The sequence below is a fragment of the Bactrocera neohumeralis genome, chromosome 5 (genome assembly GCF_024586455.1).
Source record: "Bactrocera neohumeralis isolate Rockhampton chromosome 5, APGP_CSIRO_Bneo_wtdbg2-racon-allhic-juicebox.fasta_v2, whole genome shotgun sequence".
NCBI classification, from domain to species: Eukaryota; Metazoa; Arthropoda; class Insecta; order Diptera; family Tephritidae; genus Bactrocera; species Bactrocera neohumeralis.
This window is the reverse complement of record NC_065922.1, coordinates 6,841,737-7,085,529: the sequence shown is the minus strand read 5'-3', so window position 1 is coordinate 7,085,529 and position 243,793 is coordinate 6,841,737. Positions and strand designations below refer to the sequence as shown.

General features: G+C 37.2%; 18 protein-coding genes and 1 long non-coding RNA gene across 23 annotated transcripts; 9 read left to right on the top strand and 10 right to left on the bottom strand.

The window, feature by feature from the left end:
- The first annotated feature begins 2,092 nt into the window (after nt 1–2,092).
- Nucleotides 2,093–23,465, top strand: LOC126758359 (coactosin-like protein). The gene is made up of 6 exons (XM_050472614.1): nt 2,093–2,463; nt 4,193–4,460; nt 22,074–22,156; nt 22,238–22,478; nt 22,663–22,762; nt 23,114–23,465. The coding sequence occupies exons 2-6, from the start codon at nt 4,368–4,370 to the stop codon at nt 23,119–23,121; spliced, it is 525 nt and encodes a 174-aa protein (XP_050328571.1). The 5' UTR covers nt 2,093–2,463; nt 4,193–4,367; the 3' UTR covers nt 23,122–23,465.
- A 272-nt stretch (nt 23,466–23,737) lies between these two features.
- LOC126758163 (uncharacterized) lies at nt 23,738–25,400 on the top strand. The gene is made up of 2 exons (XM_050472263.1): nt 23,738–23,825; nt 24,649–25,400. The coding sequence occupies exons 1-2, from the start codon at nt 23,738–23,740 to the stop codon at nt 25,398–25,400; spliced, it is 840 nt and encodes a 279-aa protein (XP_050328220.1).
- Nucleotides 25,401–29,139: 3,739 nt separating this feature from the next.
- On the top strand, nt 29,140–30,894 carry LOC126758816 (polymerase delta-interacting protein 3-like). Its single transcript, XM_050473197.1, has 3 exons — nt 29,140–29,363; nt 29,491–29,897; nt 29,962–30,894. The coding sequence occupies exons 1-3, from the start codon at nt 29,296–29,298 to the stop codon at nt 30,681–30,683; spliced, it is 1,197 nt and encodes a 398-aa protein (XP_050329154.1). The 5' UTR covers nt 29,140–29,295; the 3' UTR covers nt 30,684–30,894.
- Nucleotides 30,895–31,244: 350 nt separating this feature from the next.
- On the top strand, nt 31,245–97,627 carry LOC126760090 (serine/threonine-protein kinase S6KL). The gene is made up of 9 exons (XM_050475479.1): nt 31,245–31,878; nt 41,452–41,558; nt 41,713–41,995; nt 42,189–42,312; nt 43,368–43,466; nt 43,538–43,696; nt 51,733–51,821; nt 96,938–97,270; nt 97,336–97,627. Exons 1-9 carry the CDS (start codon nt 31,609–31,611, stop codon nt 97,435–97,437), a joined length of 1,566 nt encoding a protein of 521 aa, XP_050331436.1. The 5' UTR covers nt 31,245–31,608; the 3' UTR covers nt 97,438–97,627.
- LOC126760093 (uncharacterized) lies at nt 33,130–35,449 on the bottom strand. Its single transcript, XR_007667149.1, has 3 exons — nt 34,774–35,449; nt 33,360–33,815; nt 33,130–33,299 (listed from the first exon to the last, which is right to left on the bottom strand). It is a non-coding gene; the product is annotated as an uncharacterized LOC126760093 (long non-coding RNA).
- Nucleotides 43,703–49,332, top strand: LOC126760092 (autophagy-related protein 101). Its single transcript, XM_050475483.1, has one exon. It carries the CDS (start codon nt 44,236–44,238, stop codon nt 44,890–44,892), a length of 657 nt encoding a protein of 218 aa, XP_050331440.1. The 5' UTR covers nt 43,703–44,235; the 3' UTR covers nt 44,893–49,332.
- On the bottom strand, nt 53,323–67,748 carry LOC126760091 (enolase-phosphatase E1). 2 transcript variants are annotated; one of them, XM_050475481.1, is made up of 3 exons: nt 67,635–67,720; nt 67,351–67,486; nt 53,323–55,944 (listed from the first exon to the last, which is right to left on the bottom strand). In XM_050475481.1, the coding sequence occupies exon 3, from the start codon at nt 55,941–55,943 to the stop codon at nt 54,678–54,680; it is 1,266 nt and encodes a 421-aa protein (XP_050331438.1). In that variant the 5' UTR covers nt 55,944; nt 67,351–67,486; nt 67,635–67,720; the 3' UTR covers nt 53,323–54,677. The 2 variants fall into 2 exon arrangements, with proteins under 2 accessions (XP_050331438.1, XP_050331437.1); XM_050475480.1 differs by lacking the exon at nt 67,351–67,486 and having other exon boundaries at nt 67,635–67,748.
- A 687-nt stretch (nt 97,628–98,314) lies between the features above and the next one.
- LOC126757959 (derlin-2) lies at nt 98,315–100,111 on the top strand. Its single transcript, XM_050471897.1, has 5 exons — nt 98,315–98,885; nt 98,942–99,087; nt 99,155–99,365; nt 99,530–99,693; nt 99,758–100,111. The coding sequence occupies exons 1-5, from the start codon at nt 98,793–98,795 to the stop codon at nt 99,930–99,932; spliced, it is 789 nt and encodes a 262-aa protein (XP_050327854.1). The 5' UTR covers nt 98,315–98,792; the 3' UTR covers nt 99,933–100,111.
- A 927-nt stretch (nt 100,112–101,038) lies between these two features.
- Nucleotides 101,039–107,709, bottom strand: LOC126757958 (protein phosphatase PTC7 homolog). Its single transcript, XM_050471896.1, has 5 exons — nt 106,899–107,709; nt 105,674–105,853; nt 102,733–103,049; nt 102,339–102,477; nt 101,039–102,216 (listed from the first exon to the last, which is right to left on the bottom strand). Exons 1-5 carry the CDS (start codon nt 107,137–107,139, stop codon nt 102,167–102,169), a joined length of 927 nt encoding a protein of 308 aa, XP_050327853.1. The 5' UTR covers nt 107,140–107,709; the 3' UTR covers nt 101,039–102,166.
- A 308-nt stretch (nt 107,710–108,017) lies between these two features.
- LOC126758497 (transcription initiation factor TFIID subunit 5) lies at nt 108,018–110,352 on the top strand. The gene has a single exon (XM_050472777.1). It carries the CDS (start codon nt 108,160–108,162, stop codon nt 110,212–110,214), a length of 2,055 nt encoding a protein of 684 aa, XP_050328734.1. The 5' UTR covers nt 108,018–108,159; the 3' UTR covers nt 110,215–110,352.
- Nucleotides 110,262–111,587, bottom strand: LOC126758498 (uncharacterized). 2 transcript variants are annotated; one of them, XM_050472778.1, is made up of 4 exons: nt 111,471–111,587; nt 111,045–111,290; nt 110,812–110,987; nt 110,262–110,745 (listed from the first exon to the last, which is right to left on the bottom strand). In XM_050472778.1, the coding sequence occupies exons 2-4, from the start codon at nt 111,285–111,287 to the stop codon at nt 110,349–110,351; spliced, it is 816 nt and encodes a 271-aa protein (XP_050328735.1). In that variant the 5' UTR covers nt 111,288–111,290; nt 111,471–111,587; the 3' UTR covers nt 110,262–110,348. The 2 variants fall into 2 exon arrangements, with proteins under 2 accessions (XP_050328735.1, XP_050328736.1); XM_050472779.1 differs by having other exon boundaries at nt 111,380–111,582.
- A 1,799-nt stretch (nt 111,588–113,386) lies between these two features.
- LOC126757973 (protein piwi) lies at nt 113,387–116,839 on the bottom strand. The gene has a single exon (XM_050471916.1). The coding sequence runs from the start codon at nt 116,140–116,142 to the stop codon at nt 113,503–113,505; it is 2,640 nt and encodes an 879-aa protein (XP_050327873.1). The 5' UTR covers nt 116,143–116,839; the 3' UTR covers nt 113,387–113,502.
- A 97-nt stretch (nt 116,840–116,936) lies between these two features.
- Nucleotides 116,937–118,327, bottom strand: LOC126757975 (luciferin sulfotransferase). The gene is made up of 5 exons (XM_050471919.1): nt 118,162–118,327; nt 117,869–118,103; nt 117,587–117,791; nt 117,386–117,512; nt 116,937–117,320 (listed from the first exon to the last, which is right to left on the bottom strand). The coding sequence occupies exons 1-5, from the start codon at nt 118,259–118,261 to the stop codon at nt 116,938–116,940; spliced, it is 1,050 nt and encodes a 349-aa protein (XP_050327876.1). The 5' UTR covers nt 118,262–118,327; the 3' UTR covers nt 116,937.
- Nucleotides 118,328–118,394: 67 nt separating this feature from the next.
- On the bottom strand, nt 118,395–121,017 carry LOC126757974 (probable tyrosyl-DNA phosphodiesterase). The gene is made up of 7 exons (XM_050471917.1): nt 120,838–121,017; nt 120,550–120,773; nt 120,223–120,496; nt 120,047–120,149; nt 119,568–119,957; nt 118,913–119,504; nt 118,395–118,853 (listed from the first exon to the last, which is right to left on the bottom strand). Exons 1-7 carry the CDS (start codon nt 120,923–120,925, stop codon nt 118,725–118,727), a joined length of 1,800 nt encoding a protein of 599 aa, XP_050327874.1. The 5' UTR covers nt 120,926–121,017; the 3' UTR covers nt 118,395–118,724.
- A 281-nt stretch (nt 121,018–121,298) lies between these two features.
- On the top strand, nt 121,299–123,333 carry LOC126758470 (vesicle-associated membrane protein 7). 3 transcript variants are annotated; one of them, XM_050472739.1, is made up of 6 exons: nt 121,300–121,416; nt 121,495–121,605; nt 121,879–122,200; nt 122,259–122,487; nt 122,626–122,693; nt 122,756–123,333. In XM_050472739.1, exons 3-6 carry the CDS (start codon nt 121,997–121,999, stop codon nt 122,915–122,917), a joined length of 663 nt encoding a protein of 220 aa, XP_050328696.1. In that variant the 5' UTR covers nt 121,300–121,416; nt 121,495–121,605; nt 121,879–121,996; the 3' UTR covers nt 122,918–123,333. The 3 variants fall into 3 exon arrangements, with proteins under 3 accessions (XP_050328693.1, XP_050328696.1, XP_050328695.1); XM_050472736.1 differs by lacking the exon at nt 121,495–121,605 and having other exon boundaries at nt 121,299–121,416; XM_050472738.1 differs by lacking the exon at nt 121,495–121,605 and having other exon boundaries at nt 121,814–122,200.
- Nucleotides 123,334–123,406: 73 nt separating this feature from the next.
- On the bottom strand, nt 123,407–125,012 carry LOC126758469 (mitochondrial amidoxime-reducing component 1-like). Its single transcript, XM_050472735.1, has 4 exons — nt 124,831–125,012; nt 124,141–124,760; nt 123,665–123,951; nt 123,407–123,589 (listed from the first exon to the last, which is right to left on the bottom strand). Exons 1-4 carry the CDS (start codon nt 124,835–124,837, stop codon nt 123,478–123,480), a joined length of 1,026 nt encoding a protein of 341 aa, XP_050328692.1. The 5' UTR covers nt 124,838–125,012; the 3' UTR covers nt 123,407–123,477.
- Nucleotides 125,013–126,503: 1,491 nt separating this feature from the next.
- Nucleotides 126,504–127,910, top strand: LOC126758671 (mitochondrial amidoxime reducing component 2-like). The gene is made up of 3 exons (XM_050473022.1): nt 126,504–127,188; nt 127,252–127,550; nt 127,613–127,910. Exons 1-3 carry the CDS (start codon nt 126,625–126,627, stop codon nt 127,719–127,721), a joined length of 972 nt encoding a protein of 323 aa, XP_050328979.1. The 5' UTR covers nt 126,504–126,624; the 3' UTR covers nt 127,722–127,910.
- On the bottom strand, nt 127,843–129,366 carry LOC126758670 (mitochondrial amidoxime-reducing component 1-like). Its single transcript, XM_050473021.1, has 4 exons — nt 129,107–129,366; nt 128,446–129,047; nt 128,101–128,387; nt 127,843–128,040 (listed from the first exon to the last, which is right to left on the bottom strand). Exons 1-4 carry the CDS (start codon nt 129,111–129,113, stop codon nt 127,932–127,934), a joined length of 1,005 nt encoding a protein of 334 aa, XP_050328978.1. The 5' UTR covers nt 129,114–129,366; the 3' UTR covers nt 127,843–127,931.
- A 1,742-nt stretch (nt 129,367–131,108) lies between these two features.
- On the bottom strand, nt 131,109–132,366 carry LOC126758162 (mitochondrial amidoxime-reducing component 1-like). Its single transcript, XM_050472262.1, has 3 exons — nt 132,360–132,366; nt 131,381–132,299; nt 131,109–131,295 (listed from the first exon to the last, which is right to left on the bottom strand). Exons 1-3 carry the CDS (start codon nt 132,364–132,366, stop codon nt 131,187–131,189), a joined length of 1,035 nt encoding a protein of 344 aa, XP_050328219.1. The 3' UTR covers nt 131,109–131,186.
- Nucleotides 132,367–243,793: the final 111,427 nt, after the last annotated feature.

Here is a 243,793-nt window from a genome sequence, read left to right as displayed (position 1 = left end):
GATATTAACCATACCTTAAACTAGGGAGATTTAGGAAAACATTTTGTCCTCCTAAAATATATATTAATCTATTCAAAAACAAAAATATATTTCTCTGCCATATAAGGTAGCGGAAAAGTTCTTTAATTTCCAAGGGTTGGCAATATCAATTACGTAAGTCAATTATGAGCGTCAGAGTTGATGGTCAAATGACTCAATATTGGGCACAGTTTTCCATTAGGGCTCGCCGCTCTAACACAAATTTACATATTGCAACTACAAACAGTGGCCTTTTAGAGTGACTGCGACTATGTTAACAAGCAGGAGTGTCATTGTATACTTATGCATTTACATACATATGTACATACATTTATACGTCAATATTTGCGTCAGCTGGTGAATTGTAAACTTTGATGTTATCCTTTTGAACGTACCTTTAGGTTGTGATTAGTAATGGCAACACGTCACCGCGCCTGACAACAGAAATTTTCAAATATTTGCAACGAAACTAACCTATGCGCTGTTATGTCATTTTATAATGAAAATTAATGAATATAATAATATAGTTAATAATAGTATTAGAAAATTTCGAAATCTTTTGAAAGTTTTAATGAAACCTTCTCCCGATAGAGATTCAAGTTAAATATGAGAATTATCATAACCTTTGGATGCAACGTAACCTCTACAGTCTATGTGAGTCTACGTTCTTCGAGCTTCTTATCAACCGAAAGTGTAGACAAAGTATTTGTGAACTGCCTGACAGTATTTGTTGCCTTTTAAGGCAGAATTGATATTTATAAATAAATTTTTATGATCAAAAAAGCAATTAACTAAATAGTTCACAGGAAACAAACTCTTTTTTTTATAAAAATGAATAAAACTGTGTAATATTTTTAATTTTAAAGCAAATAAATGCAAATTTGCTTATACATACTTATGTACATTAGAGTGATTCAAAAAAAAAAAAAATTTCGTTTGGTACTCGGAAAAATAGGTTCCTAGACACCTCTAAGAAAGCCTGTCCAAACATGAGTTCTTAATTGTAACGGGAAGGTCCTCCTACATACAGTTTTCTATTTTTTCTTATTATCAGATAGAAAAATTTATATCTCGCTTCCAACTACTTGAAAAAATATCTTGTTCCTTAGATTTTGTAGGAAATTGAATGCTCTACAAAAAAGGTCTCCACGATTTTTTCGTAAACCCAAACGTTTAAAAGATATTAACAGTTAAAGTTTGATTATTTTTGGGAAAATTTTTTATTTCTTATGAATTTTATAACTCAATGAAAAAAAATTATTATGAATAGATTTTTGGAGAGGCTTTTTTTTAACTATATATATACTATGCATATGTATGTATGTAATCATATTCAGTTGCAAGCAGCTGCTTAACCCTTAGGCGAGAAAAATCATTCCTTGCAACTGCTCAAACTTGACCACCAACACGTGCAGCATGCCGTTGTTCTTCCACTCTTGTTATTGTTGTTATTATTGCTGATTTGCTGTCAATTTTACTGCCTTTTTTGTGCGTTGCAAAGTTTTCTGCTTTCTTTTCCTTCTGTCGTGAGTTGTTGCAGTTGTTTTTCACCTTCCACTTTGTTTTTGCTTTTATTTGTCAACAGCTTTGTTTGAGTGCCGCCACACCAAGTGTTCATTTTGAGTCACTTGCTCTACACATACATACCCACACACCATATACTATGTATGTACATATGTGTGAGTGCATGTACAACTTGCATACAAGCGTGCACAAATGCGCTCGTGTGCATGAGTGTATGTGTGTATGTGCAGCACGGAGTGCCGGCATTCGTTATCGCGATACTCCACTGACGTTCTACAGCGCTCTCTGCTCGCGCTCCAATCTACTCCAACTCACTTGCCGGCCCCGCACCTACCCAACACACACATGCACTCACACACAAGAGGCATATGCATATATGGGTGAGCTGGTGCGGTTTTGTTGCTGATATGGTGAATGTGGCTGTCACTGTGTTTATCGTTGTTGTTATTGCTGTTGGAGTGTCTGATTCAGCTTGCTCGCTGCGCGGAGGTGCAGCTCTCTGCCGTAACGGCCAACCCGCCGCAAAGCAATAGTTTAAGTTGCTCCAACTTCACTCGTTCGAGTCGTATTCGAGAGCAACAACCCGCTGGAATCGGACGCATTTCTGTGGTATCGTCTTGTTTTTGCCGCTATTCATACTAAATTACATTTGTGTATATATTTTTCGTTAAATATCGCGTAGTCGGTATAGTTGCAGACAAGAATATTACATACATATATATACCACATATATATTTATGTACTTAAAGTGATATTGTTTCTTGTTTTTGGTTCAAACATTTACCGTTCTGCGGAATTCCTAATTTCAACTAATTAGTGTGTAGTAAAATTAGGCGCTCAAGCTTTCAAGCATATACACGCGTAAATAATTGCCAAAAAGCAAGCAACCACAACAACAAACGTGTGACTACAACAAACAAGGTGAACACATTTTTTAATTGTTTAAATTTCTACAAAATTATACATTTTGGAAAATTAACAAAAAAAAAATTGGCAAATTGTGACAAAAGGAAATTAATTGTTATAAGTATATAGTGTGTGAGTGAGTGTGTCTGTGCGCATCTTATCTAAAATGTTAAACTAAAAAATCGTAAAATGTTGTACAAATCTTTTAATTAAAAAGTATTAATTTATGTGTTCTTCCAAATTAAAAATTAAAAGAGTTTTGTTGTGTCCTAGTACATCCTGTTATATACATATGTATGTACATATGTAGCCGGGGCCAAGCCCATGCGCTTATAGTGCTTGTGTGTGAACTAACAAATACATGCAAATACTTATTTAAGTGCATATACTAAATATATACATACTTATATACATATGTATGTATGTATGTTCTCGCAGACGTCCAGTTAAAAAGTTACATACATTGTCTCTTATTTGCAAAATTTCATATCAGCAAAAGTAGATACGCGAAACAAGTTTTGCCATCGCTCGTGCGCCATTCTCTGGGATACAGTCGTTTGGTTCCTTATTTTAAAATTCTGTTTAAACGGTATACCATTCACTTGGAAAAGTTCTGTGAAGAGGTTCTTGTGGAAGAAATTTGGTTGAAAAGGATAATTGAAAAAAATATTTTCACGTAAAAAGTTTTGTGTTATTAATTGTTAAAAAAATTTGATAAAAATTTAAGTTTTTTATTATTTTTCGAATTTCTGTGTTCTAAATTTTTATAATAATATTTTTTCTTATTAAAAAATTATAATTTGGCTTATTCAAGTCGTGATTTAAAAATGAAATCGAAAGTTTAAAATAACTCTTTTCAATAATGAGTTCAAGTTACTAATCAAGGTCACAAACGGGCACGTGATCATATCTTTTGATGTTATAAGGCCTAAAATTTTCGATATGTCTTGTGATTTATTTAATATATTATTTAACAAGCGATTTTCCGAGGCACTCTCGGTAGATATTGTTTTCGAAAACAAAACCAATATTCTTTATTCCACATACTTATGTACTCGAAGCTCTTGAATACGAAATCTGATCGCTAGTAATCTACAAAATTCTGCGAAATCCAAATAAGCACTCTTATGTAACTCTAAATTACATATTTTATAATCCCATTGAGCTTTAGAAAACATTGACATCGTACTTACAATGGGGAGTGTCACATTATTGTTCGAATAGAGGACTTTTTCGACTGCTTCAGAGTCAGAAGTCGGATGTTATTACCTTTCTATAATATGTTCTATGTATCCCTGAACTAGTATTTCCCAACTACGAACTGTTGTTCGGACTAGGTTCAATTAAACGGAGGAAAATATTTATTATTATACTTATATTATCGAAATTTTTTGGATGGAAACAAATTAACATTGGAATCAAATAAAATATCCGTTGGACCAAGTCTCAAAACTTTTGAAAAATCGAAATAAAATGTTTTCCTAAATTATTCTCACAAACAATATAAAATGTTGTATGTGGTATAAAACCTTGGCACTCAATAAGCTTGGCTCATTGCACGTTCGGTTTTTCGCCAACTCATTTCTTTGGATTTAGCTTACAGCAAAAAAACGTCCACAATTGTTATTTTGTTGTGATTTCTTCAAATTCACTATTGTTATACTTAAATCTGTTCTTGCTTTTATTATTATTCGTTTATTTCTTTTTATTAAACTCACACTTTTCCATTTCATCTGTGTTCCAGTGTGCGCCAACGATCTCCATACGGTATTCGCACAAACAGACTTACTTGGCCACATCGAGCGAGTAAGGCAATCGAGTATCAAGAAGAAGAAGAACAACCTCAAACGCAACCACAGACGCGTTCAACTATTATAGAAACAACAAATCTACCTGAAACCGACAACAACAACGAAAAAATGGCTGAAGTTGAAGTAGAGCAAATAGTTGAAGTCACAGATGAAGTGAGCAAGGATAAGGAGGAGGATGAAGTCGAGGACCAACCACGAAGGGTAAGTTTGGACAGCAGTGTTGCTGACTTTGAACTGAAAGAAGAGGTGGATGAAGTGGATAGTAAGGAAGAAAATGAAGAGGATGACGTGGAAGATGGGGAAGATGAAAATCCCGAAGAAGACGTAAGTGATGGAGAACCGATTGAAGCGGTTTTTCATATAGAGGAAGTAAATGAAGACGAGGAAGAAGAAGAAGAAGAAAAAGAAGAACAGGAAGAGATAGAAGAAGAAAATGTAGAAGAGGAACAGGAAGAGGAAGAAGTTTTAGAAAGTGAAGAAGTAGAGGAGGAAGAAGTAGAAGAGCAGGAAGAATCTGCTGAAGAAGACGAAGAGGTAGAAGAAGAAGAAGCGGTGGAAGAAGAGGAACCCGTTGAAGAGGAAGAGGAAGATTTAGAAGTTGAAGAACCTGAAGTTGAAGATGAAACTGCTGATGAAGAGCCTGCCGAAGAGGAAGATGCTGCTGAAGAAGAAATCCTTGCTGAGCCTGAAGAAGTAGAAGAGGAAGCAGAAGAAGAGGAAGACGAAGACGAACCGGCAGAAGAGGTAGAGGAAGAGGAACCCGCTGAAGAGGAAGAGGAAGAACCTGAAGTGGAAGATGAACCTGCTGACGAAGAGCCTGCAGAAGAGGAGGATGCTGCTGAAGAAGAAATCCCTGCAGAGCCTGAAGAAGTAGAAGAAGAAGCAGAAGAAGAGGAAGATGAAGATGAAGACGAACCGGCAGAAGAGGAAGAAGAAGAGGTAGAGGAAGAGGAACCCGCTGAAGAAGAAGAGGAAGAACCTGAAGTTGAAGATGAACCTGCTGACGAAGAGCCTGCAGAAGAGGAGGATGCTGCTGAAGAAGAAATCCCTGCAGAGCTTGAAGAAGTAGAAGAGGAAGATGAAGACGAACAGGCAGAAGAAGAAGAAGAAGAAGAGGTAGAGGAAGAGGAACCCGCTGAAGAGGAAGATTTAGAAGATGAAGAACCTCAAGTTGAAGATGAACCTGCTGATGAAGAGCCTGCCGGAGAGGAAGATGCTGCTGAAGAAGAAATCTCTGCAGAGCCTGAAGAAGTAGAAGAGGAAGCAGAAGAAGAGGAAGATGAAGACGAACCGGCAGAAGAGGAAGAAGAAGAGGTAGAGGAACCCGCTGAAGAGGAAGAGGAAGAACCTGAAGTTGAAGATGAACCTGCTGACGAAGAACCTGCAGAAGAGGAGGATGCTGCTGAAGAAGAAATCACTGCAGAGCCTGAAGAAGTAGAAGACGAAGAAGCAGAAGAGCAGGAAGAATCTGCTGATGAAGACGAACCGGCAGAAGAGGAAGAAGAAGCGGTGGAGGAAGAGGAACCCGTTGAAGAGGAAGACGAAGATTTAGAAGTTGAAGAACCTGAAGTTGAAGATGAACCTGCTGATGAAGAGCCTGAAGAAGTAGAAGAGGCAGAAGCAGAAGAGCAAGATGAATCTGCTGATGAAGACGAACCCGCAGAAGAGGAAGAAGAAGCGGTGGAGGAAGAGGAACCCGTTGAAGAGGAAGACGAAGATTTAGAAGTTGAAGAACCTGAAGTTGAAGATGAACCTGCTGATGAAGAGCCTGAAGAAGTAGAAGAGGCAGAAGCAGAAGAGCAAGATGAATCTGCTGATGAAGACGAACCGGCAGAAGAGGAAGAAGAAGCGGTGGAGGAAGAGGAACCCGTTGAAGAGGAAGACGAAGATTTTGAAGTTGAAGAATTAGAAGTTGAAGAACCTGAAGTTGAAGATGAACCTGCTGATGAAGATGAACCTGCTGATGAAGAGCCTGAAGAAGTAGAAGAGGCTGAAGCAGAAGAGCAGGAAGAATCTGCTGATGAAGACGAACCGGAAGAAGAGGAAGAAGAAGCGGTGGAGGAAGAAGAACCCGTTGAAGAAGAAGAACAAGAGTTAGAAGATGAAGAACCTCAAGTTGAAGATGAACCTGCTGATGAAGAGCTTGCAGAAGTGGAGGATGAAGAAGAAATCCCTGCAGAGCCTGAAGATGAGCAACCTTCTGATGAGGGCGAACCTGTAGATGATATAGAAGAAGAACAAGAAGAAGAAGTAGAAGAGGCAGAAGTAGAAGCCCTGAATGATGAAGTAGAAAGTGAGGGTGAAGAAAACTCTGCAGAAGAGCAGGAAGAATTAGTAGATGAAGACGATCTTGCAGAAGAGCTACAAGCTGTTCAAGTTTTAGATACAGTTTTAGATGAAGTAGAAGCAGAAGATAACGAAGTAGAAGAAACCATTGAGTCAGTTGAAGAGAATGAAGATATAGAAGAAGTAGAAAATTCAAATGAAGGTGAAGAATTACCGGAACCTGCATTGGAAATCGTTGAAGAAGATGCACCAATCGAAGAAGGTGAGGTAGAAATATTAAGTAGAACAATTGAAGTCGAGGATGAGCCCGAAACGGTAAGTGAAAACAACAATCAAGTAAAAGAAAACGACAATGTGGAAGAGGAAGAAGAAGATACTGTTAAAAAGTTCGAGTGTCGACCACGAAGGGTAAGTCAAGTTATAAAAGCCAGATAAAATTACATATAGTCTGCTTGCATATTCATAAATACACATACATATGCGTTCATTATATGTAGGTAATATGCTTCTGTGATAGTAAAAAATGCAACAACATTCTGCTTATGTATGGTTTACAAGCTTTCAATCACACGTGTAGTCTTATATTATGCAAAACTTCGTATTGTGCAGACAAGTGCGATAGTACCAAGGCACTCATCTTAAGGACAATAACACTTTGACATTTACGAGTGGCTGTCTCACACTTAAAAGCCTCAAACTCATATTTTTTCAATGTGAGAACGCAAAGGTCGGCCGAAGATTTATTAACACTCACGTCTGCTGCATGGTACTATCTGCATCTAGCCACCACACACGCTCGGCTAGGGTTAGGAAATGCTTTAAGCAACTTTAAGAAAATACAGCAAGGGCAATTTCTACTCTTTTCATTTCAAAAAATTATTTCATTCAATTGAAAATGCGTTTTACACATTATGGAGCAAAGCAATATCAAAATGTTTTGTACAAATTTCGGAAATTACTTCGTTATGATTTTGTAATAATTTATGTTTGTTGGGGGCAACAGTCTTATAAGCTCAACGGGAACTCGTGGGACACTTAAAATTCGATGCGCTTAATTGAAGAGCGTAAGTAATCGCGGCCCAAGCAGCGTGCCTTCGCTTTAAAACACACAAGTTGACTTGAAAATGCTGTATATAAATACATAAAAACGTTCCTCTATATGTACATAGTATGTATGTATATTAATATATTTGTCAGCATACTTGGTACGTGTTCATGGGACAAATTCCATCTCTATAACGCATAGCATTGCTCCACATTTACTAATTGATTGCACACAAAGCGTTCAATAGACGAGTATTGACTGCATGATTCACGATTAAAAACAAAATATTTATGCATTTGTTGATAAATCACACACTTGCGAGTGTGGAGTATTGGGATTTTTGTGATAAACGCGTGAGAGTTTCTTTGGAAATATGCACTGATATTGATAACTTGTTAAGAAACGGCCCAAGCCAATGTCTGTAATGCAATTGCAATTGTATTTGCTATTTTGCCTTTTATTTGATTTTGTTTTAGACATAGAGTTGAAGGTAATACAGCTCTTATCGCCAATCAGCTCAAGTGGCGGATGTGCACAGTAAAAAAAAACAATTTTCGTTTAGCGATAAAACGATATCTATTTCCTATAATAACTCCGTGAATCCAGTGTCAATAAATTGAATTGATGATAAAAATATATAAGATCAAAAAGTAGGGTTATTGTTACCCTGGCATAAAAAACCCGGTGATATACATATGTAACTGGGATGAGTGGCAACGCAGCTTGCGATTAATGTCTCCCTTTTTAAAGACGGAATTTTTCCATTTTGCTTGAACCTGTCGTAAAAACAGAATTAATATCTTATTGTAGATTAAAGGGTAGAGTTGAAAACTTCAACAAATGAATCTCAAGGACAGTAATTTCTATTTAAAGACTACTAAAGATTAGGTTAGATTAATATGGTAGGGTTTGGTCCCTTGCAATACCAGATAGAGTTCAGTTCCTAAGTCCATGAGAGTAGTCATCCTTTAGGATGTCTGCGCTTGACGCGAATTTTAACATACTTTGCGACATCACTATCGATACCTACTCCAGTGTATCATACCGTGGGGAACCCAGATGGTTTCAGCGCAGTCTTGCCAATGCGAGACAAGTGCACAAGAGATGCTCCATTGTTTCCCTGGTGCCATCCTCTATACATTTCCGACAATCTTCTCGATCTGTCAGCCCTATCCTGCGGGCGTGAGTCGCGACCAGACAGTGATTAGTTAGTATTCCCGTCAAGTTCCTACAGTTTCTTCTATCGTGTGCCAATAGGAATTTTGTGTACTTCCGATCTACCATTTTGTACATGATTTTTGCAGTTTTGCACCCTACTTGGCTCGTTCCATAGGATTTTCATTTCCTTTACCATGCTTCTGTCGAGATCATCGTATAAACATGGGTTTCCCAATGTTGATCACGTTTTCGGATGTTAGTCGTACACCATTCTTGGCAATCTCGTTCACTATTTCATTGTCCTCGATGCCTTTGTGGCCTGGCACCCAGTAGAAATGAAGTTGCTTGCTTCTGGCAAAACTTTCCAATGCCGCCCTGCTTCCCAAGACACTTCTGGCCGATATGCGATACAAGGTTACTACCTTGATTGCTGCTTGGCTGTCTACGTAAAGGTTGACTCTGGAATTTCCAGCTGGTGCATTAGAGGCCAGCTTCGCGGCTTTCGCAATAGCAAAGACCTCAGCTTGAAATATACTGTAATGGTCCGACAACTTAAGAGGTTGATTTATGCCTAACTTTGGACAGCATATTCCAGCACCAAATCCGTCGTCAATTTTCGAGCCATCCGTAGAAATATTTAGAGTTTAGAGAGGCATCTTTTCCTATGTTTACTTTCAACTTTCTTTCCCTGTTTAAATGTGGGGTAATGTAGCCAAAGCTTGCCCAACCGCCATTACCCATGCCCGAAGGGTTTATATGTCAATTCTCTTGCGGACAGGCCATCTTTGCTGCGTAGTTTTCAGGAAAAGGTCTATAGGTGGCAGGTTTCTTCAATATTTAAATGCCTACATATTTCCAACTGGCTGTTTACTAACACTCTTCTTGTAAATTACAAAAATTATAATTATGTAAGAGAGGGGCGCGGCTTATTGCCCATAAGAATGGCAGTATATCACGCGAAATTATGACACCGTAGTGTCTTAGTATGACGTGTCTACTAAGATTTTATGATAGCAATAAAAATAAAAGCAGTTCATGCCGCTTCGAACAAATTGGGGCTAAAGCGGTATATCTGCTATACGAAAAGTATGTACACTATATATAGAGACAGCTATATGACTATATGACTTGTCACACTAAGCAAACAAGACGCTTATCTGCATTTAATTTTTATCACTCCGATTTCATATGATAATTTAGTTATATAATTAGTATAATCTAACTTTTTGCTTAATACAGTATATATATATAGACACTGATATTTGTATACTTATTGTGCATATCCCGCATATGAGCTAATGAAGCGTATTTATGTAATAGATATTTCAGCGCTTTCATGATTATATTATATGTTCCTAATATAAATATTCGGTAGTCGAAAAAGTATTTTCGTATGTCTAATCAAACTTCAACTTATTTTTTCTTTATATTTATAATAATAAATAAGTAAAGAAAAATGTACCATTTTGGTCGACCATTTTTTGCCATTTTTCCGCTAGAGACATTATTCCATCAGTGTAAAACTTTCACATCGAAATTTCCAGAACGAAAGCGAACGAACCATTGTTGTGATACACGAGCTGATACAGCATCGTCTCCGTAAACTTCACAAATTTCATTGGTGGCTTGCGTGCCATTCTTCCCTTCTTTATGCAAAAAGTTCAAAATAAAGCGAATTTCTTCATTATTTTCACTCAATTTTGAACAGCTGTAATTGTTTCTCAACTTAACCGAATTTAATTTTTTTTAGTTTAAAGAAGCTTAAAATCTCACCTTTCCAACACTATATAGTATGCCACAATGTGATTGGTAGCACTGAAGATCTTGTACACGATTGCAACGACCATTGACAAAATACGAAAAGACTTTTTCGACTACCCAATATTAGTATAGAATATAGAGTCACGTAGTAGAAGAAGTTAATTTATTTGATAATATGTATGTACATATGTATATATACGTATAATGATATTACTAAATTATGTACATAGCATGTATGTATGTATGTACATATCTATGTATATAAATAAGTGTTTTCATACAAAGCGGCGTGGCAACAATGACGTTATTACGCCTACGAAAATTCACCGAAGCTTTCTACTTATTGACTTTCAAAAACTCAGATAAAAATACATTTTTGCGGCATGCAAATTTCACACAAATACACACGCATGCATACATAACTGCAATATGTACAATTAAACAAAGTGTAGCCAAGAGTGGGTACCGTTAAAGTGAATTGACCAAAACCACAAAGCGTACGCAATTAAATAAGTATGCACAAGCGTTTATGAGCGCGCAAATCTACTTATCATACATACTTGCATATACATACATACCTAAATACATACATACATACATACATGTGTATTTACATGCACTTGTAGTGGCTGTTGCTGAGTGCTCAAATAATGCCATATAAATTGTCGCCAACGAAACGCTCTTAAACAGCTCCATCAACAGCAGCAACGGCAACTGAAAACAGATAAAGGTGACACCAGCGTTCGTCACCACGATTGCATTGATAAAGAAATGCAAAAACAGACGAAGCACCAAAACACGCACAATACAAGTGAGCAAATTTCTTTTGCTGCCGCGCAAGCTTTAAGCGGATTTTGCAAATCAAGCGCATCACGCGCCTCGAATCGCAAATAAACACGCGTTTCGCGCAGCGCGAACCTGCTGCCAACCGGCAACCGCCAGCCGGCAGGCAGCTAGCAGCTACCAGCTGCCAGTGGACCCAGTAACAGTCGGCGCACAGCACAGTTGCGCGAATGTGTCCGAGAGGTGAAAGTATTTAACTGAAATCTTTTGATGCGTTGAAATGTGAAATGTGAATGCGGCCGCCAAGGTGATTGCTAATGGCAAGAGCAGCGGCAATTGCTATACGGTTTCGTTGTTGCAATATTGCACACACACACATATACATATGTACATACACCAGCACGAACCACTTACAATACATTTGGTTGTTTAGCTGATCATTAATACAGTTATAAAATATTGATGACTTTGAGTGGTACGCTACCGGCGAATGACAGAATTCGCGACATTTTTAGAATGTGCAAGTCAAAAAAGAGAGCGAGTGACACACTTAGTTGTGTAACCGCCGTAGTAAACGCTAAAGGTTAACGGTTGTTTTCAAGCGAGCACAATTAAAAAATTTGCTAATGCTACTGTTATGGTTTAGCAAATACGTATATAATACATAGAAATGTGAGCATGGCTTAGTCCAAACGCCGGAGGATTTATAGATTTTGGTTTTTAGGCTGCTCGTTCCACTTTAAGTCTACTTTCTAACACGACTAATTTTGTAAACCATTTTAACTTTTCTAAAATACATACTATGTAACAATAATTTGACGCTCCCTTTTCTATACATATTTCATGTTTATACATATGTATACATAAATTTAAAGATAAATCTTTTTTTTTTACAAATTACATTATTCGCTATTAAATATTCATAATCTAAACAGGGTATATTAATTTTGCGAAGAAGATTATTACATACAGAAACGTCGTAGACCCTATAAGATAGTATATCTACATATGACTCCACCAAGTTTGTCTGTAAATACGCTAACAGGCCCCTGTTTTTGAGATATACATAGATCTTAAATTTTGCATACCTTCTTTTCTCTCCATGGAGCTGTCACTTTTCATAATCGTCCTAATCGGACCACAATAGCAAAAAAATCCTTGTATATAAAACTTAACCCTACTATAAAACGCGGCATAAAACCCTCTAAAAATAAAGACTATTAAGGGGTTACAAGGGTTTCCTTGGGCAAAAAACAGTCTTTTTTCAACAATTTTTTTCTCATATAAGAAATGAAATATTTTAAAACAGAAACTCTGAAATTTTTGGAAAAACGCTACATCCCGTTTGGCGGGAAAACTCGTTACAGGATCATCTATAGTGAAAAAATACGTATTTTAGTTAAAACCCTCACTTAGAACTTGGACGAAGGACAGAAGACACTGAACATTCGATTTTTGGCAGACATTTTTCCAAAAAAAGAAATAAAACTTCAGTGAAAATTTCTTTCAAATAGTTGTAATCGAAAAAAAATCCCTCGTCCTAGTCTTTAAGAATTGTATATCAAAGACCTGTGTAAAATTTCATGAAGATCGTTTAAGTAGTTCTCGATAAATCTTGCCAACCGTCTTCAAAAACACAGTTTCGACAAAAACACGTTTAAAGACGGCGCACTTAGCCTAGCGCACAAGTTCTCAAAGTTGTATCTCCGAAACTATTACTCGGAACAACTTGAAAATTTTAAGCAATATTCTAAATTCGATTTTTGAAACCCGTAAACCCATGCAACCCCTTAATTTCAATCGTATTTGTGGAAAGTATAATTTTAGGTCCCGAATTAAGATGATAAGAACATGTCGCTTGGAGTTTAAGTTCAGCTAACCTCGAGAAAACTGTGAGTTTGACCTCTATTGAATTTACACCCCCTCAATCTCAATCTTGACCATGTTGACCAATGATAGCAGAATATGTGCTGTCTTTAGCATGAGTAAATGACTTATGAAATCAGCGAACTTTATCAATAAAGCTTATTGATTTCTGAAGCCCTATTCACTTTTATAAACATATGTATATATGTATGTATGTATGTATATGAACGTGTACGGTATAAGGCAGCGAATATAACAATAACTCGACTGTCTTGCAGACAGGCTACAACCGCATGCAAAACTCTAAAATATTTCTTTAATAAAAGGGGGATTGAAGTTATTTTTAAATATTTTAAAATAACCATTAAATACGATGCACTGCTACGCTATTGAATATGTGCATACGTAAACTTCAATATTGATATACATATGTTTTTATATTTATGTATATACAAACATACATATGTATAACTGCATATGCAAGCATGCACTTACCGTTTTAGTTTCTCCTTTCTTCGCTTCGCATCCTACAAAATATTTCTATATTTTTATGTGCCCTCACACGAACCCACCTACATACATACATACTTTTATATACATGAATATGTACATCTATGTATGAAAAACATATTCACTCTCACCTTCAGGATGAGTGAAGCGACGCATCGCATGGGTGGGTGCTACGACAGCGGTGCCGGTAGCGGCGGCAGCAGCAACGCCAACTCGCACGCAACGCATACGCAACACTCGTGCATTTCCTACGCTGATTTTAAACTTGAAATTTATTAATAACCTTGCGGCGCATACTCAAATCGCATTCAATGGATGATTCGCCGATTGTTTGGCTATATACGGGCACACGCAGCACACAGCCATGCCAACAAACATACATTCATACATACATACTACATATATATGCGATATTTACTTACACAGTTAAGTGACACGGTACATTGATCGGCGGTCGCGGGGAGCTTGCCAAGTGCATGCGAGTGCAGGCCGCTCCAGCTGAGGCGGCGAACAAGTACACTCGTGAACACTCGTAAAATGTGTTCTATGACGGTCGGCGGCGCACACTTCACCACATTTTACCTCATATGGGCAAAAATGTACAAAAACGGCTAATAAGAAAAAGTGTGAGCCTTAAAGTACGTTGTACGTACAAAAACAACAACAAAAGGCACATATAAGAAAATATAATATAACAATAAAGGCAGCAATCAAAATAACAACGCCATAAAAGTAATGCAAGCAAGCAAACTAAAAAACAAAAAAAAACTATGCTTTAAAATATAAAAAAGCCGTAACAAGTGAGCGAGCGTTATGTGTGTTTATGCGCTTCACAGGAAAATAGTAAAAAACGAAAAGCAATAAAATGCAACTTTTTAAATATTTTCGTTGCAAACGTATTACTCGTGTATATCCGTTACAAATAAATTCCGAAATTTATGCCTGCACTTTAGCGCATTTTGCCCCTCACGAGTGGATCGTTAAATTTATGCAGATGCATCCTCTGCTGATTAATTGCGAATTACCAAACTACTTTGCTGCACAAACTTGTAATTCACAAGCAGCGATTTGCGCCGCAACGGCAGTGAAAACAAAACACCGTAAACGTTAAGTTGCATGACTTACAGTAGCCACTGTACATAAGTATGTCTGTTTGTCTGTCTGGCCAACCGCTTTGGCCGCACAGTTAAGTCTCACATTGTCCATTTCGCGTTTTGCCGCTTTGTCTGTGCACCGGCACTTGGAGGAGTCCATTCGCCCAAACATACCAATTTAAATATGTACATACTTTTGCATATGTGGTATGTATGTATGTATGTACATGCGGCTGTAACTAACCATCAATTTATATGTTCATTCATTATTGTGCAAATGAAATAATTATTTGCTTTATTTTTGCATCTTTTTCGCTTTCGATTTCGTTAGATGCGTTTGCCTTCACACTCTTTCTCGTGTATTACATATTTATTTGGTTTGAAAAGTGACCGTAATTGTTGGCGAAAAATCCGTTATTGGCATAAAATTAAATTCAAACTAATTTAATTAATTAACCGTTACATTGAAATGAAAGTAGTCGACAGTGAGAGGCGCGCAGATATCAATGCTGACGATACGCACAACATAAATACTACAAAACATAATATATGTACATACATACATACATATGTATGTCCTCCTTACTTCTTTTGCGTTAGACATTTTGTTGTTGTTATTACTGACTCATCTAACTTCTATTTTACGTTGAAGGTCGAGAGGCATCAAACTAACGAGTTTTTTTTTTTTGGTCACTGCCGCAAATATGTATATTCACAGCATACGAAACATCAAAGAGAGGATATTTATAACTTGAGTTGTTTAAGGTGTTACATGAGTTTCCTCGTGTAAAAAATAGCCTTTTTTCAACAACTGTTTTTCTCATGTAAAAAATTAAATATTTTATTAGAATTTTTTATTCTTACAAACGTACACTATTAACAAAGAAATTCTAAAATTTTTGGGAAACAAATATTTTAAACTCGGCTATTGCGACGCCATTTCCGGTGACCCCTCGGATAAAAGATGCGCCCGCGTTGGCAAGATGACTCCTTACAGGATCATCTTATGTGAAAAAGTACGTGTTTCAGTTAAAACTTTAACTTATGTAGCACTTGGAAGAAGGAAAAAAACTGAAAATTGGATTTTTGTCAGACATTTTTACAAAAAAATTAAAATTTCGCGACATTTTTTCAAATAGTTGTAATCGAGAAACATTTATTCGTCCAAGTCTTTAAGAATTGTGTCTCAAAGACCTGTGTAAAATGTCATAAAGATCGGTTGAGTAGTTCTCGAGAAATCTTGCCAACCGACTTCAAAAACACAGTTTCGAGAAAAACGTTTTTAAAGACGGCGCACTTAGCCTAGCTAGCCTCGAACGCACAAGTTCTAATCTCCAAAACTATTATTCGGATCGACTTGAAAATTTTGGCTAAAATTCTAGTAGAATTTAATAAGACAATAAGAAAATTTGATATTTTGAGACCCGTAAACACAAGTAATCTATTAAGGGCGGAAGGGGATCAAGCTAAATTCAATAAATCATAAAATTGACACCTTTTATGGATGATCATTTAAAACAGATTTAATAAAATTATTTGATGTGTTTTTCTGATATTTTATATCTTGAAACTCCTTATTATTAATACAATATTCTTTCAACAGAATTTGCATGTTTTCGACACAAAATATTTTATAAATACAAAAATATTTTAGCAAATGGCTCACCTTAAGCTTCTGCTTACACAAATATCATATTTTTCTCGATTTATTTGACGGCCAATTTGAGGAACTTCAAAGAACTCTAAACTTGTCACTAGTCTCCGTGTATTAGAAACTGTATTATGCATGTTCTGTCTGAAATATAGAAATCGTCTTGAAATAAATCTGACCTGTTCTTCTCATTCGAATAAAATTCGAAGTTAGTCTCTTCAATACAAGCAGCAGAGTAAATTTCTTACAAAAAGATCTATATGTATGCTTTCTTAAGCATATACAAGTATGAATACGTATGTGTGTATATATAAAAACATGCACATGTGCTTCCTTACATGGTTAAAAAGTATGCCAGAGTCGTTCGCCTGGAGACACTTTGTTTTTTAATGCACTCGTAAGTAAAATATATGTACATACATACATACATATGTATGTGTTTTCGCTGTCAAAGGCACACTCCAGTGGCACTAAGCTAATTAAACACTTCACCATTTAACATGACTTTATGGCTTAAGGGGCGCATAATGCGCTATTGGAAAATGTAAGTGTTGGTCATGAACTATGTCTGTTTTTCAAATACTTATCTACATATATGGTATATAGTTTTGTAGCCACATACACATTCACAAAGTAGTATATAAATATAATTTACTCGAATGCATTTAGTTCAGGAAGTGTATAGGTATATGAGCAGACACTCCCTCTGCAATGGGTATACACATTTCATATTTTATAGCACCTAAAGTCAATGTATACATAAGTATATTCCTTTTTTTAATTTGACGAATTTTCGTATGGCATTACCAGCTGATCATATTTGACTCGGATTGATCCATTTATGATTTTTTTTTTGTTAAACAGTGCAAAATATTGCTCTTTCTAGCTTTGTATTTTGTAAGATTTTACGACATGAAGCCAAATTTGGTATGAAAGAGACTAGTTTTCTCGACTCTTGAGCTAAAAATGTTAAAAAAAGAGAAACTGATTTGAATATTTTGCACAACTAGAGCAAGTGGCTGAGTACCTGATTTATTTCACCCTCTTTTCTTGACTTCCATTAAAACTAGTTGGAGCAACAACAAACAAACTTTAGCCACATTTTGAGGAATGAAAATTTTTTGAAAATTTGAAAATTAATTTTGAGTTTTTCAACAACTCAAATAAAAAATTAAATATTTTATTAGAATTAACAAACAAATTCTGAAATATTTGAAAAAAAAATATTTTAGCTTGGTCATTGCGACGCCATTCCGGTGACCCCTCGGAAAGAGATGAGCCCGCGTTAGCAGGATAACAATATTCTAGAAGTGTTGTAGAATTTAATAAGACAATAAAAATATTTCGATATTTTTTGAAACCCATGCAGTGGCGTAGCTAGAGGGGTTTTTTCTCAAATAAAAAATTACATATTTTATTAGAAAATTTTTAACAAATTTGTTTACAAACATACACCATATTAACAAACAGTCTTTGAATTTGTCTTATATTTTTTGGCATAATCTTTTTAAAAAAAAAAATATATATTTTAGTATTTAAAAACTCCAATTGGTCATTTGTCGACGCCATGGGTTTTTTCCGGCTTTTAATAAGATGTCTTGTAAATTTACCAATTTCGGAAAGAGATGAACCGCGTTAGCAGGATAATTTTAATATTCTAGAAGTGTTGTAGAATTTAATAAGACAATAAAAATATTCGATTTTTTGAAACCCTACATGTAAACCCTTAACTTATCTTATCCCAACTAAAGACCCTAAAAAGTATTGTGAATTATAACAATTATGTTATTAAAATATGATCGCCAACCCAGAATCCCAGATTGTTTGAAAACTATAGGAAAATTGTATAGCTTAAATTTGTTCTCCTTACAAGGCGCTTCATAAGAACATATTAGCAACAATAACCGATATTTTATTATAAATAAAAAATCAGAATTATTCACACTTTTTACTTCTCAGATAATATATTCTTAATAAACTTTAAACAATTTGAAAGTTATTGGGCAAAATATTATCCCAAATTAAATTTATTTTGAGCTGTTACCACAAATTAAGAAATTTAACTGATAACAGTCTTAATTTGTTTGTGAATTGATTCCACATTTATTTTCAAATGAAAAATGCACGCAAACCGCGCACAGGAAGGAGTAGTCATGGCGATCGTTTTGCAAGAATTCCTTGAATTCGACGGCTGAACTTTCGTGAACTGAAGTCAACCGACAACAGCAATGAGTCAGTTGATTAAAATACACAAATACGCAAGCCATCCCATATGGCACACACACACTCATGCACGCAGAAGAAATCGTGTAAATAAAATTGTATTTAAATATTTTGTATGCTCCGTATGAAAACATGCGTTTTTGCTCATGAATCACATTTTAAGTGTGCATAACTCACACAAATGAATGAGTGAGCAGAAAAAAGGCTGAATTACCAGCGAGGAAGTGCACAAGCAATAAGATTGAGAATAAAAACACCAATTTACATGCATATGTGTGCAACGATATCAGCGCATTGCAAATTACATACATACATATGTATATATGTACATATGTACATACATATATGTATGTATACGAAGTACAAAAAGTAATGAAACTTTTCTGCAAAACAAATCCAACAATATCACTAAACTGCCAGTTTGAAAAGGAAATGCACGACATACATATTTATACATACTTAACTGATGAATTTGCATGTAGCATGTAAGAGCGAAGAGAACACATTTTTTTATTTTCTTTGAGGTCATTTCCTTCGATAAGAATTTTTTTGAATATCGACAAATAATATTTTCTGCATTTATTTACGTAGAAAAGTTGAGCAGCAGAAAGTTTAGTTGTCTCATAATTTTTACCAATACGAGGAATGGTATTCATAACAGTACATTGCATAAAATTCTTTTAAAAACACAAATAATAGTTTTCTAATAAAATATCTACTGACTAAATTTTTACCAAACTGACAAAAACTCTACATTTCTACCCACCAAATCTTTATTACCGCTTTCAAGACAGTCAATACAAATATGTTAACGCTAAATCAAATTTTTCATACACCTGATTTACGCCTCAGCTGTGATGGCCTTCAGTGCTTTAAGCGAATTTTGGTTTATTCGGTTTCGGCTCATTTATAGTGCACCATTCGCTAGATTATGAACAGTTTCGACATCATATCCATAAACACAAATCTCGCCAAAAGTAAAAAGCCTTTGATGAATGCAGGGTCTTCAGCTACGTTGTTAAGCAGGAGCTCTTTTGCGACCTCTACTCGTCGTTGTTTCTGCAAAAAATTCAGGTATTTTGGTACGAGTCTAGCATTGACATGATTTATACCCAAAACATTAACCAAAATGTCTTCGAGTCGTCATAAGAGATGTTGAGATTGGTGCTATTGCTCTGATTTTCCAGCACCGTTTCTTTAACTTTTTTGTTCTTAACGCAATTAACTGAGGTGAATGAACTTTCGCATGGGGCAAGTTTTCGGTGACTTCACAACCTTCACTGAATGTTTTGTGTCACCCAAATATGCTTGTGATACATTAAACTCCACAAAATACATCCGCAACATTTTCAATGATTCCACAGCTGGGCCTGCATTGGAAACCCATAATTTCTAGCAAATTCGTTGTTCAATTTTTTTCCATGATAAAAATTGGCAGTCTAATTTTTATCTCTTAAACAAAGAGCTCCAAATTACACACTGATTGACATATGTGTAAAGATCAAATTTCACAGAAATATAAAAAAGTTTCGCCTCTTTAAGAAAATTTTTATTAATTCGATTAGCGCGCGTAGTTTAAATGCACCAGTCCGAGTCATATTTGATCAGATGGTAGTTATCCATTACATAAGTTGAAGTCTGATTAAAAATACGAAAAGACTTTTTCGACTACCCGATAGTTAGTAAAATTTTCCACAATCTTCTCCTGTAAATGTTATACAAGGTGCGTTCCAAAGTAAGCAAGACTTAAAAAAAAAGAACAAATGGTCTTTTCGGTAAAATCAATTTTTTTTATTCAAAATAGTCTCCTTCTGCTTCAATACAACTTTTTGCACGGTCCAAAAGCATATCGAACGAGTGTTTTAGCTCGTGGGCCGGTATGGCCGCCAGTATGCCGGTGCAAGCCTTTTGAATGGCCTCTACGTCTGCATAACGCTTTCCTTTCATGGACAAATGCATTTTTCCGAAAAAGAAATGGTTAATGGTTAAAATGTGATTTTTGGTCAAATAATCGGTCACAAGCGTCGAATCGGATGTTGGCTTCTGAGCAATTTTTGGTCGTCAGTCAATTTGTGCGGAACAAACCGTACACACACCTTTCGTAAGCCCAAATGTTCGGTCAAAATGCGATAAATCAATGTTTTGGAGATGTTCAATTCCATTTCCATGAATTTCAATTATGATTTCGGCTGATTTTTGATGAATTCACGGACAGTTTCGATGGAATTTCCGGTGATCACGGATTTTGATTGGCCCACATATTGATCGTCATTTATGTCCTCACAACCACTTTGAAAACGTTGAAACCACTCGTACACTCTGCTACGTACATAAGCTTGTTTCATCAATTGAAACGTTTCTGTAAAAGTTTTACCAATTTTAAAACAAAATTTAATTTTGGCTCTTTGTTCGAAGCTCATTTTCGCACCGATAACACAAACATACTGACACTTAAAACGCAATAACTTCACTTCCAATCTATGAAATGTGATGAAATACTCACTGGACAATCGATAAAGATAGCAGATTCTAACGCACTTGTCGACATATAAATGCCACCAGGGGGCCGTAGATTCAAAAAGTCCTGTTTACTTTGAAACGCACCTTGTTTTTTTGTAGATTCTATTCTATACATATTTTATGTAGAAATAGTTCCGCCTCCCCCAAGTAGCCTAGAGTTCTCCGATGTCTCCGCATGAAATCAGTAACAAAATTTCATATTTTCTCATGCATTTTATTAACAACCATTGAAGAAATTATATTAATTTCAACAAAAGTTAGAAACCAGAGCAAATTCACCATGTGTGGTAGGTATGCTTTATTGTCAGCTCAACTTCGAGAAAACGAAACTGAGTAAGTATTTGATGTAAAAGACTAACTTTTATTTCAACAAGTATGAAGACTTCTAAAATCTAAGTCAAAATATGAACTTATACTAACCCACTAAATTATAGATCAGAGCATGTTAACGTAAGACAAAAAATAAATGGTAAGAAAACGAGTTTATTCATACATATATATAAACATATTTAGGGTCACAAATGCGATCCTTGTTAAATATACTTATTTTTAACAATACTACGAGCAATTATTGAAAAAATAATGAAAGATTTCCAATATTTTTGGAAATTATTGAAAAAACCTTATAATTGAGGGCCTTACAGTTTTTAGATTATTTTATAACTTATTATTTTAAGTTTTTTGTTGAAGACCTTGTATTTAAATTTGATTTTTAGTGATTTTATTTTTAAATAGCATTAAATGCCAACAAACGAGTCACAACTTTGTTCAACGTGCTTTCTTTAACTTTTCTCAATTTAATGTCGCCGAAATCGCTGTAAATATGCCAAGCGCGCTTCAAAATACTGCGAGAAACATAGAGCTTGAACCCTGCATTGTCGTGCCAAATAATAATCATACATTATTTGTATTTCTAGATGCTCTTCCCGACGGGGCTAGACAAAGACTCCATTCGTGAGGCTTACGAGGATGTGCGCTCTGACCAAACAGACACCGATTGGTAAGCGCGATAATTTAAAAATAGTTTTATGAATCAAGAGCGGCAAATCACTCATTTCGCTTGTTATCTTGCTGATTTTAGGGCCGTTTTCAAGTTCCAAAACTGCACCATAACGTGCACAGCACGCGGTCAAGGCTTCGAAGAATTCCGCGAGCAGTTCGGTGAAAACGACCGCGCCTTCGGTTACATCCGCATACAAATGGGCGATGAGATGTCCAAGCGGCAAAAGTTCATCTTCCTGACGTGGATCGGCCAATATGTCGGCGTATTACCGCGTGCCAAAATGTCCACGGACAAGGCGCTCATACGTGAGGTGCTGAGCGTAAGTATTCGATGGCTCGAACATAAAACGAACATTAACAAAGCGCACAATGACTGTTTCCTTTTTATTACCAATTATTATTTTTCACAATGTATCGATGACTAACCGAACAGTTGTTTCTGCGATAAAAGACGAGTAATGTGTGTATGTATATAATATAATTTATTTGTTTTATTCGAAACAGAATTTCGCCGTGGAGTTGTATGCGGGCGTTGACGACGAACTGGACATTGAACTTTTCCGTGGTGCCTTGGAACGCGCGGGTGGCGCCAACTACGGCACTGGTGAGCCTAATTGGTGAAACGCAAGAGCATTGGGGGCGCAATAAAATTGTATATTGTACTTGAAATTGGCAAAAACAAAACAAAAACAAATTAAACAAAAAAAATTAAACGAAAAAAAAAACATATAAAAACAAAAACAATAACAAGGACGGCAAACACTTTCGAAACCAAAATTAACAGCAACATTAAAAACAACAACAAATATCGTACAATACAGATTTCATTGTCCAGAACCAAGTGCGAAGCGTGAAAATCAAGAAAGTTAAGAAGAAATTGGCGGTTGAGGATTGTGTGGATCGGAGGAGTTTAGTGCCTACTATATGTTTAATTATAAATTTAAATTCTTTTTAGGTGTTTAAAACGAGACGTGACGACGCATCAACGAGTCCCTGATTAGTCATTAAGTTTATTGATTACAACTTATATATACATACATACATACATACATATAAACATGCATATTTAAGACATTTGGAAAGACGTTTATGTATTGTCCAGCGCATTCTTATGTATTTTGTGAAATTATTACATACATATGTATACTTACTATAAAACAAATACAAATACATAGCAGTTTTGTAAAGTCCAATGAACAGTTTTAACCAAAATCCATATTGAAAAAATCATTGATACTTATGTATATGATTATATTTGTAAAAAATGCAAATAAAAATTAAAAAAAAAACATTGAAAATCACTGAAACTACAAGTATATTTATTGAATAGAATACAAGGAATATATATGCAAATGGGAGCGTGAGCGCCGAGAGTATCCTGTAGACTTACCGTTCTAAACGGGGTTCTTCTTCTTCTTCTTAATTGGCGTAGACGGGGTCTAAACGGGGTTAGATTTCCGAATTGGCAGCCAACGTGCAATGAGTCCCCGCATGACACTGGCCACCTCTTTGCATGCCCTGCTAAACCTACTCATCTGACACCCTTCTCCCTTTGGTTCCCATCGAAACAGCACGTTTCATGGGCTTATCGTTGGATGACGTCGAGGACAACAAAGCTAAACCTAACGGGGATAAGGGGATAAGGTACCCGTTACAACAACGACAGAGTATGCTGTATCAGCAAATTTGATTTACTCTGGTCAACGATGTACTCGAGTTGTTTGAAGCGACTGTTCTAAAAATAATCCGACCTTGCTAAACTCTCCGCATACAAGAGTTTCAACTGTCTAACCCTAATCACATTATATTCACCACCGGTCTCTGCTGCTTAAAAATAAAAATATCTTTCGAAATACCACTGCCACAGATTGAACAAATATTCAAACAATAATGAAGAACTAAAAATGGGAACGAAAGTAAACGAGCTACATAGCTGCCCAACACCTTAAAACTCAAGCGAAGACTTCTTTAAGCAAGAGATGAAAAACTCTAGATCTTGCAACACAACAATATAGTCGTACCACAAAATTACTTAGGAACATTGTGGATTGTGGAAAGACGTAAAAATTTTACTTTTTACTATTAAGAGAAAACTTGTTATTATTGTCGACGTTACTAAAAGGTATTGACTCTAAAATCTCACTTTAGAAGTACGGAATATTATGATGGTCAAAATGTGGAACAAGTGCTGAGGATCACAAAAAGTTGAAGCACAGTGTGACCCTCCTAAAAATCACTAACTTTCGCGATTTTTTTAATGTTGAAATTCGGTCCTTTTTTTATAAATAATTTTTAATGTTAATTTATTGGGTTTATAATAGCTAAATAAATTGTTGAAATGACACGTTAAAAAAGGTCATGTCTACGATTGCGACCACAATTTTGATCTAAAACATTAATTTCAAAAAGATTATTAATCTGTAGGAAAGTCGTTATCGCGCTATGGAAACTTTTTTTTCCTGAAATTTGTTCTCTACAAATTGGAACTAGATATCTTCAAAACTCTTTCCCACCAACGTGACGTTTCGCCAACACCACCAATAAGGCGCATGAATTCATGGGTGGCAAATACTGAAGGTGTTGATCCTTTTGATGTTTATAAACCTCGTGAGCGTCGCATGTCACCAGACCTACCGCCACCCCCACCTAAGGGCATATTAAGGCCTAGCACCCGACAATTAAGTCCAGATATTTATAAACGCCGATATCTGCCGGAGCCATCATCACATCTCTCATATGAGATGCGTTCACGTTTGGAACGTGCTCCTGATCCACATGCATCTATGGGCATCTTCTCAAACCCAATTAAATCGTCATCATCATCCTCCGGTTATCGCATTGTAGTTAGTAATTTGCATAGCAGCGTAACTCAGTCAGATATCCAAGAATTGTTCGAGGATATCGGTCCTTTATATGATTCACGTTTGGTGCGTCCCGGCGTTGCAGAAGTAATATATAAATCTCTTACGGATGCAGAAAAAGCGGTGGATACATACCACAACCGACAGTTAGATGGTCAACCTATGAAATGTCTCCTGGTGAACCCCCGCGCCTCAAACAAGCCCACCGCTCCAGCAATACCAACAAAACAACCTTTGAAAATTGACATAGACACTTTGCGTAAGGTGTTTTTACGGCGCCAATATGTTCAAATGACCATGGGTGGTGAACCTATGAAATGTCTTCTGGTGAACGCCCGCGGCTCAAACAAGCCACCGCTACAGCAATACCAACAAGTCTAAGTTCGCGCAATTCTTCTTGGAAAACGCTTTTGAAAATTGACATAGACACTTTTTTAAGGTGCTTTTACGGCGCCAATATGTTCAAATGGCCATAGGTGGTCCACCTATGAAATGTGTCCTGATGAACCCCCGCGGCTCAAACAAGCCACCGCTCCAGCAATACCAACTAGTTCAAGCTCACGCAACTCTTGTGGGAAATACCTTCTTTTATGGAAAAATTCCTGCATTACTGCGAAAATAGCGTAGAATGCTCGATATATAAAAAATATGTCACAAAGCACCCCACGCTTTTCTCAGCACACTAAACAAATCCAATTTGAAATAATGGCGGAGTTTATGGAATCACATCCAAACTTGGCCAAAGGCTACGTAAAATGTGCCGACGCTAAACAAACAAGTAAACATTTGTGGGAGCGGTTGAATGAAAAATTAAATGGAGATGGACCACCCATACAGGACATGCTTTCGTGGAAAGAGGTAAATTTCTGTGTGAACAAAATTATTTTGCTATTATACGTTACCTGTGCTTTGATTTCTATTTATTTTGTTTGCATTTAAGGTTTGGGCGGATTACAAAACCCACATTAAGGCTAAAGCTCGCAAAATTAAGTTGCATATGTCGGGGACAGGTGGTGGGCCTGCAAAAGTTCATTCCTTCAATTCAGTTGAATTAAGAGCATTTGACTTGCTGCAGATAAATCAATATGGTAGATGGGATAGTAGATGCTCAAAAGTTCGGTGCGGGAACAAGTGAAGTCACAAAGCTAACAATGTGAAACCACGGATCCAAGCACTCAGAACGACATAAGTGATTTGCAAAATTTGGAAGAACCACCATCTTCTCGCCCCCAAACGTCCCCCAAATGTAGTACTGTGCGGTCACGAACCGGAAGTAAAAACAATCTCTTGAAAATGCAAGAAGACGGGCAAATAAAGTTTCACAATGATTGTACTAAGATTTTAAAAGACATAAATTACAATTTAAAATCTTTAGTTAAATCTAATAACAAACTTATTGAACAAAATGAAGAAAAAATAGAACTAGAAAGGCAAAAACTAAAGTTTGCAAAGTTAAAGCATGAGTACAAAATTAAAAGGGACAGGGAGGGGAACAATATAAGAATTGCAAAACTTAAAATTAAGGAACAAATGTTAAATGTAAATACCAGTTAATTTTACTTATTTAAATGTATGAATAATTGAAAGAAATGAAATAAATGGATTGTTTTTTAGTTACTTTATTTAAATTACGAACGCAAGCTTATTTTAATTCGGTCTCGTATTGTTTTGATCTACGTTGGGTAAAGCCAAATTAGATCGTTCTTCATTAATTTCAATAACTGTTGGAGCTTCAACGTTGTATATGAGGCAAATGTTATGCAGGGCACAACAAACGTTCAAAATTTTAACAACTTTTTTTGGTGCATAGTGAAGCTCTCTTCCGGCAAGCAGGCATCGAAAACGACTTTTTAAAATTCCAAATACACGCTCGATTATTGATCTTGCTTTTGTAAATTTTTCATTGTACAAACTTTCAAGTGAATTTTCTTCTGCATTGCGGTAAGGCGTAAGGAGCCATGGCTCTAATGGATAACCAGAATCACCTTAAATAGGATAGATAATGAATAATTAGTAAGCCTTAGACTATATATAAATACAAGTACAAGCGGTTTGAATTAAATCTCCGACCAATTAACCATGACAATTTATCTCCATTTTGGTAGTTGGATAGCATGTACTGTCGTTCGTTTGAAAGGCTCCATACGTGGGCATCATGCGCTGCTCCACCATAAACTCCATTTACAGCTCTTATATACAAATCTAATTATAAAGTATCTATAATAAATAAGTCTGAATAAAACGTCGTAATATAAACTTATCACCATAGCATTGACGCTATGCTTTAGCTTTCGATTAAAAAAGAGATGTTCATCTTTTACTGTTCTAACCATCTGGATGTGAGTTCCATCAATAGCAACTATTATTCCAAATGTTGAATAAAAATAATTCTTAGCTTCACGCTTTTCTTGTGAGTTCATTTCAAATTTTATGCGTGTCGGACACATTGTTTTTTCAATAGCGTTCAAAACTTCTGCAATACATTTAGATGTAGTGGACTGTGCTGTGCTAACCCTGCAAACCGGCCTTGCCTTATTTGATGTTGATAGCCCCCCTGACCAAGGAATTTTAAAGTAGCAGCAAGTTTTATAGCTTTTAAAGTAGCAGCAAGTTTTATAGCTGCCGTTTACCTTATAGGTACCGTTAGTTCTGCAGTTATGCCTCTTAAGACATAATCAAAGGCTTCCTTATAAAGTCTAAAGTTTTGTATGAAGCTATAATCCCAAATGCAAAAACAGTTTATAACCGAACACAACACATATGTATGTACTATAAATAACAAATTACCTTTTTTACGATAATTCCATAATATTAAATTCATTTCTTATATATCTTCTCGTAATCCTTTCCTCAATAATTTCCTCGTCCTCCATCCACAATGCAACGGAATCCATATTTTTCAAATAAATTTAAACTTATTTCATTTTATTTTGACATTTAGCATTCGAAGTTACTGGCACAGGGTGGTACAACTTTCGCATATTTATAAACTTAATTCGATTTTTTTACAGAGTGCTAAAACACATTCGAGTCGAATATTAAATTTGAATAGAATTTACTTTCGAATCGAGATACAGAATAGGGCCCCTGGTGCGCGGTTATACATACATACATATATCTATATAAAGTATACTTTCTTTAAGGATATACATATATTTCAGTATATATGTACATATGCTATTCAAATGTCACCAAAACTAGTTTTATATAGATGTTGCATACTTTTAAGCGCATCTTTTTGGTGAGCTGCTTAAGGGGGTTTTCTTCAAGGACGCATAACTGGATGAAATTTTTTTTTAAATTTATTTTGTGTAATCATGGCGATGGGGACACGGACCTCTTTTTTCTCCCCTTTCCGTCAAGGACGCATAACTGGATGAAATTGTTTTTTTTTTTTTATTTATTTTGTGTAATCATGGCGATGAGGACACGACCGCTTTTTCCCCCTTTTCTTCAAGGACGCATAACTCGATGAAAAAAAACGGATGGTAAAAATATCTAGTGCTTCTTTTTTATTAATTGTTGAAAAAAGCTCGAAGTTCAAGCCTCTAGACTAGAACACCCCCTTAAATCACTATTTTTTTTAATTGAAATTCGAAAGCAGTCAAAATTACTTGCTTAGGCAATCTAGTGTTAAGACGATGTGGAGCATCAATAAAAACTCAGTTAGGACAGTTTTTAGGACTGAAAGCCTCCCACAAAAACACAAAAGAATAAGTTTCTGAGAATTATGATTAAAAATCGAAATATTAATAAAATAATAATCCTCCTGAACTCATTATTTCGTTTAGTTAAAGGTAGGTTAATTGAGGTAAAAATTGTGTATACCTGCCTCCTTTTGTCGCAACGTCCTTGGTGCAAGTCGTTGCTTACTTACTTAACTTAATTCTTAGAAAATAGCTTCTGTTTTAACTTGCCAGCTGCAGCTTAAGATCAGGTAGTTAGGGTACAGCGAGGAAAAATAATAGCAGGTACCTGGGTCAATGAAGGGGCAAAGTGAAAAAAAGTATAAAAACTCGTACAAGTTCATAATTTCAAACATTCAGAAAAATATCTCTAAAAGCGTTACATGTGAATGTATTTTCTGCTTCTTAACACTGTTTGATTATTCACAATATAGCAACAGCAGCCAACTTTTCAACAAACGCGAATCGGCTTTTTTATACTTTCTCACACGGACTCATATTTGTTTCTTTTTTCAACAATTTGAGAAAAAGAAATCTATAAAACGCTGTTAATTGATTGGTACAAAAAGTTATACACGCCAGCAACAGCCATGGATCTTAGTTTGGATGAAATAATTAAAACCAAAAAAATCGCTGTACCATCAGCTGTGAAGAAATTGTAAGTGTAGTTAAAATGGCGAAGTTCATTTCACTTCATACTTATTTATAATAATAAAAAGTGTAAAGCGATGAAATTTAAATTTAAACAAATTTATTAAACTGTAATCCTTTCATTCATATTTCAGCAATAATACGGAAAATCCTCGAAAAGGATTGGCCTTACGAAAAACGTTGAATAAGCCTGTATTCAAGCAGAGTATGGTGACTGATGCACGAAATAAAATTATACAGAAGAATCGTGAAAAAATACGGGATGCGCGTGATAAATTGTCAGAATTAACACGAGCTAGTGGTGATGTTCGTCAACGATTATTGGCAAAAAAGTTATCTGCTGGCGGACTAAAAACACGGGGCGCAACAAAAAAGTTGTATACAGCAGCGTATCGAAATGGGGTACTAAAAGCTAGACCAGGATTGAAAAGTACTCAACCCTTTATAAGGCAGCCTGCTCATGTATCAGCGCGATTGCCGGATTTAATAAATGTGCCGCGTGGCTATGTAGACTACGATGATATGGAACGCATGGAAGAAGGTAAGTGCTGTGACTTAAAAATTTAAATTAAAACGCAAATTTGTAATTTATTTATTCTATTTAGAGGAAATAGCTGCCGCCACAAGACTAAGCCGCACGGTCACAAATGACTTTGCCACATTTGGCCAACGTGACGTTTCGCCAACACCACCAATAAGGCGCATGAATTCATGGGTGGCAAATACTGAAGGTTTTGATCCTTTTGATGTTTATAAACCTCGTGAGCGTCGCATGTCACCAGACCTACCACCACCCCCACCTAAGGGCATATTAAGGCCTAGCACCCGACAATTAAGTCCAGATATTTATAAACGCCGATATGTGCCGGAGCCATCATCACATCTCTCATATGAGATGCGTTCACGTTTGGAACGTGCTCCTGATCCACATGCATCTATGGGTATCTTCTCAAACCCAATTAAATCGTCATCATCATCCTCCGGTTATCGCATTGTAGTTAGTAATTTGCATAGCAGCGTAACTCAGTCAGATATCCAAGAATTGTTCGAGGATATCGGTCCTTTATATGATTCACGTTTGGTGCGTCCCGGCGTTGCAGAAGTAATATATAAATCTCTTACGGATGCAGAAAAAGCGGTGGATACATACCACAACCGACAGTTAGATGGTCAACCTATGAAATGTCTCCTGGTGAACCCCCGCGCCTCAAACAAGCCCACCGCTCCAGCAATACCAACAAGTTCAAGTTCGCGCAATTCTTCTGGAAAAACACCTTTAGAAATTGACATAGACGCTTTGCATAAGGTGCTTTTCCGGCGCCATTAACGCTAAGAATTAAAATATTAACTTTTCAGCTATATTAAAAATATAGCAAGCAGAACCCGCATGTCAATAAATACATGTTATTAATGTATCTTAAATAAATATTGGTGTTCACATATGTAACACATAAGGAAATATTTAATACTGTAGATTTACGTTTCAGCCGCAAGTATTTCCGACGTATGAATAAATTATTGACGTACAACTCAAAAAAGTTATTTTTATTCAAAATTCAAATTGGATGTGATCGCAAATCATGACCTTGTGCGGGTAAATAGAATTTTGTGATAGACTTTTTAGTAAGGAATTATCAGAAAATCAAATTTTTTTTTAAGCATTGGTAATATTTTTCTAAAAATTCCATTATGTTAAAATATAAAATGTATTAATTTTTCATTGCAAATTATGTTGCAACCACTTTTATTGAATAAAAATTTAAAATAAAATAACTTTCATCTACTGAATACTTATTGGCTTATATTAATACTTATCACCTGGCAGCACTGTAAAATTTCAATTCGTAGCATTTTATGTATTGGTTCGAACTCGTTAGCATTTCGCATTTCTCGTTTGCTGTTGGATGTAAAAGAGTATTATAGGGTCGCTTTAATTTTAAAAACAAATATAAATTTATTCAGTAGTTTAACAGCAAGAATTAAAACATAAAGATCTAATTTAAAGTGTGCCCTAGCTAATAGTTCATGAAAACTTATAATTTATTGCTGTAAAGACGTTTTGTTAAATGAAAAATTTCTTTCAACTTTTTTGTTATCAGAAAGTGAAAATTAAAGCAAACGACAAAATAATAGCAACGAGTAATTTTTAGAAAGTTATAAAAAGGATGAAGCGTTAAAAGAGGAAAAGAAAGAAACAAAACTACGGTGAAAGCAAAACAAACCCAATAAATGTATTGTAAACGGAAACTTTAATGGGAAACAGTGTCAGTGCATCCAGGAATGAGCAGACCACAAAGTCGCCAAAGCAACGGCAGCAGAAAGAAAGTGTATCCAAACAAATTCTGAGTGAACAAGTCCAGGATAAAGAAGACCCACAGCAGCAGAACTTTTCTTATCCCAAAACTCAAAAAACACGAAGCAAAAGTACGAACATCAGCAAAAAGTCAGAGGCACTTGAAATAGAACATAACAGTGAAGGGCAATCAGCTGCTAACAATCACGGAACTCAGCGCTCTAGACAGGTATTGACTTAAATTAGACAATATTAACATTGCAATTCAATCATATTTGCATCCTTGCACATATTTGTATGACTAGAACCTTGTTATTACAATTCATAATATAAACATTTGTGCTTCTACTCAACAAACGCGTTGTTTATTGCTGTTGTTGCTAGTTTCTAATATGAACTGCGTTGGGGGTCAGTTAGTTAATTGCCTTTAACATGTCATGTTGAATATCTATACGTTGACATCATTACGCGGCAGCGTCTATAACTATAGCACAGCAGCAGAATATATAAGTATGTGCGCCAGTTTGTATGTACTTTGAAATTTGGTATTCGGTGGTAGAAAGGAATAAGTGCAAGAGGAAGCCATGTGAACCCACCCTCAAGTACGTGCGCCTATGCGTTAACAGTGTCAGTGTCATTGCACGCAGTAACTGTAGCTATTGCCACTAAAGTCCGTGTATACAAAAGTAGCGCAAAGCAGCAACGCTTATGGGTAAAAGGCATCAATCTCAATATGTTCGTATTGTATGTGCAAAGCGTAATGCGCTGCTGGAGTGTGAGCTGAGGCTTAACTGCGTCGCCAAACGTTCAACGACCATTTCACGTCGAATCAGCTCTGCTGTTATTACTTTTCCCACTGCCCCTTTTGCGTAGTTTTCTTATTTTTCTGCGCAAAAAGGTAATAAAAGTCAGTAGAGCTGTGTCTTTGTTATTTACCACCACAAAACGTAGGAACAACAAAAGAAAATGATTTTGCGCGAATAATGCTTCCTCTATGTACCGAGCACAACTTTCTGTTAACCGAAAAACAGCTGTTAAATTTTAAGTATATTTGCATTTTTTCACAAACATGCTCGAATACTACATAGAATATACACATGTTCATATAGATATGTAGATATATAAATGTGCATACGTATTTTTGTTAACATTTTTTGTGTATATTTAGATTTTTCCTAAAATATGTAAACAATATGTACATGTACACGAAAAGATACACATATGTCTGTATAGGTGTATGTGACTCGTGCTATTTCTGCCTTTGTTGCTATTTTCATTCAATAACTTCGTGATTTGCTGTTGCTCACTTCTTTTATTCTACCTCCTGCCACACCACCCCCATAATTGCTCTTCAAGCGTATGCGACGTACTATGTTCCCTACGTACAATTCTTTTGCTGTTATTTCAATCGTTGCTTACAGTCATTTACACATTTTATGTATGAAATTATTTGCCAAATGACGTAGTTCTATATTTTTCGTTTTATACTATAAAATACGGATATAGTGTGTTGATTTTCACCACCTTTACCAGCGCCATAATTGCTGTTATGTTGTGTGGTGGAACTTTTTTCTGCAAGGATTCGAATATCACACCATATAATTGTTTACCTGTTTCTTCATTATCTCCCCCTGTTGCTATTGAAGACACCTAGGGTGAATTTTTCATCATTGACATATACATATGTACATATTTTTGTTTATGTTTTACCTGTGAAATCTACGAATATTTGAGCATAACATAATGTATAGCTTTGGCCAAATGCTTATCCCTAAAGTTGCCCTTAACTATCCATTGACTGGGTTTTTCTACCGAGTCATTGGGAAGGGATGTTTGCCGTAGTGTACAGAACATATGAAGTTAAATACGAAGTACATGTACATATGTACATATTTGTATATATTCGAGCACATGCTATGTTAAATAAATATGACGTCTACTTGCTTTACTATAATTTCTACCTGCTAAATTTTACTTGATGCTAGTGAGAACGTTTCGAAAAGTGCTGAATGATTTCGAACTATTCCTCTAAGTACATATGTATATACATTTGTACATACATGCATATTTCTACAGTTGTGTAGATAATATTAGCCTTCAGTACTAGCACACTTCATATGAAGAGAGCATTTTGAGTTGTCCATAATAACAGCGTGGCCTTTTTAACTGAAATGTTTAAAAAAGTGTTGAAACCACATCGAAAGATCATCATTATCATTTTATATAAAAACTAAAACAAGAAACTTAACTTTTGTTGTACCGAAGCTTTAATACCCTTTATAAATAAAAAACTTTCCACACAAGAACTTGATTTTGATAGTTGAACTTGTATGGCAGCTGTATGCTATAGAGTCTCGATCTGAACAATTTGTTCGGATTTTATCTCGTTGCCTTACACAATAATCTATACAAAAATAATACCTATTTTTGTTCGCTCAGTTTATATGGCATATAGAGGTCCGATTTAGGGTTTTCCGAGCAATAAGTAGCTTTTTTGAGACAGACAGACAGACAGACAATATACCAACATAGAGCAAATGCGAAATACATACATATGTACATACATACTTATGTATGTACTATATAAAAACAATATTTATTTTGTGTTGTCACACTAAATTGAGCTTCCCACGCGCTTCGCCGTACTCAAAAGCTATAAAGTTTCAAATGCTGCTGAAATGCTTCATATTCGCGTTAGTTATTTTTTGATAAAACCTAAAGGAAATAAATAAAACTCGTTTGACATGTTTTAACAAACCCATTTTTAATTATGTTTCATTTATTTGTTCCTAATTTTTTTTGTAAAAAGAACGCGCGCCGTAAATACTCGGTCATTCATCAGCACAGTACACTACAAATACGAAGGTAATTTGGAAAAAAGTTGCAAATAGAAAAGCAGTAAATAACTGTTAATTATTTTGCACTTTCCTATCCCTTTGCTATAGACTATTGTTCTAATTTTAAAGTAATTATTTTTTTTATTTTAGAATGCTTTTTATCAATTCAACGCTTTTGTTTGTTATTATTATTTTTGCATGCAAACTTGATTCACCTGAATCGGCCAATGTACGCTGTGTGTGATTAGAAATAAAGAATAGAGAATATAGAAGCTCTACATACTCACACATCTATATGGCACATGTTGCTGTCGTGAATTTAAATTACGCACTTGAAAATGTTTATAAACCCCTACATTATATACACACATTGTTTGCCCATATACAGTGTACGTATGTACATACTTATGAATTGAGCCTAATAATATGTATGTATGTATAAGCAGATTTATACACGTGTATGTATGTAGTTTACTATAACCACGGCCTTGAAACGCCTTAAGTACGAAAGTAAATATAAATGAATCTTTATGTGGAACTCGTCGTGACTTTATTTAATAGCGGTGATACGAACACAATTTCTTTAATTCTTCCGATTCCTTTGTGCTATTTCGACTTCAAACACAATTTAGCAGGCCTACATGTAAAAGAGTGAGCAATCTCTCATTCAATATGCTTATAAATATGCCCTACGAACTGATGCGCTGCTGATTTTCGGCCAAGTGAAGATTTCATCATCACTTTTTTGTTGTCATTTACTTTGGCCGATTTGTTGATGTAGCAGTTTGTTTTGAAACTTGTATTGTTTAATTTATTGTTGTTGCTTTAACGTATATTTCTTGTTAATTGTTTTAATTTTCTATTTTATTGTTGTACTTGTGTCCACACCTTGGCCGCCTTGTCGCAGACAGTTTTGTTTAGCTGTTGTCTGAGCATTCCCCGCTGCATCACTCGTTATCAGCGAAACTTTTTTCTTTCGCCCCAATCGCTGTATTGATAAACGCTCGCTCTCACCTCGCAGTAAAAGTAGTTTGTCTGCGCCAACTGGTTTTTGATATTTTATTTTCATTAAACAGTCGACAACGTGGTGATACAGTCAGCCCCAAATAAAACGAGTTGGGCACTTTGATTTTCATTTTGATTCGTAGAAGCTACAAGATTTAGTTCGAAGAAATAATGTGAGATCTGGTTATACATGGTTTGTCCGGAAAGTAATTGGACTGAGTCGATTTAAAAAAATTTATTGAACCAATCGGTACAATTCTTTAAAAACTTTCAAAATAAGCTTCTTCTGCGTCGAACCAGCGCAGTCAGCGCGATTTCCAATCATTGACGGCGTTACGGAAGGCATTCTTCTGAATAGTCTTGAGAGCCGAGGTGCATGCTGCTTGTATCCCCTCTGTCGTCTCTGTATGCTTGCCTTTCATCGGCCTTTTCAGGCAAGGAAACAAGAAAAACCATATCTGGGCTGTAAGGCGGCTGCGAAAGCGTTGGGATGCCAGCCTTGGTTAGGCAGCTGTTCACAAGAAAGGCGGTGTGAGCCAGGGCGTTGTAGTGGTGCACGCTGCGATGTCATGTCGGATCCGATTGACCCTTCGTTTGAGTTTCTTAAGGACTACCACGTAAAACTTGGCACCTGAGCAATTAAACGAATACTTAGTCGAAGGTCTGAGTTCAAAACTTTGCGCACACGATTCACATTGTCGGTGTTTGTCGAAGACACAAATCTCTCAGAATGGTCTTTACCGAGTTTCACACAGAATTTAATCGCGCATTTCTGCTCTAACGAACGCTGCATTTTCGGCCTGCACCACTCACAGAAACACGTCGCGCGAAAATGTTTGTCATGACTCTCCAGGTGCTTGGAGATAACTAACCAACTGCTCGTTCTTTAGCTAGGAACGCCCTCTACCGAATCCAGTTGGGGCGCGCAAGCTCCGAAGTACAGTCGCGGCGGAAGAAAATCAGTCCTTTTACTTTCCGTACAAACCCTGTATAATCCTTCACAAGTTAAAAAAAATCTAAACAAGGTCTTGATTTTGATCGTTGAATTACTTAAACTTATGCTATAGGGGTTCGATATGAGCGTTTGCGACAAATGACAAAAGGATTTGTGTACTAAAATATGAAGTACGTATTATCGGCGTTGGACTGTGAGACAGACGCCGCTTACTTCACTCGTCGTTTCAAAATTGGTTTTGATTTCCTTATTACATGCGGGAGTCAAGTAGACGAGGCTATTGACGAGCGAGTTCTCTCACCGTCTCGACAATAGCTGCGACATCGTATACTTTATATATAATGCGTGTTGGCACGGTATCGATCGAGTCCCTGAAAAGAATTTCATTGTCGACAATTGCGTTTCGATTACAAAAACAAGCGGTTGGTTAACTAGCTGCTTACTGATCTCAGAGTGCTGATTTCAACCCGCTCCTAAGCGCATGTTTCAGAAGAAAATACAGCTGTGTTATTATGACGAAGGTGGCGATAAAAGCGTCAATAGCAGTGAAAACACCGACAACGACAGCGTCAACAGCAGTGGTGAGAGGAGCGCGTTAAATGTATGCATGTATCTACATACTTATATACATACATATGTACTATGTACACGCTATGTAGTCGCTCAGCGGCGCAACGCTGACGCTAGTAGCCACACGCGCAGGTCTTTGGACGCTCTGTTTTGCTCTTCGATTCGGCACGTTTGGCGTTGTTGGCACGCTTAACAACGCATCAGTCAACATTAGCGACTCTAGCTGGTCGCTCTGCCCAACACTCTGGCTCATAACGTGTTCAACCGTCTTCCGAGCAAAAACAGAAACATTTTCTCTAACGCGAGCAAAACAAAGCAAATCATTATAAAAACATAAACAATTAAAATATAGACTGTTAAATATTTGTGCGTTTTAATAAAAACATAAATATTCCACGCCGTGAAACTTGTTCGGGTTAAGCAAAGCCGCATAAGTCACAACGTAGTCATAACACTAAAGAACGCTGCAGCATCGTGTGTCTGCTGATTGAGGAGCGCTCTCAAAACGGGTAAGCTAAAGTACTTGGCGTAAACTAGCTGACAGTTTCGTCGGCTCATTACCAATTTTTATTAGTTTGACGTACGTAAAAAACGCGCAGAACAAAGCCGCGGCATACGCGTGTCCCACAGCCGGCTGGCTGAACGCCTGTCCGCCCGCCCGCCAACCAAGCAACTTCATTTGAATGTGTAATTGAATCGTGTCTAGTGAAGTGCATCAAGATTCAGTATCGCTCCGCGACGTATGTTATTGTTTCTCTCGTTCTGTAGTATTGTAATTACAATATTTTTTCTGCTGTGCTGTGGAAAAATTGTTGAGTAATCACAAGTGACACCACCACCACAAGCAGCAGCAACAACAACAACCAGTAATATGTGTTTACAACGCGACAGCGACGACTGTAGCGCACACAAACAACAACGTTACACACGTGTAATTTTGTTATTGCTTTTGTTTCAGTGTTTATTTTTATTATTATTAATGCTTGCTTTTTGTTGTTGTTGGCTAGGTGGTGTCGCGCTGATAGTGGCATTCTAATGCAAAGCACTAGCCGTTTTGTGATTATTGTGTCTACGTTTACTTTTTTTACCTCGTAATGTATTTAAATACCGCGTGGCATTTATTGCGTCTGTTTGAAGAGAATGGGGCAGTGTATTTGTTGTTGGTTGAATGCTATGAGGAACTCTCATAAAAAAAATTGTGTCACCTATATCTAATCAAGTGCCAGTTTATATGTACACATGTGTAGTATATACATATGTATGTACTATATATATTTGTGGCTAAACTGGCGAATTCGGAGCAGTGGCAAAAACATATAATTGACAGGAAATGCCGTAAAGTCTACACCAGTGCATTAAAAACCTAGCTAAAAATAAAATATTTTAGAACAAAAACTTCATAATTTTAGTTTCTTTATATTGCACATAGTATCATTTCTGCTGTTGTTCGCATGAAACAAGAACAGAAAATCTGTTTCTGTTTCTGTTCCATTTGCTACATCTCAACAGTATCATTGCTTGTACGAATACACATGCTTAGACACACGTGAATTGAAAAAGGCCTCATTACGTCCTCAAAACGCGCACCTCACAACTCACCACACCGTGTGGTGAATTTCTTGTAGTAAAAGTGAGCAAGGCTTTGTAAGCATATAAAACGTAAACAAACATCAGCTGATTACAATTTTACATTTGGAGAGTTTGTTTGCTATAGTTAATTAAAATTAAAACATGTTCGTTTTAGTTGCAGAATATGCCGATAAAGTTATTTTTTTTGCACATTTGTTAGCGTTTTGTTACTCTTTAAAATTGTGTAAAATGCTGTGCCGAGATTTTTAGCTTCCAAAAGAAATACATTTTTGGGGGTTAAATATTTTTTTACATATCATGCCGACTTATACATGGTCGTACATTCTGATTTTCTGAATTTTATTTGGTTTTCTAAATTGCCAAAAAGCTTACGCTTTATATATTTTTAAACGTAAGAAAAATCTTAAGTTGTTAAAAGTTGTTCTTTAGGCACCTATAATAATTTTTGTTGTTCTTTAGACACATTTAATACTTCTGTAAATGTTAAATGTTTCAACTCCAAAACTTTTAAATCGGTAAATATCGAAATGCCAATATTTTTTTGTCTTAATGAAAACAATATGTGCATGCAAAGTTCAGTTTGCGAGCATTTCAAAGGGTATCAGTGGCAAGTTTTGATAAGATTCCCCAGTGATTACGAAAAGCTCATGTAATTTACTATTGATAGTCACTTTTTTTAATAAATAATTTATATAATTTATTACTAATTTAAAACGCTAAATTAATAGAGGCTTTTGTCAATTTAAATTACACCTACAAATCATTTAAATTACACTTATTTTATTATTTGCATTACGAGCGCATTTACATTAGTAGTAAAATATTGATAGTCACGAACATGATCGAAAACATTTTGCAATTTTTTATTTATGCAAAATATGCATCTTATAAAACTATTTTTGTTGAAAATATTGTCTAACTACGTGGAATCCATACTGCATATTTTATTTTCAAACTTTTAATAAAATATGTAAATTTATATTCTGTCTTCTGACAAAATATGTAAACGATTTTGAAAAAAAAAATTATTTTTGTTTTGTTTTTGGTTCAAAGTACATATTTTTAGCGTGACTAAATTCAGTACCGGAAGTGTTTTTGAAGCGCAATTGCATTTTTTTATATAAAAATTTTTAGAAAAAATGTCGTAGCAAAGAGAAAAAAATAAATTTAATTCAAATCATTCGCTGTTTCACAAAATTTGTCATTTTTTTTGAATAATCATTAAAAGCATTTTATTAACGTAACTTATAGTGCATATTTTTAGTGTCCATAGCTAAAACAGATTTTTGTGTACATACATATGTACATACATACATACATATCGTCACCAAAAATACAAAATAACGTAGCATGACTTTTCATAAGTTTACAGGCGAAGAAAAAAATATATAAAAGAACTCCTCATATTGAAACCCAATTTGAGTTTACGTTATACATATATTGGTTATATCTGACGGCAAGAGCTGAAAGTTTCATGCTATATATAAATATGTATGTATGTACATATGTAATATAATATAGTGAATCGTAAATAATAAAAAAAAAACTATTTAAATTTTTTTGATGATACATACATACATACGTTGTTTTGCATTTTAGGTGACGATATAGTATATAGTATACCTACTAAATATGCATGTATTATTAGTTTTGCATTGAAAATATTTACACATTTTTAACTATTTGTTTATTTTATCTTGATATTTGTGTACTATATTTAGTACAATACGGTTTAACAACATTTTCTCTCAACAAATCTAAATTACTTTATTGAAAACATCACATAAATATATTTTTCGAGAACGTAGTAATATTTCAGCACTAATAACTTGTTGTTTACTACCTTGTTTTAATGTGATTTCGTGTTTTGTACTCTGCATGTAAATATGTACATATGTAAATACATGTATGTATACTAAAGTAAAAATTGCGCGTGAAAATATACTATTTTCTCATGCACTTCGCATATAGTAGTTTTGTTGTTAAAGAAAAGCGCTTACAGTACAACATTCGTGTGCAAGTATGCTATTTTCCTGATAACACAATACATAACATAGCTTACGACATCATACAATACCGTCAAGTACACTAGCATACATAAGTACATACATACATATTTGTTTTCGAACTCACTTTTTATGCCGTTACAACTTTCAATTCGCTCAGAAATTTTGTTGTTATTATGTAAATGAGTCTACGACACGCACACATACAAACATTCTTCGTATGCAATAATAACTTCTGTTATAATAACGTATTCGAAAAGTAATAACAACAATAAAATGACAATAATAAACACTTAGGCTGTTTGAAATATCGTCACAACAAGCACACCGTTAGAACGCACTACAAAAAATGTGTTAAACTGTGTCATACGAGTAATTCTCCACTCACCTTTGTATTATCTACGCGCCCAACCAATCATGGCAATATTTTTGCTTATGATTGTGCTAAATTAAATCTTTCCCGTAATCGACACCCCACTTCAAATCCAACAAGCAATTAATTGGAGTACATGCATTGCATTTCGCACAGTTTTGAGGCGGACAAGTGCAAATCGCCAAATGTGCACGTATGCCATTATCGAAGGTTCAGTGCTCTGTATCAACGTTGAATTTATAAATAACATAATCGTATCAATATTAATTAATGACTGCCCGCCTTAACGGTTCTCCATTGATGCGAGCGTTAAACGGGCCATTGATTCTTTAAGTGCTAGAACGCATTTTTTAGAAAAAAAATTTATAGTAAACAACATTTTTCAGAAAAAAAAATTTATTGTAAACAATTCTTTATCATAAACACATTTTTTTAGAACTCACAAACTTTTTTCTCGCATTTACAGGCTTCTGCTTGGAGTTTTGGCAGCTTAAGTGGCCGTCTAAATTGGAGCTTTACTGGTGGTGCTAATAGGAATTCATTTCACGATCGCAATAAGTCAACCAGAAAAAGGTAATTGAACCGACAATATCTGTACATACACACACAAACAAGGCATTTAACCGTTTAACTAGTTATGTATGCATGTCTGTGTGTTTATTTATTATTATTGTTATTGTTTATATATTTGTATGTAATAATTTCGTATTTTTATTTTCGTCAACAGTTTAACATCGGCACAGCAGCGTCGCTCTAAGACCCCATGGCATAAGCCACTTACCAATGCCATATTCAGTTCACATTTTAAGGAAGCCAGCCGCAACGATCAATTCCACATTGTAGATTTGGTGGCCAAGGGTGCATTCGGTGTTGTCTTCAAAGTAATTAATAAGCGCTACGCGCAAGATTTAACACAACAACAACAAACGACTGAAGCCGCAAACAGCTCGGCGGCAACACCATTACATCCTGCGCCTATTTATGCACTCAAAGTGTTGAAAAAGTCCAAAGTAAGTATGAAACGCGTAAGTGTCTTACTTCACTTGACGCAAACTCGAATTTCACAATCGGATCTTTTTATTGTATCTTATGACTAATTTGCGTGAACAACTACTCGCTTTTGTTTTTGTCGTTATTACTTTTTTGTTGTTGCTTTTTTCTGCTTCTTGCAATTATTAACTCATGCTGTTATGGCTTTTACAGATAATCGAAGAGAACAGTGTGCAGCAAATAAAAGACGAAGCGGATATTCAAAAGTTGTGCGGTCACCATTCGTTTATTGTGCAACAAGTGGATTCATGGCAGAATCGTCGTAACTTGCATATACGTAAGATGATTTAAAATTAACATTACATTATGAAATTGAATGCTAAAGATTGAACTAAATCCTAGTAAGCGTTGCTTCGACCCACCATTTTGTTTGAAAGTGCGTACAAACGATTTTTCCGCGGTTTTATATCGCGTTTTCCATTATTAGAGTGTGGTATAAGATTAAGCCGTAAAGAACAAGCGCATAGAATTTAATTTCAATTTCGAAAAATTCGTCAAACTTGCACAATTCATAATTCGACTGGCCTGAGGGGTTACATGGGTTTCCTCGTGTAAAAAGCAGCATTTTTTCAACAATTTTTTTCCCCATATAAAAATTTAAATATTTTATTAGAATTTTTTAAAGTTACATTAACAAAGAAATTCTGAAAATTTTGGAAACAAATATTTTAAACTCTGCAATTGCGACGCCATTCCCTGAACCCTTGGAAGAAAGATGAGCCAGCGTTAGCAGTACGACTCCTTCAGCATCATCTAAAGTGAAAAAATACGTGTTTTAGTTAAAACTTTATCTTCGAACTTCTGAAAGACCTGTGTAAAATTTCATAAAGATCAGTTGAGTAGTTTTTTTTTAAACCCGTAAACCCATGTAACCCTTAAATCAGCGAAGATAGAAGATCGAATACAACTTTTAGGGGTTATATCCACTTGTAAAACATTTTTTGTGATTTTTTTTTTATAAATTTATTATATCTATTCATCTCTAGTATGTAATAACTTTAGGACTTGGCGTCTTCTTGCTTTTTGTGAAAAAATTTACACTTCAGAGGGGCTTAAGAAGTGGAAATCATTAATTTGATGCCTTCGATCATTATCTGACAAATATACATATGTAAAATTTCATGTGAACAATTTCAAGTTGATCGATTCAGCCATTACAGAGGAATTTTTTCTCACCGACTTGTTTCGTTCCTTACAAATACGCTTATATCTCCGAAACTATTTGGCGCATCAACTTCTAATAAATTAGAAGAATTTTTCTGAGAAAATTCGTTTATTAGAAATATAACTACTGAAAAGTATTAACTAACTCTATTATTGAATTCGTTACAGTTTCAGAATATGTGCCGAATGGTGAACTCTTCTCCAAATTAACTCATTTCTCATTGGATCTCATAAGGGTATATTTAGCGGAAATAGCACTGGCTATTGGTAATTAATATATTTGTATTTTTGTCCTCGCCATATTAATAACTGTATAATTTCTATTCGTTCGACTGTAGACTTTCTCCATAATGCTGGTGTAATATATCGTGATGTTAAACCGGAAAACATACTGCTCACCGCCAACTTTCACATAAAAATAACGGATTTCGGACTTAGTAAGTGGCTTCGCTTAGGTGCAACAACAAGGACTATGTGCGGCACTTTCCAATATATGGGTACGATTTGAACCAAATGACAAAAGCAATCCTTCTTAATATAAATAGAATGTGTTTAACGGTAAAACCGAACTAGAAAAAGGGCTACTAAACAAAACAGTTTTAAATCTTTCAAAACAAATTAAAAACATTTTGATGAAAACGCAGATTTGTGCAAAAAACAACAACAAAAGAAATAGCTAACTGTTAACGAGGCGAACAGCAACAACAAACAAACCGATAACTGTGTTGAAAACAGAAAAAAAAGCAAAAAATAACAAATTGTTTAGGCAAAAAATCACGTTTGAATTATTTTAAACACCAAAAACTGTACAAATGTTGAATTAATTTAAACGGTTCGTTTAAGTTATTTAAATGCTTAGTGAAAAAACATTAGAAAAAATTAATTTTTGAAATAGTTGAAGAATATGCTGCAAGAAATTAACCCTCATTACTAACTGTCATAGAAGAGTTCAAACACTAAACACCGTTATCAACTGCGCGCGAACACGTTTTATGCTACAGCGTCAGTAGCTGTGCGCTCCTATTCACCCAACAAGATGAACGCTCGCTCGCAGGTTTTCGACCTCACCATCGAGGGTCGTCAAGTGGACGAAGCCGTTGCCAGCATCTTTCATACGGTGCTTTTCCATCGCTGCCAAGGCAAATACATGTATACGGGCGATGCTCAATATTCCATCGGCACTATTGGCTACACCGACGTGGATTGTGATTTCATTGATTTCACATACGTTTGTTGCACTTCCGAGGGGCTGCTGCGCACCGTTAAACGAGCCATCAACGTTTTCAGCGAGAAGTTACGCTCCAATGAAAGTTGCGGTTCCGGCCAAATAAGCTTGGAATTCTTTCAAAAACGCAAATCGCGTTGGCTATTCCAGCAAGAGTGCATACCGTGGGAGGTGTGGACAGTTCATTTAGATCTCATAAAGTATGAAAACGCAGATGATCGCCAAATCAGCAGAGAAAACGTCTCTGATCTTCTAACCGAGAAAGTTATATACATCACTGAGCTTATGAATCGTTCGGACTATGTACCGAAGACGCCAAGTCAAAGTGAATTAGACCTCATTTTTGACACTTCATATCCCGATGTACAGCCGTATCTCTTTAAGTTTGATTACACGACTGCTGGCTCACAAACGCCCTCGGTGACCAATACCGTTAAGAAGATAATTAAGGAGACGTTCACGTTGTGACGTGTAATGCTTGCGAGTGAGCGTAGCCACCGCCAAAAAATGCAAAAACAACAATCAAAACATCAACAACAACAACAAGAGCATGAAGAGAACCCACAACAGCAAGTAAGCGCAGAATTACAGCCTGTATATGCTAAGGACACGATTGTTGTGGCCGGTGGAAAGTACTTCAATAAGGGTACAAGTATTATGATTTCTCAAGTCAGCCGAGCACACCGTAGCAAAGCGTTGAGTGAACATGTCAACATCGAGCTGAACGCGCTCCAAACCACCACCTGTATAGGTGCCAAGCCTAGCGAGCGCAAATCAATTTTGGCTGTTGTGGGTGGCATAATTTTGCTGTTCTTATGTCAGCACAATCGCCTCGGCTCATTTTAGTTGCACTCAAACAACAATTTATCACGCTAAACGCTGAAATACAATATAAATTTAAATAGATAGTTGCTAAACTAAACTTAATTGTTAATTGTTTACGGCTAAATTGACTTGTGTTCCACCCTACGTAAACTGAAACACCTAAAAACCATTGCAATAGAGCGCTCGATTCGTGAGCGCGTCAAGCGCAAAAATGTTGTGTTCAAAATGTGATTAACGAGCAGCACTCGTTTCAACATTCGCGTTTGCCTATCATTGTTGAATTCATTGTTTTAACTGAATTTGAAATTTATCATAACTGAAGTGTGCCGTGAAAAGTAAGAATAGAGGCAAAAAAAAAAAAAAAAACTATAAAAACACAAAAGTATTGTTGATTAACTGTGACACTGCAAATTGGTCTCAAGCTCCTACGCTACTCACACTCGAACGCTCTCTTGCTGGTTGCTTGTCAGTTTGTGTAGTATTGCCAAGACGCTGTATAAAACCCCACAAAATCAATAATGATAAATATTATTGCAGCAAATTGCAGCTGCAATGCTCTTACTAAATATGAAAAATAACATTATTCTCAGTTTCAAGTTTATCAATGTAATTACACGTAAATATAAAGTCGATAATGCATAAAGCGATCAATGCCACAATACAGAAAAGTGTTGTCAGAGCATTGCCAATATTTATTACAACCAAATTTAAATTGAAACTTTTTGAAATTTTGAAATCTTGAAAATTTAAAAATCTTGAAAATTTTTGAAATTTTGAAAAATTATGAAATTTTGAAAATTTAAAAATCTTGAAAATTTTTGAAATTTTGAAAATTTAAAAGTTTTGAAGATTCCGTTAACCTAAAATATTTTGATCTGAACTGTGTCATTGCGTTCAATATTTGTTTTATACACACTAGTGTCTTGAATTTAATCTTATTTATTTATTATTATTATTATTTTTGCGCATGCACTGGTCTGCATAATTAATTTAATTTTATTTTTTTTATACGTTATCCATTATTATGTTATTAAAACTTTTTTATCCTAAAGTTAAGTTGTATTTTTTAAGTCAGCGTACCTTGCATAGAAAATATATTAACCTACATTAAATTGGGTTACACGGAACTCATTCGCAATAAGTTTTGCTTACATTTTATTTGTTATGATTTTGTGATCTTAAACTTGACTTGAACTCGTTCAAGTAGATACAAGCGAAGTTTTTATTACTAAGTTCTATATCTTAAGCCTCATAATCAGCAGATATACAGCCCAAGCGTATATTTGATTTGAACTGCGCATCCCAGCGGTTGTTCGTATTCCTTAAGAACTTTTGTAATTTTCGTTTTGTAAGTTCAATATACTATACATATATTTTTTTTTACTACATATACATACATACATACTTTGTAGTAGCAATGCAAGGGCTAATGAACTGCTATAGTACTGTATTTTATAATTTGATATGTAACAGCCTAAAAATTACCACTGTAAGCACGAACAATTGAAGAAAGAAATGTAAAAATGTTTAAAGTAATAGCACAATAAATGCTATAGATTGATTATTCTGTTGTAGCGAATGAATTATATCAATTGAACGAACTCACCAAACCCAACGTACTACCCATGATACTAAGTAGTTTACGTTTTTATGAAATGAATTGTAATAAACGCGGTGAAGAAGCAAGTGCGTGTAATATGCATAATAAATGTAGATGTGTTTTTAGTATGTACCATTGATGTTCATTGTTGTGTGTTGTGTATGTGTTGCATAGATGTATTGAGAAACGTAAAAAAACAGAAAACGAAATGAGAAAGAAAATATATTAAACTTAAAGCGACATACTATTTGTCGATAATGTGCTTGCTACGCACTTACAGCAACAAAAAATAATTTAAATGAAAATATTTTAAAATTTTACTATATTCAAAACACTATACTTTCTTTTTTGAAAACGTCATTGGATATTAAAAGCGAAATTCAAAAGCAATGCATTGGAAACCAAAAACAAATGAAAACTTGCAAAGGCTATTTAGTGCAAATGCTGTTATTGTTATTATTGTAGCGGCAAATGCAAGCTTAACTGAAATGCATACAAATAATTTGCCTTTATTGGGTGAAAAATTAAAATTTTATTATTTTTTTTAACTCAAAATGTGTCGACAAATGTAAAACTTGGAGTGAGTGGGTATGCCTTAAGCGCACTCTTGATTTTTAACTGAAAAATATGTGCATATATGTACATATGTATATGAATATATGCGTTTAAACATTTTTTAGAAATCGAATCGATTCAACCCATGCCCAACGTCTAAAACCATGTAGCAATCTACGTGCTATTATGCTGTACAAAATAGTTTTTAGTTTTTTTTTTAAAGGAGAATTTTTCCACACATTTGGTGTAAGCATTATAAGAAGTAATGAAAACTTAATAAAAATTAATTATTATGTGTAAATTTTTAAGCATTGGTAAACATGTTAATTTGAAAATTATTATTTTGTTAATTTTAATTCTTTTTGTTAATTTTAATGTGTTTAAAGTTGCGAAAAAATTCATAATTAATTGAATTTGATAAGCAAAACATTTGAGACCATTTGAAACAGTCGCCAAGTGCACACTGAAAATACCGTTAAATATGATTTGAGTAAATTTTGCATACATTGAAATTTATATTAAAAAAACAAAACACCAACAACAAAATAACCAGTTTATTGCATCACTTTTAAAATACGGTCCTTAAGCACAAACCCACGCCCACATTTACACCTACACCACACATATACTGTAATATATTTTATACTCACAAGTGTTTATCCAACTCTTAGGCAACACTTGAATTTTACACGTGTATATAATTAGGCACTTTTTGGGGCCGAAATTATGTCAAACCCTCAACACAGTCCACCAACTCGATCCATATACATATGTATGAACAGCGTATAATATATAAAACAATAATATATACAAAAAATATACTAAATTATATTTTGAAGCACCACATTGTAACAGCTCCGAACTTGAAACGAAGGAGCAGTGTTATAAATACATATTCTTAAACTAAAATCTTTAAAAATTTAATCAAGAAGAAAATAATAATAATTGAGTGCTGCAATTCAGCCGTAATAAATATGTAGAAATATTAAAATTATGAATAAAACTAATTTTAGCTTTGTATTCTAACAAAGCAACAAGCGCTAAACACACACACATACATGCATATGCATGCAATAAGCACATACACTGCTAAATAAAGACCTGTAAATGAGCAAAAATAAATTCAGTGTAATAGCAGCTATTTACCGTTAGCAAAAAGAAAAAAAAAAAACAAAAAAAATTAAATGAAATAATGAAATCGCTTACCTATGTTTCTTTGCGCTATTAACAAGACATATTCATGTCTTATGTATGTGTATATAGCTGTTTTGTGGTAAGCAAATTAACGCAAAGCTTTGTTGTAAGCAAGTGATTCATATTTAGCGCCAAACTCCAATTCTATTGCAATTATTTAGTGCAACAACGATTTTACCGTTAGGTTTTCAATCCTGATTAGTCGTAAAAACCGAAGAAATTAATGAAAAAAATATGTAATAAAAGTTTGTCCACATTCTAAATAAGTAATTGATTTACACACACACACACTCGCGCACTAAATGTGCGTACATACATACATACATATGTATATGTAAATGTTAAAATACACAAAAGTATTGACGCTATGTATGTATATATTGTGCTTAGTATGTATGAGAGAGGAGAATCAATGGATTCTTGTTGAAAATCAAAATAAATATAGCTAACCTGATGTGAAGGGTATGAAAGCTATGCGACATAACATACATACATACATATATCCATACGCCATTACCATTAGTCAGTAGTGAAATCTGATGAAATATCTCTAAATATTGCGTCTAGTAATTTATTTTTGTTTTATTTTTTTTATATTGCAAACAACTGCGTATCACAAACTATTATTTAAACTAAGAGGATTTATAATTAAAAAATAAAAAATGAAAAAAAAAAATGTAGAAGCATTAGAAGAGAGCTTGTCTCAATGCAAAAAGGCTCATTTTTAGTGAAAATAAGAATATATCAATTGTGTTTAACTGTTGACTAAGTTTGCCTACATCAGTAATAATTGATAGAACAACAAAAAGAATTGTGATTCATAATATAATGTAGTTAATTTTAAGTGATTAATTAACACTTGTAAACATACCTGTATTCATACCTACACACATACATACACATACATATGTATGTATGTATGTATGTATTTAAAGCAACTGATTAAATTTGATGAGGACAATGATGAAGATGATGTAATGATGATGATGTGATGATGATGATGATGATGATAATGATAATGATGTTCATGATGATAATGATGAGTATATGGAAATCAAACTAAATGTTTAGCTGAGCAGATATAGGTATATATACATATATACATGTAAAATTTACTTTACCTAGCATAGAAATGGCAATTTTTTCTTGTAATTTTAAAACCTAACCTATTTGTTAAGTAATAATGAATTTGAACTTTTACAATGTCTAAAGTTTTTAAATCATGCTAAAGCGCGAAATTAAGAGTATTTCTTGCAAATACTTGCGGCGATTAATCTCTTCAATTCGTGAATAGTTCATAATTGTAATAGAAATATTAATTATGTAGTAATTTAATAATAATAATTACAATTACAATAACAGCAATGGTGTTTACGACGATTTCTACCATATACAAATATTATATATATATTTAAAACATTAATCACTTAGTTGTAGCAATGAATATATATACATACATATATATATAAATATAAAATAACTGTACATTTAGTTGTGTATGCCTAATGAATGCAACAAGAAAAAAATATATAAAACAAAATTCAAGAGAAATGAAAAATGAAATGTGTAAATATATTAAGTAAACAGAATTTTTAAAAAATATCAAATAACTGCATTGTTATTTATTCGGAATATTTTTAGTGCGCTTTGCTCGGCGTTGGTGCAGTTTTATCCCCTCCACTGTTGTCTGTCTGTTTGTTTGTTTGTGTGTTCGTCTGTTGCTTTTGATTTTAATTGCACATAAATTTGAGATTTTCATTTCATTTTTGCACAAGCCTTTATTTTATGTTACAAATTTTGTTTAAAATTCTAGCTGCTGAAACTCCCACAACCAACAAAAAAGCGCGTTAGACGGTCAATTTAATATACATATGTGGTATGGCATTTCCTGTAAGAGAAACTGCGCTCCCTGCTCTCTGTTGTTTTTCGTTTTGTTGGATTTCTAACGGAAAGTCTCGTTAGAAATTATTACTGTGAACTAATTTGTGCCATTGTCGCTGTTAAAATGAAAGCTTTTTGTAGTCCATACTATTTGTTAAGCATATTTTGGTTTGCTTTTAATTTAATTCATATTTTTATAAAATATGTTCAGTTTCAATATTTGCATGTCATGAGTGAATTTGCCCAAGGTTTCGACAACAGCAAAATTTGCATGTATTTTGCTTTATTCTCACGTTTATCTTCCCAAAAATTTCCAACTCATTGCTGTTGCTTAAAGTATTTTGACAAACTGAACTTAAATATAAAAAAAATTGTATTTTTTTTATTTAAATTTTTACAGAGTGTTTTTTCGTAGTTGTTTTTGTTGTTGTAGCGGCACAAACCCGCTCCAAAAATTGTTTAAGAATATTAACAAATTTATAGTTCCTAACTGCAAACAAATATAGGGTTGCTCGGGTTATGTGTAGATCCGATTGTCGGAGAAGTGAAACCATTTAACTAAAACTCTCCCACGCTTTTTGTTTATTTTTTTATTTTTTTTTATATAAAAAATATATTAGAAACTAAAAATTGTTTATAAATGAAGTGAATAAGTCCAAGACTAATAGAATTTGGAATTGAACCCAGATATAATATGTACAAAATTGTTGTTATTATTTCAGCTCAATTACCGTTAAAATATTCAAGAATTATTTTTTAGGATATCATCTCAACTTCTTTTAAATCTGGATCCGTTTTGGTAACGTAAACTCAAAATATTTATAAGAGTCACAAAAATTATTATTTTTGGCTGTTAACTGTCAACTTGCTGTTTATTCAAAGCATTTGCGAAAAAAATCGCATGACATGAAATATCACATGCAACAAAAAATATTTTTAATCTCTGTTAATTTTAATGTCAATATATCGTCAGTACATTCTTTCTTCTCTTCCATAACAACAAATTTCTACGCTAAAGTGTAGAGTCGAAAGTAGGGCCACCAGGGCGGATGATGAACATGCGTGTTCTGTTCTGTTAAGCGCTTCATTTGCACTGCAACGAATAACATAACATTTTTGTTTACCTCTTTTGCTTCTAAACATCTTAAGTCAAGCTAATGTTAAATTTATATAAATTGCTTTATTTCACAATAACACCAGCTCAAACATACTTCATCAAACAATACATGTGTGTTTTCATTTCTCATTGCCAGCGCCGGAGCTGTTGCGTGGTGAGCCTTACGGTCATGCAGTCGATTGGTGGTCACTGGGCATACTCGTCTGTCAGATGCTCATTCAAAAGGTAAGCAGTTTAAATTATTCTTGTTCTCCTAGTAGTTACTGCAAAATATATATGTACATGTATAATTTTCTATGTGATAATTCATGTTTTTGAAACCGCAGTTTGAAATATTTCCCGTTAAGAACTGAGATTCACTTCAAAAGTTTCGAACTCTAAATTATCGCAATTAATTTTTTGGTAGTAACAGTCAAAACTCTTGTGAAATATTAAATTAAATGTAGTAAGAAGAAATTAGCGTGAGTCTCTAGGCTGTTAAAACTAAAATAACGATTACTATTCGTTTTGCGAAACGAAGATGTGCTTCTATTTCGGTACTAAGTAAAGCTAAACAAAGCACACTTTTGTTTTGTTGTATAATTTTTAAAGATTGCTGAAATATGGACTGAGGTAAAATCTATATGTATGTGATGAATAAATTCAAAGTGCATTTACTTGAATGAAAGAAATTGAAATTGTAACAGTTTTGTACCGTTACTAGTTTTCTAGTGCTCTTGGCAGAAAAATGCTAGTAGGTCTCAGTCTCGGCGTTTACCTTGTCTTTGGGTCACATTTCCTTTCAAGGATAAAAAAAGTCGCTGAATCCGATTCGGAGAATGAGATTGGGATGGAAGTAATTCAAAGCTCAATTCATATAATTTTCCTATTTTTTCATTCTGTTGATGTTCCGTCTTTCACGTTTTGGATTCGGTTCTTCGTATGCAATCCACTCGAATGGATGGTTGTACTGCAGTTAGAGGCATGCTTCATATATTATCACATAGCGACTCTAAACATTATTCGGAATCATCAAACTATTGTCGGGCGTTACGTAAAATGTTCTGCATTTTCTCGAAATTTTCGTTGTTTGCTCTTGACAGCTTTTTTGTCATATTTATATACTTCCACATATAAGAATACGTGCTTAAAATCCTGCACTTGGGATCTGCTGTAATTTCACCTTTAAGGTAGAACTAATTTATGATAAGTATAGACTCTGATATTAACTATTAACTACTTCCGTTTTTCAGATTTCATTTTTCAGATTTCATTTCTTGACTAACAATTTCGGATACTACTCCTTTTGTGTCATTAAAGGCATGATAAGCTGTCCATTTTGCTGAAACTATAAATCACATTAGTTGATATTTGGAACTTCATAAAAAAAATTGATCAATAATGTAATTCGTCTGGACAATGACCTTAAGTCTCTAGTATTTTGCAAAGAATTGTCATTACCACATTTTCTCTTCCATTCTATACCCCTTGTTCTTTTGTGGACATGACAGTGCTCCAATTAAATATTTTTGCCCTCGAATCTATCTAGATTTCCAATAAAGTTGCATTCAGATCTTTGTCAAGATACTTCAAAACTTATGCAAAGCTATCCATTACTTACCATTTTCATATCTAGCTGCATTATGTGATGTTGCTACAAACAACCGTTACGTGAACTATTACACTCCCTTTGCAACACATTGCTAAAGTGAGAAAAGTGTTGGAATTTGATTAAAAGACCAATTCGTATTTTTTATTATTTTTTATTTTTTATCCAAAAATTGTCAGTCTATATAAAAATCGTACAAATACATTTTGTTCATATGCATGTATGGTATATAGGTGTTATGTAATCATCGTAATTTGTTCGTATCCACGCGCACACGCATTGTGCACCACTCAACTGCATTTCAATTACTAAAATGCGTTTTCGATCGAAATGCAATTGAAAGTCACAGCAGCCATAAATGCGCATGGATCGCTCAGAGACCTAAAAAACTTGAATTGCAAGTGCCAGCAGAGTTTTCATAAACATTAAGCATACGCACACATATAATTTATAAAATTAAACGTAATTGGTCCATGGTATGTAGGTATTATCTAACGTAGGTTGGTGCTTGTTTTTGCTTTTGCTTTTGCTTTGTCTTCGAATGCATTCAAATATATCTATCGTTTTATTGTTGGGGCTGCATTAGTTGCTTTGCTTTTGTTGCTTTTGCTTTCAAGGCGGACGTTACTGATGTCGAGCTTTTCAATTGTGAACTGCTTAGATTAAAAGCTACAAATACATTGTGGGTCTACCCGTCTACCGTTACGTAGTGGTTCTAGAACTTAAAAGTAGTTGTGCATCTTTCGTAATGATTGCGTTCCTCTTATATCCATCGGCAATAATTACTCGTACATCCTCATATATATTAAAATTAAATATTCCCTCGTTTGAACTTCACCTTACAGCATTTTGTGGATTTACTTGTATTTTTTTAATTTAATTAAGCTTAAATTACTTTTGTTTTATGTATATAATTTATGATATATCATAATTACTTGTGTAAGTATTATTGCTTGTATGCCATCTTCTTGGTTTGTCCTTATTTGTTTCCACTCAAGTGCAGCGAGTGTATTCCAATGCTGGGTAATTAGAAGTAGAAGACCTCTAGCTCTCTGTGTGGTGAGCACTAGACTGTCATGGCGTTGGATGTTGCAATCTACAAAGCACTTGTTTTAATTCTCCCGACCGTTATCGGCACTTTCTTGTATACTGTTTAATAATAACTTTCATGGTTCTCTTTACACTGCCTACGTCATACGAATGGTTGGTTGGTTGCCTTTATCTTGCAAATATTAATTCTGTCGGTCCCTCGTTTTGTCCGTTTTGTTGATTTCGTTTCTTTCTAAATAGTTTTTACAACTAAAAATAACTAACTATATATTATTAAGAGCGTTGAGTTTGTGACCACGTGACATCGGTCAGTTTGTGTTTTTGCAGAACTTCATACCCAATTGTTTGCTGTTTGAAGTGTGGTCAAATTGTTGTTTTTGCTTTTGAATTTTTGCTGTTTTTTTTTTTTGAAAGGAGGTATTCGATCGGATGCATATAGACTTCTAGTCAGATTTCTCCTCCTTGGATTCGCTACTTTCCTTAGATTCGGATTCAGACGAATCGGATGACGAGTTGGAATCTTTAGATTTCTTGCTCTCACTCAATTTCTCAGCCTCGGCAACGGGTTTTTTCTCTTCCAATGTCTTGGGTTCACTTTCCTTTACCTCTGGTGTTAGTTCTTTTTGTTGTTGCTGTGGTAACTCAGCTGGTGCGGGAGCAGCGGCGGCGGGTTCTTCAATTTTCTTAGCTTCTGGTGCGGCAACAGCGGCAACTGGTGCTGCTGGTGCTGGTTCCTCTACCTTCAAGGCCTTGGCTGCGCTTTCTTCGCTGGCTTGTAGTGGAATATCACCGGCTGGTGCTAGCGCCGCTGGTTCGACCTCCTGAGCAATTGGTTCGGATGCAGCCGATTTGAGCAACTCTTTGGGTGCTTCTGGTAGTTGTTTCTCAGGTTCGGCAGGCTGTTCAAGTGCAGCATCGGTGGTGAGAGCGGGTGTAGCGGCAACGGGGGTAGCAGCAGGGGCGGCTTCTTCAGCTAACAAACTCTTTACTGCTGGCGCTACTTCAGCAACAACGGAAGCAGCAGGCACAACATTGGCATCAACCTCATTTACAGCTTCGCCAACGCGTTCTTGACGTGCTGGAGTTTCCTCCTTCTTAAGTTCAGTAGCAGCAGGAGCAATATCAGCAGTGGCGGCAAGAGCGGAATCAGTCTTCACCACAGGTGTTTCCTCAGCGGCAGAGAGCTCGTCCTTCTTCTGTTCGGCTGGTGCGGCTTCAGCAATAATGGTGGATTTGCCTTCAATATTAGTTTTCTCTTCAGCAGCGACAAGGGTTTCCTCAGCTTGTTTTGGCTCCTCAGCGAGACCGGCAACAGGTGCGGTGGCGGCAGCAACAGGCAGGGCTTTAGTTTCCTCTACTTTATCATCAGCGCGTGTCTGCTTATCCTTCTTCTCTTCCTTCTTCTCGGCAAGCAAACTCTGGCTGATTTCGGAATCGGGAGCGTTCAATGGGAGTTCGACGGGTTTTAGGTCCTTCTTCTCCTCGTTGGCTAGGGCCGGCGCTGCTGCAGCGGCGGCGGGAAGTTCAGCTGCACGTGCCTCGACTGGCTTAACCACATCGGCAACCTTCTCATTGACCTTTTGTACTTCAACGGACTTCTCTTGTACTTGTGGCACCGCCTGTACTACCGGTGACACTTCCTCATCTGGTACGGGCAGAGCGAATGCGCTGACGAGCAGGGCGGAGAGAATGACTAATTGGAACTTCATACTGCAACAGATAGAGGACAAAAAACGAAAAATTATTATTATATAACCACTTAATTAAGGGGGAAACTAATTTTATTTGCATTCTGTGTGTATAATTTAATTATGCCTGGCCTAAGTGGAAATGGAATGGCGCCTCTCGAGGGCTTGGTCAATTGGAAAGGTCATATTAATGCGGCGCAAATTCATACAATGTTGATTACACAAGCGGAATTCCTAACAATTGAATTTGCACAAAGTATTCAAAGTATTTTTACACACATATTCCACACATTTCAATGGACCGCCACGTATTTGTATTTTTAACAAGATCTATTTGTAAATCAGTGGACAGCATTCGACTTGTACAAGAGCCCTGCGCTCTGTACATCTGCTTAATTTGATTGAATTGTCTGCGCCGCTCTCCAAATGACGGAAGCTTGCAATTTAATCAACGACGATGGCGCAACTGTAAGCCGGCATGTGTAATCTCGAAGCATCCATTGTGCTGGCCGCACATGGCCACGGGAGGCGAGAATCATATGAACGCGTGAACGCCGTGACCACTAAATTCAATAAGCAAGTTCAACGTACAGCGGGTTGGGGGGCTAAACGCGCCTACCTTCCAAAAGCTCACAAATAATTCTGGAGCATTCCTCCGATCAGCTTAAGTGCTAATTGTAGATGCTAAGTGGCGCGGGCATTATACTCGTGGATGTATGTATGTATATGTCTGGGAATACATGATTTTAGTAAATAAAGCTTTCGTTACATTGTATTGAATGTGAAATTATAAATGACACTCGACTGACGTCTGTGAATGTGGGTGGTACGCAGTGAATCCTGCACATTTCGCTTAAATTCCGTAATTGCAATTCAATACCTTACTTTTTGAGTTGCTAATTGTCGCAAAATAAATAAAGTGAGTTAGTTGTTTTGATTACTCATTATTCGCTTGACAAAACCGCTTACAATTCGTATTTATTTATACTTCACTGCGACGGTTTTATTTCCATTTATATCACATGATCTAATTGTTTACTCTAAAGGCCCATAATTTGATCAACAAACAACGAATATGAGTAAGTGATAATAATTGTCATATTCTGCTTTGATTGTACATAAAATGAATGCAACGGTCGTATAACCTAACCTCAACTTACAACTAAGGCTTTGGTCAAGTTAAGCTGCGTTCTTTTGAAAATAAGCCTTAAAAGATTACTCACTTAACTGCTTGTAAGGCAACAAGTAGAGTTCACCGCTTTACCGAGTTCAGTAAGCTTAGTTATAAAGGAAGCGACTTAAGAAGCAATATTTTCACGTCAAAAATAATAAAGCATTTTCAAACAATCACTACCAAAATGTCTCAAAATGCTATCTACGAATAAAATTAATGATATTTTTAGTTGATATTGCTGACAAGTGTTTTTATAACAATTGGAAACATTTTATCGTAGTTGAGTGTGTTTTTGCGACTCGCCTGCAAGCTTTTTATAAGCCCAAGTTGCTTTAAATGTCGATCTCGGCAAAACTTCTTTTTTTTTACAATTTTTGTTATATAAGTTTGACACACAAACAATTAAACTGCATTCCTTTACATATATATTTCGCTATATACATACATATGTGTATGTATGTTGAAACAACTGATTACCTCTTCTCTATTATGTTTGTAGCGCGGCTCCGCACGCCAAATATTTATTTGTTTATTGCAAAAAAATTAACTCAAAGTTCGGTATTATTATCAGTTGACATTTGATCACACATTCGTAGTTTCTATTGAAAATATGTACGTGACTCAATTAGTTTTATGAACACTCGTTGAACTTAAGAGAAGATTAAAAATTTCACTAATGCAATCTTTTCAAGAATATATTGGGTAGTCGAAAAAGTCTTTTCGTATTTTGTCAATAGATGTCCTTGCAGTCGTATACAAGATCTTCAGTGCTACCAATCACATTGTGTCATACCATATAGTGTTGGTGAGGTGAGATTTTAAGCTTAATTTAAATAAAAAACAAGTAAGGAAGGGCTAAGTTCGGGTGTCACCGAACATTTTATACTCTCGCATGGTAAAGTGATAATCGAGATTTCATTATCCGTCATTTACATATTTTTCAAATACCGTATTTGTGTAAAGTTTTATTCCGCTATCATCATTGGTTCCTAATGTTTATACTCGTATTATACAAAGAAGGCATCAGATGGAATTCAAAATAGCTTTATATTGGAAGAAGGCGTGGTTGTGAACCGATTTCAGCCATATTTCGTACATGTCATCAGGGTGTTAAGAAAACATTATATACCGAATTTCATTGAAATCGGTCTAGTAGCTCCTGAGATATGCTTCTTGGTCCATAAGTGGGCGGCGCCACGCCCATTTTCAATTTTTAAAAAAAGCCTGGATGCAGCTTCCTTCTGCCACTTCTTCCGTAAAATTTAGTGTTTCTGACGTTTTTTGTTAGTCGGTTAACGCACTTTTAGTGATTTTGAACATAACCTTTGTATGGGAGGTGGGCGTGGTTATTATCCGATTTCTTCCATTTTTGAACTGTATATGGAAATACCTGAAGAAAACGACTCTGTAGAGTTTGGTTGACATAGCTATAATAGTTTCCGAGATATGTACAAAAAACTTAGTAGGGGGCGGGGCCACGCCCACTTTTCCAAACAAATTACTTCCAAATATGTCCCTCCCTAATGCGATCCTTTGTGCCAAATTTCACTTTAATATCTTTATTTATGGCTTAGTTATGACACTTTATAGGTTTTCGGTTTCCGCCATTTTGTGGGCGTGGCAGTGGGCCGATTTTGCCCATCTTCGAACTTAACCTTCTTATGGAGCCAAGGAATACGTGTGTACCAAGTTTCATCATGATATCTCAATTTTTACTCAAGTTACAGCTTGCACGGACGGACGGACAGACGGACGTACGGACGGACAGACGGACGGACAGACAGACATCCGGATTTCGACTCTACTCGTCGCCCTGATCACTTTGGTATATATAACCCTATATCTGACTCTTTTAGTTTTAGGACTTACAAACAACCGTTATGTGAACAAAATTATAAACTCTCGTTAGCAACATTGTTGCGAGAGTATAAAAATAAATTCGGGGAAGTTGGAAAAAAACTACAGCTGATCAAAAATGAGTGAAAATAACGAAAAAATTCGCAGTATTTTGAAATTTTTGTATAAAAAAGATAAGAATGCCACCAATGAAATTTGTGAAGTTTGCGGATACGATGGTGTATCAGTTCGTTTAGCACAACAATGATTCGCTTGCTTTCGTTCTGAAAATTTCGATGCGAAAGATGCACCTCGCTCTGCTCGACCTTTCGTTGAAAAAGTCAATGAAATTATGGAACAGATTGACCAGGACCGTCACATAAGTCGCCTTGACATCGCTAAGGAACTTAAAATTCATCATCAAACGGTTTTGATCCATTTAAAAAACGCTGGCTACAAAAAGAAGCTCGATGTTTGCGTACCAAATGAATTGTCTGTGAAAAATTTAATGGACCGAATTAACATCTGCGACTCTTTGCTGAAACGAAATGGAATCGAACCTTTTGTGAAGCGAATAATAACAGGAGACGCAAAGTGTATCAAATACGACAATAATGTGCGAACTAGATCATGATCCAACGTGGTGAAGCTTAACAAATAGTCACAAAGTCAGGATTGACGCCTCAAAAAGTTATGCTGAGTATTTGGTGGGATTGGAAAGGATCATCCACTATGAGCTGCTTCAGTCTGGTCGAACGATTGATTCTACATTTTAATGTCAGCAACTGATGATATTGAAGCAAGCAATCGGCCAGAACTTATCAACAAAAAGAGCTTCGTCTTCGATTAGGACAACGCTAGACCACACACATCTTTGATGACTCGGCAAAAACTGGGAGTGCTTGGCTGGGAAGTTTTGATGCATCCACCATATAGCCTTGACCTTGCGACATGGGACTCCCATTTGTTTCGGTCAACGCAGAAATCTCTTAATGGAGTAAAGTTGGCTTCAAGAGAAGCCTATGAAAATTACTTGTCGCAGTTTTTCGCCGAGAAACCAGAAAATTTACACCGCGTTATATTTTTAGTTTGAAGTCACATGAACGTCATCAAAGTTAGTGAATTGTTTACAAAACCATGAATATATTTAAATTTTATTAGATAAATAAGCAAAACCTGCGTCAACCATATTGAGCTTTCAATTAGAACATTTTTACTGTCAGCGGCAGACAGTTAAAGCATTAAAGCAGCGTTTTAAGTAATCACTAACAATTTGTGCAAATGTCTAGTTAATTTCGAAGAACTTACTATGAAAAGGCAAAATTTGCAATTACATGAAATTATCGTTATTTGTCCACACACAGAAACATACACTCACACATCGACAGCCATTTGTTTCCATTTCTCAACTGACAGCTGCGAGCTATTTTGCGGCGACAACAATAGGAAAGTTTTTCAATCGAATTCACGAATTTTGCGAGCAGAAAGTAAGTGCTTAACTAAATTACGGTTAATTGCCGTCTTCTCAGAACAGTATAATTTAATAATAAACTTTTTATTAGGCGCCATAAATCTGGCGAAACATTTTTATAGAGCACTATAATAGCCACAAAGCAGCCTGCAGTGATGATATAGTTTTCTGTACTCGAACCGTGTCGCGAATTTTAAGTAAATCAGCCGAAACGCAGCTCGAGCGTTAATGGCACTGCCATTATTCTAGATGTGAAACTTGACTTACGAGTAATTAATGGCTTCCAGTGCTCGAATGCACTTGGAAATGTCTCGCGACAGCGCAAGTAGGTGGACAATAATTTAAACGCTTCAAAAGTGCAATATGCAAATCAGCGCTTATGCCTGCTGCATTAACTACGAAATCGCCACAATTGCCAGGCGATGACTAATGCCGCGCCGCAGCGCGTGCGTGCAACTGAAAGTGGCGAGGCAGTAGCGCAAACGTAAATCAGCGTATTTCCTTTCCAAAGTAGTGACAATCATAAAAGACACTTAAAGCGCAATCAAAGACGAAATCGCGCCTACAACTTTTCAATGCTTTTCAAAACAGAAATATATATATTTGTATATATGTATGGGTAAAGTGCCTGCAATTAATAAACGTGCCATCAATAACGGCGCATTACACACAACCGCTCATATGTATGTCTGTACGCATAGGTGTATGAACCACAATTACATAACATGCGCTAAACGGTTTATGGCAAAGAAGCAAAAACGTTTCGCAGCCTCGGTCCGGCCCGCCAGCTCGAACTTAAAAATGCAAAATTTATGTCCGCTTGCTTTTTGCCGCGCCTTTTTTCGAAAAAAATATTTTTTTTTTATTTTTTGCAATATATATATTTTAATATATTCGTACATACTTATATGTATATATTTTGCTTGGCTTCACAGGAGTAAATAGATAAAACTCGTTTTCATGCCAATTCGTCTCACATTACGCGCACCTTCGCTCTTCCTTGCGCACAGTACCTTCACACATACATATGTACACATACTATATATGTACATAAAATCATATATGTATGTCCAATGATCTGTGGTAAATGCTACAAACTTTCTTGTTTCTGTTTTTGTTTTTGTCATATGCCCCGATTTAGTTGCTTCGGATTATTTAATATTTAACGATGCGAAATGCTTCATAACTCTTGGCCGGACTGTCTGCCGTCCATGCCACCAAGCTATGCCAACCATAGCATCGCCAGCTTTCACAGCTTTGGTTATCTGGCGACTCCGAGCAGAAGTCGAATTTTTGCGCTTAAGAGCAACGCGTTCATTGACTCTGCGCCGGACGCGGCGCTGGCCAAGAAACTCGTTTATAGAATAGTTTGAGGCGTTAGCTACTACCCAACAGGTAGGCATCCATGCCATAACTTGTACATCTTCAGCATCATCTGGTTATTTGCACGGCAAGCCAGATTCCATGAAGGTATGTATGTATGTGTGAATGTAGGAGCATATGTATGGATTCTTGCCGATATTCTGCCAGCCATGCCACTCAACTTTGAGTTTGAACTTTAGCAGGATGCCAGCAGTAGGCTTTTATGCTTGCTCGCTTCTAATGTTAGCCTTGCCTTTCTCTTGACAATACATAACATATACCTATATGTATATATATACATATATATATGTATGTATGTGTTTGTTGTAAAAAACTTTATAATGACAAGTTTAATTAGGTTTTTTTTGCTTGGCTGCTGCAATAAATTTGTACCAGTCATTTCATTTATTGTTTATGGCCCAGCCATAAAGCTGATGGTAGATTAATCACAGCTTCCACTTCGGTCAGGTAGCCATGGCCTATAGAAATGTGCTGAGTGAAGTCGTAAAGCAAAGAAATATAACAAATTGTATGTAAATAATAGGTAAATATGTATGCGGTCGCAGTTATGAACATGCTTGGCCATGTTCTACGCTCTTTGGGTTCAAAGAAGTTATGTTAATTTTTCTCTATCAGCTGTCAGCATTGACAGCCCGCAAGCGTGCCGTTCTTCATTTTCGACAAAAGTAATTTTAATTTTTTTAGCTTTTTATTGAAAAAATTTGTATTTGCCGTAGTCATTAATAAAAATCCATGAGTGAGTTGACATTCAAGCAATTTTTTTTTTAATTTCGTGCGATTTTAATTAAAAATAATAGTAAATTTATTCCTTGAAATTCGTAGTTTTACTTCCATATTTTTTAAAATAAACGCTGTTAACAGAAATTATATTGAAATTAAGTTAATAGAACCAAAAATAAAAAAATTTTGATTTTTTGTTAAAAATATTTTTATTAAAAATATAAAAATTTTTATCAGTGGTTGCATGGAAAAATGGCTGCAGTCAAGTTAATTTAGAAATTAGTTGTTGTATTTATAGTATACGGTGAATTGTAAGATTTTAGTTTCAAAAAAGTTTTTTTGTTTTTGAGATTCCTTATGTTTTTTTCCAAAACATTCTACATATCAGTTCGAACCTAACGTAACCGGAACGAACTCGGATTTTTATCCATCCAAGGACTGTCAACTTGGCAGAATTCTGCCGCTACAATAACAACAACAACATATCTTGTTCGAAAATGTACCATATTCTACGAAGATTTGCCACAATGCCACGTTGACAGCGGACTTTTATGATAAGCATTAACAGTTTAACAACTAGTGATCTAAAGCCAAGCTAATCAATGCCTTTTTAGTTTAATTTTTTCTTTTTAAGTATGTATATAATCGTTGGGTAAGAATAAACTTTAAAGAATGTATTATTAGCACTATATATTTTCCGTTTTTTATGGCCTAAAAAAATATTAGAAAATTATCGAACTTCAGCGGAGAGTGAAGTTAGTCAAAAAATGGATTGTTTATAACTCTCTCGAGTGAGTACTATCTAAACAGCATGCATATTTCCCATCCCCAAAGTAATTTCAAACAAATTCGATACTACATCGCACATAAAAGACCACAAAATGATGCTTTTTCATACTTTTGTATTCAATAAGACAAACTGCACTTGCAATAATTCAACAAAAACCGATTGGCTGCCATAAAATGAAGCCTGTCAGCGTTGCAGCATCATTTAGCTGGCAAATTAGTTGCCAAATGGACTGCGCATGCGGCACCAGGCGACAGCACACTAGTCACGGAGACAAGTACTTGTTGCCTTGTTGCCTTATTGCCTGATAAACCGCATTACGGCGAGCACTGGTGAGCTAGTTAGTTGTCCACCGTCAATATAAAACCGAATGAGTTATGCAGTTGCAAAGCGAGTTGTTGTTGTTTTTTGCATATTTTTCTATTGCTAATTTTTCTGCAAGTTTTGCTGCAATTGCTTGAGTCGCTGGTAAATTACCAAAGCGCGAAAAAGAACGATTTCTGCTTGAAACATGCAGCGCGGAAAATCTAGTTTCGAAGGAATGCGATTTGTTGCATGCACGAGCAGCTATGCAAGTGCATATACTATACGTATGTATGTATATGTATAAGCTTGCCACCAAGCATTGGTGCATTTATTTTGCTGGTGCGGTATTCTAGAACACGGTGTCATGGTACAGAGTCACAACTGCATTTCATTGTCTGCTGCTACAAAGCAGTCACACCACACACACACATATGTACATCCAAAGCAATATGCAATTGTATTGGTAATGGCTAATGGTTAATGCAGCAGTTGATTAGCAACAACAAAAACGCTGTAATAATGCAATTGCGCGCCTTTTCAATTTCTATGTGGAACCTACATGTATTAATTACGTTTTTGAACTTTGCCAAACAAATGAGCGATGAAAGGCCCTGGACCATAATTGCCGCTGCTGGCATGTAACAGCTATTTATGCACTCGTATGTGTATGTGGGGTTGTGTGCAGACCAAGCTGTAAGCGCTTGAATTATGGCGTAAATGCAGCCGATCATTATAAAGCATACACAAATCGAAGCTGGTTTTACTAACACGTTATGTTATGCAAACAAGTTCTCACTCCACACAACTGCACATGTATGTATGTGTGTGTGTGTGTGTGCTATGCTTACAAGCCTCTGCATTCTGCAATTGAAATGCGATTGCATGAAGTTTTCCAAAAGTCAATGCGGACATGCTTATTTCATCAGCAATAATGAAAATCTGGCATGTGACTGCGCTGCGGCTTAACGGACCACGGGCCTTAGCCGCCGAGGAGCGGCGAATGCACTGCTTTGGCGCTTGTGTAGGTGTTTCCCACAGTTGACTTGGTGTCTTTTCTTGAGTATTTCTTAATGTCAAATACAATATATGCAAGATAGCTCGGTTGGTCGGTTGGTTATTCGTACACCTTGAATGTCACTTGGACAAGTGGTTTGCATTGCATTTATTATATATAAATACATACATACATATATTGCCTGTTATGCACGTGTGTGTGCGCGCATTATTTGTCAATTTTAATATATTTCTTTTAGCTAGACTGTGCGCTTCGATTGTTAGGGCCCGTCTTGTCCGATCTGCGGCTCGAATTCGTTGATCTACAAAGTTGGATCGAGTTCAACAACATGTTTCTACGTTTTGATTAATAGATATGAACAGGTTCGGATGGCGTGTGAATATGTGATAATTTGATTTTTCAGTTCAATGTCAAGTTTGGTTTTGACTCGCTAAATAAATACATATGTATTCAGTTGCATTTTATATTTATAAAAAATAATTTGTGCTATGTCATGGAAATTTGTTAATTGGCGTGGCATTAATGCGTGCAGACTTTTCTGCAAAATTTTCATATAAATAATAATAAATATAAATATATAAATATGTTATGAAATTCGTTTGGAAAAGAAATTGTGAAAATAATTTTTTTTTCAAATTATGTTTCGGCCATTATTACTTTTTTAATAAAATATTTTGCGAGTACAAAGTTTCGAAATTCATGTATCAACTTCAATAATGTTTTAAAACAAAAAAAATTAAATACATAGAAAATTTTGCAATTCGTATATCAATTTCAATAATAAAAAAAAAATAAATACATATGTAAATACATTTTTTGAAAATTTTTTAGAAAAATACTTTTTTAAGCTTCGAAATACATGTATCAACTTCCATAATGTTTTAAAACAAAAAAAAAAACGTGTATGCATACAAAACTTCGAAATTCATGTATTTCAATAATAAGAAAAAAAATTAAATACATATATTTTTTTGAAAATTAAAAAAAAAAATAGTTTTTTAAAAAGTGTTTTAATCCTGTCATCCTTATTTTTTCTACACTAAGCTCATCCTTCGTCATTTTGACTATGACTTATTTAAAACGCTAAAAAAAATTTGGGAGGGAAAAAGCGAAACCAAAATGGATTTTATTACTTTGTTTAATTTTTAATCAAGAAGTAACGAAATTCATATACCATATATTTTAAATTGAATTTTTTAATTAAATATATTTTTAAATTGATTGAAATCGGAACAAAACAAATAAGAAAAATGTGTTTTCAAACGATATAAGATCGCACTTCGTTGTTTTGACGAAGGATTACGAAGCAGGGTTAAGAAAAGTTTCTGCAAATTATATAAAAAATATTAGCGGTTCTGACAATTTCATTGCTTAAAATTAAAATCTAGGAATTAAATTTTTGTTTAAATTTCATTAATGATACTGGCTTCTTAAAACAAACGTATGCCCAAAAACTCTGAAAAAGTCTGATTTTGTATACTTTTCTAATATTTTTAAAATAGCAAATTCCCTATTATTTTTACCAGAAAATTCAACTAAAATAGAATAGAGGCAGTTTTTTCAAGATTATAAAAAAAAGAAAAAACTGTTAATAGTACTAAAAATAAAAAAGATTGCTTATAAAAATTTTACAAATAATTAAAAAAATTAAAATAAAATAAGAATATATAAAACATAATAACATTATTTTTTATATAATAATTCTTTTATAATTCGTTTTAAGAAGTATTCTTTTTTTTATATATATTTTTTGTAAATATTATTTGTAAAATTTTTAAAAGCAACCCTGTATAATTAAATAAAAACTATAAATAACATTTAACTAAAAAAATACTTTTTTACTAGTTTTATTTTTTTCAATTACAATAGTAATTATTAAAAACTCTCTTTTCTCATATAATTTCATTATAAATAATCAAAAAAAAATTTAATATTCTTAAGATTTAATTTTAAAAAAATTCATAATTAAGATATAATGTTGAGGGCTTAACATAAATTTTTTATTTTAGTATTCTATTATATTCTTTCAATTATTAAAAACTCTCTTTTCTCATATAATTCATTATGAATAGTTAAAAATAAAAAAAGCTTTAAAAATTTAATATTCTTTATATTTAATTAAAAAAAATTAAATACTCAACATAACGTTTTTAGTTTAGTATTCTAAAATTTATCAAATTTCGATAATCGCCGTTTCAGTCACAATTTTTAAACAATATTTTCATAAAACTTTTTTCTAAATAAAAAAAATGCAATTTAAAAAAAACAGTTTAATTTAAACAGTTTTCATTAAAAAAAAACTTAAAAACATTTATTATGCTGAAACAGCAAAAAAATGCTATTCATCTTAAAAACAATTAGAAAGCACCGGCTGAAGTATAATATACTCTTTATAACAACAAAAAATTTAATGGAAATTTTTCTCGAAAAAACACAAAATTTGTGCCAAATTCTCAAAGCGTCTGCTCTATTTATTCAACTAATTTCATGCTTTTTCTCTGATTTTATCACCAATTAGAGCATTTTGCAAGTACACTTCTTTTCAAGTTAAATAAAAATTTGCATTTCGGCGCTTTTTGCGTACTTCAGTTCATTAAACACACAAAGTGTTGTTCGTACATGTTTTTCGTTTGTTCAATTTGCACTTAATTAACCACGCCACATGCGAAATTCTACACTAAGCACCGAAATCGTCAAGCGTGGTTTGATGATTTTATTTTCCTGCCCACAACTCACCTGAAATCTGTGCTAAATTTATTTATTTTTCTCGCTAAACGTGATGCACAAGAGATGGAGTTGAGCAAATTTATTTGATTATCACAAAAAAGCAACGAGTGCAAAGCTTACAATGACCAACACCAGAAAATTTCCACTATTTGAAAAACCAAACAAAAAAAGATATTAATATTAAACTTTAAGCGCAGCTCTTGCTACTTTAGCTGTAGTAATTTTGAAATAATTTCAGCGCGCTATTTAATTCTATTTTGATTTTTTTACTTTTGACTACTAGTTGCCTTTACCTTGTGTTTATGCGCAGCGGACTGTTTCGAAAAGCACTTTGATTAGCTGCAGACGTGGGCCGGCGTTTATATATCCCCGGCAAATGGCTGGCTGCTGGCTGGATATGAGCAGGAAAATTTGTTGTGATGATAGTAAGAGGTATGCTTGCTGCTGCTGCTGATGATGATGATGGTGATATTGCAGTGTATGTACGCTTATGTTTGTGTGTGTATACTCCCTATACATGGGCACATACATACAACACACATGCATGCAAACGTATAGATGAGACGTCGCTGTTGGCTCGTTGGTACGTTTCCTACGCCACAGCTCTGTTTTTGTTTTTATTATGCTTCTATTCTGTTCGCCAGCGGCATTGTTGTTAGTGCAGTGCTACTCAAAAGTCAAGCGCAGCTCGGCACAAGCCACTCACCGGCTTGAGCCGTGCGAGTGCCGTTGCTCTCACTCGTTGCACTCTCAGCATTTTTCATGCGTTTGCATTGGTGTGCGCACACAAATACACAGTTACTTGCACGCTCTTGCTGTGCTTGGGCATAAAAAAGTAGTATTGGAGGAAAATAAAAATATCGCATGCGATTTTCTAGCAGCCAAGCACATTTGCCTATCGGTGTCCTCACACATGCACATGCAAAGCCAACTCACGATTTCCGTGTATACATATATACATTTTAATGGCTGATAATCGAGAATAATACGATTTTTGTACATTAATCTCTTATATGCATACATATGTGTGTCTGTATGTACATTGTATGTATGTATGTAGGAGTGGAAATATAATTTTCGTCGAGTTCAGTGCGGCGCAGTGCTAATATTTACCTTTTCTTGAAGTGTGTTTAAGCTAAAATTGAATTTCAAGCCACAAGTGCATGTTTATTTAAATTTGTACTGAAGCAACAACAAAAATGCATGCAAAACATATGCAGCTAACGTAATCTTATAAAAATCAATAGCAACAAAGAAAGTGGTGACAAAAACTGCTAGAAATAGTACAATACAGTTGAATGTTTACGTATGAAGAATTATTATATGTAGACCAAAGTTTTAAAATATTATTTAAAATATTTTTAAATTTAGGAGTGTTGGAAAATAATGGTTTTTTGAGAAATAGAGAAGATATGAGGAAAATATTTTTATTGCAGCAAAACAAATCATCAGTGGAAAGAAATGTTTTCGTTGGTTTGGCAAAATACAAATTGTTTTTGTTTTTTTTTTGTTTGTTGCTTCTACAGCCCTGAGGGAATAGAGAATGTAGGGATTTTTTCAAGAATTTTTTAATCTTTAGTTAGAGGAACTATAATTCGCTTTGGAAAATTAATATAATTTTATAAGTGTTAGACATTGCACTAATATTTCAAGCAAAGAAGAAAAAATTAAGCCCTGGTCACCTGTCACCCTGCTTTTCAATCCAGTTTACAAAATTGATAAACAATTTTCAAGCTCTTAAAAACAAAAAATTCCAAAAACTTAAAATTTAGTAAAAAAGTTATATTTTATCAGATCAGTAAAAAAAAGTTATATTTTATCAGATCAGAAAAAAATTCAAAAAACTTAAAATTTAGTAAAAAAAATTATATATTATCAGATCAGAAAAAATTTCAAAAAAAATAAAAATTAAATTTTATCAAATCAGAAAAATTAAAAAAAAACTTAAAATTAGCGCTTAAAAATGAAATTTCGTCAAACCAATCTATCTATCTCCTTTCATATTTTAAAAATATGTCTTTGTATGTGTGTTAAGAATTTTCCAGAAACTTCAGAAGCTATCATAGGCTCCTCAGCATCAAACCAATCATTCCAAATTAGTTATACGTGCTAAGACTCGTTTTTAAGGCTTCTTCGCAGGCACACACGCACATTACTCAATCGCCTCCAACTCCTTTTGTTTGTATGCTGTACGCTGCATGCCAAACCCGATCAACCACAAACTATTTTTAACTAAAATCTATCTGATTATTGGCATTTGTGCAACGAACCCTTTTGTGGTAGCCGAGAATAATGTAATAAGCCATGCATAAAGTGCCCAGTACCACGAATCTATGATACACATTATACCATAAATACCGTGAGTGTGCGCAACAAGCAGCTATCAATTTATAAAGATGGACAAAAATAGCTACAAAATCGTCCACACAAATAACAGATGCCTAACAAGACGTTTAGTAGACAACGCGCATGGCCATTTGATATGAGTAACCACCACGTACCCCAAAGCACTCATATAGAGCATCCTAGCATGAGTTGCGGCTTGAAGAGTGGACCTGCGACGGAGGCTAGCCTGCGCGGCAGCTCACATGCGAATGAACCGAGTGCAAAAGTGTGTGAGACTTCGACGAGTCTTTGAAAAGACGTTGGTTCCATTTACAAACTGTTTAATTTCGAGGAGATCAAGTAGACAGTTTTAAAGATCTATGGTCCAAAAAGATCTTTGAATACAGGCATGAGTTTACTTTTCAAGTGAAAACAGTTTTAAAGCCTTTGAGTCCTTTGGGAAAATTTAATTAAATTTTTACATCGCTCAAGTGCTTGGCCAGAATCTGCCTTCGCTCAAAACCAACGAATCCCCCTACTCAAGTGCATATTGACATGCGTATTTCTTTGAGTATGAGTATGTGTCTTAAAATATGCATCTGGGCAACCGCATTTGTTACCTGTGGAAGTCATGGCTTCGATTAGCTCCATTACGTACATACATACATAGCATAAATTTTAGCATAAATAGAAAATGTTTAATTGCTCTTGTGGCTGGAAAAACCTGAAACTATTCTATTTATATGCACATGCAAAAGTAAGAAGAAAATCAGGAAAGGTGAATAGAAGAAATGCAATTGCGGTGAACAAGAGTCACCAACGAGCGCAACAGTACACCAGCTCACATGCATACATGCATACACATATGTAAAAGAGTACCCGCAAGTGCGTATGTTTGTAAGTATATCTGCGCTAGAGCCACAAGCCACGAGATATGGGAAGGAAATCAAAGCCTTGATCATAAACAAGTGCCACTTTTCCTCAACGACGCGCATACACGCACGCTAACAGCCATTTATGCACACATACATATTATATATATGTACATATGCACACGCATGCGCACACACACTCCGCACTATTCTATGCCATTCTATGCACTGGGGAATAGGATAATAATAGCATAAACGGCACGGGAACGTGCCAGAAATCAAAGCTTTTTGCACTTTTTGCATTGTACCTCAGTCTATCCAGACGAAGATCGGCGCGAGCCTGTTTTGACCAACGTCAAGCTAAGCCAAGCATGGTTGGAATTGTAAATGAACAAGATAAATCTAGAATTTAGCAGCTAGAATATAAAGGGAAGGTAGGAGCCAAAGCATAGGCGTTTATTAAACCATACATACAAATGTACATCCGCTAAGTGACGGAACACACGTCGGACCTCAAAGAACCGAACGAACCATTAAGTGTATAAACGGCGGTGATTGTCGTCACGGCAGCTGCAAAGCCTTCCTCAATTGATTTTCTTTAATTTTAATTTTAATATGTATGGTATATAGAAAATAATTGGCGGATGTGAGGATCAGGTTCATTGTCGTGTCTATTGGTTGGCAGAGGTTTGTAAAAATAAACGGGGCGTTTTGTTGTTATTTATATAATGGAGTGGAAATTATAGAGCACAGCAAGGCAATTAAATTTCTTCGAACGCGCCACATAAAGGAAGTGACTGCATAAAAAGATGTTTTCTAAATTATGAAATTTTTTTAGCTCAGAATGAATTGATGATGAACTAGGAAGTTTTTAGTTTCAGAGCATATATAAAGGTTTTTTATATACTGCTGCTCTATATTACTTTTAGTGCTTTCTATAATGCTTGTTGTTTTCACGGATTGCTCGAAATTTAGAGGGAGGGAAGAGGGTGAAGCCTTTTGTCTAGTTTCAGACTAGCAGACCACTGAAACGTTTTTCAAGCGGAGGTGGCTGCCTAGAAGGTAGCAATAGATGAAAGGCTCCGAAGTGCAGCTTCCTAGAGAGAGGAGAGCAATCACTCCGACAGCCGAGCGGCTATACTGGCTTTGAGCTTGCTCACTGTGCGCTTAAAAATATTGAAGAAGTGCCTGATTTCATTAGCAATAGCTTCAAGCTTCTCCATATTAGACCTATTTTGCCGCACGGCATTATCGCTGGAAACTGCATAGTAAATGAGCTGGCCATGGAGCGCACCATTTCCAGAAATTCATCCGATTGGATGCAAGTTTTCTGTTGTCTTCTTGCGTTCTGGCGTTTTACCTTTAAATCTCCAGTAAGCTCAGCAAAAACTTGTGCGACTGCGAGATTCTTCAGGCCCAGAGCTTTGCCAAAGCTGCATGGTTGAAGGAGAGATGAAATCACATTATCACTTTCTTCTCCATTGCCCGGCATTTTGCAGACTGAGATTGAATATCTGTGCAGACACACCTTTAAAGTTTCTAGCGAAGTGGCTGGTGTTGATAGTAACCTTAATAAATTTATGTATTGTAAGCTTGAAACGTTTCGTCGATCTATGAGGATCTGGTGATCCACTTTTAGAAGAAGAAGAAGTGAGACAAATATTTCAAATCCATCGGTTTTGTACCAACCCTACGACCTAAGTTGAAATAGGTATCTTGTCGTCAATGCGATATATAAAGAGACCCATTTCCGCAATTGCGCGCAATTTTCCCCAGACCCCATTCTAGGCCGACTGTAAATGAATTTATTAGAAACTTTATTGAAAGAAAACGCACGGACTTTTGGCTATAGATGATTGAAAGGACGTTGTTGTTTATGATGTTAATAGGAATGGGATATCGATGTATTTTGAAATGACATTTTCGATACAAAACTTACAACAATATATAATTTTATCTCAAATTTGAGATCAAATCATTTCAATTTGAGCAAAAAAAATACTTTACATTTTCACATATGTATGTATGTATGAAATCTCCCATAAGTAGACACTAGCGAGACCAGCCTTTCTGTCCGGTTAATTGAGATCTCCACTTAATATTAATTCACTGTATTTACATACATTATACATATATTATATAAAATTGCATATATTTATTGATATTTCCTTGTAATTTTCCATATTTGCATTTAAAAGAATTTCCACAATAAAACTAATAATCTTGAAATTCTTGTGTTCATGAGCTAATCATAATTATATATAATGACATGAAGAAAAACCGCAGACATTTTTATTTCGAAACCTTCAAATTGACCCTATCTAGCTAATCGGTTTCGAAACCTTCAGTTTTAGTTTCTAACAAGAAATTTTAAACGCACACAACAAAAACATCGCTACAACAAAGTTCTATGTTACACTGAAAGCAGAAAACAAACCAAAATAAGGAAGCAACCGAATTCTAGCAAAAAGATGAACCAGTGCAGCAAATCGCCGCGATTTTCAGGCAACAACCATCAATAAATTCACTTAATTGTAGCTTATCAAAAGCTAGGCATCTGCAAAACACATGTGGAAGTACAACAACAAATAGGAGCGGCGTATAAATTCTATACTTTGAAATTACCTTAAACATTTCTGAACTTGATTTTTATGTACAAATGTATACCATAAACAAGTTAATGACCGAGTACTGATCGTCTCCGATAATTTTGCTACTAGAACAGTTTGAAAATAACTTTTTAGTTAATTTATACGTTTGTATTTTGGTTCTCAGTTTTAGTCAATTAGTTGAGGTTGCTTGAGGTACGTTTTTTATTTATTTATATTCTTTGGTTATCGTTTGCTTCAATGTTGTTGATTGCTGTTTCATTTTTTAAGTTCTTATGCTGCAGATTCTGATGAGTTGTGTGAAGGTCGCGTGACTTTTGGCGGGGCATTGCTATTGGCCATCGACTATGCATCAAATCGATTTATTATTGTGGTCAAAAAGTATTTAAGATATTTAGTGGAATTAAAAATAGTTAGTATGTGCTTAGTTAATTGTATATAAATATGAAATATGTATACAGTTATGCGATATGGTGTAAATACCGTTGTGTGTAACGTTGTATTTAAAATGTATATAGAAGTAATTTATTTCCATACTGGTTGTGAAGATATATGGTGTGTTGCCTCTCTTCAAAAATGTTAGCTACATTCAAAAGCGGAATAACGCTGACATTTACAAGTAGTCTCAGTTCATAAGAAGAAGTAGTATCAGTTCATGAATTTATCCTACGAGTATCTCGTGGTAATGAAATACTAAAAAAATAAAGTAAGTAAAAAAAGCATGCCAACCTCCCAAATTTTTTCTAAAGAGTGATCCATTTCGAGGTTTCCTACTTTAAAAAAAAAAATACAGAAACTTCAAATTTAATGGGGAATGTTTATTATCATTCGAAAGCCATTTATTTTTTGAAGATTATATCAGAGGGTCCATCCGGTTAGTCTAATTTTCGATTACTCGTTCGAGCATTTCGACTGGTAACTGGCGAATGGCACGCGAGATGTTTTACTTTAAGTCCTAAATTGAAACGGGAATGTTCGCATAGACTTTAGACTTTACATATCCCTACAGGAAAAAGTCTAACGGTGTGATATCACACGATCTTGGTGACCAATCGACCGGCCCAAAACTTGAAATTATCTGCTCACCGAAGTGCTCTCTCAATAAATCCATTAATTGATGCGATGTGTAGGAAATATCGCCGAAACCATGAACACCAATTTCAGCCAAGAAATAGTCGGTTATCATGGCGCGATAACGTAGGCCATTTACGGTTACGTTCTTTCGTCATTTTTAAAGAAATATGGACCGATGATTTCACCGGCCTACAAACCACACCAAACCGTTCTTTTTTTCGATGAAATGGCAGCTTTTGAATCTCTTCAGGTTTCTCTTCGTCCCAAATGCGGCAATACTTTTTGTTTACATATTCATTGAACCAGAATTTGGCCCGAAAACATCGGATCTTCTTGGAACTTTTCAAGAACCACAGAACGAAGCGATTTCCCTTGGAAAGGTCGAGTGGCTTTAGATCTTGCACAAGCTGTATTTTGTATGCTTTCATTTTAAGATCTTGACATAAAATGCGCCCAAGTTGTTCCATACGCCAGTCCGAGAGAACGGGGCCTTGTCGACTCTCTCAGCTACTCACGCGTGATCTGCCAAAAAAAGGCTATATGTCGTAACTCTCGTCTAAAAATTGTCGAAATCAGTTCAAAAATTTCCATAACTCCCTAATACCGAATATAAATACTGTTATTCGTCCATCTGCATCACTTTATACTACACCTAAGAAAATATATCAATAAAATTGCCAGAAAGTTGCACGATACCAAAAATAATCTCATTAATATATCATTAAATTTCTTTTGGCCAGTTACTTGATATTTCGAATAACATTTTGGTGCCAAAAAATACATATGCGAATATATTTTATAAAGAAGTTTTGTAGACAACTCAAGGTATTTCACGTGCTATTAATTTTGCGAATTGCTATGGCATACAGTGTTCGATACGCCCAAAAGTAGCCGCTTCTTATTTATTTTACAATAAGAACCTTCTTAATTGGCTCGCAAGCTCAAATAAATAGCTTCTTGGAATCTGGCTTAGACACATGAAAGTTATTACCAAATGTCAGGAGCGAATGGAGGTATGCGCATATTCAATTAGCAAATTGACAGCAATTAATTTTTGATGCTCCGAAGCATCTAACCAACTTTCTTTTAATTTATGGTAATAGCACCCACCAGTTGTAGAGGCATGTTGCTGTTGTACATTTTTGTTTTCCAAGACTGAGTATACACTTTTATACACTGTGTATGCAAATGTGATACACGATTTTTAAATCTTACCATTAAAGGGGGTCAACGAACGTGGTGTTCAAGCTAAAGATTGATCTTATCAACCAGGCCAAAGCACAGAGCCCCGGCATGCGTTTAATCGAAATAGAAACCAATATACCGACATACATACACATACTACATACATACATGTACGTATGTTCAGAATAAGATCAACGAACATACGGTCAAAGACGGACTTTAGTCAGTATCAAGCGCTCCATAAATGCAGCAAGCACCATCAAAATGATCGGCCAGTTAAAAACTGATCATGATTTGCTTTTTAGAATCAAAAAAACCCCAGAAACGAGCTCACAAGAACTTTCACCTGATATGTAGCAGTTAAAGTTGTTAACGCTGCCATTGGCGATCAAAAACGTGCTTGCGCTCCGACAAATTAATGGCTACAACAACAGCTGATTTTGATATTCATGCAACATTGATTAAATGCAAAGCGTTAGCTTGGCTGCCAGCGAGATTATGGCCTAATCGAAAGGTGGAAAATTTCCAAAACATAGACAAACATACATACTTATAAAATATGACTTATAAGGCATATATATTTATAAGCTTTAAAGCATCTAATGGGTGCATATACATGTATGTATGTATGTATATGTTTGCATGTAGATGTGTACGAAATATATTTGATAATTGGGATGCGCCAGCTGAATTGGAGGCGGGCGTCGCTGATCTTGGTTTTAAACTTTCGAAACCATGCCGTTGCAGTGCTTAAAGTTCATAAGCAATCTCTCATACATATATACATGTACAAAAATATATACATACATGTACAAAATGTATTGGAAACTTACGGTTGGGAGGTGGTAAGGCCGAAAATCGAAATAAAAACAAAATTGAAGAAAATGTGTTACGAATAAGAGGAATACAAATTCAAGCTTGACTTAAGTAATAAGTAATAAGTATAGAATGCTAATTATAAAATCATTTTTTGATTAGTTGAGTTTTACAAAAATTAGTTGTTTATCTTCGATAGAACAAAATAATCTTACGAAATCTTTAATATTATGACGTTCTTAAGTATTTTTTAAAAGTTCTGTTATAAGAAGATTCCAGCAATAGTTAGAGCGCATTGAATATTCCAATATCATTTTGGCAACATTATTTATGCTCGTCGCTCCTTCCACCAATTAGCGGGTCCCATCTAGGAATGCGACCCAAAGGCATCTTATTGTTCATACATGAATAAGGAGATAAAAAACGAAATATTTTATTAGAATTTTTTTATTGTTACAAACAGAAACTATTAAAAAGAAATTCTGAAATTTTTGGAAAAAATATTTTAAACTCGGCCATTGCGACGCCATTTCCGGTGACCCCGCGGAAAAAAGATGCGCCCGAGTTGGCAAGATAATCTGATTTTATAGGATCATCTAAAGTGAAAAAATATGTGTTTTAGTTAAAACCTTAACTTAGAACTTGGACGAAGGAAAAAACACTGAAAATTGGATTTTTGGCAGACATTTAAAAAAGAAATAAAATGTTAGTGAAATTTTCGCGACATTCTTTTTCAAATAGTTGTAATCGAAAAAAAATCCTTCGTCCAAGTCTTTGAAAATTGTATCTCAAAGATCTGCGTATTTCATGAAGATCGGTTGAGTAGTTCTCAAGAAATCTTGCCAACCGACTCCAAAAACACAGTTTGGAGAAAACGCGTTTAAAGACGGCGCACTTAGCCTAGCTAGCCTCGAGCGCATAAGTTCTCAAGATTGTATCTCCGAAAGTGTTACTCGGATCAACTTGAAAAGTTAAAACAATATTCTAGAGGTGCTATAGAATTTAAAAAGACAATAAAAAGTCCGATTTATCGATTAAATTTTTGAAACCCATAAACTCATGTAACCCTTTAAAATCCCTATCCACTTATAAGTCTCTTTTAGGCTCACGTTATTCAAAGGAAGAAAACCTAGACTTATTTCGGCAAATGTTTTATAATATAACTTTTAGGTTTGTTAGGCTTTTAAAGCAGAGATAGCAATGAGTGGAACAGCCTTGGCGGCTACTGGGCCAATCTTCGGAATCACTTTATCCAAAGAGTGTTTTCTATAAACTCGTTCTATATGAAAAAAAAAAATAAATAAAAAACTGCCTAGGACGGGCAAGGAGTCTAATTGACAAAAAAATCCATATAAGAATAAATTGTTGAAACAAAAGGAATTTGAGGTTAAGGTTATATACATAAACTTAATAGAGAAAATATGAATTAGCAATAAATATTTTATATCCATCATTAATATAAAATTGTCTAATGTTAATCAATGATGTGTTTACGTATTTTCCAAGTATGTAAACTGTATGTACACATGTAAGCTGTACAAACGGAACCTAATCCCAACGAAAAAAGAATCACAAGAAAAAACACAAAATCATTAGAGGAATTTAAGTGATCAGTAGGAGTCAAAAATTTGAAAAGAAAAAGAATCAGACACACACTGTATGCTTTCAGTTAGGGTAGATTAGGATTATGGATATTGGTGAAATTCTAAACTAAGCTTATCGGAATGGCAGCCATGCTCGTTACATTAATGGCATACGTGCCGCAAACCATTTGCTGCAACTGCAACAAATCTGTGCGCGATTCATTATCTCTACTTATTTGTGGAGTTATTTTTAGAATATCTCATTACTTCACAGTCTGCGCATAAACATGAGATCCTTGATTTTTCCTTTGCGCAGATGCCCTGGCGGGAAAACATTGGCTCTAACTTCAATTACACTTGCATTACTTGAGGTCGTAATTCTTTTGCGAAATTCATGCCATTGAATTTCAGTTATTTTATATTGCAAACACAAGTTTGATTCATTTATGGGCTCTTTCACTTATGCAAATATTAAATACGACACGATCAAACTGTATTGAAATCGCACAGAATAGTTAAAAAGCAGAAATTCAACTCACAAAAGTTTCTCCACGGGCATCTTTATAGCACCAAAACTATATACAAAATATAAATTGTTTGAGTGAATGTAAAAATGTCGACACCAAGAAATTTTATTGACGTTTTGGGGCTATTTTAAGATACAAAATACGGTTAGTGTCAACAAACGATAAGCGATAAGCACATGAATAGCTAACTAATCTATGAATAAGAAAGCGAGATCAAAACAAATTCAATAAAAGCAAATCAAGCACGATAGTGAAAAATATAATACTTGATGCATATATTTGCTTTTGAAGAAGTCAACTTCGTTTTGTTAATATTTATATTGTACATACAAATATGTATGTACATATGTATATATGATACAGGCATTTTGTGACGATTGAGCAGTACGTATGCAGATAATTTAGATTACTGTATGGAAGCTACTATACTAAATTTCGTGAGGAGATATTGTCAAACAAGAAAGTTTTCCACACCAAAACTAGATTTGATTGTTCAGTTCGTATTGCAGCTATATGCTATAGTGGTTATTGAAATATAGTCAAAATTAAATATATCGATTTTATCTTATATAGAAAGTATATCTAATATACGATACCCACTTTTCAAAATAAATAAAAGCCACATCTTTTCCGCCAACTCTGAACGTCTTTATTATTGTAAACTTTTCGCAGAAAATTTAAATCTTAAGCGAGCCTTTCAATCTTTGTTAATGTATGTTAATCAATTCAGAGGAGTTAAGGTTTTATTTCTTATTAAATCCAACGATATATTTATATTCAATAACAATAGGCGAGTTTTAGCTTCAAGTGGTGGGAAGAAGAAAGCGTAATAACCGTTTTAGTTTTGTCTAAACTCATTTTCACAATGTGAGTTAATAAACATTTGTTGATTAAGATTTGATTAAGTTAAGGGGTTACATGGATTTTCTCGGGTAAAAACAGCATTTTTTCAAGAATTTTTTTCTCATATTAAAAATTAAATATTTTATTGTTACAAACATACACCATTAGCAAAGAAATTCTGAAATTTTCGGAAAAAAATATTTTAAGCACTGCCATTGCGAAGCCATTTCCGGTGACCCCTCGGAAAATAATGCGCCCGCGTTGGCAGGATAACTCCATACAGTATCATCTTAAGTGAAAAAATACGCGTTTTAGTTAAAACCTTAACTTAGAACTTGGACGAAGAAAAAAAATGGATATTTGGCAGAAATTTTTACAAAAAAATAAAATTTTCAGTAAAACTGCGTTTTTAATTTTTTGCAAATAGTTGTAATCGAAAAAAATCCTTCTTCCAAGTCTTAAAGAATTGTATCTCAAAGACCTGTGTAAATGAAAGGTCAGTTGAGTAGCTCTCGAGAAATCTTGCCAACCGACTTCAAAAACACAATTTCGAGAAAAATGCGTTTAAAGACGGAGCACTTAGTTTATCTAGCCTCGAGCGCACATATTGTCAAGGGTGTATCTCCGAAACTATAATTGGGATCAACTTGACAATGTTCTAGAGATGTTGTATAATTTAACGATTTTTTTTAACCCGTAGACCCATGTAACCCCTTACTCAAAATATGGACAAATAGTTTCTAAATACAGCTGAACTTAAATTTGTTTTGCATTAAAAAATTGCTTAAAATTAAAACTTAAATTTCAGACAACATTATTCAGAACTACATACAGCTATTTTTTTGAAAAGTTTAATGAGAACTCCTTTATTGGAAAATTCAAAATCTCTAAAATAAAAGTAAATAATTTATTTAGACATTATAAAATACTATACAGTTATGTAAAAATATGTGAAAGAAAATATTAAAAAATTAAAAGAATTTAATAATATTTAAAAAAATACATAAATCTGCCACTAACTCATCTGGTACAATCAGAACGTTCAATCTCATTAATAAAACTGCTATAATTGAATTTACTAGATGATATTGAATTTTTAATTTCTCGGCTATCAATTTAATAACAATAATTAAATCGCCGCCTATATTTTAATACTTATTGTTATTAACACTCAAACAAAGCGTTAAATTTTGCAAATAATGCTCATAATTAATTCACTAATCATAATTGGTTATAGAAATACGTAATAATGCACACATCCGACACAATGTATGTGCAAATTTATGCATAAAAATGCATTTGTTAGAGATATGAAGGTACGCACCGTTTAATGAATTCATATTTACATACGCATATACATATCTATATATATACATCTATATACATAAGCTTCCCAAGGTGTGATTTTCTATTATTTTTACTGCAACAAACGTTTTTATAATTAAAAAAAAACTTTTATAAGAAATCTTCTTCACGCCCATTAAATTAAAATGTATTGGCAGCACGATTTTCCATTGAAATCAGCAGCAATTAGTCTGGCCTAAAGGTACAATGCTTGAATGCAATAAACAAGCAATAATTGCAGGCGATTATCTGCGCTACATTACACATATTTATACTTGTAGATACGCACGTGCATGTGTGGGTAATTTAAAAACACTGTGATCGGCATTATCTGCCAAAGCATTGTCACAATCCGTTTTTTTTTTCTTTGACGCCAGGAAGTCAATGGTACGCCTGGTGGTCTAGCGTGGCTGATTGATTTCTGCCACAATAAAACATACTTAAAGAAAATACTAAGAAACAGAACTTTTATGACGCAGACGGCTTTTGTTATACATACTTGCATATACATATTTATGATAAGAAACTGTTATATAGTAAATTGGTATTCATAATAAAATTGTGGATATTAATCTGAAGGATTTCAAGTCCTCAAAAAATTTGTTCAAGAGTTATTTGTCCAAAGTTGGGGTTCACATGCCGCATTTACTATTCCTTCTATGAAGAGCTTCCTTAAAGAGCGCCCCAAACTAATAAATTTCGTCTGTCCACACATATTACATATACGCTCTTAGAAATATATGCAATAATTCCATTTAGCTTAGTCGTCGATTAGCTATTGCGCAAATCTGTTTTTCTAGAATATTTATGCCACTTGTACACACAGGCAGCGCCAGCCGGTGACGGTCGTTACTGTATGTATAGCGGTTTGCATGTGTGCCCACGCCATCCCACAACGGTTGTAAATGCAATGAGTAAACTTGAATAGTAAATTATGGCAATTGCCGCACATGTAATACCGTCCTAAACAGCCCTAATTTCGAACGCTAATCCGCATGCCACACACATGCTTATGAGTGTAAAATTTTCCAATTAAAAAACCTGTACACATGTATAACTACAGCTTTTCAGACACTCTACCAGACGTTCTATAGAATTAAAACAATTTCTTAATGAAAATTACACATTTGAAAATATATATGTACATATGTACATTAGAGTGGGTAGATTTATAGGAAGCCAAAAAACGGGGAAATCGCGTATGCGAAATGTTCTACGGATAATTCTGAACAACTTCCTTGAGAGACTATAGGTATAAAGCAGATTTCGAGCCAGTGATTTTTATGACGAAAACGGTCGGATCAGACAACTGTGTGACATACAATCGATTATTCAGGTTTTTTAAACTTCGCCTTAAGGGGTTACATGGGTTTGCTCGAGTAAAAAACAGACCTTTTTCAATTTTTTATGTACGAAATAATCATACAAAAAATGAAATATTTTATTAGAATTTTTATTGTTACAAACATGCACTATTAAATTCTATTATTATTCTGAAATTAAAAAAAAAAATATTTTAAAGTCGGACATTGCGACGCCATTTCCGGCGACCTCTCGGAAAAAAGATGCGCCCGCGTTGACAGGATAACTCCATACAGGATCATCTAAAGTGAAAAAGTACGCGTTTCAGTCAAAACCTTAACTTAGAACTTGGACGAAGGAAAAAAATTGAAAATTGGATTTTCGGCAGACATTTTTACAAAAAAAATTAAAATTTTGAAACATTTTTTCCCAAATAGTTGTAATTGAAAAAAATCCCTATTCCAAGTTTTTAAGAATAGTATCTCAAATCGATATCTTATCAATATCTTATCCAGAAATCTTGACAACCGACTTCAAAAACACAGTTTCGAGAAAAACACGTTTAAAGACGATTCACTTAGCCTAGCTAGCGTCGAGCGCACAAGTTCTCAAGGCCCTATCTCCGAAACTATTACTCGGATCAAAAAAATTCGATTTTTTGAAACCCGTAACTCCTTAAAAATCGCTGGCTGGAAACCTGTTAAGACCCATAGTCTCCTAGGCAAAGTTGTTCAGAATGATCCATAGAACATTTCCCACATACACGATCTTATAGGAAAAAAATCGACCCGCTCTAATGTGTGTAGAATATTCTATAGCACTTGCACATTTATGGCCATTCAGCTTTTTGACGACACTTTTATCCCCCCCTTTACACGCCAACATTTGCGCAAGATGCCAAGTGAGGTTACGGTTTATTTATTCTTAAATTAGTCAATTTTTGTTGGCATTTCGTTAAACGATTCACAATGGATTTTCGCGAGATTTCCAAATAATGGTCGTACAACTGCATTTTTCCACTTATGCGAGAATATTTAGTACATTCGGTCCATTATGTTTGTAAATAAGTACGTATATATAGACTTATATGGATGTAGTAAATTGACTTATAGATAAAAAAAAATCAGTGTCAACATCTCGAAGGCAATTTTAAGCGGAAGTTCAGAGTTTGCAGTTTCGAAATCCACTCAAATGCACGGAATATTCCATTTGTAAACGTATGATGACGAATTTAGTAATCAGGGCACATAAAAATAATCAAGTTCACTTAGTGTAAACGCATTTTAAACGTTATAATTCAATGCACTTATTCCTTATGCATCTGCCGGCAAAGTGTAATGATCGAGTGAAATATATTTGAGCATGTAGGAATAAAAAAAACGATTATCAATTATCTCAGCCCACCTTATTAGCTATAATTGAGATAATGTCATATACTTTTAATTTATTAATGATTGCGTAATTTATTTAAAAGTAAACAACTTCTGTTAAGTGACATTGAAAACAGTTCACCCCATTATCTATGGTATACTATTTTTTTAATTCTTTGTAAATAAAGGATCCCCGAGCAACGAATTGATCAAAATGGGTTCTGTTTTTTTGTTATGCAGCTAATTGTTTGCCATTTATGGTTTGAACAAGCCAAATGATCAACAAGATTCCGTTTGCATATTTCCACCCATTTACGCCAATTTTCTATGAACCGCAACATTTCGGCTGGAATTTCGCTATAGTGCCCTGAAAGTTGTCTTCGAGCTCTTCGAGCGTTTCTGATTGATTATAGCATTTAATTTAACATAGCCCCAGAGAAAATAATCTAGAGCCGTTTAATCACGTGATCTTTGCGACCATTTTACTAGTCATATCGCGAATTTTCGAATCTCTAAACCTTGCACGCAATGGGCCCATATTTAGACGGGAAACCGTCTTGTTTCAAATAAAAGTTGTTGATTTCATCAAATTCCAGGAAAGAAAGTCGCATCAACATCTCGTTATAACGCTCGCAGTTCACAGGAAACGGTGAATTTTTGGGGATGCAATTGTGTTTCCTGATCCATACTAGAATTTGACTCACCAGAGAACTTAAAACAATGAGAAGCTGCAAATCGAATTTGGTATGATGCTCGATTGGACGGCGAACAGAGCTGAAACACTTCAAGTAGGGAATTCACCATATTCGCTGCTTTTTAGCTGAAATGAAAACTCTCTGGCAGAAATATATGTAAAACAACTGATATAGACGCTATTTACTAAATTTACTGAGTACGAAAAACGCCCAAAATAAATTTAAAGAAGTACTGTGAACTTCTCCAATAAAGACAAATATGCATAGTGTATTGGTGGTGTCTTTGCTATTGCGAAAGCCGCGAAGCTGGCCTCTATCAAGCCAATAAGCTCGCATCGCATTTCGGCCAGAAGTGTCTTGGGAAGAAGGGCAGCAGTGGAAAGTGTTGTCAGATGTAAGCAACTTCACTTCTACTTGCTGCCAGGTCACAATGGCATCGAGGGCAATGAAATAGTGGACGAGATTGCCAAGAATGGTGTACGGCTAACATCCGAAAACGTGATCAACATTGGGAAACTCATGTCTATACGACGATCTCGACGGGAGCATGGTAAAGAAAATCAAAACTGCAAAAGTCAAGCGCAAAACGGTATATCGGAAGGACACAAAATTCTTATTGGCACTCGATAAAAGAGACTGTAGGAACGTGATGGGAATACTAACTGGTCACTGACTGGAGCCGACCCACGCCCGCAGGATGGGGCTGACAGATCGAGAAGACTACAGAAAATGCCTGGAGCAGGGCACCAGGGAAATAATGGGGCTTCTCTTGTGCACTAGTTCCACATTGGCTCGCTACGCTGTAAGCATCTCCACAGTATGAAACAATGGAGGAGATATCGATGGTGAGGCCACAAAGACTGTTAAAATTCGCGTCAAGCGCAGGCATCCTAAAGGATGACTACTCCTCTTAGACTTGGCAACACAACTCCATCGGGTATCGCAAGGAACCAAACTGGTCTATGCGTGGCTTATTGGGCTACCAGATTAACCTAACCTAACCTACTGGTGGGATCCTAGTCTAAAGGATTGGGGCATTTTTTTACAATTCAAGAAAACAAAGCAATTGGATTTGGCCTCGTCGTCACGATTTATTATACACCCTTGTAATGTTTTCAAAAAAATAGCACAATAGCGTATTTTTGATTACTATAAATGTCATTATAGTATGAATCAGCAAATCTGAAAAAAATATATAAATTATGGACTGACTTTTCACTTATTTCTCGAATTTTCTAATACATTTCTGAGAAAATTGCCACAACACTGAAACGGCTTTGATTTAGAAAATAATTTGAATATTTGAAAAGTACTTTGAGGAAGATATTTGATATTCAGTATGTATGGACAATTGAAATATGAAAAATCAATTCTTTACTTAAATACCCTCATCACCTTCAGAATACATTGCTTTCTTATTAAAATTCCGCCATACCCTTCGTTGCTATTTTCTATTATAGCCTTGAACATAAGTACATACATACATACCTACTCTAACATTAAATTCCAGATTTGATGGTGTGTACATATGTACATGTATGTATGTATTCTACTAATTTTTCTTAATTCTCCAAAAAAAATTTCAAGTACAACATGTAAAACTGTTACAAAAAATATTCTATGCTTCTGAGTAGCATCACTATTTTTAGGCAAAAAAAAATTGACAATTAAACAAATTTTGCATAAATTATGCTCATGTGTGTATGTGCACATTTATATAGGCACTTTGCTGATTGTCATTTACGATAATTTTGCGGTTTAGTGAAAAAAGTCAGTTAATGAAAAATTGGACTCTGACACACAAACTTACATGTGTTGAAATTTTTTAATGTATTTATGTATACGTATATAAATACATATATAATAGTAAACATATAAGTAAATATGTATGTTAATATGTGTGTCTTTATAAATACAATAGATGCGACATTTATAGGCGGTTCCGTGCATTTTACGACACTACGGTATTTGGCATTCAAAATTTTATTACTGCGAGTACTCAACGACCAACGTTAACCGGTACTTTTAGCCGAATCATCAATAGGCGTACGCAAATCGCACTTGCGCACAAAGACCGTCTTGGATAGACATTTACTTCATTCTGTATATGCATGTGGGTATACCAAATACATACATATGTATGTATGTATGTACATATATGAAAAAGTTCTCGTTTCGATAGTTTTGTGTTGATATTTTATAAAGGTAGCGTCTTGATTTTGCATGTAAAACTTAAAAAGTTTGCACCATAAGCACATTGGGCATGTGTGTATGTATGTTGTGTGAGTGTATGTGGGTATATGTATGTGCGTTTTTGCGGTCAATAACCGAATTAAATTTGCACAAGACCGAAACGAGTTTTATGCGCCTGGCAAACCTAACAAACGCACATGCACACTCACACGCACACTAACAACAAGTAGCAATAATGCCTTGATCGCAAATTTGTGTGTTTTATTATCTCTTCCTCTTAGACTATTTGCTATTCCTTGCCAAAGTTATATTTGCTAAATGGCAAAAATTTATTTACTATTTTAAAATCATTCACATCGACAGCGTGTGCGGCTGCCCAGCCGGCATGGCCACTATAAAGGCGGCATCCTTTATCATTTACATGCATACATATTTACATATACCTAATATAAACAAATGGGAGAATAAGAAAACAGTAAAAATATTTATAAGAAGCAAGGTTGGGCTAAGTTCGGGTACAACAGAACATTTTGTACTTTTGTAACTTGCTGGGATCAAAGCCATCAATAATATACATATCTGACAGGTGACTAATATTTTCGGTAAAAAATTCGCAATAGCAACTGGCGTCCGCATATTTGATAGCTGTGCGCTAGAATAGTTTTGGTCCGATTCGGAAATTTTTTTGTCATAAGGTGGCACATCTCAAAGGCACTGTTTGTGCAAAGTTTTGTCCCGATATATTCTTTGGTGCTTAATTTTTATACTGGAAAGTGTAAGAATCATATGAAATGTAAAATTGTGCTATTCGGGAAGTAGGCTAGCTTGTAACTTAAAAATGTCTGGTGGTGACCGAGGGCAAAACGAAATATCCCCTGCAATCAAACAAGCAGTCGTCGCACTCGCAACTTGGCTTCCATGTCACTGTTAACAGTCATACTGCAGTCGGTGGAATCAAGAGCTGCACGAGATATACGACGACATTGACATAGTTCAGCGAATTAAGAGACAGCGGCTACGCTGGATAGGTCTGGTCGTCTGAATGAATAAAAAGACTCCAGCTATGAAAGTATTCGACGCAGTACTCGCCTGTATTCCATTGGAAAGACCAGGTGGAGACTAGCAACACTTCGAATTTCCAATTGGCGCCAAACAGCGGAAAGGAAAAATTACTGGCGCCCTGTTGTAAACTCGACTATAGCCGCGTAAACGGTGTCTACAACAATAAAGAAGACGAAGTACGTAAAAAGGTCAAAATTACGCTATGTACCGAATTTAGCATTTGTCGAGTAGTTCCGGAGATATGATATTTCACCTAATTGTAGGCGGTGCTACGATGTTGATATAAAACCCACTTACCCGATTCCGTATGTAACATTTAATATCTCTGACGTATTTAGTTATTGATTTATCAGACTTTTAGTAGTTTTTCAGAAAACCGCTATATGGGGAGTGGGTGAGGTTATCATTTGATTTCGCCTATTTTCTCACTGCCGTAGGAGGAGTCCAAAAGATTTCGTCTGGGCAAATTTGGTTCACATAACTAGAATGGTTTAAGTTGAACTTTTTAGGGGGCGAGACCAAGCCCACTTTTGAAAGATTTTCAAACCACAAGAACGCCTTTTTAAATGTGATTTGTTGTACCAAATTAAAGTTTTATACCTTAATCTACCACGTAGTAATGATAGGTTTTCGATTAACGGTGTAGGCGTGGCAATGGTCCGATTATGCTTATCGTCAACACCAAACTTTGTATGGTACTAAGGAACCAGTGTACCAAGTCTCATCTTGAAATATTTATTTCAATCTTGCACGGACGGACGGATGGCCGAACAGACAGACAGTTACTTGGATTTCAACTCGTCTCATCGTCCTGATCATTTATACATACATAACCTTATATCTATCTCGTTTAGTTTTAGGTGACACAAACAACCATTAGGTGAACAAAACTATTAAACTCTATACCAACACGTGGCAAGAGTATAAAAATCTAGTGAATATACAAACAAATACTCATACAGAATGTGTGTGTGCATAAATATACGAGACGTAAAGCTATTTTAATAATACTCATTGTGGTCCAGATGCTGTGCTCACGTGTCGCATACAAAGCCACTGAATCATTGAATCTAAGCGAAGATCGGTGGACTAACATGCTATATGTGTGTAGATTTTCATACGCGTTTCCCAAACCGGTTGCTAATTCTTTTTAAATTATTTATAAGAATTTAGAAGCCTAACAAACGAAGAACTACTGTCGGCAAGCTTATGCAAATAAGGAAGACATTCGGCGTTGCCTTAATAGCAGCAATATTATGGAGAGATTAGTGAAGATCATTTGCATAAATAATAATATTAATATTGTACAATATACAATATAACTGTAACTGTAGCGCTGTGGTAAAATTTTAGTATCTCGACCTAAAGAATATTCAAACTATTACTATTATGTGCTAATTAAGCTTAAACAACAAAAAAATGACTTCAAATTCATTAAAATATTTTAATCAGTAGGTTTTTAGGTTATACGCTTCATTTAGATTTGAATCAACTAATACTTTTAGCACGTGATCGGTTCGTATTCCCTCTATTTATAGGCAAGAGGTAAAGACTGCCTACACAACGACGTTATGCGACGGGAAAGCAATCTTCAAACTATCTTTTATAAATACAAGCCCTCTCCGCCTTAAACCAGCATGCTATTTGACAGGAAAAAGAACATTATAAAACGCGGTTGCAACATCTTATAAATGTTTTAAGATAATTAAAATTGTCGCCATTATGCTAGAAACGCATGTAGCAAAGCTACCAAATAAGGGTACGAAATGTCAAGTCTATATTAACTCTCCCTTGGTCAGCAATTTGCCCGTAGATGCCTTTCTTATACCGCTGCGGGTTTGTCAAACCATTTTTAGTTAAATGCAACATGATTGGTTCAATAGCCATGTAAGGCAACAACAGCGCGATAAAAGATACAAGATAATGGTTGCGTCTATGTTTGATAAAAAATGACTTCCAGTAGGAACGTGCGGGTTCCGCACAAGTACGCAAGAGCATGTTTTGTGTGTTGCAGAATTAATTAGAATCACTAGCAAAGTGCCTCTTACAATCGTGGTACTTGCGTTATTTATAGCAAGCGAACGTGGAACCATTCTAGTGCGATCTTAAGTTGGCTTTCTATTTTTAAATCAGTTAAAAGAGTGCCGATGAAAATTATAGGGACAAAGCGCACACATGTTTGTGCCGCGGTTTGAGATGGGTTGCGACGCATTCCAGAGTGCGTGACAAAGTAGAAAGTTTCTTGTTTGAGGTAGACTTTTTTTTGATGTGCTCTTCTGATTTTCGAAATTGAAATTGTATTTTGAAAACAGTTCTCAAAGGCATTTACCGCAATTAAAAAAAAATGGCTTGTGACCCAAATTTATAAAAGATAATAAAATATTTTAATCAAGTCAAGGGGTTATATCAAGGCAGAAAAAAGGGAATTTTTCAGAATTTTTTCTGAGAAAATTTTGTACTGCCATATTTTTTATTCTTCTTTTAACTGTATTTTAAGACTTAGTATTAGTAAAAATATTTATTTGGAAAGAAACTACAACTGACCTTCCTCTTAAAAAAGATATTTTGCGGTGAAATCGAAGAAATATTCAAAATAAAATTTTTTGATTCCCGAAACAAAATTCGATTTTTGACCAAAATTTTGGCCTTAAATGATCGATTTTTTTGAAAACTCTAACTGTATATAGCCCCTTAAGGAAGTTGGTTTGTAGATAACTAAAACCAGCCCTTGCTAATACTTTTTTAGTTTTCCTTTTTTAAGTATTTTTTCAATAAGAAATTTAAACAAATTTATCCTCAAAGGACAATTTTTGGTCGTTTTGACTGATCTGCACTACTTAGCTTCAACGAAAAGATCTGTTACTTGACGTGTTTCACTAGAAACTACGAAGCTTCAGATTTAATACACTGTACACTTTTGAGTTTATTTCATCTAGCGTACGTTATTATCCCTGGAACGCACCTTTCATATATGGAACAAATAACTATTCTACATATAAGTACAAGAACGCTTAAAACACCAGTTGGGTAAGCGGTAGCCAAGCATAAAACTCTAGCCAAATGTGCCACTAAATAGTATGGGAAGAGCAGCCTGTACAGTGGTCAGTTCTATAAAAATGTATATATAAAATTGCTGATTTTAGTTTTCAAGCTCCTGAATTTCTAATGGATTTTATGAAAACCCTCTTCATGGCAGAAATTCGCTCTTAAAGTTTTCAGGACCTAGAGAAGCAGGGCATTTTGTTTTAATTTTAATTTCGGCTGCACCGTAGATAAAATACCTTTAAAAGGCGTATTTCCTCTAGCAACTAGTAAATATGAAGGATATCCCAAAATTAACGCAAGATTGGAAATACAACCAAAGAAAAACAAAATAAATCAAAAACGTTACAAGATTAATGGAACGTTACACGATAGAACAACGTGTATTTATTATTGAACAATATTTCGAAAAAAAAATGAAAGCTTGGCGGCCGGAGTCCAAAAATTTAAATTTTTTTTAAATAAACGTTTATTTGATTCCAGCACTTCAAAATAGTTTTGTTTTAAAAGAAATGTAGGTAGGTTAGGTTAGGTTAAGTTAATCTGGTCATTGGTCTACGCATACCAGATGGATTTCAGTTACTAGGTCCATGAGGAGTAGTCATTCTCTAGGATGCCTTAGCTTGACGCGAATCTTAAGAGATTCTGTGGCCTTCTTATCGATACCTACCCCAGTGTATCATACTGTGGGGACCAAAAATGCTTACAGCATAGTCTTGCCAGTGCAGAAGAAGTGTACAAGACATGCTCCATTGTTTCCCTGCAGTCTTCTCGATCTGTCAGTTCCCTTCTGCGGGCGTATGTCTAAAACAAGCAGTGACCAGTTAGTATTCTTGTATCGAATGCATGTTAGTAGATCTGTGAACAGTTTTTCAATCAGTGTTATGTTTGTATTCTTTTCAGATCCATCAACAGGCTTTTTTTTGTACAAAATCATATAAGAAGTACTAAGAAGATTCAGGGCGAATTAGTTAATATTTTTCATTCTCCATTTTACTTCCGAACAAAACAATTAGGATCCACTGTGCAAGCCTTTTTTCACTATCTTTCAGGCGAAAAGGTCTCAGCAAAGCGGCCAAACAATGCAGCTATCTGCCGATGGCCCAGCTAGCCAAGTGGCCAACTTATAACACGAATGCAGGCCGCAAGTAGCCAGTCATAAACATACAAACATACATACAGGCGCACATGCCAGTGTACGTATGTAGTGCAGATACGCATGCGCAAGGCATTAAGTCGGCACACTACTAATATTCAGCGATCGGAGTGGACAAAGCGTCATCGTTGTGATCGTAACGCCATCGCATTGTTGTCTTCGCCATTAGTTCGCCCTTTTGCCAATTTTTATGCCAGCCCGCATGTAATACATTCTATTTGCAACAACAAATAACACGCTTATATCGGTGCTGTAAAACGCGTTGCCAACATAAATATTTACCAATGTGTAAGAGACGATAAATTTCCGCAGCCGCATTAAATGCGACGACATCAGAGCAAAGGCGCTTTCGTTACCTACCATCGTGCACTTCTTGGCCACTTGGTTATTTTGATCCAATACACACGCATGCACATACATACATACGAGTGTTTACGTGTGTGTGTGTGTCTTCATTGCTGGCTACGTTTGGACGATCGGTTTGCAGACTTTGCTTTGTAGTAAATATTCACTCAGATTGACCATTCCAATTGAATTTGTTGTTTGTGTTGCTGGCAGCAGCGTTGTTGGCATCGTCATCGTCATCATCATCAACATCAACATCATTGCCGTTCTTTGTTGCGCTTCTGCTTGCAATTGTAATGAGTAGTCGATGTTCGCAATATTGTTGTTGTTATTATTTGCCGCTGTTGTCTTATGTGGCAGCAATTGCATGCCGCCACACATAATTCTGCATTATTGGCCTTGAAGATCCTAAGCCAAAGAAAAGAGGTCATTGTCGTATAATGGTGAGTTTGTGGTCAACGCGCAGGCGCAATGTAAGGGTGGCGAAAATGCTACCAACACACACACACTCATACGCGTGCAAGCAAATGCATTGCTGTGCTTACAATTTAGCTTCTGGCCTGCACTCCCAACTGCAACCAATCCAGAGCTGCCAAGCGCTAGCCGACTCGTTGCGTTGGTCAATGGAAAGGGAAACTTAAACCACGACATTGCACCAGCTCTTGGCTTGCCTCACATTCGCATTCGCACACGTGTTCGTAACTATCAAAAAAACCTCACATTGATCGCAATTAGTAATTATGTAAAATTTAGTTGGGCGTAAGATTTGCGTGTTTTGCTCTGTCGTGCTTTCGACGCATTTTTTGCTCCAGAAAATTGGCTAAATTGCATTGTCGCCTTGTCTAGTCGAGTCTAGTCTAAATTTGAGGTAATTTAGATTTCTATGTAAATGATTGGCTTTCTGCTGCCATTCTACTCCTGCCAACAATCGGCACTAAAGGATTCGTTCTTCTGTTGCGCTGTGTGATGGACAAGAAAAAGACGATGCCAAAGTGTAGTGACTATTTAATAGTGTTTAGCCATGAGTGGAATGAAAAGTTCGTTGTTTAACTTTGATCAATTTAAAGTAATTGCGTGTTCTGGGAAGTTTGGACTTATTCTGCGCAAATCAACTCATTCGAAACCTACGTTAATATTGCCAAAAGAAAAAAAGTTGTATATTTGAGCACTATTAAAGCTTTAAAAAACTTAACTTAAGACTTAAAGCCGATATGGTACTCCATTTGTGACCTCTACGGGCTAACAACAGAAGAGTGTCATAATTTAAAAAAATAACAAAGAAGGAATGAAGGGTGTTGGTTCAATACACGTTATTTGACGAAAATATATGGATTACAATCAAAATTGATATCTTATTGACTTAAACTATAGGTCATATAATCTCTTAGGTTCATAAACTAGATATTTCTACTAACACTACTATCTAACTGAAATAAATTTGTATATTCATGATGAATATAATTTTTTTTATCAATATCATAATACTATTTAATTAATATATTCTTGATATAATTGAGATAGATCCCTATAGACAGGGATATATGTTAAAACATAAACTTAATTTTTATTTATTATACCATATTAAGGGGTTGTATACAGTTAGAATGCCGAAAACAAGCAAATTTTACAGAATTTTTTCAGAGAAAACTTTTAAATTTATCGATCCAAAAATTTGTGCACATATCTTGTATCTTTAACTATATTTTAAGACTTAATATTAGTAAAAATATTTATTTGGAAAGGAACTACAGCTGATCTCCTGGAGCTCCTCTCAAAAAAGACGTTTTCCGGTGACCACTATATCTCTGAACTGGATCTTCTGAAATTAAAAAACAAAAAACAGATTTCGTTAAAGTAATGTTAAATCTGGTAAAACAAATCGAAGGAATAAGTAAAATAAAATTTGTTGACAAAATGGCGGTTTCTCAAAGAAAACAATCGATTTTTGACCAAAATTTCGACCTTAAATTGTTTATTTATTTTTTTCAGTGAGAAAAAATCTTCGATTTATTATTAAAAATTATGTTAAAATTTTAATCAGCCGTTTTTGGATAGTGTTGGATACAAACTTTGAAAATACCATTTTGGAAAAACGCGTTTATAGTTTGGCTTTGTACTTCCAAGCACTCTGGAAAGTCGTTTCAAATTCGCGTGTAACTTCGAAATATTCATCATTCATATTCTTAAATAAATATATGTACATTATTGAAAATAAGTATATGAGGCAAAATAACGGAAGACACGGGTACCGTCATATTTATCGCCAAACCATATTTTGTTTAAGAAAGCATTTCCTCGCAAAATATTTAAATACCACTCATATTGGTCTAAATGTTCTCATGCAAGGTTAAGCTCAAAGTTGTTTTCCAGTTGAAGTCCTCCTGCAGACTTTGGACCCAAAACACCTTTATGTGCCAATTATCAGAGATTATCTCTCTTGGCTCCGTTTATTAAAAAATTTCATTCGTGCTAACCAAAAAATATATAATGTTAATCATAGTACCACATAATATGGGTTTTTTTCGTTAAAAACTGAAACTTCTAAAACAGTTCTTATAAGATGAGAATAATTATTTAAGAATTTGGATTTGTGAGCTATGCGACGCGAAATTAAGACTTATCATGTCCATAAGTCACATTTGGTTGACCACTTAAACCAGACTTAAGGTCGTGTCGTCTCGTCTGAGTCCTGGTCATCAAGGAATGTACAAACTAGTCAGTCAACTAATTATCTACTCATACGGACATATTACTTGTATGTACAATGTTTGTGAGCATTTAGCACAGCAGGTCTACGGTAAATTATGAAAATGCCATTTGAAGGTAAAATTCCTCGATTAGAACGCGGCGCCTACTGTGCGCATGACTGGCTGATATTACAATGAGTAATCTGCAGCGTCCATAAATCTTATGTTTTGAAAACACTTAAATGCTTATAGCTTGGCAAACCCAAGTAAATAGCGGCTTAAGTGGAAAATTGTCCAGGCAACTGCAATTAGTTTTACTATTACTTGTGGGAAATAATGCACTTTGATTATTTAATTGATGTGAATTCCAGTAATAAATGGTCAGTTAATACCAAAAACTTGGAAAACATATATAATATTGAAGACGTCAACGAGTTGAGCTATGATACATACATACATAGTATGTACATATATACATATGTACATATGTATATTTAAATGATTTTACAATATGGTTCGTGGAGAAAACTATATCGAGTAAATTATTTCGAATGATTGCTGTTAGATTTCTAGTTATCCAGAATTTTTTCTAAGAAAATTTTTAAATTTATTGATCCAAAAATTTGTACACATATTATGGTATCTTTTAACTGTATTTCAAGACTTAGTATTAGTAAAAATATTTATTTGGAAAGGAAAATAAAGCTGATCTCCGGGAGCTTCTCTCAAAAAAGACGTTTTGCGGTGACCACTATATCTCTGAAATGAATTCTCTGAAACTAAAAAAATCCAAACAGATTTCGTTAAAGTAATGTTAAATTTACTAAAGCAAATCAAAGTAATAGGCAAAAAAAAATTGTTTGACAAAATGACGGTTTCTGAAAAAAAATTTATATGTAAATTGTATAAAAAAACATGACCCTTAAAAAAATATCTTATCTTAATTTATCTTAATTTAACCCCTATCAAACAACACAATTCACAGATATTTCAGATGGGGATTAACCCCTAAAAGATGGTGAGGTATTTTTTTTGTGCTAGTATCAGTTGTGGTTGTTATTGTAGCGGCAGAGTACATATCTGAAGTAATCCGACTGTCGTGGAGTCAGCGTTTCTACACAGTAGTTTATTGATTTGTGAATATCGGAGTTCTTGTCTTTAACTTTTGAGTTGGGTGCTTCTGGTTCGACTGTGCCAGACGAATCACCTTGCTGACGCACATTGCATATTAATTTATATGCAATACCCACAAATTATTTCGCACAAAACGGTCGCTTCTGTGAAATTCTGTGTGTGCATAAATAGACTTGTGAATACCCTTTAATGTTTTGATCGCGTCACAGTTACATTTGCTCAATTAGTTTCACATAATAATGAATCATATGGCCAATGAGCCGTTAAATGTCATTACTGCGGCGCCGAATTTGACGTTTGTCCGTTTTGGAGTGTCGAAATTTGTATTAATGAACAAATAAATTTACGCTTTTAGACGGAACGCTATTGTAATGCAAAATGCTTAATGAATTATTTATATTTGCAAATTTTTCTAATTTCACAGAACTCATTTTTTGCCCGAATTTAGAGCGAAAAGTGTGAAATTCAGAAAATAGGACAGAAGTTGCAAATTAAATCTTTAGTGCGAATGCCGGTATGCATATAATCTATCGATATTTTGTGTTATATAAAGAGGAAAAGGTAGAGAGGCAATAGAACGCATATACATATGTAAATGAAATGTTTAAGCAGAAATTACTAATTTGGTTGGCGTCTGACTCGCGTTAATTCAACTTAATTTGCATGCATTATCACTAGCGCAAATACCGCCAGCTAGCAGCCGCCAAAAGCATTAAATACATACATACATATGTATATACGTTTTATGTATATGTACCTATATATGTGTCTACATATGTACGTGTATGCAAATGGTTGCGATTAACCTTAGCTTGATCATAAACCAGACTCCGCACACCTTTCCCCGTACAAACACACATTCATATATAAACATAAGGTAGGGTTTTAAATTATTTATAACAAAGCGTGACTTTTACTATTCGAATGATTCACATTTGCGGCGCGTAAATATCGCACGCCTTTATTTTTATTATTTTTATCGTCGTTTTTATTGCTACTCGTGTTATACGTATTTCTCTTGCTTATATTTTTATACCCTAAATAGGGTATAATAAGTTTGCAGGAAGTTTGCTACATCAAAAGGAAATGTTGGCAAATATACATACATATGTATGTATCTATGTTCAATGCGGATCATTATATCATAGAGCTGCGGATCAAAACCTGGATTCGAATCTTTTTATATCCCTTTACGCTATAAAAAAATGCACCTGTGGAGGGTATCATAGCTTACGTGTAGGCGAAATTAAAATTTTTTAGTGAAGTGTGCAACTCAGATTTAAATCTTCAGGCTAAGGTCCCTTATTGTTGTGCGAATAAGAAAGGAACTTTAAATTATTTCAAATTAAGTGGATTGACCATTTCGGTCTACTATCAACCAAATTCGTTCAGTGATATTTCATATTTTTTATATTTTTGCTTATTTTTATAGAGCCCTGATATTCGAACATTCTTGGAAATTGCCCTGCCTGCAGCCTATTCAAAAAGGGATAGTGTTGATCGTGTCACACTTCCAACAACATCAATTTCAAAGGAGGATATTAGTATTCCAACCCCGGAAACCGTTGTGAATGAGCGGAAACCACAAACAATTGCTACACAAAACTTTCTGCCACCCGAAATTGAAGAACTTCCACACGAGGCTAAGGATGTGCTAAAGAGACTGTTAGAAGTCGAGCCAAAACAGCGTTTGCGTTCAGTTTTGTCACTACAAAAAATTGCACTTTACAAGAATTACAAAATTTATTCCGAATATTTGCTCAATGTAAGATGATGAGAAATAGATAATTTTCTGGAATACCAAATAAACATCATAACTATTACTTTCAGCTCCGTCCAATTGATATGATAAGTCCTGATGATATTGCTGCCTTTACACAAGACCCAGAAGATGACAACTCTTGGGCAGAAAAACAATTTTACAAATTCTAACTATCATGCGAATTAATGTACAACTTCTAGGTTCAAATTTAAACGTACTCATGAGCTTTTAACTTGTATCGAATAGAAAAAGATTCGTATAATGGTGATGAGTTAGGTTTGAGGAGATCTAAAATGTATTTACGCTTTTATTTTTCCAATATGTGTCATATACTATAAATAAATTCAATTGAACTGTAAATAGTAGTTTTTAATTGAGAAAGCTCCAAGGATTTACATAACTAAGAGTTTTTGACAAATACGGAAAAAGAAAACGGGTATTGGTACCAATTATTTGCTTATTCTGTGACACTTTGTAGATTTGTCATTTACCGTTTACCATTAAAACGATTGCTTTATATATGCTCGACGCTCCAATAAAACTCTTGGCTTACTTTTTTCATTAAAATATTTCACTAATAATGTCCGCGTAAAAACTGTCATTTAAAAATAATAATTGCACTACATTATTAACTAAATGACGGTAACGCAGTTTATACGAACTTGTCATATCTAAACCCTAACTAGAGAACGTATATCTTTTAAACTAAAGCCAGTAATTGAGAAGTTGAAATTTGTCTTTAATTTTGTGGGGAGACGTTTCTTGTTAATTTCATAAGTATGTTTAACAATTTGCCTTGATGCGGTGAATATTTTTATAACGAAAGTCGAACGACATAAGCGCAGGATATAATTGATTAAAGTAAAATTTACATGATTCGCCGGATGTGTACAATAGACCACAATATCACTTGAAAAACTCCTCACAAATGTCTCAACAACAATCTACTGTTCGATTGTCAGCTGCAAAGTAAAATCAGAGAACGTATATAATTTACGTTCTCTGACATCATTAAAAAAATATACAAAATACACTGCAAAAGCAAATGTCAACGTAAGTTTTTTTTTTCGTTGTGCGGCCAACGATGTTTTCATTTTCGCTTATTCTGTTTGCAAATGAGCTACATTAGGTGCGATAGTGGTTATAATTAAAAATATTACCCAAAAATACACGTCACAAAACAGATTAGACTGATAGCAAGACACAGCAGGAAGCGAATGTTAGCGATTTCCTGGCGCTGGCGCAGGCGTTGCCTTTATTTGGTGCATAATTAGTTTGGAATAGAAGTGTAGCCGCTGGAATTGCTTAGCGCCAATAAGCCAAGATTTGACCTTTGCAACGAAAGCAATCGTTATAATACAATAGTACGAAAATCAGAAACGCCATAATAATATCACTTCAATTAAAGTAACACCAGCGGGGGAATACTAACAACTGCACCTGGTGTCATCTTTATTTACTATTTCTTAGCACTATTATAAGTTGAACGATTTTTACGGAGTAACTGGCAAAAACTAAAGTCGAGATGGCATTCCAATCATTGGTTAGATTCTATATGGAAATACCGACCGTGACTCGCATATATACAACAGCATGTGTACTGACGACTGTGGCAGTGGTAAATTTGTGATAATATATATTTAATTATTCCATATAACAGTCGTAAATTTTTAGCATTTGGATCTGGTGTCTCCACTACAACTATATTTCAATCCTACGCTCATACTTTGGAAACTACAAGTTTGGCGACTTGCCACAACATTCCTATTCTTCGGTTCAGTGGGCATAAGTTTCTTTTTTAATATGGTTTTCACATATCGGTATGTTTGTAAATTTAACGATTCCAATTAATTATTGCATGTAAATACATTTTCGTTCACATTCAAGTTATTGCCGGATGCTGGAAGAGAGCTTCTTTCGCGATCGCACAGCAGATTTCGTTATGATGTTTCTCTTCGGTGGTGGATTAATGATCTTCTTCGGTCTCTTCGTGAACCTACTGTTTCTGGGACAAGCGTTCACATTAATGTTGGTTTATGTGTGGTCCCGACGAAATCCTTTTGTTCGTATGAGTTTCTTTGGCGTATTAAACTTTCAAGTAAGTAAATTCAATTAAATAAAAGAAAAATTATAAATGCAACGTACTTAACAACACAAATGCCTGTGCGACATAAACTTATTTATATACATATATGTATTTATCTATAAATTGATTGATAACATTTGATAAAGAGGATTTAAAATAATATATCCCACTTTCAGGCGCCCTACTTGCCATGGGTCCTAATGTGTTGTACAATGATACTGGGAAACACTATTTGGGTTGACGTAGTTGGAATGGGTGTGGGCCATATTTATTATTTCCTGGAGGATGTGTTTCCATTTCAAGCGAACGGTTACAGAATCCTTAAAACTCCGCATTTTCTGTATGTTATTCACTTTCCCGTATACAAAAAATCTTTCTAACTATAACATAACATTAATTTATAGGAAAGTTCTTTTTAACGAGCATATTGAAAACAACATCCCTCCATGGGTAGGCGATCGACCGGGCGGTTACCATTGGGGTGCCGATGAAGCAGAAAACGTAGGCGCACAGGTAGCGGACGCCGGTGCCGGTGCCGGTGCCGGCGCAGGTGATGCCAACGATGTTAACCAACGATAAAAATAAACTACTTTGTTTTTGTACCTCTACCATCCAATGTACTGAGACAATTGCACATATATTTCATAAAAAAAAAAAACAAATGGGGATAGCAGAAATGTCTTAGCACATATATACATTTAAAAAAGTAAATAAATAGTGAAAAGGCAATAAATAAACCAACTGTTTAAAAATATAAATCGAAATTGTCAATATCATTCACCATATTTATGTCGCTTTTAGTTTTCGTTATTAAAAATCAATTCTCCAAGGAAATTAAAAATCTGTTTATAAGAATGTACATATGTATTTATGTAGACATATTTATGAAACATAAAAACGACAGCCCTAGTCGTATTTAGTGTGTAGTAGTAGTAGTGCTAATAGAAATTGACAATTTTTCAGAATGTACATATGTATTTAATTTTCGAAATTGATGTCTCCTCAATTTACAAGAGTACGAAGCAGATTGTATAAAATTAAATTTTCATATTAGCAGGAATTTCGTTTTACCTATAAATAAAAAATGAAAATGCATAATTACCTATAAAATACAAAACACTAAACTTTTATTTCGCCTAAATTGTTTATATCTTTATTGCGTTTATGATTTCATTTAATTCAATTATATCTATTTTCATAGTTTTATAATGCAGTATTAAGTCAGTTTGACTCTTTTGGTTCTTTCAATATGAGTTACTATATAAATATCTTGATATATGACTTTACTAGCTTGTAATACACGTGGTCGCAGAAAGTACTGGTTTATGTTTTTTCAAAATTTGATTTGTTTTTGTGTGCCAAATTTACCTACCGGTTTTCAAAATTGCACAGACAAGATAGATCTTTCGAATTATATTAATAGTCCAGTCATTATAGTAAGTTCACCTCGGAATTCGATATACCCATTTATATGTCTGTAAATACTTGTATATTGACACCCTAAAGTTGTCTCAAAACCTACATATGGTAGGTATACCCGAGATTCTTACCTAATTTAAGCTTAAATGACTGGACTATAAGCCTTGATTAGTCTGAAGGTTACGTAATTTTCGAACTTTCGATATTTTACTGTTTTTTTATTGTATATACGCACTGATTAATTCGAATTAAGCAAAGACTATATATTATTATTTCAAGTTGTGTGTTTTATTTTCATTTCATTTTCAGTCCAAATTTTTTTATTTAACTACAATTTCGAATTTAGTAATCAATATATTTTTTCATTCAATTATGAATTCGCTTCAGTAACATCCTACAACTACACAATAATTTATCAGCATTAGCTCTTAAATACTTCGGTTATTTCGTTCAATTGTATATTATCGCATGTAATTCAATTATATGTAAAACGTATTAAGGATGATACATTTTGAAAATATTTGGTCCGTTCACTGAATCCACATCACAAAACAATGAGTAGGTGAAGTTTATTGTTGAGATTTACATTTTCTTACAGCATCGAGTTATATAATAATAAAATATTTGAAAGTGCAAATCCATGATTGTTGTAATATTTTGAATTTCTATTTATGATTAATTAAGTATAATTTATTTGTTCTGTGGGTATACATTGTTTGTTGACGAAAAGCACGTCCCATTATTGGATACAAACTATATGCCTAATGACGTAACAGACCTACATATACAACAAATATACATAATATAAATTATATAAATATTAGCACAAAAGTGAAAATTTCGTTTATCTTTCTCATACAATTTTCAAATCAATGAGAGAAGTTTAAGATCGCGTTAATATAAGATTTATCATAGCTAAGCCGTACAATAACACTGTAATGTAGTTCTAGTTAAAACTGTTTACACTTAATAGCGAAATAAGCACTAAGGAATTGATAAAACTATAAAAAAAACTCGCACACGAATATTCACAAATGAACTAAACTAAAAATAGATAACTTATCATTAAGCCATACGAGTAGAGGTAAAATTAGTAGTAATAATCATTTAGCATCGCAGATGTTCATGTTTTTACGTTTTTGTGGTTATTGTAATAGGAAGTGGATCACATACGTGCAAATGTGTCACAATATAGTTCCTGACACTGACACTGACACTGACCAAACATGCGACTGCCTGCCAGATCTCTTATTCCACCACACGTGACTGTGAGATCTGTCGACAGCAAAAGCACAGCACAAAGCAGCTCCGCTGCACAGCGCCAACCTTTAAAAGGCGCAAAAAAACGAGAAGATTTACACGTTTAACAAATTAAAACTAAAATTAACTTAATTTCACATTGCTACAGTTGCGAGTACCACAGTTATATCGTCAGGTTTACCACCTAAAAGGAAATAAAAAAATATACATTATTATATTTATAGAATGTACAGCATTAAAACAGAATAGTGTGCATAAGAAATTTTTAAATGTAAATGGTATGTATGCATATACACATATACGCACCTGTTGCATTAATATTATTTCGTCGGGCATTAATTGCAAAAGGCGACATAAATTCGCTGTCGAAAGATAATGAGCGTGCCATCAACGCTAATGAGTTGGCGGTCATCTGCAGTTTCACAGGATCGGTTACGCCCTCGCACTGAAAAATTAAATAATAATTCAACAAAATTAAAAACAAAATCTACAAGTATGTAAAGTACATATAATGCAGCTTATGACTTGAATGAAATCAGCAAAGCGTTAAACATCTTTTACTCAAACAGTAAATAGCGCAGAATTATTTCACTTACTATTATAAACCAGCAAACTTTTTTCATTTAAATAAGTGAAATTGCATTGGTTTACAGATATTTTAAATATTGAATTTGCATTATGGCACTGTATTTTAACCAACCTCCTTGAGTACGTCGAGCAGCAAACGCTCAGGGACATTGTCAAAGACACCATCGGTAGCCACAAGTATGACATCGCCTTCCTTCACCGAAAAACTAAGTGTATCCGCTGAATCGGGACTATCGCTCAGTACGTTGTGACCATGTCCCGGTGGCGGTAGAGACAATTGAAATGGTGTATTAAAATAATGTTGTTGCTCTTCGGATTTGTGGATGATTTCACCTTGACGCACCACCATAAAACCACTATCACCGATATTCGCGGTGTAAACGGTACTATTTTCACGGTTCAACACGAGTACACATGCGGTGCTGCTGCCTATTATATAAAAGAAATATAATAAATTATTATTGGTAGGTAATGTAAAATTGAAAAAGGTGTTGGAGGTATTAGAAATAAAATAAAATATTTTGGAGCTGTCTCACAAATCTGCCTAAGCATAAACAAATAGGCAATTAGCTGTCAAGATATGAAGCCAAATGTCTACTGCGTCTGACTATATACTTATCCATATATATGTATATATGTACGTGTTCATTCCACATTCTATGTGCCTAATTTTTTATTTATAGTATTTTTACGATTATACATCTGTATATATGTACATATCGTCACCTGAAATGCAAAATAACGTATCATCAAAAAATTCGAAATTGAGTGTCTTATTGATTACGCTTCTTCTTCTTCTTAATTGGCGTAGACACCGCTTACGCGATTATAGCCGAGTTAACAACAGCGCGCCAGTCGTTTCTCCTTTTCGCTACGTGGCGCCAATTGGATATTCCAAGCGTAGCCAGGTCCTTCTCCACTTGGTCCTTCCAACGGAGTGGAGGTCTTTCTCTTCCTCTGCTTCCCCCGGCGGGTACAGCGTCGAATACTTTCAGAGCTGGAGTGTTTTCGTCCATTCGGACAACATGACCTAGCCAGCGTAGCCGCTGTCTTTTAATTCGCTGAACTATGTCAATGTCGTCGTATATCTCGTACAGCTCATCGTTCCATCGAATGCGATATTCGCCGTGGCCAACGCGCAAAGGACCATAAATCTTTCGCAGAACTTTTCTCTCGAAAACTCGCAACGTCGACTCATCAGTTGTTGACATCGTCCAAGGCTCTGCACCATATAGCAGGACGGGAATTATGAGCGACTTATAGAGTTTGGCTTTTGTTCGTCGAGAGAGGACTTTACTTTTCAATTGCCTACTCAGTCCGAAGTAGCACCTGTTGGCAAGAGCAATCCTGCGTTGGATTCCCAGGCTGACATTGTTGGTGGTGTTAATACTGGTTCCTAAATAGACGAAATTATCTACAACTTCAAAGTTATGACTGTCAACAGTGACGTGAGTGCCAAGTCGCGAGTGCGACGACTGTTTGTTTGATGACAGGAGATATTTCGTCTTGCCCTCGTTCACTGCCAGACCCATTTGTTTTGCTTCCTTGTCTAGTCTGGAGAAAGCAGAACTAACGGCGCGGGTGTTAAGGCCGATGATATCAATATCATCAGCATACGCCAGCAGCTGTACACTCTTATAAAAGATGGTACCTTCTCTACTAAGTTCTGCAGCTCGAACTATTTTCTCCAGAAGCAGGTTGAAAAAGTCACACGATAGGGAATCGCCTTGTCTGAAACCTCGTTTGGTATCGAACGGCTCGGAGAGGTCCTTCCCGATTCTGACGGAGCTCTTCGTGTTGCTCAGCGTCAGTTTACACAGCCGTATTAGTTTTGCGGGGATACCAAATTCAGACATCGCGGCATAGAGGCAGCTCTTTTTCGTGCTGTCGAAAGCAGCTTTGAAATCGACGAAGAGGTGGTGTGTGTCGATTCTCCTTTCACGGGTCTTTTCCAAGATTTGGCGCATGGTGAATATCTGGTCGGTTGTTGATTTTCCAGGTCTAAAGCCACACTGATAAGGTCCAACCAGTTTGTTGACGGTGGGCTTTAATCTTTCACTCAATACGCTCGACAGAACCTTATATGCGATGTTGAGGAGGCTAATCCCACGGTAGTTGGCGCAGATTGTGGGGTCTCCTTTTTTATGGATTGGGCATAGCACACTTAAATTCCAATCGTTGGGCATGCTTTCGTCCGACCATATTTTACAAAGAAGCTGATGCATGCTCCTTATCAGTTCTTCGCCGCCGTGTTTGAATAGCTCGGCCGGTAATCCATCGGCCCCCGCCGCTTTGTTGTTCTTCAGGCGGGTAATTGCTATTCGAACTTCTTCATGGTCGGGCAATGGGACGTCTGCTCCATCGTCGATTACGCTTCACTACTTCAAATTGCATACATAATATTACATATGTTCAACATTTTCAAGTTCTGCACTCAGATATAAACCAGTTTTAACCAATATTACAATTTTTTTTCACTCATGTTCCATTTTATTTCGTGTTTCATTCACGCCATTGTAAATTTCCGAAAATGTTGTTACGTTATTTTGCATTTCAAGTGACGATATGTAGGTACAAATTCATACATACAATAATAAATGATATATACATACATGATATACGTTCAACAATGCATTTTAATATAACAAATAAGAAGAAAGTGGTCAAAATAATAATACGTGAATGAAAGCATAAAGGGGGGAACATGAAATAAATGAAAATAAGAAAATGTGACTACATTTATAATCTATTTTTAATCTACTCATTATTGTGTTATGTTTTATTTTCACTAAAATGTTCAATGATCGAAGGAAAAACAAAATTGCATGTGATTCTGACGTTTTGGTTGTAAACAAATGTCGCAAAAACAATGTGAAAGCTGGCAGGTTTATGGATAAGTTAAATAAATTAAATAGAATGAATAAATTTAGCATTGAAAATGTGCAACGGAACTAATGATATGAAACCAAAGTAATTTTGCTTTTAATCACATTCAACTGAAAATTATATATTTACGGCTTCCGTATAAGTTGTATGAAGATCGCATCACTTACCTAAAATGGGCTTCTTTTGTTCTAGCAATTCACAATAACTATAAGCTAAGAGATTAACAGGTCGTTGAGGATTAAAATTAACACAATGGACTAGACGTTCACAAGTCTTCATCAGAAAAGAACTAAATTCACCGGGATCGATTCCATAGTTGCGCCAACCACCAACGCCATCAGCAACACCTGGAATTTATGTAAATAAATTTATATTTGTTTTTATAACAACGATTAAATAATAAATGCATATACATACATAGATATATGTAAACTTATTCGATATGTAAAAATTGTGATGTTTCACTGTATTAGATTAGTTTTAAAAAAGTGTAGGTGTTTTCAATAAATATTTGATCTGGCGACCTTATTGAAAACATTATAATCTATACTCTTATCGGCTCAATGATGTGATGCAAATGAAAATTGTACATACATATGTATAACGATATACATATGTTGACACATTGTATTTATTTTCCTTTATTAGTCCTACTTATGGAGAAAGGAAAATGATTAATAAGTTTTGGCAATTCATTTAAGAAATTGCACCGGTAGAGAATTTTTAAATTGTAATGAAAACACACTCCTCAATACTGCATGTAATGTATGAGAAATGATATTTAAGGAAAATTATTTGTAAACTTTTTGCTTTCCAAGCTGTTATTTCAAAACGAAATAATCAGAATCGTAGAAACAAGTAGAGCACGAGGTTTTGTAGTTCTGTTTCTCTGCAGATCAACTCATACACATGTCAACTTATGACGCAGTGACAAGTTAAGTCTGAGCTCAGTTTAATTGGAGGCAGACAGATAACAGACAAAAAACATTTGTTTGAATGTCAGTGCTTTATTTACTCAGCATAACAGGTACAAAGTGCACAACTTTGTCGAAGAGTTAAATCTCATATTCCAAATGTGTAACTCTTCTTTTCAGAATAAAAACTTAACACAAATTAACATTTTATAATTTGGTAAATTATAATAAACATAACATTTATTAGCAATTTCGGATAAAATGGGTATAATCCAGATCACTAAAATATATACATTTAGTTGACTTATAGTTTTGATATTTCATTTAATTTAAGTTCATTGTCATTTAATTTAAAGTTAAAATGGGGATGTTAGCATATAAAAATATAGGGTTTTGAGATATATTGACCTTTATTAATATGCCAAAGTATATTATTTTATTATTATATACAGTTATTCAGATATTTATTTAATCTTACCGAGAACATCTGCATTAATTGTAGACGTCTTGAACCAAGAATCTTCGCCGTACTTGCCAGGCTTATATTTGGAGGTAAGGAAGTCTTTGGGAAAGCCACACACTACAGATACAAAGTGCGGGCGTTGTTTCGAAGCACTGTTAACATTTGCTGTTGCATTGCTGGCCGTCTCCAACAACGTAGAAAATCCACTTCGCAACGCTCGCGAAATGACACGGGTTGTCCAACTTAATGAATGCATCAAAAATGTCTGCTTCCTTTTTGTCGACGAGTCACTAAGAAATGAGTTGGTTGATTGTAAACCAGCTCAATTTTCACATCGACGAATTTCAATCTAATTTTTTTCGAATTTGCTTTGATACTATGTATTAATTATACGTATAGATTTAATACATGCTTTTTACAATATTGTCAATGAATATAAAACACAAGGGATCGATGGGATGTACAGAGTCTGCATAATCATTTCGTTTTCGATTAATTCGTTGAATATTGTAATATTAATTGCTGACCGGAGCTTATTAAGGCTTGTACGGAGGATATGAAAAAAATCAAAACTTTTGTCAAGTTCACATTACCGTTTATGTAATATCTTCATAAAATCGTCATTAACTATACATATTTAATAAGCACATAACAATTCACGACACTTTAATATTTCATTGAATGTCATTTGATTTCACTTCAAATCGTCTCGATACATAAGGATACAATTGGAAAAGGATTTTATTTTAATTACGCGTGATATAAAATCGACAAATTCGACAACTTTACCCAAAAAATCCACCCAAAACGAATTAAAATAGACTGGAAAGTACAACAGGGTTGCACGCGGTTATATCAAAACATGTGACACATCTGGAAGCATATGAAAAACTATTGTAATAGAATATTGATGTAAGACAATATATAAAAAACATATTTCGTTCTAAAAAGATCAACGACGAATGGTAAAGCTAACAAAACTTTTGTTTTTAAAAATATTTCTTTATCAAAACATATCTCAAATGAAATAAAGACAATTATTTTGTATACAAATTCTGATATTGGCATCCCTGGTTAAATTCGTCGGTAAGTAGGTACAACGACAACCCCAGTTAAGGCAGTGATATGAAAGCTGTCAAACGCTTAAGATATTTATTTAAGTTTACTCTGCGTCGAGAACAGAAAATTTACATTAATTCCGCCAAAAATATTAAAAAAATAATTGTTATTAACCAAGTGTGAAAATTAATTAGTAACTATAACAAACTGCGAAAATATGAGCAGCAACAGCGGCAACATTACGAATGGTGGTGTTGCCCCACCTCAGGAGAAACGTGATTTACTTGCTCTTCTGAAGTTAATAAAGAAATACAATCTCAAGCAAACTGAGGAGCTCCTCTGCCGTGAGGCTAATATCACTAACAAGGAGCTTGAGGAGGTGAATGATATTGAAATAAATACACTATTAACATCAGCTCTAGGTGAGGGACAAGATCACCAAAATGGGTTGGCGGTTGGTGGCACCGGTGGTTCGGGCAATGACCCGGAAATATATGAAGCGGCGTACGCTGATCTCCGTAATTTTGTTGAAGAGTCCCTAGATATATATAAACATGAGTTATCTATGGTATTGTATCCTATAGTCGTTCAAATATATTTTAAACTTATTAATGGCGGATTCTCGGAGCCAGCTAGAAAATTTGTAGAAAAATATGGACCGGACTTGGATCATTACTATCGTGATGATTTACAGAATCTGCTCATGATAACAAAACGGTCTGATCTGGAAAATAATGATTTTGTTTCCGCTATGGAGCAAGACAAATTCGTTATTCGCATGTCGCGTGATTCTCACTCGTTGTTTAAACGGCATATACAAGATCGTAAACAAGAGGTGATAGCAGATATAGTTGCTAAATATTTGCATTTCGACACGTATGAAGGAACTGCCCGGAGTAAAGCTCAATGCGACGTAAGCTCTGGTTCTCTGATTGGTGAGGCAAAGCGAGGGGATAATAAAATTCGCGTTTACTATGGTCTTTTAAAGGAAGTCGATTATCAAACGCTGACTACTCCTGCACCAGCACTGGTGGAGGAGGAAGACGATAATGATCCTGATGCCCCGGATAAACCAAAAAAGAAAAAACCAAAGAAAGATCCGCTGTTTTCAAAAAAGTCAAAATCAGACCCTAATGCACCTGCCAGTGATCGTATACCGCTTCCCGAAATGAAGGATGCTGATAAAATGGAAAAGGTAAAAGCTTTAAGAGAATCTTCTAAGCGCGTACCACTTAATAAGGATTCACTACCGTCAGTATGTTTCTATACAATACTGAACTCACACAACACCGTTACTTGCGCTGAAATTTCGGAAGATTCTACGATGATGGCAGTAGGTTTTACCGATTCCAGCATTAAAGTATGGTCACTTACTCCAGCAAAATTGCGAGAAATGAAAAGTGCTGAATTACTTAAAGACATCGACAAAGATGCCGAGGATATTAACACTCGCATGATGGATGATCGCACAGGAGAATCTTCACGAACATTCTATGGACACAGCGGTCCCGTCTACCGTTGTGCTTTTGCTCCAGAAAAAAATCTTTTACTGTCTTGCTCCGAAGATACTACAATACGATTATGGTCTTTCCACACGTGGACTTGTATAGTAGTATACAAAGGTCATCTGTTTCCAGTATGGGATGTTCGCTTCTCTCCACATGGTTATTATTTTGCTTCATGTTCATATGATAAAACCGCACGCCTTTGGACGACGGACTCAAATCAGCCACTACGTATATTTTGTGGTCATTTGTCTGACGTTGATTGTGTTCAATTTCATCCGAATTCTAATTATATTGCCAGCGGGTCGAGCGACCGAACCGTGAGATTATGGGATGTTTTGAACGGGCAGCTGGTGCGTCAAATGTGCGGACATAAGGGTCCCATTTATTCCTTGGCATTCTCGACATGCGGTAGATATTTAGCCTCTGGCTCCTCGGATCACACAGTACTTGTATGGGATCTATCACATGGGCAACTTGTTGCGTCACTGTTGCGACATACAGGATCTATACACACAATGTCATTTAGCCGAGATGGAAACGTTCTTGCCGTCGGCGGGTTAGATTGCGTACTGACTCTGTGGGATTTCTCAAAACTAACTGAGGAGTATTTATCACAGAGCGGCGGATCTTCACACAATCCTGATCTTAACGATAGTGAAACGTATTTACTGCGATCTTATCCCACAAAATCCACACCCTTTCTGGCATTACATTTTACACGTCGCAATTTGCTACTAGCAGTAGGAATGTTCAAGTCGTCCTAAAAACAGCAGCAAAGTGCAATTTTAGTTTAAATAAAAATAGTTTAAGGTATTCAAAATATTATGTAATTGTAATTAATATATTAAGTATTCTTTTAAAATGTTTAATAAATCGGAACGAACTTTTGAGAAAAATTCTAATTCGTGTATTCCATTTGTACACATTCTTCAGCCGCAACATGAGTAGGAGAAGAACCATCCATCATATGGTCATTAGATTCACTATCTAGTGAGGGCTCATTGCTGAACATTTCTGTGGGCACAGTGGCTGGCGCACGATCTTGTACTAGCTCCATGACTTGTTGGCGAGACTGTAAGTGTCGTTCCACTTCTGCCGCTGACATTTGCATTTGTTGTGTTTGTTCAAAATCAGTATTTGGATGATGTTGATTGACAACGTCAATAGATGGCGGTTTAGGTGTTTGAGAATTTTCAGTCGGTTGAACTTGTGGCACTTTCTTTTTGCGTCCGCGTGTGGAACCAGTACTAACACCACCTCCTTGATTAGTCGCTGTGTTTTGTTCAAGTTTACGCCTTTAAATACAAATTTTCAAATTTTGTTAGATATATCCCAGTAAATGTTGTTTATTTTAATCTTACTTTTTTGCTTCCTTGGTAGCTTCATCTTCCGACGATTCAGTCTCGTCACTTTCAGAAGATGTATTTTCGGGTTTCTCATACTGCAATAAACGGTCTAACAAAAATGCTCGATCGCGGGACACTTTCAAAAGCCGTCGTTGATTAGAACGCAGAGCATCTTGAAAGAATTCATTTTCCTATAGAATTACATTTTTTAAATTTCTGATTTTATATGCTTGTGTAGATATACTCACATAAATTAGAAACTTAAGCTTGCGTTTTAGGTACCGATACTGTGACTTATAGTCCACGGCGTTGGGTGTGCTGGAACTATTTCCTCCGCCATTACCACTACCAATACCTAAACCTGACTGTGTTTGTTGTTGTTCTTGACTATCATCATCTGAACCAGAATCATCGTCCACATTGGGATCAGTTTCGTCGTTTTGAGCAGCTTGCTGATTCGCCATAGAGCGGCAGTACCAACCCGAAAGCATATCCTTTATAAAGGATTAAAATCAGATTATTTGATGTGAAAAAATAATAATAATTCGACTTCTATATGTGTGTATGTAGATATGTCCATAACCTTAACAACCACTTCTTTCACATTACGGAGTCACGAAAATGCAAAATAGCACATTTTATTAAAAATAAAATAGGCTCAATTTATTACTTGCCAACAAACTTTCCGAACTGTGTAGGATATTAAATAAAGAAATAAATATAAAAATGATAGAGTACACAAAATGAAAACACAAAATTATACAGATGGAATGTTTTTGTTGACACTTGCATTTGACTACCTTATCGACAATATACGCCTTATCTCTAGTTTGCACGCAACAAAGGGCCGCCAGAGAACGTATATCATAATATTATATTGCGTAAATATGTATGAAGATGTATGAGCGTGCATACATATCGACGTAGATTTTTGCGAGCACGGAAAAATATTTTAGAATTGACAAATAATATTATAAATTGACAACAGCTATGTTGCCACTTTTCTCACTTCTTTCTGTGAAGAAAAATCAGAAAAATGTTCAATTTATGATTTTTAGCTTTGTTGCCACTTTTCTCACTTCTTTCTGTGAAGAAAAATCACAAAAATGTTCAATTTATGATTTTTAGCTTTTGCCATCGTCGCGAAAAGACGCTTGTAGGCAAAGGCATGCTCGGGGAGATGTAATGGTGTTTGCTTTTATGAATAAAGCGTTGCCTGTTGAAAGTGCGCTTGCGTTCATGAATGAAAATATTGTTTTTGTGTGTTTTTCTACAAATTTGGACGTCGGCTATTTGGCTGCCATATTGACTTGGGACGCCGCTGATGCTATTTCAGACATTTGTTGTTTTTGTAGAACAATATTATTTATTTTTATATGACATATTTACATGTGTATGCATATAATATTTGTAATTTTTAAGGGTGACATATTTGCTTGTGTACGCATATGTATACAAGTATGTAGGTTTGTGTATGCGTTATTTGTGTACCAATGTCATACGCACATATTTATGTATGTACATATGAGCAGCGCGTACATGTTATTATTGTCAATATGATTTGAATTCGCGAAAGCGAACATCAACACATACTTATGGTCATGATACATGTGAATATAAGCTTTGAATGATAAAATATACGATTTATGTACATTTATCACTATTGCAATATATTTCATTTTTTTAATATATTAGGTATGATAGTTTGTTATATATGTACATATGTAATGAATAATGAAATAATTTAAAAAATAGGCTTTATTTCCACATTAACTAAGAATATTGCTTTGAAAAAGTAATCTAATTCAAATGTATTCAATTGCACATGTATTCATTAATATGCACAAAAAGAATTCATACGAATACACATGTTCGCACATGAACGTATAAAAATAAGTATAAGAAAAAGAGCGAACATACATATGTACATACGTCTGTTAGAGCATTATATAGTTTTGAGCATAATTTTTATTCCACGCTCAGCCAGAGAACTTAAAGTATGTTTTAAGTTCTCTGGCTCAGCTCTGTTCAAGCGAAAATGTTAAAATTCTGCTGCCGAGCTGGCAGTGGTGAAACTCCTCCATCTCGACTGAGTTAGCCAAAAATATTTTTACGTTCTTCGCGCTGTGAACCTTTTTTATTATAAACGTTCTCTGTCTATATTACACGTTCTCTGACATGATAACTCCAGGATAGGAAACTAAAATAAAATGATTAACTAAATTTAAAAAATGGAATGCTTGCAAAAATGGCTCACTAAACTTACCAATTTTGATGTGGTAAAATACAAACCCGATGTCCATAACAAATTGTATTTGCTTTTTTATAGCAACTTCAACATGTTTTTTCTATACTAGCTAGCTTTTAAATAAAACACTTTATTATAGCAAATGGTATTTTTATTTCATTTACATTTAAAGGTAACAAAAAATTATTAGAATGTATTTAGTTTGTATAAAATCAATTCAATATTAGTATATGCATACTTCGTTAATTCATTTGGATTCATATCCTTTAATGCGTCGTTTTTATACACATATTGCGACATTTTCATTTACACTCTACATGGAATTACCTTTGTATATAGTCAAAAGAAAAAAAAAAAAAATCTCTTCATGGGATTCTTTAAATGGTCCAAAAAACTCCTGCTAATATTTAAAGGAAGAAAAAAATAAAAATGGAACTTATTCGTCAGTTACAAATCTCTTACAAATAGTATAGTTTTTTCTCAAGTGCATTCTGAGGAGGCTGATAAAGGCTAGTAGCCACTAAAGTTGCAAGTTTCTTGGCATATTGGCATACAGCTGGAACACGTGTGGTTCCTGACCAATTGTAATACAGATGTGTCATCTTATATGTCAAAAGTTGCATTTGATCTGGTGTAAGTCGTATATTGCTGTAAACAATATTATAGCTTGTAGGAGACACTGTACCTTGGCGTACTGACTGCGATACAAGGAAGAAATCATACCGTTCCGGTAATGTTACTACATCGTCGACTATAGTACCTGGGGTGGGATTCTGACCACGATTCATAAAAAATCGTGTGTTAATTGATTTTGATACCACAACATAGGCAAACATTGGAGGTTTCTCTGACCCACAACGCTTATACTCTTGGTCGAGTTTCTCCACAACATCTTTAACTTCATGCTCATACACTTGTCGTAGTGAACCTTCGCCCACGCCATCTCTATAGAATAGAATGCGGGTTGGTAATTTATTTTCATGTTCTCTGCGGTATTGCCGCAATGCTTTAGTCATCATTGCCCAGAGGCTGTTTGCCAAAACATCGTGTGAACTGCATTCTGCAACCGTGCTGTAAAAAGTAGCATTTGTTTTCATATCCATTGATGCTACCAAGGCTCCGAAAGCTTTTGAACGATCTCGTGTACTTTTAGCCACATCATAGCCAATTGTCATTAAACCAGATAGTGGTAGGTCTATCATCCATGGGGTATAGCCCAACTTACAATTAATTTGTATAGCGACCTTTGTGGCTATGCTCATTAGACCACGCTGATTACCAGCCGATTTTTGGGTTATTACTTGAGTAGGGATGGCACGCTCCAAGCATCCTTTCTTTTTTATTGAGGAATAACGCTCAGCGTTATTATTTGGTACCAAACAAAGGATGAGTTGTGGATCTTGACGACTACAGTCCTCCATTGCTTGAATATAAGAATGATTCCTGTCGTCATATAACATAACTTCTCGTGGCCTACTGATTCTCATCTGCATACCACTTGCCGCTCGTATTAAAGATTCAACGAAATTCCTCAATTCTCTGGAATTTCGGTTCGTAGCTATAACAGACCAACGTTCTAGTCCTCGAGATGGAGTTGTAAACAAACCGTTTTCTCGAAAATAACGTGTCCAATCGGCTTGAACTCCGGCTGACTCCTTCCTGTGTTCGCTAAATACAATACGTTGCGGTTCCAAAACACGTCCGTTAAGTTCAACCAAATGACGATCTAGGGCCATATTCCAATCGTTTAGTACTTGAACACTAGCTTCGGTCTGTTGGAGTCTTTGATTAAATATTCGCAAACGATCTATACGACGATCAGGATTCATACGCGTATGATCCGCCATAGCTCTCATAAGTTGAAAATTGCTGCGCATGGTGTCCGTTAGACCAGTAGGTCTGCACAGTTCGGGAATCAATATTATTATATCACTGCTTCCTCCTCTCATTGCTCTATCTTTTGCTTTTGAAATGAGTAGCGGTTGTTTTTGATCGCGGATACGAATATGATATTTTTGGTAATAATAGTCAATGAATGACACTTCCTTCTCCTTACACTTAAATGTTTTTGTTGGATTTTTGCTGAAATCAACATCATTAATCCGATAAGTTTTATTATTATAATCAGTGAGAACTGTAAGCCCCAACACATTACGACGAAAATCTTCCTCGAAATCCCTAGCGGTTTCTGTACACCTCTTTAAAATGTCATAAACAGTTTCAGTTCGCATAACTTTATGAGCGATTTCCGCGCAAAGTAATATGTCTCTCTCATGTTGGCGAATTGATGTTTGATAGCCTGGCCAGAGTTGCAAACGGTACTCTCGCAAATCAATTTTTGCTAGCGCATCATAAAAATTTCTACCGACTAACTGCAATTTGAGACCTTCCATGGAACGACGCAAAATTAAATTCAAAATCTGCAAAGATTGCCACTCTGTCATTGAAATGACACCAACATACTTTATAACAATAGTATAGTTGTCTCCAAACTTGGATTTTGCTCGAATTACAGTTTTTTCTTCTGCTAATTTACAAGATGTAAATAACTTTGTACCATCATACAAATATCCTCCTAAAGTTGCACGATGTTCTGAAAGCATTCCACCTCGAACACGCCGTAATTCAATATGCGGTGAAAAATCAACGTGATATTGAAATATGCGCCATGTTGGTTTGGTTAACAAACGATAGTAGTTAGTTTGTAATGTAACTGGTGCACCTCCACTACCCATTTTTGTTTGGATATCAGAAGGACGTGTATGGACAATTTCATAACGCTCACGTTTTGACGCGTTATCACCGGCATCCGTACCGTCTCCTCCACCACTTCTTGAGCCAGCCGAAGTTGATGGCTGTTCATGCTGTTCCTTACGTGAATTTTCATTCCGAGATGACGTCGAACTTCTATCTGGTGAAATTGGTTCTTTTTTATATACTTTGGACGGTCGCGGCTCATCCGATGGTTCGCGTTCTCTGCGCCTTCGAGAATCGCCTCCTCCAGCGCTGCTAGGTAAAGTTTCTTGAGGTGAACGGGACCCGGAGCCCTGTTGTTCTCGCGATGGACGTCGACGACCACGGCTTTGATCCTCAGACATATTTTTTTTAATTACACTCAAAACGTGTTATTTTTATAAATTATTAAACTGAACTGACGCGAAGCCAAACTTTTGTTAACACAATTTTATATGGATTTTGTGTATCGTATGTGGACAGTAGTTCCATCTTGCGGTCCGCAAGCTAAAAAACTAACGAGTAGTAAAACAGAGTTACCAAGCTTATAATAATCTTTAAAATACAAAACTGGAGAATTATTTATATCAGGAGAGACCGTATATCATAGAGGAGAATTTTTACCAGTGGTGTTTGAACATATTTTTTTTTGTTACATTTATATGCAAAAAATTATGCAAATATGATTATGGTACACGTTCTCGGCAATAGTTTCGGTTAGAAGTGGTATTCGACGAATAGTGAGCACATGTGGACGATTATACCGACCAAAAAATGGCGAAAGCCCACGAAAAGTTGCAATTGGTGAACAATTATTTTGATATAAATTCAATGACGAAATTGTAAACATTACAGAAAACAATGACAAAAACAGATCATAACAAATTAAAAACGGCTGAAACGACACTTAGAAATCATTTCATCCCTATTGGAAAACCCGTTAAAATTGAGAGAACGTTTTAATAATAACGGTACATGTTTGTGCTTAAAAAAATTGGGTGCCCTAGAACCCATATAACTAAGAAGCCGTTTGTAACTGAAGATAATACCCCGGCTTTAGTCCTTGCAATTTGCAAAATTAAGAAATATTCGGTTGTACCCGAACTTAACCGTTTCTTACTCGCCTTATTTTAGCCAAATTTATAAAAAAAATTATGTGTTTACTTATGAATATTAATTTTTGTCATATTTTCGTGAATCCACTGGTCTACACAGTTCTTTAGATCAGTTCCATTCATGAGCTCTTCTCGCTTTCCATTACCACCTTTTCTAACGAAGCCTGCTTCACCCTTTAGCAAAACTCCAACATCCGCCATTTCACTTCCATTTACTGATGAATTCTCACGAAAATTTTTAATATCCAAATGTTGTATTAAGTTTTTCAAACCCTCCGTACTGATTTTGCGATTTAAAAATGCGGCTAGTTTCAATATGACACCCCTCAAATCGGAAACCATATCTTCATAGTTAAGGATGAGTATATTTGAAAGATGGCGATGCTCAAGCGCTTCACTTATGTGACTGTAGTATGGCAGCCAGGGGTCTAAAAATTAAAATGTCCTATAAGTACATGAAATAGAAGAATTTTAACCAAGCTAAAAATCTTACTTAATCCCCTTGAGAAGTAATCCCAATATCGGCGGAAATCACCATTGTAGCCTTGAGTGCGGAACAACCGATTCAAATGATAATAGGAAACTGCTACATCTTTGGGATTACGCAATACATATATTACCTGAGTATAATTGTTATATAATTAAATATAGTATACTTATACGAAAACTGTTTGATTGTTTCAATCTTGAATACCTTGCACTTATTCTGCATAACACTTGGAGGCAGCAAAGAAAAGGGAAAATGTGTTTTTATAAAACGTCTCTTATTACATGGCCACTCGTCTAGAGTTTTGTACCCCGATCTGGAAAAGTGTTCAATGAATTCTAGTTTTTTATTATCCCCAGAATTTTCAGCTGCCAACTCAGCTTTGACTTCAGGATGAACGAACAATGAAAACCTAAGCAAATAAAAGTACAAGTAATATACATATGTAAGTTAGAACCATGCGTGTGTATAACGGGGTTAAATAATTACTCAAAAAATGGAAAGCGTTCTGAGAGATGCTCCTGTTTGGCTGCATCAAAATCTAAATTATGTTCCAGTAGCCAAACTAACTCCTGAGTCCACGTGGTTCCAGATCGTGGAACTGTTGCCAACCAAATATCATCCGGACGTGCACAAAAATTATAAAAATTTTCCGCTTCCAACTTGTATTTGTGAGGAAAGAAATATTTTTCAGGACCCACTTGCACAAATCCTGTGCGTTCACCTAATAAAACACAAATGTCACTTAAAATCCAGAATTTAACAACAAACACGTAGAGTACCCTTGAAATACTGTAGCAGCTCAGTGTTTATTTCGGGATCAACGTCTACGATCTTATACGGAAAAGTGTACATCTTTCTCGATTGTGTTAACCGATTCATCGCTGGCGGTAAACTAAAATTTATTTAAAATAATTTGCTTGAAGGTACTTTAGTTTGAGACGATTGTAGAGAAAGTTTGCTGAAAGTGCATATTTAAAATATATTAAAAATAGAAAAAACTTACAATAAACAATTTTCATTGCTTAATGGGCTTTGCTTAATTGCAGCTCATTTTATTATTGTTGTTATCTATGCATATAAATGCGGGAACTTAGTGTAACAACCGGTTTTTTTTTCAGTTACAAAATAAGAGCGATATTAAACTTAAGTAATGTGTGAAGAAATTTAGACAAATTTATTATTTTTACACGGAGCAGTAATTAACTAACTGCGAAGTATATAGTAGTTGTAAAATTATGTATGTGTATGTGTATAATTAAAGAAGTTATTGTAAATCATGGGTAGGTGTGTGGTAAGTATAACGATTTCATATTCGAATAACAATTAACAGTTGCATACATCACTAACGCAAATAGTCCATCAAAAATGGTTTATCGTCCGGTGCATACGGTGTTAAGGGCACGTCATAAGGTAGCGGGAATGGCGGTATACCATCACGCACATGTCCTAATGGAAACGTCTCCTCTCCAGTCTGAAAAAAAAACTTAATGAGTCTACGACATACATAATTACTAAATCTTAGATACATACCACGAATCTCGGTAAGAAGAGCACGCCAGCTTCAAAGTTCAAAATTCTTAAAGACGATGCTATGTTAACATTTTTGTTGAAGGCTCCCCATGCTGCTTTCGATAAATTTGCCGAGGTTAACATAAACCAGTAGATTGACTGGTCCTCCAATTTCATGCGTGTATAAGATTTAATGTGCGGCATAGCTTGCGAACGGAAACGTTGTTTCGAACTCCATTGGAATAGATGCCCACGTAGCCAAGACTGTTTATCGTTAGTATTTGCGCCATATGGTAAACATCCACCACCAAGCAACCCATCATGACTGCTGTTAACGTTGGCGAAGCTAGGGTATATCATTTTGAAAGGTGGGAAATGTGTAAGCCCTTGTGCTCCGGAATGTTTTCGCAGACTGTTAAGAAAGTCATGTTGTACCCATGATTGTATGTTTGGACCAAGAGAACCAATGCTAGAGCTTTGACATATTACGGGCGTTCTCGCATCGACAGTAGTACAATGCTTTTTAAGCAATTCTGCGACACGTGGATGTCCCCAAGGGTAACCACGCGGACCCTCGCGAAAACCACCAGGCGCGGAACCGATGAAAAAAACACTTAACAGAAAAAAGTAAAATAATTACAAGAACAAAAGCATTATTTTTTTGCTATCGACTCACTTTATCGAACTGAAATCCGTTTTGCGTATTCGTGCTATCCAAGGCTGCAATTTTGATATTTTATATTCTACCAAATACAACATAAAGTCCTGTCGGAAGTTTGTGGGGCTTTCTCCGGCTGTGGTGTCCACATCGGCAGGTAATGGAGGTAGTTTCGGACTTATCCAAAGGCCTTGCGTGCGATTGTGCCAATCGTCTTCATATAAATTTGCCGTCGAAATTACCACACGCATACTTCCATCCGTATAGCCTAGAAGCATTACTTTGGCGTGAGATGTAGCGAATGCTGTAGGCATGTTAACTTTAACTGCCGTGACTTCCGGATGTGTTTTAGAAATATTTGCTAACTCCGGTGTTTCATCGCCATAAAGAACAAGTAACGGAGTGCCCCTGTAAAATATTTGGTCATATAGTGCTAATTATCAAAACTATCAACTAAACACTTTTTTCTTAATTAGTAAAAAAAATGATTTATTTACATTATACCAGCGAAATAATAGTGTCCCAGTAACCAGCCAATATCCACCATAAAATTAATTTGCACGGATGATTCAATTTCACCAAGACTCTCATCAAGGATTTCTATATTGAATATACGAAAAAATATAATTATATATATAGATTGAGAATGATGCTAAAACACTTTGAATACAACCTAGTAAAGTTATTGTTAATGGCTCATGATGAGTGAGTTTTGAATCCGTAATAGCAGTAAGGAAAAAATTATAAGGTGCAGCGCGCTCTAGCTTTTCGGCGGCATGACCTTTTTCCAGAACAACTGGTATGTAATCCTTGACGTTTCTTGTTATTTTGACTTTTTTAGATAGTTTGGAATTATCCATAGAAGAGGAGTTTACGTTGACAGTGGGTGCGGCGTTACTTTTAGAACTGCCGGCCTCGGGCGACTTACTTCGTTTAATAGGTTCTTGCTAAAAGGAGCTGTATGATTATACCGATATAAATGTATGAAAATATGTCTTACTTTTGTAGTACCACCATCTAATCGGTGACCACTGCTGTTTATATCACCATCCTTAGTTTTTGATGTAGTTTTGCTACTTGCTGTACTGCTAGGACCTGCTTTTGGAAACAGTTTTTCGAGTAATTTCAACTGAGTTTCTATTAATTCCGCTGTCATAAAGAGTTCATCAGGAATTACATACTTCTTGGTTTCTGGGTCTAATCCTTTTGCATATATCTCGTCCACTGCAATGTTTGGAATTATAATTTACATATATACATGTTTTATTTTGTAAGAAATACTACATACAATGAGGATGTGAAAATTCCCCAAAATGTATGGGATTTTTCCTGTAACACTGCTCGCCATATGGACATTTTTTTAGCTTTGTAGTCATTGAGAATTCCAATTTTAATCAGGTAACAAAATCGTTTTGAAATTTGCAAATACTTAATGCGAAAAGTCTACAAGAAACAACAAACAGTTCAAGGAGTAATAGAGATGCCAACATTTGAAAAAAAGAAACTGTCACTAGAGAAAGTATATCCGCAGCGATTGTAAATTCCTTATATGGATAATTGGTGTGCAAATAAACGATAACTGCATACTTATCTAAACAAATTAATTACAATTTTATTTTAAGATAACTTATCCATAGCAATTTTAGATTTCACTTTTGCAAACAGCAGTTTTGAATTCGCCTTACCGATTATATTTCTTAATACTATGTATCACTCTGTAACTTGCTATATCGCTTTTCATATTTTAACAACAACGCAATTATATTTTGACAGAGAATAAGTGCAGTTGCATTTTATATTTTCAACGAAGTTAAGATAATGTGAATTGCTGACCTTTGGTTGCAGCTACAATTGTGAAATTTGAGATGTGAGTAAAATGAATTGCGTTAAATAGGCGAGAGTTTTATAATTGCTTATACTTTCTTAAAAATTAATTATGAGGCAGTAATGTAGATGTTCTTTGTGCAAACATCCAAGCTAATTATGGAACTACTTTTCGGCAGATTTTCAAAATCAAAAACATAATCTTATAATGGCTTCTAACAAAAAATAGCAGGTATTATCTAGCCTAAATGTATTTGCAAAAAGTATGTAAATATATATTTTATGCAAGGCTTCTTTGTGGCTGCCACATACATATGTATCTTACTATATTACCTGCGACACTCAAGTAAATAGAAGTTGTAGGGGGAAACCCGTCAGTTGTTGCATTTTATTATGATGCGTCACTGTATTATTGTTTCTGTTTTCTCTTCTTATCCCAGCAAATTATAAGAATCAAAACAAAAAAAAATTAAATACTAAAAAATTGATTATTCTTCGAAAATAGCTGCAACATATCACAAATCTTCAAAAACTACAGAAAACGTGGAACAGTCGTAAGAAGACACAGTCTTGGGTTGAAGTTGGAAACTTTGTTACTTTAGAAGTGTTAACAATCAAACAAAATGCCTATTCTATACAGCGTAATATCTCGGGGCAGCACCGTGCTGGCTAAATATGCGGAGTGTGTGGGAAACTTTGCCGAGGTCACCGAACAGATAATCTCTAAAATCGCAATGGAGAATCACAAATTGACATATTCGCATGGCGAATATTTAATACATTATATATGTGAAAATCGCATAATCTATATGTGCATCACAGACAACGTAAGTACAACGCATTTGCTTAAATAAATGTGTAATAAAAGCCTAATCTCTTTTGTAGGAATTTGATCGTACACGAGCCTTTTTATTTCTGGCTGACATTAAACAGAAGTTTATACATACTTATGGACTGCAAGTGGCGACAGCTATTGCCTATGCAATGAATACCGAGTTTTCGAAGGTACTGGCGGAACAAATGACACATTTCAGTCAGTCGCGGGAGGTGGACATGATTTCGCGAGTCCATGGCCAAATTGACGAATTAAAAGATATAATGGTGAAAAATATAGGTATGTTAAAGTACACAATAATTTATCATAGCGTAAATAAAACTTTGTTTTAGAGATAGAAATCATTAGCCATAATATCTGTAAAATAGACTTACTTAAAGTAAAATGTCTAATATGTTACACGTTTTCTACTTATAGATAGTCTTCGTGATCGAGGCGAAAGATTGGAATTGCTTGTGAATAAAACGGAAAATCTTAGTAATAATGTGAGTAACAATATTACTGAATTTGAAGAAGCTTCTTTATCATTCTTTATTGTATTTTTCAGTCTGTTGCATTCCGTAAGGCATCACGTAATTTGGCACGACAAATGTTCTGGAAAAAGGTTCGCATCTATGTAGTGGTGGTGTTAATAATAATATTTGTAATCTATGTGATTATAAGTATGTTCTGCGGTGGACTGGCATGGCAGAGTTGTGTTGCAAACTGAAATACTGCAAACGTTTTCCATGCAAATTTATTCTAAATACCATACGTATTTACATTTTGAATATCACATATTTATATTAAACTAAAATCTTTGTTTTACTTTATATTATTTTTTTTTTACCATCATTATTTATGTATATGCATGCGAATATGTATTTAATATTCCGAACAATAATTCTTATTGTTATACGTTGTATGAGCCAAGGCGCAAAGCATTGTAGATGGGTCATTGGCTAAGTTCAGCATAAGAAAATAATCACATTTACTGATTTAAAGTGCACACGAAATAAGAGAATATATACAATATATATTTTTTGTACATACACATGTAAAAAAGTATGTATGTGCTAAAAAAGCGTTATAATATAACATTAAATAAAGCAGAGCTATAAATTTAAATATAAAGTACGAAAATAATCGCTGGAATTCGATATTTTATTAAATATGTATTTACATTCGTTGTAAAAGCAAAAGAAATCATAAAGCCAAATTAAACTGTTTAACGAGTTATAAGATATATATTAAATATGTGTGTAAAAGACAATATGCAAGATAAATATCTCATTTTTGTACGCCAACGTAAATTACATCACCACGTTTTATTTTCCCTGCCTTACGTAGCCCCAAATGTATGCCCAACACGGGACTCGGATTATTCTCAAAGCAGCGATACCTAAAATCAGTTGTTGCAACGGCATACAAATATTTTTGTTTCGTGAATAGGGAACGTGCTACAAATGCTACTCACGTTTTTAGCGTTTTCAAAGGATTATTCTCAGGGTCGCGCTCACCGGTCTCCGGATTGATATTGGGCAAAATGCAGCGACGGCACGGCGCCACTTTGCGAAACACCGCCTCACTGCCGACTTTAACCCAGTCGTAAGAATCCTCGGCGTATGGCTCGTTCTTATCCATTTTTAAATAAAAACCGCCACGGAACTGAATTGGTTTTATGGGGCGCGGTAGGCGTTTATTGAGATCATCAACAGAAGACAAATTCATCATCATGTAACTGGTAGCATCAGCGAAGGCACCCTGAAAATGTTAAACTCTGTCTTCTATCAATATAATTTACAATGTCTGATAAGAAATTAACAACAGCGGCTGTACTCTCATTAAGTGATAAGATAATTTACAGTTTATGTCGTAAAAATTCTTGTTTGCCAAAATAATGTAAATATACAAATGTATGCATTGAGCGGATAGCTGAAAAGGTTTGCCTACCGTGTCCGATTTTTTGATGTGCGGCTCTTTGGCCAAATCCTTGTCGATTGGCTTCAGAGGCTCCTGATATGGGTGATACACAAGTTTCAGACCACTCTCCTGACCAAGTATAAATTGTGAAAACCACTTGTCATACTTTTCGCCACACAGCATCGCATCCAGTTTGGCACCAAACACAGCTGTATGTATGTCTCTGCCCGGTGCTTCTTCAATTAGCTTCTTGAAATCCAACTCCAAAGTCTCCATGCCTGGTGCATTGATTTCGAGTTTTGTCGGTGTGACCAGTCTGGAGTTTATCAGCACCATCTTGGGATAGCCACGTGCCGTTATCATTACGTCATCTTTGTCGACCAGCATCAAAGCACGATCGCGACAACCTTCATAGCGTAGACCGAGTACTTCGCACTCCAGTTCAGTGCCCTCTGGGAATTTAAGCGGCGCACAAGACTTGATTGGGAAGAACTCGAGCATTTCTAATGTACCCACACGTTGCCATTGCTCCGGTATGGCATTCTCTTTCCAATATTTGTAATACAGATAGGAGGCACCTGACACTGCGGTCACCCCAACCCCTATGCCGATGCTCAACAGCAGCTTAGAGGAGACGCCAGTGGCGGGATCTGTGACAAGAAAATGTAAAATGAAGCAATGCGCGTAAATTTGGCTGAAATAAATCTTATTTTTTATTACTGGACATTGTGCGCAGTTTTTGTGGGCACTTTTGTGATACTAGTATCTGTAATTGAAGCTGAAGTGCACTTGTTTATAATTTGCTGGAAACTTTTACAATGTTTAATTGAAGCCGTTAAGTGTAGAATGGACTTGTTAGACTTTATTCGAATATTTCTGAAGAGCAACTGAGAATCCCGTATGCAATGCGCAGCTTTCAAAGCTTTTGCCTATACGCTGAAGACAGATGGAATAGTGTTCTCACTGCGCTGCTAAAATGTATGTTTGTATGTACGTATGTGTTTGCAATCCAATGTTTTGTCTTCTCACAAAGTAAAAGCGCAAACAAAAGCGAGTCGGCAAGGGGTTGTGGGTGTATCAACGCCCCTTTTAATAATACTTGCTCTCTAAAATACGATTGTGGCTAGTGAAATACCATCAGAAGAAAATATTATTACATTATTTATCAGCTTTCTTATCAACCGGAATATTAACCTTGAATATCAACCGGAAATGGAACACCTCGATAGCGTGTTTGAAGAAAAATAGTATAGGGTATTCCTTATTCCTCAAAATTATTTGTTTGTTGTAGGAGAAGAAAAGATTTCCCAAATAATTGGAAGGAATGTTGTTGTTGTAGCGGCAGAGAAAGTGATTTCGAAAAAATAGTGACCTTGGCCGCATTAAAATCCGGGTCCGTTCCAGTTGCTTAGAGCCGACTGTTGTGGGAATGGAATGGGAATTTTGAGGACTATTGTTAACAATGCTTGATAGGGCTTTCCGGTTACATAGATCCGTTTGTGGAGAAGACGGATCTATCGCTTTGGTTGTCGCTGTTGAGAATGCAGAATCAATTCGCTTAAATTCGGCAGTAACTTATTTTTTAATTCCTTTTGCTGGTAGTACTCTCTTATTTACGAGGTGCTACTGCCCACTCAACCTGAAGCAAAACAGAGTATACAAAGAATCGATATAGTCCTATAGATATCAGAGTCCCCATAACCATAAAAAGGTACTACATCCGACGTAGAAATAAACCTCAGAACATGGCAGGATTTAAGAGTGTTACCCTTTTTACCCTCCCCGAATGGAAATGTTATTTCACTGTAAGGTGCAAAGTTCGTCTTCAAAAATGTATACAATACTTCTTAACCCTTATGGGGTAACGTGTTTTTTGGCATCTTTAAGAAGCCTGTTGAGTCCATTATTCCAAAAAGAGTATTAGGGTACCATAATAACTGAAATAATCATGACATTATAATAGCTATTCTCTAGTCCATTAAAAACATTAATTTTTTAAATTTCATAATTGAAAATTATATAAAGTGTCAATTTATTTTCATAAGTTATAAGAATGGGCAATACAATCAGTAGTAATGGGTCACAAATTCACTGTCGAACTTTTTTTTCATTTGCCACCTTTTTTCGATTTGGGAACTTAAGTTACTATGGATGAAGTACCGCTAACCCAAACTTACCTCTGAAGGGTTAAGCGCAGAGAGTCGCTTATCAAGTAATGGATCAATGCTCCACTTTCGAACTTTTTTTTTTCACTTGCCATCTTTACCCGATTTAGGAAGTTCAGTTACTATGAACCCAAACTTACCTCTGAAGGGTTAAGCGAAGAGAGACGCTTATCAATACATTTAAAGATAGGGCGATTGTTTATTATTTATACTTAATGCTTTCTTTATTTGCACTCAGTACGAGTGGCGTACAAGCAGTGACAGCGTGATTCGTGCTGACCGATTGATTAAGCCATAAAAAACGATCAGAAATCGAACTCATTTACACATATACATATGTATATAATAAATGCGGTCGCTCGAAGTTATCGCTTGGGCTGGCCTTAGCATTGGTGCTGCTGTGGGTGGCATTACAATTTGGTTGGCATACCGCAAGGGAAACAGCAGACGTCGGCAACTACCCAGCGCTGACGAATGGCAACATTTGGGTACACTGAAAATAATAAATTTTTACCCCATCAAAGGGGGTGCGCCCATAAGACTGGAGCAAGTGGAATGCTCGGAGTTGGGTGTGCAGTCCAGCGGCCTTTGGGAGCGTTGCTTGGTGGCGTACGATGAGTGTGGCGCAGTGGTATTTGCTGGCTCCTATCCACTCATGTTCAGTGTACATCCCAATATTGTGAGTGAAAAGGTATTGCGTTTGGAAGCGCCGAATATGCCATCTATAATTGTGGACCTGAATGAGTTACTGAGGCAACCATATGAAGTTTTGGAAAAACGAAAAAACGGCAATGTCAAGCGTTTGGTAGAATGTCGAGCCGAACATCATGAATGGCTCTCGCGCGCTGTGCTCCAGCGTGAGCATGGTTTGCGGCTATACGTGAAATTAAAACCGTATCCGGGAGAGAAGCTGGTGAGTTGGAATAGTTAACAAATCGAAGTACTATATATCTTTACCTTTTCCAAATACTTTTAGGATATTGCTCCGGTTATGGTAATGCACGAACGTTCTGTGTATGATCTGAATGAACGACTGAGCGGAAAAACGAAACCAGTGGACTGTCAACAGTTCCGCGCCAATATCGTAGTCGATAGCAATGCGAATATACCACCGTACAACGAAGATAACTGGCTTTGGTTACGGATCGGTGCAGGTATTGAAAGCTCGGTAGTTATGCGCTACAACTCGGACTGCTTGCGTTGTATTTTGGTAAATGTGAATGTGGAGAATTATACGAGAAACCCAGATTTTGAGCCACTAAGAATGCTAAAGAAGTAAGTAACTGTTTCCAGAAATTTGGAGCTTAACCATATGAGATTTTTATGGTCTTTTGCAGATATCGACTGCGTCAAAGTCCCAAAGAGCCGTCTATGGGTGTTTATTTTGATGTTTATAAATGTGGAACCCTGAAGATTGGGGAACAAATCTACGTCAATTATGCGTAAAAAAGTGTGCTTTTGTAATGGAGAGTAGTAAAAGCTTTCAAGAAAGCTCTTTGCTTTATAATTTCTCAACAAGTCGGCTAATTCACTCTTTTTAAGTAATTTGAAGTTTATACTACATATGTAAAAAGTATATAGAAACACATTGTATATATATTTACACTCCTCAGTAAAAAGTCTTTCCAAATATTACATTGTCTTAAGTAAAATACCTCACTTATCCTCTACATATACTACTGCGTTCTTCTTGACACTTCCGGCAGAGCGCAACCCCAAGTGTATGCCAATGGCTGGGGTTGCGTAACCTTTGAACAAGCGATACCTGGAAATAAAAAAAAAACATGAGCATAAAAATTCGACCCAGAATACACGCCAATCTCACTTCTTGAGCGTATTTAACGGTTCGCCATCGGGATCACGTATTGCCGTATTCACATTTATATTCGGGAAGATGCAGCGGGTGCACGGTGCTACCACACGAAAGATAACTTCATCGCCGATCTTCACCCATTGCCAATGATCCTCGGCGTAAGGCTCGTCAGTGTCCATTTTCAGTTGGAAACTACCACGGAACTGCAACGGATCCACTGGCCGCGGTATGCGAGTATTAAGCTCCTTAATCGATGCCAAATTCATCAGCATATAGCTGGTAGCATCGTTGAAGGTGCCCTTTTAAATACAATGGGATAAATTTCATTGCAAAGGCAATACTTTAATTGCTACTTACACGATCGTCTTTCAAAATGAATGGCTGTCGCACCATGCGCGAGTTGATGGCCTTCACAGGCTTCTCAAGCGGATAGTGCACCAGACGCATGCCACTCTCCTTATCGAGCAGATATTTGGACAGCCACTTGTCATATTTCTCACCGACCAAACGCACCTGCACCGGTGTGCTCCACACCATTGTTTTCAGTTGCTCACCATCAGCTTTTAAAGCGCTCAAATCCAACTCGATTGTCTCCATGCCAGGTGCGCTTAATATCAGGCGGTGTGGCGCCAGCAACTTTGTGGCAATCAAAACCATGCGTGGATAAACGCGTGCGGTGATCATTTCATTCGAGTCATTGATGACCATTAGCGCACGATCGCGGCAGCCCAGATATTTCAAGCCCAATATATCACAATCGATCGCCGTACTGTCCTCCAACTTGAGTGGTGCGCATGATTTTATGGGAAATATGTTGATTTGTTCCAAAGTGCCAACGCGACGCCATTTCTCGGGCACTGTATTGCGTTTCTTCCACTGCAGGTAGTACCAGCAAGTCAGCCCAGTGGCAAGCGTGACCCCAATACCGATGGCAAGTTTGCTAGTCGCGCTTGATGTGCCTGTGTGTGATTGTTGGTATAAATTGCGCTCTAAAGGTGTGAAACAGAGGTGCACTTACTTGACATCGCGATTAGTAGCTTGTTGTTTATATTGTGGTTTGATAAGATTTACTCGTTCCGTATTTAAAAAGTAAGATAAGTAAGATACACTACCGTGATCGCGGCCACTTACAAACTGTCGTCTATCGAGTTTTGACTTAATGGAAAAACTGAATTAAGCAAAGAGCAGTTTTCACGAGAGCAGTGGAAGCGGATAAGTTATAGAATATGTGAGGTGCGTAGCAAAGTGCGACTGCGATTGTTTGTATGGTGGCTCACAACCTCTCCCACTACATTGTGTTTATAGAGAGAAACTAATTTTCTGCAATAAATACTGTTAGACAATAAAGCGCAGCAAATACCGGTCTGATCAGCAATAAAAGAAATAAGAGAATGAGTAGAGAGAAACTAGAAACATATTGCTAGCGTCTCATTGAGACTATCTTGTGCGAAGAGGCACTTCAAATAAATATGTATGTATATGTTTATTTATATTAGTGATCATTCAATATTTATACCCTGAACAGGGTATATTAAGTTTGTCACAAAGTTTGTAACACCCAGAAAGAAAGCGTCGGAGACCCTATAAAGTACATATATACATACATATATAAATGATCAGTATGTTGATCTGAGTCGATTTAGCCATGTCCGTCTGCCTGTATATATACGAACTAGTCTCTCAGTTTTTAAGATATCGTTTTGAAATTTTGTAAACGTCATTTTCTCTTCAAGAAGCTGCTCATTTGTTGGAACTACCGATATCGGACCACTATAGCATATAGCTGTCATACAAACTGAACGATCGGAATCAAATGCTTGCATGGGAAACTTCCTCATTTGACAAGATATATTCACGAAATTTGGTATAGATTATTTTCCAAAGCAACAAAGTAATCTCTGAAGAAATTGTTCAGATCGGTTAACTATAGCACATAGCTGCCATACAAACTGAATGATCGGAATCAAATGCTTGCATGGGAAACTTCCTCATTTGAGGATATATCTTCACGAAATTTGGTAAGAGTTATTTTGATAGAAATAATGTAATATGGGAAGAAATTGTTCAGATCGGCTCACTATAGCATATAGCTGCCATACAAACCGAACGATCGGAATCAAGGGCTTGTATGGAAAACTTTCGCATTTGACGTGGTATCTTCACGAAATTTGACATGGATTACTGCTTAAGATAATAACATAATTTCCGAAAAAATTGTTCAGATCGGATTACTATAGCACATAACTTTCATACAAACTGGACATATAGTTACTAAAAGAAATGCACCTGTTAAGGGTATATTAGCTTCGCTGCAGCCGAAGTTAAGGTTGTTTTTGTTTTTATTTGTTATCAGTTCGAGCACGCTTTAATTAGCGATTTTGTATAAATTGTGAGTCAAGCTCTTAAAATGTATAGCAAAGGCGTAGGAGTCGAATTAATGTTAATGCAAAATCTGTGTTTCATCTCCGTTTTGACCGGTAGGCCATTCCGAACATCCGAATTTATTTCCGACACGAAAAAGGGACCTGTTGCTGTTGTACCGGCAGAGTTTTGCCGAGTTGATAGTCCTTGGTCCGTTCCGGTTCCGCAGGCCCGACTATCGTGGGAACGAGAAAAAGGGACCTCATAAGAGTCGGTCTGGTTTTTGGAGTCGGCTTTAAACCTGTATTATTTCATTTGTGGGATAAGAAACATCTTGTAGAGCTTTAAGTAGCTTGTGTGGCTTTGGATCATCATATTGTGTAGAAAGGCCGGCAGACACAAGAAAACCAATTTTACTGCATTCTGTTAGTTTCATAACGGTCTCGAAGCAAATAATTGTTTCACTGGTGTGGGGGAAGTTATCCTCGGGTTTAGACCTAATAATTCTTAGTCACTTCATTTTATGCATGTTTTTAATTTTATTTAAGCAATTTTAGTAACTAACTATAAAATAACTTGTTTGTTCAAAAGATTTGATAAGCAATCACTCGAGCATTTTTGATTAAAATTAATCAGTTCTTCACCATAAGTGGCACAAACTTATGCTGTTGATAAATTTTTTGCTGAAAGATCTCAGACAACAATTTTAATACAATAAAATCCCGCGCATACTCCGCCTACATGTCTTCTATATAGATGACATCACCTGCTTTCACTATACCAGTCTGGCGTAAGCCCATTTGTATGCCCAAAGACGGACCAGTTTGATGAGGCCACAGTCGGTATCTGTAAGAAGAAATTGGCAATGTTCACACAAAACTATATTGTAACACAACGAATCTAATCTGAAGAGCGCAAACAGAGTACTCACTTGTTTAGCGTTTTCAGCGGTTCGCCGTCTTGGTCACGTTCGCCGGTGAAAATATTTGTGGTGGGAAAAATACAGCGAGTACACGGTGCGAGCACGCGAAAGATAGTATTTTCACCAATTCTCACCCACTTCCAATTATCCTCTGCGTACGCCACTTCTTCGTCCATTCTCAACTGAAAGCTACCGCGGAATTGCAACGGATGCGCCGGATGTGGTATGCGTGTGTTTAGGTCTTTCACCGAGGCCAAATTGATGAGCATATAACTGGTGGCGTTGTTAAAGGTGCCCGTGTCATCGCAAGTCACCAGCGGTTGATGTATCATGCGCATATTGATGGCACGCACCGGCTTGCGGTACGGATAATACGCCAAACGCATGCCACTTTCTTGTCCGAGTAGGAAATGCGAGAACCACTTGTCGTAGCGCTCACCGCAGAGTAAAGCTTTGATTTTGGCGCCAAAAATCGAAGTGTACACACCACGACCCTGTGACTGCTCCATCAAGTGCGAGTAGTCCAACTCGAGGTCTTCCATATCGGGTGCGGTGAAGACTACACGCGTTGGCGATAACATTTTGGGATGCACTAAAACCAATTTGGGATATTGGCGACCGGAGATCATTTGATTTTGATCACCGACCAGCATTAATGAACGATCGTGTGCGGCATTGAAGCGCAGACCCAACAGATCACAGGTCACTTCATCTTCGGGTTTCAATTCGAGTGGGCCTGCGGATTTCAGCGGATAGATGTTCATTCGATCCACCACGCCTATACGTCGCCATTTGCTAGGCGGACTGTGCCGGCGCCAAGTGCTGTAGATCCAGTAGGCGGCCGCTGCGAATATCACGAAGAAGGCCGCATTGACGCTGTGGATTATGGCGGTGGTTGTGGTTATGGTACACAGGAAGAGCAGTTGGTCTGCTTACGAAAGTATAACAAGTAATGGACTTAGTTTTATATGATTTTTATCGCACTCACTTGTCATCGTTTCTTTATGCTGACCGATATTTTATTCCAACACTTTCTCTGTTTTTAGCTAAAACTATTTCAACTCTTTGATAAACAAACAATAATAACAACAATGTTTGTGATAAAAAATAATCTTATTGTGTTACTTTGACAATGTCTGAAGCATTGAGCAACTGAAGCCGGTATGCGTAAAATTTCGGGGAAACGCCATTTATAACATTGTGGACACGGCGTAATCGGAAATCTATATATATGTATCTTCGTTATTGTTTTGGCTGTGGCCAGTATCAGACTTCTAAATGGGTTGTTAGTGTGCGGAGCGAAGACGGGCGAATTCGAGAAGTCGGTGGTCTTATCGTCATTGGTCGTTTTTCATTCTAAGTAAATACGCTATACGAGTATATACGAATTTGTTAGTTTCGAACATCTTGTTGACAGGTTGATAACATTTGTAGTAAATCTAATGTGTTAGATAAATTCACTTGCATGTTTCTCTCGCTAAATAATAAACCATAAATAGCTCAATATAAAAAATGTTATTAATAAGATATTGTGCGAAAGTTTAATTTTTAAAGACTATTCTTTCTGAGATTTAATTTTCTGATTTAGATCAGGGGCGAATCCAGAGTAACATTTAGGGGAGGTATATATATAATTTTGTACTTGCAACCTAAAGTCTTTTTTTTCGCGGATGTCACTTATGATGGAAATAATGTATAACTTTTAACTTTTGGGGGGAACCGTAGTTCTCGTCAAATGAAAATGCTTTATTCCGATCGTTCTGTTTGTATGATAGCTATATGTTATAGTTATCTAATTAGAATCGTTTGTATGGAGATTGTATTATTGCCTTAAGCAGTAACCAAATTTCGTGAAGATATCTCGTCAAAAAAAGGATTTCCTTACAAGAAATTGATTCACGTTCACAAATGAACAGCTTCTTGGCAAAAAATCGATACCTAAAACACTGAGGGACCAGTTTGCAGACAGGCAGCCTGTCAGAGAAGAAAAATTTTGGAGAAAGATGTGGCCAGTTATTTTTACCTATTAAGGATATACTTGTATGTATATTTTGATGCAAAATGGGTATCTGTACCCAATGCAGTGTCAAAAAGTTGTCATCATGCCACTTCTTACTGAATCTGTAATCGTTTATTTGAGTTATAGAAACCCTGTAGCCCACGGTATCAGCAACTTTTTCTTGATCTTTATAAAATTATAAGCCATTAAGACTTCTTGATGAAAACCTTGCTTACAGTAATCGAAGCTGTAGTCAAATAATCTTTTCCTCTATTGTACTTCGTAGAAGCCACATTGAGCTAAGCATAATTTTGGTGAGAGAGATCACAAGGCACCGTGGTGTAGTATGTTACATTAGTAATCACCAATTTGGAATAAGATGGACAGATTTTCTTCGAATAGCGGTCTCATATAATATCCGACCATAGTTATTCAAATAAAAGAAAAGCTGCGAGTGAAATTCATCGTCCATTCGTTTTTTCGAGTAGGTTTAAGATTTTAAAACCCTTAACTAGGCGGATAATTTATACCTTAAGATATATTTTACAAATAGGACGGAAAAGCTTGGACAGGCAATGGAGCAAACGAAAATATTTTTCCGGCGTTCTAATGTGTAAGAAACCCTGAGTGTTCCCTTGCCCGCAATAATTCATAAAATTTTGTTTTCTTTCTCATTATTTACTAAAATATTTTGAAGTAAATGCCGACATTAATGAATCTCAGAATTGTACCTCTAACTTACTAGTATATTTTGGGTAGTTTGAAAGAGTCTTCTTCTTCCTTAATGGCGTAGACACCGTTTACGCGGTTATAGCCAAGTTAACAACAGAGCGCCAATCGTTTCTTCTTTTAGCGATTTGGTGGCAATTCGAGATACCAAGTGCAACCAGATCCTTCTCCACCTGATCTCTCCAACGGAGTGGAGGTCTTCTTCATCATCTGCTTCCTCGGCGGGTACTGGGTCGAATACTTCCAGAGCTGGAGTGTTTTCATCCATACGGACGACATGACGTAGCCAGCGCTCGTACAAATGTGTTATTTGCCGTTGCCAAAGTGCAAAGGACAATAAATCTTCCGCAGAACCTTTCTCTCGAAAACTCGTAACGTCATTGTCCATGTTTCTGCACCATATAGCAGCACGGGAATAGTGAGTGACTTATAGAATTTGGTCTTTGAACGTCGAGAGAGACTTTACTTCTCAATTGCCTACTCAGTCCAAAGCAGCACCTGTTGGAAAGAGTTATTCTGCGTTGCATTTCGAAGCTGACGACGTTGTTGGTGTTAATGCTGGTTCCAAGATAGACGAACGACTGACTGTTAACAGAGACGTAAGAGCCAAATTGCACAGCTCGAAGAGGTCCTTCCCGACCCTGACGGAGCTTTTAGAATTGCCAAACGTCAGTTTACACAGCTGTATTAGTTTTGAGGGGATACCAAATTCAGACATAGCGGCATAAAGGTAGCTCCTAAAGATAGCCTTAAAATCGACGAAGAGGTGGTGTGTGTCGATTCGTTTTTCACGGTCTTTTCGAAAATTTGACGCATAGTGAATATCTGGTCAGTTGTTGATTTTCAAGCCTAAAGCCACACTGATAAGGCTCAATTAGTTTGTTGACAAAGCCCACATTTCTTTCACACAGTACGTTCGATAGAACCTTATATGCGATGTTGAGGAGGCTTATCCCACGATAGTTGGCGCAGATTGTGGGGTCTCCATTTTTGTGCATTGGGCACACTTAAATTCCAATCGTTGGGCATACTCTCATCCGACCATGTTCTACAAAGAAGCTGATGCGCGCATGTTTGAATAGCTCGGCCGGCAATACATCGACCCCGCGGCTTTGTTGTTCTTTACAGGAGTAATTGTTATTCGAATTTTCCCATGGTCGGGCAGTGGAACGTCTGCTCCATCGTCATTGATTGGGGAATCGGGATCGACATCTCTTAGTGTAATGCTTGCACTGCCATTCAGCAGGCTGGAGACGTGTTCCCTCCATAATTTTAGTATGCTTACCTGAGGCGGTTCTATGAGAGTATGCTCCGGTCATGAAACCTTCTGTTAGTCGCCGAATCTTTTCGTAGAATTTTCGAACGTCACCCTTGACGGTTTTCATACTCACACATTTCGGTCTTCCTCTTTTTTTGGACGCAAACGCGTCTCTCTTCCCTCTTCAACTCTCGGGTTGGAAGAGTAGTTTATAGAAAACGTTATATGCACTGTATTGTTAAAAGCAAATATTAATATAATATAATCTTTGGTTGTCCAAGAATATAGACTGCCTTACTTTTCTCTTCGCTTGACTCGCGCTCAAATAAAAACTCTTGATAAATTCATTGAACTAAGCTAAATTTGGCGAGACTTATTTATACATATATACGGATATGGATGGCCAATAAAATGGATATAATAATAAAACAAATTTGACGGAATTGTTTAAATGAAGATTTATTGGGAGAAACACATCGATTGAAAAAGAAAACTTCAAAGAAGAGCATCAAACAGCGGAAATATTGCCAGCGCTGCGGATATGGCGAAACTTATAGCGGGACCTAAACAAACGCGCTCACTTACCAGCAGGAATTGACGCTGCAGACATTTGAAAAAGAAAGCAGACGCGCAAAAAATTGACTGTCTGCTTGGTTGCCCCGCGCGGAGGAGGTAGCTCAAAAACTTTCGTTAAATGATGCATTTAATGCCACAAAAAATGGCTGAATACTTCGAATTTCGTTGAAAAGGAAATTTGTTTTACAAAAATGGAATTTACAGCGAAGAAAAAACCAAAAAAAAAGTGCAGAGTTGCCGTATTTTAATGAAAATAGAAAGGGGCGAGTGAAAAACGCAAACACTGGACAGCAAATATGAAAATATGTGGGATGCAAACAATAAACTTACGCTTCCGGCCGGCAAACTTCGACGCACACACAAACACACGCGCGCGCAGACAAAAGCTTGTGCAAGCAAAATGACAACAAACAGAGAGCTGCATCGACGCTCGTCTGCTGCATTTCCGTGAAATGAATTGATGAGCAACGCTGCGCCGGATATGGCCGCACAATGCAGCACGACGCTGGCGGATAGGGCAGGGCGATGCTGAAAGGAGCCAGAGAATTAACTGAAACTGCAACTGCTGAGAGGCGACAGTGTGTGTCCGGCGCATGTGGGTGCGGGTGTTTGTGTCTGTGTTGAAGTGTGTTGGCTGACAGTTGGTTATTTCGAGATGTGGGCGCAGCGCTGCTGGTCACGTAATCAAGCGGACATTGTGTACCTACAAATATTTTGCACACACATACACACGCATGCACGCACATGCTGCCCCGCCCACATGTTTGCGTGCTTTTCTATTTGTATATTCATCAGCCGTTTACTCGCCGTGTTTCCCTTTTGCCACAGGCCCTTGGCCGCCTGCGATGTGGCAGCGAAGCAATTTCATGCTATTTCCGTTTCATATTAAAGCGACATTAAAATTTGCTTGCGTGAGCCAAAGAGCAACAAAAACAACAAGCATAAGTATGTGAAAAATATGCTGATGGCAGCAATGCATCGATTGCGGTTGCAATGCGAAACGGAAATGCGACGGCCCGGCCGGATAAGTGTACATAACGGCACAGAGTTGATGAGCAACTGGCTGCTGCCTGCCTGTTGGCTGTTGGTTGTTGGCGATCAGACGAAGACAAGCCGGCACCTACACACATCTGTGTGCTCTCGAGTATATGTTGGTGAATAGTCATCATGGTTTGCACGTATTGATGTCACCGATAACAGTATTCTATCAGCGGCAACATGGATGGCTGCTGTTGATGACATTGTCGATTATGTTCGTGTTAGAGTTGACAATGTAGTTTTAGTTGATGTTTTAGCCAACATTGTTGTCGCTGTTGTTGTTCTTGTTGTTGTTGTCGTAGTTGCCACTGGCATATTTGCTCTTTTGTTGCACGTCAGCACGTCAGCCGGCATGGCCACCATTGCAAAGTGACAAGTGCAATGGACAAACTGCTGCCGGCAGCGCTCGTTTTCGGACCGTCATGTCGTATGAGTAATTTTCATTGCTCAACCCCGCGCCAAGTGCGGCTGCATTGACGGTTGTAATTTTGTCAGTTGCATTTCGCATATTTGCAGGCATGAGGGGCAGGCAGCACAAAGGCTGCAGTGTTGTAAAGGCGGTGGAGCGGTGAGGCGGTTAGGTTTAATTAAAAACGTTCTTAGAATGTTGACGCAGTCAAAATTCAATCATCAGACTGATTACTCGCAATGTTTTTTGCGGTCGAGAGAGGGGTGGCGCTTCGTTAGCTCTTTGTGTACACACTAAGTCCCAGTGCCATTATTTGATGTCAAAGCTAAATTTTGAACTGAACTTTTTATGGGAACACAAACATTTTTGAAAATACAGTTTTTTGTAGAAAAAACTTGTTAAGTAATAATAAATGTGGAGTATTTAACTGTTTAATAGCCTGAACTTGCCTTTTGAAAACTCTAATAAACTTTGGTCAAAGTATTTTCTCGTAAATTTTTAATCCTTTTACCTCTACGAATATAGCCAATTTCGAGGTGCTTTTGAAAAGCCTTTTTTAAGAAAGGTAAAGAATTAAAAACTGCAATTAAAATATGTTTTTTACTAAGTGATTGTGACGACAATTATAGAAATCTTGAAATATAGTGAAGCGGAGAGATTTTGAAAGGAGAAAGTGGAGACATAGTGATTGTTGTTAATCAGAAAATTTCACATTTTTGCTGAAAACATCATTTTAAATATTTTTAGAAAGTTTACCAAAAATAAAATCTGTTATTTTGTGTAAGAATTGTCTGCCACCTAACTTAAAAAATTAATTTCCGCATCGTGACCTAAAATGCAAAACAACTTATCATCAAAAAAATTGGAATTGAATTTTTTATTGCTTACGATTCACTACGTCATATTACATATATGTAGCATAAAGTTTTCAGCTTCCGCTCTCGGGTATAACCAATATATAACCTATATATAGCCACTATATAACCAATAAATAACCACTTTATAACCGAAACTCAAATTTAGTTTTAGTATGACTGGTTTCTATTACATCGTTTTTCCTTCGCTTCCCAACTTATGAAAAGTGATGTTACGACATTTTGAATTTTAGGTGACGATATTTTCTTTATAAAACTTTCCCTTCAACCTTTGAACACTTCAGCAACCGTTGAGTGAACAGTTAGTTTAGCTCTTCAATTTAATAGCGTTACTTCAACAACCGCAGAGAATTATTATTTTTTATTCATTTTTATACTTTTATGCATTCGCTTGTTGCTGAAATGCGGTTAACCGCAAAGTAGCCGAAAATGCATTAAAGCAACCGCAGCATTTCCATTTATTTTATCATGCACATACACTTATATGTACATATGTATATGTAAGTATATATTGCATAATTTTTATATGATATAAAATGGTTGCTTGTGAGTATTTGAGCATGCATAACATTACATATTTATTTATAGTACGATGAATGTGGTTGCTGAGAAAAAGCACAATACGAAATCTTTTCTATAATCACAAAAGTCGTCTTGGTCCACAGCGAATTTTTTACAACTGTATATAGAAGAATTGACTGATCTAAACATTGAAAGCTAAAAAATTAAAATTCCGATTTTTACCATCTGATCAAACTAAATCGAGAAACCATTTTGCTTAGATTGGTATTTATTATGTTCTTGTGAAGTTTTGTCTCTATGTTCTGCCATGGAAAAAAATTAAATAACGAGTTTGCTTGAAATTTTGTGTTTTGGAGAGTCTACTTTATGCCGAAGACAAGTATTTGAGCACAAAATATTCAGTGAAGATCGTGAAGTCATCGAAAAAGTTAAAAAAAGTGCTTGAAAATCGCCATGTTGGCATCAGGGAGAGATCAGAGAATCTTAGCATCTTTTTTGGATCGACTCAACACATTTTGATTAATATTTTGGGTATGAAGTGTATCAATGCTAGATTCCTACTAAAAGACCTGAATCGCTTGCAAAAATGACCTCGAATAAAGGTCGCAACAGAGAGGCTTTCAACAAATGTGTGGAAAATTGGAATTAGCGTGTTATTCCAAGAATTTGTTTTGATAGTTGCATTAAAATATTACAATATTATATTTTTACATATATTTTTTTAGTCAGACAGGATCCAATTTGATCAGATTACCCTACAGATTAGATTAGAATAGATTAGATTGAAAAACGAGGATTGCATCGCGATCTTGGGTCTATTGTGTTCTTTTTTTAAATCATAAAGACTGTCCTAACCCCAGTATATTGATATAGTCCAATATACTGCTGGATGCTAATGAAGCGATGTGATCCCTTTTAGGAAACATGGATTTCTTCAAGTGCATGCACCGACTTATGGCAAAGACTTCTGCCTGAAAAATGCTCGGAGAACTTCCCATAGATATGGAAAGTTTGGTGCGTGGTCCTGCGACTCCTGCACTAGTTCTCTCCGACGTTTTCGAGCCGTCAGTGTACCACTTCATTGTGCTATCCCAAAGCAGTAGCTCGACAGTGGAATCATTCCATTCATACTTACTGCTAAGGGTAAGCTTGAACTTCTTTCTGAAGTTTACCCTTTTGGTATTGCTGTCCCTTAGTAGAAAATCCAGTTACACCACTTAACTCTTTCAAGATTACTTTACCTCTGCCACATCCCTCTGCTGTCATTTGTAGGCTATCTGACCGATTACTAGGTGAAGTGGTGTGAGCTCAAACATGACTTATATTGCTGCCGTCGGATAAGTACGCATTGTACCAGACATGCAGATGCATGCAAGTCGTTGTAACTTCGATAGTTGGATCCCTATCGAAGTCTGCAAAGCTTTTGAGGCCCAAGGTGGTGGACCTTGTAAGTGATTATCGGTATCATGATCCTGGTGTAACCTAACGATCTTTGGCTTGCAGCCTCAGGATTTACAAGCTAGTCGATTGCACACCATTAGTGCCTTAGTCGCTTTGACCATGGTCAGGTAAACATGCTGCTTCGACCCCAGAGTGGAATCTAGCGTGAGACCAAGATACTCGACCAAGTTGGTCATCTCCACCTGTCTGTTTCCAACGGTAAGGTTTCTGAGGTCGGGCAGGGACCTACGTTTCGTGAACATGACGATGGTCATCTTGGAGGGGTTGATGTTCAACTAAATCGCACTGTATCATCCATTAGCTAGGCTTAAACCTCTTTGTATTAGATCAAAGACAGTGTCCTCGAAATTATCTCTATAATATCAATATCAAGAAAATCTCTAACTTCTAACATATATCCTAATGAACGGGTTATTTCACTGATTGTATCTTAAGGGTAAAGTAGTTAATAATTTTGTCAATTCTCTTCTAGAAAATTAAGTGCTGGAAGTTTTGAGATCTTCCGTTAGATGACGACTCCTAATTCCATACCACTAAATAGAGAAATAATAAGCCTTAACTGTTGTCAAGAGTTTGAGAGCAATATTTATAGAATAACGGTGAATATTGCATGAAGTGAAATTATTAGAAATCTAAAGAATGTCGAAATTTGTTAAATCAAACCGCAAATGTCACTTTCGTCCCAGATAAGTACAATGTGTATAACAAATTATTATTATTTCTTCCATTTTCATATATGGTACATTCTCATGTCATCAAGCTGGAGGGTTTTTCTCAGCAAAGTCAATGAAATCGTTTTCATTCCTTCGCACGTGCGCCCGCGACAAAGCGAATTAATGGAAGTCTAGTTATTGAAAAGCCAAGCCATCAATCACAATTATTAAATCGTCACTCATCGCTCGGCTGTGCAGACAGCGATTTGCAGATGCATTTAAATTTCAATTGAAAATGTAAGTACATATTTGCACAGCACAAGGATGAGGGGAAGGCCGAGAGTGAGCAAAGATTGGAAAGGTGAAATAGCGCTGCAGCAACGAAGCTGTGTGCGAGGCAGAAGGAATTATCGGTGTGAGTATTTATTGAATTAAAATTTCAGCGGTTTGATTTTGGAATCAATGCTGCCATAAGTTATGGCTAACGGTACAAAGGAATTGAGTCGCAACTACACAAAGGCAGGTAAGGGAGTTTACATACATATATATTTGATAGAAATGGATATTGCGAGTTGTGAGCCAACAAGTGGTGTGAGAACCGAATTTGAATATCCTTTTGCAAACTGAGCGCTTCAAGTTAACGCCGCGCAAGCTGAAGGAAGAAACAAGCAATCAAATGAAATCGAAATACGTATTATACACCTGTATATAGCTATGTATGTATATGTGTGTGTGTACATACCTCAATTCAAAGGTGATGGAAATTGAGCTTGTTTTGAAATGTGTGACAAGGACTCCACAGAAGCGTCTGAGTGAAATGAAGCGAGCAGAGTGGCGACCGAGCGACTGAGTGACTGAGCGACTGAATTACAGCAGCAACATATTGGTTGGCTGCTTGCTGACGCAGTCAATGTCATTTAAGCTTATCGCCACTCATCTACATAGCTCAAGTACACAAGTGGATTACGAAAAAAAACGAAAAACAAAAATAAAGAAGAATAATGCAAAGTAAATAAATAAACGACAGCGCATAACACTTTAAATAAAGTAATTGTGTTTATTTTTTTTAGCACCCTGGAAATTGTTATCTCAGATAACAGCAGCGCGTTGTTGTTGGTGTTGCTGCAGCTGAAAACGAGAAATGAAAATAAATATGCAAAAGAGAAAGTAATAAAAAATTAATACGCTGACGAGCGAACAGATTGAAAAATGAAAAAATGATTTAAAAAAGTTCTTTTGCGCGCAACGCGCCATACACGGCGTATACGTAATGCGAAACGCACGGCCTAAGTAAACCTGCGCGTTTGTTGTATGTAGTATATGTGCACACATGTGCAATGAGGCAACGATTTCATTACTTCAATGCGCCCAAATGATTTGGCTTCCCCACTTGCAATCCCTACTACAGTAAGCACCAATCGGCTGTCGCGGCTACAAACATAACGGTGTATGCAAATGAGTTCGTTGCGCCTGTGCGAGGTAACAATAAATCAAGTAAAGAAAAAGGTATGTGAATTCGTATATTTCAATAAGTGTGCACGTGCGTGTGTGTGCAGCGCCTCAAAGTCAGCACTCAACGCCCGGAAGTAGGCAATGAATATTTAATGTAAATTTTTTCGGTGCTGAAATAATTTTGTAAAATGCAAAATAAAGAAGTGGAAATCCCTTAAGAATTTCGAAATTGATGCTTTCGGGTATATGAAAATGTTCGTTCACGTACATACATACATACATATATTAGCATAAGCAAATGTGTGCGCATTAACGGTTATGTGTGGGTGCTATTATACGCGTATTTGATCATTGGCTGCCGTTTTCGGGTGTATGAACACTTCAAAGTTGACTTTTTGAATTGTAAATTGGTCGGATATTGTGCTGATAGAGGCTGATGGTGCGTGACGATTTGGAAAAGCGAATAAAGGCAGGCAAAAAATATTTGTAAATTTTTCAACAATATTATTATCGTATCAGTGGCAACTTGAAAGAGAATGAAGGTGCCTGCGTTGAAAATATTTATACTGATTTTTATTTGTCGTTGATACGAATAGTTATGTATATACGTAAATATGTCTTTTTTCTATCAAAAATGGAACCTTTTTGTTACAATGACACACTTTTGCGAAAAGTTGGTATAAAGTTGAGAGTATATGTACTTTACTAGCAAGTCCGTAGATTTGGATTTCGATTTTTTTTGTTTCAGATAGCTAAAACCACTTTCGCCGTAAGAACCCTCTTGGAAAGGTTGAGATTGGACTAGTAGCCGTTTATTCAAATATCAAACTAAATTACCTATTTTTTGAATACTAAATTCTCGTTTAAAACCTGATAGATATAAATTTAATACCCTTTTCTTACTCTCAGTATAAATTTTAAGATTGGGCTCTGGATAAGCCGAAAAAAGTCGAACTTTTTAAAGATCGCAAACACTTTGATCGAGTCAAAACCTGCACTTTATTGTTTTTGGCAGTGTTAATCGAAGCTTTTGCTCCACTTCTTCTTTCTGTCCTTTTTTCTCTTCAGTCAGTGGATGCTGCCCTGCTTACTATCGTGTCATGGTATGGAAGTTATTAGGGTTAAAGAATTCGCTGTTGGAACCTTCCTTGATATTGAGGGAGCTTTTAATAATGGCCTGCCGGAAACAGTCGTAACAGCTCTGGATGGTTTTGGGGTAACTAAACCTCAAACACCTCATTTTCCGTCTTCTGTGCGACAGAATTATTGAAACAGAATGGGACAACGCACTTGCTCGACGAAATGTAAACAGGGGAACCCTACAAGGTGGAGTTCTCTCTACTCTTCTACTCCGGGTCGTTAACGACCTTCTTAAAAAACCTGAGGATCATAGCTGCCGGGCCCGTATGGTCAAAGGAAATTTCCTGAGGTCTCTGTACGAGTTGACGAAAGTGTATCTTAGCGTTGAAAAAATTGGGCAGTCGGAAGTAGTTCCATAACAACCCAAATAAAATCAGGTGGTTTTATTTACTAGAAGATCCCCGGGCAGCGCAATTGGGAGGCATCCGTCTATAACCGGCGGATACTGGGAGCTTTCATAGAAGCCGAGTATCGAAGAGAGAACAAAAAAGCCATCGATTGCCTTATACTGCTGCAGAGGGGCCATTAGCAAAAAGTGGGGTCTTTTACCGAAAGTGGTCCTCTGGATTCACGACATCACAGTCAATGTTCCATGGAGTCTTTATGTGGTTGTGGGCTCTAGAAAATACCACACTTGCAAAGAAGAGAGGTGAGAGAGTCATTAGTATGATTGGTGCACTAGGGTTCACTCCAACCATGGCACTTAACGCCATCTTGCACATAGTGCCCGTAGACACCGTCGGATGGTGTATGTCTGAAAAGGTTGCTATCAAACTCAGGAAATCTGGGTTCCTAAAAGAACACGTGTCTGAACACACGGAAATCCTCACACACTTTAACTTCAAACCAGATCACTTGGAGTACGGAGCTGCCAAACCGCACTCTGGCGGCTCCTTCTCTACCCAGATACCGGTGAGGGAGCAATGGGTGCCAAGAAGCCGTTGGAGGGTAGGGTCAGTAAGCTTCTTCAGGGATGGGTAAAAGCTTGGGGTTAAGGTTGGTGAATGGGTTTACTGTCAGGAGCTCTCCATCAACTCCAGCTTCAGACTTCTTGACTGTTGCAGTGTTTTCCAAGGCGAGGTTGCAGCCATTAAGGTAGCAGAAGATCTACTGCTCTGGAGTGCAGCCTCCTTCAGAGAAGGGATCACCCACTCAGATAGCAGCGCGGCAATACTAACCTTAAAGCCATTAACAGTGCAATCAGGGTTGGTCTAGGGGTACATAATTTCACTATCAATAGCATCGAGTCTCTTTGTGATAAGACTGGTATGGATGCGAGGCACCGCGGAATTGCAGGAAATCGTAAAACTGATGAGCTAGCAAGGAAAAGCAGGCTAGAACAGCTATCAGTAGAATAGGAGCGGGTCGGTGTCATCATCGGTTCATGCGCTGTCGCAAAATCCTTTTGGCCCAAGATCGATTGCAAGAGATGATCTCTTTGACCTCAGCAACGCTAGCCTCACCCCAGTTGTGGTTGTTTCAATAAGCCATTGCTCTATTCACGTTCATGCTGTAAGGCTGAGAATCGGGCCAGACACCATCTGAAGAAGCTGGGTTGACGCCTCGAAAGGTTATGCTGAGTGTTTGGTGGGAGTGGAAAGGAATCATCCACTAAGAGCTTCTCCAGCCTGGTCGAGCGATTGATTCTACATTCTACTGTCAACAACTGATGAGATTGAAGCAAGCAAACGAAAAAACGGCCAAAACTGATCAACAGAAAGGGTTTCGTCTTCCATCAAGACCTTTTACCATCGGACTACCGCTTGTTTCGGTCAATGCAGAACTCCTTAATAGAATAAAGTAAAATGGAGTAAAGTTGGCTTCAAGAGAAGCTTGTGAAAATTACTTGTCGCAGTTTTTCGCCGAGAAACCAGAAAAGTTTTATACTGATGGAATAATGTCTCTAGCGGACAAATGGTTCATTAAAGTTCATTATAAATATAAAAAATAAGGTGAAATTTGATTAGAAATACGAAAAGACTTTTTCGACTAACCAATATAAGCTTCTCTCTTCACGTATTAAATTTTTAATTCCCAAATTGCTGAATTTCTCACCGAAATTCCGATCCACAATCCTACCAGCTGTATTTTTAAATATTGCGCACATTTCAGCGCAGCACATTGTAAGGAAATCTTCGTAGTCTTATTAAAGTAATTAAATTATGGCCATTAAATGAGTTAATGCAAAGGAAATGAAATGTAATTGTAGATGTGGCGGGAATATTGCACTCAGCTCATTACTTCTGAATGCATTCATTGCCAAGTGCTGAGTGCATAAAAAGTTTAAAGCACACACACACACCCAGGCTCACACACATACACCAAGCAAGTGAAAGATAAATTTTGCCACTGAAAAGTGGAAATATTTGAGAGCATACTTCGAGTATTAAAATTAAAAGCGGGAAACTGCAAGCAAAAACAATGAAAGCTGCAATGTAAACTGCCGCGCTGCCATTATTTCGTTAAACTTTTGTTAATAGCTGTAAATATAGCAGCAGAAAGGCAGCCAGGCTGGCAGGCAGGCAAAAAGTATCAGCTGGCAACATAATGAAACACATGAAGTATTGCAATGCGCACCAAGGAGCGCACGACTGGGTGGAGTAGCCAGAGTGCGAAACTTCTTCATGCCTCCACTGCGTTCAGTTATGGAGTGCATTCGTGGCGTAATGTTCCCGACTCGGAAGTAGGGGCATAAAGCCGCCTGTAAGCAGCTGGTCGTGTGTGTGCGTGTGTGTGCCGCTACTTTGGAATTTTATATTTTACTTTGTGGCTCCTTTGAAGTCTGTTATTACCGTTCGTTCATGGTGCTTCCATTTCATTGCATAATTTTGGGCGAAATTAAAGTTGCCAGTATGTAAAAGTTTTTTAATTCGTTTTATTATTACTTTTATGATTATGTGCTGCTGGTGCATACACACACACAAGCACACGGGATTATACAGTCACTTACATGGTAGCACATAAAACTCACATAAAAACATATATGTGTGTATTGGTGTGTGTGTGTGAGTGAGTATGTGTAAGAATGTCTTTATAGGTTCCGCCGCTGTGTAAGTTTACTCAAAGGAGCTCCTTTGTGCCGCGGGCGCTGCAGTCTTAAGCGATTCGCTTTTATTTCTACAGTTGCGTGCGCGCTTATAGATATACGTGGAGTTTGTCGGCGCATAAAAGGTGTAAATAAAAATTTTTAATAAGGCAGCAGTTATGTGTTAATTGTCTTTTGGGTTGTTTGAAGTTGATGATGATAAACGTCAGATGAGCATGCAAGGAAATATGTGCATGTTTTGTTTTTTTTTGTTTTAACGGTGCTTGTTTATGCTTGTAATCTTCTTATTATTACTTTCGAGATTTAATTTTTCATGAAAATTTCCTTGGAAATAAGCCCTTATTTACAGAAGAACCCCAAATGTTTAAATTTCAGCAAATATCTTATTTTAGTAAGTATAGTTGTGGCGCTTAAATATGGAGTTAGATCCTATTATAACTGTTTTATGAGATAAAAAATGTTTGGCTCATCTATATTGGTAGTCGAAAAAGGCTTTTCGTATTGCTAATCAAATTTTAACTTATTTTTTTTTTTATATTTATGGTATACTAATAAATATGTAAATAAACAAATATTTACCATTTTGGACGACCACTTTTTGCCATTTTTCCGCTAGAGATATTATTCCATCAGAGTAAACCGAAATTTCTTCCAGAACGGAAGCAAGCGAACCATTGTTGTGCTACACGAACTGATACAGGATCGTCTCAGTAATTGATGGCTTACGTGGCATTCTTCCTTTTTTCATACAAAAATTTCAAAATATAGCAAATTTCTTCATTATTTTCACTCATCTTTGAACAGCTGTAACCTTTTTTCAATTTTCCCGAACTTAATTTTTTTTGTTAAATGAAGCTTAAAATCTCACCTTTCCAACACTATATGGTATGACACAATGTGATTGGTAGCTCTGGAGATACATATACAACTGCAACGACATCTATTGACCAAATACAAAAGTATTTTTTCGACTACCAATATTATATAAAACCAGTGTACATATATTTAACTATATTATCGAATATGTTTTGTATCTCATATCCAATGGATCAAACTCTTTTCTGATAAGCTTCTAGCAAAGTTACCTCGTCGCATTCACTTTCGTTCCTTTTCTATGCTTCTGATCGACTTTTGCTTCCTAAGCATAAAAAGTTGATGTGGAATTTTGCAATGCACCTAAATGTTGGCAACACTTAAATGTCTATTATTTCTTGGTTACATTTAGACCTACTAATGAGTAAATTATTATGTTGATATTTTCCAAGCAGACGATTTTGCTATAGGTCAGTGTACGAGATCAATCTCCAATGCAACTATCACAACCTGCGTATCGCGATAGTCAAGCGGGACTAAAAGCGATATCAGCTTATGAAGTCAAATCGTTATTAGTGGAGGAGTGTACGCCTGATTTGAAGTCATTTCCTTCACTCCATTGGCAAAACCAGGTGGGAAGGACTTGGCTTCGCTTGGAATCTCCAATTGGCGGCATCTTGCCAAAAGAAGAAACGACTGGCCCGCTGTTGTTAACTCGGCCATAATCGCGTAAGCGGTGTCTACATTGAACTAGCCCGTTCTGCGGCGACTTCCAGGATGATGGGGTCAGAACCATGCATTGTGGTAGTGTCGCACACCATAAAGGTGTTGCTTCGCACAAAGGAAAGAGTGGGGAGAGAATGTCACTGGCTGCATGTAATAAGAATGCGCCAAGTTAATACTGGGAGGTTACAACCTAGCAAGATTTAAAGATATGACCTACCTCCCCCGAGACAAATTCCGTCTGTTTGTCGCGCTTTATACTGGCCACTGGAGGCTCAAGAAACACTTGTCTAACATGGGCATAAACTGCGGACATGGAACTGGAAACTCCTGAGCACCTGACTATAGATTGCCCAACAATTTGTAGAAGCAGGCTCAAAGCCCTTCGGTCCATCTACGTGGACAGGAAGCAATACACTTATACATCGCGCTCAGTAAGCTGCTGGAATTATTCAGTGCACTGGATCTTTGCGACCATATGTGATATAGAAGATTATTTTCTGTCTATCTAGCTATAATCACATTTAACCTAATAATGTAGCTATTCTACTTCAACTAAGCTAAACTCTTATCAATCAAATAAAAGGGGAATTCCGGATCAAATGGACATTGATCGCAGACGGTTAAAAGCCGACAACTTCGTCTTAAGAATTGGACATTTAAAGACAACATTTTACTTTTAATTCATTTAATGTTGAAAAGTATACATCTTCTTCTTCTTTATATATAAAAGTACGTGTTACGTTGTTTGTCCGCGAAGGACTTCTAAACTACTTAACCGATTTTAGTAAAATTTAGCACACAGTGTCCAGTTCGAACCAACTTAGAAGATAGGATAGTAAAAACAATCCATGAATAAGAAATACAGTGAAAGCTCTATTAAATAGACGCTCTATTAAGCGGATATCTCGATTAATCATGCATATTGTTGATGTTTATTAAGTACAATCTATTAAGCGGACATCTCTATTAACTGGACAGAAATTTTTTCCAATGAAATTCATATTCAAAATTAAACCTTAAGTACAATCCCTTGGATTCTTATACCGACAAGCGCTTTCGTCTTTATTCGTAAATAAAATTTCCACTGTATTGAATAGTTTATTATATGAATAACAGTATAAAATGTATACCACAGCAACGCGAGGCGAGATCCACTAGTACATATGTATGTATAAACAAAACAAGTACAAACTAACACGAGGTAGCCAAATATCTCCTATGAGGCTGGTACACATAAATATGTACGGAATGGCTCTCAGTGTCCGACCACTAACGTTTGCGTACATAATCGTTCAGCACATGAATTTATAAATTCCCTTCGGTGTTCTTTCGCATGTCCTTTGTTAATCTAGTTTGACTGCAAGTCATCAAGAAGCGAGTTTGCACGAAAAGTCGTTGACGGCCACGAACTAGTTTGCGATAGACAATTGAACATCCTTCTGTGGCCAATGATAGCATTAATCGCCGCAACTATAAAAGTAAAGAAAAAACTTCAAACTTATCTCGAATGTTTGGAAAAAATGGTGATGTGTAAAATTAGAAAATCCACAAAGTGTCAATGGAAACGGAGCGAAGCCGCGAAGGGCACTGACAACTTAATGAAGTATGAAATTCATTCAACCTTTTCATTACACAGCTGAGTGACATAGCACGCTAGTGATGTACTGTATTGGAGAATACTCAATTCCAAAGGTAGCTCTCGCCTCAAAGAAATTAATGAAAAAGTAATGAAGATAACAAAAATAGTTTTAATGGTTTATTTATTTTGTTGGAATGCTTTCCTAAATGCTTTATAATGGAACTGTTTTGTAGAATTAAAAATTTTGCATCAGTCCAAAGGTGGCAAATATATAAAGGGTTCCTTACCTTTTTAAAGAAGAAAACACAGAAAATTCAAATTTAATGGGGAATGCTTATTATCATTCGAAAGAACATTCTTTGGCACTTAGTGTTTGAAGATTATCTCTTTCAAATGTTGGCCGTAGCTAAGTCTCAGATAGTTCATTCGTTGAATCCAATTTTCAGGGACTCATTGGAGCATTTCGACTGGTAACTGGCGAATGACACGCGTATTGTTTTGCTTCAAAGCCTGAGAAAACGAGAAACTATCTGCTCTCCGAAGTGTTCTCTCAATAAATCCATTCATTGATGCGACGTGGACGTGTGGGAAGTGGCGCAGTCTTTTTGAAACCAAATGTCGCTGAGATCACGAGCTTCAATTTCAGGTATCAAATAGTCGGTTATCATGGCGCGATAACGGTTGCCATTGACGGTTATGTTCCCATCGGCATCATTTTTGAAGAAATGTGGACCGATGATTCCATCGTTCACAAACCACACCAAACCGTTTTTTCTGGATGAAATGGCAGCTCTTAAATCTCTTGAGGTTGCACGTTCCAAATGCGGTAATTTTGCATATTTATGTACCCATTGAGCCAGAAATAGACCTCCACGCAGAACAAAATTTTATTTGCAATTCTTTCGGTCGAATATTATACAATAATGAATGCTAATGTTGCGAATAGCTCGCTCAGTAAGCCGAGTATGGACCATAAGTTGAGTGAAGCGCGCGAAACACATTCTTTACAGAACGTGAATTTTCGTAATAAAGTTGAACGATTTGTAAACTTTGTTCAGACGTAAGTGTTTTCATGATGAAATGCCAAACAATACCGAACAAAAATAACATGAAAGCTTGACACGCCTCACGCGTGATCTGTGAAAAAAGGGCTATTGGAAAAAGTACCTCTACTTGGATCACAAGCTATATGTATGTTAAGTGTGTGTAGTAAGCAAAACAGTAAGCAAAAAACACAATACCGAAATCCCGAAAGCTTCTACTCATCTCTATTGTCTACAACTTGATATGAGTAATTTAAAAGGTTGAGGACAAAAACGTAAACACAAGGACTTCAGCTGACGCAGTACAATAGCGCTGAAGCTTCCAACCATTTTGTGTTGATTATCGCGCTAGCTGAAACATATATGAAAATAATCGTTGAAGCTTTTCAGAGTCGTCGAACCTCTTTTTTTTACTTACTAGTCTCCATACTCGTCAGCCAGCAAAATAGATATTTTATTGCATCTCTGCTGAGCAATAAATTTTTTGCCAGTATTTTGTAACAAAGGCTCAACGCTCGTTTATGGGCGAATGTGTTAGCCATTGTTGTTGTGTGGCAGGAAAAAGTAATTTTAAAGTTTTATTACTTTCTGCAGTAACGCCCTAACAATTGCCGTTAGTTGAAGAAAAACTCATAAGGCAAAAAAAAAAAAAGAACCGAAAACAACAACAAAGCAAACTAACAGTACTTTGGCCATAGTTAAGACAGAGGTAGAAAAAAGTCCGTTAAATGCGCACATACAAACAAACGTCTGTAAGTATGTAGTTTGCAATTGCAATGTTTGTTGTTTGTCTTTGCACTTACACATTCCTATAAACGAGTCCGTGATGCGTCGTTGCTCTTGCTCGGCATGTTAACTTCGGGGACATGTCTCATTTCCGTTATGTTGCATAACTGCAGGCGCTGAGTGACTTGCTGTCTTCTTGCCAGCTTCGCTTCCTCTCTTAAATGCTTTTCCCCCGATGAGTGCGCACATACAGACATACGCATACATGCATACGCGCACAAATAGTTTATGAATAGGTGTGTTTATGCATTTCTTGTGCTGCGTAAAAAGCTAAAGATTAAGGAGCACGCAGTAAGAACTCTGGATGACCGCAGTAATGAATAAGAAAAGTTTAATAGAAAAGAAAGTTGAAGTAAGTTAGGGCAGATGCATTAAAAGAGTAATTGAAATGACCAGCGCGACACTTTTAATTGATGCAAAGAAAGCTCTGCAAAGCCCAAGGGATGCAACGTGCACGTAAATGGAAGAGTAAAAAACTTTAAAGTTTTTACTTGTAATAAATATAATGTAAAGTGTTAAAATATGTGGTATTATGGATAAATAGAGCGCTTCGGGAAAACCCCATATATTTCAGGAATGTAGGGAAAACAAATTTCGGAGTGAAAATGTACTATGAGGAAAAATGATTAAGAATATGCATATATGTTTATAATTTTAAAAATCTTAGTTTATTCTTGAAAATCTATGTCGTTCCCCTCAAAGTAATCCCCCTTAGTCCCAATACAGTTGTGTCAACGTTTTTTCCTATCCTCGATAAAGTTGCTAAAGTCAATTTCCGGAATAGCCTTCAATGCGCGTAGCGATTCACATTCAATTGACTCAAAATGGTTTCCTCGGAATGATCGTTTGAGCATGGAATACGGTGGTTGCGGCACGACAATTGTTGAAAATTTGGCGAAAAACTCACAAAGAGTCAATGCAGTTGCGACGGTCGTATTATCGGTGGTGCAAAAACCAGGAGTTTTCGGCCCATAATTCTGCTTCCCCCGGCGGGCCTCTACTTTCGAATAAGTTCGCGCAAACGATGTATACTCTCAATTACTATTCCTTGTTGATAGTGTGGTTGATAATCAAAGAAAACTGTCATCATAACCTGGATTTTGACATATATAGAGTTTAGACCTGCTTTGACGTCGAGAGAGGTTTTTTGCCTGTTCAGCTCTCCTATTCCACGATATTCGGACGATTCATCGTCTGTTTGGAGGTCGCAAGCTTAGAACCAAGTCGCATCGCCAGTACGAGTAATAATACGTTTCATGACATCCTGGTAGTCGGAAAGCATCGTTCACACACAGTTAACGCGACGAACAAATTGAGTGATTTTGGAACCAATAGAGTTTTCACTTTTCTTAGGCCCAAATGATCTTTCAAAATGGTCTTCACTGATCTTTAGGATATACTTACGATGCCAGTAAGATCTGAGACTGTTAATCGTCGATTCTCGAGCATCAATTCTTTTATTTTATTGTCGTGTTGAACATCAGTTTACGTTGGCCGTTCGGGACGTGGTTCGTCGTCAACGCGTTCTTGACCCTCTTTGAATAATTTGTACTAATCAAAACCACTTGCTCGCGACAAACAATTATCATCATGGGCCCTTTCCAACATTCTGAACGTTTCGAAGCCAGAAATTTGTTTCGACACACAAAATTTAAAGGAACCTCTTTGTTGAATAATTTCGTTGATCGATTGCATGCAACAAATCTTGGAAAAGATCCGTGAAAAGAGGATCCACAATACCACCTCGTCGTCGGTTTCAAAGCTGCATTTGACAGCATGATAAGAAGCTGCATTTACGCCGCTATCTCTGACTTAGGTATTCCTGCAAAGCAACAATCACCGGTAGTAAGCTGACGTTGAGCAGCACCAAAAGCTCCGCCAGGTTCGGGAATGACCTCTCCTGTCGCATTCGCTCGCTGTTGACAGTCATAACTTTGAAGTCGTAGATAATTTTGTCTATCTTGGAACCAGTATTAACAGCAACAACAATGTTAGCCTCGAAATCCAATATAGAATAACTCTTGCCAACAGGTGCTACTTCGGACTGAATAAGCAATTGAGAAGTAAAGTCCTCTCTCGACGTACAAAGACCAAACTCTACAAGCCACTCATTATTTCCGTCCTGCTATTTTGGAGCCATGGAACAAGACAACATCTGATGAGTCACCGTTAGGAGTTTTCGAAAGTATGGTTCAGCGGAAGAGTTATGATCCTTTGCGCATTGGCCACGGCGAATACCGCATTCGATGGAACGATGAGCTGTATGAGATATACGACGACATTGACATAGTTCAGCGAATTAAAAGACAGCGTCTATGCTGGCTAGGTCCTGTCGTCCGAATGGACGAAAAACACTCCAGTTCTGAAAGTTTTCGACGCAGTATCCGCCGGGGGAAGCGGAGAAAAAGGAAGACCTCCCACACCCGCTGGAAAAACCAGGAGGAGAAGGACCTGGCTTCGCTTGTAATCTCCAATTGGCGGCACATAGCAGAAAGGAGAAAAGATTAGCGCGCTGTTTTTAACCCGGATATAACCGCAAAGGCCGTGTCTACGCCAGTAAAGGAGAAAAAGTATCTTAGGCAAAGTTGTTCAGAATGATACGTAGAACATTTTTCGCATGTGGAATTTTTCCATTTTTTCAACCCCTGTTAATTGACCAGTTCTAATGCACACCTTTCTGACGAATGCTGCATCTCGAAGAAATACATATGCCAATCTACTGCAGCCACCTCTACTGGAAAGACGCTATATAAGTGTATTGTATTACATAACTTTTTATATTACAAACAACCGTTGATTGAGCATAACTATTATACACTCTGTTACATGTGTATATATTATATTTATAGAGCATAAAAAGTTAAAGTTCGCCGAGAAATATACCGTTTTTTCTTCCAGCGGCCTCATTTCAAGTTTTTCAAGAACATAAGCCTTTTAAATTCATTAAAAAATTTCCCCAAGTGAAATTCTCCAAAAAACACAAAATTCAAAAAAAAAAAAACAAAAACAAAAAAATGTGTGCGGTCAGCTTGAAAAAATATTTAGAATGAACAAAAAGCGTAAGAAGAGCGAAAAGGATTAAATGGCCACGGGTCAAGCGAATAGTGTACGTTTATTTGCTGTTGTTTGTTGTTGTGCATTTTGATGTTGGCGCGTGTGGGTTGCCTAAAAAGTAGTTAGTTTGCATTGTTGTTGCTGCGCCAGTGGAAACCAGCGCTGGCTGATGATTTTTATTGTTTTGTTGCTATCGCTTTTGCTGCTCTGTTGTTGATGAGTGTAAATTCGCTTTGATGTTTGATGTGGTTGACCATTTTAACCAAATAAGATTAAAGCGAACTCGTGAGCAAAGTATTTACAAAGTACTGCGAGGCTGCAAAAGTACAAAGGATTGAAATCAGTGAGGCAAATGAAGAAAAAATTAAAAAAAAACTTCTATAAAGATGTATGCACATACATATACATATGCATAGAATTGAGAATGTATGTATTGTATGTGTGGTGCTTAAACATTTGGTAGATGTGTGGCCACGCTTTTCTACAAATTTGTTCGAGTATGAGAAAAATTAGGCTTTCACAAATTTTCAATGTCCCTATGATTTAAAAATGTTTACTGACAACAACAACCAAAATTTGCTAAATATCACTTAAGATTTTTGTGTTTTCTTTTTAAAAACTGTGGCCCGACTCAGACTTTACCGCGTAGCAGTCACACACTTAGTTTACTTGTCTACGGAGCAATCTACATACTTGCATATTTAATAGTTTTATGCGTTTTAACCCTTTAAATGTGTTTATCATTCGGATTTAAGGGCGGTGGATCGATATACTACAGCTGAGTGACTGAGCACAGCGCGGAGAGGATTACAGGCCTGTGTGGCCGCTGCGGTTAGCAATGAGCACTTTAACGCCTTGCTTGCAGTAACCAATTTAACGGTTTCATATTTACACTGTATAATAATAAATGTATGCAAAGGTTTCTTCTGTGAGTAAAACGAGGTTTAGGCAGCATTAAAATGATTAATCTTATGCTTTCTGTTTTTAATTTACATTAAACTCGGAGGGGATTTCCATACATATTTCCTTACGATTAATTAAGAAATGCCAATCATTCGCATTATGACAAAGGGTGAGAGTATGCGCATTGGAAACCATAGGAATTACATATTTTCTTTCTCATAAGTTATTCTTCATCTTCTTTACTGGCGTAGACACGGCTTACGGGGTTATAGCCGAGTTAACAAGAGCGCCAGCCTTTCTTCTTTTCGTAATGTGGCGCCAATTGGAGATTCCAAGCGAAACCAGGTCCTTGTTCACCTGGTCTTTTCAACGAAGTGGATGTCTTTTTTATCCTCTCCTTTCTCTCTTTCGTCGAGAGAGAACTTTACTTCTCAATTGCCTACTCAGTACGAAGTAGCACCTGTTGACAAGAGTTATTGTGCGTTGGCTGACAATGTTGTTGGTCTTAATACTGGTTCCAAGATAGACGAAATTATCCTCAACTTCGAAGTTATGACTGTCAAAAGTGACGTGGGACCCAAGTCGCGAATGCGACGGCTGTTTGTTTGATGACGAAAGATATTTCGTCTTGCCCTCGTTTACTACCAAAGCCATTTGCTTTGCTTCCTTATCCAGTCTGGGGAAAGTAGAACTAACGGCGCGGTTGTTGAGGCAAATTATATCAATATCATCGGCGTACATTCTTCTAAAAGATTTTGCCTTCTCGATTTAGCTCTACAGATTGAATTATTTTCTCTAGCAAGAGATTGAAGAAGTCACACGATATAGAGTCGCCTTGTGTGAAATCTTGTTTCGTATTGAACGGATCGGAGAATTGCGACGAAGCTTTTGGTATTACTCTACGTCAGTTTACACAGCCGTATTAGTATTGTGAGGATACCAAATTCAGACATCGCGGCATAAAGGTAGTTCCTTTTCGTGCTGTCAGAAGTAGCTTTGAAATCGAGGGAGAAGTGGTGTGTGTCAATCCTCTTTTCACAGGTCTTTTCCAAGATTAGACGCATGGTGAATATCTGGTCAGCTGTTGATTTTCCAGGCCTAAAGCCACACTGATAATGATGTGTCCAATGAGTTTGTTGACGGTGGAACCTTATATGCGATGTTGAGGAGGCTTATCCCATGGTAGTTGGCGCCTATTGTGGGGTCTTCCTTTTTGTGGATTGAGCAGAGCACAATTAAATTCCAATCGGCGGACATGCTTTTGTCTGACCATATTCTACAAAGAAGTATATTTTAATAAGGATTATCTTCGCCGCCGTGTTTGAATAGCTCGGCCGGCGATCCATCGAACCCCGCCGCTTTGTTGTTTTTCAGAAGGGTAATTACTATTCGAACTTCTTCATGGTCCGGCAATGGAACGTCTGCTCCATCGTCATCGATTAGGGAATCGAGTTCGCCTTCTCCTGGCGCTATGCATCACTGCCTTTCAGCAGGCTGGAGAAGTGTTCCCTCCATAATTTTAGTATGCTCTGGGCATCACCTCTGGAGGTTCTACAAGAGTATGCTCCGGTCTTGAAACCTTCTGTTAGTCGCCGCATCCTTTGGTAGAATTTCCGAGTATTATCCCTGTCCCCCTCCCCTATCCCTGCCAGCTTGTCAAGTAAATTATTAATTTCTAAAAAAACAGATAAATTGAAGTTCAGATAAGCCAATCGGAAATTCTACAGCTAGACTCTTTCAAATCAACGCTAAGGTTGACGTTCCAAACCAAATAAACGTCTGATTCAATAGTTTCATGATGACTGCCCTTTTCTCTTTCTCTTTGTAGCACCTGTTACATCAACGCCATTTAATAAATAAAGAACTCATCTGCATTTATCTTACTTTTTCAAAATTTAATTGTTGTACGTTCACAAAATGTAGATTTAAATTCCTAAGTTTTCGTCAGACACCGCACGCTGAACCCCCTGAAGAAGTGCATATTAGTTTTTAATGGTTTACCTAATGCGTCAGACTTTATTTTGTACAAAATGCCTTCACCCTTGTATGAAAATACTTTTAACAAATGATGGACAGCGCAGCAGTAAAAAATTAGTTGAGCAGAAAATTATCATTCGAGTTGCTCTGGCACTTAGTAGCTACATAGTAGCCTTTGGCACTAATGCCCAACAATAATCATAACAATAACAATAATAATAATAATTAAATAAGACTGCCTTGTGGAGCAGGGGAAAACTGAACTCGGTCAGACGAAAATTTTTAAAATGTTTCAAACAATAAAAACGGAAAATTATGCAAATAGGAGGGCGCGTCTAACAGAAGGGCTTCTACAAGGATTAATGGTCAGCTGAGCAGTTGCTGACTGCACACTGTGTGCTGTTAATCGTCACGGTGAATAAGAGTTACTGTTGAAGGAAATTAATGTGGAAAACAGGTGACCAAATTTTTTATGGGCTGCAATATATTTAATATTAGCATCTGTAATATGTTTTAGAGTGAACTGGAGTTTTATTTTGGATAAAAAACACTAATCCTTTTTAAACCCAAATAAAAATTTGGCATGGTGTAACGTAAACGTGGAGTCTGTCAACAAAATTGGTTTTTAGACTTTTTTGGCGTAGAAACTTGAGCCCGTTCAGCGACGGACCACCTAAGCATTTTTAGTCGATCACAATTACTAAGGCTCTTTAAACTATTTTGAATATAGAAGTTGAATTGAGTTGAGAAGTAGATTTGTTGGGGTCCGCTGCGCTTTGTCGTCACACCTATAAGATCTAATTGAAAGAGTTCTTTTTCGACTTTGATGTGTTTGTTTTTCAGTTTCAGTTCATTAGTGGAGAACGGTTGAAAATAAGAAGGTTCTCAGCAGCGTTGTGAAGCATCTATTTCGCGACCTTTACTCGACATCGATTTTGCAGACTCAGTCTTTTCGTGTGAGATGGAACTTTAACCAAAATAATAACACAAACTTTAACCAAAACATTAACAAAAACCAAACATAACCAAAACATGTTGAGCCGATCCATAAGAGACGTTGAGATCCATTGCTGTTTCTCTGATGCCAACACGTCGATTTTCAAGTACTGTTCTTGATTTTTCCTTTCCAACTCCGTTATTCAAGAGGAGTTACGAAATTATATTATTTATTGATAAAATTAAATATATTGTCAGCTCCTTTCAAATTCGAAATATAAAATAGATTTTTTTTTAAAGAAATACCTAGCACAAAGATATAAAAAGAAAGAAGGCATAATATAACGGTCACTTCTGATGGCTTACAAACAAGTTCACATACATACATACACACAGCGAAATATAAAATGAATTCAACTGTGTAATTACATGACGAAAACAGGCTCATTACCAAATAGCGATTGCAATCGAAAACAGTGGCGACGGCGGCAGCAGCAGCGGAGCAGAATTTAAAAAGTGCCACGAAACGTGCAAATTGAATACCTGGATGCTATAGATTCGTTAAGACCAATCTTCCATACACACCTACATGCCGCTATCACATGTATATGTTGGTATGTATGAGGATGTACGACTGCGGAGGTATTCGAATGTGGGTAAGCAAGTGTGGCTGACACTGAGGCAATCCGTGGTGCCGATAAGACAATCACTTGCCAACAACACTTGCCGACACGTTCACGGATACCGTATTCCAGCGCAACAACAAACTGCCGTCCGACGTTGCCTCACCACGGCTGCACTGAGCCGCCTCATGCGGACCACCTGTGGCGTTAATGTGCCGAAATACTCTTTTAGTTAGTTCCCATTGCTGTTGCTGTTGTTGTTGCGGTGGCGGCTTCTTGCTACCTGAATTCGATTGCATCGGGCGGTAATGAAGTGCGGTGGCAAGTGCACACAATGCCGGTGTCCAACAGGAGCGGTCGTCAGGCCAAATGTGGCAGCTGCGGCAACTACTAACTGTGCAACTGCAGTCGGACGTCGAGCGAAGCGAAGTGAGCTGCAGACATGTCGGTGATATGTGAGTTGCGGACAAAATAATTATCGCATCGCATCTGCTGTGATGGCGAGAATGAGGAGAGAAGTGGCATACCGGGGATTGGGCGATGGTGATCGCTTGGGAATAGCGCTACTGCAATTTCCTCTCGACGATGCTGTGTGGATAAAGTACGAGCTTATAAGCCGGTAAGATGCGAGAACGTGCAGTGAGGTGTTCTTGCAATAGTAGCTGCCGCTTCGGTTGCAGCTTCTTATCGCTATCACCAAAGCCATACATTCTCATTTATACGCGAGACTTCTTTAATTTCAGTTGGGCACAATTCGTTTGACAGTGTCGTCTGTGCAAGTAAACAATGGTGTTGAACGAGTCGAAGGGTGAAGGGTTGCCAACAACAAAGCAGTTGGGTCCAGTGGGACACACTGGCTGGTAGAATCGGCAAACTGGCCAACTACACTGATCAACCGCCAGAGATCGTGTCAGATTAGAGAAATTTATTAGCTAGCGCAGTGTCGGGTAAACTACGGCACAGATGAACCAACAAAGAACGTGCAACGGAACAAGTGCAACAACAATAAGCACAACTGACAACAATACCTGCAAATCCAATTGAACGTCGTTGAGTGGTGAATGTTCGCATTGAAGCATTCACTTCCCAGCCGACGTCTGCTAATGGAGACTGGCTGAAACAGTCTCGCAGCGCAGGATCGGTTCAGAAGCGCTGCTGCGACCACAGCAGGCGTATCTTCGACTGACCAATGAAGTACTCGAGTCGCGGAACTGGTGGCACTGCCTTCACTGTGCTTAGCCATTGCACTAAATCACTGATAAACTGACTCGGCCGAGCAGCGGCATCTCGCCACAGTGGTAGGCTTAGCTTCAACACCCGAAGGCGCACAACAGCATAAACAACCGCGCAAAAGACACAAATATACCGTGGCTCTATAGTTACTGTATCCGATGCTTAAGCCATCGTTATGCTTGTGCCGCGAAAATATTTTAGGCGATTTCACATCATTATGTCAATTAAGCATATTTAATTTGCTATGAAAGGATGTGTGAAAATGCGGCGGAAATTAGTTTACGGGATTAAATGACGCGCCTATAGAGTGTTGGCGGCACTAAATGATTATAATGATAATTGGACGTATTTTTTTAATTTTGGCGAAAATAATGGGAAGTTAAGAGGCAGCAAAAATCTGGCTTCGTATGTAGAAATCTAGTAGCCATAGGGTGTGAGTACCCAATAGGGATTGAACGAATATAGTTGAAGAATCTTAAAAGGGTCTGAAACTTAGAAATAATTGTTCCTGGTTTGATTAATTTGGTAACACCTTCATTGGTTGGCTGCGTGCGGAATTTCGGAAATTTCAAAAATAGGCGCCTCTATTCTCTTTATTAACTGAACCATCAATCGAACCGAAATTACTCATTAGACTAGGGAAAATATATACTGTTTGTTGTTGTAAAAAAAATTACACTTCAGTGCGCTTAAAAGTTAAATCTCATTCTTTCGGTCATCGCCCGAAAAACATATCTAAGAAGTTTATAAGAAAATTATAAGTTGATTGATCCAACCGTTTTGGAGAAAGTTTCCTCATGGAGAGAAAATAGATTCGCAACGTTATAATCGATCACAACATGTGTGGAATGGGATAGATACAGAGAGTTGAAGAGTGAAGCGAGACGTATTCGGAGACAAAAAAAGAGAGAGGCCGGAATGCGTGAGTACGAAGAGCTTAACCACCTGGTCAACTGGCGTAATGTTTGAAAAATTCGACGGAAAGATGCGGCGTCTAAGAGAAGGTTTCAAGACCGGAACATACTCTTGTAGTAAGAGAATACTACATACTCTTGCAGTACCCCCAGAGGTGAGATAGTGACTGATGCCCAGAGCATACTAAAACTATGGAAGGAACACTTTTCCTGTCTGCAGATTGACAATGAAGGCATAAAACCAGGAGTTATCGAACCTGATTTCCCAACCGATGACGATGGAGCTGACGTTCCATTGCCTGACCATGAATCTGAAGAACAACAAAGCGGCGGAGCGGATGGATTGCCAGCCGAGCTATTCAAATAAGAACTGATAAGGAGCATGCATCAGCTTCTTTGTAGAATATGGTCGGGCGAAGTCATGTCCGATGATTGGAATTTAAGGCGGCAAAGCAAATGTGTCTGGTAGTGAACGAGGAAATATCTACTGATATCAAACAAATAGACATCGCACTCGCTACTTGGCTCCCACGTCACTGTGGATGGTCGTGACTTCGAAGCCGCAGACAATTTCGTCTTGTAACCAGTATTAATACTAACAAGAACGTCAGTCTCAAAGTCTAACGCAGATTAACTCTTGCCAATAGGTGCTACTTTGGACTGAGTAGGCAATTGAGAAGTAAAGTCCTCTTTCGACGAACAAAGACCAAACTCTATAAGTCACTCATCATCCTCGTCCTGCTATATGATGCAGAGGCATTGACGATGAGTCGGCGTTACGAGTTTTCGAGAGAAAGGTTCTGTGGAAGATTTATGGTCCTTTGCGCGTTGGCAAGAGTAAATACCGCAATCGATAGAACGATGAGCTGTATGAAATATACGTCGACACTGATATAGTTCAGCGAATTAACAACCAGCGGCTACGCTCGTTAAGTCATGTCGTCCGAATGGATGTAAACGCTCCAGCTCTGAGAGTTTTTGACGCAATACTCGCCGAGATAAGGAGAGGACAGACCAGAGGAGAGGACAGACCCGGTTACAGTTGGAATCTCCAAAATATAGTGTAGTGACATAATTACATAATATTAAGTAGATTAAAAATTTATTGGAAAATATACGTCATAGTAGTTATCACTCACAATTTTATTCACTTTCATTAAATTTTGCCCTTTTCCCATTACTAGTCGCTTCCACGTGGTGTGGCATAGTGTGACATGTCGCTATAAGGTGTGATTCAAGAACACGAATTAGGGAAAACGGACCATCCGTTTCAGTTTCAACGTTAGCACTGAAGCGTTAAATAGTAACGAGTATGTGCGAACAAGCCCAGGAACAAAGCGAAAATGCAATTGAATGGACTTTTTATGAACCCAGCTTTGTTGGAGTACATTCTTTCGAAATACTAATAGCCGAAATACTAATATGAATTACTTAATTAATTAAAGTGTTTTATGGGCGAAATTCTGGAGCGGAAGTGTTTAGCCCTTTTACGTTTAACGTTTTATAGCTTTACGCATTCTGCGCTGGCAATCGTATATCATACTAATTGACGTGTGCATTGCCCAACAACAGTTTCAACTTTTTCATTTCATTTTATGACATCAATATGAACTAAAGTGCGCAGCGCTGCCAATGGTTCGGAGTTTTTACATTTCCATATTGATGAATATCGTAAAATTGTTAGCATTTTTGGAATTCTATAGCTGCTATAACCCTTTTCTTTTTGTGGACACCCGGCTATTTTTATTAACCAAATTAACACGCCCTTATGAATTTGTTGAGCCATGTTTGGTGGTTTGCCGCTTGCAACATTACTGGTCGCTGGTTTAGTAGTGTACAAGCCATGAAAGCATATGCCAAGTTTTGAAAGAACCCAATAGGAGTAGGTAGTCTGCTTAGGCCACTGCTATGAAAAGTTGAATGATTTCGAATCAATTTCGCAGAAATTCAAAGGCATTCAAATATATAGTAGTTAATATCACCACCAAGATCCGTGTTTGCTCTAGTTGCAAGCGCAATATAATGAGCACATTATATTTTAGTACAAAAACTGAAAAATTTTCTTTCTTAATCCCAGACGTGAACTTTACGTCATTTCCTGTCACTAAGTATAATATCAGATTTTCCATGTCAAAATCAGAATTCCTTTCACAAAAGTAGCGCATCAATTGAGGAAAATCCGAGTCAGTCTCTCACACGTCGTTCTCAAGCATTGGGCAACTTTGTGACGTCGTTGTGGCGAGTTTTGCGAACAGATCTTGGCCTACATCCTTACAAGATCAAATTTACGCAAGAACTAAAGCCGCTTCACCACCAGAATTGTGGTTGAAAATAATGCGGATTTTCATCGGAAAAATCAACTTCAGCGATGAGGCTTATTTCTGGCTGAATGGCTTCCTCAAAAAGCAGTCATCAATCCACACGTAATTCACCATTACACCCCGAAAAAATTACGGTTTGTTGCGATTTATGGGTATTGGGCCGTACTTCTTCTGCGCTGATCAAGATCGGCACGTTACTGTGAATGGCAATTGCTAATGCTCAATGAGAACCGATTATTTTTGACCCGAAAAGGATGGTATGGACTTGGACAATATGTGGTTCCAAAGGATGGCGCCACAAGCCACACAGCGAATGTCACAGTCGATTTATTGAAAACCAATTTGGTGAACGTGTTATCTCACGCGTGAACGTGTAATGGCCGCACGATTTGACGCTGTTAGACAATTTCTTAAGGGGCTACGTCAAGCCTATGGTCTATGCCAACAAGCCAGCGACGATAGATGAACTTCGTATGAATATCGAACGTGAAATTGCAGCAGTATCGGCCGATTTTTGCTTGAAAACCGTCGAAAATTGGATTTAGCGTCTGGATTTCTGCAAGCGTGCCCGTGGTGATCATACAAAAGATATCGTTCATACATAATGACTTCGACTGTACTTTCACCAGAATAAAGATTTTCGATTACTTCAAATTTGTCGGATCCGAAACGGATTTATGTCTCTATCAGTACTATTGTGTTTCAATTCTACTTGAAACGTAAAAATAAGTAATTCTTTATTCCATCAACACCGCAATAACAACTGTTGAAACCAGAAGACTGTATCGGAAATATGCGGTGCACAAAAAAATTGATGCTTGACAAATACATTTTTCAGATATTCACCAAATTCTTCTTTGACGCCATAATATAAACGAAGTTCCTACAGGTCCCGCTGTCGAATGAATTTCGCTGCCTCTGAGCATACGCTTCTAAAGGTGACTAGTAAACATTTCGTCCGTGGATGTGTGTGCGTACGTGCGTGTCTATGCGGTCAACTGTTTTCACATTATAATAAATTAATTACTTTATTCACCTGATATTATTTGGCCATATTTAGTAGTGTCAAGAGTTGGCGGGCCAGCGGCACCGGCACACAACCACCTAAGCCGGCCGAGGCTTACGGTCGCTATACGAATGTGCGACGTTGGTGCTGGTGCGACTGCAGCTGGCGCTGACTTACAGCACGCTGTCTGTTTGTGGTTGTGCTTGTTGTTGTTGTTGGTGGTGCTGCTACTGTTGGTCAAGTGGCCGGAAATTATCGTACTTTTGCATCGGTAAATTATGGTTTCAACCAACAACCTCTGCCAGCACTTAGGCACCTATGCGAGTTGTTGCACTGAGAGTGTGTTGCCAGCGCTCACCAACTCACACACACACATGCAGACAAACGCAGACCCGGACTTTTGCTGTTAGCTCGTTGTTGTAGTTGTTGTGTGTTGGCTCGTTGGTCCGTTCGGTCAAAGTTTGTTGGCATTATTACATTTGTAATTGTATTATTGTTGTTGTGTCGACCGACAGTTTCTGCAGTTGGCATTGGTGTCACAGTGTTGTTAGCTGGAAAATATTTACATGTGTGCACGTACGTAAAGCATAATCGTTAATTAGCCTACAATGTGTTTAGTAGCTACTCGCACCCAGCGGCCGGCAGCCGACCAGCCAACCGGTCGGCCAATAAGCCAACTAACTAAATGTTCCAACGGTCAACTGGTCGACCAGTTCCACCTTAGCGCCTACCTTCCAGCTGTATATGCCGGCGAGTCTTGCCGTTTAGCACACATGCGGAAGCGAGTACTTACACAAAATGTAATGTAAGTAAGATTACACGAATGTCTGAGTACATAGCGATGTACCGACATGGGGAAAATCATAAATAGGTACTTTGCAAATAATCACATATTTCACATTTCAAAGTGGTGATTGTGAGAATGTATGCATTTATGCGAACCTACGCACTTCAAGAAAATATTTTCGAATATAACTGGAGGTGATACCTCGAGAAAAGCCCATCAAGTTGAAGTTTACATATCTAAGTCTTTCTAGATGTTATAAGCATTGAGCAAAGGCCAAGTTGCAGTGAAGATACGCACCTGCTTTTGTAGAACAGAAACGCACGTCAACAAACACAAGGAAGGTTTGACGTCCAGAAGCTGTACTCACAACAGACAGCTGAACCATTTTCTAGTCGACTTGCAGTCCGGCTCTCTGAGAGCGTTCATCAGTAATTCGTTATAAGGAAACTGTGGGACGGCATTTCAAGCTCCTTACGTCTAGCTGCTACAGCTACAGTTCAAATCGACTGCAACACGTGCACCGAGAGTTGAAGAAGGAAGCGAGATGCATTCGCAGACAAAAAAGAGGGAAAATTCAACGAAAAGATGAGGCGGATAACAGAAGGTTTCAAGACCGGAGCATGCTCTTGTAGAATCCCCAGAGGTGGTCCAGTGACTGATGCCCAGAACGTACTGAAATTATGGAGGGAACACTTCTCCAGCCTGCTGAATGGCAGTGAAAGCATAACACGAGGAGATGGGGGATGAACCCCATTTCCCTGACGATGGAGCGGACGTTCCATTGCCCGACCATTACGAAGTTTGAATAGCAATTAGCCGTCTGAAGAACAACAAAGCGGCGGGACCGATGGATTTCCAATCATCCTATTCAAATACGGCGGCGAAGAACTGATAAGAAGCATACATCAGCTTCTTTGTAGAATATGGTCAAACGAAAACATGCCCGGCGATTGGAATTGAAGTGTGCTCTTCCCAATCTACAAAAAGGGGGACCCCAAAATCTGCGCCAACTACTGGTGGATAAGCCTCCTCAACAACGCGTATAAGGTTCCATCGAGCGTAGTGCGTAGAGCGTTTTGGAAAAGATCGGTGAAAGCAAAAATGACACACACCACCTCTTCGTCGATTTTAAAGCTGCTTTCGACATTACGAAAGAGAACTGTCTTTATGTTTGAATTTGGTATCCCTGTAAAACTAATACGGCTGTATAAACTGACGTTGAGCAATACCAAAACCTCTGTTTCGATCGGAAAAGATCTTTCCGAGCCGTTCGATACCAGAACTTCAATAAGAACGTACGACTGCTGGTGTACGCAAATGGGTCTGCTAGTGAACAAGGGCAAGACGATATATTGTCGGATTCGCGACTTGGGTCCCATGTCACTGCTGACAGTCACAACTTCGAAGTGGCAGGTAATGTTGTCTACCTTGGAACCAGTATTAACATCAACAACAACGTTACCCTCGAAATGCAACGAAGAATAACTCTTTCCAACAGGTGCTACTTCGGACTGAGGAGGCAATTGAGAAGTAAAGTCCTCGCTCGACGAACAAAAACCAAACTCTATAAGTCATCATCATCCCCGTCTTGCTCCATAATTAGTTGTACTATTTACTTTAATTTGTTTTGCAGAGGCTTAATTAATGGCTAAGTCTCGGCAGGAACCGGGTTGAGACGAAATCGAAGATTTTGATGCGATAAACGTAACGTGATGATGATCTGCGGGCGAATTTGAATTGTGTTTCCCATCCCGTTGTCCATCCTTTTGTTGAGTGGGAACAGGTGTGGGTGAGTTGTGTTGGTGTGGTGGCGAATTGCGCTATTGCATTAGGATGCGCCAGTTTTACCGAGTAGAGGGGGTGGATCCTTAACTCATTTAAACAGGCGGCTTGAGATGCATTTTTGCCTTTATCGTAGTAGTACTGTAAAATATGCCGTATTTTCCCATGTGCGACGCTATAACTCACGAACGACTTAAAAGAATGATTAGCGCAAAATGAGCTTTCCAAAAGGTATAGCATGACCGAATGCGACGAATAAAAATTACACGCCTTCAGCGCCAACTACCGAAAATTGAAGACTTTTAACAACCCATTATTCCAACGGGTGCCATTAGTTCTTTTCGACAATAAATGAAAAAAGGTCATAGCAGCCGTTCAGATTCAAATCCTTAAAAATGAAAATGAAATGAAAAACTAACAAAAGAATCAGCTAATCGAACTGTTTTTCAAATTCATCCCATGTATTTCATGCCAACATAGTAACTCACATAAAATACTTTTTCTCTACCCAAAACGCAATACATTTATTTCGCCTATGCAAAGGGGGTACTTTTGGCTGGAAATTTCTGATTTGTGCAACTCGCTTTGGTCGATCTATCGTTGAAAACGTCGATGAAATTATGGATTGACCAGGACCGTCACAAAAGCAGCCATTACAATTCATCACTTAAACGGTTTTGAAGATCAAAAAAGAAGCTCAGTGTTTGGAGGAAAATTTAATAAAGGACCTGAAACGAAATGAAATCGAAATATTTCTGAAGCGAATGTCATCATCATCCCCGTCATTACGAGTTTTCGAGATAAGGGAGGATTTGACTTGAGCATTGCCAACGGCGAATATCGCTTTTGATTGAACGATGAGTTGTAGGAGATATACGAAGCCATTGACATATTTCAGTTAATGAATAGATGGCGGATTCACTGGTTAGGTCATGTTGTCCGAATGGATGAAAATACTGAGAATATTCGACGCAATACCCGCCTGGGGAAGCAGAGGGAAAGTAATTCTTTTGGAAAGATCGAATGGAGGAGGACCTGGCTACATTTGGATTCTCCAAATGGCGCCAAACAGCGAAAATGAAGTTGTAAAATCGGCAACAACCGTATAAGAGGTGTCTACGCTAATAAAGAAGAAAGTACATTTAACGGCTGAAAAAAACAATAATATTATGTTATAACTATATATTCGGTTCAATTCAAAATTTCTTCGAAAAAACATTGAAACCCTAACATACTCATCGCCACTTTACAAATTTTGCACACGTAAACGAGAATTCCTTCACAATTCTGCTAAAATGATAGTACAGCTAACAAGACAAGAAATGAGTAAGCGGAAATCTCATTAAGGCGCCAAGATCGGTCAACTGTCGATGTCATTTCCCGCCAGCTTACTTCATATTCCCACCCGACCACTGCGACACTGTGCTTCAGCACAGCATCATAGCTCAACTCGACTGTGTCTACAAGCAAGCGAGTAGCAAGCTCCCGTTTCATGTAGCTGACTTTATCTGACACTCGTTTGGTCCATGCTGACTGGTGTGGACGCAGCTGAAATTGCGATGAGAAATTGACAAGCCGCCTGGCGCTACCGAAAGCAACGCGATGCAACTGGGCGCTTAGGTGGCTGAGTAGCCGGCGGCGATGCGAGAGCGAAGTTGCTGGTCAACGCGAAAATGTGAACAACACTTTTCCCATCGATCAAATGTTGTGGACATAACAGCAGAAATAACATCAAAACTACGACAACACGTACATATGTACTACTGGCAACATTTGTTGTTGGCTGAGCCAAAGAAGACGAAGAAGCAGCAGCAGCAAAAGAGTTGTGGCAACAGTAGCGTTGATGGCACTCAGCATTTAAGCGACTGAACGAATCGATTGGCAACATTCTTGCGAACAAGCTATTAGCAGACGATGGACGACGGACACGGCGCTGTTGTTGATGACGGCAACAACAACAAACACTCATACACATGCGCTTGCTTGTATGAATGTGCTGACAGAGCAATCAAAAGATTGCAGAAATTTTTCTTGTTGCAGCTTTTGTTAACGCTGCATTTCCTACTTGAGGCATGAGCATTGAGCGGGGTGGCGGTGTTGGCGGAGAGGCGTTGATCAGTGTTGACCAGCTGGTGTGGCAACAAAATAAATTAACTGAAAATGTACTCAGCTTGGAGACCAGCGACAGCGGCAACAACTACAAAAGCAAAATGAAAATCGAAGACCAAACTTTGAGCGCTTCAAATGTTTATTTTTCAACGAGTGGCGCTAAATGATAACGAGTAGTCTTTGAAAAATTCTTATTATTATGAAGTTGCAATTTTTGTTGTCATTTGTTGGATTGAAGTTCTTTTTCAATAATCCTTATTGCTGTTTTTTTAACAAAGTACATAGGTCTGCACTCACTTCATGCTCATTCGGCGCCGTCATTCCAAGGATGTGCAAATTGAGAGTTTGTTAAAGCGAAGTTCACTTAGTGTTCATCAAGCGTCTCGTAACTTTGGACAAAACTTTTCGTGGTTCAAAAGCCAATTTCTTCTGGAAGTTTCTGGCCAATTACTTCGGATAAATTGCTTATAACTTGCGGGTAATAATCTTTATTGACCGAACTACCCTTTGGCAATAACTCATAATGCACGACGCCCCTGCAATGTAAGAAAACTGTTAGCAAAATCCTCACATTCGCTTTTCGTTGTTCCCATCTTCACGATTCTCTGAGAACATTTCGTACCACCAATAAACGTTGCTTTTGTTCAAGACAGCTTCACCATGTGCCACAGTAAGCATTCGAAATACGTCCACGCACTTAATATTATTTTTTTTCATAAAAGTGTTGTACAGATTCCTTGATCCATTTTTTGGAATAAGCAAAAAAGCGAAAACGAACCAAAACGCCCCCAAGCAACACAGCTATCAAAAATTAACTAAACATTCGGAATGGTCGAACTTGTTAGCATATTTCTACTTCCAGGGATTTCTTCGGATTTTTGAAAGCGAGAATTCGTTTTCTGCATTTATTCGGAACCTGGTTAGAAGCAAGGTCATATCTGTAAAACAACGGTGCCCTAGTATAAAGTTATCTGTCGATTTGCTAATCAACACCATCACCCATATTGAGACATTCATTATTGGATAATATTCAAAATTTCCCGCACGCATAGCAGCCGTAGTTGAAAGTGTACACGAAGTCTGTGGAGAGTCGATTCGGTGCCGTTCGCAGCTACTCGAACTGACGTATGGAACGACTTGATACATTTTACGTCGAGATCTTAAATTGAAAGTGTACTAAATACACCTTGTGCAAGAATTGAGATCGCTCGACCTCCCCAAGCGACAACGCTTCGCTCTATGGGCTCTTGAAAAGTTCTGAGAAGATCCGACGTTTTCGAGCCAAATTTTTTTAGTGATGATGCCCATTTCTGGCTCAATGGTTATGTAAACAAACAAAATTGCCGCATTTGGCACGAAGAACAACTTGAAGAGATGCCATTTTATCTGGAAAAAACAACGGTTTGGTGTGGTTTGGTGGCCGGTGAGAACGTAACCGGCGACCTTTACCGCGCCATGATAACCGTCTATTTGATGGCTGATATCGAAGCTCGTGATCTCGTCGACATTCGGTTTGAACAAGACGGCGCCACTTCCCACACATCGCATTAATTAATGGATTTATTGAAAGAACACTTCGGTGAGCAGATAATTTCTCGTTTTGGGTCGGTCGATTGGGCACCAAGATCGTGCGATATCACGCTGTTAGACTTTTTTCTGTGAGGATATGTAAAGTCAACAGTCTATGCGGATAATTCCGCTTCGATTCAGGCCTTGGAGCAAAACATAACATAACTTATCTTTCATTACTAGTCGAAATGCTCGAACGAGTCATCGAGAATTGAACTCAACGGATGGAGCATCTGAGACGTAGCCGCGGCCAACATTTGTAAGAGATAATTTTCTAAACATAAATGCCAAAGAATGTTCTTTCGAATGACAATAAACATTCCCATTAAATTTGAAGTTTTTGTGTTTTTTTTTACTAAAGTAGGGAGCCTCGAAATTGAACACTCCATATATAATATCATTAGAACTCTTGAAAGATGAAATTGGGTCAAATATTCGCTTTTGAAATAGAAAAAAAGCTATTCAATGAAGACAACGAATTGTATAAAATCAATGGAAGGGGGGCAAAATTGCTTCAATTGCCTAAATATGTTCTACTTTTCCGCGACGCAGTGCCACTGTAAGTTAAAAGTTCAACCACTTTAAACACCTGTAAAAATATACCTTAGGATAACTGTAGCTATACATAAATTTACCCAGCTTATGCTTCTCTAGCATTACAATTTATTTGCTAGTAATCAAAGGCTGGAAGATAAACTCGTTTTTACAGTTAACTACACTTTCAGTGTAACACTTAGTAGCCAACACGGAATTTGCATCAAGATTTGAGATCGCAGCGCAATTTATTTCTGAATTATTTTTAAAAAATAAGTTAATTAATTTCCAATTCTGTATTGTTGCCTAATGGTTTACATTCGCCTCTATTTAAAGTTCGAATTTATTAACTGTTCGGTTACATATTTCCAGCCACAATTTCAATTTGTCTACAATGCAACCGCCTCACCGCCTAACAGCTCTCATTATCTGCCACATTTGAATACTCATTTACTTGTCGGCTGCCCAAAGATTTATGAGAGCAAACAATTGGCGAATACCCGCATTCGGTTAGCACAGTTTTCGATTAGCTGAGAGCTGACGCAAACAGTTGACCCGCTGGCAGCAGCCGCCACACACACACAAAAGCTGGGGTTTGCGCGTTGTGCCGGCTGCCGGTTTATATTTTTTGTAACCAATTTACTGATGCTCTCATTCGATATTTCACCCAGTTGGCAACAACAGCAGCTACACTCTTGCCACATAACAACAACAATATGCGCTTTCACATGCGTCTATTGACTGACATTTCGCTGTCTAAAACCACCATCGCAGCTGCTGGCCATTTTATGATTATTTAGTCGACATTATTGGCCCATTTACGGAGTGGGTTAAGCCGGACTAGTTGTTTGTTGTTGTTTTAGGTCGTAAATTTTTCATTGGTTAGCCCGAGCCGGGCTGTCAGTTTAACGACATTTACCGAGATTGCTCGAAATTTAATGATTTGATTTATATGAGCCATTTATATCCACACATACACACATACATACAAACATATTCGATATGTGAACGATTTTTAATATGCATAAATTAATATTATTAATGCAAGTGTATTAATATTTATAGATTTTAATGCACAACGAATTGACGTCAATATATGATTTGCGCCGAAATTTCAAACTAAACTAATTAAGTCTCAAACCAAAAAAGTTTTCACATAAATCAGGTTATTTATGTTAATTTAGACCACAGATAAAATATATTTCATACCTGTAATTAAACTTGTATTCGACACACATACCTTGGCGTAGCAACTTGGACGCTAATGCCATTGGGTAGTGTGTGTAAGTGTGCGTTTGTTGGCCGGTGTCTTGCGGTTATGCCTGAGTAACCGCCCATTTGTCTTGATTCCACTCTCGTACATCATAATTTTCTTAGCAAATCATCAGCATGGTCATTTATCATCGAGTGGCGTACACATATATTTTCTAATTTCATAGCTCTCGAATGGCGGCGAAAGTTTGTTCGGACGGAAGGAAGTGCCAACACACAATTTTGACACATTGTAAATTTTTAAAAGTACTAAAGCTTTGCGTTTCGGCCACTAAATCATCGTATAAAACTGATTGGAACTTCATTCACAGGCAATAAATTTGTGTAATGCTCTGTCTTTCTCCGTCTCGCTTTGGTCTCGCTCTGTCACTGTGAGTGGTAAGGACTAGAAAAGTTTATAATTGTGCACTTATGTATATTTTATGAACTTGTAAAAGTAGATAAATCGAAAATAGCCAACAGCCGACAGAAAAAGTTAGATGAAGTTAGAGAAAACACAAAATTTTTTGAAGGTTTTGTAAACCCCTTGGGAGAAAAGTATTATATTTCCCAATACCATTTGTCTTTTAAATCGTCACTTAATGGGCAGTTTGAGGCCTTGTCAAACGGGCGATATATTTATTCCGTAAATAGCAAACATCGGATATCTTATTAAGTACTATATACATAGAAATGATTGACATGACGAGCTGAATCGTCTGTCTGTGTATATGCTAATAATTTATATACTCGGATTAGTCCCGGACTTATTGAGATATCGATCTTAAGTTTGACTCAGTCCTTTTTTCAACGAGAAGCTGCTTGTCAGATTCAGCGATACCGGAGCACCATGGGATGTAGCTGCCATACAAACTGAACGTTGAAAATCAAGTATTTTTATGGAAAACTTTTTTATTTACCAAGGTATCTTCGCGAAATTTGGTATAGATTCTTAACCAAAGCAACGGGGTGTACAATCTCCGAACACCACTATAACATAACTTTATCTACCATTTAACCATTATATCGTTGTCGGTTACGTTCGTTATACATGTGAGTAGATGGGCGTAATAAGAACACTGCCACACCCATAAAACACCATTATTCGAGTACTTATAAAATGCTATTACAGGGAGAAGCCAGTGGGCCAATAATTTTAGTAACATGGACGTGGTCTCACCCTCTGATAGTTTATAATACATGTCTGCTAAGCCGCTGAAGCTACAATAACCAAACTAACTTAGATCAAATATTATAAGATCTTCTACCAACAGTGTGAAAATGGGTGAAATAGGAATGCACTCCCCGTCTAACAGTTTTGTTAAAAACTACTAAAAGAGCGATAAATCAGTAACAAAAAGCGCCAGAGGAGGCTTAATAGAAGCTGGGGTCGAAATCGGACAGGGAGCGTGGCATCACCCACATTTACATATATGAAATCACATATCTCACAGGTGATCTAGTGACTGATGCCCAGAACATACTGGAATAATGGAGGGAACACTTCTCCAGCATGCTGAGTGACCGTGAAAGCATAACACCAGGAGATGGTGAACTCGATTCTCTAATCCATGACGATGCAGCAGCCGTTCCATTGCCAAACCAAGAAGAAGTTCGAATAGCAATTACTAGTCTAAGGAACAACAAAATGATGGGGACCGATGGATTTTCTTCCGAGCTATTCACATACAGCGGCAAAGAATTGATAAGGAGCATCAGCTTTTTTGTAGAAAATGGTCGAGCATGCCCGACGATTGGAGTTTACATGTGCTATATCTAATCCATAAAAAGAGAGACCCCACAATTTGCGCCAACTACCTCCTTAACATTGCATATAAGGTTTTATCGAGCATCCCATGTGAAAGACTGAAGAAAACCGTCAACAAACTGATTGAAGCTTATCAGAGTGGTTTTCCTCCTGGAAAATCAACAATCGACCAGATTTTCACAAGATCGACACACACCACCTTTTCGTCTATTTTAAAGCCGCCTTCGACAGCATGAAAAGAAACTGCTATCTGAACTAAGTATCCCCACAAAGCTGATGTAAGCTGATGTTGATCAACATCAAAAGTTCCGTCAGGTTCGGGAAGGATCTCTTCGAGCCGTTCGATACCAAACGAGTCCCTATCGTGCGACTTCTTCAATCCACTGCTGGAGAAAATAATTCTAGCTGCAGAGCTTAGCCGAGCAGGTACAATCTTCTATAAGAATGTACAGCTGCTGGCGTACGTCGATGATATTGTTATCATTGGCCTCAACTTCCGCGCCGTTAGATCTGTTTTTACTAGACTGGATAATGAAGCGAAGATTCCTGGAGAATTATTTTTTTTTTAGGTTGGTAGTACTGTCAGTCACATTTATGTCAAATTTCATGTCAAAATATTCATTAGTGTTTGAGATACGTGTCGTTTTGTGAGCTGCTAAAAGTGAGTTTTTCGTTTTTTGCGATGTCGAAATTTGTTGAGCAAAGAATTTGCATTAAATTTTGTTTACGGAATCAATTTTCTGCTGCGGACACGTTGAGGATGGTGCAGAAAGCCTTTGGTGATGAGGCCATGTCTAAAAAAAAGGTTTACAAGTGGTATAGTGAGTTCCAAGCCGGCCGTGAACGTGTCGAAGACGAAGAGCGTCCAGGGCGACCATCAACCTCAACCGATGAAGCTCACGTTCAACAAATCAAAGATTTGGTGTTGAAAAACCGTCGATTAACAATTAGAGACCTTGCTGATGAAGTTGGCATATCGAAAGGCTCAGCCAATACCATTTTGAAGGATGTTTTGGGCCTCAAGCGCGTCAAATCTCGACTGGTACCGAAAACATTGAATTTTTTGGAAAAAAGGCGTCGCGTTGAAGTGTGTGAAACGATGCTTTCCGACTACCAGGGTGTCATAAAACGCATTATAACTGGCGATGAGACTTGGATCTATGCTTACGACCCCGAAACAACCGATCAATCGAGCGAATATCGTGCCAAACGAGAGCCGAGACCAAAAAAATCGCGCCAAAGTCGCTCAAAAATCAAGGTCATGTTGACTGTTTTCTTCGATTATCGTGGTGTTGTGCTCTATGAATTCCTTCCAACCGGTCAAACAGTCAACAAGAAATTTTATTTGAACGTTATGCGTCGTTTGCGGAACGCTATCCGCTTAAAAAGGCCGGAATTGTGGAAAGACAATTCTTGGTTTTTACACCACGATAATGCACCATCCCATACTGCCCTCGTAGTTCGTGTTCATTTCGCCAAAAACTCAACCCATATCGTTCCGCAACCACCGTATTCACCTGATCTGGCGCCGTGCGATTTCTAGCTTTTCACCAAGCTCAAAAGACCGCTCCGGGGACACCGTTTTTATACGATAGAGGAGATTCAAGCCGCAGCGAAGACGGAACTGAAGGCCATCCCGGAAAGTGACTACAACCAGTGTTTCGAAGATTGGAAAATCCGTTGGCATAAGTGCATTGCATCGGGATGGGATTACTTTGAAGGGGATGAAATTGATTTGGAAGAATAAATAAAGAATTTTCAAAATAAATACAATGTCACCTTATTTTTTGGGCACAGTATTTTATTATTTTCGCTAATACAGTTTACTAACTTTTTACTTTGGCAACAAGCAAAATTTCTCAATAAATTACATACATTACAGATTTATCAAATAAACATATTGCTGGCAGCTAGCTTGGCCAAACGCACGATATTACAAAAGCGTATATGTATGTATGCATATTAGAATGAATATATAAAGAGTCTGATATTTGGAAATTGTATGAAGATAATAAAATTTGCATGCCAAAATACCGTCAAATGGACCATTACAAATACAATGTGTTCAGTGTTTGAGGATATAGGCTTTGTTTGCATACATACACATTGCATATTAAATATGGTAAGTATGTATGTGTCCGCTTGTTGTCCTTATTACCGTTATAACCATAAATCAAACCAACTTGTGAGTGATCAAAGTGGACTTTTCGCAACACTTGACACTGACTTGAAGTTAATTTAGAAAATTTATGAAGATTTTTTGTGCCTAAAATAGACTTTTAGGTAAAAGCTTAACAAAAACAAAATTTCTGTGTTACTTATAATAGCTCGTCTAGTAAATTACATAAACTTTTGAGCACATTAAAATTTGATTTTGTACTTCATAAGCGCTCTATACATTAATCCATTATGAAGCTAACGAGTTTTATATATTTTCTTTGCCATTCCATATATAATATGAGAAAATATGAGACAATATTTGACTTCCATTATTTGAGTGCATTTTTCATAATTTCTTTGCACTAAAAGTAATATTAATAATTGCGCTCGAAGGCTTTCAAAATCCTCTCGAAGCTTATATATTCATATGTGTGTGTGTATTGCGTAAGCCGCCTGCCACTTTTCCTTGGCTTTGCTTGTGCGCAATTTGCTTTAATATCAACTAAAATGAAGCACATGACAAATATTTGCATAAGCATAAATTAAATTTTCCCCACCCCACGACACACACACATCTGTATGTGTGTGGGTATGAGCTATACAAGTGCGCTTTAATATGCTTTAAATCGAAGGCAAATGCATTTTATGTGCACCCACACACGCACAAATATGTAAAATGAAGTAAGCAGTTAAATTTATATAGGCATTTCTCACTTACACACACACACACACAGTTATATGTACATGTACATGTGTGAGTTGAGTGTGCGTGCGCCTTGTAATTATATTTGTCGATGCTGAGCATTTTCGCATGCAGTCGAGTTAATTGCAATGCACCGGATGGGCCAGTAAATTGGGTGAATTTGCAACAAAGCACGTACACAACGTAGAATATTGCTGTAATTGCATAGATATCCTCGATATCGGAAAATAGTAATCGTAATAGTAATGTGCATCGAAAGCAATAACAACAACAACAATAAACATATACAGCATGCAACTATAAATGCAAATGCTTTGATGCCTTGCTGATATCTATTTACCGCTATAGCACGCAGCTGACGCCAATAACATTGAGCAGCCCGAGTTGGGTGTGTGCTCGGTCACAGATAGCATTTAGATTGTAATCGGTGCTCGTAGATTTGCTTGAGTACACACACATATGCAGTGGCGGCCAGCAGCGGCGTGGCAACTGTTCGATTTCTATAAGCCACACTCTTGTGTGTGTTGCAACATAATATGCTACTCATCGTTTGCGAAATGTTGACATTTGTGTCCTTTAATTTTTGTGCAAACGAAACGATTAGATGTGCAACAACAACAGCAACTACTATACACCAGCACCAAAAGCACAAAAGGGGAAAGCACAGTTTTCATTTTTCGATTACATTGCGAATTTTCAATTGTTGCAACAAAACGAATTATCATTGCAATTCATCAATGACAGCGTCGGCTTGTCGACTAACCACATCTGCACGCACACCAATGCATTTCTCTGCGTCGTAAACACGTACCATACATGCGCTAAGTGGGGGTGTGTGCGAGCACTAAAAATGTTGCCATATTGATATCGTGTTGCAATGAGTGCAATATATTGTTGCCTGTTGCAATATGCAGTGACAGTTAATTGCTTATTGCAACTGCAGCCGCTGCACGGTGTACTCTTTTGGGGAAATGTAGTGGTAAATAAGTGAAAATACCGGAATTTTTAACAAAAAGTTAGGCGGGAATTCTATTGAGGTCTGGAAAGAAGAACGTCATTGAGGTCCAGATCTGGAAAATATGGTGGATGCGGCAGTAATTTAAAACTAAATTTTTATTAATTTGCGTTACTTTCAATCGGTCCGGTTTTGAGCTTGTACGACGCCAACTTTGCACAGAGCTTTCAAATGGCCTAATTTTCATCTCCATATTGTTATCCAAAAATATCATTTTGTACATTTTATGTTGTTCTTTAACGGTTACCTAATTCCCTTTAGGATGGTAAGGATTAGAGAAGTTGTCAAGTTGTTATTCAACGGTAGCCCCAGGAAGCGTGCTGTTTCGACGGGGTCGGATCAAAGAGAGAAAGGTGTCGGACTACCCTACCCTACTCGGGTTAGCAGGACATGCAAAAAGGTAGTTAGTGTTATGCGGAGACTCTTTTTACATTGGACATATGTTTGATTTGTCAGAGCCTATTATGCATAAGTGGGAGTGTAACCTGTTACAGTATCTGTACAGTCGCTCTCGTTTCTCGCGGTAACTCGAGCTCTCTGTTTGTAATGGGTGGTGGTTTGACTCCAGGCACGTCATTCACTAAGAGGGCGTCGGTGAAAGTGTTAATGGCTCCACTGTGAGTTGCGGTCAGTGCTTGTCGGAAGTTAGTTGCGTCCGAAGTCTGGTCGGCGTATTGTTTTATGTCGTCGACGCATTTGAGGAATGATCTCTACATGCTCCTGAGAGGCAGTTCCACTCCAAGCAGGTAATTGCAAGGATGATTTCTGCGAAAGTACCTCAGGAGGAGCATACGCGCCTCACTATGCAGGTGTTCGATGGGAGATATTAAGAAGCATTCTGCAACGAATGGCTGATTCACCTGGAACCGAACACCTTTTGTCATCAGAGGAGAAATGTTTTTCAAATAATAGTGTTTCCTTAACACCCTTAAAATGCTATATGTGACGGACTATTTGTCTGGCAACTATGATTTGCATACACAATTACAAATGCCTTTTACAAATCTAATTTCAGAATATATACTAGGGCTTTCCATTAGTGTTTCTCAAAAATTCGATTTGAACTACTCAGTCCGGTATTTACTAGGTTCGGAACGATTCCTATACTCATAAAAAGAAATACCCTGGGTCTCAATCGTGAAAACAGAGAAAATAGGCACTTGAAAAGGAGCGTTTGGGAGAATAGCGTACCGAAAGTAAAATAATCATCAAATGCTGTTGAGGAGAACTTTTCAACAGATTTTATTAAGTTTTGGAACCTTTAAAAACACTAACTTAGGTTTATTAAGACATTTCGCTTTTTCTTCGGGATGGTATATATTATTCGGTATATAGTAGTTTAAGGGATTTAAACTTCTTCAGAGTGTGAGTATTACGACGCCATTGCCCCTTTTGAAACGATCAGAATATTTTATGAATTAAACAATTATTTTCCACTTTCACTTCTACTGAACCTCACTTTGAACATAAATTGGTTAGAATATCTGAGTATGGTTTCGTAAGTTTGCTATTTCAATCCCTTCAAGATGTTAGTGGTGATGTTTCTTCTTCTTCTTCTTTACTGGTGTAGACAACGCTTACGCGGTTATAGCCGCTACTTGGCGCCAATTGAAGTTAGTCAAGTATGACCACGTCCTTCTCGACTTGACCTCTCCAACGGAGTGGTGGTCTTCCTTTTCCTCTACATCCACCGGCGGGCACTGAATCGAAAACCTTTAAAGCTGGAGTGTTCTTTTCCAGCCGAATAACATGAGCGCAGCCGCTGTCTTTTAATTCACTGAACTATGTCAATGTCGTCGTATATCTCGTACAGCTTATCGTTCCATCGAAAGCGGTACTCACCGTTACCAATGCACAATGGAACATAAATCTTCGGCAAAACCTTTCTTTTTAACACTCGTAAGCCCGACTCATCAGATGATGTCATTGTCTATGCCTCCGCACCATATAGCAGGATGGGAATGATGAGGGCTTTGTAGAGTTTGGTCTTTGTTCGTCGAAAGAAGACTTTATTTTTCAATTGTATACTCATTCCAAAGTAGTAACTGTTGGCAAGTTGATTCGGCGTTGAATTTCAAGGCTTATGCGGTGATTCTTATAACTTAAGAATAGCTGTATCTGATTTGGAAAATTCTTTTTAGTGTTGCCATATAAAAGCTGGTGAGAATAATTTGCGTAATTACACTCTGAATAGGGTATACATATAAGGGCTAACATGGGTCTCCTCGGGTAAAAAAGAATAATTTTTTCTCATACAAAAAATTAAATATTTTATTGTTACAAACAGAGACTATTAAAAAGAAATTCTTAAATTTTTGTAAAAAAATATTTTAAACTCGGCCATTGTCACAGATACACCGGTGACCCTTCGGAAGAAAGATGCGCCAGCGTTGGATAACTCCTTACAGGATCACTTAAAGTAAAAAAGTACGTGTTGTAGTTAAAATCTAACTTGGAACTTGGACGTTTTCATTTCATTTCAGTGAAAGTTTCGCGACATTTTTCTTTCAAATAGTTGAAATCCAAAAAAACCTTTGTCCAAGGTTTTACGAACTGTATCTCAAAGACCTGTGTAAAATTTCAAGAAGATCGGTTTAGTAGTTCTCGAGAAATCTTGCCAACCGACTTCAAAAACACATTTTCGTGAAATAGCCTAGCTAGCCTCGAGCGCACAAGTTCTCCAGGTTGTATCTCTGAAACTATTACTTGGATCAACTTGAAAATTTAGGAAAATATTCTAGAGGTGTTGTAGAATTTAATAAGACAATAAAAAAATCGATTTTTTGAAACCCGTAAACCCATGTAGCCACACGAAGATTATAACAACCAGAAGAAACGTCCGAGACTTTATGAATAATAAATGATCAGCGTAATGGCCTGAGTCAATTGAGCCTTGCCTGTCTTTACTATCTGAGCTATCGCTCTGAAATCTTGTACAATTTCTTTCTCTCCAAGAAGCTGTTCATTTGACGGAACCGCCGATATCGGAACACTATAGCATAGAGATGTCATACAAACGGAACGATTGAAATCAAGTCTTTGAATGAAAACTGTTTTTTTAGGAGCTATCTTCACTAAATTTGGCATGGATTGTTGTTTAAGGCAACGCTACAAAATACCTATACAAATATATTCTTTTGATTGATTGTGAAAGGTATTATGGCTTCAGTGCAACCGACGTCGCTTCTTGCTTTCTCTAAAAATGGGGTGGTCTTCACAACAAACTTCCAATAATAAAGAAGGCTGATGTTCCAAATAGTTCAACGGTGAAGTTGGCGGCCTCCATAATCAACCTTAAACTAAATGCTTTATCATTCTTGAGAGACAATGTTATGTTACTTTGCCTCCAGCAAACAAATTTAAAGATATTTCTTTTCTACTAAGAAGAATATACTTTTCTGAAATCCTTAAAACTTCATGAAATATATTTCTATTTCTGATTTAAGTGGCTCAGAGTAACCCTCTTACACTGTACTGCCAAGTAATGAGGACAATGATGATGATACCGCCTGAGTTTTTGTTGCTGCATATGCTATGTTCTATTTTATATTTATGTCGCCATTGTTTTCATTTTGTTAATGCAATGTATATACGAGATTATATACATATGTACACATATATGTATGTGTGTGTATGTGTCTAAGCGCTGGTCGTTGCACTGTGCTGTGCGATCGAGTGCATGTCCTTTTCGCATTGTCCTGTGTCCTGTGACCCAAAAGTGCAACGTTTTGTAGTTCATTAATATCTGCAAGGCTATTAAGCCTGAAAAGGCTGACAAAAAATACAACAACAACAACGACAGTACAACAAAGCGAGCTGAAGTGCCAGGCTCCTGCATCAGTGGAAGTGTAGTGAGCTGTGCCATTACACAACAACAACTGCAACACGAAAAACAAAAAAATGCTCCGAGTGCATTTCATTAGACTTCAACCCCTCGAACCCCTAGTAGGACAGCATTTTATAGCCGACACACACACTTGCACCGGCATGGTTGTAAATGATAATGATGAGAAGAATGTACGGATGTGGATAAGCGATAGTTGCTAGTAGGAATAACAACAAAACTGCAGAGCTTTGGTCAGCGTGTGCCATAGAGCGACAGCACAATGCTTGTTTGACTCTGGTCGGCCTGTAATGCCCCCTTTTTTTAGGTTTATTGTCGTTTTATGTTTCTTTCTTTTGCTCTCATTTTTGTCTCTTGTTATCGGAGTAACAGTAGATGTTGTTGCTTTTGTTGTATTGTTCATAAATTGCAAATGCGTCAAATGTTTATCAACGACCATACAGCAGCAGCAGCAGCAACTACAACAGCAACAACAATAATGTGAAAAGAGACCGAGCGCTGGAGCATTTCCCTGGTGTCCTTTGTACAAAAGGTTATCCTGCGCCTTGCTGGTGTCCGGAGTGATGAAGCAGAAAAATGCCTCCGTCTTAGCAACAACACACACAAATCAATGTGTGCACCAAGTCAATCTGTGCCCGGTGGCGTCAGCTCAAGCTCGAGCCTAAGCGGGTAGCGGTCTGCTCATCTATTGAAAATCACCACATCGGTCCCTGCCCGCACCCTTAGCGCCACTCTATGCTACGTACGTATCATATGGTTGTTGTTATTGCTGTAGTAACTCGCACTGCTGTAGGATGTTGATATGTGTACTCGCATGACACCAACATAAATCATATTTGCTGTGCTATGTAAAAAATGTTGCTGTTGCTTTATTACAGTTATGTTGGCATTGCTCTGTTTGTGGGTCCATTGTAGTTGTTGTTTTGCTTCTTTTGACTCTCATTTATTGTTATTTTGCTATTATTGGTGAGGCAGTAGTGTATTTGTTGTTGTGTTTGTGTCATCTTGACTTGACTTAGTTGTTGTTGTTGGTTTGTGATATGCAAAATATGCACCCACTGTACCGGAGGAGATACATAAATTATGAGGAGGCTGATCTAAGCAGAATTTGATGATGCCAGCGCTCTTGATTAAGGCATGCCTTTCGAAAATTTCCTGCCGAAGTGCAAACAGGAATGTTCCGCCCCCCACTTTGTGGCAAAAATGTCAAATATTACCATATTTTAAACTCCTCTCAGTACAGATAAGTATGGATATGCGTATGTGTATGTGGGAGTATGTAAAACTTGGGATTTTATTTTGATAAATTCGATTCAGTGAAATAATATTAGGTTTATTGTGCAATTCAAGTCGTAAATTTTATTGAAGATTCATACAATATATATAAAAGAGAGATTAACTGTTTATTTTTAGAGTTTTACTAAAATGTTGTTCCTAATTAATTTATCAGAGTCGCAGTTAATCGAAAAAAATATGTCTTTTTGGTCGGGGAACCTAAAAATAATTGAAGTAGAAATTTGTGTTAGGAGCTAGTCTGGACTCCAACGTAGGAAATTTCATCCATTGTCTAACCCTGATATTTATTCATTAATCATAATGATAATTTTCTACATTTATATTTTTAATATTGTTCCTCAAGTGGAACCATTTCTCTTCGTTGAATTACGGCTTTCGATTTTTTTACGTTTTTGTGATTATTTCAAGTTGTTTCGCTTGGCCTATACTACCTACTTCTTCTTCTTTATAACCGAGTTTACAATAGCCCGCCTGTCGTTCTTTCTTTTCTCTGTTTTGGCGCCAATTGGAGATTCCAAGTGTAGCCAATTTCTTCTTCGCCTTGTCTTTCCAACGGAGTGAAGGTCTTCCTCTGCTTCCTCTGGCGGGTACTGCGTCGAATACTTTCAGAGCTGGAGTGTTTTCATCCATTCGGACGACATGACCTAGTCAGCGTAGCCGCCGTCTCTTAATTCGGTGAACTATGTCAATGTCGCCTATACTACCACATTGTGCTGGCTGATTGATGTCAAAGCTTTATAACGTTCAATATCTCCATCAATACGAATAAGATCCCAGTTTGTTTTTGGACTCAGGTACAAAAACTCACTTAATTGATTATATTTAATATACCCTTAGGTTAGAGTTGAGTTGGTTCTAGGACTGAACCACTATGAAGGGGATAATACCATGACTGAGAATACCATATTCTTCAGAAAACTTCTGTAGTTGGTTCTAATATATCGACGCAGCGCCTTGAACTCATCACAAATCTGCTGTGGCGTTGTTTTTCTCTTCCGTTCATAAAACTTGGTTGACTGAAGATAAAGGATGCAAAGTGTTTCACTTTGATCTAGAAAAGACGGGACAGTCAAGGAAAAATGTTGTGTATGCCAAAAAACACTATTAACCGAAAACCTATAAAGTGCCATAACTAAGGGGACCGCAGTACCAAGAAGCATCTGTGGGCAAAAAATTTTGAACAAGTGATCGTGGCCCCGACCTCTAATAATATCCCAGAACCTCCTCGATCGATTTCAACCAAATTTAACATTAAAATGTGACAGTGCAAAAATGGGCGAAATCGGATACAGCCACACCCACTTAACATAAAAATAACAATTTTAAACTCTATCTCCTTCTTTCCTTTCTAATGTACGAATCAAGAATCAATTAATATTACGGGATAAAACTATGCAGCAATTGTTCCGAAAGTGAAGAAGCGACTTGAGCGAAATCCACGACGAAGTGCCAATCAAATGGCTAAAGAACTGAAAATATTCGACCGCAGCATCCGACGCATATTGAAAAATGAGCTCAAGGTCAAGCCTTACAAGTTCCAAAAGGCCCATGATCTCACACCAAAGCAGCAACAAGTAAAACTTGAGAGAGCGAAGCAGTTGCTTCGCCTGGCCGAAAGCGATCAAATTCCGAACATTGTGTTTTCTGACGAAAATTTTTTTCCAATTTGTAAACTCTCAAAACGATAGGGTTTACTTGACCGAACGTTCATACGAGAATCTAAGTCGTCGGTTGGCCACCAGGAGGCAGCACCCCCCACAAATAATGGTTTGGGCCACTGTCACCGCAGATGGGCGCTCTTCAATTGTTTTCATCGAGCCTGGCGTCAAAGTAAATACGACATATTACAGAGAAAGTGTTCTGGAGGCTGCTTTGAAGCCGTGGGCAAACAAACATTTCGGTCGAAAACCATGGACGTTTCAACAAGACTCAGCACCGTCTCACAAAGCGCGAGTGAACCAAGAATGGCTGAAAAACAACGTTCCGAACTTCATTACGACCAAACAATGGCTCTCGAATTCACCAGATGCAAATCCAATCGATTATTCTCTCTGGGCCATTTTGGAGAGCAAGGTCCGAAGTAAAAAATACACAGGTCTCGTGATGCTGAAGAAAGCCATTGTCCGTGAGTGGGCCAATGGCAAGTCACATTCGGACAGCTTGCGATTCATTTTTTGACCTTCTCAAGGCCATAGTTAAGGCAAAAAGGTGGTCATATCGAGCAAAAGTAAATTGGTACTGAATTTATGATTATTTTCACACATTTTGTACTTTAAAACAAATAAAAATAATTTTGCAAACCGAATTTATGGCTTTTTAAATTGGTTACACTTCGAGTGCCTTGTAGCATATCTACATATTTTCTACGAAAGTGTTAAATCGGGTCAATAATCTTTTTAGCCCCCATATGCCTAATATAAAGATTATACCCCATATAGGAGTATAGGCCAAAATGTGAGTTATCTAAATAATAATAATATTGAGAAAGCGGGTTTTTTTTTATAACGCTGCATATTTGTGCTTACAATGAATCAAATCGGTTGAAAACTCGACCTAGACCCCATAGAACTAACAGGCTTTATGTACCTGAAGGCACATTTAATCCTTGCAACTTGGAAGAGTATGAAATGTTTGGTTATACCCGAACTTATCTCTTCTTTACTTGTTCAACATACAATTGGACAAGAACGAGTTAAAACCACTACAACTAGGGAAAGGTGAATCCTAATGAGAGCCCAGAGCCTCAGATCCCTCACCAGCGGTACAATTACCTGAAAGTTTGTGTCACACTCTCTCAGTGGGTTCGTACCAGAGAGAATGTGTCACCAGCATTAGGCCCTGCTCGCAATTTTGCAAGTAATATAGCACTAAGCAAAAGTATTCGAGTATTTAGGAGGGCTTAGGCATGTTTATAATCATATAAATAAGGATTGACCTGATTCAGAATAAGGTAGCTTAATGACGTTCTTAATACGCTCATGTTTTAGAGATTTCTATACAAAATTCTTTTAAAAACAGATGCGTTGAGCTCTAGCTTTTTTATACTAAATCACGATATTTAATTAAAAAAATTAAATTAAAGGGATTATTTGCTATTTTCTATTGTAAAGATCTCATTCATGTGCCCTGTGCTCTTGTGACATTAGTACTATCACGAATGTTTGTGACTTCCCCAGCAAAGAACTCGAATAGTACTCCATAATAGTATTTCAATAACATACGAATTTACTATTTATTGATTTGTCTTTCCAAATACCAAAATTTTCGTGACTGAGAACTAACTGCAGTGTTCTAGTAATCGACCCATTTACTGCTTATTCTGAATAATTTATGGTTTCTGTACATTTCGTATTAAATATACAATGAAAGCTCTACTAAACGGATGCTCTATCAAGCGGAACTCACCATTAACCGTGCACATTGGCCGGTCCCAACATTATTTTTATATTTATTAAAGACGATCTATGTATTAAGCAATTAACCAGACTGAAAACTGGTCCTGCTAGTGTCCGCTTATCAGAGATTTCACTGTATTACAAAAATAGCTTTTGTATGGATATGTGACCAAAATAAATTACCAAAAACTCTGACATTGCTGCATAATTCCTCGAAGTTTTTTCAAGCCAAAATTGTCCCAAGACTTAAAAGACAATGAAAGTAATATTCCCAGAAATCATATTTATTCTACTAATGGGCTAAATATCGCCAGCTTACCCAAGGCATTATGTTCAAAAACGTGTTTCGTATGTTTATTATACCTTGCCTTACTTGAACTTCATGGAATAAATAGCTGTAGCGCCCACTTCATATAATCGGGTTCATTAAGTGGAAATATGTATTATTATATTCATAACATGCATTCCCTAAGTCCATACATGCGCGTATTATATTATATATGGCTCGGCCGAAATTAATTCATACCAACAGCATGCACACATACACATCTACATAAGCATATGTGGACATATGCCACGCACTCGCACTCGCCGAGCAACTCAAAGTATTTTCGCAACATTTCCCCCAACAAAGTTTCCTCTTCAAGCAAAGAGTACTATGAATGTAAATGTGGGTGTGTGTGTATGTATATGTGTGCATTGCTGTGGAACAGTGTATGCTGTTGATTAGTTCCTGCAGGATTTCCTGCTGCTGCCCGATGAAAAAGAGCGAACGGAAATGATCGACGATTAATCTTCATTCTTCACACTCGGCAAAGGACCACAAAGGGCGCACAACCAACGGGCGGCTGGTTGCAATGCGAAAGAAATGGAGCGAAAGCTTACCCACACACACACACTTACACATCAGATACACTTACTGACACATACACATGCATGATATGTGCACGCATGCATGCGCTTGTATGTATGGCAGCATGTTTGGTAAGAGGCTAAAATTCGTAGCATACTTTCGTGCGTGCAATGCCCTAAATTTTTCTTTGCTCGCCAATTCGTGTGTAATGCAGTCAAAGTAACAGTAGTCGCCGCTTAAGGCAAGCAATTTACAATAGCGCCAACGCAATAACAACAATAACAAAAACGCTTATGTTGATTGTGTGTGCGTGTGTGTGTGCGCAGTATGCAGCGATGCAGATGAGAAAATTTGAAAAATTGCAATGAAACGCGCCAAGAAAGTTGATTCGACAACAAAACAAAAAAAAACACTAACGTAACGGCATTTTTGAATGAAAGCTAGTCAAACGAACAGCAGAAAGAACAATTTACAAGCTGCAACAACAACAGAGTAGCAGTGGCGGAGAAAATGACAGAACAGCTGAGACAGCAATGAAAGAGCAGAATTTCTTTTGGATCGCCGACATGTGTGTGTGTGTGTGTGTGTGAGTGCATGCAAAGTGCGGCAATTTCGTGTTCGTTTCTACCGCTTTCAGAAAGTATTACAGAACCATAAGCTAACAAACGCTTCAACTGGACATGCAAGAAATTGGGGCATGCAGTATGTGGCATGCCACACTTCCAAAGTATGTATGTGTGTGTATGCACACTCTTTTGTAATGTGTAATTTCCGTTTGCCGTGGCATGAAAATATGTTTTTTCGAATTGGTGGAGTTTACAGTCTCGGCGCCGTAAAGTATGCAATGCGTCTGCAGTAAGTGGAGTTTAAAATAGAATTCGTTTATCTTCTGCCAATGATAAGCCAACACACAAATCAATGATTAGTGCCCGTGATAAGCAGACAGGGAGAAGTAGTGCACGAAAGCGTGCTGTAAATGAAATCGAAAAAATAAATAAACGAAAGTGAAATCAGCCCCGAGAGAAACAATTTAAAAATGTTAACCCTAGATGTTAGCTGGTATTATGTTTTTGAAGTTCTATTGTTTAGTTGCATACAAATTAAAACAAAACTCAAATAAATTTATGTCTTCTGGAACAAGTCTCTTTTTGAGTATGAGACTTTTGAGGTCTCGGCAGAACCCTATTTGTAGTCAATAATTTTATAACTTTTTCTAAGTATTTGTGGTCGATATTTTTAGAAACAAAACATAGTCTACATTTAGGCGATTTGTTTTATAATAAAAATTATTGCCTACATTTAGGGTTTTAAAAAAATATTGTATGAAATACGAAAAATTTTCCTACAAGCAATGTAGTCTGCAGCCAAATGAGACAAAACTACATATGGTCTGTACTTGTGTTTTATTTTCTACACATACGAACGTTTGATAGATTTTAACGCATTTCGTGTTGCTTCCCATTTGTGTGGGGTTGCACATAATATCCACCAGAATCAAATAGATTGTCCACTTGGTGGGCCAATTGAATCGGATAGCGAAAGTTAAACGCTTATATAGTCGATAACCTGGAATCCTAGTCATTATGGGGCCACACCTTAATGTCAGCTCAATGACTTCGGTCAAACAAACCTCATTTATTTCGGCTAATAAATATGTAATGCCCAGATGGATGTTTGCATAGACCCACGCATACATTCATTGTGTGAGGAGTGTGGCAGATGCAGTTCCTTGGTGTGTCGTTTTTTTGCTTAAAATCTGAACAGTTGTAGAATCAATTTTCTGTGGCCGATTAAGGAAGTTCCTTTGAAATCCATACTTTTACAGCAGCGGCTTGTATACAAAGCGTCTCAGCAAGAGTATCAGATTACAGTGCAAGGAGAAGCACTGATTTCACGCACGTGCTACAAAAGATTTTTATTCCCTTGGCGGCATGGATGATATGCCTTTAAAGCGATAAAAATAGCGCTATAAATTTACTTGTATAAATAAACAGACGCACATATTTGCAATTATGTATACCGACACAGTTGCTGTGCAATAATGGAAAATAGTTTTTTTTATTTTTAAGCCGGTGTAAATGACTAATAGAAAACGGTTTAGTTAGAAGAAATTACGATAAATTAATTACTAATTGAATCAATTAAAATGTATATTTCAAAGAACGGTGGTTTAACATATTCAAGTGAGCTTTATTGGCAACTGTCAGAAACAAGCAAAGTGACTAAAAGTTCTTTTATAAAGTTTGGTTTCAACAGAAGAATAATTCGATATGTCATTCAACTCGCTATGAAAATAATCATCGCTTCAATATTCCGCGATAACTGAATATACTTTTTGAAAAATCACTAAATATTTTTTATCATAACGGTAGCGTTTTTTTTCATCTCTTCGAGTGTTACCGAATATGAAAACACTTCAACGAATGTACTTCATTTGCTAAAGACAACTTAAAACTCCAAAAATCTTTTATTTCAAGAAAATTAAATCATAACAGGTCAATTGAAGATTTTGTTTATATGATTTTTAGTTAGCTCTAGTGTTCAAAAAGCAGGGGTGTAAATTTGACTGCTGTCGGCTCATTAGTTTGTGAATTGTATAATTTTAGTAAAGCTACTTTTGTTATTGTGAAAAAAATAACTAAAAAGGAATTTCGCCTGTTGTTAAAATATTGCTTTTTGAAAGGAAAAAATACGGTTTAAACAAAAACTTCATGACGAGTTTCCGTACACTGCCCCAGAAAAATCAACCATCAAAGATTGGCATGTCAAGTTTAGACGTGGCGAAATGAGTACCGAAGGCGGTGAACGCTGTGGACGCCCAAAAGAGGTTGTTACCGACGAAAACTTCAAACAAGTACACAAAATAATTTTGGATGACCGTAAAATGAAGTTGTTCAAGATAGCTGAGATTCCAAAGTTATGAACTGAAAGTTTTCATGATATCATTACTGAATATTTGTGTATGAGAAAGCTGCGTGTAAAGTGGGTGCTGCGCTAGCTCACTTTTGACCAAAATATAAACGCGAGTTTTTGCGTTGATATGCAACAATGAATAAAACGTGGTTCGTCCACGAAGTCCAATCGACAGTGATCCGAGTGGATTGCACTGCTTCACAGCGTGGAAAAATGCAACAGTGGGATAGCGAGATCATGGCGTCTGTATTTTGGGATGGAATAATTTTTATTGACCACCTTGAAAAAGGAAGGACCATCAACAGTGCCTATTGCAGTTTGAAGGATGAAATCGTTTAAAAACGGCCGCATTTGAAGCAAACGGGCTGTAGAGCGGCTGCGTGGGGATGCCGGCCTTGGTCGTCGTGGTGCATCTTCCAATCGGCTGCGATGTCTTGTCGGAGTTTGAGTCTCTTGAGGACTTTCACGTAAAACTTGGCGTTGTCATGGAGGAACAAATTCATGGTGTACAATGCCTTTGATGTTAAAAAAGACATTGAGCATCGTTTTCACTTTGGATTTGCTTATTCATCAGCGATCTCTTCCCAGTCCTTCAAAAAGGAATGGTGCCAACGAAACACTCAATTGCTTGCTGAAGAAACATCTGGTTAAGCCTGTTTGATCATATCAAACGTCTCTGTCGCAGATTTACCGAGTTTTATACAGAATTTAATCGCGTAACTCTGCTCTAACGAACGCTGCAGTTTTGGTTTGCACCACTCACAGAAACGCGTCGCGCGAAAATGTTTGTCCTGACTCTCCAGGTGTTTGGAGATAACTGGCCAGCCGCTCATTCGTTAGCTAGGAACGCCCTCTACCGAATCCAGTCGGTGCACACACGCTCCGAAGTACAGTCGTGGCGAAAAAAATCAGTCCTATTACTTTCTATGTACATATTGTCACCTAAAATGCAAAACAACGTACAATCGAAATTGGGTTTTTTATTGCTTACGATTCATTACATCAAGTCTATATACATATATGTAGCATAAAATTTTCAGCTGCCGCTGTCAGATATAACCAATATATGTATACCCATTTTATTACGAAACCTCAAATTTTGTTTCAATATAAGTGGCTTTTGTTATACCGTTTTTCCTTTCTGGATTGTTTACGGATTGTGTACATAATTCTAGATCCTTTTTAGAATTATTGCTCGAAAGATAACTTCAAGTAATTTAATGATATCATAATTTATGCTTGAAACTTGTAGCCAAAAAAATGACACAGATTGTCAATATCTTAAGCTTGAAAAAGCTGGCTGCGGCTGTTAGAAAAGCGTATAAAAAAATGATATATACAACTCAAATTCAATTTGAGGTTAAGTTTTCCCGAGTTACAGAACAGCAAACTATTATAGGGTATATGCATAGGTATAAGGTTAAGAAATTAGTTAAATTTTTATGCAGATCCTGAAGAAAGAATAACTGATGCAACTTGTTGTAGCGAAAATTTAGAGGGCCTAAAATGGATTACTGTTGCTGCCACAGTAGAAAAGTGGCGAAGAACGCACTTAGTTTAAATGTATTATGTGATATTTCAACTACTAACGTTGATTTTGAGTACAAGCTAACTTATCTAAAGGTTAATGCTAAACTTTTGACATGCTCCTAAATACTCACTTTTTCGGCTGTCAATGAGTCAATATTAAGTATAATTACTACTATGCTTTATTTATTTCAAAGTTTCCCAAAAAACTGATCGCCTAATTTGTTTTGTGCGGTTAGCTAATTGAAAAACGCTTCGTCTTAATTAAATACAAGCACTGTCAATCTAACGGTAATGACATTTGAGTGACTGAAAACTAAATGTCACTATTTTCACATTTTTCACACTTTCGCTCAATTAGTGCGGCGCATTACTAAGTTACAGCGCAGCAGCGCAGCAGCGCAGCGACGGCAGCACTTTTTAAGTACTCGCTGATTAACATAAATTACTAATAACAACAGAAAATAATTGCTATGCCAGTTGCCACAAAGCATATAAATACGCGCAATAATAATTCATAAGTGCAACAATAACAACAAAAGCAATAATATTTATTTTGCTGCGTGAAAAGGTAAAGGGGGTGTCACATTTCGTCATGTTGCACGTGCGTACATTTAACCCCACGGGGCGGCAGCAGCGTGCAGCGGCAATGTAAGTGATACGGCGCACAAACACACAAACACATACAAACACACGCTTTTATATTCGGTGATGAAAAGAGCAAAAAATAAATTAGTTGAGAAGCAACATTAGATTTTTTGTGCCTCCATTAACCGGTTGTTGATGTTTATCAGCAAAAAGTTGTTTGTTTGTGTGTGTATGTGTGCGGCAGTAAACATGAAATATCTGATATGAATGCATAAAAACAATTTTTCCAAATGACAATGACAGATGCGTGAATTGCCGAGAGACGCTTGACGCGCATGAAGGGGTGGTCCAGGTTGGTTCACGGTGGTTGCTGGTGGTTTTCGCGCGCTTAAACCTCTACTGTTGCAAGTTCGTGTTGCGCGCATCAAGTTACTGATAAGCGGCAGCAATATTTCGTGCCACTACTTTGCGGGGTTGCATTGCAGCCAATCATACTTGGCTGATGCCTGCATTTCTACTGCCCTTTTTAGTTCATTATTCGAGGATTAGGCGTGGTTGCTCACTTTTTCAACACCTCAGTCTAGTTACATAACTCAAAGCTTATTAACACGTTTGGGAATTCGCATGCAAGCGAAGATAGGGCGGAGAGTGGCGAAGAGGCAGGGAAACCCTTCGGAATCTGTCGAAAATCAAAGCTCGAATACTCCTCCCCAACGACAGTTATTGACGCAATGTCATTGCAACAGACGCCGCAAAATGCCTAGTGGGAGGATGGTGGTGTGCTTCTAATGCTGTTGGCTGCCACCACAGCCTTTATGAACTTCATATTATCTAATAGTGGCAACACACGCTTGCATGTGTGTGCGTATGTGTGATTACATATCTTGCTCCCACACACACATACGCACACACCAACCGAAGAAATATGCCATTCGCATCGATTTCTGACGTTCGGCAGCTTATGCGCCCAACAGTATGCAATCATTTTCGCTTTGAACCTTTATTAGCGCAGCCAGTTGCTAGTGTATGGGTGTGTGTGTGTCTTTACCTACATTTGTATGCCGAGCACGTGCATTTCTACGTTTGTGGGCTGCCACCGCTGCAGCAGTTACAACTACATGTCATCGCATATCTAACTATGTGTGTATGTGTGTGTGCGGTACATTTGCTTGTCGAAAACTAAAAAGCGACACGGCAATCAACGTTGGCTTTACCGTGCCACACGTGCCGATAATACCGAATTTGTGAGGGATTTGACTTTGTCTGCGTTCGCACACACACACACACGTTCACATGCGTCTGCGCGAAGGACGAGCACACATCTTCGCTGATAGCGCAAAATGCCTATCAACCTTCTTACACACTCGCGCACACATGTCCATATGTGCCGTTAGGTGCGTGTGTTTCGCAAGAGGGGAGCTGTGTTGGCGTAGAAAATCTGTCAGCCGGCTGCCACAATGACGCTGACAAACGACGAGCACACGTTTCCAATTATTGGTGTCATAAAGACGTTTGGACAATGCGTAAATTGACTTGAAAGATTTTTTTCCGTCATTTTGCCGTTTATGGATGCCTCCTTGTGGCCCATGACAACGTAATCAATTTAGCAAATATTTTGGTATAGTGTCTTGCAGTACAGTGTTTAGCAAATATTCATAGTGCGTTTTTGCAGAATTTGTGCGATTTTCTAAAGAAATATTTGCAAATAAATATTAAATAATTTAATATCGATAGGCTATGACTTTAAAAATACATCTCAAATAGTTTTTGAGTTATAGCCTTATAAATTGTAGCTGCTCAATTCGATCTATCTCAATCAGTACATCTTTCAATTCGAATTCCATCGGATCAAATTTGACCCGGACTAGTCCATTTTACACAAAAAATTCTAGATTGATACAATTTTCTTATATTCGTGTTGAGTTTGATCTTCATGTGTAAATTAGTATCTGTTTGGCAGCTGAATGGCATTCCAAAAATGAGACGAAACCGAAAAAATTAAAATTCGCTGAAGGCTCTGAAGGCAAACCCAGTCGAGGCTTATGAAAAGTGAATGGAATACTTGATTGATCAAATTTTCGAATAGAGATTGAATTTTGGCAAGGCAGAATAGACCAAAATTTTGGATAAAATTCAACGTTTTGTAAAATCGCCACCATTTTGTCGATTTTTGATTGTGCAGAAGAATTTTATGCCTGGTTTGTAACATCCAAAAGAAAAATTAAGTGACTCTATAAAGTTTATATATAAATAATGAATGTGACAAGCTGACTCGATTCAACCACATCCGTTTGTCTGTCCGCTTGTCTGCTCATACGTAAATTAGTTCCTCAGTTTTTTGTCGAAACGGCCGATATCATACAACTATAAATATATGGTAGCTGCCATACAAACTGATCGTAAATTCGGAACCTTGTTCGGAAAAATTTTTTATTTGTCGTGGTATCTCCACGGAATTCGGCACAGGTTCCCTACTTTTTAAAGAAAAAACACAGAAACTAGATATTTAATGGGGAAAGTTTATTATCATTCGAAAGAACGTTCTTTGGCTTTAATTTTTGAAGATTATCTCTTTCAAATGTTGGTCGTGGCTACGTCTCAGATGGTCCATTCGTTGAGTCCCATTTTCGAAGACCCGTTCGAGCATTTCGACTGGTAACTGTCGTATGGTATAAGTGATGTTTTTCTCCAAGACTTGAATCGAAGCGGGATTGCCCGCATAGACTTTAGACTTTACATATCACTGCAGAAAAAGTCTAACGATGTGATATCACACGATCTTGGTGGCCAATCGACCGGACCAAAACGTGAAATTACCTGCTCACCGAATTGTTCTTCCAATAAATCTATTGATTGATGCCATTTATGGAAAGTAGCACAGTCTTGTTGAAACCAAATGTCACCGAGGTCGAAAGCTTCAAATTCAAGCATCAAATAGTCGGTTATCATGGCGCGATAACGGACACCATTGACGGCTACGTTTTCACCGGCATCATTTTTGAAGTAATATGGACCGATAATTCCACCGGCCCACAAACCACACCAAACCATTGTTTTTTCTGTATGAAATGCAGCCCTTGAATCTTTTTAGTTGCTCTTCGTCCTTAATGAGGTAATTTTGCTTGTTTTAATAGCCATTGAGCAGGAAATCGGCCTCATTGTATTCTACTATTTTGAAACAAAGTTTGCTTTTTTTTAAATATTAAAACCTAGAAAGACTTTTATATAAATTTTATACTTTTATGCTTTGTATAAAAAAAATCTTCACAATCTGTGGGGATCAATTGTCCACCGGCATAGCAGCTGCAATGCGAAACTATTATTCTCTTTGTTGTATGCAGTTAAGAGATGGCGCGATGGAAAGCAAATCTTTAACAACTTAGGCTCTTAAAACGATCATGAAGATCGAAAACCTTAACTAGGGTCAAAGCCATTCTATGTTTCGAATATATGGAGGGTTTATGAACCATGCTGTATCTAAAACTTTACGCTCGTTAAACTTGAGAAGTGTGTTCCAAAATTTGAGCTTTAAACTTTTAATAATATTCTATTACCAACGCAACGATCTGGCGCCACCACACTGCGGTTGAGATACATGAGATTTTATAAGATGAAATTTCAAACTAAACATTAATATGTTGAAAGGAAAACCGCGCTTAATACAAGTCAATGACAAGAATTGATAGTGACAGCCGTTTGGTAATAAAAGAGAAGTCATCTGCAAAAATATCTTAAACGGTTTCTCAGAAAAGCGATCTAGTTGCTGTGTTATTAGCCGCGTAGCCTAAGGTCTATATTATTATATATGTATGTGTGTATAAATGTATAATAGTTATCATATGAGCGAGTTGCTTCGTATCGAATTCGCGGACCTACAGCATTAGCCTCAGGACACAACGAAAGGTTGTCGTGTTTTATTGAGAAGTGCAATGAAGCGAATAATTTAGAAACAAGAAAGGTTAGGAGATAAATCGACTGCGAAGGACATACATACAAAAACGTTAGTGTGTCGACAGCCAACAACTTGTTGCCGGCTGCGGCAAAATATTAGTTTCACAAAATTATTTCCTTATGTCAAAAAAAAAAAAATCGTCTAAAGCAATAAATTAACTGAAAATATAGAATTGGTTCTTCTAAGTTGTAGCCTGTAGCTCGGCGGGGCTAATAAGCTGCGTAAGTGCTTGCTAAACTGGCCATTTTCATAAATTTCATATCAATTTCCGACATTATTTTCCCAGAAGCAGATGCGTATAAGCAAAAAGCCAAAAGTCTTCTATTCGAAATGCATTACCAACAACAACAATTTCTCAGTCAGACGAGCAGTTAATGTCGTTCAATAATCGTTTTAATCATTTCCGTTTAGTCTTGATGGACCTTTTGTGTGCTTCATTTACTATTCACAACAAGAGTGACATAAATGAAATAAAGTTGGCGAAAGCGAGAACGAAAGAACAAGAAAAGAAAACGGTTGCAGAAGATTGGAGAAAGGAAAATATTGTTTTAATGATCTGTTGATTAGCTGGGGCGTGGTCTCCAATGCCCACTAGTCAACGAAACGCCCTTTGCTTTGTTATTGTAAATACATACATATAAATTATATATATATAAATACATGAATTTATGACAATGAGTTACGTTTTGTTTAAGTTAAATTTGTAGGAAAGCCTTTTTATACCCTGAACAGGGTATATTAAGTTTGTCACGATGTTTGTAACACCCAGAAAGAAGCGTCGGAGACCCTATAAAGTATATATATAAATGATCAGTATGTTGAGCTGAGTCAATTTAATCATGTCCGTCTGTCTGTCTGTCCGTCCGTCCGTCTGTATATATACGAACTAGTCCCTCAGTTTTTAAGATATCCTTTTGAAATTTTGCAAACTTCATTTTCTCTTCAAGAAGCTGCTCATTTGTCGGAACGGCCGATATCGGACAACTATAACATATAGCTGCCATATAAACTGAACGATCGGAATCAAGTTCTTGTATGGAAAACGTTCACATTTGACAATGTATCTTCACAAAATTTGGTATAGATTAGTTTCTAAGGAAAAAAAATTTTTCAGATCGGATTACTATAGCATATAGCTTCCATACAAACTGAACACATAGTTACTAAAAGAAATGCACCTGTGAAGGGTATATTAGCTTCGGTGCAGCCGAAGTTAACGTTTTTTCTTGTTTGATTATGCAAATGTAGAAATTAGACTCTCCATGACCCGTTCTAATAGCGGTGTTATTACATTTATCTTTCACTGCTTTCGTGAGAGTTCGTGAAATCCATATAAACAAACGAAAATATGGCCCATAAACTTTGGAAACAAAAGAAAGCAAATGAACTGCAGTTAAACACTTCCATCCGAGGCGACCGACTGCAGCCATCGGCTGTCGCGTGTGCCAGTTGAATTAGTTTTATTTTTCAGTCGTCTGTGGCCGAAATGGCATCAAATTTATTATCGCTGGTTATGAAAAAACCTGTCCTTTGTATGGAGTGAGTAGCTGATTTCTGTAAGTTTAAGCCACAGACTTGAAGTAGAAATAGAGCGTTATATATTGTAGGCTAGCTCAAATTTTTTTAAAATATTTTTTTTCTGTTTTTGTTATCTTCTGAGAAAGCTATTCAACCTATCCTTAATCGATTACAAATTACTTGTGTTGTGTCTGATCAAATTTGACCCGGACTGACCAAATTTTTTTTATGTAACATGAAAGGTCATTTAAAAAGTTCAGGCATAGCTAAACAGATTTTTTTCGCCAAATTTCTGTTTTTTTATTCAATTTATTTCCTTTCAAGGGTCATACACTGATTATAGCAACCCCTCAACTTATAGATATAATTTTTCTACTATGAATAATCCTTTGTTTCAAAACAGGCCTCAGCTTCGGCAATCATCTCATCATTTGACGAAAATTTTTTCCCAGAAAATTTTCTTTAGAGATCTGAGAACAGAAAATAGTCACTGTGGGCTAAGCCTGGAGAATATGGGGGATACGGAAGCAATTTGAAGCTCAATTGATGGATGTGTGCCATCGTTCTCACTGGTTTATGACACGGTGCTTTGTCTTGTAGAAACAGTACTTTCTGTTTCTTCAAATGCGTCTATTTTTCGGGGATTTCGCCCATTAAACGCCCCAATAACGCTGTAGTCGCTATTGATGGTCCTTTCTTTTTTTTTAGGTAGTCAATAAAAGTTATTCCAAGCGCATCCCAAAATACAGACGCCATATTTCACCAGCCGACAGTAATGTTTTTCCACGCCTTAAAGCGGGTTCAACGTGTGCGGTCTACTCGGGTGACTGCCGATTGGACTTTGGAATGAAATGATGGAGCCATGTTGTATCCATTGTCATAAATCGACGCAAAAGCTCGCGTTTATTACGTTTGAATATCTCCGAACACTGTTCCGAATCATCAACTAGTCGTTGTTTTTGCGCAAAGTTAGTTCGGCACCAACTTTGCACAGAACTTTCTCTCAGCCAAATATTCGTGAATGCTATGATGTACACATTCAGTTGATATCTTTAGAGAGCCAGCTATCTCGAACAACTTCCCTGTACAGTCATGTAAAATTATTTTGTGGACTATTTTTATGTTATCGTCGGTGACAATGTCTTTTGTGCGTCCACTGCATTCATAGTCTTCGGTGCTCCTTCACCACATCTAAACTTAGCATACCAATCTTTGATAGTTGATTTTATCGTGTCAGTGTGCGGAATCTCGTCAACAAGCCAAATTTGTATTTAATCTGTATCTTTTTTCTTCAAAAAGCAATATTGTATCAACAGGCGAAATCCCATTTTATCCATTTCTTTCACAAAAACAAAAGTTGCTTCACGCAAAATAATATAATATGTGACCTGGTCTACGAAAAGGGAGCTAACGTGCGAAAACTACTTTTCTGGGAAAATCTGTTAAAAATAATCGTCAGCTTCGCGTAATCTCATTAATTGTTCTCCTTTTTTTGACACCTAAGCCCCCTTTCCGTAGAGCAGGTCACATACAGATATTTTCCGCCAGTTTCTAGGTGGAACATAGGGCCTCAAGGCCTATAATTGACAAACTTATATTCCGATAGCTGTTAAATGTTTACACGTGTCTTTCGAAGGTTTGGTCTAACTATAATTGTAATGGATTTAATTCTAGTAACGCCATCTGAGTGTCAGGTCGGGGACGCTTCATCAGTTGTATTCACTTTTTACGATTCTCTTATCGTTGCCTTCACTGCAACGTTGCTCAACGGTTCACTATAGAATAAGACTTGTGGTATTTTTAATAATAAACGAATCAACTGGCAACACTTCTTATAATTAAGTTTTTAAATTTAAAAATATTTTCTTCGTAAACTCACCTACATAAGTACGCATTATAGTTTTTACTTTCATATGAAAACAGGTGGCAACTCTTTTTCAAAAATATTTTCATGTGTAAGTTTTCTTAAGATTTTCCTTATTTTTTATTATTTATTTAACCTAACTAAATTTGGATGCTTTAAATTTTCTCTAACATTTCAAAAATATATTTAAATAACTCCCGGCTTCTTCCGAGGCTTTACTGTACAAATTGGAAGTTTATTTTAAACTAAGTTCCTGTAACTCTGCAAATTATTTGTCAATTTTTCAGTCGATTTAATGTAACTGTTTATATTCGTAGTACTAGGAATTTACCGTATTTTTTCACCCACTCGCTTATCTCCATACAAATAATGTCCATTGTACTAAATGTTTATCTGCGACCTGTTTTTCGCGCTCTACCCGCCTGTTGTTTTTGTAACACTATTATTTAGCTCAATAAATACATACGCCATTGTTGCTATTATGACATTTGTCCATTGTTATTTTTGTGTAGATCGCGCATTTATTTGTCGCCGTGCAGTTCACCTGTCAATTCGACAATTAACGCTAGTGTTGCCGCATAATTTCGACAATTCCATTTGTAACATTTGTTGTTTTACGTTTATGTTTTCATTGATAACAATCAATTTTGGGTAAACACTGTTAGATTTAAATTTATTTCTAATTCAAATTAGATTTCTGTTGCACGGCGCCACCAGCAACTCTAATATTATGAGCAGCGATGAATAAAACCAAACACATGGCAATGAGGCTGTCAAAATAGCTGTTTGATGCCGAGCACATCAGCATAGCGACATTCCCCAGCCACAATGCGCCAGTGGTTACATTGTTGGTGGCTGCGTTGCGCTAACGAGCCATGGCATTGGTGGCAACTCGTTTGTTTGGCGCCGCGTGGGGTCGCCTTGTTTTTATTGCGCCTCACAGTGTTGCTGGCATGTAAATGTCAATAGGTTTGTTTGTTATTCATTGCGGGGTCAGCAACATAATTTAAATGAAATTAAATACCTATTCGAATGTGTAGTACCTGTTTACATCGGTTTTGTAACGGAAAGCACTTGTGCTTGCTTGATAAATACCACTGATCTTTATCACGATACTCATTTGTGCTGGAAGGTGTGGTTTCGAGCTCTAAATAGTCTAAGTGATTAGCTTTGATTTACAAAACTTTCGCCTACTTTTTCTTGTTTTTCGATTTTTTTTATTTTGTGGATTTTGAGAGTCCATATCTGTATGTTCTCAGATTACTTGAACAAATAGTTTATGCAGCAGATATTTTGGTTACATTTTTTATCGAAAACTGTTTATCTAAAATGTCAGACAGTTTATGTAGTACTGCATAACTTTGGAATCTTACTAAATCGTGTTGTATTTTTACAACTTTAATTACTGTATATTGTGATACAATTTGGTGTCCACAAAGTATACACATTTTAATTATTGATTCAGAATTCCTACCCTGAAAATTTATCTTAGATATGATGAATAAAATGTTTCTTCTATAAGGTTCTATCAAAATTTCTCTATAGTGAGCACTCAACGAAAATTTACATACTTAGATATAAAAATATTTTTGAGACATCGAATAATCACATGTACGAGTACATAAGTAAATATTTTCAAATCTTGTCAGGAATTTGAAATACTACTTCAGAACCACTAAATAATATAATATAGACGAGCCATTGAAAGTACTTTTCCATAAAAAAGTAGGTTAGATTAGGTTAGGTTGATCTGCGAGGCCAATAAGCCACACATAGACCAGTTATATCCCTTGCGATGCCAGGTGGAATCCACTTGCTAAGTTCAAGAGAAGTAGTCGTTTAGGATGCCTGCGCTTGACGCGAGTTTTAACAGACTCTGCGGCCTCACTGTCGATACCTCCTTCAGTGTATCATACTGTGGGGACCCCAGATACTTATAGCGTCTTACCAATGCGGGACAAGTGCATAAGAGATGCTCCATTGTTTCCCTTGTATCCTGGTCTAGACATTTCCTGCAGGCTTTTCGATATGTCAGCCCCATCTTGCGAGCGTGTGTTGCCACCAGACAGTGACCAGTTAGTATTCCAATGATGTTTCTAAAGTCTCTTCTATCGAGTGCCAATAGGAATTTTGTGTACTTCCGATCTACCGCTTTGCACTTGATTTTTGCAGTTTGCATCCAGGTAGCTGGTTCCATCAGGTTTCTTTACCATGCTTCTGTCGAGCTCGTCGTACATACAATGCATGGGTTTCCCAAGGTTGATCCCTTTTTCGGATATTAACCGTTCATCATTCTTGGCAGTCTCATCCATTATTTAATTGCCCTAATTGCCTTTGTGACCTGGCACCCAATAGAAGTGAAGTTGCTCGTTTCTGGCTTCACTTTCCACTGCCGCCCTGCTTCCCAAGACATTTCTGGCCGATACGCGATAAGAGGTTACCCCTTGATTGCTGCTCGGCTGCACAGATGTTGACTCTCGAACGACTGCAGGTACATTAGAGGCTAGCTCCGCTGCTTTCGCAATAGCAAAGACCTCAGCTTGAAATATACTGCAATGGTCTGACTACTAAAAAGGTTGCCTCATGCCTAAATCTGGGTACTATATTCCCGCACCAACTCCATTTTTCATTTTCGAGCCATCCATATTGATGTTTAGAGTGTTGCGCGTAACTAACCTTCCTTTACGCCAGCCATCTTTTTCAATGTTGAATTTGAATCTTTTTTTCCAGTTGAAAAGGGAGGTCATGTGGTCGGTGTTTGTCCCACCATCATTATCCACCGAGCTACGCTTGAAGGTTCTATATGTAAATTCTCCTGCAGCCAGTAGTCTTGCCGCCGATTTTGAGAATTGGTCTAACAATAGCTGTGTAGCCTCCAGGCCAGCATTGCTGGCTTTCCTCACTCTTTCTTCTCCCTTGTGCTTCCACAACAGTTCTGGACTGTATTGAGAGTGGTGGTCATAATACAGCTAATGGTCTGTAGACACCTTCCCGTTATTGAGAATGTCGTACGCATATGCCATTAGCTTAAGGGTTTTGCCTTCCAAGTTCCTTAGCAGTTTATTCACCACTAATATCCATAGAAGCGAAGATATCACTTCACCTTGGTGAGTACCTCTACAGACTTTCTTAGTCATTTTTGCTTGTTCCATTCTGCTTTTATCCGTCTAAAGGTCAAAAGGCTACTGATCCGGCATTATATAGCAGGATCAACACCTATTGACTGGATACTGTTCAGAATAGATTCCTTAGAGACGTTGTTGAACGCTCCAGAAATGTCCAGGTATGCTTCAAGATTGTATTCTTTATATTCAAGAGCCCTTTCGATATCAAATACCAGTGTATGGAGCGCAGTCTCTACCGATTTGCCTTTCGTATATGTGTGATGGGCCTTGGACAAACTCCTAAAAGGCGATGCGGTCCTAATGTGCGGATCCGAGATTTTCTCTGGCGTTTTCAGCTAGAAGAAAGTAAAGCTTATAGGGCTAAACGCGTTTGAGTAGATTGGGTTGTTTGTACCTGCCTTCGGTATGAAAACTACCCTGGGATCCCTCCATGAGTATGGCACATAGCCTAAAAATCACCTTTAGCCATAGCACGGATAAACAGAGTGCATAAGAAAAGTAACTTGGTCGTCTATAATCAATCAAAAGATCTTCTACCTAAAGTAAACAATAATCTTATTGGTCTCGTTTCGTCCCGACCCGCTATATAACTTTAGAAAAATTACTACTTAGTCTTTTGTAAATCATGCCGAGAGCTGTCCTATGAAAATTTATCTCGGAATCTTACCAGAGCACGAGAATTGAATTCAAAAGTTTTGCAGTTAGAGCTAATTATTGAAAGAATCCTCGATAAAATTAACAGTTGTCCCACATTTCATACTTCGGATCTAGCCAAACAACTTTTTACTGTTCTCAGATTTCAAGCCAATGACCATTGGAAAAATAAATCTTGAATAAAACAATCGATTTTTTGCAAAAAAAAAATTTTTTTTCTTAGGACTAACCTAACCTCACCCAAACCCTCAGAGCGTTACTCTAACAGTTTTTAGGTTAGAAATATATTGGGAGATTTCGGCATATAACTTTTTTCAGCTTTTTTAGTTGTGTTCATTTAATTTACTTGAACATTTTGTTGTACCCTCGTTGGCACTAAATACATTTCACAAGGAAACAAATACTACATAGTTCTTTATTTAAACGCTTCTTTAACTCATTCGCTTCATTTTCATCTACTTTGCGGGTTCCTTTTCAGCTCCGCTTTCGTTCATGAATTCCTAATGCACTTGTCAACTAATTTCATTTGAGGGAAAATTGCTGTCAACACTTTTGTCCTTCGTCAGCTACACCATTCCCCTCGGTTCCTTTCGGCGCCACCGCATAAAAGTGTTATTATGCTTCATAGCTTTTGCTGCAGTGCATCATTTGACTTCATTTCATTTGTCAAACGGAAGTGCTGAGTTCGTGGCGGAACCCCTTTTACCGACTTCAAATGGCTGAAATGCCGAAAAGCTGCGCAGAAGAAGAGCAAGAATTCGCAATTTGTCATAATTTGTGTGGAATGTACAAAGTAGTGCGTTTGAAAGCACAAATAATTTTTACTTTGTTAGCACTTTGTTGAGATTGCCCGGTGAAGGAGCCGGAGGTGCTGAGTATGTGACGCAATGTTGTCGCTGAATGGCCATTGGCAACAAACTATGAAGACATGCCGTCAACGAGAGAGTATATATGGCAGCGGTGATGCGTCCTGCCAATGCTTGTTGTCACGACAAATTCAAGGCAGCTGTTGACAACGTACGAGGATGTGCGCGTGCTGCGGCGGCGCTTTCGAGTTTTGGCTTGGGTAGGCAATGTGTGGCGTGGCCGAAAATGCAGCCTCAAAGTAGAGCTTCGGCGATTCATATGAAGACTGCTGCGCGCAACTTGGCAGATGTTTTCTTGCCACATGGCACACACACATGCGAATACATGTCACAAAACCGAATACACATAATTCACCGGCGAGCTTTTTTCCTTCATCGTTGATTTTGCAGCTTTGTTGTCGCAATATTTGCGCTGCAGTCAGCAGTTTTTATTATTTTGCACACATTTTTTGCGTTTTTATTGTGTTATTGTTATTATTTCTTCTTTAGTACTTGGCGCTTTGTGCGCTTCTTTCCCGCTTGCCGCGTCTATTTATCAACTTTGCTGCCTTTTACTAATTGGATGAACTGATTCGCTAAATTTATGGCAACCAGCGCTGACTTCAATCCAAAGCACTGCGGTCCACTGCTTCCTTTGTGCGATGAAGCCATTTCTGATGCTCAGCGCCTCAACCCAACCCCCACTGCGGTAGCGGTAATGTGCTTTACGCTTTGATACTTCCCTACTTGCCTGGTTAAGTGTGGAGTAGAGGGGGAGAAAAGTCAGCGCTCGGCAGCGTTTTCCTCGATTGTTGACGGCAATCGGTTGTTCGTCGGGATTTACTCGCCACAATTGCCATTACTCATTTTCTGATTCCATTTGTTCGCTGCTCCATTTGAGCGCAGCGTTTTTCTTCCAGCGCCGGCCAACATGCGCGCACGCCGCTGTAATTGCTCAGCTACTATCAATTTATTTCGAACTGCAACAGCCGGAGTTTTCGCTGCTTTTTTCGCTTTTATTAGCTGCCATGCTTTATTTCCTTTTATTGAAACATCGCCACATTCACACATATATACTCACACATATACACAAGACATGTAGCCACATTACTCTACATAAAACCAAGAAGAAGAGCGGAGAGCAAGAGGCAAAGGCGGCAGTTGGTGAAAAAGTAAAAAACTTCTTGTACTTCTTGTACCGCCTTCCCATTTTTCTCCGTGGCGAAATTGCTGATGAAAGCTGATTTATATTTATTAGTCCGTAATATGTTGCATGTTTGCTATATTTATGTGCGCCTGCCATTGTGCGGCTGTGTGCTCACATACACATATATACAACGCTACACCGCCGTCGACATCCATAAAAGCGTCTCTCACATGATTCAATTTGACTTATGGTCAATTTTTTAAATTGAATTCTCTGCCTCTGCAATTATTGCCATGAAAGAGGGCCATTTCTTGCTTTTGCTCAATGCTTCCGACAAAATGCTTAATGATTTGGAGCAGAAATCTTGTTACAATTGCGTCTTGACAGCAATATTATGGTCGTTTAGTGTGAGATATGATAGTAGCGGAATCGAATCGTATTAAGAAATAAAGAAGAATTACGTACGGACGGGTACAATAAAACGACATTTATTTTAATTATGAATATTTTAACGATTTTGTGTGTATATGTTCACTTGAAGGTATACAACATGCGCGGCATATGTCGAACCCTCTTCTTGTGTTTTTTGGTACTTAAATATACTACTATGAGCAAAAAATAGTAAGACTTTGTTTATAATATTAAAATTCTTAATTTATTCTTCAAAATCTATGTCGTTCCCCTCAAAGTAATTTCTCTTGGCTCCAATACACCTGTGCCAATCCTCGAAACAGTTGCTAAAGTCAATTTCAGGAATAGTCTTCAACGCGTGAAATTCACGTTCATTGTCTTCAATTGATTCAAAACGGTTTTCCCAGAGTAGTAGTTTGAGTTTGATGAATAGTCGGAAGTCACATTGATCTAAACCAGGTGAATACGAACGTTGGGGCAAGATATTGGTTGGGCAAAAACTCATGAAGAATTAATGCAGTATGCGACGGTGCATTATGGTGGTTCAGAAACCAAGAGTTGTCGGCTCATAATTTCGAACTCTTTTTGCGAACAGCTCCGCGCGAACGACGCATAACACTCAAATAGTATTCCTTGTTGGCAGTTTGGCCGGTCGAAAGGAATTCGGAGTGCACCACACCTCGATAATCGGAGAAAACTGTGAACATAACCTTGATTTTTGACCTGCTTTGACGTGTTTTTTTCAGCTTCGTCTCAGCTTTGCCACGATATTCGGCCGATTGATCGTTTGTTTTCGAGTCGTAAGCGTTGATCAAAGCCGCATCGCTAATAATAGTAAGGAATAGCAGACTCCCACTTTTCGTAAGAATGAAAATCGTTCAAATATTTAATTTTATGAGCTCAATTTCGGCACCAAACTACAATGTTAAGTGAATTGGAATCCCCTTATGTCAGAGATCGGTGAAGTAAGTATGGTTGTAGTTCGCATAATTGTTGGAATACGAAATTTTGTCTAAGGAGTGCCAAGGAACACAGGTAGTTTCTGAAAACCTTTTAATATTTATTCAATTTAACAAAATCATGGACTGATAGACGGATGTAAAGATATCTATAAAATATTCCGGCACCAGGACCTCATTTTCATATAAATAACTATTATCGCATGACATAAAGTATTTTTTTTGTAAAGAAATCGCTTGAGTCCTTCTCTTTTCCAATTGATTTTTATGTGTTGCTCAATGTTTACAAAGTCATCAAATAGCAAATCTGTTTATGCTGGCGAGCTTACCATTATGTGGTTGAAAGCGCGCTCTTTAAGACACACAGGAGCATGATAATTTTTGTTTTACACAACCTGATCGATTTGGTTATGGATCTTCTGATCTAGAGACAACAATGAAACATGCCTAGTCTTCTTATGTTCATGAAGGCTGAATTTTCCACTTTCATTTTGGAGTTGCGGCTTATTAATGTTTGGGGCACAAAAGTTAGGTTAGGTTAGGTAAAAACTTGATTTCTTGTAAAGCCATGAAAAGACTGTCGGTTATCGACGAAACGCCTTAAGCCAGTCACAAATTTATCGAGGCGGCTAATATCATTTCGAGCTTATTCGGAGTGTTCTTGAAAAGTATGCCAGCCGACTTTCATTAACATAAGAAAGCGTGACAGTAGAGGAGAAAGTGCCTAAATATTTATACCTCATCTTCCTCATTGCAACTTTTACGAGATGGGTCCTCCAAAATCTTTAGTGTCCAATTAGTTTGCCTATAATTGCGGGGATGATAGTATTGCTAGGAGTTAAATAGACCTTTTACGTTTCTCTCTGTTTCAGAAGGCTTTCGAAACCCCTCAAGTGTTGGTTGCTGGAAGAAAAAGCCGCACTTCGTAGAACATTTAAATCTGCTGCTACCTTGAGGGGTGCCACTTCTGCTTGATAGGTACTGCAGTGGTCTGGCGATCTTGTTGGCCAATCGATCGGCCCAAAACGTGAAATTATCTGCTTACCGAATTGTTCTCTCAATAAATCCATTCGTTGACGCGATTTGAAACCAAATGCCGTCGAATTCACTCATCAATTAGTAGTTACCATGGCGCGGTAACGGTCACTATTGACAGTTACGTTTTTACCGGCATCATTTTTGAAGAAATATGAACTGATGATTCCACCGGCTCACAAACCAGAAAGAACTGTTTTTTTTTTCTGGATGAAATGGCAGCTCTTGAATCTCTGCAGATTGCCCTTCGTCGCAAGTGCGGCAATTTTGCTTGCCTACACATACATTGACCCAAAACGTTGAACAAAATTTTGCTCAAAAACTTCGGATCTTCTTGGAACTTTTCAAGAGCCCATAGAGCGAAGCGATGTCGCATGGGAAGATCGAGCAGCTTCAGTTCTTACACAAGCTGTATTTTATACGCCTTTAAGATCTCGACGTAAAATGCGCCAAGTAGTTCGATACGTCAGTCCGAGTTCTTACGAACGGCGCCGAATTAACTCTACACGATCTTCGCGTATACTCTCAGCTATGGCTGCTATATGCGATAATGAATGCTGGGTTATGGTGTTGCGAATAGTACGCTCAAGCGGCCGATTATGTTGACCGTAAGTTGAGCGTAGCGCACGAAACACATTCTTTACAGAACGTGAATTCTCGTAATAAAGTTGAATGATTTGTAAACTTTGTTCAGACGTAAGTCTTTACATGATGAAATGTAAAACAACACTGAACAAAAATAACATGACAGCTTGGCAGGACTCACGCGTGATCTGTCAAGAAAAGGATGTTGAAAAAAGTATCTCTACTTGGATCACCCGTTATATGTAAATTAAATACTTCAAGGGATCTTTTCCGACAACTGTTTTAGTCGTTTTTCGAATTTCATTAGTATTTGTTGCTTGAAGTTTTTCAAAATGTGCTAACTCTGATAGGAAGTATTCTGGAATATTTAACACCCTTAAAAGAGTATACGTACTATCTAAGCGGTTCTTTTAAACATATGCACAAATTATCTTAGCAAGCAGTCTTTCTAAACAAAATAAATCTAGAGTTTAATGATAAAATATGAGTTCATCTTTCTCATGCGAATAAACGCATTTGCGCCACTCATTTATTCTGCTAAATGCTTAAAGACGTGAATATTTCATACATACACAAACACACACACACACACGCTTATACAAAGATAGGTCGCACTAAGTAAATTTCCATAAACTACGAGCATTTATCATAAAAGGTTTCACGTCGAAAGAGCTACAAAATGCGGCACATAAATTTCAACTCTCAACTCTTCCACACAGGATGCAGTCGTGCCAAACAGGATGCGAATGAATGAATTCGGTAAATAAAATTTGTATGCATAACATTTGGTATAAATTTAAATTAAGACTGAGCGACGAATATGTTTTCATGAAAGCATTTATTGCTGCAGTGCATTAATTTTATGTGCTCCCCGCCGCACATACGCCCTGCCAAACCGATAGGGGGGGCCACGACGAACTTGCTGGCTTGAAGGAATCCCAACGTGTGTCCCTCATTTCCTTTGGCATTTTTCATGTGCTTATCTCACGAGCTGGTCGCATGAATAAGAAAAATGCCGTTACTTTTTTATGTGTGCTTAAAAAGCTCCGACAGTTAGTCCACTTTCGGCGAAGACACGCGAATAATAAGTATGTAAAATGCGAATAAAACACGGGAGGAGAGTTTAAGTGGAGGTGTGTGTGTTAGTGTAGTTAAATGATTGCAATGCTTGAAGAAAATAGTAAAACAAGCAGCGCTTAGACGCCCTAATGTATGCAACACATTCCTTGCGCGCATTTTTTAACGGTCGCTACTTCCCGAGCAGGGTTAGATGGAGCAAGTTAAAAAGTAACGAGCTTTATGAGTAGACTACAACAAGAAAATTAGAGCGCATAGTGGATAGGGGAATGAAAGTAGAAAAAGCGTTAAAAAGCAAAAGCTACGAAGATGAGGTAAAGCGCGGCACTAGCCGACACGTATACGAAGCTGCTGCAGCAAGTCAAAAAAAGGGAAAAATATCCTTCGCTTAGATGATAAATGGCCGACACGTTGACATATCATACACGCCACGTATTTGTTGTACTTCATGTTGTTGCCGCACAGTAGTGTTGGTGCTATTTCAAGCACGTCCTTCATGCTGCCATTCTCGGAGATTTCGCGGCGCTGCAAAGCTTTCTAAGTAGTACGCGCAGAATTATGTTCAAGCCACTAGTAATAGCAGAGAGATAGTGCTTTCGACGTCGGCGACGCGTGATGGAGAAAACTAAAAGCGCTTCGAGAAGTATGGGCGTAAACGCCCACATAGTTAACCCTTGGTGCGGCATGTAATACACACTCATTTCCTCAACACATCAAATACCCAAACTGCACTACTCATAACAGGTTTTCTCATGCTCGCCGCCCACAGCTGCGCCCTTCGTGTGTTGTTTGCTTTGCTGTTTGTTGTCGCGCGGTTGCCTTTGCGCCGCATTCCTCGGCGCCCATCGTGCGTACTCGTGTATCCTTTAGCCTTTAGCATTTGCCGCACATCAAATAAAAGCCGCGCTTGGATTTCTCTGTGCCGTTAAGCGTTCCAGCGCAACAAAATGCCAACATTTCCGGAAAGGCTTGCCGGCTCAGCTTACATGCCGAGTGGCTGAATGACGACGGAAATACGCACCAACAATACATCAAAAACGTGCAGAAACGAAAAAAAAACGGAAAAAGTGTAATAAAAATGTTTCTGAGCACTTTTGCGCTGTTTGCATGTTTGTCATGTCCTGCATTTTTGCTTTCAACCAGTTACATTCTTTTGCATGTTTTTCAATTCTTTTATGATTGCTTCTTTTTTCTTTTTTGACCATTTCAGTGACAAGATAAAGCCGCATGAAATTATATGGCAAGCGGCAATAAGCGTTGCAGCAAACGTGCCACATGATTTTACATTCTACTGACGCAGATGAGTCTATGCCGCACTGCTAAGGCAGTGTATGAAACTAGCTTAAGTCGATTTAAACTATTTACCTTTAAATAATTGTGGAAAAACACTTAATAACAAATCTGTGTGGGTTTGAAGCTTCCGATTCTTAAGGTAACGTTTTATGTACCATATATGATAACACCGAGTCTCGAACAAGTTGCTCAGAGTACCTCAATTGGGTGACCAATTGGGTGTCGCAACTGTAGAAGTTCTTACTGGCCATTGTCATGCGGTAAGACTTGTCGGGCGCAAATTGTCAAAATTGTTTGGAAGAAGGCATGGGTGAAACATGTAGGTATTTTCTTATTCATTGTTCGGCTTTTGAATGGCTGAGGTTAAAACATCTCGGCAGTCATACCTCCTGCGAAGGCACTCAGAGCTACAATATCTCATTTGTAGTACCGCGAGAGAGAGAGAGAGAGAGAGAGAGAGAGAGAGAGAGAGAGAGAGAGAGAGAGAGAGAGAGAGAGAGAGAGAGAGAGAGAGAGAGAGAGAGAGAGAGAGAGAGAGAGAGAGAGAGAGAGAGAGAGAGAGAGAGAGAGAGAGAGAGAGAGAGAGAGAGAGAGAGAGAGAGAGAGAGAGAGAGAGAGAGAGAGAGAGAGAGAGAGAGAGAGAGAGAGAGAGAGAGAGAGAGAGAGAGAGAGAGAGAGAGAGAGAGAGAGAGAGAGAAAGCAAGGCTTTGAGGACCTCTACTATGGAACTTGATGTACGACGGGGTGGTAATAATACATCAACCAAAAAACGTGAAAACAATCGTATATGCGGTTAACCTCATAGCGGTAGAGTGGCTAAGCATCTAAATGACATCTAGCTCAAGTGCAATGATAGCATATATGGTAGCAATGGTGTTGCTACCATGATTTTAGAGTTGGCTGAGCAGAAAACGGAAGATTTGTTCAAAGCACAAGGAAGGTGGAAGAAAGAGTGTCACTCAAAGTAAAAAAAGAGGAGAGAACCAAAAGCATCAAAATGTTGCAGCAGCGGTGGCAAATCTCAACCAAAGGACAGTGGATCCACATACTCATCCCGGTTATCTATTCGTGAATAGATAGACAACATGGAGACCTAGACTTCCACCTAATCCAAATATTGAGTGGACATGGATGCTTTAGAAGCTCTCTGTTCCTATTCTATCACGACCTTAGTTCGTAGTGTCCGACATCTACAGAGTGAAGAAAACTCTGAGCCTTCGTTTTTTCAAATGTAAGAGAAAAGTTAAAAACATCACTTGACGCTAGTTTTTCAGTGAAAATTTGACAGCACTCATTAGTCAGTCCCCTGATAAATGGAAAGCTGTCAGCGACGCGTCAGCTGTAATTATGACAAAACTAAGACCAAGACTAGTATCTTAGGCGTCAGTCAGTCCGTATGGTGGATGAGATTTAAAGTCTTTCTCTCTCCCTTGAAGTAATACTCAATTCGGTGGTTCCGTGGGAGAAATATGAGTTGACAGTAGATTAGGTTTAGCGGTTAAAAGTTCCAGAAAAACCATTTCGGTGAACCAAGAAACATAGCCGAAATCGCTTTGCCGATTTTTGAGCTCCGAGCTTCTAAGCTGTTTAAAAAATAAGAATGTAGTTAAAAATTACTTTCAAAATTATTATTTCATGTTTTACGGATGTGATTTTTTTGAGAATAAACTCATGCTTTTAATGGCAGTCATGGTTTCTAAATCAAGAATTACATTTTGAGACCTAAGGCATTTACTCGTGAGACTCGGCTTCCGTAGATGGTCTCTTCGCGCTCTACATTGAATAAAAACTTGTACAAGTAAGTGTGGTTCAGGGACCTCAGGTATTGTAGCCAACGACCAAATCTTAAGACTAGAGCTTAGTAGAGAGAAAGAAGTAGAGAGCAAAACGGAGAGTTTTTAGCAAAGTCGAAGGTATTTTTACTAAGTTTTGACAAATAAGAACTATAATTATTTCCTATCTAAAGAAAAATGAAACGGTTCTATTTTCTCCAAAGTATAGTTAAGAGTGCCTTATTGCAGTACCTTTCCGGTTTTTTGCCTACACCAACCACCACCTTGCACGCGTACTTCATAAATTCTGGTTGCACGTACAAAGTGTTGAGAGTGTCAGCTGCACTAATGCCATCATTAGGTGTTTGAAGGACACTTACAAACCGCCACACAGCTTTCTACTTCAAGCAACGCACGCCCACACATACCTTACTGCAACTGTTTAACGATTACACGCAGGTACGACTAAATACTGGCAACACGGCCACTTGCAGTCCTCACTTTACACGCCCCCTACCGGACAGGCTGCGGCAAAAACTTTGCACTTCACGTACACGCAAGTTGAGGCGAGCTACGCCAGCAAGACTGTCAGCTTGCGCGTCACACTTTCCGACAATAACAACTATGCAAGAAACGTCCTGCCACCCACCGCCCTGACGGCCAGTTAATAATGTGAATTTCCACGTTTAAATTTTTTTGACACTTTGATTTATGATGCGCGCCGCTTCATTTTCTACTTAATACAAAAAATACATGCTTATATACATATATATAGTATAAGTGTATAGAAAAAGATACCGATCCATTTCACATCCCCAGTGTAACATTCTCGAAATGTGTTCGGAAAAAAGATCCAAGAATTGTGAATGTTCAAAGGCAGCACAAATTTAGCTAGTTTGCCAATTATAATTTCTGTTTAAGCAAACGATGACGCTTCTCAAGTTTACGAGCAAGAAAGCAAAAAAAAAAAGTGGCAAGAAATAAGAAAATATAACAAATTGCAGTTGGCAAGTCTACGGGGAGTTGCAGCTGTCTAAAAACCACTCAAGAGCGCCAGCTTCCTCCTTTTACACGCCGTTATGAGTTGGAGTCCGACAATGTTTGACTAATTGTGAAATTTCTATTATTTTCAGTTGCCAGTGTAAATTACCGAAAGCTCGCAGGCAAACAAGTCTTCGCAGCTGCCAACTCGATCCAACGACTGTCTGTCCCTCTTGAAGTCGGGCTATTCTTTCGGCCTTGTCATTTGGTGTGCACAAAAGTGATGTGATGTGTAATTCCATCGCTCCCTTTGCTTGGGTATGCTGTTCCCTCATGTCTCTTGGCGCTGTTTGGGGACAAGTGGTTCGGAGTATTTGAGCTCTGCAATGTTTGTGCGCTGTTTCAGTCAATTTTTGGGCTTAAGAAACTGATTTAGCATGTGATTAATCACTTTTCATGTTGGAAATTTAGTTTTCACTTAGCTTTGTTTTTTTTTTTTTTGAGGTAAGTATATTGCTTTACAAAGTAACCATACCACATATTATGTACATATAAATATGACTTTTTCTTTAGAAATTTAATTCATGGGTATATATAGATAGAGAGGTATTGAAAATAAATATTTGTGTATCAGAAATTCAGCTGTTGTAGTTATTATTTCTAGAAATTTTAAATAATTATAAATATCTATGAATCCTAATATATCAAACCTTTCAACTGACTTTCATTGGTTAAAATAAAGGATTTTCGAAGCGGTGTTGCTGTTTGAGGGTAACAAGGGAATAATTCGTGTTTATTTTTCCTGAAGGCATTTCAAAAGCGAAGCTTTACAAAAAAAAATTTAAAGAAAGGGTCTTCTTATACGAAACAGACGAGAAATATTAAGGAAAATGAGCTGGGAGCCACTGCTAAGCCTCTTATAAAGGGTGCTTTCTTTAGGCATGTGGGTTTCAAGAAGAAATTATCGCTTATAATTTAATCTTACGGCTAGGGGTTTAGCTTTGTCATAAGAAAACGTGTTAGCTACTATGCTTTAAAAATGATTTTGGACAGTTGTTACTTCCAATAAACTAAGAGTTTAAATGTTCTACTAGTTTTTCCTGCGATTGGTGCCGTATGTCAGCAATAACGCGCCGAATATTCACTTCCAAGGTGTCAATCGTCTCGGACTTTTTTACAAAAATCCAAAAAAATATGCCACTGTTCTGTTCGCTTTGAAAACAGAGTAACCTGCGTGTATTGGTGTTTTTTTTTAGTAGGAGGTAGCATCGAAAGCCGGAACCTAACCTACTCCCAACTCATATCTCTCCCACGGGATCAACGGATTAAGTAGTTATTACTTCATGGCAGAGAAAAAGACTGTCATAGTTGACGCTTCGATGACAGCTTTCCATTTACCAGAGGACTGACACATGAGTGCTGTCACATTTGAATAACTAGGCCATTGAAAAAATACGTACTCAGGGTATTCTATGCACTCTGTACACGTCGGACAGTACGGGCTAAAGTCGTGTTGAAATCGAAACAAGTAGCTTCTAAAGCATCCATGTTCACTCAGAATTTGGGTTAGGTGGAAGTCAAGGTCCCATATTATCATCTATTCACTAGAGGATATCCGGAATAGTCTCTGGTTCACCGTACTTTAGTTTAGGTTTGCCATCTCCTCTTTTTTTATGTCTACACACGGCTCTGATTGCTGGTCTAATCGCGCGAATTCGTCTCCCTGGGTGTAAACGCGTGTTTGGTGTGTGGTACTGGTTCCAGGTGTGGTGTGTATGAGTGTTACCTTGTGAGTGGTGAATTGTGCGGTGTAGTTGAGTACATCAAGGTGGGAAGCTTAACCCATTTAACTACTCTAAATATATTAAGTTTTCCATGAGGTTTATAGCACCCAAAAGGAAACGTTGGAGCCCTTATAAAGATTTACATTATGTAAATGATCAGCATGACGAGCTGAGTCGATTTAGCAACGTCCGTCTGTCTGTCTGCATTTACGCGAAATAGTGAATTTTTGAGATATCGATCTGAAAAATTTTTGTCGGAACAGCGAATATCGGACCATTATATTAAATAGCTGCCATACAAACAGAATGATCGGAATACAGGTGTTGCATGTAAAACTTTTTCATTTGACGAAATTCACGTAATTTGGCACGGATTACTTCCAAAGGCAATGGTGCATTTTTAATAGTTTTTTTCTCATATAAAAAATCAAATATTTTATTAGATTTTTTATTGTTAAAAAAATACACTATTAACAAAGAAATTCTGAAATTTTTGGAAAAAAATGTTTTAAACTCGGCTTTTGAAAATTTTTACAAAAAATTAAAGTTTTAGTGAAATTTTCGCGACATTTATTTTTAAAGTTGTAATCAAAAAAAATTTCGTCCAGGTCTTTAAGAATTGTATTTCAAAGACCTTTGTAAGATTTTAAGAAGAGCGGTTGAGCGGTTCTCGAGAAGTCTTGCCAACCGACTCCAAAAACGCATTGAAAAATGCGTTCAAAGACGGTTTACTTAGCCTAGCTTGCCTCGAGTGCACAAGTTCTCAAGGCTGTATCTCTGAAACTATTACTCAGATCAACTTGAAAACTTAGGGCAATATTATAGAGATGTTATAGAAGTTAGTAAGATAATAAAAAAATTCGATTTGTTGAAATCCCCAAACCCATATAACCTCTTAAGAGAGTTGGAGGAAGCAGGATATCTCTCGCACAACTGTGGAAGTAAGCTCAACATCAAAGAAAATCAATAAAAGAGAGATCATAGTTTGCAAATAGGGATTGAGATCCTTTTTTCTTTTCCTAATTAAAAGTTAACACTCCAGGGTTTTTTAGGCTAGGAAGTAATATTCAAAATAAAGTCCGAAAAAAATTTTTGAATAATTAGGCTGTTAAGGCGTGCTGATACCAAAATACATATTCAATAAGGAGTAATTAATGATGATCCAGTTTTTGTTAACAAGCTTGCTGTGCTCTATGGGTAACCCTGATATCGTTTGATGATGTATATAATAAATCTTAAAAACCATAGGTTCTAGCTTCTCCCATAAATGAATATCCTTTAAAGACAACCTAAATCAGACTCAACCGCAAAAGCCTCATCAAGATTTTGTAATATTAAGAATCTCTTTCTGAACATTTATTAATTTTTCGTGGAGAATTTTTGTTCCATTGGCTTCATTTAAATTACAAAAATTATAAGTACCAAATGTGAACAAAAAATTATTTATTATTGAAAAGACCTTTCTGTAAAACTCCGAAAGTGTTTTTATATCGTTAAAAAAATAAAATATAAATATTATTTAAAGTGAGGATTATTATAAAACATCAAAAGTTAGTAGCTTCTTTATTGTACTACAACATGTTCTCAGAGCGAATACAGAAGTTTTGAGGGACAAAAAGCAAATTGCCAGCATTTCAATTTGAATTTATTGTGCATTTTAGTGTTGACACCGCTGTGCGAGAATCTGCTCATTCAGTAAGACTAACAGTAATTTTTGATGTAAAAATCTATGTGCGTGTGTATTTTATGCTAATGATGCTGCCACTGCGTTCTAATCTGTACCAAAAATATACGGCCTCTCAACATGCCGCTCCTGCCTGTATATTTATAATATCTGTATGTATGTAGGTATGTATGTATATATTGATGGATATACAAAATTAAACATCAAGTAAAACGCTCTCGCTGCCGCTGCAATGCCGAGCGTATATTTTGTAGCTGCCTCTCCTGCGCCTACAAGCAGACTACAAGTCTTTGGTGCGCCGACGTGTATGCTGTCGTTGGCAGGACATCTTCCTCAACAGGATAATATACTTTTTCTTTTATGATTATTATGTTTGCTCCTGTTTCAAGAGTATTTTCTTATTTTCCTATTTTCTGGCATATTTTCCTCATACTTCATTGTCGGCGCTGCCATTATCATTGCCTTTATTGTGGCACGGTTGGCTTTGCTGTCCTCTGAGTTTATGAATATATTCGCAATCATGTCTATTCAAGGCGCTTTCATGCCGAAGTTGGACTTGCGGCCCAAAGTCGTATGTACAGTAGCATTACAAGCAAAGTATTGTCTTCGAGCGCTGTCATCTGCTTGCTTAGCAAACTTTCGCCGTAACCTTCAACACGGTCTTCATCCCGCTGTTTAACTTGCTTATTTTTATTTTATCGCAATTTTCTAGTTCGACTGCTCCTACGCGTTTCCTCCCCTTTTCGTCATATTTCTTTAAGCTGCCGCGTTTCCATTCTGTTTCCGCTTCGTCGTTCGCAGCTATTTTGGTAATTGAGATTGGTGTTTTCCGGCATATTTACTACAATGGCTCCGTCACTTCCCCACCCTCGCCGCACTTACTTACTTTACGGGGAATTTGCATAGCACCCCTCTGCTGAGCTGCCGCTATTCCTTCGCAGCAATTTCATTACAATACTCGTATATTAGAATATGCTCTTTTTTGGACGGACGAAGCGGGCAAACGCTTTTCCGACAGTTAGAGTCTTCGTCTTTACAGCGAAGTTGGAATTTTTCGCTTTAGCACACAGTCTTCTGTGGTCTCACTCTCCACGGGTACTTACAGGGAGTACAGGCTGTAAGTACTACTTGTATGCACACATAAGCTCACTTGTCACATAACTGTGCACTGGAGTGTTAAAATATAATATTGTACTAGTAATCTTCCTCAAAAATTTGCTGAGGTTTCAAAAACAACTTGAATACATGTAGTTCTTATAAGCCGACAATTTCGCGCTAAATCGTGGCCTCATGTTTGAAGAATTCAATTACTCTAATGAGATGGCCGACAGACAGCTTGGTGCTTGGTGTTGAAGGAGCCCAGTCAGCTCGTTACAATCAAAGTGAAATGAATTGTAATGGAAATGAATATGCAGATAAGCAATAGCCGAAAGTGCTGCACATTACTCCATCAAATATACGAGTATATATATATGTATGTACATATGTATGTATGTTTGTATGTGTAAAGTGATTGAATTGAGCGCCCTAATGAATTGAAGTCGATTGTGATTAGAATTATTTTGTGAATCCAATTGAAATGTTTGGCGCTGAGTGAGTGAAAGCAATGTAAGCCGAAGGTTTTAACATGGAATACCTTATTTAGTACTTATATGAATGGTAAGAGTGTGCACTCAGCTGTAGGAAATGCTTGTTAACTTAGGAGCTTGGAGCAAGAGGTGACATTATATGTGGAAGAGAAGAGTATGGGAGTATAAGTGGCTTGAAGGCATCACAACTTGTCATGCGATATGGTAGAAGATTATGTACAATAGTTTCCAGCTTATATTTGTTCTAAAGAAAATTTTTAAAATTTTATTTTATCATCACCGAAAGGTAGCGCCGCATGGTTATGCTCGGTATTAGCTTTCATCTCATTACGACATATGTGTCTACTCTTTCTGTTTTCTAATCAGTTAAAAGTAGAGGAGGTGGTTCAGTTAATATACGACAAATTTAGTTCTTAATGTTGTCTAGTTGATTGTTCCTACTTGAACTACTGATCCATGGCGTCCCTAATATATGTAATTTATATATATAGAGCCATATCCTTCAAATTTTTAATATTTTCAACAGTTGAAGACACCGAAGGTTGTCCAGGCTTGTGTTTTTGATAAAACTGTATCATCGTAAGCATGATTCCGCTCACGAAATTTGGTTAGAAATACAAAATTTGAGACAAACTGGTTGATAGAACGGTCCCATATGTGGTATATATTACAAGGGGGATTTAACAATTTCCGGCCGCTTTTTTGTCACAATGTATGTGGCAGATATTTGGCAAATGGCGGGACTATTTTATATTTCGGAGGCTTGCAAGTTTGAGGGTATACCAAAGTCTTATATAACTAGGCGATAAGTATTAAAATATTATATTATATAGGTTTTCTTAAATTTCTTTCATGATATTACGAACCGCTGTATTTTTCCGTCAAACGGAGTCTAAAAAAGTAATGGGACGCATCTGTCGTAGGCTCTATTATTATACTCTCGCTACAAAGTTGCTAAGGAGAGTATTATAGTTTTGTTCACATAACGGTTGTTTGTAAGTCCTAAAACTAAAGGAGTCAGATATAGGGTTATGTATACCAAAGTGATCAGGGTGACGAGTAGAGTTGAAATCCGGATGTCTGTCCGTCTGTCCGTCCGTGCAAGCTGTAACTTGAGTAAAAATTGAGATATCATGATGCAACTTGGTACACGTATTTCTTGGCTCCATAAGAAGGTTAAGTTCGAAGATGGGCAAAATCGGCCACTGCCACGCCCACAAAATGGCGAAAACCGAAAACCTATAAAGTGTCATAACTAAGCCATAAATAAAGATATTAAAGTGAAATTTGGCACAAAGGATCGCATTAGGGAGGGGCATATTTGGACGCAATTGTTTTGGAAAAGTGTTTTTTGTACATACCTCGGAAACTACTATAGCTATGTCAACCAAAGTCTACAAAGTCGTTTTCTTCAGGCATTTCCATATACAGTTCAAAAATGGAAGAAATCGGATAATAACCACGCCCACCTCCCATACAAAGGTTATGTTCAAAATCACTAAAAGTGCGTTAACCGACTAACAAAAAACGTCAGAAACACTAAATTTTACGGAAGAAGTGGCAGAAGGAAGCTGCAGCCAGGCTTTTTTTAAAAATTGAAAATGGGCGTGGCGCCGCCCACTTATGGACCAAAAACCATATCTCAGGAGCTACTAGACCGATTTCAATGAAATTCGGTATATAATATTTTCTTAACACCCTGATGACATGTACGAAATATGGGTGAAATCGGTTCACAACCACGCCTTCTTCCAATATAAAGCTATTTTGAATTCCATCTGATGCCTTCTCTGTATAATACGAGTATAAACATTAGGAACCAATGATGATAGCGGAATAAAACTTTACAAAAATACGGTATTTGAAAAATATGTAAATGACGTATTATGAAATCTCGATTATCACTTTACCATGCGAGAGTATAAAATGTTCGGTGACACCCGAACTTAGCTTCCTTACTTGTTTAAATTGAAAATGTGCGTGGAGTCGCCCACTTATGGGCCAAAAACCATATCTCAGGAACTACTAATCTAATTAATTTTACAGCAAAATAAAAGAATATGTAAATGACGGATAATGAAATCTCGATTATCACTTTACCATGCGAGAGTATAAAATGTTCGGTGACACCCGAACTTAGCCCTTCCTTACTTGTTGTAATTGAAAATATTAATATTGTTCTTACCGAAATCTGTATAATAGGTATAAAGGGTCTTCCAACGAGAACGATATGATGTTAAAAGGATATAAAACAAAGATAACAAGGACCACCATGCGTTCGTTGGCATATCCCCACACGCTTACGCCAATTTTCGATGAGCCAATATAGCAATTCGGCTGGAATTTCGAATATAGTGCGTTCCATATTATCCTCGAGCTCCTGAAGCGTTGCTGGTTGAATGCCTTAAGCCTTTGATTTAACATTCGAGAAAATAACCTGAAGGCGTTTAATCGCATGAAATTGGTGGCTCTTTTACAGAGAGCCGCCAAACTTTGGGCACAATGTGTCCATGTTTGGACGTGGAACATTAGACGGCGCACAGTTTTGATGAAAGTAGAGATCGTCCGCGTTGATTTTATCCAATTTCGAACAGAAAACATGGCGTTATAACGCTCACTATTAATGGTAATAGTTACCCGATGGGCCCCAAGACGCCGTCATACCACAATCCACATCAAATGGTAAATTTTTGGAGATGAAATTGCGTTTCCTAAAACATACGAGCATTTGACTAATCCCAATAATGAACATTTTTATTGTTGACGAAGCTATTAAGCCAAAAATGATCCTCATCATAGAAGATGGTTTTTCGATGATCTTATTTCAATGGTTTTTTCGAGAACATGATGAAGCGTAATAATTTTGCAAAATTTCTAAGCGTTGTACTAAAGTGAAACGTGGCAAGACGAAATGCTTACTAAACACGCTGCCAAAATTTGACACAAATCCGTAAACAAACATGGCCGCCACGAGTTGTCAAAATCACGGCCTCCCTATTGGTAGATATATTTATCCGTTTTATTTCGGCATTAAAAGCTTTAAAAAAAAAATTTTTTAAATATTTCAAATTGTTATGTCTTTTGCATTGAGAGGTAAACGATAATAGGCTCAGTAGAATAAAATAAAATAACTCTTTGCTTTTGTAAGAAAACGCTTTAATGGAGCGCATTAAATGAGAGTCGTCGTTTATTACAATTTACGCAAATTTCAAATTCTATGCCCATATTCATATTTCATAATAATGCCAGACAATTTATTTGCTTTTTAATGTGCACGAATAAACGAAAGCCACAACGCAAACAACAAAGTGCCTCCTTATAGTAACCGCTTCACTCGTGCGTCTCTATGAGTGTGAGTTTTGATCTGCTAAATGCCGGGTGCTTGGGCTGGATGCTGGTCGAGGTGCTGGCGCTGGCATGTTTATCTCGTCGTATGCCGAGGCACAATGAAATTGCAAATAATATCGAAGCATAAAATCAAAAAGATTAGCATGTTTATTGCGTACTGTTAGCCAGCCGAGCAAACGCACACAACAACGAAGACTCTTACACGCACACACACACGCTTACACCACTGAAATGAGCGTTTAAGGATGCTCAAAGCCTGCTTGAGTTGGCTAAACGCAATAGACGCTCACACGTCCGGCATATTGAAGATTTTTGTTTATAAATAAATGGCAAATTTATGCATAAATAAGTATGTGTGAGTGCGCACGCACACATATGGGGGCGGCCGAAGTGCTGCGTTCTAATCGAATATGCTCGTTTGGGGGCAAAAAATGAACGGCCATAATGCGGGCGGCGAGAGCAACGCCAGGCAATAAGCCGAATCGAGAACAAAACCAAATATTTATTTAGAAATTTATGCGCAAATATATATGCAGGCATGCATGTGTGTGTGTGTGGGTGTGCGTGTGTAGCTGAAAATGCGAGCTGTTGATTGAGTCGTTGCGGCGGCGCTCCAAAGGCGCCGTTAGCCCCTTCTTAGCCGCTTGGCTTTGCTTTGGAGCTTGTAAATTGCATTTGTGATTTAACCAGGCTTTATGTGTTGCTGTTGTTGTGGTTGTTGTTGCGGATTTGCTACAGCCATAAATGCGAGTTTAGAGAAATTTACATTTTTATGACTGACCCCCAACGACAATAAACCGAACAAGTAGCCACTTTGTATTTCGAAACAGTTAAAATGGAAAATGGTCCGATGGTTAGCAATGAGATCCCGCCGCACTGAGGCATATTTGCTGCTTACCACTGTGGCATGTGAGGAAAAAAAATTAGAAATAATAATATAACAGTAAAAAAGTAAACACAAAAATCAGCCGAAACAAAAATTTATGCTGATGAAATTACGTTTTCGCCCTTTATAGCTAAAACTTTGCTATGTATTCGATATAAAGTGTATAGGTGTGTGTGTGTGCTGCGCCGCTTTGCATTCTCCAGTTGTATTATGACTGAATTTATTGCAACTTGGGGACGTTCGTTGAATGGCAACACACAAAAGGAAAAGCAGCATAATTTCTATGCGCATAAAAGTCAACTCGTCACACACACACACACTCATAAACACATACATATAAGCACATGCATATTTGCTTGAGCCTACATATGTGTTGTATATTATTAAATACCCAAAGGAGCAGTGGACCCGTATGGGCTGAAAATTTTCCTTATGCACACACACACCCACACATACACAAGCACACTCATACTCTCCCTCGTATATATATATTTTTCTACCTCACATGACTATAGAAATTCTAGTATGCGCTTGTTTGGGTTATAGGCTTTTGCATTGGGGTTGTGCTCGCCACGGCGTATGCGCAATGCACGAGGCAGCCTTGTTGCAATCAACGACGTTCCCCAAAAAAAGGTGAAATCAGCATTCAAACTCAGCCGCTGCGACTTTTATTTGCTGCTTTGCTGCCAACAAACATGCCTATCCAAGACATATTAAAATATTTGATTTTCCTTTTGTTGAAAAACGCTGATTGGGTTGAAGGTTTCGTTTGCGTAACATTTTCTCGAGTTTCCACCGTGAAAAGCGGTCTCCTGAGATTGGCAGTAAAGTTGAGTAGCGAAAATGCAAATTTATATTTTTATTTTTTTAGATGAGCGAATTCGCAAACAATTTTGTTTTTGGTGGAGAGGTGCAAAAAGGTAAGATAAGGGTAATATTTAACTTTGAATTAAAAAAATAGCTTCTGATAGAAAACTGCGCTTATAGTATATTTAATTAAAGGGTGATCCATTTTGAAGTTCCCTACATTAAAAAAAAAAAACAAGAAAAAACGGTAACTTCGGCTGCACCGAAGCTAATATACCCTTCACAGATGAATTTCTTTCAGTAACTATGTATATATATATGCTATAGTAATCCGATCTGAATAATTTTTTCGGATATTATATTATTATCTTAAGCAGTAATCCATGTCAAATTTCGTGAAGATACCACGTCAAATGTGAAAGTTTTCCTTACAAGAACTTGATTCCGATCGTTCAGTTTGTATGGTAGCTATATGTTATAGTGGTCCGATATCAGCAGTTCCGACAAATGAGCAGCTTCATGAAGAGAAAATGACGTTTGCAAAATTTCAAAACTATATCTTAAAAACTGAGGGACTAGTTCGTATATACACAGACAGACGGACATGGCTAAATCGACTCAGCTCAAAATACTGATCATTTATATATATACTTAATAGGCGACGTTTCCTTCTGGGTGTTACAAACTTCGTGGCAAACTTAATGATGACTTGTTTCGACTAGTAACTGGTGAATGACAAGCGGTATGGTTTGCTTTAATGCTTGAAACGAAGCGGTACTACCAGCATAGACTTTAGACTTCTCTCAATAAATCAATTGATTGATGCGATATGTGGGAAGGGGCGCCATCTTGTTGAAACCAAATATCGCCGAAATCACGAGCTTAAATTTTTTCTGGATGAAATGACGGCTTTTGAAAATTTTCAGATTGCTCTTCGTCACAAATATGAAAATTTTAATTGTTTAACCATTGAGCCAGAGAGCCACAAATGGGCCTCGTCGGTGAACAAAATTTGGCTCGAACACGTCTTATCCTCTTGGAACTTTTCAAGAGCATATAGAGTGAAGAATTGTCGCTTAGAAAGATCGAGAGGCTTCAGTTTTTTCACAGTTCAAGCTCTCGATTTAAATGTGTCAAGCCGTTCCGTCTCTCAGTTTGAGTTCTCAATATGGGTGATAGTGTTGCGAATAGGGATAAGGGAATAAGTGACTGTCCTGAACTTACTAGGCGACAGTTTTCACTAAATTTTCGAATTATTCGCCTTCGAAATTAAGAGGCGATTAGTGGTCACGCCAGAAATCGGAGGGTTGAAAGTAAAAAGGAGGGAGAAATGATGTTGTGACAACACAAGCTTCAAAACTATTAACCACACTCACATGAGATTTTAAAAATTACCACACAACAATCTCGTTTCACTAGGAACAGCTAAAATATTTTAACTTGCTGAATACCGAAATACTTAAAATTAGCTATTTAGCTATCGATCAGAGTAATTATTTCGATTCCCAGAGCTCGTAAGCGAATCTAGCTTCTCTGTGTTCACATGTATTCAACACATCTTTCATCTGTCGTTTATCACACTTCATACATCAATTAAAAAGCAGTATACATTGCGAAATTTTACAAGGAATGGGAAATCGATTCGTTAAACTAAGCCAAACTTGTGCTCTGGCAGTGATTATGGTGGCGATATTGCCTGCATAGTCAGCTAGGTACGAATCGTCGGACATATTGAGACTTAATATGTCTCGACCGAGTATTGTTCCCTGCGCAGCTCCTGACGTGACCTTTAAATGTCGGTCCCTCAGAGGTTTTATACAGCAAAATTCATTTTTCCAAAGTGCTCCTGACTATTACGTTGAGGTATGTGGGTATTTTAATGTTTTTCTCTAATGCTTCAATCATGTTTTTCCATCGAGCTCTGCTGTGGGTGATCCGAAACACCGCTCAGGGTGTTGGGTAAAACCACTCGTCTGAGTTTGCTGCATCCTCTTTGCGGCTCTTTCACACTCCTCACGATATTTTCGATTTTCTCCAGTGTTGATTTATTAAGTCCTAAACTGTATTGTTTGGGTGCTAAGCCGCTTGCCGTCACGATTGCTTCTTCTATTCTTGGTTTCAGCAATCTTTCGAGCAGCAACCAGCTGTATGAACCATTCAGATGGGCCTGTATGTTGATGGGCTGTTTGATTTTCATTTTCCTTTTTTAATTAACACGAGCTGAAGACAACAGACTACTAATATCTGTAAATACACCGGTTTTGAGGCAGGTATTGGACATTTCTATGTGCACGTTTAAGCGGATTTCGGTTAATATCTGTAGTACCTTTGCTGGTATGCCGTCAGGTTCAGGTGATTTGTTTGCCTTCAGTTTCTTTGCCGCCAGCTGCAGCTCTTCGATGGTAAAGAAGGGTGCATCGTCTTGTTTCCTCCATTCTTATTTTATGTTTAGGGAATAACGCTTTAACAATTTCATCCATTTTATGTGCATTCAGTGGGAGTGTTAGGGCCCTGCTACCTAAATTTTTTATAAAGCGTTACGATGACATTGACATAGTTTAGCGAATTAATAGAAAGCTGCAACGCTGGCTAGGTCTTGTCGTCCGAATTAATGGAAACACTTCAGCTCCTTGAGTATTCGACCCAGTACCCGCCAGGGGAAGCAGAGGATGACCTTTACTCCGTTTAAAAGACCTCGCCGATATTTTTTTTTATAAACAATTTAAGGCCGATGTTTAGATCAAAAATCGATTTTTTTTTGAGAAATCGCCAATTTGTAAAAAAAGTTTATTTTGCTTATTGCTTCTATTAATTACTTGATTTAACATTACTTTAACGAAATCTGTTTGGTTTTTTAATTTCAGAGGATCCAGTTCAGAGACATAGTGGCCACCGCAAAACGTCTGTTTTGAGAGGAGCTCCCGGAGATCAGCTGTAGTTCCTTTCCAAATAAATATTTTTACTAATCTTCTTCTTCTTAATTGGCGTAGACACCGCCTACGCGATTATAGCCGATACCAATGAAAGCATTTTTACTAATATAAGTCTTAAAATACCGTTAGAAAATTTCTAGATCAATAAATTTAAAAGATTTCTCAGAAAAATTTTGGAAAATTCGCTTTTTTCGATCTTGAAGTCTCATTTCCTGGATATTTGCGTTCCAATACGTTATGTGAATTTGCTTTTTTTTGCTTTAAAACTCGCTAAGTTCGGAAAGATAACCTTTGAGATCGAATTTATTGTTGCTTTATATATTCTATCAACTAAGTGTTTGTTACTCGCCTAATAAAGAACGAAGTTTAAGCTTACTTTTGAATAATATATGCAAATTTCCTGCATAAATTTAGCTAAACTATATCTCTTCTTGACACTGAAAAGAGTAGTATTATATTACGCCTTTACTAAGTTTTAATGCTGACTGAAATTAATGGATTTCCGCACGATCCGCTGTTGCCACAGTCATTTATGTTGACAAAGTCAAAAGGCTTGAATTGCAGGCGCATCTATTAAATGCATTTCAACAAAACGGTGGATTACATTTGCATTACAATATCGAAAACAATTACAACAACAATTGTTGAAGTATATACAAAAGTATTTGATTTAAATTTCGCGCATTCAAATTCGCGCGGCGCGCATTATTCATGCGCCTGTGAGCTACGCCTGCGCAGTCGCGTGTTCGGCAGACACTTCTCGCTGACTCAGTGAACGCCCACTACTCACACGCAATAACGACGACGACGACGTGGTGATTTTTCAACCCAAAGCACACATACATATGTATAAATATACTGCGGACATACATTATGTGTACTCGCGTGTGTGTGTGCATACATTAAACACTTTTACAAACTTCTTTAGTGCCTTTTATGCTTGATGGCGTGGGTGATTGCAACACGCCACTTGACAAGGCCAGGCAGTAGGCGCTGAGCCACACACAGCACTGCCACGTTGCCACATACAGCTCTAGTGTATTCTAGTTGTGGAGTCGCGGAGCAAATCTTCGCTTGCACCGGGTCTGCTATGCGCCTACGTGTGTGCGCATGCGTGAATGCAGCCAATTGATTGCAATTTTGTTTGCTTAACAAATGTTTTCACTGCCGCCGTCGCTGCTGCAATTCAATTTAATTCAATTTCTTGCTTTGCTGCCAGCGTTCTTCATGGAAAAACAAGAACGCTGTGATTCTACTTACGCAGCACACACATGTCGACATAAGCCGCACATATGTATGTGTGGAATATCGCATCAACTCAGCTCACTCAGTACCAGAGGCCTACATACGAGTATGTACTGACATCAGTTTTCCGCTGCAAATGTCCACTAGTTTTTTCGCGTTCGCTTTTGGCCCTCATTGCTGGGCGCACTTTTAAGGAGTCCTACAAGTTGTTCCAGCTCACATATGAGGCATCTGCGCGTACACGCTGTTTGGCGCTGATGAAGTGGTTGTTGCAACACGCAGTTTTCCGTGTTGCCTGTCAGTTTAGGATTAGTGCAAATAAAGTTGTCTGACATCGCAACTTTAACAGCGTTTCTTAAGTAGACCAAGTCCGCTTGGCGTTTATGAAAATGTCGGAGGAAAGTGCAGCTATTAGTGTTGTTCAAGTGAGTAAGTCCCTTTGTTGGGCGGATGGGAGGATTTCGCTTTTGTTATGACATTAAAGCGTGTCTAAGCTGAAGTTAGTAAATTACGGCGACGCTGACTTTTGGCAATGCACATGAATCAGAATATAAATCTTGTGTCTGATGGATGAATGCAAAGAGGTGGTTATGATCATGGTTTTATCAAGTCGGATAGTTTAGTTTAAATTAAGTAACTAATGACCTCGGAATCGGAAAAAAGTAATAGAATAGCTTGTACAATGAGGAGCGCCGTGTCGCAGTCGAGAGAAAACAGACTGCCTACCTTGCAACGTTATGAAAACGTTGGAATTCCCAATCGAGGACGATGGGGGGACGTTCCAGTGCCCAACCATTACGAACTTTGATTAGCATTTATCCGTCTGAAGAACAACAAAGCGGCTGGAGCCCATGGATTGCCGGTCGAGCTATTCAAATAGGGCGGAGAAGAACTGAGAGCATACATCAGCTTCTTTGCAGAATATGGTCGGACGAAATCATGACCGATCTTTGGAATTTAAGTGTACTCTGCTCAATCCACAAAAAAGGAGACCCTACAATCTGAGCCAACTACAGTGGGATATGCCATCTCAACATTGCACATAAGGTTCTGTCGAGCGTATTGCGTGAAAACTGAAGCCTCCCTCAACAAACTGATTGGATCTTATCAGCCTAGCTTTAGAAAATCTACAATCGACCAGATTTTCACCCTTCGCCAAATCTTGGGAAAGACCCGTGAGAAGAGAATCGACACACATCACATTTTTGGAATTTCAAAGCTGCTTTTGACAGCACGAAAAAGAGCTGCCTTTATGCCTCTATGACTGAATTTGATATCTTCGTTCGTTTGAGAAAGACCTCTCCGAGCCGTTCGATTCCAAACGAGGTTTGAGAAAATTCAACTCCCTGTCGTGCGAATTCTTCATTCTACTCCTGAAACGATGAGCTGTACGAGACGTCAGTGACATAGTTCGGCGAATTAAGAGACAGCGGCTACGTGGGCTGATCATGTGGTCCGAATGGATCAAAACTCTTCGTCTCTGAGAGTATTCGTCGCATTACCCGCCGGGGAGGCAGAGAACAGGAAGACCACCACTCCGTTGGAAAGACCAGTTGGAGAAAGACCTGGCTATACTTGGAGTTTCCAATTGGCGCCAAACAGCCAAACTTGAGAACGACTGGCGCGCTGTTGTAAACTCGGCTACAACCGCGTAAGCGATGGCTATGCCAGTAAAGAAGAAGAGTGATTTCGAAGTGTTCAAAAATGTTCATTTTCAATTCACTGCATGCCGACTTTCCAAGAGATTGAGACCCAACCATACATCAGTAAATCGCAAGAACACAGCGGTGCTTTTATTTGTTTCCATTCTTCAGCAAGTGAGGACTTAGACAACTTATCAGCTCTGTCGGTAGATCTACTTTAATTATGATCCACTTGGAGGAAGTATTTTGGAATTAAAGTAAGTTCGAGAATTGCTGAACGACCAGGCCCACTGCCATTTATGAATCTAGATTCTCTGAACATGAGGGCACCACAATTGCTAATGAGAGTTGCGCTTTGAACACTCACCGGTTTCGTCGCGATCGAAGTCTTTTCCAGTGTCTTTCTTCACACGCAATTTCCATGGGAGGTAAAAGTTTGTCTATGGTTTCTTAGAGACGAAGAGTTGCTTTTAGTGGGAGACAAATGATTCCTCGCTCCACTACTCCTAAAGTATAAGGCACATCTTTCTTTCCGGCTATATCCTTAAAATTGGGTTTTCATGGGAGCTTCTTATATATGTAAGATGTGTCCTAGATACTATTCGCCGGACGGAGACATATTCCTGGAGATGGAAAAAGAGCTTCCAGAATTTTGTAATTCCTACTTAATAACACAGATTCAGTCTCATTAGGTTTTATAATGAGTTCAATTTCAGTTGTTCAGGTCTGTTGCGATACATACGCGGTTTTGGAAATTTTTCTTCAACTAGGGGAGCTACAAAAACTGTCAAGGCAATCATGCGGCAGTAAGTCTCCTCAAGGTTTTCCAGAATACCTTTATGTCAAAGGAACCTGAGTGGTCGCAAAAAAACTCCTACTGTGGCTAAAACTTTTTCTATTCCTTAACGGTCGTTGAGACTGAATAAATTCCCTATTTAATTTTAGCCCTGTGTTTCCTCAGTAGAACTCTGCAACTCCATAACAAACTGACTTTTTTTGGGACACGTGGCTTAAGCAAAGTTTGCCACTTGCATTTTTAAGAAGACTTTTGTTGACATGAAAACTCAAGGGATCAAATTCTGCATAACTTTACTACAATCTTCCCAAAGCTTCAATAAAACTTAAAGTAAATTTGTAAATTTTGTAAACCTTTCTAATTAACATCAGATTTTCTTCAGTAAAGGACTTCTTGCATTTATATTTGTTTCTAAACAACTTCTCCTGCCAAAAGACTTGTTAAAGTCATAATTTGATAAATTTTTCCAATCAAGTTAATTCAGTGATAGTTTGCTGATAGTTTGTTGTTCGCCATTGCAATTTGAAAATCAAATTACGTGACTTACTTGCTAAATAAGCAAATACTCTAATGACCACTCAGAGCTTCCTACCAACCCACACACACCAACCAACACTCACCTTCATTTGCATTATCAACAAGAGTTTGGGTTCCAGCAACAGCTTCAGCACCGACACCGGCCACAGAATCACTGCGGAACTTTGATTTTTGTTTCTATTTAACTTGCACTTTTCCTTGGATTTTGTTGATGAAGTGAACGAGCGCCAAAGAAGTAAGCAAACAACTAGGGAACACCAAAAACCAAAAAATAAAAAACCGAGAAATGAAAAATATTAAAGGAAAACTAAAAATGCAAATACGAATTCTACAAATTTCTCCTTCACTTCTGCTGCTGCAAGCAACGAGATGCCAACAAAAACAAAAAAGTAAGTAAGAAGAAGCTTCTTACCCCAAGGAATGCAGGCAGTAACTATCATGGTATATGTAAATGAAAATAGGTCCATGAAAGGCAAAGCAAAAGCAAGAAGCGACGCTCGAGGAAAAAACCAGCCAACTTTCCATATACTTACTTACTAACCGCCAAAAGTCAGTAAACTGCCAAAGCAAATTGCCGAAAAAGAAGAAAATAAATTTGCATATGGCTGCTGTTGTTGTTGCTTTTTGTATGTAGTTGCTCAGGTGCGAGGCAGGTGTCAGTGTGAGCACTACTGCGCTGTTGGAAAAGTTGAGGGAGCTTTAGTTGTCCTGCAGCTTTTCGTACTTTGGCAAGAGCGCTGAAGGGCGAGCACAGAAAAAGAGCGCCTTGAGAGATGCGCGCAATGCCCCCGAGGAAGTCGTTAGTACTCGTACATGCTAAGCAAGATTTTCTTTCATCCTTTATGGGGAGAAAAACTTAGACGATGCATTGAAGGAAATAATATAGAAGTAAAAAATGTATATAAAAAATTTAAGACTCTTCAAGCTATCCGGGGAATGCTTTAAAATGTGTTGATCGAGCAGATATTTCAAAGGAAATAGACTCAGATAGAGATACATTTCTACTTTTTCTTCTCATGATTGAATTAATAGGAAAATACCCTTAAGTTTTGAGTCGGATCAATGGTGCAGCACAGGAACCTTATGAACCTTAGAATCTATTTATCCATATATTCTTTTTATATTCTTGCAACCAGTTGTTACAGTGTATTATAGTTTTGTTCGCTTAAAGGTCGTACGTATCACCTAAAACTAAGCGAGATTGATATAGGGTCCATCCGTCCGTCCATCCGTGCAAGCTGTAACTTGAGCAAAAATTGAGTTACCTTGATGAAACCTTGTATGCAAGTTCCTTAGAAAAAAATTTGAGATACTAGATGGGCGTAATCATAATAATCCCCTTATAGTATGGCACCTTTTGATAAAAAATGTCCAAGTCCAACCAAAACTGGCCAAGACCCCAGGTACCAAATATGTGAACATCGGTATCTATAGTTGACTTGTGACCGAAAATTTTCGTTCAATGTATGGGATATGCAATTGAAATTCAGAGTTACATTTTTCTAATAATAGTATCTCTGTGCATAAAATATGGGTTGATAGGGTCCATACTTGCCTGAGCCGCCATATATCTAATATAAAGATTTTCGAACTTCAGAGTGACTTAATACTGCATATATCGGCCAATATGTGAGTTATCTTAATGAAATTGGGAGAGCGTGTTTTAATCATGACAGTATATCTTTGTGCCTAAAATTGATAAATTTGAGCGAAAACTTGACCTAGCCCCCTTATAACCATTACCCGGATTTTCGGACATCCGGCTGACTTTGATTATTAGTGATTGTATGTAGGGTAACTTGATGATAATAGTTAATGTATAATATCGGGCCGATACTAACCCAACTCCCACATACTACATATAATGCCTTCGTTTTTTTAACAAATCTTATGCCGAATTTGTCGGGCAGTATATGAGTTATATAGAGTACATGTATATGTATGTAAAATTTCTTAGATTCCGATCCTCTGGTTGACGTTTTACATCTTAAGGTATTTCCCTAGCTTTAATTCTTGCTTATCCCTTCCTTATTTGTTATGATATGGGTTTGTCCGTGTCAAAGCTTTACGGTAAGATCACTTGTTGTCGGAGAATACTTTTGAACTGTCTAATCGATAGGCTTGTATACCAAAATCAACCAATAGATGGTACCAAAGTTGCCAACCGCGAAATGTTCGATTTTATGAGAGTGCTGAAATGCCAGTGCCAGTGTACAAGATCACGGTAGAGAGCGGTGAAGATTGTCATGTAGGTACTAAATATTTATATAGTCTATTACCAAAAAGAATTTGTTATTCGAAATGTAAACAGCTGAAGCAGTTAACTTCGACTCGATTGTCTGAGTATTAGATCGAGTAGATCGTCAATTGTCAAATTTCGCATAAAGGTTTTGTGATTATATATCTTTCAACAATCGCTTGCCTTGTGGTTATATCGAAGGTCTTCAGAAACACGAAATCTTTACCACGTAAACGTATATTATTCTAGTTTTCTTTTCAAAATTTCTTCGAAGGAACAAAGGATAAGGATAAGCAATGACTGTTGATCTAGACTACGAAGGTAACCGATTGATTTGGGCGCACAAAGTTCGAGGTAAGCTTCCTACTAAGCTAAGTCTAATAAGCTTGCATGACTGAATACTCCGTTCATTGCTGCTTTTGGTGCCATCGATATTGAATACAAAAGTCCTTAAAGAATAACAAGACATCCTTGTTCAAATGCGGTACTGAAGAGTAAATATATGTATATGGTACATATGAACACTTATGTAAATAAAAAATTAAAAATTCGAAAAATAAATCACGGTGACGCCGACACAACTACCAACAACAACGATAATATGCACAAAGCTAGAAAATTGAAACCAAAACGAGGTAAACGTACGGCTTACCTGCAAATACCTTGCAACAGATGAGGGAAACACTGTGTGGCAAGCAGCAGTTTGTGAAAAAGTCCAAAAAGATTACAAAAACAAAAACCTAAAAAAAAAACGGTAAGAACATTCGTAAGCTACACACCCGTCAAGTTGTTGAAAAATCCTCGAGCTATAAGAAAACAGCACAAATCACTGCAAAACCGAGAGAAATGCGAGCAAAAAGTGGCACAGGAAGAAGAAGAAAAATGGCGCAAGCAGCGACAAATCAAAGTGTTGCAAAGCTCCACTTTTTGGCAAAACAAAAATGCAAAAGTTATTTTTATTTACCTTTTCTTCGCTCCACCTCCCCATATGTAGAGAGAAGGCTCCTTACACATTACACAGTTAGGGTGTTGTAACCGTAGGTGCAGCAATAAAAACAGCAACAACAAAAGCAGCAATGTAAGTCTGTAAGTATTTGCAACATGACTTATCCGCTGCAGCCGTAAGTAATTTACAAATGACGCGAAACTTAGGGTGATGCAACAAAGAAATACAAGCAACAATGGCAATAACAACAATGGTGCGGTGCCAAAATGTGCCATAAATAAGAGGAGAGAACAAGAAGATATATTGCAAATCTGGATAAATTTGTTGTCGTCAGTGTGAGGACGCTGGGAATTGTGGCAGTTTTTTCCATGAACCGTGTGTGTGAGTTTGTGTATGTGCTTGTGGCAAAAGCTTAGCTGAGCAATGACCTGGGAAGTTAAAATGCAGAGGCAGGTATTTAGCAGTTGGCAACAGGATTCGAGGATTCGGTTGGGATCGGCGGGGATGCCATGCTGTTCAGATGAGTTTGTGGTGGAATATGAATTCGAGTGTGAAGTTCTTTGAGTTTTGTCTATCAAATAGTGAGTCTAAATTTAAATTTTTTTCTATCATCTTTCCATAAATGTTTTTGTTCCAAAATAGCAAAGCCTTTTATCAAGCTCAGAATATTTCCGGGAGGTATTGTGATATATGTAAGACATTTCTAAAATATTTCTTTACAACCACTTGATTTCGATCGTTCAGTTCGTATAGCAGCTATACGCTATAATAATGTGGTCTGAACTATTTCATTAGAGGCCAAGTTTAAGAGTGCTATGTCCAATTTATGGTCGTCATAATCGTACTGTCAGATAAAAATTGAGCGTCTAGTGAAAAAATTTAATCCACAGGCATAGTACAGAATGTTGCCGTGCCAGTGAGACAAAGAAGTGCTGTTGTGTCGAGAATATTTTTGTCGCTAGCACATCAATTCCCTCAAACGTCGCACTCAAGCATTGGGCATCTCTGTGACGTTTTTGTGGCGAATTTTGTGAAAAGATCTTGGCCTACATTCTTACAAGATCAAATTGACGCAAGAACTGAAGCCGCTTGACCACCAGAATCGTCGTATGTTCGTGAATTGGGCTGAGCAACAACTTGAAAATGATCCGGATTTTCATCGAAAAATCATCTTCATCAATGAGGCTTACTTTTGGCTGAATGGCTTCGTCAATAAGCAAAATATGCGCTATTGGTCAGGCAGCAATCCACACGTACTACCTGAGTCACCATTGCCGAAAAAATTACGGTTTGGTGCTGTTTATGGGCCGGCGGGGTCATTGGGCCGTACTTTTTCCGTAATGATCAAGACCGGCACGTTACTGTGAATGGGAATCGCTACCGCTCTATGATAACCGAAGATTTTTGGCCCGAATTGGATGAAATGGACTTGGACCATATGTGGTTCTAACAGAACGGCGTCATAAGCCACAAAGCGAATTGATTGATTTATTTAAAACCAAGTTTGGTGAACGTTTTATCTCAAGAGGTGGCCCAGTCAATTGGTCGCTTCGGTCGTATGATTTGACGCCATTTCCTGTGAGGCTACGTAATGTCTATGGTCTTTGCTAACAAGACAGCGACGATTGATGAACTTCGTACGAATATCAAACGTGAAATTGCAGCAGTATCGGCCGATTTATGCTTGATAACCGTCGAAAATTGGGTTCAGCGTCTGGACTTCTGCAAGGGTGACCGTGTGTTTGTAAGAGAAATCGAGTTCCATACTTAATGGCATCGAAATTTTGAAGCACTCTTATTGAAAAACCCGGTACAATAGTTCATGCCAAATTTCTTGAAGATATATCTCGTCAAATGAAAAAGTTTCCATACAAGCACTTGATTTCGATCGTTTAGTTCGTACGGCAGTTATATGCTAAAGTGATTTGATATCGGAGGTTCCGAAGGATGAGCAGCTTCTTAATGAGAAAAAGATGTGTGCAAAATTTCAGATCGTTATCCCAAAAACTGAGGGACTTTTTCACGGATTTACAAATTTTATGGAGTCGCTGACGTTTGCTTCGGCATATTACAAGCATCGTGGCCTAGTATAACCTTTTCAGAATATAAAATTTATAGATGCATATGTAGATGGATAGATAGATAGAAAATCTGTGCCGAATCCAATTGGTCCAAGAAGACAGAAAGAGGAATATCCATCTTCTATACTTCTTTTCACCTCATCTACTAAAAATAACTCATGGCCGTACCAGTCTACACACCGACTGGTTCGATAGTAGGTAGTAATCTGCAACTACACATATCATCACATTTCTTCTTTGCATTACTGTCTTCTATTTACCTTTTTAAGCCTACTCGCAATCCCAAATCAACGGAGCTCATTTATTGCCCAAGTAATGGGCAATTGAAGTATATGTGTATTTATTTCTCAACAGTTTTTCCTTATTCTTAGAGAGATCTGATTCGGATATCGAGGCTTCGCTGAGGGATACATACCAACCCAATACTACCTGCACACAATATTGCCATTTGCCGAGCAAATGAGCCTTCAACGACGTCGGAGCTTTCACGTCGACTCAGCGCCACTGTAGTAGAAAATAAATAAACGATTATTGTAAGCCCATTTACTTTTACAACGCAAACTTTGCAACTTTGGCACGATGGCAGCGCTCGCAATTGCCGTTATGTTAAAAATCACTCTGAAATAAAAGTATGAAAAAATTTGATGCAAGTAAACACCACTATGCTGCTGCAGTAAATAAAGTTTGCGAAAAGTTATCAACATTGACTTTTAAAATATCAACACTTCAATATGTTTGCCTCAACATTTCATCGAAAAGCGCACGGAGCTGCCACCAAAAAAAACTAAAAAAAAAATCACAAAAAATAAAAAGGAAGAAATAAAGAAGTGAAGACTTTTATAGTATAACCGCATTACATTTTTTCACTTTATATCTTACAATTTGGCCCCTATGCGTCTCTTAAAACTTCACACACACACACATACACCTATACACATATACACGCACAGGCAGTGGCACGCTGACACACCCAGCTGGTGGGCATCATTGTGGATTTATGATAAAACTGATGCTTAACCACAAAAGAGTTTTAAACTTTTCAACACCAAAGCTCCTCAACCCCTCGCCACCTTCCCAACCGCGCACATCGACAACATGAGCTCAAAAGGAAAGCAAAAATTTCGCCGAAATGCACCTCCGATAACATTGCCCGCTGCCGCGCGGTGCTTCCTCCATGCATGTGTAGGTGCTGTTGTTGTTGTTGTTTCGCACCAAACGTAGTCAGGCACTAGGAAGCTCAGCAGCAACTGAGCCTTTCAGCAAAAACAACAACGCCAACATAACCGCACTTTATAAACTTTCGAAGTGAGGTTGTATCATACATCCGGCATCCTTCCGTTATGGCGAAAATATGCGCTCACACAAATACACACACACGCGCGCACATACGTTCGCAGTTATTCCTTCATATTTTTACCGCTGTTTCAACGGTAAAGTCTAATGGAGCGTCGTGGTGGCATACGTAGGAGACCTGTTCGCGTATGCGACCCTGCCTGGGCTTGTTGTTGGTTGGGTGGCCTCTTACAAAGGATGCTGCTGTGCTTCGGCACTGCAAGCGGGTTCTCTTACATATATGAAAAGAGGAATGTGTAAACATTTTTATGAATTTTTGGGGTATATTCAGTGCCGAAACTTTTCCCCGGCAAAGTGTTGGCTTCCAGCCTGCTTTGCTGTTGCTTGTGTAAGCCCATTTGTAGACACATTTACTAGTGTATTTAATAATGCACTTTTGGGAGTAATAAAAAGATATGCAGTCTTCGGTAGACCTTGTCACGCTACAAAGTGAATAAAATCTGGTAATATGGCAAAGTTTGGGAAGCGCTGCAATTTTTCGGTAATGATTACAAATAACTCGTTGACAGGGAATTTCGGGAAAGCTTGTTCGGGTAAAATTCAAGTTATAAGCCTTGGTGTGCAACGCCATTAGATAAGAGTTGTTAAGGGGTTACATGGATTTCCTCGGGTAAACAACAGTCTTTCTTCAACAATTTTATTCTCATATAAGAAATTAAATATATTTTTTTATTGTTTCAAGCATCCATACAAATAAATTCTGAGAGTTTTGGAAAAAAACTCGGCCATTGCGACGCCATTTTCGGTGACCTCTCGCAAAATAGACGCGCCCGCGTTGGTAGGATAACTCCTTACAGGATCATCTAAGTGAAAAAATACGTGTCTTAGTTAAAACCCTAACTTAGAACTTGAACAAAGGAAGAACAGAAAATTGGATTTTTAGCAAATATTTTTACAAAAAAAAAATGAAAATTTCAGTGAAAACTTAGCGACATCTATTTTAAATCGTTTTAATCGAAAAAACTCCTTCGTCCGAATTCGAATTGTATCTCAAAGACATCTGCAAAATTTCAAGAAGATTGATTAAGTAGTTCTCGAGAAATCTTTCCAATTGACTTCAAACACACAGTTCCAAGAAAAACCCGTTTAATAACTTAGGCTAGCATCCGGAGCACAAGTTCTCAAGGCTGTATCTTCGGAACTATTACTCGGATCAACTTGAAAATTTAGGACAATATTCTGGAGGTGTTTTAGAATTTTAATAAAATAATAAATCAATTTTTTGAAACCCGTAAACCCACGTAACGCCTTAATGGAGACATTGGCATGTATTACATATAATTCAACCAATCGACCGTTCTTGATCTTATGAAAAATTGTGTGAGATCAACGAAAACAAAATTTTTTTCCAGTCAAATAATCATATAATATTGAATGTTCCCACTAATACCTATAGTTGTCTCAATCCCACGATAGATTACATGACAATCTTGCCATATCAGTTTGCGCACAGTATCAATTGTTTCTGAAACAAAAACTGATTTTAGACGCGAAATTCGTCTGTGAGTGATCTTCTCGAATGAATTCACCACACCATCGGTGCTGGTTGCAATGTTGCTGAGTTATGCCACGTTGAAAATTGTAATAAATAATCGAATTATTTTCCTTTTCTGGCCGAGATGAATATTTTAAATGGCACTGGTGTGTCAAAACGTTCTGAGTCAAAAGTGGATTGGGCAGAGTACACTTAAATTTCAATTGTCCAACTTTTGTCCAATTATATTCTACAAAAAACGCTAAGACATGCCCTTATCAGTTCTTCGCCACCGTATTTTAAAAGCTAGGCCGGCAATCCATCGGCCTCCACCACTTTGTTGTTCTCTAGACGAGTAACTGCTATTCGAACTTGAAATTGCAATACCAGGGCTGCCAAATTCCGAAGAATAAAAGGCCATCTATGTAAAAAAAAAATCGTTCTAGAAAATTGTAAAATTAATATTGATGTGAACTAAGATTGTTTTAGTACTCGGTCTTACCTCTGATATAGGGCTTAGCAAAATGTAGTGTTTCTTAAAAGCAGGTGATTTTCTGTCTCTCTGTTATCTCTGGCAGTTACCGCTCAGGGGTTTTATAAGGTTATGATTATATTGCTTTCATTTCATAACATTGGGTAAAAATTTCAACACAGCGTCGTGAGAAATGATCCAAGCATCAGATTTTTTTTTTACGTTGTTTTTGATCGATGCCTCTCAATTTGGTTATAATCGGCATACTTTTGTAATTGGCAGTCAGGCAATTGTTTAAGAAAACATCAGAGATTATATGAGAGAAAAGCTATTTCCTCCCTACCAGACCATGCTGTGATTTGTGCATAACATTATTTTTAAAACTCCATTAATAAAAGTTAAATCGAAGTGTCTATGATTAAAAAATCGCAAAAGCTTTCAAAAATGATAATAACTTTTTGTTGAATCCTTGCTCAAAATAAGTGACATGCGATAAGAAAATAGTAAGTTTGCAGTCATAAGTGAAGTGAAGTGAGCGGGAGTTTAAAAAGTTTTTTCCGCAGCATGAAGATCAGAGAACAACTTTGCAACGTCAACTAGCGGAAGTTTGTGCACAAAAGGTTGACGGAGTTGCAGATTTCCCAAACAAGTGCCAGTGACATACATGCACACATAATTTCATATTAGGCTGCAGATAGATACCCAGCAAAAATCTACGACAGTGAACTTGAAAGAGAGTACACCCGGATTATTCTCTGTAGGGTACATTGGGAAAGAGTTAGTGTTGAACATATGCGTGTTTGGTATTAAGTAGTCTCAAATATATAGATATACTATATATGTACATATACATATATATAGATGTATATTCAAAGAAAATATTATTGAATCGTAAGTTGTCAAATGATTAGTTAATTGCTGGAAAGATAGTCAAGGTTGAAAAAAGTTGTAAAATATTAGAACAACGATAACTAGTCCAGTGTAAAAGTTATTAAAGGTAGGCGATTGGCGTTGGATCTCTTCAAAGGACTTTCTCGCATAAAAGAGGGCATATAAAAGCTTCCAAAATACCATTAATCACTTGTCTCTTTGCTACTAATCGCGGAAGCACCCCGGAATCCAGTGAAATTTTTCCCAGGCTTTATTTTTATGCTATTATGTGTGTGTCATAACCCCGTAAGTGGTGTCTAAAGAAGAATATATGTGTGCTATGTTCGTATGTATGCAAATAACAACAATATCACTACATAATGCAAAATTTGCTTGCAACAAGAAAGCCGAATAAATAACGCAAATAAAATGAAAATTGAAAAAAAAAGTTTTGCTAAGAATTTCTTGTGTGATACATCAAATATTTTTGAAGTTAAGAATTTGCTGAACTTTGTTGTTTCTTATCGTTATATATTATGTTATAATTTTAAGAGGAATAAATAAGGCTGTTCAAAGATTTGTGAATAAGAGCAATAACTAACTTCTCTGAGTACTCAGATCGGAAAATAAATGACAAGAGATCCGTCCAAAATAAGAGATCCCTTCATATCACAAAAAGTGTGTCCTTACAAAAAATCTTACTCCATCGGATATAGAATAACGATTTTTTAAAACACGGAACTATAGCAATTCTTAAGGGGTTACTTGGATGAAGGAAAAAAAAAAAATTGATAATTGAATTTTTAGCCGACATGTTTGCAAAAAAAAATTTCAGTGAAAATTTCGCAACAATTTCTTTCAAATAGTTGTAAACGAAAAAAATCCTTCGTCCAAGTCTTAAAGAGTGTATCTCAAAGACCTGTGTAAAATTTCATGAAGATCGGCTGAGTAGTTCTTCTCGAGAAATCTTGCCAAGCGACTTCAAAAACACAGGTTCCAGAAAAACGCGTTTAAAGAGGCCTAGCTAGCCTCGAGCGAACAAGTTCTCAAGACTGTCTTTTCGAAGCTATTACTCGGATCAACTTGAAATTGTAGAGAAATATTGAGAGGTGTTTTATGTATGTAGAATTAAATAAGACAATAAAAAAGTTCGATTTCTTCAAACCAGTTAACCCATGTAACCCTTGAAAGGGTGCGGAACCGGAAAATCTCTACATATGATACTTTTAGAAATAACGGATCACGGAATACTATATAAGGTTCGCATACATATAAGCATGACGAGTGAGTTGAACAACTCTTTAGTTTCATATAAAATTTCAAAGATCCAGAAAGTACATATTAACCACATTATACCCGGGCATAATAAATCGAGCCAATGCAATTTTAAACTTCTTTAGACACAGACAAACACACACCGGTGCTTTAGTTTAAAAACGAAGCAACAAAAGTGCGAAAACCACAAAGGATCGCTGAAGAGTTGAAGTGTGGAGCAACTCGTAGACAAAGTAGATACTTAAATCTAAAGATGATAGAATTCCCCAAAAAGGTAAGAGCGTGCAAAGTTTGGCACAAGCTGGCAGCGCTCGTTTACTTAGCACAGCGGGTGGTGTGCGACTTGTAAGGCACACATAAGCACTTATGGCATGTTGCATGCAGCAAATTGCATTACAGAGTTGCATGTGACTGTGGCAAAAAGCGGATGGCATAAGTTGTTGCTGCCACTAATGGCGGCGCAATGCAGCTACACATACACACGTACTGGCGTAGCAGGCGTTATGAGCTGCTCGTGTAGCAAAAATCAAAATTTCTGCGCGCTAAAGGCTTACACGCTAACACACACAGGCACACACACATCGGCGGCGGTGCATGTCAAGTGTACGGGAGTTTGGTAAACGAGTTAAAAATTACCAGTAAAGGAGCCGGTAATATTTTTCATAGAATTGAGCTTCTTTTCAGCGCTTTGTCAAGTGGTTATTCACCGTCGAGCTCCTTAATGTAATCACATTTTGTCATATAAAAGTCAACAGGAATGCTCGAGGTCACAGCATGTGGGCTCAAATAGCGGCATAAGTGCCATAGTAGAAGTAGTCACTATGCGCTTTATTACTTTTTAGGAGAGTTGTCGGAGTGCATAATTTCACGGTATACTTTATCCGTTTAATTGCTGGTCAGAAATAGATTAGATAATAGTAGTTCGATCATCAATCGTGTATATGTAAGCTGCATTCAGTTCGAAAAGTAGCAAATCTAACAAACTATACCAGTTATTTTTGTGACCAATTTTTTATTTGAGCCATTCACAATGGTAAAACTGGTCTAAAATGTATTATACTTAACTTGGTAGTACTTAAGATAGCGGTTACACCACTTTAGTAAGACATCCGAATGCTCTCTTTTGACGAAATCAACTCCAAGCAAAGTGTGAGAGCTTTAACTGAAACTGGTCAATGATAGCGACCATAAAAATGACGAATCGAAGGCAGTTGTAAGTATTTAATAATTAAGTTTACAATTGAGTATGAAGGTAAAGTTCAAAATTCAGAGCTTAATTTTCAAAATGGGTTATCAGGAATTTTCCGGTTTAAGATCTTAAATATAGTTATGTTTTTCTGCTCGAGAATCACTCACTATTATATGGGAGGTTTCACCGATTTCAGACATTTCCATCATTAAATTGTAATACTTGTATAGCCCTGTCAGGGTTGTGCGCTGGGTTTGAGAGCTCCTTTTAATGACGACCAATGTGAAAACGCATTAAGGATAACGATTTAAGGGTATGCACCTTGAATGTTCGGTCCCTTAATTGGAAAGGTGCCGCTGTCCAGCTGGTTGATGTCCGCGTAAAAGTAAAAGCTGACATCACCGCCGTCCAAGAAGTGCCCTGAACGTCCCGACTGAGACGAGTAGGTCCTTGTGGCATTTACTACAGTGGATACATAGAGAAGCGCAAATACGCTGTGAGGTTTGTGTTGGGAAATAGATTCGGACCGGCGGATGAACATCTAGCCACAATGCATTAAATCGAACTTATTTGACATATCGTTGATTTGCGCCCAAGCACCGACGGACGATAAGGATGATGTGACCAAAGATGTCTTCTATGAGCGCTTGGAGAGCTCCTATGAGAGCTGCCTCCGCCACACTGTCACAATTGTGTCTGGCGACTTTAACGCCAGGGTTGGCAAAGAAGGTATCCTTGGCACAACGGTCGGTAACTTCTGGCTCCATTATGAAACCCAAATGTGTAGAACCTGATCGACATTGCCAGGGTCCGACATATGGTTCTTTGTGGTACCAGATTCCAGCGTGGGAAAATTGTTCAAGCTACCTGGTTGTCTCCGGATCCAA

What these genes read in the sequence shown, in the direction of transcription:
- LOC126757975 (XM_050471919.1), bottom strand. Translation starts at nt 118,261, where the DNA reads ATGAATCGGTTAACACAATCGAGAAAGATGTACACTTTTCCGTATAAG. An exon ending in TTATGCAGAATAAGTGCAAG is followed by an intron (nt 117,513 to 117,586) that starts GTATTCAAGATT and finishes AATTATACTCAG; the next exon opens with GTAATATATGTATTGCGTAA. An exon ending in TTACTTCTCAAGGGGATTAA is followed by an intron (nt 117,321 to 117,385) that starts GTAAGATTTTTA and finishes TTTAATTTTTAG; the next exon opens with ACCCCTGGCTGCCATACTAC.
- LOC126758670 (XM_050473021.1), bottom strand. An exon ending in TCATTTTGAAAGACGATCGT is followed by an intron (nt 128,388 to 128,445) that starts GTAAGTAGCAAT and finishes TGTATTTAAAAG; the next exon opens with GGCACCTTCAACGATGCTAC. An exon ending in CCGTTAAATACGCTCAAGAA is followed by an intron (nt 128,041 to 128,100) that starts GTGAGATTGGCG and finishes TTTTATTTCCAG; the next exon opens with GTATCGCTTGTTCAAAGGTT.
- LOC126758671 (XM_050473022.1), top strand. Translation starts at nt 126,625, where the DNA reads ATGCGGTCGCTCGAAGTTATCGCTTGGGCTGGCCTTAGCATTGGTGCT. An exon ending in CGTATCCGGGAGAGAAGCTG is followed by an intron (nt 127,189 to 127,251) that starts GTGAGTTGGAAT and finishes AAATACTTTTAG; the next exon opens with GATATTGCTCCGGTTATGGT. An exon ending in CCACTAAGAATGCTAAAGAA is followed by an intron (nt 127,551 to 127,612) that starts GTAAGTAACTGT and finishes GGTCTTTTGCAG; the next exon opens with ATATCGACTGCGTCAAAGTC.
- LOC126758816 (XM_050473197.1), top strand. Translation starts at nt 29,296, where the DNA reads ATGGATCTTAGTTTGGATGAAATAATTAAAACCAAAAAAATCGCTGTA. An exon ending in CCATCAGCTGTGAAGAAATT is followed by an intron (nt 29,364 to 29,490) that starts GTAAGTGTAGTT and finishes TTCATATTTCAG; the next exon opens with CAATAATACGGAAAATCCTC. An exon ending in TATGGAACGCATGGAAGAAG is followed by an intron (nt 29,898 to 29,961) that starts GTAAGTGCTGTG and finishes TATTCTATTTAG; the next exon opens with AGGAAATAGCTGCCGCCACA.
- LOC126758162 (XM_050472262.1), bottom strand. An exon ending in CCGCTGAAAACGCTAAACAA is followed by an intron (nt 131,296 to 131,380) that starts GTGAGTACTCTG and finishes TTCTTCTTACAG; the next exon opens with ATACCGACTGTGGCCTCATC.
- LOC126757974 (XM_050471917.1), bottom strand. Translation starts at nt 120,925, where the DNA reads ATGACTACAAAGCTAAAAAAATGTCCATATGGCGAGCAGTGTTACAGG. An exon ending in ACGGATTTCAGTTCGATAAA is followed by an intron (nt 119,505 to 119,567) that starts GTGAGTCGATAG and finishes TTTTCTGTTAAG; the next exon opens with TGTTTTTTTCATCGGTTCCG. An exon ending in TCTTCTTACCGAGATTCGTG is followed by an intron (nt 118,854 to 118,912) that starts GTATGTATCTAA and finishes TTTTTTTTTCAG; the next exon opens with ACTGGAGAGGAGACGTTTCC.
- LOC126760090 (XM_050475479.1), top strand. Translation starts at nt 31,609, where the DNA reads ATGGGAAACAGTGTCAGTGCATCCAGGAATGAGCAGACCACAAAGTCG. An exon ending in TCGTCGTAACTTGCATATAC is followed by an intron (nt 42,313 to 43,367) that starts GTAAGATGATTT and finishes AATTCGTTACAG; the next exon opens with TTTCAGAATATGTGCCGAAT. An exon ending in GGAAATAGCACTGGCTATTG is followed by an intron (nt 43,467 to 43,537) that starts GTAATTAATATA and finishes GTTCGACTGTAG; the next exon opens with ACTTTCTCCATAATGCTGGT.
- LOC126758498 (XM_050472778.1), bottom strand. Translation starts at nt 111,287, where the DNA reads ATGCTTTCGGGTTGGTACTGCCGCTCTATGGCGAATCAGCAAGCTGCT. An exon ending in AGCTTAAGTTTCTAATTTAT is followed by an intron (nt 110,988 to 111,044) that starts GTGAGTATATCT and finishes GTAATTCTATAG; the next exon opens with GAAAATGAATTCTTTCAAGA. An exon ending in GCTACCAAGGAAGCAAAAAA is followed by an intron (nt 110,746 to 110,811) that starts GTAAGATTAAAA and finishes TTGTATTTAAAG; the next exon opens with GCGTAAACTTGAACAAAACA.
- LOC126760091 (XM_050475480.1), bottom strand. Translation starts at nt 55,943, where the DNA reads ATGAAGTTCCAATTAGTCATTCTCTCCGCCCTGCTCGTCAGCGCATTC.
- LOC126758497 (XM_050472777.1), top strand. Translation starts at nt 108,160, where the DNA reads ATGAGCAGCAACAGCGGCAACATTACGAATGGTGGTGTTGCCCCACCT.
- LOC126757958 (XM_050471896.1), bottom strand. Translation starts at nt 107,139, where the DNA reads ATGCATTCATTAAGTTGGACAACCCGTGTCATTTCGCGAGCGTTGCGA. An exon ending in ACAAAAGAAGCCCATTTTAG is followed by an intron (nt 103,050 to 105,673) that starts GTAAGTGATGCG and finishes TTTATATAATAG; the next exon opens with GCAGCAGCACCGCATGTGTA. An exon ending in AAATAATATTAATGCAACAG is followed by an intron (nt 102,217 to 102,338) that starts GTGCGTATATGT and finishes ATTTCCTTTTAG; the next exon opens with GTGGTAAACCTGACGATATA.
- LOC126758470 (XM_050472736.1), top strand. Translation starts at nt 121,997, where the DNA reads ATGCCTATTCTATACAGCGTAATATCTCGGGGCAGCACCGTGCTGGCT. An exon ending in ATATGTGCATCACAGACAAC is followed by an intron (nt 122,201 to 122,258) that starts GTAAGTACAACG and finishes TCTCTTTTGTAG; the next exon opens with GAATTTGATCGTACACGAGC. An exon ending in TATAATGGTGAAAAATATAG is followed by an intron (nt 122,488 to 122,625) that starts GTATGTTAAAGT and finishes TTCTACTTATAG; the next exon opens with ATAGTCTTCGTGATCGAGGC.
- LOC126758469 (XM_050472735.1), bottom strand. An exon ending in ACATCAAAAAATCGGACACG is followed by an intron (nt 123,952 to 124,140) that starts GTAGGCAAACCT and finishes TAACATTTTCAG; the next exon opens with GGTGCCTTCGCTGATGCTAC. An exon ending in CCTTTGAAAACGCTAAAAAC is followed by an intron (nt 123,590 to 123,664) that starts GTGAGTAGCATT and finishes AACTGATTTTAG; the next exon opens with GTATCGCTGCTTTGAGAATA.
- LOC126757959 (XM_050471897.1), top strand. Translation starts at nt 98,793, where the DNA reads ATGGCATTCCAATCATTGGTTAGATTCTATATGGAAATACCGACCGTG. An exon ending in AATATGGTTTTCACATATCG is followed by an intron (nt 99,088 to 99,154) that starts GTATGTTTGTAA and finishes TTCACATTCAAG; the next exon opens with TTATTGCCGGATGCTGGAAG. An exon ending in CTTAAAACTCCGCATTTTCT is followed by an intron (nt 99,694 to 99,757) that starts GTATGTTATTCA and finishes ATTAATTTATAG; the next exon opens with GAAAGTTCTTTTTAACGAGC.
- LOC126758359 (XM_050472614.1), top strand. Translation starts at nt 4,368, where the DNA reads ATGGCTGAAGTTGAAGTAGAGCAAATAGTTGAAGTCACAGATGAAGTG. An exon ending in GACCAAACAGACACCGATTG is followed by an intron (nt 22,157 to 22,237) that starts GTAAGCGCGATA and finishes TGCTGATTTTAG; the next exon opens with GGCCGTTTTCAAGTTCCAAA. An exon ending in TCATACGTGAGGTGCTGAGC is followed by an intron (nt 22,479 to 22,662) that starts GTAAGTATTCGA and finishes TATTCGAAACAG; the next exon opens with AATTTCGCCGTGGAGTTGTA.
- LOC126760092 (XM_050475483.1), top strand. Translation starts at nt 44,236, where the DNA reads ATGAACGCTCGCTCGCAGGTTTTCGACCTCACCATCGAGGGTCGTCAA.
- LOC126758163 (XM_050472263.1), top strand. Translation starts at nt 23,738, where the DNA reads ATGGGCTTATCGTTGGATGACGTCGAGGACAACAAAGCTAAACCTAAC. An exon ending in CCCGTTACAACAACGACAGA is followed by an intron (nt 23,826 to 24,648) that starts GTATGCTGTATC and finishes AATTGGAACTAG; the next exon opens with ATATCTTCAAAACTCTTTCC.
- LOC126757973 (XM_050471916.1), bottom strand. Translation starts at nt 116,142, where the DNA reads ATGTCTGAGGATCAAAGCCGTGGTCGTCGACGTCCATCGCGAGAACAA.